The sequence below is a fragment of the Anabrus simplex genome, chromosome 1 (assembly GCF_040414725.1).
Source record: "Anabrus simplex isolate iqAnaSimp1 chromosome 1, ASM4041472v1, whole genome shotgun sequence".
Classification (NCBI taxonomy): Eukaryota; Metazoa; Arthropoda; class Insecta; order Orthoptera; family Tettigoniidae; genus Anabrus; species Anabrus simplex.
The window spans coordinates 822,112,549-822,356,341 of NC_090265.1; the positions used below are offsets into that span (position 1 = coordinate 822,112,549).

General features: G+C 40.8%; 2 protein-coding genes across 2 annotated transcripts; one reads left to right on the forward strand and one right to left on the reverse strand.

Moving 5' to 3' along the window:
* Positions 1 to 50,963: 50,963 nt before the first annotated feature.
* Positions 50,964 to 220,730, forward strand: LOC136873843 (beta,beta-carotene 15,15'-dioxygenase). Its single transcript, XM_067147122.2, has 10 exons — positions 50,964 to 51,247; positions 169,260 to 169,393; positions 169,485 to 169,625; positions 175,639 to 175,761; positions 182,481 to 182,637; positions 188,157 to 188,356; positions 197,137 to 197,250; positions 199,990 to 200,130; positions 206,103 to 206,306; positions 220,399 to 220,730. Exons 1-10 carry the CDS (start codon positions 51,175 to 51,177, stop codon positions 220,666 to 220,668), a joined length of 1,557 nt encoding a protein of 518 aa, XP_067003223.2. The 5' UTR covers positions 50,964 to 51,174; the 3' UTR covers positions 220,669 to 220,730.
* Positions 220,731 to 232,121: 11,391 nt separating this feature from the next.
* Positions 232,122 to 242,915, reverse strand: LOC136873849 (uncharacterized). Its single transcript, XM_067147135.2, has 3 exons — positions 242,725 to 242,915; positions 242,290 to 242,441; positions 232,122 to 232,629 (listed from the first exon to the last, which is right to left on the reverse strand). Exons 1-3 carry the CDS (start codon positions 242,908 to 242,910, stop codon positions 232,347 to 232,349), a joined length of 621 nt encoding a protein of 206 aa, XP_067003236.1. The 5' UTR covers positions 242,911 to 242,915; the 3' UTR covers positions 232,122 to 232,346.
* Positions 242,916 to 243,793: the final 878 nt, after the last annotated feature.

The following is a 243,793-nucleotide window of genomic DNA, read 5'->3' on the forward strand; positions in this document are numbered from 1 at the left end:
TCCTTCCCACTCCTAGGCCTTTTCTGTCCCATCGTCGCCATAGGACCTATCTGTGTCGGTACGACGTAAAGCAACTAGCAAAAAAGCAGATGTAAGATGTAGTTACTTAGGAATGAAAATATTACCACAGGATTGGGTGGCATGGAGAGCTGAATCAAATCATTCTATGGACTGATGACCCAAACAACAATTTTTTTTCTCTTTTATAGATTACCGAGCGAGTTGGCCGTGCGGTTAGGGGCGCGCAACTGTGAGCTTGCATCCAGGAGATAGTGGGTTTGAACCCCACTGTCGGCAGCCGTGAAGATGGTTTTGCGTGGTTTCCCATTTTCACACCAGGCAAATACTGGGGCTGTACCTTAATTAAGGCCACGGCTGCTTCCTTCCCACTCATAGCCCTTTCCTATCCCATCGTCGCCATAAGACCTTTCTGTGTCGGTGCGACGTAAAGCAAAAAAAACTTGTATAGATTGGTATTTTGTTAATTAAATAACCTTAGTTTGACTTGCGCGTTCACATTTCTTTTAAATTTAAGCAGGAACAATTACACACCAGCAATAAGTAATGCCGGTGTATATTCGTCGCCATAAGACCTATCTGTGTCGGTGCGACGTAAAGCAAATAGCAAAAAAAATGCCAGTATTGAAAGATGGGGAATGCCGGAGACGTCACAATTCAGAGCTCTGCTCGCAGGTAGAGTGGCTCTCTGACTGTGCCAGAAAATAAGGGGTAGCTTTCTATAGTCATGTGGCAAAATTGTCTCCCAGCACGCTTTTTATTTCAATTTGCTTTACGTCGCACCGCCACAGATAGAACTTACGGCGATAATGGAATAGGAAAGGGCTAGGAGTCAGAAGAAGGCGGGCTTGGCCTGAATTAAGGTACATCCCTAGCATTTTCCTGGTGTAAACATGGGAAACCACCAAAAACCATCTTCAGGGCTGCTGACAGCGGGGTTCGAGGGCACTATCTCCCGGATGCACGCTCTCTGCGCGCCCCTGACCGCACGGCCATCTCGCCAGGTGCTCAGCAGACTGACGAACCACCTGTTCATCCCCTGGTGAAATAAGTAATTTCGTACCACATGGGTAAATGAGACTAGTATCGAATACGCCTACTTAGGTAATTTATTCAACAGTTGGGCTTTGGTGTTTCCCCAACACTGTCGCATCTTCTCTAGGCGTAGCTCCTTTCCTTCATCCGACCAGATGGTACCTTTCTTCCGATGCTTCTGAAATTATAGAAGGTGTGGCAGAGCTCTCCTATCAGAATAAAAAATGCCAATCAAAATTATTTTTAATATCCTGTAAAACCAACGGGGTACACTCAAACTCGGAAGGTCATCTGATTAGAGGGGGGTTCTATTCCCACCTCAGCCATCCTTGAAGTGTTATTCCGTGGTTTCCTACTTCTTCTCAAGGCAAATTCCGGGATAGTACCAAACTTAAGGCCACGGGCGCTTCCTTCCCTCTTCATTGCCTATTCCTTCCAATCTTCCCATCCCCCACAAGGCTCCTGCTCAGCATAGCTGGTGAGGTCGCCTGGACATGATACTGGTCCTCTTCCGCAGTTGTATCCCACGACCAAATGTCTCACGCTCGAGGATACTGCCCTTGAGGCGGTAGAGGTGGGATCACTCGCTGAGTCCGAGGGAAAAACCAACCCTGGAAGGTAAACAAATTAAATAAATAGTAAACGACCTTAATACTAGTTTAAATAGAATTAAAACGCTGATTAAACTATAGTACACAGGACTTTAATTGATTAACCGGAACTTCGTCTCCAGGCTTAACAATACCCAATTACCAATTTATAGTAATAGTACATATGTCAGTTTGGTTCGGATTCTACGTAGAAGTATAAGTCCCATAGCTATGATCACGGTATTAAAAATAATAGCGGCGTGTGCTCTCCAAAGAGGCCTGATGCAGGTCTTTCGACTTGACTTCCATGGGTAACATGCGAGTCTGTGAGAATGGAGACCTCCCTAGAATGAAATCTAATGCAGAAAACAGCACAAATGCCCAGTCACCGCGAGAGATGAAAGGTGTTAATGGTCCTCATTGGGGTAATCATATTAACGAGGTTGTTAAGAAAGGTTTCAGATCTCTTCACATGGTTGTGAGAGTAATTATGGGTTATAGTAAAGATGTAAAGGAGAGGGCGTATAAGTCCCTAGCAAGACCGCAGTTAGAGTATGTTTCCAGTGTATGGGACTCTCACCAGGAATATATGATACGAGAACTGGAAAATGTTCAAAGGAAAGCAGCATGGTTTCTTCTGGATGATTTCCGACAACTGAGTAGTGTGAGAAGATGTGACAAACTTTGGGTTGAGAAGACTTGGGAATATGGAAACAAGATGCTCAACTACGTGGTTATGTTTCGAGTTGTCATTGGTGAGTGGGCGTGGAATGTTTTAAGTAGAGGGATAGGCTTTAATGGGTATTTTAAAAGCAGTAAAGATCATAATATGAATATAAAGTTGGAATTCAAGAGGAGAGATTGGGTCAAATATTCATTTATACAGTAGGATGAGGAGTAAAGAATAGAAATAATTTATTAAGGGAAATGTTCAATAAATTTACAAGTTCATTCAAAATATTTAAATAAATATTTAAGCTAGGTTAAAAACTAATAGGGATTCTGCCACCTGGGCAACAGCCTGAAGTGCATATCGAGAGTTAAAATCCCCGACCCAGCAGGCTGATCGAACCCAGGACCAGTCACCCACGGACTCGGATATCACAATACTAACAGACCCGTGTACAATACAAACATCCGTCTATGTAGAGGCTCATAATTTCGTAACCTCGGCACTTAGTGGGATGGGTTAACCCTACGCCCGATCATCTTTGCTCCCAGGAATTGACCTGGTCCTCTGTTTTTGTGCAGGTTGAGTGAACCAGCCACTCCAGAAGCGGAAATCTCGTTTCTAAAACTTTTAGACTTCCTGAAGGAGAATCGACCCCACGTCCTTCTGGGTGAACCGAACACGACTTTACCGCCTCGATTAGGCAGCCCGTCGTACAGTAATACGCTTGATTTTAAATGATACCGGTTTCTTTTCTTTCTCCGCAGTTTTTCTCACATCTGGTGGGATCGCACATGAGGTAATTGGCCCAGTTTTTCGCCCGAATGCCTTTCCTGATACCAATCCTATGTAGAGGGATGTATTCAACTGCTCAACCATTGTATTCCGTGTTTATGTGATAGCTGGCACCACAGCGTGTTTTGTATAAATAAACAGGCTTGTGTTAGCCAAACACAAACACTCAGTCTTCGACCCATAAGAATTAACTAGATGTGGCTAAAAAACAGCCCGGCTGGAAATCGAAGCTGGGACCTCCTGAACGCTGACAGTTCATCCAAGGAATAGGACTTGATTTTAAACGTTAATCGTCTTAGATAAACACTGAATATTAATAATTATTCAAACACCACGGAATGAAACATGCCTTGCAGGACGGAGAATTACTAATTGGTTAAATTAACACTTCAAAAATACACTAATAGGCAAATTGTTATTTGTATGGAAAATTTATACCGTTCATTGCCAGTTTTCTGTCAATAACTAACCAAATAATCCTACTAATAGTGGTGATATTTCGTTACCTCAGGGGTATTTATGAGCAGATTTCCAAAGATTTTGTTAAAAGGATGGATTGGTCGTCAAATGGAGTTTTTATTGACAACTGCAGACAATTTTCTATTGTTACTGTGAGCGTAAGTGTCTTGCAATTCCTCACTCATTTTCAGAAATCCTGGAAGGTTACGTTCGATTCCAGACCAAGATAGCGAGGGAATTTACCATAAATGCCGGTGCGACGTAAAGCAAACTGTACCGAAACTTTGGTGATGCAATCTGAGGATCCAATCAGCCTCCAGGCTGAAGACTTAACGGACGGAATGCCAAGGAAGTAAGAGTTTATGGTGAAGGACGTGTGACCTCTACCTAAGAGGAAAAGAGGCGGCTGACCTTGAAGCCGGATGCGTTTACCTAAATAACCTACTAAAAAATTGGCTGTGTATAGTGTATTATGCTCATTAGCACCTACATGTTATTCCACAATAATAGGGAAAAAAACGGCCAGTCATCGTTTGTTTAAGCACTACTGTTTGGCTGTGACAACATCTTCTATTTAATTCCCTTTGCTGAAATGTTACCTCACCTATGTAAATGCTGTAATTCACTCATGTGGACTTTACTTAGAAAAAAAGTTCCATGACTTCTTTCCTTATTTCCTGTAGTTCAGCTACAAGAGAACTGAACGTAACTCTCAAACTATTTCATTTATCGATAACAAAACTAAGGTACTATACGAGTACACAATTTCAAGTCATACGGCAAAATGACAGAACAAATGTTAGCAAAGTTTATTTTATTCAAGTTTAGAAACAGGGAAGCTCCTGTGAGTGAGGCCACAGAAGGTATCTCCTCTGTCTGCTAGAAGTGGTGACTAAAAGGGGAGACACTGTGCGGGCTCTCTTTGACTAATGACTACGCAGCTGGAGCTGAGTATGGCATTGCGTCCACTTACTCTCTCTTATTCGATCTCCCGTGATTAGAGCCCTACACGGATGCGGATATCCGCAGGTTTAATCGCGAATATACAAAAAGGTAGTATCTTGGCTTATCCAAACTGGACGGCAGTAAAGGTATTCCTGATAATTTCTAAATATTTATGATCATTGTTTTTCACTCAGGTATAATCTCGACCTTTCATACATTTCATGCAGTTATTCTTGCTTGTAGTGAGGCGACCCTTGACGATGGTATGAGATGAGAGAATGGTGATATATAAGGAGCCTGGTGTCCATAAAGCCGTAAATCTGGCGTAAGCCAAACTGGATTCTGTCCGCAATGAGTGGAAGGAAAGAAGAAATGTTCCGAAAGAGAACCGATCAAAATGTCGGTAGCTGTCGCAAGAGGAAATCCTTCATAAACCTGTCAGCGTAGGGGTGATGGTGACAGGTATCAGGCATATTGTATTATGTTAACAGATCTATTCATTTCAATATCTTAGGTGTAATATAGTTAAATAGTTGCATTATCCGCGGATAACCATTCACGGATGCTGGTGCGGATGAAGGAAGTGCGAATGTGGTTAATATTTTGTATATCCGCGCAGGGCTCTACCCACAGTTGACCTCTTCCGACCCCGACGGAAACCTAATAGCGTCGGGGTCGGCAAAGAACAAGAATTGACCAAGAGAGGTCGGATAGGATAACTGAAAGTGAGGAGCCTGGCACAAGTAAATGGAAGCAATGCCAGGACTCGCTGAAGGCCCCGTGGTCACCAACCCATGCTCCAAAGTTCAGAGCCCCTGGGGCCCCTTTTAGTTGCCTCTTACGACAGGCAGGGGATACCGTGGGTTTTATTCTACCACCCTCACCCACAAAGAGTGTGTAGGGGTAGCGTGTCTGCCACATACCCGATGGCACCGGGTTTAATTCCAGATCAGTCTAGTCATTTCAATTCTGAACTAAGGGCAGAGCAGGGAATATTCAGCCTCGTGAGGAAAACTGAGGAGCTGCGTAATACGAGATACAGCAGACCTTACCATGAAAGCCTAGGAAAAGGGCTCAGGATGTCGTGATGCTGATCACGTGCACTTAATATCTGCAGGTCAACTGGTTGGGCAGCTGTCGTCTTGGCAGGCTGAGGCCCATAGTAAAGTAGATGCACCATGAAATTGTTTGTTTGTTTGTTTGTTTGTTTGTTTGTTTGTTTGTGTTTGTTTGTTTGTTTGTTTGTTTGTTTGTTTGTTTGTTTGTTTGTTTGTTTGTTTGTTTGTTTGTTTGTTTGTTTGTTTGTTTGTTTGTTTGTTTGTTTGTTTGTTTGTTTGTTTGTTTGTTTGTTTGTTTGTTTGTTTGTTTGTTTGTTTGTTTGTTTGTTTGTTTGTTTGTTTGTTTGTTTGTTAGGGAGTCTTTTATTGTTACGCTTTTCATTACACTCCTCCTTCTTTGCCAAGGCACATCCTTTGAAAGGTGATGGCCATCGATTCCTACTTCCCTTTAAAACGATCACCACAACCACACAACATCCCCTGCCTGTCGTAAGGGTTAATCCAGAGGGGCTCTTAACTTCAGAGGTGAGTTGGCGACCACTATCCACTAGCTGAGTCTGACAAATCTTATACTCTCTTATACCAGTCTCCTCGGTTTGAACTTACATATACGGGCGAGTTGCCCGTGCGGCTAGGAGCGCGCGGCTGTGAGCTTGTCAACTGGTTGGGCGGGAGATAGTGGGTTCGAATCCCACTGTCGGCAGCCCTGAAGATGGTTGTTCGTGGTTTCCCATTTTCACACCAGGCAAATGCTGGGGCTGTACATTAATTAAGGCCATGGCCGCTTCCTTCCCCTTTCCTATCCCATCGTTGCCATAAGACCTATCTGTGTCTGTGCGACGTAAAGCCACTAGCAGAAAAAAAACTTACGAATCCGACCTCCCGTTGTAAACTCTCTTTCCCTTCATATCCCAGCGGCATTCATTTGCGAGGTTTACGGAGTCTTAGTTTTCTCGCCTTTTGTGACCTTTTCCTTTCCTAAGTCAGTGTCTTCATTCTGCGAGAGATTGTACTGATTCTTCTTTCTCCAAGATTTAGGGTTGAAAGGGCTGATAATCACATTGTTTTCCCCCTAAAATAGCATTACCGAGCAATTAATTGTGTGGTTTGGGTCACGTAGCTTGCATTCGGGAGATGGTGGATTTGAACCCCACTGTTGGCAGTCTTGAATATTGTTTTCCGTGGTCTTCCATTTTCACACCAGGCAAATGTTGGGCTGTACCTTAATTAAGGCCACGGTCGCTTCCCTCCAACTCCTAGGCTTTCCTATTCCATCGTCGCCATGAGACATTTCTGTGTCGGTGCAAAGTGAATCAGATTGTAAAATAAAAATAATAATAACATTAACAACAACATTCACCACCATGTCTATAACCATAGTTAAGAAGTAATCGGATTAATTGTTAAGAATGACGTTTTAATCATTTTTTTAATAAATTTACTTCTAATCGTACCTCTTTACAAAATGTAAATTTTACGGTCGGCCTGTGTGGTGGTTCGTGTGATTATGTGCCACTCACGGAGACCCGGGTTCGATTTCCGGCTCTGCCACGAAAGTTGAAAAGTGGTGCGAGTACTGGAACTGTGTCCACTCAGTCTCGGGGAGGTCAGCTGAGTAGAGAGGTGAAGATTCTCTACCCACCCATCCTCTAAGTGGTTTTCCGTGGTTTTCCACTTCTCCTCCAGGTAAATGCCAAGATGCTACCTAACTTAAGGCCACACCAGCTTCTTTCCCTCTTCCTTGCCTATCCATTCCAATCTTCCCATCCCCCAATAGACCCCTGGTCAGCATAGCAGGTGAGGCCCCCTGTGAGAGGTACTGGTCTTCCATTCCAGTTGTATACCCGACCAAATGTCTCACGCTCTAGGACACTGCACTTGAGGCGATAGAGGTAGGATCCCTCGCTGAGTCCGCGGGAGAAACCAAAGCTCGACGGTAAACTGATTTTTAAAATATATTATTTATTTATTTATTTATTTATTTATTTATTTATTTATTTATTTATTTATTTATTTATTTATTTATTTATTTATTTATTTATTTATTTATTTATTTATTTATTTATTTGTGACAATTTGTTTTACTTCGCACCGACACTGATAGATCTTATGGCGACGATGGGATAGGAAAGGCTTAAGAGTGGGAAGGAAGCGACCGTGGCCTTTATTACGGTACACCCCCAGCATTTCTTGGTGCTAAAACGGGAAACCACGGAAAACCATCTTCAGAGCTGCGGACAGTGGGGATCGAACTGACTACCTCCCGGATGCAAGCTCACAGCTGCGCACTCCTAACCGCACGGCCAACTCGCCCAGTAAATTATTATATTATTTTGAACATCTCGAATATTACATCTACTGTATATCATAATTATCAATCGGTTGAGACATGATGCGATCGCACGAAACACTCGATAACTACTGAACTTCAGCTCTGGACAAGTAGTCTGGTTAGTGAAAACGACAACAAAACTCATTACACGACCAGACCGGAAAATGGTGGTAGAGAGGTTGTACCGACGTCTCTTCAGACAAAATTGGTCTGGCGACATGCTCACACATTCTCAGACCATTACCCCGACCGCTGTACCTACAGACTGTCTGCTGGTCTGGTCTGCTTGTATTTACCGTTCTAAAGCCTTGCGACACCCATTATTGTCTCTACTTTCTCTCCCTAGGCAATACAGTATACCATGACGAGGGAATGAAGTCTGCCTGGTGCTGTATTTTGATGAATGCAGTATTTTTTCATCTGTATCTCGGCAAGAACTGATGTCTCAGTCTCATAAATGGCTGTGACTCCGCGGAAGCTGCGGAGATACGCGTGGTGCTGAGTAAAGGAATTCGGAGAACAGCTAGTGCGTCTGGATGTTATGAAAGGTGTTGCTCACAGGGCTGTTCGTGCGGCAATAGGAATTTCTATTTCAGTGAGGAAAGCAATGGAAAACTATCTCACTCTCCTTCATGCCTTGTACGCCTTACATTACAATCCCACCATCGGTCTTTACGATCTCCCTACCATCGCATAACCTTTGGTAGTGATTTATGAGGATCCAACCAGCCTTCGAACTTAAAGACAACCTTCAACCGCTCGCACTCTTTTAAATCGCACAGGCTTGTATTCGGGAGATAGCGTGTTCAAGCCCCACTGTCGGTAGACCTGAAGATGATTTTCCGTGTTTTCCAATTTTCACACCAGTCTGTACCTTAATTAAGGCCAAAGTCGCTTTCTTTCCACTCCTAGTCCTTTGTCATCGCATCGTTGCCATAAAACCTATGTGTGTCGATACGAAGTAAGGCAAGTTGTTAAATAAAATTGCAAAAGCGATACCAAGGAGACTGTCTGCCACCCGTCATTTCTTGTTTATTTTATGGGCTCCACTCTACTCTAGCCCCAAAATTATGTGTAGGTTTGGAGAGTTGGACTCTCAAGAAATTTCAACTGCATATTTTGGGAACAAAAATCTTCAATTCTTGTAATGCAGAACAGTGCCTAGAACTGAATAACTTTTAAAATCACAGTTAGTGTAGCGGTTAGTGTGATTAGCTGCCATCCCGGAGGTCCGGGTTCGATTCCGGCTCTGCCACGAAATTTGAAAAGTGGTACGAGTGCTGTAATAGGGTCCACTCAGCCTCGTCAGGTCAACTGAGTAGAGAGGGGTTTGATTTCCACCTCAGCCATCCTCGAAGTGATTTTCTGTGGTTTCCCACAGGATGGTACCTAACTTAAGGCCACGGCCGCTTCTCTCCCTCTTCCTTGTCTATTCCTTCCGATCTTCCCATCCCCCCCCCCAATTAGGCCCCTGTTCAGCATGCCAGGTGAGGCCACCTAATCGAAGTACTGGTCCTCCTTCCCAGTTTTATCCACCCCGACCCAAAGTCTCATGCTCCATGACACTGCCCTTGCGGCGGTAAAGGTAGGATCCCTCGCTGAGTCTGAGGGAGAAGCCAAACCTGGGGGCGGTAAACAGATTAGAAAGAAAGAAAGAAAATTTAAATCCCACATCAGTTTAAAAGTAATTCGTATACTCTTCTTCTGTTCGATTTTGGCTACTATCGACCACGGAGTAACAACTACGGTATCCTGGATCATATTTTCCCTCCCCTGGATTTGATCTTCTGCCTATAGCCTATAGCTTCATGCCTTGGCTTATCTGTTTCCTTCTGAAAAATTCACTTTTCAAGATTTATTTTCTCCTTGTTCTCGGAAGCCTCTGAAGTCTGAAACTAATTGTCGAAAGTGATTCCTGTTTTGGATGTCTTAATGACTAATTCCCATTATCTCCATATCAGCATGTATCTCCATAAAGCACCTGGGAACAATATTTTCTGTTCAAAATGTGTAACGAGTTTCCGAGTCAGTCTTTTTTGATTCCTACGTAGGAGATGTCCATAAAATTGCATTTGTCTTGTATAATTTCCTCAGCCTCTTTGATAACTCTCTGATAGGTCCTAATCTTGGTGGTCCACCAACATATATAGGTCCCAGAATCTTCCTTAGGATCTTCCTTTCTTTCTTCTCCAGTTGTTCCAGCAATCCTCTGCCTGTTAAATCAAAGGTCTCAGCAGCATATAGTCCTTCTGGTTCGATCACGGTGTTATAATGCCTTAGTTTTGTTCGGAGAGTTAATGATTTATTGTTGTATACATCTTTCGTCAACTGGTACGCTAATTCCATCTTTCTGATTCTTGCCTTGATTGCCTCCTGTTTTAAGCCATTAAACTGGATCATCTCACCAAGATATTTGAAGCTTTTGACATTTTCTACCCTCCCTCCTGTTGTGTTCATGATTTTTGTAGATGATTTGATGTTTGTCATAAATTTTGTTTTTCCAAAGAGATCTGCAAGCCCGTCTTCATAGCAGTTTCACAAAGAATACTGATTCTTCTACTTGCTGATTCGATACTAATCGCAAAGATAGCCAGATCATTTGCAAATGCAAGGCAATTGAAGTTCACCCATTTATTCCGTGCTCCCACCCTGAATTGTTCTTTCTTTCCTTCCGAGGCTCTTAGTTTTTCTTCCCATTCTCTAATGACCCTTTCCAACACACAGTTCAAAAGCATTGGGGATAACCCACCCCCTTGTCTAACTCCTTTCTTACTTTCGAAACAATCTGAAGTGCCCCCTCTGAACTTCACCTTCGACACAGTGTTGCTGATAGTTTGTTTAATCAGGTTCCGTGATTTGTCGTCCACACTATATTCTTCCAAGATCCTCATTAAGGTTTTTCTGTCAATAGAATCATGGGCCTTTCTAAAATCCACAAATACTACTACATAATTCTTGCTCTGGATCATTTTATTCCTGATTATATTTCTCAAGTTCAGGATCCGTTCAATACATGATATTATTTGATATTTCTTGGTCAATTCGTTGTTCAGTTCTATTCCTCAGCACTTTGAATAGGACCTTGTAGGCTACAGACAGCAGTGAAACTCCTCTGTAATTATTCACATCAGTATTGTCACCTTTCTTGTGTAATGGATGTCTCAAGGACATCTGCCATTCAGGAGGGATTCTCTCTTCAGACCATATTTTATTAAATAACCTCTCTAAGACTTCAAATAATTGTTCGTTCGCCATCTTCAACAATTCTTGCATGGTTGAATCTTCCCCGCTGCCTTGTGATTCTTCATGGACATTACAATATCTTTAATCTCATACTTATCTGGTGGTTTATAATCTGGGTACTTGAATTTGGGTTCTTCTGTCATTAATCTCTCTTTTGTTTCACTACTGTTTATAATCTTCCCGAAATAGCATGCCAAAATATTACAGTTGTCTTTATTGTTCAGTTTTATTTGTCCATTTTCATCTGCAAAGCACAAGCTTGGTGCGTGATATTCAGAACGTCTGGTTTTGAAGGTATGACAGAAACTTCTCGTGTTATTCTTCTTAAAATAATTTTCTATCTGTGATACCTGTTGGTTATTGTAAGTTCTCTTGGCATGTCTAAATGTCTTTCTTCCTTACACAATTAATTATTCGTAATTATTCAGAGTTTTTGAAGAATTTCATCTTTTCAATGCTTCCAATCGTTGGTTTAAAGCCTCTTCATACTCCTTATTCCACCAAATATTCTTCTTCTGTTTATCCAGTAAGATTGTCTCTTTAGCTTCTTCCTGAATATTCGTTGCTATGTCTGTCCAATTTTCTGTATCAACCTTTAGTGTTTGTTGATGCTTATCTTGGAATTATTTTTTTTGTTGATTTGTAGCTTCTGGACATAATAACTTGGAAATGTTTGATTGTTGTTCTGTATTTTGTTAAAGGAAATGAATCTTATCTTCATTCTAGTGAGGTAATGGTCATAATCAAATATTAGCACCCGTTTATACATTGATATTCACTATTTCCTTACACGATTTCCCTGAAATTGCAACGTGATCAATCTGCTTCTCTCCGACTATGTTACCAGGCGATCTCCATGTTTTCTGCTTTTATGGTAGGTGTTTAAAATGAGCTGACATTAATTTTAAGCTGTTCGTCTTACAAAGATCGACTATCCTCTCATCATTCATGTTAGTTCTATTATGGGTTGGATATTCTCCTACTACCTTATTGAATTTCCTCTCTTATCCAATTTACCGGGCGAGTTGGCCATGCGGTTAGGGGCGCGCGGCTGTGAGCTTGCATCCGGGAGATAGTGGGTTCGAATCCCACTGTCGGCAGCAATGAAGATGGTTTTCCGTGGTTTCCCATTTTCTCACCAGGCAAATGCTGGGGCTGTACCTTAATTAAGGCCATGGCCGCTTTCTTCCAACTCCTAGGCCTTTCCCATCCCATCGTGTCGGTGCGACGTAAAGACACTAGCTTATCCAATTTGTCCATTGAAATCTCCAAGTAATATCTTGATAGTTTTGTCAGGTGTCTTTGGCATTTCATCTTCCAACAGTTCCCAGAACTCCTCTACTTTCTAACATTTAGTTATGTTATCATCATTCTTGGAGCATGGGCATTGATGCGTGTATATCTCTTATTCCCACAATATATGGTAAGCAGGGATAGCCTCTCTGATGGATTTGTAAAATCAACCACAGAATCAAGGATCCGTTTACAGACAAAGAAGGCTGTGCCAAGTATCGGAGTTCCTTAGTCGATTCTTATTCTCGGTTTTCCTTTAAAAATCCTGTAGTTTTCAGTTTACGATACATCTTTATCCAGATATCTTGTTTCTTGCACTGCCAAAATTTTGATGTAATGTTCTTCCATGACTTTGATTAGTTCCACTTGTTTTCCGGTCTTGAGTAGCGAATTCACATATAATGTTTCAAAGTAGTATTTTTGTTTTGTCTTCCGTTTTTACTAGATGGTTCAAATTTACCTAAGCATTGTGGTGCAGGTTCCCCAGGCATGCGTTGCCTACTGCGACGGTGGATTTTTTGCAAGAGTTACCACCTGGGGTAGTTAACTTTCCGGAATGACATTCTATAATGCTGTAGTTGCTAAATGTTTATTTGGTTGAGCAGGCAAACCCACTCAAGAGAATAAAACTATGATTGTGAGCCATAGCTTTTCTTTAGGCCGTCCCTAACATGAAGACAGACGCTCTTTGCAGCCACCCCTAACCTGGAGAACAGACGTTGCATGATGGCTTCCAGTGGCATTTCGTACACTGAGGGGACGATCACTCCACCTCAAGGGGCTCATCCGCACGAAGCCGTTGGCCCCTTTAGGGAGTCGAGTTATTTCCCGCCGCCCATTTCCCGTCGCCCAACACTCGGCGTTGAGATGCAGGCTGTACGATCTACTCCATTACCGTATTAGGATACCCTGGCCAGACACTGAACTCGTATATTAGTATGCCTTAGCGTAAATTTGTAAGTTAAAAGAAAAAGTGAGAAACTAGATGCTGTAAAGATGAGCGTTCTTTTAATGCAAAAAGCGCGGTGATTAGCCATTCACGCTAGAGCCAGATACAGCTTCAACAAACGCTGAGTGCAGGATGACATCAGCTGTTTACTTCAATGTTTAATGTGCACGGTTAGGGTCGCAAGGCTGTGAGCTTGCAATCGGCAGATAGTGAGTTCGAACCACACTGTCGGCAGTGCTAAAGATGTTTTTTCGTGGTTTCCCACTCTCACATCAGGAAAATACCGGGGATGTTCCTTAGTAAGGCCACAGCCGCTTCTTTCCACTCCCAGTCCCTTCCTGTCCCATCGTCGCCATAAGACCTATCTGAGTCTCTAGAAAAGTATAAAAGTAAACAGTAAAGGAACTTCAGAAGAAAAATTCAAAACCAAAAAGTGAGAAACGGGATGCTTTAAAAATATGACAGATTTTTAATGCAACAAGCGCGGTGATTAGCCACTCACGCAAGAGCCGACTGCAGCTTTAACGAACGCTGTCTGTAGGATGACATCAGTTGTTTACTTTGATGTTTAATGTATACGGTTGCACACCGCAAAAATCTTATTGACAAAGTACTTAATTATCACCATTTGCACCCAAAAAAAACAGAATTAAAAGTATGCTTTCGTTACTGTGTGTTATACTCTATTTATTTTATTCGCCGCACTGTAACGAACAATTACAGAATTTCCCTCCAGTGTGTCAATGTGTGAAACGTTGCCAGTTTCACGATTGAGGAAGCGTAAAGGGGTTTTATTTAACAATATTTACAGTCGGTGAAATGAATGGGGATGCTAGAGTTGTTCGAAAAGATTTAAAGTAACGCATTACGAATTGCGCGAAGAAATTGTGCTCATGAATTGCGCGATGTTGTTAGGGAAGCTGAAAATAATGAATGAATCAATTTTTAATTCACATGTGTTCGAAGCAGTGATGTATGCTTAAAGGTGTATTTACTTAGCATAGCCTACTTAGAGCTTCTAGGTTTAGCAGTAGAGTTTCACCGAGAAAGTGGGCATGTGGTTATGGTTGCGCGGCTACGAGCTTGCAATCGGGAGATCATGGATTCGAACCCCACTGTCGTCAATGCTGAAGATGGTTTTCTTTGGTTTCCCATTTTCACACCAGGTAAATGCGGGGGATGTACCTAAATTAAGGCTACGACCGCTTCCTTCCCATTCCCAGCCCTTTCCTATCGCATCGTCCCCATAAGAGAGTAGGAGCGGCGTAAAGCCAATTGAAGAAATAGTACCGATAGCAGTTTCGTAAAAAATTAAAGTTACGACAGGCTGGGGATATCGTGGATGTATTCTTCTGCTATGGCTTGAAAATTTTCTATGTCACTGTGGTCGAATGGGTTGGCTGGACTCTGTTCAGAATGGATCTGCATTACCTACGAGTAGCACCACTATATGAGGAACACCATGGGTCTTCGTTGCCTGTGATTACCACTATGTGAGGAACACCATGGGTCTGTATAACCTGTGAGTGGTGCCATTATGTGTCACATACCATGGGTCTGCATTACCTATGATTAGTACCACCACCCAAGGAACACCACGACTCTGCGTTATCTGTGATTTGTACCATTATAGGAGGAAGACTATGGTTCTGCTTTACTAGTGATTAGTACCATTACGAGGGGCCAGTGACCTGGAATTTGGACCCCTTTAGATAATAAGCATCTTCCCAAATAAGTATTTCTTTTTGCTAGTTTTACGTCGCACCGACACAGATAGGTCTTACGGCGACGATGGGACAGGAAAGGGCTAGGAGTGGGAAGGAAGCGGCCGTGGCCTTAATTAAGGTACAGCCCCAGCATTTGCCTGGTGTGAAAATGGGAAACCACGGAAAACCATTTTCAGGGCTGCCGACAGTGGGGTTCGAACCTACTATCTCCCGAATACTGGATACTGGCCGCACTTAAGCGACTGCAGCTATCGAGCTCGGTCCAAATAAGTAAGGCATTGTGAACAGGACCCACTGATAGTTTTGGTTTCACGATAATTTTTCATCATCATTCGTTTTAGATTCTAGTCAGTGGATACATTTTGAAGTTTTAATTTTCATTTCGTTGCACCTTATACCATTAGGGGCCGATGACCTAGCTGTTAGGTTCCTTTAAACAACAAACATCATCATCATCATCGTAGGTAACGCATTTCCTGGGCTTGCAACTTACTCTGATGGTATGTTCGCAATAACAACGTGTAGTATCATTGTTTTCACGTCCCACTAATTACTTTTTTGATGGTTTTCGGAAACGCCGAGGTGGCGGAGTTTTGTCCCGCAGGAGTTCTTTTACGTGTCAGTAAATCTAGTGACACAAGGCTGACATATTTGAACACCTTCAAATAACAACGGACTGAGCGATGATCGAACCTGCCAAGTTGGGGTCAGAAGGCCAGCGCCTCAAACGTCTGTGCCACTCAGCCCGGCGTATATTAGCATAGGAGTGCAACGTATACTGTCTTACATACGATCATCTTATATTTCTTCGATATTTTTTCTTTGTGTAGAACTTTGAGTTACGAGCACGGTAGTTACTTCTCGTTGCAGATATCCATGCATTTATTATTTATTTCTTCACTGAATTAATTTCCTAAAATCTAAATTACGAACTGTCCCAAATATTATCATTCGTCGTATAAAAATAAATAAAAGACAACTTTTCAACAGAACTAATATTAACACAACTAATTCTCTCCGTGAATTAGTGGCAAAAATATCGGCCTCCGCGTCCCATCATTACGGGTTCATAATTGACAGAATACGTCTGGTCCGACTCGTTGGATGAATGGTCAGCGTACTGGGCTTCGGTTCAGAGGGTTACGGGTTATATTCCCGGCTGGGTCGGGGATTTTAATCGCTTCTGATTAATTCTGGCTCGGGGACTGGGTATTTGTGTCCGTCCCAACACTCTCCTCTTCATATTCAGGCAACATACCACACTACCAACCACCAAAGGAACACGCAATAGTGATTACATCCCTTCATATAGGGTTAATATCAGGAAGGGAATCCGGCTGTAAAACGGCCAGTTCCATATGTGCGACGCAATTCGCACCCGCGACGCCACATGTGCGGTAAAAGCGGTAGGAAAAGAAGAAGAAGAATCGAAAGAATCTTATTTTCGAAGGTCGAAGAGCAGTTCATTCGATACTCCATATGGGCATGTGAAAGTTCTTTGGCGTCACATTCAGTGTTTATCCGATAGCATTAATTAAACCTCAGCCGCAGAGTACCGGTTTGCTCTGTCATCTGGTGAAGTAAAATGGAACGTCGAAATTGACGTGGAAGCAGCCTACATGGCGTTGATTCAATTGCTTGCACATAGTAGCTGAAACCATACGATTACACTAGTCAACAAATACAAATAATCCAGAAATATAATACGTGGATTTGACTAAGCTTGGGCTGCTGGTTTCAAATCTGTTATTAGTCTGTTTGTTTTTATCTAGTACGTACAGTTTTGGAGATGCGTGACCTAATTTATTATATTAAATTGTTACGACGTATATTGTACGAGCAAAACTATTTACCCTGAAATTTGCCCCTGAAGTGAAGCTATTTGTCTTTAAAATTGTTAGTGAACTGCATATTTAATATCGTGCACCGGTGAAATAGTGAAATATTTTAGTTCGCATAGTTTTATGCCTTATTAAATTTTAATGAATTGCCTCGTAAGTGCAAGAATCATCCGAACAGTTTATGCTGTGTTTGTGGTTTATTCACACTAAAGACACAGTGGCATACAATCACACCAGCTGTAAAGCAGTTATACAGGTTGTTTTAAAACTGGAGAGCATAATTTCAGGTATATATTTCCCATATGTGGACACAAAAAAAAAGTTCATTACAACATGTGTCCGGAAATGCCTGTTATGTTCCGAGTTATGGGCTTTTAAACCGTGATATTCACCGGAACGTTTTTCTTCCCCCACGTAGTTGCCTTTACAGAAGATGTTCAAAATATCCGCCTCCTGTTTGAATATACAGTAGGCCTCGCATCGATGTTTCATTGCTCTGCAAACACGATTCCAAACTCCAGGAGTAGTGCGTACTTCCTCACATCCTACCACAATTCGATTCCGAAGGAATTCGATGTCAGGCACTGGGGACAAATACATCAATCAGGTGATCGTGTAGGGCAAGCAATTTGGTCACCTCTACCTATCCATCGATCAGGAAACGTTCAATCCAAGTGCCGGCGAGCCGCACGACTGAAGTGTACAAGAACGCCATCGTGCAAGAAGAGAGCTTGTTGACGAATGATCAGCTGAGTGTCTTCATAAAAATGAGGCAGGGTGTTTTCCAGGAAGTTTATGTACGCCTGTCCCTTAAGTCTGATTAAAAATACATAGGATCCTACTAACCTATCACCAATGATACCGGCCCACATGTTAAGGGAGAGCCGCACTAGGTGATGAGATGGAACAGTTGCATGTGGGTTTTCATATGCCCGTACTTGCTGATTGTGGAAGTTTGTAATGCCATCTCGTGTGAAAGCGCTTCATCTGTGAATAATACCAAGGCAGGAAAGTTCGAATTTGTAGCATATTGCTGCAAGAACCACTGGCAGAACATAATTTGTGCTGAGCAATTTGCTGGTGACAGAGCCGTACACGTTGCAAATGATAACGATATAACTGTTGCTGTCATCCCTACATCTGGAGTTGTAGATCTTGGTCATCCCCTATACAAACCAGGAGATGTAAACTTCCCATAGACCACAGACAGTGTTGCAGACGTTCAAATGTCTTCCGATCTGGACATCATCGCTGTGGATACCTCTCCTGGTGAAATGAAATGGCGTATGGCTTTTAGTGCCAGGAGTGTCCGAGGACAAGTTCGGCTCGCCAGGTGCAGGTTTTGTGATTTGACTCACGTAGGCGACCTGCGCGTCGTGATGAGAATTAAATTATGATGAAGACGACACATACACCCAGCTCCCGTGTCAGCGAAATTAACCAATTATCGTTAAAATTCCCGACCCTGCCGGGAATCGAACCCGGGACCCCTGTGGCCAAAGGCCAGCACGCTAACCATTTAGCCATGGAGCCGGACACCTCTCCTGGTGAGCCAGGTGGATTGAGCCAGCGCAAGAATGTCGTCCGCCGTACCTTACATTAAGTGCACTTCTGCTAACTCCTAATTTGAATACATTTCGCACAGTCGAGTGCCAACCACAACACTCAATGTACCCTTCGCCTCAGAATTAATTGTCAGAGTGTCCTATTAATATTTTCTGTCACGGCAACTACCTGCGGGAAGAAAAACGTTCCGGTGAATATCACTGTTTTGAAGGCCATAACTAGAAAACCAAACATTGTCAGACATATATTGTAATGAACCCCTCTATTTTCTACATATGTGAAATACAGACCTCGAATTATGCCCTCTATTTTTGAAACACTCAGTATTAATTATAGCTAATTTTCAAATACCCCTAGATACCAGGGGAAAGACTGGGCATATGTGCTTCATGTTCAAAGGGATTGCGTTACTAGACGAACAGGAGAAAAATACCTATGTCTTTTGTTATTCCCATGGTGCGGCGAGCGTCGAAGGATCACCTTGATTTATATATTAGCTGTGTCAATGTTACAAGCTTCTCAGCATTCTATATTTTTCAAGAAAACGAATGACAACATGAAACTGCTACAAGAGGCAACATTTTATGATCTTTACCGGTGGAATATTTGTGGAGATCTGAAGGTTATTGGCATGTTGATAGGCATGCAACCTGGCTTCACAAAGTTTTGTTGTTTCCTCTGACTTTTGGATAGCCGCAATACAAAACAGCATCACAACAAGAATGACTGGGAACTAAGGAAACTTTATGCACCAGGAGACCATTCTGTTAAATACCAACCCCTTGTAAATACCAAGAAAACATTTCTTCCATCTTCACGTGTAAAATGGGGATTTATGAAGTGCATAGTAAAGACAGTGGTGAGGGAAAGTCAGAAGGATTTCAATATCTGAGAGATAATTTTCCTTGACTTTGCGAAGCAAAATTAAATAAGGTTGGGCCTCAAGTCCGAGAAATCCTTAAAGATGAAGCTTTCTTTAGTATTCTGACAGACCAGACAGCTTCGAAACATTTCAATTGGATATGGAGTAATTTCTTGGGTATGAAGGAAGATTCTGATTTCAATAGTATCGCAATCTTCTATACTCATGCAAGAGCCCATGATGGGTGGATACTGCTGGATGTTGTACTGGGAGTTTTCAGAAACCAGGTACAATAGGTAGAGGAAGTCAACAACATTTTAACCACAGAAGGTATTTTATCATCATGTTTTATGTCCTACATTTACAGACATCAATAAAACCTACCGCAATAACGCATTATATACTGTATATACTGTGCTGTAAAAATTATACGTGCTAGAAAAGAATAATTGAAAAGTATCTTTACAATCAGCATTAAAAACTGATCTATAGATGTATATTTTTTATTTCTGATGATTAAAAAAGTTTCTTCTTGCTAACTAGTGTTATTATTATTATTATTATTATTATTATTATTATTATTATTATTATTATTATTATTATTATTATTATTATTATTAAACTTCGCTAATCGGCCAACTGGAGACCACGATAAGCCCCACTTTATATTATGTCATTTGTTCATTTTTCGCTTGATCCATATCGTCCTGATTAGCTCACAGCATTTAACACGACGTTCTTCTGTCAATTTCGCACCAATTGCCCGTTTTTCGTCCCGGAAAGTCCCAAAAGTCTTGATGGCTGCCCTGAAACGATTTCGGGCTTGTGCAACTTCTGGTTGTATGCCCAGTTCTTTAGGATCTTTCTTGGCATTAACGTACCATGGCATTGTCGTTTTTGGTTTTGAGTCAAATATACTGAAGATACGTTTCGTCCATCGAAAATCGATCATCCGTCGTATATGTCCGTAGAAGCGAACTCTGCCTTTACGTATTGTGTCCGTGATCTTCTCCATCTTAGAGTACCGTACACTTCTTGCCTGGATTTTCTAATGTAGATGCTATTTTTGTAGTTTGGGGCAAGTATGGTGTGTAGGAACTTTCTTCCTTTACTCTCTAAATCCGAACAAACATTTCTCGGACAGGATAAGGCATTCAGATGCATACAGCGATACTAGTTTGATGACAGTGTTGAAGTGACGAATTTTTGTTATTATTATTATTATTGTTATTATTATTATTATTATTATTATTATTATTCAAATACGTACAGATGCATGCTACTTGGTGGTACATTCATGTCGAAACAAGGGACGGAAATATTTTTTCTCTGCCTATAGCTCATTCCATGTTAAGAAAACAGTATTGCTCTTATAGACCTACTAAGAGTGAAAACACCCCATCTTAGATACGTATAATTCCTCGTGATTAAGGGATAATTTAATGTACTTTATGTTGCATTATGAGAGAAAGAAAATGGATGAGGCATTTTTTTGCCCGTGAGTTATTAAAATAATTACTTAATATTCTCACATTCGCAGGGAAGAAGCACAATGGTGGGAACAGCCATCGCTTTGTTGACGACCCCCCCCCCCCTTCATTATCCTTCTGAGTTGCTCTGGTACGGTACATGTAACACTCCGTTACGCTGTGAATGCCGGCAGCTTATCACTGTTGAAGAGAAGTCATATATTTATGGGTGTATACTAATATTCTTGTACTTTACAGCAGTTGTTACTGAAGATTCTGATGCTGTCGTGTGCTGCGATACGTCACGGCATGACAGGTACTGATACAGAAATTCGCTGTGATTTTCATCTGTGTTTGGTGTTGTTCTTTAGATTTTGTTCCTTAAGCACATTTTATTTTTGCCACATTCCTGCCACTTTTTCACAAGCCCATTTAATTTTTACCATTCTTTTCGTAGGGCGATATGACGGCACAGCAGTACCCGGCGTTGCCTGGGCAAATTTGTGAATTAGCTGCATCCTCCACCCCAAGCCTATAAAAGTTATCTGTTGCCTATTTTCTCCTAGTTGGCCTTGAACTTCAACACTGAAGTTCTGTATGTGCATGTTTATGCATAATGAAAATCCTCAGCCTGTTTCCAGTCATTCGACAGGGTCAGGAATGGAATGAATGAAGCCCCCATCGAGGGGCGAGGATAGGAATTGTGCCGGCTGCCGAAGCCTGTCGCACTCCTTTGGGGCAATGATTAATGAATGAGAGATAAAATGAAATGATATTGGAGAGTGTTGCTGGAATGAATTATGACAGGGAAAACCGGAGTACCCGGAGAAAAACCTGCCCCGCCTCCGCTTTCTCCAGCACAAATCTCACACGGAGTGACCGGCATTTGTCTGACTCGTTGGATGAATGGTCAGCGTACTGGCCTTCGGTTCAAAGGGTCCCGGGTTCGATTCCCAGCCGGGTAGGGGATTTTAACCTTCATTGATTAATTCCCATGGCCCGGGGGCTGGGTGTTTGTGCTGTCCCCAGCATCCCTGCAACTCACACACCACACACAACACTATCCTCCACCACAATACCACGCAGTTACCTACACATGGCAGATTCCCCCACCCTCATCGGAGGGTCTGCCTTACAAGGGCTGCATTCGGCTAGAAATAGCCACATGAAATTATTATTATACCGGCATTTGAACCGTGGAACCCAGCGGTGAGAGGCCGGCGCGCTGCCGCCTGAGCTACGGAGGCTCTATGTTTATCCATGTTGCTGTAAAAATCTAAATAAGCCCCCTGCCCTTCCCCCGCTCTTCAGCCACTGTTCCTTATGTTTCAAAATAAAATTTGCAGCTGACTTTCTCCCTTTTTTTTATTTTGAACTTAAATACTGAGCTTCACCAATTTACATGCCACTGTTTTCCCGTGATGCCGTTGAGGAGAGCCGTTTGATATTGCAACCTTGTTGTCATAAGAGCATGTTTTCTTAGCATGGAATGAGCTATAGGAGCCCAATTTTCGCCCCACTTACCTTATCTGATGAATCAAGTTGTATTATTACCCTTTCTCACGTGATACAACCACCACGGAAAGAAGTGTTAACTATTTTTTAAATGTTTTATTTTGCTTTTGTTTGTTGAATCCCAGAAAAGGACGAAGTAGCCGAGGGCTTTGTCCTGCGAGCCGCATAATGCTGTAATCTGAGGTCAGTGGGGCAACCAGCTCATATTCTCGTAGTGCTGACAGCGCAGCCCATCTGCTGACGATGCTGTGAGGATATCAACTACTGCGCACATTCTATAGACCTAGGACACGGAAGTTAAATAATGGTGCAAGCGTAACTTAACGACTAAAAGGTGACTTTCCAGGGGCTCTTAACTTGAGTGTGTAGGTTGAAAGAGGGATCAAAATAAGCGAACACATGGTTTGGATTATCCGTAGATACTCGACCGTTTCCGAGAAAATGACGGTCGAAGTTTCCGACGTGCTTTACATGTGCGTACCAAGTTCGACCGACGCGACTTCATATTTATGCTCCCCGTGTTCAAATCCCGATTCAATTTAAATATATAAACATTATTACTACAAAGCCTCCGTGGCGCAGGCGGCAGCGCGTCGGCCTCTCGCCGCTTGGTTCCGTGGTTTGTGCTGGACAAAGCGGAGGCGAGACAAGTTTTTCTCCGAGTACTCCCGTTTTCCCTGACATTTTTTTTTTCAGCAACATTCTCCACTATCACTTCATTTCATCTGCCAGTCACTAATCATTGCCCCTGAGGAGTGCGACAGGCTCCGGCAGCCGGCACAATTCCTATCCTCAATGTATTATAACTAGAGCTCGGATTTTTAGGTGGTAATAGGTTAGAATGCAAAATAATCTGGTTCGTAGGAAATGTCATGCAACCCTTTCTTCCACAATGTAGCAAAGGTAACATACATTACAGGAGTTCTATAGACTGTACGCCTAATGTCTATGCAAATCCCAAACCATAACCGTTGTACAGGGTAGACTATACTTTTTAATCGTTTCAGTAACTTTGCATTCTAACCTATGAGTACCTAAAATTCCGGACTCTAATTATAAAATATCGTTGTCCTTATTCGTCTATGTTCTGTCTGATAAATTTATTTTAAAACGTCAATAAATGACGAGTCTCTGGTGTAGTGGTTAGTGCGATTAGCTGCCGCGAAATTTAAAAAAGTGGTACGAGGCCTGCAGATTACGAGGTGTCGTGTGGTCGGCACGACGAATCCTCTCGGCCGATATTCTTGGCTTTCTAGACTGGGGCAGCCATCTCACCGTCAGATAGCTCCTCAACTGTAATCACGTAAGCTGAGTGGACCTCGAACCATCCCTCATCCAGGTAAAAAATCCCTGACCTGGCGGAGAATCAAGCATCCTCTGAAACAAGTTCTACAACATTTATCTGGGAGTGAACTGACTGCAGCAAGTCAATATATGTAGCTGTTCCACCGAGTGAAAAAATACTGTTTTAAAGATTACTGTAATCTAACACATAGGCCTCTTCTCTTAAAGCATGACACCAGACATTTCGCTGAATGAAGAACGGCTAGTGGCTTCAGCAACATTTTCATTTATAAAGGGTTCGTTCATAACATGTTTCACAACGTATTACTAATATGAAACATGCATGGAAGACGTTTATATATGTTCTGGATCTTACCAATATTGCTTTCTTGTTCGGTTACAAAAATGTAATTTTGCAACTTTAGCATGTTCATGAGAAACACCCAAACATTTCAAATGACCTTCCAACTCACTTCGAACGTTTACACCAGTTTTTGGGTAGTCAAGGAATGCGAAATACATCAATACATATTTATTCAAAGATCTGGACGTATACAGGATGAATCACCTAAAACTTGTCCCCCAAATATATCTGAACTTGAAGGTGCTATTAACGTGCTGTTTCCATAGAAATGAAGTGAAATCAAGGGCTCATAATTGTAGCCCATTCACAGATTGTAATAATTATTGGAATGTGTATTAGAGTATTTAAAAATGTTACGTTCTTCAAAGGCCCGCCTCTGTGGTGTAGTGGTTAGTGTGATTAGCTGCCACCCCCGGAGGCCCGAGTTCGAAATTTTACAAGTGGTATGAGGGCTAGAACGGGGTCCACTCAACCTCGGGTGGTCAACTGAGTAGAGGGGGTTCGATTCCCACCTCAGCCATCCTCGAAGTGGATTTCCGTGGTTTCTCACTTCTCCTCCAGGCAAATGTCGGAATGGTATCTAACTTAAGGCCACGGCCAGCTCCTTCCCTCTTCTTTGTCTGTCCCTTCCAATTTTCTCATCCCCTACCACAAGGCCCTTGTTCAGCATAGCAGGAGAGGTTACCTGGGCGAGGTACTGGTTCTCCTCCCCAGTTTGAACATTGATACTGATATGTTCTCCATAAACACACTCATATGGTACTACCAATTACAATCTGCTTTACGTCGCACCGACACAGATGGGTCTTGTGGCGTGGTTGGGATAGAAAAGAGCTAGGAATGTAAAAGGAAGGAAGAAGTGGTGGCCTCAATTAAGATAAAGCACCGGCATTTGCCTGATGTGAAAATGGGAAACCACGGAAAACCATATTCAGGCCTTCCGATAGAGGTGTTCAAACAAACTATCTCCCGAGTTTAAGCTCACAGCTGCGCGCAGCTAACCGCACGGCCAACTCGCTCAGTGCATACCACCGCAGAATCACGTAATGGAGAGTACATCGCTCTAAATAGGGTTGAAGGTAGGAAAGGCATCCGGCCGTAAAACTAAGCTAAACCCACACAAAGTGACAACCCAAGGTAATTGGGAAGAGGTCAGGAAGAAGAAGAAGATTGTGACACACATGTAATGCATTTCCTTGTAGTTATTCGCCCACAGACCAGCGGTACGTGCAACAGACGGTCTGCACTATGTCGGTAAGCATTTTACAGCGCAATTTGTCCACGAATGTTTGTACTTTTCTGGTTACTGTGAGTCAAGAGGTTACAGCATTCTTAATATCCACCGAGCCATTTTTGTTTCTCCATTTTAATACAGTTCTTCTCTAAAGTTAAAAACATTCGCCCTCAATAGTGGTAGATTGTCTCAAGTCCTAGGCGCACATTTCCGCCCAATTTTCAGCCACGAAGTCTTCGTCCTCTTTAAAAATATTTATAGACCGTGGCAAGTTTTGGTCAAAGACGAATCATGACGTGATATACAGTACTTGAGGTTCCTGAACGATTACTGAGTAGTTATTTTTAATTATAAAATTTCATTATAAGAAACCTATTATTGTAGTTTACCTGATACCTGTTCATAAACACATGAAAATGTTCCCCATGCTGGAATTTGGCCCTCCTCCATTACTAATGTAAAATCACCACTTCTTATTTTTCCGCGATTTCTTTACAATTGGTTTGTTATTTTCTTGCTGATTGCACCGTTAACAATAACTGAGCTGCACTGAACGAAATTCGTAGCTACACTAACGTATAGCGACATATTCACGTCTCGTCGACAGCGAACTTCACAGTAGACACTTTTTTCAAGTCCGGCAGGCCAAATAGATCCCGTGAAATTTAGTAGGCTTAATGGAACCCAGGTTTGGTCTGTATGCGCGTACTCGCTTTGCTGACACGCAAGGTAAGCTGTTTTGCTTGTTGCAGAATACCTTGCGGGAAGCAAGCTTGATATTTTAATAGAACTAGCTGTAGTACCCATCGTTGAGGGAACAATCATACAGCATGTGTAAAGTTGTCTAACTCCCCAACTACTTTCCGCCAATATTCAGCTATGCTGTTTTACTCGGGACGCAGTAGTAATCCCGTCTATCGGAGATGAGTGGCAGCAGAAGAGAAAATCACATCACAAAAATGGTCAATGGAATATTATTGTAGATCGGTTTTATGAGTTTTCGGTACTGTAGGCTTTCGCATTTAGTTTTCTTCTGACTCTGTGTTATTGTGGCACCTAACGTAAAGAGAGTACTCCCTTCTATCATGACTCCTTGTATTATTCTTCAAGCGATCGCCCCTTTTCAATTTTTCTCACTTTTTATAATCATCTTCACGATTTTTCATATCGATATGGACCGATGACCACGCGGTTTTACACCTTAAGAAATCATGACAAAGAACCAACGCCAGTTAACACCATTAAACAATATTTCTATGTTAGCAGTGCTCGGCGTTGATATGGACTAATCAGCAAATATCTAAATTCATGAATTTTGTTATCATAGTCGCCGGCCCCGTGGTGTAGGGGTAGCGTGCCTGCCTCTTACCCGGAGGCCCCGGATTCGATTCCCGGCCAGGTCAGGGATTTTTATCTGGACCTGAGGGCTGGTTCGAGGTCCACTCAGCTTACGTGATTATAACTGAGGAGCTATCTGACGGTCAGATAGCGTCCACGGTCTAGAAAGCCAAGAATAACGGCCGAGAGGATTCGTCGTGTTGACCACACGACACCTCGTAATCTGCAGGCCTTCGGGCTGAGCAGTGGTCGTTTGGTAGGCGAAGGCCCTTCAAGGGCAGTAGTGCCATGGGGTTTGTTTGGTTATCATAGTCGGTACGGTAAAACTGAATAAGACATAAATGATCGGAAATTGTATTCTCTATAACTTTTGTTATGTAACACCTTTCGATAGGGCCAATAACATAAATATTTAAAAATTAAATTTTAGGCACCTGCCCTTAAACTACCATTTCATCCAGCATGACTAAAATTATTTATAGCCTACACTGTAGTGCCTTACTCCCTACATTTACATACCGATTTTCATTAAATTTGGTTCTCCCATTTTCTCGTGGTTCGGCGTTAATATGGACTTAGCAACAAAAACCGAAATGCACGATTATCTCTGTTATCATAGCCGACATGTTATAAGACATACGTAAATGATCGTAAATTTAATTCTATGTAACTACCAATTCACTCAGCGTGAATAAAATTATTTAGCCTAGATTGTAGTGCCTCATAACCCGAATTTATACTGATTTTCATTAAATACTCTTCAGACATTTTCTCGTGATGCGCGTACAGACAGACAGAGATGACGACAATTAAAAAGAGCAATTCCTTGTTACTGTGGACATGACCGATCCAGACATGCCATTCTATTCAAATTCTGAGCAATGTACAGACAAAACTCTTATTTTATATATATATATATATATATATATAGAGAGAGAGAGAGAGAGAGAGAGAGAGAGAGAGAAAGAGAGAGAGAGAGAGATTTGTACAGATTTAGCTAACTGTAAGTCTGATATTGCTTTCACTTACATGTGCCAACCTCCACACATTCACCCTTCCTATCCGACTCTCGTTGATCGACTCTTGTTTTCTTCCAATCCCAATGGTATTAGCACCGTGAGACTAACAGAGGGAATCGTTAATTTTCACGTCATTTGAGACCCTTCCCTTAACTTTGCAGATAACTTAGTTCCTTAAAGTGTCGAACCGCTTTCTCTTCTGAAGAGAGTTAACACTTAAATGCGCAATTTATTATTTATTTTACCGAACGAGTTGGCCGTGCGGTTAGGTGTGTGGAGCTGTGAGCTTGCGTTCGGGACATAGTAGGTTCGAACCCCACTGTTGGCAGCCCTAAAGATGGCATTCCGTGGTTTCCCATTTTCCCACCAGGCAAATGCAGGGGTTGTACCTTACTTAAGGCCACGGCCGCTTCCTTCCCACTCCTAGCCCGTTCCTATTCCATCGTCGCCACAAGACCTATCTGTGTCGGTGTGATATTAAGCAAATTGTAAGTCCTAAAAAGGATTGAAAAAATGAAGTAAAAATGTCACTACTTGTTCTTTCTTTCAGGATTCTTATCGCCTCCTCGTCCTGTGTGCGTAGTTACCTAGAACGTTTTGATCATAAAACAATAGGGAACATGCATGATCCGGGGTTTTAATTAAAAATATGCTAATCTGATTCAAAATTTAATGCAGAATTCAAAAATGTGATCAGAATGTACAAATAACAACTCCAAACGTGATAAAAATCTACGAAAATGTCACGTCACGCAAGCACGCGATCTCATTGGTCTGACGTCATCGTACAGGTTGACTGAATTAGCAGACGAAGTAACACATAGTGTGCTGTGAGAAGCAGGATACACTTCGCGTATTTCTACTTTACGTTAGTGTCTAGTATGGTTAAATTCGAGGTCTATACATTGGATAATAATCTGAGTGGTATATTTTAGACTTAAAATGAATCCTGCGCAGACAGTGAGGCAGAAAACTTATAAATGGTGTAGAGTTCCGATGTGCAATAGCACATCGCATACCATACCAAACAAATTGTTTATAAATGTTCCAAAGACGCTAAAACTAGAGAGAAATGGATTTTGGCGAGCCGGAGAAATGCTGGTGATATATCGGAAAAGTCTACAGTTTATTTTTTTTTAAAGATTTTAACGTAAGATGAATTTGTTTGAATTTTCAAATCACTTTTCCATGTCAGCTGTTCTAGTGGTAAAACTTTAAATTTTAATGTATGATGCTTTATTTAAATGCTTCAATTACATCTTGGAATATGAAAGTAATAAACAGTGCATTAAATAATGCTGATTATTAAAGTATTCTCCAAACCTAACCTATGTTTTGGGTGATCCATGTCAAGATAATAAATCAAAGGGGTTATGAACCATTTTGACAGCTCTAATTCTACCAATATATCTTGGCATGGGACAGTTATATATGTCTTTATTGAAGAGCTTAATTGGTAAAGAAATTTAGGCTATATCTAAATACTCTATAATGTAACAAAGAATAGGCGTGTACATCATGAAAGGAAACAACGTGAATTTAACAAATGTATAACTCTACACAAAACCAATGCTTGTCTGTTGGGGTCTTATAAGTTAACAATGCTCAATTATAATAATTATCATAATATTAATGAAATAAATAACATAATTGCACACAGGTGAAAACAGTGATGTAGGTGTTTAAAATATTATCCAACTTAGCCTAAGTTTTAGGTTATACAAGCAAAGTCAATAAACCGAAGGGTAAAAATACCGCGCGAGTTGGCCGTGCGGTTAGGAGCGCGCAGCTGTGAGCTCGCATCCAGGAGATAGTGGGTTTTGAACCCCACTGCCGGCAGCCCTGAAGATAGTTTTCCGTGGTTTCCCAGTTTCACACCAGGCAAGTGCTGAGGCTGTACCTAAGGCCACGGCCGCTTTGTTCCCATTCCTAGGCCTTTCCTGTCCCATCGTCGCCATAAGACCTATATGTGACGGTGTGACGTAAAGCAAAAAAAAAGTCACAGCACCCAAAGACATTCCTGTATTGAGCGACTAAAATGTCACCGGGACACTTTTCTTTCCTGATATGCTCAGCTTGTTAAAAGCCAAATGTAATTAATGTTATTGGCTTCACGCCCCGCTAACTACTTCTACAATTTTCGGAGACGCCGATGTGCAGGAATTTAGTCCTGCAGGAGTTCTTTTACGTGCCAGTAAATCTACCGACACGAGGCTGACGTATTTGAGCACCTTCAACTACCACCGGACTGAACCAGGATCGAACCTGTCAAGTTGGGGTCAGAAGGCCAGCACCTCAACAGTCTGAACTACTCAGCCCGACTTGTGAAAACTAGATGAAGTCATATTTATCTTTATCATGTTTAACTTTTTCCCTCCACAAAGATATTTAATTCTCTTTCGTGGGCCCTGGAAGTGGGTAGGCCAGTTGTCCCAACCATAAATATATATTTTTTTGGGAATGATAGATTATAGCCCTATAGTACTATGATCTTTCTTTCCTTCTTTCTTTCTGTCTTTCTTTCTTTCTTTCTTTCTTTCTTTCTTAATCAGCGTATCCTTCAGGGTTGGTTTTCTCTCGGACTCAGCGAGGGATTTCACCTCTACCACTTCAAGGGCAGTGTCCTGGAACGTGAGACTTTGAGTATGGGATGAAACTGGTGAGGAGGGCCATTACCTCGCCCAGGCGGCCTCACCGGTTATGCTCAACAGCGGCCTTGTTGGAGGATGGGAGGATCGGAAGGGATAGACAAAGAAGAGGGAAGGAAACGGCCGTGGCCTTAGGTGCCTGGATGAGAAGTAGGAAAATACGAAAAACCACTTCGAGGATGGCTGAGGTGGGATTCGAAACCCTTCTACTCAGTTGACCTCCCGAGGCTGAGTAGACCCCGTTCCAGTCCTCGTACTATTTGTTTTCAACTTTCATGGCAGAGCCGGGAATCGAAACCGGGCCTCCGGGAGTGGCACACATTAACCACTACACCACAGAAGCGGACTAGTACTATAATGCTACCTATATGTTTATGTTAGTGCTGAAATCCGATTTCTTACTTTACTAATGCTGAAAGCCCGAAAATGTAATGTTGTTCTTTAATAGGGGAATCAGTCTAGAAGGAAATGTTGAAAGTGATGTGATATCTATCCACGTTCGTTGTTATCCTAATACTATGGGTTACAGTACATTGCACGTATATAAAAGACGCACTTACAAACTTGCTTGTTATCCGCGAATTTCTGCGGGCACAAAAGTCACATTTTTCAAGAATGATGACATCTACACATGGTAGATTGTCTGACTGTGCTGTTTCGAACCTTTCTTCTGTCATTTCGAAGTTATTCGCGATCGTGAATAATAAACAATCGGCTTTTAGCAACGGCTATGCACAACGGCTGATAAGAGCTCCATGCGGTACTGGATCGTGACGTCACAGCGCGCCGCTTACGTCAGAGGCCGTTTCACTCGCCTTGCGGAAAGGCACTATTAAATATTTTTTTAATGGTAGAAAACAAGGCAACATACCACAATGTAATACGTTTACGTACTATTTCATTGGTGTACTTTACAAAAAAAATATTTTTGAAAATGATGCATGTTCCCAATTGTGTGGTAAATTTCCTAAAATGAAAGACCCATCGGTATCTGATAAATCACTCCCGTATCAGAAAATTCGTTCTCGGTGTCCGTGTTATGATCACATTTTTGCAAAATATTTTATTGCTCCGACTCATATTCATTAATTTCGTCTTTATCAAGGATATCTAACTAAAATCGAAAAAGCCCGCCAACTATAAAGAAAATGTACAATGTATAACTAGGAACTGCAAAATGAAAACTCTCCATTGCTACAAAAATATCGCTTTCCTTACAAGGCGTGCCACGGTCTTTATCAACACTCCACTCAAGAACAAAGCAACAAATAGGCTATAAACCCTGTAATCTCGACTATATTTATAGTGCAACATAGGAACAGAAGCTACAGTGGGAAACAACACTGTAGGTGACTTTGACCAGTGTTATCACTAGAACCCGGATTTGTATGCAGTAATGGATTAGAATGTAAACTTACTGAAGCGGGTAACAAGTATAGTATAATCCGCACAACGGTTATGTAATGAGCATTGCATAAATAGTAGGAGTTCGGCTCATTAGAACCCCCCAGAATTTACGTTACTCTCACTTCATCACGGAAGAGCGTCCTAGACTATACATCCTAATAAACAAATTAGTTAGCATTCTAACCTATCACTGCATAAAAGTCCGACTCGTTGGCTGAACGATCAGCGTACTGGTCTTCTGTTCAGAGGGTACCGGGTTCGATTCCCGGCCGGATCGGGGATTTTAACCTTAATTGGTTAATTCCAATGGCACGGGGGCTGGGTGTATGTGTTGTCTTCATCATCATTTCATCCTCATCATGACGCGCAGGTCGCCCACGGGAGTCAAATAGAAAGACCTGTACCTGGCGAGCCGAACCCGTCCTGGGATATCCCGGCACTAAAAGCCATACGACATTTCATTTTTTACTACATAAAAAATCCGCGATCTGGTTATCACTGGGTGAAGGAAAATCGGCGGCGAAGGGACCCACATGCGACCAACTGAGGATTAATAAGGGATGGTTATCTAGTTGTTCCTTCCCTTAAAATACTAATTACCAGACGAGTTGGCCGTGCGGTTAGGGGCGCGTAGTTGTGACCTCGCATCCAGGAGATACTTGGTTCAAATCCCACTGTCGGCAGCCCTGAAGATGGTTTTCTGTGGTTTACCATTGTCACTCGAGACAAAATCTGGGCTGTACTTTAATTAAGGCCACGGCCGCTTCCTTCCCATTCCTAGGCCTTTCCTGTCCCATCGTCGCCATAAGAGCTATCTGTGTCGGTGCGACGTAAAGGAAATAGCAAAATAAACTAATCACCACAACCACCGCCACCACCCTCGATCCGCATCAACGGGTACATGTGACTGTAATTATGTCTCTCTCAACCATCAATACGTCAATCAATACACATAACGGATTTGTAATAATCGAGTCCTAATGATAGCCGAAGGAATTAACGACCTGATACACTAACGACAAAAACAGAATTCCAGAAAATGCCCTGCAGTCACTATGGGAACATTCATAAATTGATCACTAACTCGAGATCATATTACAAAGATAGCAGTGATGAATATGCGAGTAGTATCTATGTCAATAGGAATAAAATTACTTTTGGATTTGAAAACGGAATTTCCCGTTGCTAAATCACTACGCCCTAGGATACCATCACGCTGACCAGGTGCTCTCTAATATTTGCAGGTCAACTGACTGATCAACAGTTGTCTTGGCAGCTCAAGACCCTTAAAGCAATGTTTTACCATGGGTGTGTTTTTATTCTAAATAAAAGTTACTCATTTATCCATGAGTTCACCAAAGCCGCCCTGAAAATCTTAAGGATTTGATCAGGTTCCCTTTATGACTTCTTCTTTCCTGGCCGTATATATACCCATCAGAGTATGTCCGACGTTCTTGTACCAGATTTAATGGCACTGCACTTTTCCTTAAAGCAGCCTCAGCAGATCATTTCCATGTTGTCTTAGGACGCCCTCTGCCTATCTTCGCCTCTTCGATGGCAAGAACTTTCTGTATTAAACGGTGTTCATTCCTTCTTCTGACGTGACCATACCAGCAGAGCTGCTTTTCCCCCATCTTGTCGCTGATGGGCAGAACTTCAAAGGTCCTCGCACATGCTCATTGCGCACTTTGACATGCCGAGTGACTCCAGCAGATCATCACAACATCCGCATCTCTGCGACGTACATTCGCTGGTCGAGCTTTTTCTGCCTTGCCCCACATTTGGATCGGTTCATGAAGGCAGACCGCACAGTGGTTTGGGACACTTTGACCTTTAATTTGACTGGCATCCGCTTATCACACAGAGCACCAGTAACAGACCGCCATTTCATTCAAGCAACACTGATGCGGTGCTTGACATCTGCATCGATATTACCATCAGTTGTGATGACCCATCCAAGATATTTGAACTTATCGGTCATCATCAGTGGTTCTCCAGCAAGGAAGACAGTGTTGTGTGGGCCCGCTTGTACGGGCTGCGCAAAGTTGAAGAAAATTTGAAAATGTACCCCCACCTATCTTCGCCTCTTCGATGGCAAGAACTGTCTGTATTAAACGGTGTTCATTCCTTCTTCTGACGTGACCATACCAGCAGAGCTGCTTTTCCCCCATCTTGTCGCTGATGGGCAGAACTTCAAAGGTCCTCGCACATGCACATGTTGCCGACCAACATTCTAATCGTGAACATCATCCTCGACCAACGGTACTCAAACCGGCTAACCACTGTATAGGACCATATGGACTTGACGCCTTAACGATCATGACTACCAGGTGGGCACTCAAGCGATTTCTCCAGACCTACGAGTTCAGATAAATATTAAAAGAAAAATCAGTTTGAATTACTAGATCTACCAACACGAGAATGGAGTATTTCAACACCTGCAAGTACGACCAGACGGAGCCGGGATGGAAACCCTAATTTATTTGTCTCAATGTTGTGATTTTATGGTATTCATTCTTTCAGAGTCATATGTATTTATTAAATAACAATTTCCAATGTCTGCGGGGGAGGCGCATGAAGAATTTGGTAGATGAGGAGAGCTACGAGAGCAGAGTATGGAAAATTTCTGTCTAAAACCAATGTGTGATCAGTTCCACTGATGCGGGTTATCTTCTTGTGTAGACTATGTAATTGCTTTGGGCTAGAACAGAAGTAAGTGCGTTTTATTGGCTAATTGTTGAACTCACTATACGGAGAAATCATGTAGATATTTTAATACCTACATTTCTCATACACCGAAAGTCATTTTACTCAGATTGCCAACACTGAATCCCATGATTTCATTGCCTGTCAGCCTGTAAAGAGAATACCTCAGCACAAATGCTCAGTTTCCATGCAATAGTATTTCTCTCAAGGACGTGACATTGATGAGTGCTCTATGAATAACCTAATCTTAACCCTGAACCGAAATCGTCTTCGCTTCTAACGTAAGGACGAGTGTGGTACAGTTCGTCTAAAGTTAAATGGGGAGGAGATAGAGAGTTCGGAGAATTTCATCTTCTGATGGTGAAAAACTTTCGACCTACGGACTCAAACCGGCAAAAACCACGGTGTCAAACCATAACAGACTTCACGCCTTAACAATCATGGCCACCACGTGGACTAGCTCGTTGGATGATAGTGATACATTATTTTATTTCTCCTCGCGGCATCCTTGATTCATAAAAAAGGAAAAAAGCAATGAAAACTGCTATCGAGTGCCATCTAGGGAACAAACCTGTTACTATCGTGTACCACGCACATTATGACCGTAAAAATTATGGACAAGGATTTAAAACAATGGTATTCACGAACACCTAGAAATGATGGGCTTATTCAATTTCGAAAGAACGAAAGCTCTTATAATCTACGGGCACGTTCGCTGCAGTGTTAATACAGCATCTAGGGGGTAAAATTCTTATTTATAATTAATTTTGCCTCATGGCAGAGGCATCGCGACTCCCGTAAATCAGCCCTCCAGCTCCTGTCCATGGCGTCAGTTTTTTTTTTTTTTTTTTACTCTGAAAGAATTCTATAACGGACCATCATTCACTATGTCGATCTATCATTTTGGTACTCGTCCTCGTAGTCTGGTTCCTTGCACTTTGCCCTCAACAATCAACTTCTTAAGACCACCCTCTCGGCACAGTACATGTCCGAAGTAGCGTGTGATCCACTGAGAGACCTTGTATGACAGACGAACTTATATCTCAAGTTGGATCAGAATCGACATATTCGTGAGATGAGTTGCCCAAGGAGTCCCCAACATTTTCCTCCAACACCACATTTCGAAGCTGTCCATTCGTGTACGATCGCGTTGTAGTATGATCCACGTCTCTGCGCCATACAAGAAGGTTAGAGATACAACGAGCTTCGTGTTTATATTTGATGGTGATGTTATCATCCTTCCAGATATTTCGCAGACGGAAAATAACTATCCATAAACTTGGAAGATACACGGATTCACCGAGCGACTTAGCTGCGAGTTTCAAGTCACGTAGCTTTGAGCTTGCATTTGGCAGATCCCATAATCGGCAGCCCTGAAGACGGTTTTCCGTGGTTTCCTATTATCACACTCTGTCCTATCTCACCGCCACCATAATACCTGTCTGAGTCGGTGAGACGTAAAACCGATAACATACATACAAATTCGGATTTAAGTTCACATACTTACGTTTTACTGGTGTCAGCCTGTCCCGCGGTGTAGGAGTAGCATGCCTGCCTCTTACCCGGGGGCCCCGGGTTAGATTTCCGGCCACGTCAGGGATTTTTACCTGAATCTGAGGGCTGGTTCGAGGTCCACTCAGCTTGCATGATTTCAATTAAGGAGCCATCTGAGGGTGAGAAGGCGGCCCCAGTCTATAAAACCAAGAATAACGGCCGAGAGGATTCGTCGTGCCGACCACACGACACCTCGTAATCTTCAGGCCTTCGGGGTGAGCAGAGGTCGCTTCGGGGCTGCTGTGCCATGGGGTTTGGTTTGGTTTCCTGGTGTCATTATTTCGATTCTAAACACATGGTATTGTGTCTCCCTCAAGATACATACGTTCACCAACAAGGAGAATGCTGGCTTATAAGCGCAAGGAACTAATGATCACAAATTCTCATTATCACTGTCCCTCTATCTCTCTTTTTTCAGTTTATCTCAGTTATATCTGGTATTGCCGGGGCCACACAGTCTCAGTTTGATTTTGGCTGAAGGTTTAAGATGATGATGATGATGATGATGATGATGATAATAATAATAATAATTACACACGACCGGGCAACTTAGACGTACGGTTAGGGGCACGCGGCTGTGAGCTTGCATCTTGGAGATAATGGGTTCGAATCCCACTGTCGGCAGCCCCGAAGATGGTCTTCCGTGGTTTCCCATTTTCACACCAGGAAATTGCTGGGGCTGTACCTTAATTAAGGTCACGGCCGATTCCTTCCACCTCCTAGGGCCTTTCCTATCCCTTCGTCGCCATAAGACCCATCTGTGTCGGTGCAACGTAAAGCCAATTGCAAAAATACTAATAATAATAATAATAATAATGACCTAATAATGGTATTGGCTTTACGTCCCACTAACTACTTTGACGGTTTTCGGGGACGACGAGGTGCCGGAATTTATTCCCGCCAAAGTTATTTTACCTGTCAGTAAATCTACCCACACGAGGCTGACGTATTTGAGCACCTTCAAATACCACCGGACTGAGCCAGGATCGAACCTTACAAGTTGGGGTTAGAAAGTCAGAGCCTCAAACGTCTGAGTTGCTCAGCCCGACGAAGGTTTAAGACGCCACGTGACTCTTGACATGAAAATTTCAACTGAGGCTCTACCGGGATTCGATCTTCAGCCACCTGAGTGGGAAGCAAGCACGTAGACCACTGAGCTAATCCCCCCCCCCCCCATTTCTAATAATCACTCTTTTCAATAATACACTGTCCTTTCATATTTCTTCCTGAACTACCGCAACAGTGCTTGTGATGATGTAATGAGAGAAATCCACAATAAAGCAGGTCATCTGCTGTAGCTTACGGTCGGGTATGCAGCCTTGTACGTGAATACACTCTTTAATAACCCCACGTCGGAACAAAGCTAGTCTATCGCATCATGGCATTAGCAGCTCAAGATAAGCGCCAACCACCAAACGGGGTATTTTAACATTTTTTTTTTTTTGCTAGGGGCTTTACGTCGCACCGACACAGATAGGTCTTATGGCGACGATGGGATAGGAAAGGCCTAGGAGTTGGAAGGAAGCGGCCGTGGCCTTAATTAAGGTACAGCCCCAGCATTTGCCTGGTGTGAAAATGGGAAACCACGGAAAACCATCTTCAGGGCTGCCGATAGTGGGATTCGAACCTACTATCTCCCGGATGCAAGCTCACAGCCACGCGGCTCTACGCGCACGGCCAACTCGCCCGGTAGGTATTTTACTTACATCCTGATTTATTAGTATACAGAAGTCTTGTGAGACTTTCTTAAGACCTAGCTCGATAGCTGCAGTCGCTTAAGTGCGGCCAGTATCCAGTATTCGGGAGATTGTGGGTTCGAACCCCACTGTCGGCAGCCCTGAAGATTTTTTCCGTGGTTTCCCATTTTCACACCAGACAAATGCTGGGGCTGTACCTTAATTAAGGCCACGGCCGCTTCCTTCCCAGCTGTGAGCTTGCATCCGGGAGATAGTAGGTTCGAATCCCACTATCGGCAGCCCTGAAGATGGTTTTCCGTGGTTTCCCATTTTCACACCAGGCAAATGCTGGGGCTGTACCTTAATTAAGGCCACGGCCGCTTCCTTCCAACTCCTAGGCATTTCCTATCCCATCGTCGCCATAAGACCTATCTGGGTCGGTGCGACGTAAAGTCCCTAGCAAAAAAATAAAGCTTCCTTCCCAGTCCTAGCCCTTTCCTGTCCTATCGTCGGTGCGACGTAAAGCCAATAGCAGCCAGACTTTCTTAAGTGAACTGGGTGCATGGCTCAAGCCGCGTAGCTGTAAGCTTGTATTGGGGTTCGAATCACACATCGGTTGACATGAGGATGGTTTTCCGTGCTTTCTCCTTTCCACATCAGACATGCTGTGGCCGCATCTTAATTAAAGCCTAGTCCTAATCCTTCTTTAAACCAGTGTAGCTGAAAAACCTGAGTTAAATGTCATTAAACAGATGGCAATAATAATAATGATAATAATAATAATATATCATACAAGAGAACGGACTAGAGAAAGCTGCTGTAGACTGTATCTCAAAAATTGAGAGAGCTTATAGACTAACTAAAAACATCTACAACAAGAGAGGCATCTCATGGAATGCCAAAATAAGGCATTACAGCACTGTAGTAAAAACAGAATGTCTGTATGCCAGCGAATGCCTCTCGATGAATTACAAATTGGAGAAGCTGGAGATCCTAGAAAAAAGAATACTACGGAAAATCTTAGGCCCAATCCAGACTGAAACCGGCTGGAAACTTCGGAACAAGAATGAAGTCTACAAAAATGTGGAGAAAATTTCAGATACCATGAAAAAGAGTTGTCATTTTTCGGACATGTACACAATGGACAAAACAAGACTAACCGAAAAGTTATTCGACTACCCGTGGAACAAGAAGACAACAACGCCATGGATTAAGGAGTTCGTAAAGATCTAGAAAATTCCAACATCCAGGAAGTTCAGATGTTAGACATGAAAATAATTTGGACCATGGTTTAAAATTTGGAAGGGTTTCAAGTCAAATGAACTGCAAAGATGGAAAGAGCCTAGACGGATGAACAGAAGAAACAGCATAGCAACCATATGAAAGAGTACTGGAGGAAGAGGAAACTTCAGACAAAAATAAAATGAAATTGTAGCGTGCTCCTAAGTTGTCAGTTTGCAAATAATTATAATAATAACTATTATTATTATTATTATTATTATTATTATTATTATTATTATTATTATTATTATTATTATTATTATTATTATTATTTTCTAAAGCCCTGCTCACTAGACTTGAGAAACAAACAGACCATCTAATTGGTGAATACCAGGCAGGTTTCCGAAAAGGAAGATATTATACAGAACAAATCCTTAACCTCAAAACTATCCTCCAAATGCGCAAAACCAGACAAACAGTCATTACTTTTGTAGAATTCAGAAAAGCATAAGACTCTATAGACCATCAAAAACTTTACAGTACTCTAGAAGAATTTCAAGTGGATAAATAAAACAAGAGAATTAATCAAACAAACATTAACTGGCACTACTTCAAAAATTAAATTCCTAGGCGAAATATCAGCATTTTCCTGTTAACACCGGGGTCCGTCAAGGCGATGGTTTATCGCCGTTACTGTTCAACTTGGTACTTGAGAAAGTAATGATCAGGACCTGGGAAAATGAAACTAAAGGAATAACCCTTGGAAGACTACGTAAAGACAGCATTCACTTGCAATGTTTGGCCTTTGCTGATGACATAGCAGTCCTTTCCAATAATAGGCATGAAGCAATTCATTCCATTGAAAAATTACACGAAATTGCCATGAAACGGGACTTCAAATTTCGTATGAGAAAACTCAGTACATGGAAGGAGCCTCGCGATACTTAGATGGACAACCTATGATAACTAAATTCGGCAAAATTGTTCAAGTGAAGCAATTTAAATATTTGGGAGAAATTATTCAGCCCTCTGGTTTAAATCGCGAAGCAAATAAATAAAGAATTTCCAAATTACAGAAATCATATAGGATCACTTGGAACAGGTATGATAAAAAATCAATATCTCGGAATGCAAAACTTAGACACCATAATACAGGACTCAAACCTGAAGCGTTGTATGCCTCAGAAACCTTAATCATTGGTGGCGGACCTGTAACGAAAAACATTGAGAAACAAGAAAGGAAAATGTTGTATAGTTTGTATAGATAGAATATGGAGGAAAAAATCATCCCAGGAGATATATTGTCATTCTGAAAAAATTCTCACACTTTTCGGAAAAGACGATTGAAATTTTATGGACACATTATCAGAATGAGCACTAACAGGCTAACTAAAAGTATTCTCAACCTGGCCCTTACATTAAAACCCAAGAACAGCTGGCTTCGTGAAATTGAAACAGATCTGCAGGAAATCAACATCTCAGAAGGCATTGTACAGGACAGATGTAAATTCAGAACCAAAATCGACAATCACCACTTTGAAGACAAACCCAACACCAGAGCTACTATAACTTGGACAGAAGAACGAAGGAAGAAGCTCAGCGAGAGGATGAAGAGGTTTGGGGAGGAAAAGAAGGCCAACACATCAGCTAAGCAAGTTCAACCGTGCTCCTGAGTAGGGCATAACTATGTAAAAAAAAAACAATAAGCGTTCCAGTCCATAGAAAAACTTATGGAATAGCGGCAAGAACAGGTCTGCAAATTTCATATGCAAAGACAAAGTATATGGAAGGAACAAAATCAGGATTTAACAACCATCCTCTAATCACTAAATATGGTAAAATCTCCCAAGTAGATAAATTCAGATACTTAGGCTAAATTATACAAACAAACGGGATAAATCAGCAAGCAAACAAAGAATTACAAAATTACAAAAACCATACAAAATTGTCTGGAGCAGATAGAACAAGAAATCTATATCCCAAAACGCAAAATTACGACAGTACAACACAGTTGTCAAACCAGAAGCCTTTATGCCTCAGAAACTCTGAAAATTTGTGTCAGATCACAAATTAAAAGCATCGAAAAACAAGAGAGGAAAATTCTAGGACCTAAATGTGAAAACGGTATTTGGATAAAAAGGAAATCACAGGAAATCTATCAAGTAACAGGAAAAATCACAGACACTATTAGAAAAACAAGATTAAAATTCTATAGTCACCTGATCAGGATGAATAACAGTAGGCTAACAAAGAAAATACTAAATCTCGCAGTATCTCTAAAAATCACAACTGGCTTACAGAAATAAACAAAGATCTTCAGAAAATTGGTATAAATGAAGAAATCTTGCAAGAGAGAAAAAATCAGAAATCTCATAAACAAACATACATTTGCTGATCAACCTAAAAGACAAGCTACAGGATGGACGGAAGAACGCAAAAAGAAACACAGCGAAAGGATGAAGAGGTTTTGGAAAGACAAGAAGAAACGATGTGCTAAATATGTTCACATGCGCTCCTTAGTTGGGCATAACGAATCAAATAATAATAATAATAATAATAATAATGATGATGATGATGATGATAGTGAGAGGTGACGGATTCTCCGCTGGGTTTTCATGGCAATATCACGCCACGCAAATCTGTCTTCGGATGAAATGGAAAACACTCTCGACGGTCAATTGAATACTATCTTATTTACCAAGCGAGTTGGCTACGCAGTTTGGACCACGCAGCTGTTAGCCTGCATTTACCACTTCCTGCACTCCTAAAGAAGGGTTTATGCGATTTCTAATTTTCACATCAGTAAATGCTACGGTATACCTCACGATCCAAACATGAAGAAACTGTGGGTGATTCACTTACCGTCAAAACGCGTGTTGGAAATGACCTCTATCTTTCCGTAGACACAACTATACCCGTCGCTCCATGCTTCTGACAGTTCGCTGTGTCATCTCCTCGCCAATGTTAATGATTTCGGTCACACTGGATAGAACTCTGTCTCATAAATCACACCTCACAAAACTTGCCGCTAAACTTAGAACAAGAAATAATATTTATGTATTTAATTGTCGGTTTACAACAGGGTAGTAAACCCCAATTACAGTAAACCTAAAAAATCTTTAAAGTGCTTATTCAATTACATTGACACAAAGTCTTCGATCTTAATAACTAAAAATACAATTCTTAGTAACTAAATTATTCAGTCTTATATCTCAAAAACTAAATGACAATTCTTAATAACTATTCAATTATTTAATTATTCGGTACCTACAATAACTTTCTGACAGCTTTCAGTGGGATGTTAATTCTTAGTGTTGTGGCATTGTAGATGCAAAACGTTTTACGAATACATATATTTACATGTCGAAGTCCAAGTTATTGTCTTATGTTAACCGCTTCATTATAGTTGCTATATAACCTATAGAGTGGCGAATGGTTGTGGGCGGTCGTCAGAGCTCTTTCAGTCCTAAACGTGCTGCGTTCTCTTGAGTGCAAGCGAGGTACGCGAAAATTCAATAGGGACAGTAAATACATATTATATATTTTATTTTTTAATAATTTATGCAGGTACGTTTTTGCACTCTTTCGATTAACTTAATATATTTATCGAACATTGGATTCCATACAACGCTAGCGTATTCCAATTTAGTTCGTACAAAGGCATTATAGAGTGCTATGGTGGCTGGCAAGATGTAGTGTTTACAGTCCACTATGTCTTCTGGTATGGGCTAGACTAAATTTGTTAATTTCATTGACCTGTCTCAGTCTTATCCTTGGCTTTGGCAATATGAAAGTGGCTGAGGTATGAGTGATGCTAGTAATTCCATTCTTTATGCAGCCAGTCCCTGCTATGGATGGTGTGAAATTGTCGCTCATAGGGTCGGTTGGTGCACGTATTTCAGTGGGCTTGGCAGACTGATATGCAATAGCAACTTCTGGCTCAGTGAGGAAAGCAACGGGAAACTACCTCACTCCTCATTTCCCTAGTACGCCTCTTCAGTGACACCTAGGCCATCTATGACAGCTAATGGTGGATCTGTTGAGGATCCAACCAGCCTTCGGGCTGAATACCGAACATACACATGATGGAATTCTTCTTCCTGAACAGATTTGTGTTCCGTGTGACAAATCCCAATGCCTGGTAGGCCTCTCCTGTCACCTAGTTTACATGAGCTGTGCCAGTAAGACCCTTGTCAAGCCGGACGCCAAGGTCAATGACTTGATCAACTTCCTGCAGGGCGTCTGGACCCAGCTTATATGGAAATATAGTTTTATTATTTTTCCGGGTGAATTACATTGTTACGCATTTCGAAACGTTAAATTTTTGTTTTTTCATATGATTCCACATCAGAATACCATCAAGGTATTTTTGTAGTAAGAGGCAGGGTTGTGTTGAGCTAACTGGTCTGAATATTTTGAAGTCATCGGCATAAAGGAGACAATTGGAATTGTTTACATGTTTAGGCAAATCATTTATGAAAATCGCGAATATACTGTAATTGGGCCCAGGTTCGAACACGGAACGATTTCCGAATTTACATTGTATTCTATAGAGGAATTTTCAAGAGAATGAACATATTGCTTTCTATCGGATAGATAAGTACTAAAAAAATTGAGCATATACGGCGAGAAGCCAAATCTAATCGATTTATTTAACAATATATCATAATCCACGCTGTCAAATGCATTTTCAAAATCTGTGATAACAATGTCCATTTGCCCCCTATAATCTAATTGTTTCGATATATCCTGACACGGATTGAGCAGATATGTAACTGTAGATCTCCTGATACAAACCCATGTTGCTGGTCAGATATTAGTGATCCAATGTGTAAGATAATCTTATCATGAAGAATAAACTCAAAATTTTTTGCAAAAGCTGATAGGATACACACTGGTCGATAGTTTTTTATTAACAGCTGATCGCCTGATTTTAGTATGGGGCAAACCCGAGACTTTTTCCAAACTTCAGGAAATGTTTGTGTTTTAAGAGAAAGATTATAAAGAAAATGTAATAGCTTCGTAAAAATTTCCGCACAACCCTTTACGATATATGGAGGTATTTTATCCGGACCTGCAGATGACTTCGGCTTTAATTTTCTCAATGCTCTGTCAATGTCTTCCATCGTTATCTTATCGATGTGTAAAGTTTCTGAGTCACTAATATTATCTGCAGGAATATCGTACAGAGCAATGTGTTGAGAATAGACCGATATGAAATACCTATCAAACCCATCCACAACTGATTCACCACTCTTTAACTCCTCATTATTGTGCCACATATTATTACTAGTTCTTAAGTTACGTCTTCTACTTTTTACATAAGACCAATTATTTCTACAATCAATGGTGTCTTCGATAGTCATTATATATTTCCTATAAGCTACTTTAATATCTCCCTTAATTTTGCTTCTGAGTTGCTTAAATTTCATATCACTATATTGGGAGATGCCTTTACGCTTTCTATGGAAATCTTTCTGTTTTAGGTCTCTAATAATTTCTCTTGTGAACCAGGAAGGGTATTTATTAAGGCCCTGTGAATTAGACACTGGAACGTTTCTTCGCAATACCGTGTGCAGTTGACTGTAGAAAGTATCTACTGTCGAATTTATTTCCGTGCTATAGTATAGCTCATTCCAGTCAGCGTCCCTGAAATCCGTGTACAGCAGCTCACATTTAGCTTTCCTGAAATTAAATCTTGTTTCCATTTTTAGCCTGAAATTCTCTTGAACACTTTTTATCGGTAAATTTAATTTTAAAGAAGGGTGGTGGTTATCTTCCGGTACAAGAGGGAATGTGTCCCTGGAAACATTTTTTTTTTTTTTGCTATTGGCTTTACGTCGCACCGACACAGATATGTCCTATGGCGACGATGGGACAGAAAACGGCTAGGACTGAAAAGGAAGCGGCCGTGGCCTTAATTAAGGTACAGCCCCAGCATTTGCCTGGTGTGAAAATGGGAAACCACGGAAAACCATCTTTAGGGCTGCCGACAGTGGGGTTCGAACCTACTATCTCCCGAATACTGTATACTGGCCGCACTTAAGCGGCTGCAGCTATCGAACTCGGTCTGGAAACTTCTAATTGCGCATTGTTGGTAAGAATTAAGTCAACAGTTTTCCCATTGCAATTTTGCACACTATCTTGTGATGTTAGTTCGAAAAAGTTCATAACATTTTTTATCATCTGACATTGACTGTCACCATCATAGGGACTGAGGCCTGTACTTGTTATCATGGGAATGTTAAAGTCACCTGCTGTGATTATGTTATTATTGTAAATTTCGTAATGGGTTTCCAGCCACTCGAGCACTTCCTGGTATGACTCAAGATTAGAGGCAGGGGAGATGTAGACAGCAGTATCATTCAAAAACTTTGTGGAACCACGTGAGGATCATCTTGGACATCTCTGCGGACTTCTTCACTGAGCCTGGTATACTCTGCGGCGGAATATTGTGCACCAGTATGGTTGAACAGTGCCCGTGTAAACATAATTGCCGTCCACCTTAATAATAATATTTCAGGAACAATCAGTCTACACCCACCATCTGGCTGCCTGTCCTAAGTCGCATACCACTCCAAAATCTTCGAAGGAAAAAGCACTGATTAGGGAATACAATAAGATCTTCGCAAACCCTAGACTACAACTGCATTCTGATATTCCTGACCTCAGAATCAACAAACTTTCTTTCAAGACATCCTCCTCCCACTCTTGGAAATAATCCCATTAGATTTAACATCATTGATTCCTGGATAAAGGAATGGCTTCAGAACACTCAGAACACTCCAGAAACCTGACGATCCCTGAGTTTGATCTACCTCGCAAGGTATGGGCAACACTCAATCGGTTGAGAACAGAGCGTAGAAGATGTGGGGACACACTCTTCAAGCGAGGAGTGCAATCCTCACCCGCATGTGACTGCGGCGCACCACGGCAGACCATTCAACGCATTAGGGAAGACCGCAGAAATCGAGCTTACGGAGAATATGAGGAATGCCTAATGGCAATCCTGAATTCCATCAGATAAATCCAAGAACTAGATGTTCGTTTATAATATAGTGATGAATGTAATTATGTTTCTTAGAATGTATCCAAAAAAGCCATACCCTAAATAAATAATGTTGGTCTTCAAATGTTCAATTATTGATGGTCAATTTCGATTCACTTTATCCTTGAGAAAACCCCACAGGAAATAATCTGGTGTCGTTAAGTCCGGTGATCTTAGCGACCACAATTTTTTAGATATTATTACTCCATCCTCAAAAAAGCTGCTGATGAGAGTGAAAGACTCAGTTGACGTCTGGTGAGACATCAGTAAATATACCGGGCGAGTTGGCCGTGCGCGTAGAGGCGCGCGGCTGTGAGCTTGCATCCGGGAGATAGTAGGTTCGAATCCCACTATCGGCAGCCCTGAAGATGGTTTTTCGTGGTTTCCCATTTTCACACCAAGCAAATGCTGGGGCTGTACCTTAATTAAGGCCACGGCCGCTTCCTTCCAACTCCTAGGCCTTTCCTATCCCATCGTCGCCATAAGACCTATCTGTGTCGGTGCGACGTAAAGCCCCTAGCAAAAAAAAATCAGTAAATAACACTAAATTCGCTAACTGTCGTCTAGTCTCGACAAATTGCAAGAAAAAATTTCTGCAACGGTCTCTGATCATCGTATCCGAGAAGAATGGACCCACCACTCGTTTTGCCTAGACTGCACACCAAACTCCGACCTTCTATGAGTGCAGGGGTCTTTCATGAATGCCATGTGGGTTACGTGTGGCCCAAATAGGGGTATTTTCAGAATTCAGACAACCAGTCAGATGGAACCAGGCCTCATCTGTGAACCACATGATGTTCAGAATTCCCGGTAGCCGAACAATAAAATCCAAGAACCATGTGCAGTAACGGGCTCAGTTTTCCTTATTCAGCTCATGCAACTTGTGAATGGCAGTTATCTTGTATAACCGTTGTTTTTTTTTTTACCTTGGTCGCTTTTTGACAGTCGAACTCACGACCTTCCAAGTGAACTGTGTGTATGTTGGGCATTCATCACAAAGGCTGGTTTGATCCTCTACAGCTCTGCCATAAGCTGTCATAGATAGCCTAGAAATCACTGAAGAGGCGTACTAGGGAAATGAGGAGTGAGATAGTTTCCCGTTGCTTTCCTCACCGAGGCAGAAGCCAAACCCACTGAAAAACGTGCACCAACCGACCTTGTGAACGACATTTTCACTCCATTCATTATAGGAACTGGCTGCATAAGGAATGGTATTACTAGCATCGCTCATACTTCGGTCACTTTCATATTGTCAAAGCCAAGGATGAGACTGAGACAAATCAATGAAAGTAAAAACTGTATTCTAGCCCATACCAGCAGACATAATGCACTGTAAACACTACATTTTACCAGCAAATAAGGATGTATTTACCACCTCGACCTGGCACCCCCTACTGTACAGCACACATCTAATGATGTCTGCCAACCCTGACCTGGCAGGAAATCGAACCCTGGACGTCCACTAAGAGAGAGTCCGCCTCCGTAGCGTAACGGTTAACACTATTAGCGGCCATCCTCGAAGGCCAGGGTTCGATTCCCAGTACTGCTAGAAATTTTAGACCCGGAGGAGGGCTGGTATGTAGTTGAAATGGAACATGCAGCTCACCTCCATAGGGGGTATGCTTGAAAATAGCTGCACCACCTCGGGATGAGGACACGAGTAGGCCTATACTTTAGTAACAGGCAGGCTCGATATTCCTAAAATGCAGGACATACATAACTTATTTACCTACATCTGAATTAAAATTAGTCGCACCGAGCAAGTGGCCGTTGCGGTTAGTATCGCTCAGCTGTGAGCTTGCACTCAGGAAATAGTGGATTCAAACCGCACTGTCCGCGGCCGTGAAAATGGTGCTCCGTGGTTTCCCATTTTCACACCAGGCAAATGCTGGGGCTGTACCTTAATTAAGGTCACGGCCGCTTCCTTCCCATTCCTAGCCCTCCTATCCCATCGTCGCCATAAGACATATCTGTGTCGCTGCGACGTAAAGTAAATTGCAAAATAATAATAATAATAATAATAATAATAATAATAATAATAATAATAATAATAATAATAAGCCACCTTTGACCTACTGTTCCTCCATTTATGAAGTAGATTGAACTAATTATAGCGTTTATACCCTCGTTACTACAAATGCATGTATATTACTCTATATGATTTTTCACGAGAGTTTAATCCTGATGTAAACAAGGCATGTCCACGCCTCAGCCAAAGAAAGAGTTGTGATTCGCTGAGCGTGTTGTATCGACCTCCGCCCCGTCAACGTCTCGTGTTCGGACATACAGGGCTGCGCATATTACCTAAAATAGACGAGGAACAGTTTTTGAGCTGTGCGAAACTAAACAGAGGGGTCTAAAGGGAGATCTACTGCTGAAGATTAGGGCCTACGTTATTTATTTATTCATTTCTGAATATTAAAGAAAGCTATCGTAGGCTAGAGCACCTCTTGCTCCATTTCTCTCACTGTGAATACTGACACTGACAGCTGCTGCAAGATGCAACACCTTATCTCCACACTGTACAGCTTGGGACTTTCCCTCGCTATGAGAAGACTTCCTGCATTACACCACGCCTTCTGCCTTCATATCTCGTTATTTAATCACTATTTTATTTTTAAAAAATATAAATACACACCGGTATATATGACAACCATATTTTAATTTGATTACGTACTCTTTCAGACTATCTAAATGTAATAAACTAAGATAAAATTAAATTAATGCCACGTACTAATTTTCTTCGAGCTCGCATACAGTCCAGTGAGTGCGACGATTGCTTCTCCAATCAACTACGTCTGTGTCCACGTGCAAAGCCAAGGTACTCCGCCTATTTGTTTACATCAGGATTAAACTCTCGTGAAAAATCATATAGCTAACCCTACTGAGTCATCGGCTTTTTCCGTTCGGAGAAAAGGAACTGTCAGCTGTTGTTGCGTCATATCTTTGCCTAAGCCCACAAACAGTAACTTAGAGGAAGCTTGGAAGGTGTTGACTTTTCCCAAACCTTGCAACAAGGGTAACCACGTCGTAAATATTGCCGGTGGGTATTCACCCCTTTTCCTGCTTGTTTCTTTCACTCCGTGGTACGATATTTCTTCATAACATATCATTACCCATTTACCTCATGATGGTGTATTTATGAATTGTCCTTACTGTTTTGTCTACATCATCTCCAAGATGAACACGACAGAGGAAAATTTAATATTCATTACTTTCTGGTATTTGTTTCAATCTTCTTCACTTTTACTTTCAGTTTGCTTTACGTCGCACCGACACAGATAGTTCTCATGGCGACGATGGATAGGAAAGGCCCAGAAGTGAGAAAGAAGCGTTCGTGGCCTTAATTAAGGTACAGCGTCTTTTCCTGCTTGTTTCTTTCACTCCGTGGTACGACATTTCTTAATAAAATATCATGAACCATTTACCGCATTTTGGTGTCATTATGAATTGTCCTTACTGTTTTATCTACAGTACATCATTTTCAAGGTGAACATGACAGAGGAGAATTTAATATTCATTACTTTGACAGTGATGTGACCCATACCGTATAACTACTTGGTCGGTTTGGTCTCTTCACCTGGGAACTGATAATATTTTGGTTATGACCTTAAGTACGGTACCTGCATGCACAAATTCAGTCTGGGAAATGTCGGTTATTGTAGTCATTTCCCTTACTGTAACAATAATTAAGTACATTTAGGACAGGAGTAGATGTCCGACTCGTTGGCTGAATGGTCAGCGTACTGCCCTTCGGTGCAAAGGGTCAAGGGTTCGATTCCCGGCAGGGACGGGGATTTTAATCGCTTCTGATAAATTCTTCTGGATCGGGGGACTGCATGTTTGTGTCCATTCCAACACTCTCCTCTTCATATTCAGTCAACATACCACACTACCTACCACCAGAGAAACACGCAATAGCGATTATATCCCTCCACATAGGGTCGGCGTCAGGAAGGCCGTAAAACAAAGCCAGATCCACATGTGCTACGCAGTTCGCACCAGCGACCCCACGGGTGTGGGAAAAGTGGTAGTAAAAGAAGAAGAAGAAGACTGAAGTAGGTATCCGAGACTTGAGCAGAAGGAAATACATGTTCGGTATTAATGGTGTAATTAATTCCTCAAAATAAACACGCTGATTGTTTTGCTAACTTGTAAATAATAAGTGGAAAATCACCTGTTTATATTACAAGCGGTTTCTCTGGAAGCGTTGATGATGCACCTTACTCATTACACGAAGAATGTTTCCATCCGAACTTTATAAATAGGCAGCAAGCGGAAATATTTTCGTCTCCACATCTTAATGAGGTAAACAGCCACACAAACCCCATGGCGCTACAGCCCTTTAAGGGCCTTGGCCTACCAAGCGACCGCTGCTCAGCCCGAAGGCCTGCAGATTACGAGGTGTCGTGTGGTCAGCACGATGAATCCCCTCGGCCGTTATTCTCGGCTTTCTAGACCGGGGCCGCTTTCTCACCGTCAGATAGCTCCTCAATTCTAATCACGTAGGCTGAGTGGACCTCGAACCAGCCCTCAGGTCCAGGCAGAGATTCCTGACCTGGCCGGGAATCGAACCCAGGGCCTCCGGGTAAGATGCAGGCACGTTACCCCTACACTTAATGAGGTATCGGTATACAATTATCTGTCAGCATTCAAGAATATAGACTCCGTTATGGGCAGAAGCAAACTCCTGCACCCACCGGGCGAGTTGGCCGTGCGCGTAGAGGCACGCGGTTGTGAGCTTGCATCCGGGAGATAGTAGGTTCGAATCCCACTATCGGCAGCCCTGAAGATGGTTTTCCGTGGTTTCCCATTTTCACACCAGGCAAATGCTGAGGCTGTACCTTAATTAAGGCCACGGCCGCTTCCTTCCAACTCCTAGGCCTTCCATATCCCATCGTCGGTGCGACGTAAAGCCCATAGCAAAAAAAAAAAAAAAATCTCCTGCACCCAAGATGTCAATATGTCGCACTAGACGGACGTATTGCTGCATCTCAACAGGTTCGCGGACTGTTCCACTTTAATGGGACCTGTGATCGACCAGCACTGCGGCGAGTCTACAGTCATACTGCCAAGTAGGCGAACGAAAGCGATTGGCTGAGTCGACAAGAAACAACGCAACAAGCGCGGCACAGTGAAAGTACCGGTGGATCTAATGATTACGTCTGTTTTGTAAGACGTGAAGGCCACGACGGTGCCAGAATAAGAGCAGGCTGTTTAATTACACGCCGCAGAACTGGCATAGCCTTCTTCAGTCCGTCTTCTCGCGCTGTCACGTTCTACATTAACCAGCTGTCAACCGACAACAATGGCGGATTTTAGTGAACTATTTCGAACTACAGAAGAGCAAATTACTGCTATAGATGCTGTCGTTACAAACGGTGAGTAGTTGGCAAAAAATTGCATTATTCCACTAATTGAATCAACCATTAGGTTACTTATATTCTCATTCATATTTAGTCATCTTGTCAACGACGAACTGTGTCATGCCATTGTTTATTATTTTGTACCCTGGATTCCTCTGAAACAGCTTTGTTACTTGCTAGTTCTTCATTGCGACTTTTGTCACTGACATTAGGGGAGTATTTGCTTACTCCATTTACAGTGTTCTTCTAAATGGGGAGTAGATTAGTACAAAGAAGTTTAAAGATACGGGAGGTTGTGTTATTCAACATTCTGTACCGTTCTAATAAAAATTAATATACAAACAGGGAAATACGAATTTCTTGTCTCTTGTATGTTATCTAGAATTAATTTACTTTGGTTATTATTATTAAGTTCCATCAGTAAGCTTACATCAGTGAGATGACAGCTGAGTATTGTATCATATCGAGCAAACATGTCCATGCGCTACATTGATTCGCCTGCAAGTGCAAAGCAATGTTCGCTTACAGCCGTGCGTGAGGTTAACGAAATTCGGAATAAGGAGATTGCAAGTAAGTTAAATTTACGTAATTACTTAATAACTAGGAGAAATAAATTGAAATATATGTTGTCGGTGTTGATTCACATTAAAAAGCTTGAACTGATCGCTATAAACGAGTGGAGTTGTTCTAACAAGGTGATAACCTATTACATCGTAGGATTTATTACAGTATCTGCATGCCTAATAGAATGAAACTGAAATAATGTTGATCCAAATTAGCTTATTTATCCCAGTGCCATGAGAAACGTGAGTGAAGAAATTGAGGTGAAAGCACATTTGTGATAGCCACTCTGAGTATAGTATGCGAACCTTTTCTTGATCCCTGAGCTCCCTAGTGCCTAATGCTGAATCGGAACTTCGTATCAAGGAAAGGTTCGCATACTATACACATATTCAAACTACGGCAATCTACGGACAGTGGAGGAAGATCGTGTTATCTTGGCTGAGAAGGTGGGCAATATTAGACTATTAGCTCCCCAGCTGAGGTTGGCGTTAGAAAGGGCATCCGGCCGTAAAAAGTATATGTCATCAAATTTCATCTCACCTCATCCCAGACCCTGTATCAGGAAACGGAAGTTCAGAGACTCGAATATCTCTAACATATGAATTTAAAATTTAGTTTCTCTCAGTAGTAAGGCATGAACCATGTCACTGAGCTCGTATTTGTCTGCTAACTTCAATCCAACCTTGGACATGTGGGTGCGTTCTTTTCTAATGATACTTCTCGTACCTTATACCGTACTTAATCGTAAAGGATCCGCTGGCATTATTATGAAACTGCTCAGAAAGTAAAAATAAAGTCCTCTGGACATAAAGTAATTAACTGAGTGTAGTGAGGATTACCCCACATTCTTTAAATATTGATCATCATGAAAATTGTTTCATTGTTTTCCTCATGGTGCAACTAAACAAGTCAGCAGATTAAGAACTTCCGCAATCCGCTACATACACTTCCTGACATAAAAACGGGATCTGCTGAAAACTCTTCTGTCCCGCAGTGCAAGCACGACCAGAAGGAAGGACCACTCTATCACACATATTTCTTGGTTGGTTAATAAACTGATTTTTATCGTCACTTTGCCAATAAAAGGGTACACCTATGCCTTTTAGAACGACTTTAAATGGTAGTATGTGCTACAGATTGCCGTAATCGCTGTTTATCAATTTCTTAGCACATTATTTCGCGTGTTTATTGCCAAAATATCATAGCTCGGTATTAGGCTACGTGTTTGTACACTGGGCAACTTTCCATTCGTTCAGTAGAGCTCCGTCATACAAACAGTAGACCGACTGGTGGACATGATCGTTAAAGCGTCAAGTCTACATGGTCTGACACCGTGGCTAGTTGGTTCGACTCCCGTTTGTGAAAAATATGTTCACAATCAGAATGTTGGCTGACAGGGTAGGAGAGATGGTGGTATACCGTTTCTAATCACTTGATTGCGTGCCGAAAGCATGTATTTAATTCCAAACCTCTCCGCAGTGTGTGCATGGCGTGAGGACATATGATGCTCTTCATGGTGATACACCTGTCGGATCGGGTCGTAAAGCCTTGAGCAGACTCCTGAGTGTTATTCGACAGGACAGTATGCACCGATACCGAGTTTCATCCTCTCACTACCTCATTACCATCAATATCCTACATTAGCATCAATATCCACTAACAAAGAGCCGCAAAATAGATAATGCAAACATCAACCAAATAAGTAATTCAGATTATGGTCATATATCCCAACCAATTGCTACTAGTATATCCCTAAAAATCTTACCAATTCCAGCTGCCTTGTTATCAACTTTTGTATTTTTTCTAATAATATCTTCGTAGTCACAGGTAGCCCGCCTGGTGGCCATGATCGTTAAGGTGCGAGTTTTATAAATGGTCTGACACCCTGGTTAGCCGGTTCGAGTCCCGCTCGTCGAAAAAAAGTTTCGCCATCAGAATGTTGGCCCGTATGGTAGAGGAGGTGGTGGTATATAATTTCTAATCACTAGATTGCGTGTCAAAAGCCTGGATACAATTACAAACCTCTCCAAAGTGTTCTTATGGAGTGAGGGCATATGATGCTGTTGATGACGATTCGTCCGTCGGATGGAGAGGTGCAGCCTTGAACAGACCCCTTGGTGCTATTCGACAGGAGCAAACTATGTACCGGAACCTGGTAATTTACCCCTTTGCCTTCCTACTTTAAAATATCACGTCATTCATTTCATATGTGTGGTTTGGGATACGTAATCAGCTTGCATTCGGAAGATAGTGGGTTCGAACTCCAATGTCGACAGCTCTAAAGATGGTTTTCCGTGGTTTCCCATTTTCACACCAGGCAAATGATGGGGCTTTACCTTCATTAAGAACACGGTCGCTTCCTTCCCAATCCTAGCACTCCTTCTCATCGTCGCCATAAGTCCTATCTGTGTCGGTACGACCTAAAATAAATTGTAAAAAGAATATTCCCATTGCGGTCCAACTGTCAACATAAATACCTTTTAATTGCCAGTAATAACTTACAACTAATCCCATAATCTCTCAATGAGTGTGGCCACTTTTTGAGATTTAATTAATTTTGGAGTCCAAACGCCAAAATATGTGTCCCTAGAGATATTTTATATGCCGACGTCAATGATAATAATAATAATAATAATAATAATAATAATAATAATAATAATAATAATAATAACAGATCCAAAATCTCAAAACGATCATCAGATATTGTACACTAAGGTCCAAGAATTATGTGTCTGTCTTTGTGGACTTTAAGAAAGCGTACGACTCCATTGACCGGGAAGTCCTGCTAAACATCTTAAATGAATTTGGAGTTGATTTGAAACTGCTGGCATTAATTAGAGCCACCCTGACCGATACAAAATCCAAGGTGAAGTTCCACGGATGTCTCTCGCATTCCTTTGACATTAAAACAGGAGTCCGACAAGATGATGGGCTATCCCCGATACTCTTCAACTGTGTTCTTGAAAACATCAGAACCTGGCGGGTGAGATTACAGGAAACCAACTACAGTCCATTGAGAATAGGAACCAAATCCAAGGGGATCGCAACAGACTGCTTAGCATTTGCCGATGATATTGCTGTTCTCTCAAACGACATAGAAACTGCTAGAGCTCAAGTTGAAATTTTAAAGGAAATTGCCGAACAAACTGGTTTGCAGATATCGTTTGGGAAAACAGAAGTAATGACTAACATCAAAGAGGCTCCACCAAAACTCCATACTAAATACGGAGACATCACCCGAGTAGACAAATTCAAATACCTGGGTGAGATCATCATGAAAAATGGACTGGACAAAGAAGCACTTCAGGAGCGAGTATGCAAACTGGAAATAGCCTACCAAACATCCCGCACAATCTACAACAAAAAATGCCTTTCCCAAAACACCAAGATACGTCACTATGAAACAGTTATGAAGCCAGTAGTTCTATATGCAGCCGAAACCCTGTCTCTAAATACCAACAAAGGACTCCTTGAAGAACTGGAGAAAAGAGAACGCAAAATTGTGAGAGGAATCTTGGGATCAAAGTACAGAAATGGAATCCATCAAAAGAGATCCAACAAGGAAGTCTACAGCAAAATAGAGAAAAATTACCGACACAATCAGAAAAAGACGGGCACGATTTTACGGTCATCTGAAAAGAATGGACGGAAGAAAGTTAACTAAAGAAATCTTTCACTTTTTTATTCGAACCCCAAAACCACAATTCCCTGGTTTAGAAATACCAAAGAAGACCTGCAAATGCTACATATCTCAGCTGAAGACGCCCTTAACAGAGATCTCTTCCGCAAGAAAATATTGACAAACGGGCTAAACCGAAACGAGCAACCGAAGAGAAGACACGGTGCCCCTTGGACAGAGGAGCGTAAGCAGGCCCACTCACAAAGAATGAGGGAAATTTGGGCTCTAAAGAAGGCCAAGTTCAGTGTCAAACGCAACAAGACTTAACGTGGTCCTTGATGGCCCCAGCGAATTATATAATAATAATAATAATAATAATAATAATAATAATAATAATATTGGTTTTACGTCCCACCAGCTACTTTTATGGTTAACCCGCGGGAGTTCTTTTACGTGCCTGTAAATCTACCACAAATAAGATGACGTATTTTAGCACCTGCAAATAGGCTATACTGGAATGAGCAAGGTTAGAATCTGCCAACTTGAGCTTAGAAAGCCATTGTCTTACCAATGTGAGCCACTCAGGCCATGCCGTCATCATACGACGATTGTCAACTGGATTGTCCTGTCTTCAGGTTTGAACCTGCACAGAGGGAGTTGACGATATAGATGTGACATTATTATTATTAATATTATTATTGTCCGGCTCCATGGCTAAATTGTTAGCGTGCTGGCCTTTGGTCACAGGGGTTCCGGGTTCGATTAACCATCATTGGTTAATTTTGCTGGCACGGGGGCTGGGTGTATGTGTCGTCTTCATCATCATTTCATCCTCATCACGACGCGCAGGTGGCCTACGGTCGTCAAATCACAAGACCTGCACCTAGCGAACCGAACATGTCCTCGGACACTCCCGGCACTAAAAGCCATACGCCATTTCATTATTACTATTATTATTATTATTATTATTATTATTATTATTATTATTTAATTCGTTTACCGTCCAAGGATGATCTTTCCCTCGGACTCAGAGAGGGATCACCACTTCCGCCTCGCCCAGGCGCCCTCTCCAGCTATGCTGAACAGGAGCCTTCTGCTTCTGCACAGAGTGCTTCTCTATGGGAAGATTGGAAGGGATAGGCTAGAAAGAGGGAAGGAATCGGCCGTGGCCTTAGGTTGGCTACTATCCCGGAATTCGCCTGGAGAAGAAGTGGGAAACCACGGAAAACCACTTCGAGGATGGCTGAGGTGGGAATCGAAGCTCCCTGTACTCACTTGACCTCCCGAGGCTGAGAGCATTCCATTCCAGTCCTCGTACTACTTTTCAAATGTCGTGGCAGAGCCGAAAAACGAACCCGGCCCTCCGGGGGTGGCAGCTAATCACACTAACCTCTACACCACAGAGGCGAACTATGAGATTATTGACCAGCTATACTTACCGCGATCGCCTACCTCTTCTCTGAAGGTCCCGGATTCGATTCCCGGCCAGGTAACGGATTTTTACCTGGATCTGAGCTCTGGTTCGAGTCCTCTCAGCCTGCGTGATGACAATGACAGTTGAAGAGCTATCTGACGCGGTGAGATAGTGATCCCGGTCTAGAAAACCAAGAATAACGGCTGAAAGGATTCGTCGGGCTGACCACGCGGCACCTCATAATCTACAGGACTTCGGACTGAGCAGCGATCGCTTAGTAGGCCAACGCCCACCAGGGCTGTTGTGCCATTCTTTTTAATATGTCCTTAACTTAAATTTCGATTATTAGAAACTGTGCTTCTGTAATCGAATGTATCGTTGCTTATTTTGGACACTTTACACCTGGAAACATCCAAAACTTATATTCTGCAACCATGCCTGTAATTTAGAAATAATGACTGGTAATTAACGGTTCATTAATTGCTTTGCTAATGGTTTTCGGAGCCCGCGGAATGTCCCTAGTGAATTATCCGGTGCATGAGACTAGGGTCGTATGAAAGAACTCGTTTACACTTGGGTAAATATTCAGACACATCCTGTCATCGTTACCATTAAATAACTCTTGATCGAACAGGAATCGTTATCCGGTTTACAGATTTTGCTACGTAATTGTTGTATGGCTGTCCGAAACTCTGGCGAAGTGGTTAGTGTGATTAGCTGCCACCCGTAGAGGCCCGGGTTCGATTCCCGTCTCTTCCTTCTATCTTTGCTAGTGGCTTTACGTCGCACCGATACGGATAGGTCTTATGGTGACGATGGGATAGGAAAGGGCTAGGAGTTGGAAGGAAGCGGCCGTAGCCATAATTAAGGTACAGCCCTAGCATTTGCCTGGTGCGAACATGGAAAACCAAGGAAAACCACTTTTGGGGCTGCCAACAGTGGGATTTGAACCCACTATCCCCCGGATGCAAGCTCACAGTTGCGCACCTCTAACTGCACGTCCAAATCGCCCGGTCCCGTCTCTCTCCCTGAAATTTGAAACGTTGTACGAGAACTGGAACTGGGTCCACTCAGCCTCAGGAGGTCAACTGAGTAGAGTGGGTTCGATTCCCACCTCAGCCATCCTCGAAGTGGTTTTCCATGGTTTCCCACCTTTCTCCAGACAAATGCGGAAATGCACCTAACTTAAAGCCACGGCCGTTTCCTTCCCTCTTCCTTGTCTATCCCTTCCGATCTTCCCATCCCCAACTTAAGGCCCCTGTTCAGCATAGCAGATGAGGCTGCATTAGCGAGGTACTGGTCCTCCTGTCCAGTTGTATCCCAGAGACCCACAGTCTCTCTCCAGGACACTGCACTTGAGGTGGCAGAGGTGGGACCCGTCTCTAAGCTCGAGGGGAAAAACCAACCCTGGAGCGTAAACGGATTAAGAAAGAAAGAAAGAAATAAAGAAAGACGACTGAATATTGTAAATGAAAAGAGAGAAAATTAACATATTTTTTTAAAATTTGTTTCACGTCGCACCGACACAGATAAGTCTTATGGCGACGATGGGATAGGAAAGGCCTAAGAAGGGGAAGGAAGCGGTCGTGGCAATTAAGGAACAGCCCCAGCATTTGCCTAGAATGAAAATGGGAAACCACGAAAAACCATCTTCAGGTCTGCCGACAGTGGGGTTCGAACCCACTATCTCCCGGATGCAAGCTCACAGCTGCGCGCTCCTAACCGCACGGCCAACTCGCCCGGTTTGAACATATCATTAGACACTGGAAGCCCGCCTGGTGGAAAAAAAATTTCACCACCATGATGATTAACCAGTTCAAATGAGCTTTGCGAGCCGGTGTTGATAAATTTGTACTTGGCTTAAGACCAGCTTGGGAGCAGCAATGGAGTGAAAACCTTCGCCAGGGGAGGGATTTGAACACGGACATCCGATCTGTCAGGATCGTGCCGTAGGAAGTACGCTACGGTGACGAGCTGAAACCCGCGATGTGTTTGTGTTTGATGCTGATTTTTAGGCATGGCCTTCAAGCCGACATTAAGCTACATGCAAATATGTCAGCCCCGCCTCGCAAAGCCCATTTGAATTTGCCCACATAGGGCCGATTGCAGAAACGATGACTAGTTTTAAGCCTTAGGCATCGTCTACCTAAACAACGTCTAAATCATTCACGATCTTCCATTGCATAAACAATGTTCAGTCGATGTTTAATTAGACATCCCTTAAAGTTTCAATTTTGGTTTGAAAATGGAAACTGAAGTATCTTTCATGTAACTCTTTGCTTGTCGCAACCAATGAAATTCGTCGGTGCGTGCGCCGAACGCCAGTCAGCTGTTTGTCTTCCTACACATTACTCAAATATGGCTGAGCATGACTTGCCCACAGATAAGAGTATCGCTTTCGGTGCAAATTAAATCTCATAATATTATCGACACTAAAGCGACACGCCACCGTACGGGGAAGTGTAGCTTTCGTTATAGTGTTGTTACAGTGAGTGTAATCTACTCATAAATACGGTAGCTTCGACGAAGGGAAGATGAAGCAATAGTAATGTGTAACCGAGTGTGTTGTACGGGCCATATAGATGTAGCTTGCATTCTGGAGATCGTAGATTCGAAACGCATCATCGACAGCCGTGAAGATTGTTTTCCGTAGTTTCCCCATTTTTACACCAGGCAAATACTAGGGCTATTATGGCCACGGCTCTTCTTCCCCAGTCCTCTTTAAACGATAATCACCACCACTTTCCTTTTCCTATCTGATAGTTACCGAAAACCTATGCGATTATATATGTAAAAATCCCATACAACCTACTTTTTAGTTTTCACTATTATGTGTGTTTACTTGGCGGTAAATATAAGTGAATCTCTCCCGGTTGATGTATGTGACAGCCCTCAGACGATCGGGACACGTAATTGTGATATGTAGTCGAAGTGACCTATAATTCCATGGAAATTACCCCATGTATATAATAAAATATATCGATTGCCAAGAATTGTATTCAAGTTGACAGTTACCGGCCTGTCACTTTGTCAGTCTCAAGAAACAAGTCTCTCGTAAAGCGGAACCTTATTTTTTTATTATCTCCCCGTGCATGTCAAACGAATTGCTGCGATTTAGCAGCGGGCGACCCACAGAGAGGCCGTCGGACTAACCATTCTTCCCGGAATCGTCTCAACATGATAATACAAATTACATATTTCACGGTACATAACCTCTGATTGTGATTCACTCCTGTCATTTGAGGTTAAACAGTGCTCTCGGCAGTGTTTAAACATGACCGGTTGAACATCGGTTTTAGACAGTGTCTAAGTGATAAATAATGTCTCTGCAATGCGGCAGCCATACTTAGGCATTGTTTAACCGTAGACATCGTCTAAATGCCGCTTCTGCAATCGGCCCATAGTGATCAGATTGGCTAAATTCAGCAGCTGATAAAATGAGAACGGTGTGAGATATCGAATTAATTTTTTTTAATCAGTATGACCAATCCTCTAACGTTCATGTACCAGATTCACGTTCCTGCATATCTCCGCAAAAGTGGAAGTTTCGTTCCTCAGTATCTCAACTTCCTAACAGATAATAGAACATTCTTACGGATGAAGAGAACTCACTTTTACCGCCTCCACTAGGCAAATCCCGTAATTACTAGGCATCCTATATTTAGATGTGAATCAGACGCATTTGGAAGCCTTAGAATCGATCCCAGTTATAAGAAACAGACGTCACAACGGCACTTCGTGTTCAAGTCTCATGTTCGGTTGTGTGTTGATTGCGGACAGTGTCGATTGCGGACACAAAATATTTGGGAAGAGTGCCACCTCGTTCCAGGGTTTTTTCTTTCCATCCATCTTACCAAAGTTTTGCTCTAGTTGCCATAACAGAGCGAGTTGGCCGTGCGGTTAGGTTCGCGCAGCTAGCTTGCACTCGGGAGATGGTGGGTTGGAACCCCACTGTCAGTAGCCCTGAAGATAGTTTTCCGTGATTTCCCATTTTCACAGCAGGCAAATGCTGGTTCTGTACCTTAATGAAGGCTACGGCCGCTTCTATCACGCGTAGCCCTCTCCTGTCCCAATCCTAGCTGTGTCGTTGCGACATAAACCAACTTGTAAAATAAACAGGGATTCTGGACGTAATGCCATTTGTCCTCAGAATGGAGTAAGCGTAAGCATCATGCGTTCAAAAAACGTATATTCTCAATAAGAGTGTATTTTTAGCGGTACCGGTTCGTATTTAAAATTATAACGAATTTTATAGATGAGAAATAATTATAAGCCTAAATTTATACGTAAATAATTAGTAGTAAAAACGACAAACTTCTTAAAAGTGCAAACAGTTATTCTGACCAAACAAAAAAAGCTAATTATGGGACTAGGTCTCCATTATTTTAAAGGTTGAATACGGTTAACTATGAGGATTCATGGCGTCCGTGGGTCTTCCGACTTCCTGCCCTTAACTTCATGTGCTGAGCCACACAGCAGGCTTACCTCGAAAATAAGCGAGGTGCTCTAAAAACAAAACAAAAAGCCCATCCAGTCCCGGTTGTCGCTAACAATGAACCTTTTCGCACTTGCACTATTTATAAAAATACAATATAAATGCTTGATTTCACAAAGGCCTATTTGCAGGAAATAGTGTCTGCAATCGAGGTGCATCGAGGCTATTATTGGGGTGTCCGCAATCGAGATTGTTCGCAATAAATACGCAACTGAAAGGGGAAAATCCTGGAACGAGCTGGCACTCTTCCCAAATATTTTGTATCCGCAATCGGGACTATTCGCAATCGCGTCGACACCTCATGTTCATAAATTATTATACCCCGAGTCACTCTCCATGTGGTAAGAGTTGATTGTCTCGGTGGTGAGTTAACGCTCCTCCAGGATGTAAATGTAAACTGACGATGATTTTGTGTGTTTTTCGTAAACTAAGAAAATCTACCTGGGAACAGAGATCTGCGTAAAGTTGACAATACTCTGCCCTTGACAGTGAACTAACTGCAATGTTATGTAAGCTGAGGCTCAACGATCAATACACCTTTTGGCGTCATTCAATTAGCTCCGTGAACTTAAATCGCACTGCTGATGAAGTGATATCCTCAGCAGTCGACCATTTTCTCGAAGTTCTCTCTTAGTTGTATATTCTGCCTCCATACATTCGCAGTAGTGATGGATTGTTCTTTCCTTCTTTTATTGCTATTTATTTCACATCATACTGGCACGGAGGTCACATAATAACGATGGGAACAGGAAAGAGCTAGGACTAGGAAAGAAGCAACCACGGTCTTAATTGAGATACAGCCTCAATATATTCCTGGCGTGAAAATAGGAACCCTAGGAAATCCATTCGCAGAGCTGCCGACAGCGGAGTTCGAACCCAGTCTCTTCCAAATGCAAGCCTACAGTTACGAGACTCAAACTGCGTAGCCAACTCGCTCGGCCAATAGAAGTGTATCCATAAACAGTTAATGGGACTTTTATACGGTATAGAGTAATTCATTCTTGATGCTGACATTTTGATTAAGATGCTATTAGACCACTAGAACCTTGGCCTGCCAAGACGACTGCTGCCCAGCCAGATGGCCTGTAGATTTTAGAATATCACATTGTCAGCGATGATATCTTCAGCCATATTACTTGGCTTTCTTGACCAAATCCACTGCCTATCGTATCAACAGCTCCTTAGTTCGCCTCAATAGACCCCAGCCCTCAGTCCAGAATTAAAATCCCTGGAGTGTCTTGGAATAGAACCCGAGGCTTGTCAATCTGTTAATAATAATAATAATAATAATAATAATAATAATAATAATAATAATAATAATAATAATAATAATAATAATAATAATAGCAATCTATGGGCTACGAAAACAATACAGTCTTTCATTCCTTCTTCAAAGTGTTTTGCCTTATCCTTTTCTTTTCCTGCCAGAGATCTCTGAACCTCTGGCTTCTTAGCCGCTCTTCTGCAGAAATATTAGGTCTTTATTCCCACGTGACGTTCACCCTTTTCAAGTCCTGGTGCACTTATTGAAGCCACGGAGTTTGTGGTTTCCATTTCTCTTGAAGGATGAGAATCCTTTTCGGCAACCTGTTGGTCCCCATCCTTTTGATATTCCCATAAAACATCAGTCTTCTCTTTCTCATGTTGACTGATATCCCTATGAACTTTTCGTACGGCTCTTTATTTGACCTCAGTTCGAATGTGAAACCATCTACGGGAACTTTCTTTGGCCCTAGAATTTTCCATAAGAATTCCCTTCTTTTTTCCTGTCTCCGAAATTCTTATTCTGGTTATGGCTTTTGCTGCGTATAGGCGCTCCGGTTTGACTGCTGTGTCTGTATTTGACCTGATAGGAGAGGGATTTTGATTTGTATATCTTAAGGCAGAACCCGAAGGCCATCCCAATTGACTCCCTTGAGTCGGCGGACAATCTACCCAAGAATCCCGCGATCAAGGACCAGAACGCTGATCATTCACTCACGAAGTTAGAAATAATAATAATAATAATAATAATAATAATAATAATAATAATAATAATAATAATAATAATAATAATAATAATCTGTTTACCATCCAGGGTTGGTTATTCCCTCAGACTCAGCGAGGGATCCCACCTCTGCCGCCTTAAGTGCAGTGTCCTGGAGCGTGAGACTTTGGGTCGGGAAGGTACAACTTGGGAGGAGGGCCAGTACCACGCCCGGGCGGCCTCACCTGCTATGCTGAACAGTGGCCCTGTGGGGAGATGGGAAGACCGGAAGAGTTAGATAACGAAGAGGGAAGGAAGCGTCCGTGGCCTTAAGTTAGGTAGCATCCCAGCATTTGTTTGGAGAAGAAATGGGAAACCACGGAAAACCATCTCCAGGATGGCTGAAGTGGGAATCGAGCCTCCCCGCCTCCCTCTACTTAGTTGACCTCCCGAGGCTGAGTGAACTCCGTTCTAGTCTTCGTACCACTTTTCAAATTTCGTGGCAGAGCCGGGAATCGCACCCGGGCCTCCCGAGGTGGCAGCTAATCATACTAACCACTACACCACAGAGGCGGACAATAATAATAGATATAATAATAATAATAATAATAATAATAATAATAATAATAATAATAATAATAATAATTGTAATAGTCCGCCTCTGTGGTGTAGCGCTTAGCGTGATTAGCTGCCACCACCCCGGAGGCCCGGGTTCATTCCTATCATTTATCGATTTCTTCTTTCTTATTCCTAGGGTTTGTCCCTTTTCTTACATTTTAATCGCCACTTCTGCTGATCAGGTTGGCCTCGCGGTGGAGGCGTAATGTGCCTGCCTCTTACTTGGAGGCCCCGGATTCGACCAGGTCAGGGATTTTTACCTAAATCTGAGGGCTGATTCAAGGTCCACTCAGCCTGCGTGATTACAATTGAGGAGCTATCTGACGGAGAGATGGCGGTCCCGGTCTAGAAAGCCAAGAATAAAGGTCGAGATGATTCTTCGGGCTGACCGCACGACACCTTCGGGCTGCGCAGCGGTCGTTTGGTAGGCAATGCCCCTTCGGGGCTGTTGTGCCATGGGGTTTTTGCCTTCTGCTGATCAACGGCATCATTGGGGCGACGGTGAGGAGTTTCATGTCCTTCAGCCTATCATTTCTTCGGTCGGCCTCGGGATCGGCGTCCTTCTACACTGAGATAGGACGCCCTTCTGCCTATAAACTGTCCATGATTGCGTACAACATGGCAATACGAACTCATTCGGACCTCTTGCGTTTTCATATATGGGCGTCACTCTAAGAACAACTCAAACATGCTCATTCTTGATGTGGTCTAGTCTCGTGAGGCCCAGCATCCATCGTTGCATGCTCATTTCAATGACATGCAGAGCTTGCTCATGTATGAAGGTGGCCGGCCAGCATTCTGATCTATAAAGCACGGTGCAGACTATCAGACCAGACCAGCAGACAGTCTGTAGGTCTGGCGGTCGGGAAATGATCTGAGTGTTTAGGCATGTCGCCAGACCAATTTTGTCTGGACAGACAGCCCGGCGATCGATCCGTAGAACGTCCCTACCACCAGACTGCCAAACACTTTTACGGTCTGGTCGTGTAATGTGTAGATGTGTTGTGGTTGGAACGCTACCGAGAGTTTCGATGTTTGTGGGCTATCAAACGCGAGACCTACTCCAATAGAGAAATTCGAAATGAAGCCTACAGTTCTTTGTTCACATCAAGTATGATAACTGGAACACGCAGTGCCAACCCAAGTATTTGTTGTTTTGAAAGAGACAGAGGCATATCATAGCGCAAACGACTCTAGTCAGGATTTGAATAAACTTGCTGTAATGAATTCGGAGTGTTCACTATCCCCGTTAGGTCTGAAGCTGTGTAGTCTCTATCGAAACTCAGACGGTCAGTCGGTTTTGTCTGGTCTGGTGATCTGGTCTGATAGTGTGTATCATGCTTACAGGACGACTGGACACACGACGCTCTTGTAGACGTTGACCTTCATATGAGTACGTATTCTGTGGTCGCAGATGTCTCAATTGGCCTGCCTCCACTTTAGCCAGGTCGCATTGACTCAAGCATGGGCAACGGGAAGAGCATCATCATTCGCATATGAGAGGGAGTCGAGGTATTTGAATTGGTCAGCTTTGTTTAGATCCTGTCCGTCAATTTCGATGATTCCGTCTGTCTGCAGTCCGCACTCCATGTCTCTGCTTTCTTGATGTTTAACCGTAGTCCATGATTTACAAGACTGGCTTCCCACACTTTCGTTTGTTCCTGAAGGTCCCGACGTTCTTCGCGAGCTGAGAAAACGTCATCAGTATATAGGATTCTTCATAGGTGCGGTGTTCGCCATCACTAAATCCATGCAGAGGATAAATAACAGAAGTGACAGACCCAATCCCTGATGGGTGCCATCTCGTATGGGGAAAGACTGTGAAATTCCTGCAGGACAGCGCATGGTGCTGCTGATGGTACGGTACAAAAACTGAGTCCATGTGACTGCCAGAGCAGTTCATTAGCAATTCGGTCGAATAGCTCCCCTAGATCTAAAATGGCTGCATGGATTGGGTTGTTCTCCCTGGTCACTCCATGAGCAACCTGATGGCGGATTGAATAATTTATTGTTGATTCAATCCAAAGGCCTTAACATCGATGTCTTTATCTCCGTGGCAGAATAAGGAAGATGCAGAATTCAGTGAAGAATGAAAGTATCGTTTGTGAACCATGAAGGGAAGATAAATTATATTACTCTTTGGCTCGGTAATCCTAACAAGGTCAGGGTCATAAAAAATTATCAAGCACAATTAAGGAAGTAGCATAGTATAAACAATGACAGACTGAACCACAGCTTTGTAGTTACCATAGGAATCTCACAAGTTGTGTACGCTTGGAAAGTATAGACCTACACTGTTATTATGTTGCAGTTATTTCAAATTAACTTACGATAGAATAACGTTTTTACAATTGGCTTTTACGTCGCACCGACACAGATGGTATTATAACGACGATGTGATAGAAAAGGGCTAGGAATGGGAAGGAACAGCCATGGCCTTAATTAAGGTACAGCCTGAGAAATGGGAAACCTCGAAAAACCGTCTTCAGGGCTGTAAGCAATGAAGTTCGAACCTACTATCTCTTGGAATGCTACTATGAAGCCCGATTCAGAGGTCAATGTCATTTATTAAGGCCTAGAATTGCGGAAAAGAGCGGCTTTCAGAAAAATACCATCCAAATATTTCTTTTCTTATTTTTCTTATCCTCATCCTTCTTCTTCTTCTTCTTCTTCTTTGTTTGCCTCATGTGTTCCTGATACTGGGCGTCATCGTAGCTAACTTAAGTTTGCGGAGAGTTGAGCAGCGTTCAGATTATACAATTCTCACGAGTTCATCAATAGGAAATTCTTCTTCTATACGGTCTACGTCTACGATCTAGTCTTTGTATTACGACTGAAACTGATAGTGTTCTTCATTCCTTCTAATATGTCTAATATATTCAATCTTCATTTTTGCTAACAAGCGTTAAGTTGAAGTTGATAGTCCATTCTAAAAACTAAATTCCACACTTGAGAAGTGGTCAGTCCACGATATCCTCAAAAACTCGCCTGTACACCCACATTTCAAATGCTTCGATCTTCTTCTCTGTAGCTGTTAGGGACGACGTTTCAACGTCGTAAGGTGAGCAGAAATAGGACCTTCTTCAGATCGCGGCAGCATAGTAGGTGCTCCATCCTCGTGAAAGAAGTTCTTACTTCCTCAGTCCTACATCTGATTTCGAATACGTGATTCCAATATACAATTTGGACATGTATACATCACTGTTTCTTTGTGTATGCCTTTGCTAGCAGGACCTAGTGTTTACAGTGCACTATGTCTTCTGGTATGGGCTAGAGCAATTTTGTCTCTGTCTTATCCTTGGCTTTGACAATATGATGCTAGTAATACCATTCCTTATGCAGCCAGTCCCTGCTATGAATGGTGTGAAAATGTTGCTCATAGGGTCGGTTGGTGCATACATTTCAGTGGACTTGGGAGACTGATATGTAATAGCAACTTCTGTCTCGGTGAGGAAAGCAACGGGAAACTGCCTCACTCTTCATTTCCCTAGTACGCCTCTTCAGTGATGCCTAGGCCATATATGACAGCTGATGGCAGAGCTGTTGAGGATCCAACCAGCCTTAGGGCTGAAAACTAAACATACATGCGTTTCTTTGTGTGATATGATGACGGAGTCAATGTCGAGGCCGGGCGAGTTGGCCGGGCGAGTTGGCCGTGCGGTTAGGGGCGAGCAGCTGTGAGCTTGCATCCGGGAGATAATGGGTTCGAACCCCACTGTGGGCAGCTCTGAAGATGATTTTCCGTGGTTTCCCATTTTCACACCAGGCAAATGCTGAGGCTGTACCTTCATAAAGCCCACGGCCGCTTCCTTCCCATTCCTAGGCCCTTCCTATCCCATTGTCGCCATAAGACCTATCTGTGTCGGTGCGACGTAAAGCAAATAGGAAAAAGCGATGTCGAGAGAAAGAACCCACTAGATTTTGGCCATCTTTTAATCCATGACCTGAGTTCAACTACTTGCCCACTGCCACTGCCAAAATACAGTTAATAAAAGGAATTATTTTATTAGCTTCCTGAAAATGATTAAGGCTACCACAAGAACGAAACATAATAAAGACAAATAATATGGTTAGACAATTGCAGATAAAAGGCAGGAAAATAGTAGAAGAGATTAAAAAACAATAAGGTGCTGTTACATATGATGAAAGGCCAGAAAATCGTGTTTTTCATAGTGTCAAGGAAATCGAATGCATAAATAAAATGAGCCCTGTGGCGCATTCCGTGTTCTTATCTTGTAGAAAGAAGGAAAGAGGATACGGTAGTCTATGAAAACATGGTTCTGGTGAAATACAATAAAATACCGTTATAAATGTGTCAGGCGTTAAAGCGAGAAATAAAAGGTTTCTTTTATGTGGCTTTTCTCAAAATATACTGTACATCCAATGTTTAATGTGTAACTCACGTACCATTAGAATATAAATATCTCATGAGGGCTTTCCAGAGGAGTGGGAGATACAAACTGCCACAGATCGTAACTTTGGTACTTAGTGGGATAGAATGATTAACACTATGCCCAGTCGCCTTTGACTCTAGGAATTAGCTAGGTTCTCATTTGTATTGTCGTCTGAGTCAACCCAAGACCAAATGCTTCTCTAGAAGTGAACGTTTCACTTTTAAATTTCTCCACTTCTTCCTTGCCTTTTATCAATCTCTTGGAGCTGAACTTTCGTGTGTGTACAGTATATAGCCATGTTTTACAACCAACGCTATATGTAGGGAATTCACTCACTACAGCGTGTTTGTCTGGTGGTTGCTAGTGTGAGGTATTGTGTGTAGCGGTTAAACGCGATTAAAATCCCCTCTCCGGCCGGATATCGAAACCAGGGCCCTATGAAACGAAGGCCTCTACGCTCTCATTTAGTCAAAGAGCCGTACACTCTAAATTCGTCAACTTCCTGACAGAGAATCAAACACGAGAGCTTCAAGTTGAATCAAGCTTGTCTTTGCCGTCTTATCATTCGATGCTGTCATTAGTGACGACTTTCGTTACATTCTAAAAGACTACTACTCTGTTGACGAATAGATCAAATAATAATAATAATAATAATAATAATAATAATAATAATAATAATAATAATAATAATAATAATACCATGTGGAAGCATTTTAATTTGTCGCCATCTGACTGCTTGCTCGTCAGTTTCGACGTTCGTTTTACTCTAGGCCTACTAGACGGCAAAGCAAACCGAATCTCTCTTGGGCGTCTATAGCTGAGCTTTAATTAACTTTGTCGGGCGAACACCAAATGTGTCACCAGAGATCTTTTACATGCCGACATCGTACGACATGAAGTGTCGAATGGACTTTTTTCCGCCCTTCAAAAACCTGACTACCTCTGCCGAGTTTGAACCCGCTATCCTGGGATCCAGAGGCCGACACTCTACCACAGAGGGAGCTGCAGATCTTCCGAAGAGGTGCTATTTTAGGCGGCCTGCGAATGAATTTCGACATTCCGATCGTGCTGTGTAGTAAAGTGGACATCAATCAGAGAGAATTTACATGCCAACTAATTATTATGACAAGGGGCGCTAAGGTGATTGTCCACCCTTCCAAAAACCAAAAACTTGGAATAACGAATCAGATACTCAACAAGGTGTATCGTAACTATACATACAAAAAATTGGGGATGCTCTTCGTGTTATGTTAAGAACGATGTTGCAATCGGATTCGCGGAGAAAATGTTTCTTTTCGAGAAAATGAAGTTACTTTCTTACTTCCGGGCCCGCGAATCAAATTGACGAACTTGCCCTGTTTACTATGTCAAAGAGCCAGCCGCTGCCGTGCTTCAGGGAAGAGGAGGGAGGGGAAGTGTGATGTATGATGGAGACGGAGATAATGCTCCGCGCGTATTCACAAGTTACCTCGTTCGACTCACACAGTTCGTTTATTAAACAGCCGTAACTGCACACACACACACACACACATACACACACAGTAGAAGAACACACAGTAATTAAGATACACTTGTCAGTCAAGGAATGCACTAGATCGTTTCTCCTCTCGTCCGTTTCTTAATTAATGTTATTCGTTATTTATTATTTAACATGCTCGAAGATGCAACGCTGCCACCGCGTGATTGTGTATTCCTTCACTCACAACATTGTAAATGGAATGAAATACTGAACGAAGGAAACAATACACCCAATTGTTTGATTACAGTAGATGTTCAATGTGCCCCCTCCCATTTCGATTCACAGTTCACAACGGTGTAGTGGTGACCTTTGGGCTCTGTTCAGGATGTGTGATGTGTCGCGCATAATCTCTGTCTCCCACTCCCCCTGCCTTTCCTTCCTTCCTTCCTCTAACGCACAGCAACAGGCAGCGGCTGGCTTTCTGGCATAGCAAATGCGGCAAGTTCGTAAATTTGAATCACGCACTTACAAATTTTTCCTCCGCCAAACCGATTGCACCCCTGAATTTCTTTTGTCGGTGTAGTTATGATACACCTGTAACCTATATCTGATCAACAGGAGCAGCTATCTATCTACCTTTTACCCTTATTCTCCGGTTTCGATTCCGTGCTCGTTCCAAGATGTTATTCCTGATCTGTAGGGACTAAACTGAGAAGCTGCCCAACTTGAGGAACTGAAAGCAAAATTATATTGCTGATGTAGTTCGCACATGGGTACCAGACACCTCAATATCTATAGGTTATATGTCTGGGTGAGATTAATGTTTGTAAATCATGGCCTCCTTTCATTACTGACAAACATATACAGAGTGAAGCGTAATTCGAGCACTCGGACGTCGCAGCGCGACTCCTCACATGCCAGCAATAAAAAAATGTCTCTTACAAATTTTCGTCTTGCGAGTATATCCGGTAGAAAACGGACGTTTAAGAGTAGCAATCTGGCAACACTGTAACCATATGTAGGGTAACTACCGCTGTCAGCACGTTCTCGTTGTGCTGTACAGTTGGTGCAGTGGGGAGAGATTTTGGTCGGCATGCAGGAGGTCGATGGTTCGATCCTGGGTTGAGGCGCATTTTTTATTTGCTAATTTCCATCTGACATTACCTACTGTAATACAGTAAGACACCGTTTCTGAGGTCACATGTATCCTACATTTACAACATAATAATAATAATAATAATAATAATAATAATAATAATAATAATGCATTAGGATACGTACTAAACAGCATGCGGTTACCAGATGCAATGTTGAAAGGCAAAATTATTGGGACCATGGTGATAACACATACAAATTGTAACCGAGTTTGGACGTTGCTAGGCCTACTGGTAACGTAAGGCCCTAACGAAATGTAATGGACCTGAACGAGGCAAGAATAATAGTTGGTACTAATCTATGGGGTCCGCCTCTGTGGTGTAGTGGTTAGCGTGATTAGCTGCCACCCCGGAGGTCCGGGTTCGATTCCCGGCTCTGCCACGAAATTTGAAACGTGGTACGAGGGCTGGAACGGGGTCCACTCAGCCTCGGGAGGTCAACTGAGTAGAGGTGGGTTCGATTCCCACCTCAGCCATCCTGGAAGTGGTTTTCCGTGGTTTCCCACTTCTCCTCCAGGCAAATGCCGGGATGGTACCTAACTTAAGGCCACGGCCACTTCCTTCCCACTTCCTTGTCTATCCCTTCCAATCTTCCCCATCCCCCGCAAGGCCCCTGTTCAGCATAGCAGGTGAGGCCGCCTGGGCGAGGTACTGGTCATTCTCCCCAGTTTCATCCCCCGACCAAGAGTCTGAAGCTCCGGGACACTGCCCTTGAGGCGGTAGAGGTGGTATCCCTCGCTGAGTCCGAGGGAAAAACCGAGCCTGGAGGGTAAACAGATGATGATGATGATGACTAATCTATGGGATCAGGTTTCATATCTAGTGGATGAAGTGGTGCGAATAAATTCACGCCCACGACGTGGAAAGGGTGCCTTTCAAAGCTGACCAATGATTGTCGGTTTCTAGGATCGTAGTATGTAAGTGCAAATGGTTTCTAGAGGACCCGCTGCAATCGCTGTTGACGATTAAGATGCCAGATACCATACCACCTGGACTACATTTACGAAATAAAAAACATACGCCTCAACCCAGGATCGACCACTCGACCTCCTGCATGCTAACCCAAAACTCTATCCACTGCACCACCTCTACAGTACGACTAACTTATGCTGACAGAGGTAGTTACCCTACATGTGGTTACAGTGTTGCCAGACTGCTACTCTTCAACGTCGTTTTTCTGTCGGATATACTCGCAAGACGAAATTTTGTAAGAGACATTTCTTTTTTTTTTTTTTTTTTTTTTTGCTGGCATGTGAGGAGTCGCGCTGCGACGCCCGAGTGCGCGAATTACGCTTCACCCTGTATATTCATCCCTACTAAGAGAGTCAGTTACGTAATACAGGTCATGCAATTGTAAAAATTTGCATTCGGAAGATGGAGGTTACGGATCACTGTTGTTAGCCATGATTTTCACATCATGCAAATGTTGTAGCCGCTCTAACCCTGTTCCTTTCCCATTCCAGCACTGCCGAAAGTCTCTACGTGTTAGTATTTGCAGGTAGAAGTGTGTATTGATCCCTACCATGTTATAGAAAGTTGCGTGATTTTTGTTGCTATATAATTTTAAGTCGCACCGACACAGACAGGTCTTATGGCAACGATGGCATACTGTAGGATAGGGCTGAGATTAAGAAGGAAGCGACCGTGCCCTTAATTAAGATACATATTTGCGTGGTGTGAAAATAGGAAACCGTTGAAAACCATATTCAGAGCTGCCGAAAGTGGGGTTGAAACCTATTATCTGCCGAATGACAGTGAGCCAAGGCGCGTAGCTAACTTGCCTGGTATAAAAATCTCCAGTTCTAGGCCCTTCAGGCAAGCAACTCAATGTTGAAAACATCCTAGGCATATGAGCTACGAATTTTAGGTAAATGAAATGTAATAAAACATGAGAATGTATTCTTTATTTATTCCTAAAAATTACAATCCTTTTCTTAATCATCGTTATCCGGTCGATTAGATTAGCAGATTGCCTTCTTCTACCACTACGAGCGCTAATTTGAGTCATGCAGAGTTTTACTTAAACCCTTATAACTACATTCGGTGTGGAAACTTTTCAAAACTCAAAAAACGCCTGTGGGTGTTATCCAAGGAACACATTACAGAAATAATTACGTAAGTAAATTAATTTGGCTAGTATTTGAACAAAAGGGGCTGCCTGACCGAGGTGGTAAAGGCATGCTCGGTTCGCCCGGAAGGACGTGGGTTCGAATCCCCGTCAGGAAATCGTAAAATTTAAGAAATGAAATTTCCACTTCCGGAGGTGGATATGGCCCTAAGGTTCACTCAGCCTACACCAAAAATGAGTACCAGGTTAATTACTGGGGGCAAAGGAGGCCTTGCGTAGAGCTAACCACTCTACCCCATCAAGTGGCGAGGTTACGGATAGTGGAAGCCTTTACCTTCCACCCCTCCAAGGGCCTTCATGGCTTGTGCGGAGAAAACTTTGCTTTGCTTTTCTTTGCTTTGCTTCTTTTTTAGGATTTGAACAAAAAGAAAACGAGTAAAGAAACAGGAGATTTTAGGCTGTTTTTCCAGAACTGCATTTAGACCGGAAGTGAATTTCGATATTTGTATTTTAGTTTGATAGAGCTATTCAAGAGAGCCTCCATGGCTCAGGCGGCAGCGCGTCGGCCTCTCACCGCTGGATACCGTGGTTCAAATCCCGGTCATTCCATGTGAGATTTGTGCTGGACAAAGCGGAGGCGGGACAGGTTTTTCTCCGGGTACTCCGGTTTTCCCTATCATCTTTCATTCCAGCAACACACTCCATTCTCATTTCATAGCATCTATCAGTCATTAATATATCACTTTGGGAGTGGCGACCCCATCGTAATAACAGCCTATATATGATTCATTCATTACATCCCTGACCCGGTCAAAGACTGGAAAACAGGTTGTAGGTTTTCATTTTCAGAGCTATTCAAGACTCACAATTTGAAACCTTTCCGGGCCTTTAGCCCTTCGACATTTGGCACAGTTGAACACAATTGAGAAAACTGTTTTTTTACGTTTTTCATCGTTTGGGGACTCCTACTTTGAGAAATGTTTTCAAAATTAAAAGTTATAAAATACGTACATAGTTTAAAAACATTTACATACTTGAAATGGGAATAAAATACGTTTATAAAACGGAAACGAATTTAACTCACGCTGCAATAAATTGAAGCGTAAGTTGAGCTCAGAGTCTGCGGAAATCTCTGCTCTGTTCGTTCCTAGCCCTACTTCCATTCTTGTCTTTTTGGCGCAGAAGTGACGCGCCCCACTAGCAACTGATAAAGAGGACCATCCGAAATAAGGAATGAAGTTGCCGAATGAGACACCTCATATCTCATGGCTGCTGTAAAATTTTGGCTGTATATAAAAGGTAACAGGTTACAAAATGTAACAGTCTTCCACCTTCTTGGCTGAATGGTCAACGTTGATGCCTGGGTCCAGAGGATCACGGGTTCGATTCCCAGATGTGTCTGGGATGTTAATGGCGTCTAATTAATTCTTCTGGCTCGGAGACTGGGTGTTTGTGCCTGTCCCAACACTCTCGTCTTCATATTCGGAGACCACACTACAGTAACAATCACCACAGAAAACTTAATTGTGATTACATCCCTCCATATGGGTTGGCGACAGGAATTTTTATAAGAGCCATGGTGAATTGGACGTACGACAGAAAAAACCAGTTTGGTGCTCACACATAGCTTTTACAGCTTTCCAAATGATGAATACAACTCCCGGCGAATGATAATATTAATGGCGTATGGCCTCCGGAGAGGCCTCAGACAGGTCTTTCGATATGACGCTGTATAGGCGATCTGCGCTTCTGTGAGGATGGGGCCCTATAAAGATGAAATCTAATTATGAAAACGTCACAAATACCCAGCCTCTGAGCCATAGGAATTATCTAATGAAATTTAAAATCCCCGATCGGACCGCGAATCAAACCCCGGACCGCTTGAAACAAAGGCCAGCATGCTAACCATTTAGCCATGGAACCGGACATCGTAGTAGTAATAATAATAATAATAATAATAATAATAATAATAATAATAATAATAATAATAATGGTATTACCTCAGAGCCCCTATGTAGACATTTTGACTTGACGTATCAGTTTCGATACTCCGATATACTCTTATCAGATGACAGAGAAACGAATCTGTGTTGGATGACCAATGCGTGACTTTTAATTAATTTTGTCGTGTAAATACCAAATGGTCTGCTTCTGTAGTGTAGTGGTTAGTGTGATTAGCTGCCACCCCCGGAGGAACCGGTTCGATTCCCGGCTCCGCCACGATACTTGAAAAGTGGTACGAGGGCTGGAACGGGGTCAGCTTAGCCTCGGGAGGTCACCTGAGTAGAAGAGGAGTTTGATTCCCATCTGAGCCATCCTCGAAGTGGTTTTCCGTGGATTCCCACTTCGCCTCCAGGCAAATGCCGGGATGATACCTAACTTAATGCCACGGCCACTTCCTTCCCACTTCCTTGCCTATCTCTTCCAATCTTCCCATCCCCCCACAAGGCCCCTGTTCAGTATAGCAGGTGAGGTCACCTGGGCAAGGTACTAGTCCTGCCTCCTAGTTGTATCCGCCGACGCAAAGACACTGCCCTCGAGGCGGTAGAGGTGGGAACCCTCGCTGAGTCCGAGGGAAGAACAAACCCTGGAGGGTAAACGGATTAGGAAAGAAATACCAAGTGTGCCACCAGAGATCTTTAACACGCTGCTATCGTACAACATGTCCGACTCGTTGGCTGAATGGTCAGCGTACTGACCTTCGGTTCAGAGGGTCCTGGGTTCGATTCCCGGCCGGGTCGAGGATTTTAACCTTCATTGGTTAATTCCAATGGCTCGGGGGCTGGGTGTTTGTGCTGTCCCCAACACCCCTGCAACTCACACACCACACATAATACTAGCCTCCACCACAATAACACGCAGTTACCTACTCATGGCAGATGCCGCCCACCCTCATCGGAGGGTCTGCCTTACAAGGGCTGCACACGGCTAGAAATAGCCACACGAAATTATTATTATCGTACAACATGCAGTGTCAAATGTTTTTTTTCCTACCCTTCAAAAATCTAACTACTTTTACCGGGTTTGAAGCCGCGATTTTGTTATCCGGAGCCCGTCATTCGACCATTGATTTACAGAAATTGACCAGTATTAGCAAATTACTTTTCTGAGCCGTTGAACTGCAACTGGGAAAGCTGTTCTAGTAACCGACTTAGGTATTGGTGAAATGATAACTGCTGATGGCCTCTACGAAGTTCATACATCACATAATGTAAAGGAAACTCTTGGATGACATTCATTGCCTATGTTCTACTTTAAAACAGTGCATTGTTTGAGCTTCAATAAAACCCTGTCGCTCAGTAAAACGACATGGGGCGCAGCTTTCATTTGAATTGAGCTTCCTCAGTGACAGAATGCTGTAATGAGAGAAGATTAACACCAGAGTAAGCCTATTCTGTGACTGCAATAAAGGCCTGTCCGTTGATGAAACGACATGGACTGTGTGAGTGTGTGCGTGTATTCTTTCATTTAAATTCGCATGCGAAATGCCAGAACGTTTAAACCGAAAGAGCTAACAGATCGATGAAAAGCGATTGTTGACATCTCGCATGTTTCAGTAACTACTGTCACGGATAACTGGATCCAATAATTCGTTCAAGAAGTTATTTTTACTGCAAAATTTCTTGTGAAATCTTAAGAACATCTTGGATTTATTGTACGTTAAAATGCTGTCCGTGAAAGCTGATCTGAAAGTTCCAGGTGTTTGCAAATAAAATTACCGAGCAAGCGGCTGCATGGTTTGCGTTACTTAGCTGTCAGCTTGCATTCGGAAGATAGTGGGTTCCAATCCCAACTGTCGGCAGTCCTGAAGATGATGTTCAGTGGTTTCCGATTTTCACAACAGGAAAATTCTCGGGCATTACCTTAATTAAGGTCACTGTCGCTTCCTTCCCGATCCTATCCTTTTCCTATTCCATCGTCGCCATAATACTCGTCTGTGTGGGTGTGACGTAAGCAAACTGGAAAAGAAAGAAAATAAATTGTTCGAATTTCTACAATAATCAATAATTAACAAGGAATATTACAACTAACTGTCTTACAATTTAATTTTAATTTGGATTTCAAGCGGTCAGCTCCTTGTCGACGGTTTCATTTAATGCGGGAAATAATTAAATAAAAATATTAATTAAAAAAATTGCAGGAATAATTATAATTTCTAACAATTGATTAAAAGTATACATTTTAGTTTTAATTATATTATTATTATTATTATTATTATTATTATTTTTATTTTGATTCGTTGTGCCCAGCTGTGGAGCGCGTTTGAACTTATTTTGCACAATGTTTCTTCTTCTTTTCTTCCCAATATTTCTTCATTTTTTCACTGTGTTCCTTTCTGCGTGTTTCTGTCCAGCCTGTATTTTTTCTTGTTGGTTTCTCTGCAAATTTATGTTTGTTTACTAAGCTTCTAAATTTCATTCTATCTTGAATGGTTTCGTCCTCAATACCCATTTCTTGTAGATCTTCATGAATTTCTGCTAACCAATTGTTGCGGATTTTCAGGGTTAGAGCTAGATTTAGAATTTTCTTTGTCAGCCTGTTGTTATCCATTCTGTGTAGGTGTCCGTAGAATTTTAGTCGTCTCTTTCTTATGGTATCTGTGATTTTTTCTGTGAATTGAAAAATTTCGTGTGGTTTCTTTTTCATCCAAATTCCATTTTCGAACTTTGGTCCTAGGATTTTTCTGAGAATTTTCCTCTCTTGTTTCTCAATGCTTTTCATTTGTGACCTGCCGCCAATGATCAGTGTTTCAGATGCATAAAGTGCCTCTGGTTTGATGACTGTATTGTAGTGTCGTAATTTTGCATTTTTTGATATACATCTTTTGTTGTATCTGTTCCATGTGATTTTGTAAGCCCTTTGCAGTTTAGCAGTTCTTTCTTTGTTAGCTTCCTGATTTAACCCTGCTGGCTGAATAATTTCACCTAGATATTTGAATTTGTCTACTTGGGAAATTATTCCACAGTTGGTGATTAATGGTTGATTGTCGAATCTTGATTTAGTTCCTTCCATAAACTGCGTCTTTTCAAATGAAATTTGAAGTCCGGTTTTTGCGGCTATTTCATTCAACTTTTCTATGGATTGGATTGCTTCTTGCCTGTTGTTTGAAAGGATCGCAAGGTCATCTGCGAAAGCTAAGCAGTCAAGGTGAATTTTGTCTTTAAGAAGTCTGCCAATGTTTATACCTTTAGTTTCTTTTCTCCATTCACGAATCACTTTTTCCAAAACTAAATTGAATAGTAGTGGGGATAGTCCATCTCCCTGTCGGACGCCAGTTCTGATTTCGAACGGTTCAGAAATTTCTCCCAAGAACTTAACTTTTGATGTTGTGTTGGTCAGAGTTTGTTTAATCAATTCCCTCGTTTTCCTGTCGACTTGAAATTCCTCTAGTATGTTGAACAGGGTCTGCCGATCTATGGAATCATACGCTTTTTTGAAGTCAACAAAGGTGATTACTGTTTGTTTGGTTTTGCGAATCTGTAGTATGGTTTTTAGGTTTAGGATTTGTTCTGCGCAGGATCTCCCTTTTCGGAATCCAGCCTGATAATCTCCAATCAGGTGGTCTGTTTGTTTCTCTAATCTATTAAGTAGAGCTTTAGAGAAGATTTTATATACGAGTGAGAGGAGAGAAATTCCTCTGTAGTTGTTAATATCTGATTTGTCTCCTTTCTTGTGAAGTGGGTGAATCAATGCGCATTTCCAATCCTCCGGAATTTCTTCAGAAAACCAAATGTCCTGTAAGATTTTTTGAATACTCTGGGCCAGTTTGTCACCACCAATTTTCAACATTTCAGCGATTATTCCATCTTCTCCTGGTGCTTTGTTGTCTTTTAAATCTCTGATTATTTGTTTGACTTCTTGTAATGTGGGGGGTTCTGAATCTGGATTAGGTGTTGGTTTTTCATAGGTGAATTGTTCCTTTGGAGATTCACAGTTTAAAAGGTCCATGAAATGGTTTGCTAGGAGTTCACAATTTCCCTTATTACTTGTTTCCAAAGTCCCATCTGTACGTTTGAAACAGAGACTAGGTGCCTGGTAATTGGATAATTCTTCTCTGAATGTTCTGTAGAAGTTCCGTGTATTGTTTTTCTTGAAATCATCTTCTATTTCTACCAGTCTGTTTTGATCATATTTTCGTTTTTCAGATCTGATGATTTTTGAGGTTTGTTTCTGTGTTTTGAAGAATTCGTCACGATTTTGATCAGTTTTATGGGAACTCCAGTTTAGCCAGGACCTAATTCTGACTTCTATGGCCTTGTCACAGGTGTCATTCCACCACCTGTGTTTGCGTTTCCTTGGGGGATTGCTGATGTTTTGTGAAGCTTTCAAGAGTGTGTCCTTGAGTTCTAGCCAGTTTGAAGGAGCATCGTTGGAGATATTCGCAAGGAAATTGTCTGAGTTCTGTCTCAGAAATTCAGGGTCGATTCTTGGGTTCCTGATTGTTTTGGTTTTCTTCCTGTTGGGTTGAAACTTTACTTTAACAAGAGATAGGTGGTGGTCGGAGTCAATAATTCCCTTTTTGACTTTAACGTTCATAATTTCTTTTTGGTTTTTCTTGGAAATAGCCACATGGTCTAGTTGAAATTCTCCTAAATGCATGTTCGGGGATCTCCATGTCATTTTCTTTTGTGGAAGTGCCAGGAAATGGGTTGACATCAATTTTAGATCAAAATTCTCGCAGAAGCCAATTAAACGTTCTCCATTTTTATTGGTTCTTTTGTGAGCAGGGTAAAGTCCTACAGTGGTCCTAAATTTCTTCTCTTTGCCAATTTGTGCATTGAAGTCCCCCAGCAGAATTTTGACATGATGTTTTGGAACTTTGGCTGTAGTTTCTTCTAGTAATTCCCAGAAGTCATCTACCTTCTGTGGGTCTTTTTGATTGTAATTGTTTGTAGGTGCATGTGCATTGATTAGTGTATAAGCTTTGTTTCCTGATTTGATTGTCATTAGCGAAATTCTTTCAGAAGGAGATGTAAAGTATAATACCGAATTTGTGATATTTTTTCTCACTGCAAAACCAGTGCCAAATTGTAATATTTTGTTAGGGAGGAGGGTAGCTGGTTTACCTTTATAAATTCTATAGTTTCCTGATTCAAAATGATTTTCGTCACTGTACCTAGTTTCTTGGAGTGCCAGAATTTGGATGTTGAGTTGGTCTAATGTGTCTGTTAAGTGCTTCAACTTTCCAATTTTGCGAAGCGTGTTGATGTTTAAAGTGCCAATAAAATGTTTTTCCTTTGGGCGAAGAGATTTGGGAAGCTCCGATACATTCCCGCATGATGTTCTCGGTCCCCCAGAATCCGATGACCGAGAAAACCTAGTATGAATACTAGGGCCTGGGGTAGTAGTATCATTAACTGACGTTGCCATCATGCTAGTAAGTTGAAGATAATGGGGAGATTGATCGTTGTCAATCTCATAGTTACAACTAAGGTATTGAGCCTCAGAGGTTGCCTCAAGATGTTTTCTGACTGTGCCTGTTTTTGGTCCGCGAGAGGTATTTTATTTCCCTCAAGCCCTCCGGACAAGTCCGGCGAGCCCCCCGATCCGCCACCTGGGACGCGCCCGATAGGGCGACAGGCAAACCCCCCACGGGATTATTATTATTATTATTATTATTATATTCGTTTAGCCCCTTAAGGAGCATGTGGAACCATTAAATAGCACTGGTATTCTTCATCTTCTTGTTCTTCTTATCTTCCCAAACTTCCTCAATGCTTTCACTATGGGCCTGTCGTGTTTCTTGTGTCCATGAGTTTTTGAGTTTCAAGCTTTTCTCAGATGGATTCTTGGGTGCAAATTTATGGGTGTTGATCTTTTGTCTGTATGTATTTCTTGTGGTTGCCATTGGATCAACGTCGACTTCTGCAAGGTCCTTTTGTGCATCCACTAGCCAGCGAACTTTGGTTTGTCGGTTTCCATTGATAATAAGAAATATTTTCTTAGTAAGTCGTAAGTCATCCATTCGTGCTAAATGTCCATAAAATTTCATACTCCGTTTGCGTGCGACTGAAGTGAATCGCTCAGTTAATGCATAGAGTTCTTCCGAGCTTTTTCGCATCCATATACCCTCTTGAAACGTGGGCCCGAATATCTTCCTCAGTATCTGTCGTTCAATTTTCTCAATGTCCTTGATGTTAATGGTGAGTGATGATGTCTCAGTTGCGTAGAGTGCCTCAGGGAGGACAACAGTATAGTAGTGTCGGAGTTTGGCTTTTGTGGATATTGATTTCTTATTGTAGAAATTCCAGGTGATTAGGTATGCTTTACGTAGCTTTCCTGCGCGCATTTTGTTGGCTGCTTGTTCATTGCCTGAGTTACCAATAATTTCACCCAAGTACTGGAATTGTTTGACTTGTAAAATGTTGCCATATTTGATCGCTAGTGATGTTAGGTGTGTTCACTTCGAGTCCATGTATTGCGTTTATTCATAAGAGATGTGGAGACCATTTTTGATTGTAATCTCGTGAAGCTTCTCGATGGCGTGCCTGACTTCTTCGGGAGTTCGGGTAATTATTGCTAGATCGTCAGCAAAAGGCAAGGCATTTAATGTTAATCCGTTTACTTTTCGTTCCCATGTTTGTTCCGGGTACTTCTTTCTCCCATGTTTTAATGACCTTATCCAGTACTAGGTTGAACAGAAGTGGGGACAATCTATCACCTTGTCTAACGCCTGTTTTTATTTCAAAGGGTGCAGAGATTTCACCCATGGACTTCACCTTAGAGGTTGTATCTGTTAAGGTTTGTTGGATTAACGTAACTGTTTTGTTATCAACACCGTATTCTCGAAGGACATTGAACAGGGTACCACGGTCTATTGAGTCGTATGCTTTTTTTTAATCTACGAAAGTGATCACTGCACGGTTTGACTGGCGGTGTTGGAGTATAATCATCAGGTTCCAGATCTGTTCCACGCACGATCGATGTGGATGGAAGCCCGCCTGGTATTCACTGATCTTATCTTCTGTCTGTTGTTCCAATCTGGTAAGCAGAGCACGTGAAAGAATTTTTTATGCTATTGGCAGAAAAGAAATACCTCGTTAGTTGTTTGGATCCATCTTGTCACCTTTCTTATGCAGTGGATGGATCAGGGCAGTTTTCCAATCTACAGGTATGACCCCACTTTCCCATATGTTCGCAATGATGGCTTGTAATTGGTCGATCATTTGATCACCCCCAATCTTCAGCATCTCGGCGATTACACCATCTTCTCCTGGTGCTTTATTGTTTTTGAGATGTAATATGATGCTCCTTATCTCCTCATGAGTCGGTGGAAGTGAATCTGGGTTTGGAGTGGGAATGTGGAATTGGAGTTTCTCAGTTGGCGGTTCGCGGTTGTGCAACCTTTTGAAGTGTTGTTTCAGGATGTCACAGTTAGCCTTTGTGTTGGTCTCGAGAGTTCCGTCAGGGCGCCGAAAAACAAAGAGTGGATGGCTTGTAGCTGGTCAGCTCTTCGCGAAAGGTTTTGTAGAAATTTCTTGTGTTATTCCGTTTGAAGTTATTATCGATCTCCTCTAAGCTTTCGTTATGGTATGCACGTTTAATTCGTCTTAGACTTTTTGACGTTTGCTTCTGAGTTTCTGAAAAGATCTGCCAATTCATTGGTGTTTGATGACTGTGCCAATTCTTCCAGGCTCGTATACGTGTTTCCAGTGCTCTGTCACAGTCCGAAGTCCACCATCCATGTTTCCGTTTACGGGGTGGTTGGCCAAGTTTCCTAGATGATTCTTGGATAGTCTCAAGAAGTGCATCCCATGTTTTTGCATTTGCCCGCAATGACTGTGCAAACTCATGTGCATGTTCTTGCAGATAACCTGGGTCAATGCGTGGGGTTGTAGGTTTTTGGTATTTCCTTCAATTGGGTCTGAAACGGATTTTTATTTGTGAGAGGTGGTGGTCTGACTCTACATAACCTTTGCGTACCTTGACGTTCATAATTTCTGGTGAAAACTTTCTGGTAATTGCTACATGGTCGATCTGGTATTCGCCTAGGTGACTGATTGGCGATTTCCATGTGGTTATTTTTCGTTGAGGTTTCGTTGAGGACATCAGCTGGAGGTTTTCCATTCCACATACGTTGATTAAACGGTGTCCATTTGCGTTAGTCTTCTTGTGTGCTGAGAAACATCCAATGATATGCCTGTTCCCTTTCTCTACCGATTTGTGCATTAAAATCTCCAAGGAGGATTTTTGCATGATACTGAGGGATCCTGGTAACTGCCCGTTCGAGTTGTGACCAAAATTTTTCAACCTAGTTTTTGTCAGGTTCACTGTTGACTAGAGCGTGTGCATTAATTAGTGTATAAGCTTTATTGGCGCATTTAACTATGAGCAAGGAGAGGCGTTCTGAAGGTGACGTGAAGTCTATCATAGAGTTCTGGATACTGTTGTGTACTAGGAATCCAGTTCCCAACACGTATAGGTTGCTATTTGGCACTGTTGTTGCTGGCTTTCCCTTGTAGAAGCGGTAACTACCGGAGTAAAAATGATCGGAGTCGCGAAATCGTGTTTCTTGAATTCCAAGTATCAGGATCCTAAATCTGGTCACAAGTATCCGTGACTGTCTTGAGTTTCCTTATTTTGGTCAGCGTCTGTGTGTTAAGTGTACCACTGAATTTGGTTTCCTTAAGTTTGAGGAGTTTTGGGAAGCTCCGACTCTTCCCAGCATGATATCCTGGTCCCCAGAATCCGAATGACCAGGTTTACCTTTGCTGTTGTCAGCTCGGGAGTGAGGTAGTTGCTTTGTTGCTGTTGTTTCCATCATACTACATTCATGGTTGATTTTAGCTGGGGGGGCCTAAGCCTGGGGCGAGTGAATCACTGATGTCGGATTCACTCTCATCGTAAGGGTTGTTAATCCGTACTGGTAGCTGGTGTTCTGCTGTAGCCGCTGAGGTCTTCACTCTTACCCTGAGCTGGGCCCTCCATATTTATGACCCCCTGGAGAGAGGGTAATAGAACCGAGGTTGTAAGCCCCGGAGCTGAATAATACGCCGCTCCTCTGGAGTACAGACGCCTTTTGCAGCCGCTTCACTGAAGAACAGATGCTGCTCTCTGAAGATGGTTCCTCCGCTTAATCCACCGTTGGAACATTGATGCCGGACTGAGTGGCTCAGATGGTTGAGGCGCTGGCCTACTGACCCCAACTTGGCAGGTTCGATCCTGGCTCAGCCCGGAGGTATTTGAAGGTGCTCAAATACGTCAGCCTCGTGTCGGTATATTTACTGGCACGTAAAAGAACTCCTGCGGGACTAAATTCAGGCATCTCGGCGTCTCCCAAAACCGTACAAGTAGTTATTGGGACGTAAAACAAATAACATTATTAGGGACATTTATGTCCTCATCCGCTTTCATAACCGTTGACTATCTTCACCTCTCAACCATCGTGCCCTTTATTGCCTCAAGATGTTTTCTGGCTGTAATTTTACGGCTTTAAGCCAACCCTCCTCTTTTTTCCGGGCTTGGGACCGGCAACAGCAACTACTGAGCTACTCAATCCACCCAGTAGGTACAGCAGGCGAAATAATAATAATAATAATAATTATTATTATTATTATTATTATTATTATTATTATTAATTTGCAGAGGTTTAACGTCGCACTAACACATCGAAGGTTTTCGGCAACGGAAGGATGAGAAGGTAGCGGCCGTGTTCTTCTTCTTTTCTTCATGGGGCGTACGCACTAGGGTGACTAATGTGTTGTCCGATGAACTTATAACTACCCTGTTTTAATCAGCTAACTTTGACATCTGATATGATTATGGTCTGTGAAATTCTTCATTTCTTGCCTGTCACATTAATACCATGAGCACGTTATGGAAACGAGACACATTAAAATGATGCCGATAGCTGACATCTGCCGTTGGCGGTTGCAGAGTTGCTTTCGGCCCACAAGTGGCCGCGGCTGGTCCGTGGTCCGACAGCTCTGCACTCCGACTGGCCAGCCGAGCAGGGGACGGGTGGCCACGGATCTACCGTGACTCTATGCTCTCCCTTTATCTATTCCTTCCAATCTTCCTATCCCCCCCACAAGGCCCTTGTTCAGAATAGCAGGTGAAGCCGCCTGGGCGAGGTACTGGTCCTCCTTCCAAGTTGTATCCCCTTGACCCAAAGTCACACGCTCGAGGACTCTACCCTTGAGGCGGTAGAGGTGTGATACATCGCTGAGTCTGAGGAAAAAGCAACCCTTGAGGGTAAACGGATTAAGAAAGAATAGCTAAACCTACCTAAAATATGCTATTTACCTTAATGTAGGTATAACTCATTTTCAAATTTGGTTTGTTTTATATGTATACACTTGTATAGTATTCGTTTACAGCCATTTGAGACCACCTCAAGCAATAATCACAAATTACTGGAAGCCTTCTTTGCAGCCCAAACTCTTTACATTTTCTCTGGTAACACCCTGTGGGTGGGGACTTTAGAATAACACACACGGTAGCAGCTGCCTATCGTAAGAGGTGACTAAAAGGGTCCCCAGGGGCTCTTAACTTTGGAGCGTGGGTTGGCGTCCCACTTCTCCTCCAGGCAATAGCCGGGATGATACCTAACTTAAAGCCCCGAGGCCTAGGAACTGTTAAGATGGGAGAAAGCGAATATCTGGATGGAATGATGAAGAGAGGGTAGATTGTAAAAATATAAAGAAGGCTTATCATAAATGGCTCAAAACAAGTCATTTTCACGCCCTCCGTGGTCCTTATCTTCTTTTGGCTGATGCCGTCATTTTTCGAAGTGTCGGAATCCTTTCCATTTTTTTCCTCTGATTAATGTTAATAGAGGATGGTTGCCTAGTTGTACTTCCTCTTTAAACGATAATCACGACCACCACCACCACCACCACCACTACCACCACCGCCACCAGCACCACTTTACCTGGCAGCCTGTCTTCTTTCCTCTCTCCATCCCCTATTAAGTCTCTGTTCGTCATGGGAGCCTCTGAAGTTCCCGATCTCTAATTTATACTTTGTTCGGTTTAGGATGACTGCCCGATTCAGTCCAGACTACTGCAGATCCTCTCTTACCTCCCTGAACCACTTTTATTATTACAGTACTTAATTAATTTTGTAATTATTCGCAAAGTAGTCAACATAGATATAACTTCAGCTCCAGAGACTCTCTAGGTAAATTCTAGAGCTCCTGTTATATTATTAGAGAGCAATATTCCTCCCTTATTTAGTTTCCCTGTCTTAGACGGTAACGCCGTCTCTCAGGCCAGGAGATTTGTTATGGTGAAGGAGACGCACAGAAAGGTGAGGGGATTAGCGTCCGTGGCCTATACTAGGAACTGTCCCAGCATTCGCTTTAGTGCAGGAGAATGGAAAAAACACGGAAAACCATTCTCAGGACAGCCGACGGTTGGGGCCAGCCGTGAAGTCCAGCCCTGTCCCGTCTCACGAATGCAGAGGCGTAGGGCACGGTAGAGACGTAGCCACTTGTGGGCCGAGACCCACTCTGCATACACCGACCAAGTCCAGTTGTTATCAAGTTCTGCTTAGCAGTGCAGTGCATGTGTTGACTATTGCCAACGAGAGTAATAAATCTCAGCTGTTTTTTATAATCGTAATCGCAACATACCAACAAGGCTAGGTAATGAATATAACCGGATACTATCCTCTTTGGAGTAACATTGCCAGTAGTCCAAGTACCTGCCTTTTTCTTCTTAAAAACGACTGTGGAACGAACACGCTTCATTAGTGTTCTCGCCCCATGCTGCGTTCAAAAGAGGCCATCTGTCAATATTGCGCCTCTGCTAACTAATGGGCTAGTATACAAATAAGAAAGCGTCCTGCCCAATGCTAATGATTCTTTTGCCAACTGAAATTTCAGACGCTGGTTTTGAGCAACCGCAGACAGAGTGTATTTTAAATAAATTGGTCGCATTATTCTGAATTTGGAGTGTCAGGTTATGTCTAGCAGAACTATTTAAACCTTGATATCACAGACATTACTGGATATAATCCTACACTGAATAAATATCCTAACAGTTTAAAAATATATGAAATGTAGCCTATATATCATTTTACTCTCCTTTGCGATCTAAGAACTCAAACTTAACTTCAGAGAACAGTTTAAATTATTTGAACTAAGCTCTATGCCTGAGAGTAGTAATGCTTGGGATGGACAAAATATTTCTACCATCACCAACAATATATTAATTAATTTAATTAGTTAAATCTATAGCTACTGCAGAGCTTACACTCTAATTACAATAGCAATATATTAAAAACACAGATCAAAAGCAAGCATGTAGTTTTACATGACTGTTAATACCGTGGTCAAAGTCACGGTACCTCCAATTTTACACGGAATCCGAACCACAGAGACATTAATTATTTTCATTTCAAAAATCTCACGTGCGTTGGCGGGGATTCGAACTGCGGTCGCCTTGGTGAGAAGCCAGTGACGGTGTCACTTAACTATCACGTCCCCAAGTGTTATATTACATGACACTCTAACTAAAACCTTACACAAGGGCACGCCATACATATTTAATTGCTGGGCTAAGTAGCTTAGTCGGTAGAGCGCTGGCCTTCTGAACTCAAGATGGCAGCTTCGACCCTGGCTCAGTCCGACGATATTTGAAGGTGCTCAAATACGTCAGCCTCCTGTCGGTAGATTTACTAGCACCACCTCGTAGTCTCCGGAAACCGTGAAAGTACAGTCTGTCTCACAATTTATAAAAGTCGGGGTATGCAATCTGTGCGAGGTTTGGTTTTAGGAACGTACTCTACATGAACATCTGCACAAAAATTAACGTTGCTCAACTTACATGAAGAAGAAATGTAATAGGCCTAAGTCTAACATGTGATGCTTTTGCTCATTATTAGCAATACACAGTAGTTTGAGTATCCCTTATTCTTCCCACATGTATATACAAATACGTTACAACTCCCAGACATAGGGAGTGTATGGGAAACGACGATCCGTTTTGGAAACTTTGTTTCTTGAGCCCATTAGCACAGTCTTTGCTGATCCGAAGCACATGGGTCCAGTTTAATTGTTTGCTTGTTGAAGTTTATTGTGAATAAAAATAATACACAACGTTTATAATGTTTTAATTAGTTGGAAGTGCAAACGTCCGTGCAGTATACACACTGAGTGGGCAAAAGTCATGGGATGACACTGGATGTGATGTTATTAACGAGCTGCTCCCCCGCGAGCTCTCAAAACGGCAGCAGTACGGTAAGCCATCGTCTCTACAAGGTGTTGGAATCGTTCTGGAGGGATCTGGACCCACGCATCTTGCACTGCTACCCGCAATTGGTCTTATGTAGTTGAGGTGGGGTTCATGGAGCGTACACCAACATCGTCAGCATCCCATAAATGCTCGATTGGATTAAGATCGGGGGATCTGGAGGGCCAATCCATGGTCGTAACTTCACTGGAATGCTCCTCCAACCACCTGCTTGACATCACAGAGCGTTGACGTGGCGCATTGTCCTGTTGGAACATGGCATCTCCACCTGGGTACTCTAGAGCCAGAAAGGGATGCAGATGGTGTGAAAGAATGTCGACATAACGTGCACCTGTCAGCGCTCCCCGCAGCCGGACAATGGGGCCTAATTGCGACCGTGAGAACGCCGCCAAGACCAGAACTGAGCCACCTCCCGCCTGGACACAACCTTGTTGACACGCAGGATCCATAGCTTCATGACGCATACGCCACAGTCTCACGCGCCCATCAGCTCGATACAACTGGAACCGGAATTCATCGGACCATACCACATGCCGACACTGTTTCATGGTCCATTGCCGATGTTCGTGGGCCCATGCACGTCGTTGAGCTCTGTGTCGAGGTGTCAGCAAAGGGACACGAGTTGGTCGCCGGCTGGTGAAGCCTATGCGGTGCAGTTGCCTCCTTTCAATCCTGGTAGAAATGGGTTCCTGATACCCAACATTAAACTGGGCGGTGATCTGACTCACAGTAGCTCGTCGAGCGCCCAGTATGGTTCTGCGGAGGCGACGTGATGTTCGTTCGTGAAACACCTGTGGTCTTCCCGTGCGGCGTTTTCTTCCGGGTGGTAACATTCTCTCTGCGATACTGAAGATCCACCCTCGACCCTGTTGACCTCGAAAACCCAAATTCGCGTGTAATCTCCGCATTGCTATGACCCATGCGCTGTGCGCCGATTATCATCCCACGTTATAAGTAGGTTCATTCGTGACGTGTTGCCATCTTCACGACTCTGTTGTCTGTGATAGACTACTCAGCTACGCCGCAGCTAGCCGCAACACTCAGGTGTCAAACAGGGTACATTTTCTAATGGGACACCCCTTTCCATGATTTTTTTTTTTTTTTGCTAAGGGCTTTACGTCGCACCGACATACATAGGTCTTATGGCGACGATGGGATAGGAAAGGCCTAGGAGTTGGAAGGAAGCGGCCGTGGCCTTAATTAAGGTACAGCCCCAGCATTTGCCTGGTGTGAAAATGGGAAACCACGGAAAACCATTTTCAGGGCTGCCGATAGTGGGATTCGAACCTACTATCTCCCGGATGCAAGCTCACAGCCGCGCGCCTCTACGCGCACGGCCAACTCGCCCGGTCCATGACTTTTGGCCACTCAGTGTTGATATACAGTATATATGCATCTTTCCTTGCGTTTATCCCAATATGGGGTCCGCTGCTTTGCTACATCTCCATTTCGTCCTATTGCTGACATCTTCAGGTTTTAAACCAACAACGTGCATGTCGGTCTTGATATTGTCAGTCCATCGCTTTTGTGAGCTTGCATCCGGGAGATAGTAGGTTCGAATCCCACTATCGGCAGCCCTGAAGATGTTTTTCCGTGGTTTCCAATTTTCCACACCAGGCCTTTCCTATCCCATCGTCGCCATAAGACCTATCTGTGTCAGTGCGACGTAAAGTCCCTAGCAAAAAAAAAGTTCATCGCTTTAAAGGCCTTCCATATGGTCGTATTCCTCCCGGATCAACTTGGAGAGCTGTTTTAGCAACTGCGCCGTCCTGCCTTCTCATAACGTGACCGTTCCAGTGGAGACGCGCTTCCCTCACTTTCTCCACAATTAGAACGACGCCAAGCCTTTGTCGAACATCTTCATTTCCTATGTGGTCATATCGAGTCAGTCCAAGAGTCCGTCGAAGCATCTTCTTTCCATTGTATGATGAGTCTGTTCATGCTTTTTAGTCATTGGACGACATTCTGATCCGTAAATAGCTGCTGGGCGTACCACGGTCTTGTAAATTTTTGCCTTTAGATGGTGAGGCATCTTTTTATCTCAGAAGACTCCGGTGACTTGTCTCCACTTGAGCCAAGCTCGGGTATCAAAATTGGCATCACAGTTCGAAGTGACAAATGACCTTAGGTATTTAAAATGCATGGGTTTTCTGCAAGTCTTGATTATTGATCCTTATGGTCCCACTAGTTTGGGGGGCACATTCTAGGTATTCGGTTTTCTGAGTGTTGAGGCGCAGACCATTCTCAGCTAATTTGTCGATCCAAGTTTGTGTCTAGCGTTGGAGGCCAAGGCGCTAACACATGTTTAGGTAAATTCTGTCATTACCTTGTATCGCTGGAAGTTCTTCAAGCAGGCCTCTCCCCTGCCTCCTTGGCTTCCGTCAAGTCGCACTCCCGAGCACTCGAGCATTTCAGACAAGACGACCGTAAAGTGCCCTGCTTTTATAGTTCCGTAAAGGGAAGCTTCCATAACACTTTGCTGATAGGCTGGATTCATGTACACACCCCCAGTTTTAACTGACTAGGGAACATAATTAAAAGTCTCTGATAGATAGATTACAGTCGAGGGGGAACCAACTGAAGTGTTGATAATTTCGGTACATTAAAAAAATCTTCATAAACGGTTTACCAACTCCCGAAATAAACATTATTCTATCAAGTAGTTGGTTTTTAGTCCGGTAGAGGGAGCAAACAAATCGATGGTAGAACCATCTAACTGTAGAAGACGAAATTCCTTGGCAGTTTACAAGTTCAAGTCCGTTGGCATAGATGGCCGTAAAGAAGGCACGCAGTTCAAATAGCCGGAGAAGGTGTACCCCTGGTACAAAATTCATAAGTTGTAATGGAATAAGGTATTCACTATTGCACGTTTCTGTGATGGTTCGTAGTGTGATAGATGAATACATATAAATTGGGACAAGTACAAACACCCAGTCCTAGAAACAAAGGAGTTAACTATACACACTAAATACTGATGACTTTGAATAGAACCATTGACGACTATGGACAATGTCAGTTGATCTGAATAACATAACGGTTATAAGCTTGCATTCGGGAGATAGTGAATTCGTACCCCACTGTCGTTAGCCCTGAAGATCTTTTCCGTGGTTTCCCATTTTACACCAAGCAAATGCTAGGGCTGTAATTAAGGCCATTGCCGTTTCCTTCCCACTCCTAGCTCTTTCCTATCCCATCGTCGCCATAAGACCTATCTGTGTCGATGCGACGTAAAGCAAAAATGTAAAAAATAAGAAAATAACATAACAGACTGGACAATATGAAATAAGGTATATCTAAACATTCCAAATGTGTGCCCATGTCGTTCAACCGAAGTAAGGTACCGCCCTCTTCATTTACAAGTTTGTGTACGATGACCTGCAAGGCGTAACAGAATGGGAAGACATCGGACTAGTTTATTAGACCGGGAACTCAACATTCACTCTCTGAGGTACAGAAGGTAGTCGCTGAAGTATCTAGAACTTTCTACAACTTAAGGATTTGTGTTAAGAAATGCTAAGCCATTTAAACCAAGTATTAAGTTGTAGAACACCTTGATCGGGCCGAAACTGAAATACGCGTGTGTGGTGTGGACCTGTAGGTGCAAAATGCTTCTGTACCAGCTTGAAAGGGTGCAAAAGAAATACTGGTAGGCCCTACTTAAAATATTTACATTTAAAAAGAACATCTCAATATCCGTATTTGGTTTCGTACAACGATATTCTGCTAAATTTAGAAACGGAGAGTTTAGAAGATCGAAGGAAGAAAGATGCGGTGAAGTTAATTTTCAACATAATAAATTCGCAAATTCATAATCCTTTCCGTCCTGAATTTCCATGTGCCGCGCTCAAATTCAAAATTTAATGTAACATTTTAAATGAAAATGTTAGAACACCTGCCCATCAAAATTCACTACTTTACAGACTATGCAGTATCTATAACAATACATCTCGGGAAAATGATCCTCTTGATTTCTATACAATTATAACAATATTTTAAAAAGAATTCACGGCCGGCAATGACAGATAACAATTATAATAAATCACCGTATGTATAGTATATTAAACTCTACTGGTACAATAACTTGTAAGCGCAAGCTCATAATATCAGGGTAAATTAGATCAGACTAATTAGATTAGTTTTGATTAGATTTAATCACGTTAGGTTAGGTAATATTAAATAATAATAATTATCTGTAATGTTACTATGTATTACAAATACTGCTGCTTTAATCGGGATGAACATCCTGTAACAAGCAATAAATTAAATAAAAATTAAATATTGTGCATATAAAATCCTCGACTCGGCTTGGAATCGAGCCCGGGGTCTTTTAACCGAAGGCCAGTAAGCTTACCATTCCGCCAAGGAGCGGGACTTAAACGGCATACGATATGTTATATATAGTCTGGGTTTATTTACAGTACACTATCAGGAAACTACTGTTGAACATATTTAATAGCTGAGTATAACATGAATGAATTGCAGTGTTGCAGACTATAAGACACATACGACTGCTGAACCAGCTAGCTTTGCTCAATATTGCCTTGTGCTGTGTTGCTATTCCAACATATCTCGAAAGGAAACTATTTCATGGGCAGAAAGAAGTCTGTGCGCCCTTTACCAGCAACGATTTCAAATATTTGAAGTCGTTCCACAGAGAGAGGCGATGTTTGTCTGTATATTGCGTCGCTCCCGGCCGGTTCGAAATATGTAGTGCACTCCGAGATATTGAAGATGACGTGACAATGCGGTATGAACGCAACATGCGCGGAATATAACAGGAACGTTTCTTTAAAGGTCCATTCAGTCGAATCGGAAGGAGGAAATATGAAGTTGTGTGGCTTCAACATTGAGGTTAAGAAATCATTATACTGTACATCGCAGTGTGTTTTATGTTAGGAGAAGAGCAAGGAAATCAAATAACTAACAGTGCACTATGTCTTCTGGTATGGGCTAGAGTAATTTTGTTACTTTCATTGATCTGTCTCTGTCTTATACTTGGCTTTGACAATATGAAAATGACTGAGGTATGAGCGATGCTCGTAATGCCATTCCTTCTGCAGCCAGTCCCTGCTATGAATGGTGTGAAAATGTTGCTCATAGGGTCGGTTGGTGGATGCATTTCAGTGGGCTTGGCAGACTGATATGTAATAGCAACTTCTGGCTCGGTGAGGAAAGCAACGAGAAACTACCTCACTCCTCATTTCCCTAGTACACGCCATCTATGACAGCTGATGGCGGAGCTGTTGAGGATCCAACCAGCCTTACGGCTGAAGACTGAATATACACATACATACATCTCTACTAAACTAATCATGACGAGAAATGAATAGCGTGACTACTCCCTCTGAATCATACGTTAACAGACACGATGTACATGTTCTCCGCCGCCTGCAGCGCTGCTGACGATATAAAGTCCATCACGTAGGCGTGCTTTTGTTGGCTTAAAGTGGAAGTGTGTAAATAGTTTCTGGTGTCTTTCGGTAGTTTTATACGCCCAAAATATCTGGTGTTAACTTTTCGTCAACTAAAAGTGAAAAGTATTAAGTATTTGAGAAGTAGGACGTATACTTCGGCATATGCTTCAATTTACAACCGCATGAGAATATGCCAATAACTTGCTATGTCCCGGGTTACAAGTCGGATTGCGATAAACAGTCAAACGAAAAAAAAAAAGACTCAAAGTATCTCAATCTGTCCTCCAAGTGGTCGAAGGCTACTCCACGACAAGATCTACCTTTGGGTGATAAAAGTCGTATCTGTGATCTGCATTTTACCGCCGAACTTATCCAAAACTATGACAGTTTCATTATTAATGGTGAAAAAGTGGGACAGAGACACAAACTGGATCCCATAGCAGTCCCACACATTTTTCCAAATCTCCCATTATATTTGTCCTGAAACATTATAGTTAAAAAATGTCCATATCAACGCCAATCTACTAAATCAGGTGTTCCTACCACTCATGATTATTCCATACCGGACTCCTCTAGTATGAGCTCTGTATGATCTAGTGCTGGTGATAACACAAATTTAGTGCTGATAATCAGCAGGAATTCATCTTAAAAAGATAATTAAGCATCTCCAGGGGAAATTATTAATGAGACTTAAAATTAAGCTGAGCATGTTAACATATAAATTAAGTTGGTAGTTATGTAAGAATTACATGTGTACGACATGCGTTTTTATAAGAATAATGTGGCAAGCCTGCAGAGGTTTAATATATTTTCTGTGATATATTTCGCAGCATGTACACTAAACAGTTGACAACCTTTTTTTTAAGGTTGTAGCTGATAACTGCTAACAGAGTTTGATATGCAGTCTTTTTCGTGGCGAAATTACTGAAAGAACACTTAGCACAACTCTGTGGCTTAGTTCTAAAAGGGCCAATGCCATTTTTTTTTTTCGAAATTGAGATATTAACTGATACAAACACGTTTTATCCTGGTTTGCAACATGTTAAAAGGGCCAATGTCTCTGTTAAGTACTAAACGAACAGTTAACGTTTAATTAAATAAGCCCTCGCAAATAATGTTAGATTACCAATAAAGTTTAGAGACCTGGCAATTTTTAAAGAATATGATAGAAAAGATTAGCGTTTAATAAGGTGAATTCCACAAAGAAATGATAAAGTTATTTAAAATTAGTTGTTGAAAAGAATAATTGGAAAACTATAAGCAAAACTTCAAATGCTCATAGCTCAAAAGAGGTTTTTTGACATTGGCCCTTTTAGAACCAAGTCACAGAACTAAGCACAAACGTTTGAGATATTGATTACTTTACTGACGAACCAATTTCTGAAGTACCGAGCTCGATAGCTGCAGTCGCTTCAGTGCGGCCAGTATCCAGTATTCGGGAGATAGTAGGTTCGAATCCCACTGTCCGCAGCCCTGAAAATGGTTTTCCGTGGTTTCCCATTTTCACACCAGGCAAATGCCGGGGCTGTACCTTAATTAAGACCAAGGCCGCTTCCTTCCCACTCCTAGCCCTTTCCTGTCCCATCGTCGCCATAAGACCTATCTGTGTTGGTGCGACGTAATGCAACTAGCAAAAAAAAAAATTCTGAAGCAATGTCCTTATTCATTATTAACTGTAAAATACTTCCTATGTATTTTTCAGGGATTACTTTCAAAACATAAAACATCTTAATTTGCATCAAACATATACAGCACATAAACACAGTCATCAGTCAGTAAACACAATGCACAGTCCTGAAACACCGCAGTAAAGAATACACGGTTTCAAATCATTTATTTAAACTATAAATTCCGAATTAATTAACATCAATTCCAATTTAGAACCGCATCTTCATAGATAGCTGATCCCTATCTATTTACACCAGCGCCGCGTAGTGATGGGAGATATCAACCAGCACAAGTCGTCACACTATACATTTCTATTAGTCCTGGTAGTATGGTGACTATAGAGAGCCTCTATGGCTCAAGTGGCAGCGCGCCGGCTTCTCTTCGCTGGGTTCTGTAGTTCAAATCCCGGTCACTCCATGTGAGATTTGTGCTGAACAAAGCGGAGGCGGGACAGGTTTTCCTCCGGGTACTCCAGTTTTCCCTGTCATATTCCATTCCAGCAACACTCCCCAACATCATTTAATTTCATCTACCATTCATTAATATTGCCCCAGAGGAGTGCAACAGGCTTCGGCAGCCGGCACAATTCCTATCCTCGCCGCTAGATGGAGGCTTCGTTCATTCCATTCCTGACCTAGTCGAATGACTGGAAACAGGCTGTGCAAGAAAAAAAAAAAAAGTATTGTAATTATTGAACTTGAACTCGTCCTAGCAGTGGTCAGAGGACTGGCAACAATAGGCTGCATGTTGGCGGCGACCGCCAAAACCAGGGCTTCACAAGTTACGACGAGCTTGTAGATCATCATCATTATCATCATCATCTGTTTACCCTCCAGGGTCGGCTTTTCCGTCGGACTCAGCGAGGGATCCCACCTCTACCACCTCAAGGGCAGTGTCCTGGAGCTTCAGACTCATGGTCGGGGATACAACTGGGGAGAATGACCAGTACCTCGCTCAGGTGGCCTCACCTGCTATGCTGAACAGGCGCCTTGTGGAGGGATGGGAAAATTGGGAGGGATAGGCAAGGAAGAGGGAAGGAAGCGGCCGTGGCCTTAAGTTAGGTAACATCCCGGCATTCGCCTGGACGAGAAGTGGGAAACCATGGAAAACCACTTCGAGGATGGCTGAGGTAGGAATCGAACCTGCCTCTACTCAGTTGACCTCCCGAGGCTGAGTGGACCCCGTTCCAGCCCTCGTATCACTTTTCAAATTTCGTGGCAGAGCCGGGGATCGAACCCGGGCCTCCGGGGCTGGCAGCTAATCACACTAACCACTACACCACAGAGGCAGACGAGCTTGTAGATGCGCTGCATTAACATTCACGGCAAATATGCTTCTTACTTCACAAGTAATATTTGAAATATTAGTTGAAAGTAGGCTATGTTCTATGCAATGAATAGCAAACGTAAATTTTCTAATATTTCAATTGTATCGTTCTTTGAAAAGTCAAAAAAAAAAAAAAGCAGAAAATAAAACCTGTCAAAATGTTGTCGATAAAGGCTTCCCTTTATCAAAGCGATCCCTTTGGAAAGGCTTATTTCTAGTCATTTTTTTTTCTAAGTTTTCAGTAGACGAAATTATTAAAGCAGCAGAGAAGTATGATGCGGCTTGCACAGCAACAAGTGCTGAATTAAGAGCAGAAATATCACTATGGAGAGATAATTGGAGAACGTCTCATCCAGACGGAAATAGAAAGCCAAAAAGTTGCATATATTACCTCTACGTGAAGGAGATTTCTTTCCCAGTATTGCTACAAATGTTTGCCACCCTGCCAGTCACAACAACCTCTACAGAGGTAAGTTTCTCAGCCCTACGTAAGCGCTGAACATCTACAAATACAATTACAGAGAACCTGCTTAATGACCTTACGTATAACTAGTCAAATGTTGATTGATTTGAATTGCTAACACGTAACTGTATATAGTAAAGTTGATGTTCCGGTAATACTTTAAATATTATATACTGAAATTTTGTGGTGAAATAAATATCAAATTATCTTAACTAGCGTTCGACTCCATGGCTACATGGTTAGAGTGCTGACTTTCGATCACAGGAATCCCGGGTTCGATTCCCGGCCTCATCGGACATTTTAACCTTAAATGGTTAATTCCCTTCGCTCGAGGACTGGGTATTTTTGCAGTCCCCGACATCCCTGCAACTCACACACCAAACATAACACTATCCTCCACCACAATAGCATGCAGTTACCTAGACATGGCAGATGCGCCCACCCTCATTGGAAGGTCTGCCTTACAAGGGCTGCACCCGGCTAGAAATAGTCACACGAAATTATTATTATTATTATTATTATTATTATTATTATTATTATTATTATTATTATTATTCGTATCGTATCGTCATCTGTTTACCCTCCAGGGTCGGTTTTTCCCTCGGACTCGGCGAGTGATCCCACCTCTACCGCCTCAAGGGCAGTGTCCTGGAGCGTGGGACATTGGGTCGGGGATACAACTGGGGAGGATGAGCAGTGCCTCGCCCAGGCAGCCTCACCTGCTATGCTGAACAGGGGCCTTGGTGGGGGATGGGATATACAAGGAAGAGAGAAGAAAGCGCCCGTGGCCTTAGGTTGGGTACCATCCCGGCATTTGCCTGGATGAGAAGTGGGAAACCACGGAAAACCACTTCCAGGATGGCTGAGGTGGGAATCGAACCCACCTCTACTCATTTGACCTCCCGAGGCTGAATGGACCCCGTTCCAGCCTTCGTACCACTTTTCAAATTTCGTGGCAGAGCCGGGAATCGAACCCGGACCTCCGGCGGTGGCAGCTAATCACACTAACCACTACACCACAGAGGCGAACATTATTATTATTATTATTATTATTATTATTATTGTTATCTTAACTAGCGTTACGTTTGCTATTCATTACATAGGAAATAGTATATTTTCGACTAATATTTCAAATATTACTTGTGAAGTAAGAAGCATATTTTCTGTGAATGTCAATCCAACTTCTTCTTCTTCTACTACTACCTTTTTGCGCAGGTGCGAACGGTGTCGCACATGTGGATCTGGCCCTGTTTTACGGCCGGATGCCCTTCCTGACGCAACCCTATATGGATGGATGTAATCACTATTGCGTGCTTTCTGTGGTAGTTGGTAGTGTAGTATGTTGTATGAACATGAAGAGGAAAGTGTTGGGACAAACACAAATACCCAGTCCCCGAGCCAGAAGAATTAATCAGACGCGATTAAAATCCCCGACCCGGCCGGGACCCTCTGAACCGAAGGCCTCAACGCTGACCATTCAGTCAAGGGGTCGGACTTAATGCACCTTCACTATACTATAACAACTTAATTAAAATAAACTTCGAATATTTAATCACTATGTAAGTAAAATGTCCCAATTACTCTATGTTTTTTTTTTTTTGTGTGGTACTTCTTTATGGGTGGACACGAACTGCTTTGAAAAAGGATCAGCAATCCAGAAAGGAGTGAGGCAAGGCTGCAGTTTGTCCCCCCTCCTTTTCAATGTTTACATAGAACAGGCAGTAAAGGAAATCAAAGAGAAATTTGGAAAGGGAATCACAATCCAAGGAGAGGAAATCAAAACCTTGAGATTTGCCGATGATATTGTTATTTTATCTGAAACGGCAGAAGATCTGGAGAAATTGCTGAGTGGTATGGACAGAGTCTTGGAGAAGGAGTACAAGATGAAAATTTTAAAAATTCAAAAAACAAAAGTAATGGAGTGCAGTCGAACGAAGGCAGGTGATTCAGGAAATATTAAATTAGGAAATGAAGTCTTAAAGGAAGTAGATGAATATTGTTACTTGGGAAGTAAAATAACTAACGATGGCAGAAGTAAGGAGGACATAAAATGCAGATTAGCACAAGCAAGGAAGAGCTTTCTTAAGAAAAGAAATTTGCTCGCTTAAAACATTGATATAGGAATTAGAATGATGTTTTTGAAGACTTTCGTGTGGAGCGTGGCATTGTATGGAATTGAAACATGGACGATAACTAGCTCAGAAAGAAAGAGAATAGAAGCTTTTGAAATGTGGTGTTACAGAAGAATGCTGAAAGTGAGATGGATAGATCGAATCACAAATGAAGAGATACTGAATCGAATTGGCGAGAGGAGATCGATTTGGCTAAATTTGAAGAGAAGAAGAGATAGGATGATAGGACACATCTTAAGATACCCAGGACTTGTTCAGTTGGTTTTTGAAGGAAGTGTAGGTGGTAAGAACGGTAGGGATAGAGCAAGGTATGAATATGACAAGCAGATTAGAGCAGATGTAGGATGAAGTAGTTACGTAGAAATGAAAAGGTTAGCACAGGATAGGGTGGCATGGAGGGCTGCATCAAACCAGTCTATGGACTGATGACTCAAACAACAACAGATGTTCAATAAATTTCCAAATTCTTTGTAATCATTTATAAAGGGTGGGAAAACGAAGGATATCTGCCACCTGAGCGACTGCCCTAAATGCTGATCAATGTTGATTGATTGATTGATTGATTGATTGATTGATTGATTGATTGATTGATTGATTGATTGATTGATTGATTGATTGATTGATTGATTGATTGATTGATTGATTGATTGATTGATTGATTGATTGATTGATTGATTGATTGATTGATTGATTTAGCATAAGAGCATAGTAGTGTAACTGTTCCCTCTCATCAAAACACTTGAGGAGATGAAAGTTATTATCTTGGGACACATGAATATTAAATAAACTATTAGTGGCTTGCCCGCAAATTGCCACGCAAATAGAAACAATTAATATTCCATGGTTTCCCATTTCTCTATGTGATGTTTGGGCGCCATGGTTACAGTTTTAAATAAAACTGTAAACCAAAATTTATATTTACTAGCATAGATACTTATACTTAAATCACAGGGGTAGGATTTTAAATAATTAACCATTAAGTACCGCTTAAGAAAGAGAATTAACGCAATATAAAATACAAATGAATTTATTATTTTTAAAAAAATGAGATGAATCGGAAAAGTTTCCTTAAAGCGTGGAGGAATTTATAATTTACTGAATTTACTATTGCTTGCTTTATCTAATTGAAGCTCACCAATTGCAGCTTCCGTTGAAGTCATCTGGTTTCCGTGGTTGCTCGTTCTCTTCTTCTCGATGTAGACTTTGCTCCATGGACATCCTTCCTTCCTTCTCTGATGTGGTACGGGCTATCTGGACTAGCACTCCCTGCTTGCCTAGTCTTTAGATTAGACATTGGCCCTATACTTGTAAAAACTGATCAGCGTTGATCGTATGAGGAGAAAATTCAGAGATATTAATTTTTCCATATTAGTAGAAATCTCAAACCAACTGAGCTATACTATTTATACGGTACAGATTTGTACCAAAATTCCGTAGACTTGAACTAAACATAGTTCTTCGTCCACAATATTTACTGAATATAACACAAGCCGTAAGCTTGTTTCGTGTCACGCAGATCCGATAACATTACCGCAGCTGAGTACTGTATCGAAGCGATAACACATTGTACAAAAGTAACTATGTCGCGGAGCGACCACACACTGTTTCAAATATCAAATCACGTCGTTCAAAGTAGATGTTCACAGTATAAGTAGTAGTGATGGAGTAGCTCGTAGTTAGGTTGTAAGGTTGTAAGGTCGTAAGGTCCCGTTCTCGTGTTGAGAATCAGTATATATCCGGGCTCACCCCCACTCTTGGTAACAGTTCAATCTCAAAACTCATATACAACGAAGTATCTGATTCGATAGATCGAAGCATCAACTCCCCTTCCCTTCTTCCTCGACAAGTCCAGAAGGCGTGGCGATGATATAGCTGACCAGCTTGCAAGCCTCGCGCACGGGTTGCTGTTTACTAGCCTTGGTCATAAAATAAACCCATGACTCACGCAAAATCCCAAGCTTCAAGAATAACCCTCCGTACACACAAATATGAGATGAAATGAAAACAACTATGTCTCAACATATTGACCGTATTTACAACATAATGAATTCTTTTCCTACATAATATAATAATTTAAATAATAAAACGATGTTATTATATATACAATATGATTCCAAAATGCCTTGATTACAAATGAGTGACGTTGAATAAATATGTTATTACAAATAATTGCCGATGGCGGATAAACTTGATATCAAATGATATCGCGTAAAATGATATTATATTAAATTAGTAGGGCTGGAGAAGCCTGGACGGTTACAGTAGTGCCGAGAAAGTAAGTTACTGAAAAGTCCTGTTGGACGTGTAGGATAGTGATACTAAAGATAGAGAACACTATAAAAGTAATGTATAGTGAAAGGAATCAGGCACTCCTACTTTATCAAAACCTTACATTCAGACATTACAGGAATGTGACATCTACCGGTAAACAGGGTTGGAGATGCTCGAAGAAGAACTACAGTAAGTAATGCAATGAAAAGGAAAGCTGAAGATGATATCGATGAGCGCCCGACAAAACTGATTAGTAAGGAGCTGGATGGGCAGAATGGCATGGTCAGCCTATTGACTAATCGAGACATTACATACAAAAGGAACAACATTCACAGCACATGACTTAGGAGGTATCATCCAAAATTGCTCAAATTAGCACATGAGGTACACTTGGCCGTCAATGCTGTCAACACAAACACGATTAAACAAATGATGAATTTTTAATGAACAATTATCTCAACATGGGTTTGATCATTTTTTCAACTGAATCAAATCTTCGCTACTTGTGGGGAAAGAACATACAGTAGTGTTGATGAATGGCACTATTGAGTATGCTTCTAAGTTCTTCCTGCAGTTATTTACAATTCACGGATATAGCAATGGAATGTATAGGCCGATCCAACTGGTTTTCTGGCTGCTGAAAAATAAGAACATGGCAACTTACATTAGTGTTCTCGACTGTGTTAAAAGGGAATGTTCCAACAGAGAAATGTCTTTGGAACCGAAGACTTTAGTTGTTGACTTTGAGGTAGCAGTCAGCGGAGCTATTCATTCGTCTTTCCAGTTGGCTGCAGAGTTCATATAGCCAAAGGTTGTTAAGATTCTATTTCTTTTCTGTCTTAATAGATCATATCTGTGATACAAATTCATGCACTTTGTAGTCAGTGGTGGACATTAATCACTCCAGAATGAAATAATTTAAATATGCGCGAGCTAAAAACACTAGTTTAGGTCAAACACAAATAACAAAAAGAAAACGTGTAGGCCTATAAGATTCAAGTTGATTTTTAAAAGTTAGATTATATTATTAGATAGCTGAATTATATATTACATTCTTGACTGTCTTTCCCTTCTCATATTTCAGTCACATAACAGTAGATACAACCTTCGAATATCCTACTCCTTAACAAAACCTCATGTCCCGTTAATTAACTTTACAGTGTTTTGTGCTCCCTGAATTACAGGTGTGAGGACAACACAGCTTGCATACATGATCTCTGAGCACGCTTTGAAATCTATAATTTTTTTACTATGTGGCAGAAAATTCAGACGCTAGAACATGGATCAGTTTACAAGGAAACAGAGTGAAAAAGGGGAGTGGCTACATTACTGCCTCTCTGTAACTTACTTGAAACGTGAAAAAGTAGATATGTTTTGCGATCTAATGAGCGTCATGCTAGAAGATCCATTACTCGCACAGTTCGCTGATTACCTCATAGAAAATTATATTGATGAGGAAAATGCATCTTTCTCACCTTGTATTTGGTCAGATGAGTCCTCTTTGGATAACGACAAACGCGTCCGGGAGTTTTCATTCTCGGTTTTACTCTTTGTTCGAATCGGCTCACCCACATTTACATTATTGTGAGTTAACTTGAAAAGAGTACAAACAGACTTTTACATTCGTGTGAATAGTGTCAGCTCTGATTCCGTACCAAAAACTGACATAAACAAAACAAAACAAAAACAAAAAGAGATAAGTTTTCATCCAGAACAAAATTGTTCAAAGGCAAAATGGCGAAATGGAAAGATTGTACTTTTTGAAATGTGTTTCGTACAAAGTTTCGTACAAAGCTTCTATATTATCATTAACTTAAATATGTATTCTGAAGAAAATCACTTACAATTGAAGCTCATTATTATTAGTCTATATCCTATTTTCTTTAAATACTTTCTCGTCATCCTAACGTTATCCTTAGCTTAAAAGTATGTTCTAAATAAAAGTACCTACTTGCAGCTGAACGTCGTAATCATACGGTTTACTGATGTGTTTTCTGGCTCCATGGCTAAATGGTTAGCGTGCTGGCCTTCGGGTCAGGGGATCCCGGGTTCGATTTTAGAAATGCGTTTCGTACAAAGCTTAAATATTATCATTAACTTATATATATTCTGAATAAATACTTACAATTGAAGCTGATTATTACATCCTCCCTTTCCTTTAAATGCTTTCTAATCATCTAATGTTATCCTTAGCTTAAAAATATATCTATATATATATATAATATGAGTTTTGTCTGTACATTGCTCAGAATTTGAAAAAAAAATGTATTTCTGTATCGGTCATGTCCACAATAACAAGGAAATGCACTTTTTACTTCTCCGTAATGTCTGTCTGTCTGTCTGTCTGTCTGTCTGTCTGTCTGTCTGTCTGTCTGTCTGTCTGTCTGTCTGTCTGTCTGTCTGTCTGTCTGTCTGTCTGTCTCTACACGCATCACGAGAAAACGGCTGAAGAGAATTTCATGAAAATCGGTATGTAAAGTCGGGGGATGAGCCACTACGATCTAGGCTATAAATCATTTTATTCACGCTGAGTGAAATGGTAGTTTAGGGGAAGGCCTAAAATTTAATTCTCAAATATTCATATTATTAGTGGTCCTATCGATAAGTACTACATAACTAAAGTTACATAGAATTAAATTTCCGATCATTTATGTCTTATACATTTTACCGTACCGGCTATGATAACACAGATATTCATTAATTTCGGTTTTTGTTGCTAAGTTCACATCAACACCGAGCCACAAGAAAATGGGTGAACGGAATTTAATTAAAATCGGTATATAGAGTCGGGGTAGAAGAAACTATAGTCGAAGCTATAAACAATTTTACTGACCCTGGATGAAATGGTAGTTTAGGGGTAGGCGCCTAAAAGTTAATTTTAAATACCTGTGTTTTTGGTCCTATAGAAAAGTACTACATAACAAGAGTTTTAGAGAATACAATTTATGTTTTATTCAGTATTACCGTACCGTCTATGAGAATAGTAGTATTTCAGAGTCGGAAGAAAACTAAATGTGAAGGCCTACAATATCGAAACAGCATAACATTAATCAACAATAACATTACATTGACCATTGTTTGTTGTGATGTTTTTTTGCCTCTTATGGTGCCCTCAACTCCGATAGATCGGATTAGTGTTGCGCACCGAGTATAACAGCCTGACTGAATATTGGCGGGTAATAGCTGGGGAGTTGGAAAACGTGTTTCTTTAGCTGTTTAGTATGCCAGTTTCCTCTGGTTCATACATTGTCTAATACTGCTGGTACGTAACACACTGGTTCATCATCGTATTCCAGCTATTCGATCCCTACTCTGACGCGCTGTTTAGAATGAGCAGTGTGCACATTTGGCAGAGGCTCACTTAGTAGTAGTAGTAGTAGTAGTAGTAGTAGTAGTAGTAGTAGTAGTAGTAGTAGTAGTAGTAGTAGTAGTAGTACTTGGTCTAGCATTACAATTTAGGCCTATTCCAAATTATAGCACTACAATTCACTAAATAATTCAAAATTCAACCCTGAAAAGAGCCGTTTCTTAAGAAAAGCGTATTCTTCTTCACTTTTATCAAATTCTGCATTCATTTTATTCGAAATTAGCAGCGAAGAGGAGTTTTCTCCTCTGGCTTGGAGGAAAAATTAGCCTCCAAGTCAGATTTTTCCGCCGCCAGTGTAGTGAAATGCGATTTTCCGACTCAACGGTTACTCCTAGGAAACAGATTAGTAAAAAGGCCTAGTTTTTCCCTGGGACTCTCCACTATCACACCCCCCTCGCTGAAAAAAGACGAAGAGTGTTCACGGATCACGGCTGTCTGCGGCTTGGTCATTCTAGCTCTGGAACTTTGGACTGTTAGATCAGCAGCGTAGTCCTGTTCGTTATAAGTGAGAAAATGAGTGTTTTTCCATTTGATCGAGTGTTTCATATTGCTTTTAATCGCGCCATTCCTACTGACGTCATTGTAATGACCTATGTTCGTTTAACTTGGGAAAACTCTTTCTGAGGGTGTAAAAATGCAGATGGAGAGTGAGTGTCTGCCATTATAATGAAAATTCCCCAACCTGATTTCGACTGATGGTGGGCAAGTGGGCCTACCATTACAATGAAAATTCCCTAACCCAGTCTTCATATGAGAAACGACGTTTGGTGACTTCCCCGTCGCGTTTCTAGGGTAATGTGAAGAGCTATGCAACATAATACAATCTTGCTCACAACGTGTACACTACCTAACCTAGAATTCTGTATACAATGTAGAATTCCGTAGCAAAGCACGGGTACGTCAGCTAGTTCTGAATAAAAGTGCTTGCAACTGAAGCTCATTATTATACTGTTTACTGATCTGTTGTCCGGATCTATGACTAAATGATTAGCGTGCGGGCCTTTAGTCCAAGGGGTCCCGGTGTCGATTCCCGCGCATTCGATAGACGCGCAGACCGCCTATATGGCGTCAGTTCGAAAGACCTGTACCAGTCCTCTTCGGAGGCCACACGCCATTAATACTGGTATATTCGGAAAGTGGCCAAGTGAAAATCACAGGTCTGCTGCTAGTTGCGCAGTTCGTGTACTGGCAGTAAGGGAAGTTTTGGGCAAGTTGCGGAGTTCGTGTGAGCTGTTCTTGAAGTTACCCCTTCCTTTTAGGAAATCCTGGATCCGCATTTGCCCAGGGGCACCTTCTATCTCATACAAAAGATGGCTGGATTGAGTAATTTCCTTCCTTCCTTCCTTCCTTCCTTCCTTCCTTCCTTCCTTCCTTCCTTCCTTCCTTCCTTCCTTCCCTCCTTGAGCTCTTCTTGGCTTGAAGTAAATAGCATTGCGAATGGCAAGGTAATAAAAAGCACAAGAGGTTAATACACTCACGTTCATAAAGACCAGAACACCTTGAAAGAGTAGAGATAGGACGTTTGTATTCGCAGGACATGTGCATTAGGATGTTCTGAAGAAATGATTAGCATTTGAACCATGTCGGCACTCAGGTTCAAGGTCCACATCGATATCTCGGCGCACCACCACCGACTAGTAAAATGTGCCGGCAGCTCTCGTTGTCGCTATCAACCGAAGATAATGGATCAGTGTGACTTGAACAGACGTGAAGGATGCCTCCGCCTACAACCGTACCGTCAAATGAGTGAGTTTGAAAGAGGGCGCATTATTGGCATCAGAGAACGCGATGCATCCATGCGGGAAAATGCTGCTCGTGTGGGACGAAGTGTGTCGGCAGTGCAACGGGTGTGTACAGAATGGTTCACAGAAGACCGTAGGACACGATGAGATGGTTCTGGTCCCATCACCCAGACCCCCTTCCCCTCCCCCCCCTCCCCCCCCCCCAGAAGATCAACACCTCATCCGACTGGCATTGCAGGACAGATTTGCGTCCTCCTCGGCTCTGGCGCAACAGTGGAACAGTGTAAAACATCGTGCACTATCAGGAGTGAGAGTCCGTCGCCGTTATTACGGTTTAGGTTACCGGCGCGTCATCCACTTCTCCGCCTACCTTACACTAATGTGCATAAACATGCTAGACTGCAGTGGTGTATGGAACGACGTCACTGGGGACAGGAATGGCAGTAGATAGTGTTTACGGACGAATCCAGGTTCTGTTTGTTTTAAAATGATGGCCGCATTTTGGTTCGCCACAGACAGGGGGAGAGGCATCACATTGACTGCATTCGCACAAGACATACAGCGCCAACTCAAGGCCCTATGGTGTGGGGCTCTATTGGGTATAACCACAAATCACGGTTTGTGCGTGTCCAGGGCACTGTGACCAGTTTGACCTACGTGAATGACATCATGCGACCCGTAGCCATACCCTTTCTGCACGACACCTCATACGCCATATTTGAGCAGGACAATGTGCGACCACACGTTGCTGCACGAACACGTGCCTTCTTGTTATCACAGAATGTCAGACTGTTGCTCTGGCCCGCCCGATCGCCGGACTTGTCCCCAATCGAAAATGTGTTGGATATGTTGAAATGACGGGTGCGGCGCTGTGACCCAATGCCAGCCACCAAAGATGAACTATGGAGCTAGGTGAATGCAGCATGGGTGGCTGTACCACAGGACGCCATTCGCGTCTTATACGCGTCAATGCCATCACGCATGGAGGACGCAGTTCCTACTAGGCAACAGGACACATTCCGAACTTATGTAACTGAAATGCTAATCGTTTTTGCACAACATACTAACGAACATGTCCTGTGACTATGAACTTCCTACCTCTAGACGTTCAATGTATTCTGTTCTTCATGAACATGAGTGTATTTCAAGACAAGAATTTCAAAGGTGGCAGTTCTTTCCTTGAAGCCTCTCTGTGAACATCCGGTGCTTGATAACCCTCAGAAAAGAGGGCTCTAGAAACTTATTTGTGTCCACTACACACCTGTCATCCTGATTGATGTCTAGGTTCTCAGTTAAATCTCGTCTCGGTGCCTTCTCTTTTATTTTAGCTGCTCTCAGAAGTGTCAAAACGAAGCGAGACCTGCATTTTGTGACATGGAGTGGATCGTTATCTAGAAAGTGAGACGGTCTCATGGAGACGGAAGTGGACACTCAGCTGACAGCCGAAAATGGAGTTTGGCTCGTGAACAGCCTGACACCAAAGTAAACACATGATCAAGATAGGAATAAAACTGAAATCGTTTGGAATAAAATGAGACCCACTTATCTTAAGTTTCCTATTTCGTGCAATTACAATTTGTTGAATTCATCTCTTTAAAGAATGGTATAATTATCTGTGATATTTAGAATACTTCTTTCTCTTCCATGTTGTTGTTATTGTTGTTAAAAATGTTCCTAGCTCGAAAGGTCAGAATTACTTTAACTCCAGCTGTATCATTCAATCCGTAATCAAGGCAAGGGAAAAATTCTTCAGAAAACGTTTTTCATCGAATACAAACTGAAGCCGCCGGGAGCCGAGTTGTTAACGAGCAAACATTGTGTCTCTGTTTTGAAATCGAGAATTACATAACTCAAATGTATTTATTTATTTATTTATTTATTTAATTAATTAATTAATTAATTAATTAATTTATTTATTTATTTATTTATTTATTTATTTATTTATTTATTTATTTATTTATTTATTTATTTATTTATTTATTTATGCGTTTCGGCCGGCTGTGGACCACGTTATTTCAACCGTTTGCATACTTGAGCTTTAATTCCTTGCCAGTATTCCCGTATTCGCTTTCTGTGAGCCTCCTTTCTTTCATAAGTCCACTTCTTGCCTGTTTTCAACTTCAGCATTTCTTGGAATCGCTGGCGTGCTCGAACCATCTTCTGGAGAGGAACACATTCCTAGATGTCTTCATGTGCGATCCCTATTTCTTGAAGGTCTTTTTCAACTTCGGTGAACCAGGGTCCCTTGATTTTCTTGTTTACAAAGTAATATTTATTTATTTATTTATTTATTTATTTATTTATTTATTTATTTATTTATTTATTTATTTATTTATTTATTTATTTATTTATTTATTTATTTATTTATTTGATTCTTTCTTTCTTAATCTGCTTACCCTCCAGGGTCGGTTTTTCCCTCGGACTCAGCGAGGGATTCCACCTCTACCGCCTCAAGGGCAGTGTCCTGGCGCTTCAGACACTGGGTCGGTGGATACTACTGGGGAGGATGACCAGTACCTCGCGGACTTATCTGCTATGCTGAACAGGGGCCTTGCGGGGGGATGGGAAGATTGGAAGGGATAGACAAGGAAGAGGGAAGGAAGCGGCCGTGGCCTTAAGTTAGGTACCATCCCGGCATTTGCCTGGAGGAGAAGTAGGAAACCACGAAAACCACTTCAAGGATGGCTGAGGTGGGAATCGAACCCACCTCTACTCAGTTGACCTCCCGAGATTGAGTGGACCCCGTTCCAGCCCTCGTACCACATTTCAAATTTCGTGGCAGAGCCGGGAATTGAACCCGGGCCTCCGGGGGTGGTAGTTAATCACACTAACCACTACACCACAGAGGCGGACTATTTATTTATTTATTTATTTATTTATTTATTTATTTATTTATTTATTTATTTATTTATTTATTTATTTATTAACCACTTCTCTTCTTCCTCCCTCTGATGGATCGCGGGTGTGATGTGGATCATGCATATGAACTTGGTCCAGTTTTTCGGCCGGATGCCCTACCCGACACCCACTTTATCGGGAGGGATGTAATGGTTGGAAGTATGGTGTCTTGTGTGTGAATGAAGGGGTGTATACTTTCTCTGAATTTGCACTCAGTGTTCAGTGTTTTTCAACAGAAATAAGAGTGGCACAAGAGGTTCTTCGACTTTGTGTGGCAGTACGAACATGAAAAATATAAGTTGGGCGCCAGGAAGGCTAACTTCTAATGAATATAAATTTTAAAAATGAAATTACATGTCTCAGTCAAAACTATTATATCTCAGCTCGTGCCGAGGATTCGGGAACCCAGTTGCAAGGGAATGTCGTACCTCACTCACACGTATTAAGAGTGCATTTGAGGTGAGAAAAACTGGTAACTTATCAAATAAAGTAGTGGAAATGTTAAATAGGACACACACAGTTTACTGAACGAGATTCACGAATGTGACACTAGGATAATCGTAGCTTTATCATAGTGTTGATGAATGAATGAATGAATGAATGAAGTGTTAATAATAATGTTATTGGTTTTTACGTCCCACTAATTACTTTTACGGTTTATTGGAGACGCCGAGGTGTCGGAATTTTGTCCCGCAGGAGTTCTTTTACGTGCCAGTAAAATCTATCGACACGAGGCTGTTGTATTTGAGCATCTTCAAATACCACCGGATTGAGCCAGGATCGAACCTGCCACTTTGGGCTCAAAAAGGCAGCGCTCTACCGTCCGAGCTACTCCGCCCGGCAAGTCAGTATTAAACAGACTGGTATTCTTGCAGTGGCCCCCTTTTGAAAAGATACTATAGAAATCCAATAGATTAGTAGCCTGATATAACTTGTTTGATCTTTCATTTAACGAAATCTTTGCCCTGTTAATGATTAATGATACATAATAATAATAATAATAATAATAATAATAATAATAATAATAATAATAATAATAATAATAATAATTGTTACAGGAATTGGTGGATCAGCAGAGGTGAAAGAAGGTGCCGGGGTGAATGGGTCTAACTACCAAATCAAAGTTAATTTAAAACTGTAACAAGGTTATATTTTTTTCTGTCTTTAAAAAAAACAAGTAACAGGGTAACAGATACCAGTAGCAAGAATAAGTCTATCAACGACAAGATTGGTGGTATAAACAGAACTTGGGCTTCAAGCCCTCACTTTACACTTCCTGAGCTACACGCTCAACCTAATCACTTAAGGGCAGAAGTTCCCTAATGCCTGGAGCACATGCTACCAGAATGTCAATGTCAAGCCTCCTAGAGGCACTTTTACAGCACTTGAAAAGAGCTGACACGCTCTCAGTTTTCCAAGCCTCTTAAAGGCAATACCAGACTTTACAATTAATTGCTATCAAGGCTCAACTTACAAAAATGACACGGGGCTATCTTGTACCCAACCTATTGGGCCTTAGCGGAAAAAGAACAGGTTAAGTAAATGGCCCGAAAACCAAAATGAATGGAGGCGTGTACTTGCACTCCTAAATACTCATTCTAAAACCCAAAAGGCACTAGGCCGATGAAACAGGGGCTATTCCCAAACTATGGAGGTGACACGTAGAAGAAAAATTTAAGACATTACAGAAAGGAAGAAAACCAGTTACGAAACGTAGTCACCTCAAACCAGGGTACAGCACTCTCTATCCCGGATTTACAGTTAAAGATTTTATGAAGTTTCACATAAGCCGGCAAAAAATTACATATTTAGAAAAGCAGGTTACATGGAAAAGTTTCGGACCTATACCTCGGGTTAAACTGCGGAGCTAGCAAAAGGTGAAGATGTTAAGTGGCCATACCTTGTCGAAGTACTGCTGCCTGATGAATGAGGTACCTCCCGCCTCCTGCTTCACATACGCACACTTAGTTAGATGTTGATCAAGTGGCCAAGAGACGTGAAAATACGCCCTTTAAAAACCCTCGGGGAAGGTTCGAGACCTTTCCTGAATAATCAAGACACACCCACGGCGTTTTATTGGTTAACATCAAAAGTTACACTCAAAATCGAAGAAGAAATACGTGATAGGCTGAAAATTAATTACAGAAATTAGGGATTGGCTGAATTCAAAACTGGCGGAAAGAAAAGATAAATATTGCCAACCCAAAGATGAATGAACAAAATATAGTAAAGAAAAAACTTATGAATACACAATTTCTTCAAAAAAGGTTTTTTCCGCACCAGGGTGCGTGATCATAGTTTGGTAGTGACATCTATGAGAGAACGTCCACACTTCTTGATCAATGGAAAACAAAACAAGTTGAAATTCACACAGTACTGGCAACATCACAATCACAAAATTACGGTGTTGACATCTTCTGAGGAAAAGTTTAAGTAGGTCTAGTTCCAAGTTCAGTGTTTCTCCTGTAGAGGAGTTCTAATTGGCGCAAGATTTAACTGTGCGGCGTAGAGGTGTACCTCCCAGTACAATAATAATAATACCTTGTCCACCACTGTGGTGTAGTGGTTAGTGTGATTAGCTGCCACCCCCGGAGGCCCGGGTTCGATTCCCGGCTCTGCCACGAAATTTGGTACGAGGGCTGGAACGGGGTCCACTCAGCCTCGGGAGGTCAACTGAGTAGAGGTGCGTTCGATTCCCACCTCAGCCATCCTCGAAGTGGTTTTCCTTGGTTTCCCCACTTCTCCTCAAAGCAAATGCTGGGATGGTACCTAACTTAAGGCCACGGCAGCTTCCTTCCCTCTTCCTTGTCTGTCCCTTCCAATCTTCCCATCCCCCCGCAAGGCCCCTGTTCAGCATAGCCGGTGAGGCCGCCCTGCCCTTGAGGCGGTAGAGGTGGGACCCCTCGCTGATTCTGAGGGAAAAACCAACCCTGTAGAGTAAACATATTAAGAAGAAGAAGGAGAAATACCTTGCTGAAACTATACAGTCCTCGGGATTAAACCGGATCGCCAATGCACAAAGAATCACCAAGCTACAGAAGGCCTACACGCTAAGGTGGGCTCACTACAACAAGGAAAGCATTTCGATAGATGCAAAATATAGATGCTATAAAACAGTAATTCTTCCTGAAGCAACCTAATAACGTATACAGTCGAAACAAGGGAGATCAACGGTCATTCTAAAATTAAGGACATAAAAAAATAGGAACAAATTTCTTCGTAAGATTTATGGGGCTGTCAAGCAAGACATATGGCACCTGGATGAAGGGACCGCAGAACGATCTCTATGAAAAGATGAACACCATTACAGATGAAATCAGAAAAACGCCGAGCAAAGTTTTACACACACGTTTGCAGAATGGACAACTCCAGAACGGCAAAGAAACTACTCAACATCGTAACAAAGAGTAAATACGGTACGGAATAGCTAAAAGAGGTTCAGAGGGACCTACAACAGATCAACAAAGCGAATCTCGAGGACCGCACAGAGTGCCCAAGTGGAAAATTTGAGTCAAGAATATCACAACAACCTGGGAAAAAGTGGACAGAGGAGCGGAAGAGGATGGCGATATTTTGGGAAGAAAAGAGAAAAAAACTCTCGAAGATGACATTATGTATTAATGTTCAATCCCTCTCTTTAAGGGGAGCAATCGTGTAAATAAATAAATAAATAAATACATAAATAAATAAATAAATACATAAATAAATAAATAAATACATCTTTCTTAATCTGTTTACCCTGCAGGGTTGGTTTTCCCCTCGGGCTCAGCGAGAGATCCCACCTCTACCGCCTCAAGTGCAGTGGTGTCCTGGAGCATGAGACTTTGGTTCGGGGGATACAGCTGGGGAGGAGGACCAATACCTCGCCCAGGCTGTCTCGCCTGTTATGTTGTACAGGGACCTTGTGGGGGGATGGGAAGATTGGAAGGGATAGACAAGGAAGCAGGAATGAAACGGCCGTGGCCTTAAGTTAGGAACCATCCTGGCATTTGACTGGAGGAGAAGTGGAAAACCACTTCGAGGATGGCTGAGGAGGGAATCGAATCCCCTCTACTCAGTTGTCCTCCAAAAGCTGAGTGTACCCCGTTCCAGCTCTCGTATCACTTTTCAAATTTCGTGGCAGAGCCGAGAATCGAATCCGGGCCTCTAGGGGTGGCAAATAATACACCACAGGGGCGGACATAGTAATAATTACATGTATCATTTAGTTTACTCAGTAGGTGGGAGGCGTTAATTTTATGACCAAGCTCACTACACTGCTTTAGTGAGCTCCTCGATTCAGGGATGACTTTGAGGAACCGATTTAACAGTATTGCTTCATAAGCGTGGTGTTTGAAACTCCTTTCATTTACAATAGTATGCCGTTACAGAATGTAGCAATATTACCATCCAATATTCCCTCCTTCTTCCTATAGTCCCAAGTGCTGACTACAGCTTTCAGTTGTGGGTAACGAGAATGCTGACGCAGACACTCTCTTGCAAAATGTATCTTTAATAGTTTACAGCCAAACTCAGCAGAAGAGAACAGCTATAAACGAGGGGATATCTACCGACTGGTTTAAAAGTTATAACATAAATAGTGATGTAATCTGTTTGAGTTGATACTGAGCTAGTGAAGTCCATACTTACGTTACTTCGCATGTCTTTTAACACTCCCTAGGTTCTAGGTTTACAAGATATCCCGTATTATACGGGATGCATTTTCTTTTTCAATATTTAAACAACTCACTACTGCCATGTTAAAATTATATTATTTACAGTACAGTATCTTTTAATGAACCAGTACTTGAGTTTGAAAAAGTAATCTTACTTTTGTTGAAACTTATGATACAATGTCAAAATGGACGTCCAAGTTAATATGTAGGGAATATATTTTTGTCAGTGGGGAAGTTAAGTCATTAACAGATCATAAATAGAATAACTCCTTCCCAACTTTCGGAATAAACGAAGTAAAATCTAACCTAAAGAGCTTTTACAATGCTGCAATAAATTATCTGGATAAAGTTTTTGACTTCAGTGATGTCATAAGTTACTTTTAAGAAACTAGAAGCTTTAGATTTGAAAGATGTTACATTTTCTGGGTTTGAAGAAATGATTAATTCCTTGAAATTTATTGTAATTTGTCCAGCTTTAAATTTGGAAAGCTTTTACGAAGAACTATTACATAAGCTTGTTTTCGACAGTCGAAATTACTATTTATAAAGTAATTAGAGTCCGCCTCTGTGGTGTAGTGGTTAGTGTGATTAGCTGCCACCCTCGGAGGCCCGGGTTCGATTCCCGGCTCTGCCACGAAATTTGAAAAGTGGTACGAGGGCTGGAACGGGGTCCACTCAGCTTCGGGAGGTCAACTGAGTAGAGGTGGGTTCGATTCCCACCTCAGCTAGCCCCGAAGTCGTTTTCCGTGGTTTCCCACTTCTTCTCCAGGCAAATGCCGGGATGGTACCTAACTTAAGACCACGGCCGCTTTCTTCCCTCTTCCTTGTCTATCCCTTCCAATCTTCCCATCCCCCACCAAGGCCCCTGTTCAGCATAGCAGGTGAGGCCGCCTAGGCGAGGTACTGGTCATCCTCCCCAGTTTCATACCCGACCCAATGTCTCACGCTCCAGGACATTGCCCTTGAGGCGGTAGAGGTGGGATCCCTCGCTGAGTCCGAGGGAAAAATCGACCCTGGAGGGTAAACAGATTAAGAAGAAGAAGAAGAAGAAGAAGTAATTAGAAATTCTAAATGGACTATTAATATATCTTATGAATAAAAGTTACAATTTCAAGGTCTTATACAGCATTCGAATGAAATCAAAACAGGTATTGTAGTATTTCCTTACAAACCATAATAAGTGCAGTTGTAGGTCGGCGTTTTTCTTTGATGTCTATGGATCTACGTACTCTTGAGAAAGCTACATACAACTGTCCAAAACTAATCACCATCAACAGCGACATATGCCCTCACTCCACATGAGCACTGCGGAGAGGTTTGAAATTTAATCCAAGCTTTTGGCACGCATTCCATTGATTAGAAATTCTTTAATACCACCTCCCCTACCCTGCTGTCCAACATTCTGATGATAGAAGTATTTTCAACGAATGGGGCCCGAACCGGCTAACCATGATGTCAGAACATACAGACTTCACGCGTTTGCGACCGTGGCCACCAGTCGGGCTGCTCTATTTCATGTTTATCGACGGAAAAAGACGATGGGAAAAATGATTAATTCATTTCACTGAAATAAAGTATTTTTCACTGAACAGTTCGGATAGGATGGTCTTCACTGCATTGTTATTGTAACTAATAACTGGTACCAGCTTAAGTCTCTTAAATATATCTGTGGAAGGAAACAGAAGCAAGGATGTACGCAGTTCGATACCATGCTGATAGATATAGCTGTGTACCTACGTCATCATGGCGAATATGAGACCACGACTTCGCTGATAGAACTTTGTTTAAAGTACAAAAGTCATGGTCGTGAGAGGTTTATTGTATTTTTCTTCTAAAAAAGACATAACACAATTTATAAATGGTACCAGTTTCAGCTGTTGGAAACTTCTCGTTTTCTCAATATCGCTGTCAATGGCAGAATTAGGGATTTTATATATTTTCATTTGTCCGCCTCTGTGGTGTAGTGGTTAGCGTGATTAGCTGCCACCCCCGGAGGCCCGAGTTCTATTCCCGGTTCTGGTTGAAAAGTGATGCGAGGACTGGAACAGGCTCCACTCAGCCTCGGGAGCTCAACTGTGTAGACGAGGCTCGATTCCTACTTCAGTCACCCTCGAAGTGGTTTTCCATGTTTCCCACTTATTCTCCAGGCAAATGCCAGAATGGTACCCAACTTAAGGCCACGGCTGCTTCCTACCCTCTTCTTTGTCTATCCCTTCCGATCTTCACATCCCCCCACAAGGCCCTTGTTCAGTATACTGAAGCAGATGAGGCCACCTGGGCAAGGTACTGGTCCTCCTTCCCAGTTTTATTCCTCCGATCAAATGTCTCACGCTCTAGGACACAGCCCTTGAGGCGGTAAAAGTGGGATCCCTCGCTGAACTCCGGGGAGATAACCAACCCTGGAGGGTAAACGGATTAAATAAATAAATAAATAAATAAATAAATAAATAAATAAATAAATAAATAAATAAATAAATAAATAAATAAATAAATAAATAAATAAATAGTAATAATAATACATTGAATCATTAAATTCTGCATGTTTGTTTGTTTGTTTGTCCAATCCTAGTCCCGTTTTATTTAAGAAGTAGGGTATGAGGTGAGATGAATCTGTCATGGCGTTTTCTATGACCGGATGCCCTTCCTCACGTCAACCTCATCAGAGGAGTTAATGAGTTGAAATGAATGACGTGATATGTGACAGTAGGAAGGGATAAGGTGAAACCCGGTGCCGGCACATAGCCTACTACTATCGAATCAAGGGGTCTGCTCAGGGCTTAACGTCTCCATCCGGCGGACGAATCACCATCAACAGCTTCATATGCCCTCACTCCATATGAGCACTGCGAAGAGGTGATTTGTATACCGCCACCTTCCCTACCCTTCCGGCCAACATTCTGATGGTGAATTTTTTTCGACCAACGGGACTCGAACCGGCCAAACACGGTTTAGACGTCAACGCCTTAACGATCATGGCCACCAGGCGGACTGCATTAAATTCATTAACTTCTACATAGGGTACTAATAAAGTGTTCATAGTTTATTGGCACGTCCTATATTTTAAACATGTAAGCTATAGAACAAAAAATTACTCGGCTAAAAGAAAATTATACAACAGATAACAGAATGATAACTAATTGTGTAACTGTAGTTCAAAGAAAGAATACTTGTCATATTCCCCCGGTGTTCTTGTTTTGAAATACAGTATTGCAACTCTTAACACGTGTCTAGTAGACTTAACCTTCGACCTATACTTTCTCCAAACCAGTCAGCGTGAGTTAGATCAGGCGTTTCCAAATGATTTGTATACCACCACCGCATGTGGCCCACGAAGCTATATAATGCAGCCCGCGAAAGCATTTTAATAAATAATGTGAAGAATAGTTACAAAATAATGTTTTATAAGTCGTTCAAAAATGTATTAATTTTTAAATTCGCTATAAATCTAAGTCCGAACTAGTTCATTCTTTAATATTATTTCCTCTTTTTAAAAATTCACTTGATCTGAATGGATTATTTTTCATTTTTAAAAATTTAAAATCCAAATTTCAGATAATAGCCTAATGATTGGTTTTAATGTCCCACTAACTACTTTTGATGTTTTTCTGAGACGCCGAGGTGCCGGAATTTTTTCGCGAGGAGTTCTTTCACGTGCCAGTAAATCAATCGACACGAGGCTCACGTATTTGAGCACCTTCGGAATGATGTAACACCGAACCTACCAACTTCAGAAGGCCAGTGCCTCAACCATCTGAGCCACTCAGCCCGGCCCCAAATTTCACTCCTTTATGCAATTGTAAAATAATGTTTTACCTAAGAATTCAAATTATCAAACCTTTATTCCAATTGAATTATGCATTTTTTTGTCATATTGGTACTTCTGTAGGCCTACTATATGCATAATTTTACGAAAATTGACCTGTTATTCAACTGCGGCCCACGAACATGACTAAGGTTTCCAATATGGCCCTCGAGCCCTTACGAATTGGAAACCCCTGAGTTAGATAGTTAATTAACATTTATGGATGAAATGTTATCCGAAAATATAAGGAAATCTTCATGCACTTTGAAGTTATTAAATGTTGGATATCCAGCGCACTGTCCAGTTGGCTAACTGGTTGATAGTGAGGCCGGCACTGCTGCTGCTGACGTGAGTTATCGCTTGCAGGGGGCGCGCTGTACAAGGCCCTATTGGCAAAGCGTCAGCCGCAGAGAGCTGGTACGTGCAGCACCTTTCTTATACACAGCACACCACGAGTGAAACGGTGGGGCGTGAATACATTTCACATGCCGCAACATTACTCGCCAGTCACGTGTATAACGGGGCATTTGCAAGTTTCTTACACCCCAGTTACAAAAATATAACTTTTTCTTTTGACTCTCTTATTCCTTTAATACAGAAGCCTCCGTGGCTCATGCGGCAGCGCACCGGCCCCTCACCGCTGGATACCGTGTTTCAAATCCCGATCACTACATGTGAGATTTGTGCTGGACAAAGCGGAGGCGGGACAAGTTTTTCTCCGGGTACTCCGGTTTTCCCTGTCATCTTTCATTCCATCAACACTTTCCAGTATCATTTCATTTCATCTGTCAGTCATTTATCATTGCCCCCAGAGGAGTGCGACAGGCTTCGGCAGTCGGCACATTTCCTATCCTCGCTGCTAAATGGGGGCTTCATTCCATTCCTGACCTGGTTGAATGACTGGAAACAGGCTGTGGATTTTCATTTTCTAGCGGCGTGGATGGAAATTGTGCCGGCCGCCGAAGCCTGTCACACTCCTCTGGGGCAATGATTAATGAATGGCAGATTAAATAAAATTATATTGGAGAGTGTTGCTGGAATGAAATATGACAGGGATTACCCGGAGAAAAATCTGCCCCGGCTCCGCTTTGTCCAGCACATATCTCACATGGAATGACTGTGAATTGAACCACGGAACCCAACGGTAAGAGGCCGGCGCGTTGCCGTCAGAGCCACGGGGGCTATATTCCTTTAATACAATCTTCGGAAATTCAACTGAATTGTTTATAGGAACGTAGGTTAATAATAATTGTTGGGAGGCTGGGCTGAGTGGCTCAGATTGTTAGAGCACAGGCTTTCCGAACCTAAGTTCGCAGGTTCGATCCTACTTAAGTCCAACAAAGGTGCGCGCCACACTTGTATCAGATCAACGAATCTGTATCAAGAATGGATACGCTATAGTGATACAGCCCTCTTTTGACAAGGCTGTCCGATCTGTATCGCGTAGCTCTATCATCTATGTGTATCTGTCAGTTTACCACCCATCGGTCTTATATCACCAGTTGAGTGTCGGCTCCAATGTACTATCTGCGTCTGACGAGAAATCGCGGCAGCCATGTTCCTCCCCTCGCAACCCTTACCCCGCATCTACGAGACTTGTCGTCAGACGACCATAGGTAGTGACAATGTCCCTCTAGCTACATTACGCATTAAGAAGGAAGTCATGAAGATCACGAAGATGGCGGATTAAAAGCGTTTTTGTCAACAGAGGAAGTCATGATGATTCAAGTTTGTTACGCGACTTGAAGTTTCAGTCCGTAATTGGGCAATATACAAACTTCACCCATATGTCATCGACTGAATTCGAATACCTGTTAACCTTCATTGGAGGGCACATTAAGGAGAACGACACGGTGATTAGGGGGAGGGGTGAGAGGGGCAGTCACCCCCTACTTTGTGGAGGAAAAGTATTCCATTTTTTCCATCTTAATTTCTTTAAAGAACCTAACGGTTATTTAACAAATCGACTGAAACTACGAATTATTAACAAAACAATTTTTCACAGTAACTATTGCTCTTTCAGCGAATTCCTTCCTTTAATTTCTGTAATTGTTAAGAAAAATGCTTCGCGGAAAAACGCACAAAATGTCGTTCGTTGCGGCTAACCGATTTGTACAGGGTCACAGCAAGTAGTTTCAATTAAACACTCATCTGCATTTAGGGCAGTTGACCAGGTGGCAGATTCCCTATTTGTTGCTTTCCTAGCCTTTTCTTAAATGATTTCAAATAAATTGGGAATTTATTGAACATTTCAACTGGTAAGTTATTCCAATCCCTAACTCTCCTTCCTATAAACAAATATTTGCCCCAATTTGTCTTCTTGAATTCCAACTTTATCTTCATATTGTGATCTTTCCCACTTTAAAAGACACCATCAAACTTATTCGTCTACTGGTGTCATTCCATGCCATTTCTCCACTGACATTATTCATGTAAGGTTTGTCTTTGCGTTTTGCTTTGCCTTCCATTGTGCCTCGTCTTTGCCATCGGCAGGATAGGCGAGTAGTCGAGACTCGTACAGCAGTATGTAGCATGTGCTGTGAAGAAGGGTAGCAGGGGTATACAGTACTTTAGCTAAGGTCACGGACACTGGAGTATGATTCACCCGCTTACCGCACACATTCGTCAATCTGGAGTCTGACTCAGTAAATGTGTCTGCAGTTCTATCTAGTGTCTGTTTCTTTCTTAGTGTGTAGTCAAATACTAAATGACATTTTAATTGTGTAATCATTCCGGACTTATATTTAATTGTAATACATGTTTAATCATTGTCCCTTTGGTGAAAGTTTTATTGTATAGTACCATTGTTATCGCAGTAAAGCTGGTAGACTCAACCTTACGTCTCTATCGAAATTCACTCAGAGAGCTTCAAACAACTTACCATTTCGTAGATATTTTTCAATTCTGATACCCTCCCCCCATTATAGCTATAGACCTTGGTACTTTTTGTTGAATATATATTTATTGCCCCCCCCCCTCCCCCACTTCTGACTCCCAATCGCCGCTACTGATCTGCATCACGTATCTTTCCTTTGATGCGACGGCATAAGACCGACTCTCGATGGGAACATCCCCCGATCATGATACAGATGCGGTGATCTGATACAAGTGTGGACACACCTTAACATTTGAAGGCGCTCAAATACGTCAGCCTCTTGCCAGTAGAGTTACAAGTACTTAAAGAACTCTTTCAGGACTAAATTCCAGCACCTTGGAGACCCCGAAAATATTAAAAGTAGTTTGTGAGACGCAAGTCGAACATTATTACTTTTTGGGACGTGATAACCGAGTGGGAATGTCACTGGCTTCTCGTCAGGAGGTGGCTGCACGTAGGATAATTTTTTAATGAATAGTTACATCCTTGAGGTTCAGATGTCACGTCAAACTGGAGGTTCTGTGACTGTGATCATGACATCAACAGACATGGAGAAACTGAGAGCTTATTTTTTTTTAAATAAATGTGTAATGTCCATTCAATTGCTATAGATTGTTAACGAGTCCAGAGTGTCGGAATGTTGTCTTCCAGGAGTCATGGAACGGGTCGGAAATAAACTATTATGAAGTAGTCTCCTTCAGTTATGTTACTGGTTTTTACGTCCCACTAACTACTTTTACGACTTTGGAGACGCCAAGGTGCCGGAATTTAGTTCCGCGAGAGTTCTCTTACGTGCCAGAAAATCTACCGACACGAGGCTGACGCAATGAACACTTTCAAACATCACCGAACTGAGCTAGGATCGAACCTACCAAGTTGGGCTCAGAAGGCCAGTGCCGCAACTGTCTGAGCCACTCAGCCCGAACATCGCTTTCAAACATCATCACCGAGTGAGTTAGCTTTCCGCCCAGTGGTGTAGAGATAGCGTGCCTGTCTCTTACGCGGAAGCCCCGGCTTTGATTCCCAGCCAGGTCAGGGATCTTTACCTGAAACTGAGGGCTGGTTCGGAGTCCACCCAGCCTACGTGATTACAAATGAAGACCTATCTGACGGTGAGATAGCGGCCCCGGTCTAGAAAGCCAAGAATAACGTGCCGACCACACGACACCTCGTAATCTGCAGGACTTCGGGCTGAGCAGCGGTCGCTTGGTAGCCTAAGGCCCTTCGGGGCTGTTACGCCGTGGGGTTTGATTCTGAATGAGCTGGCTGCACGGTTTGCGTCACGTAGCTGTGAGCTTGCTTGCAGGAAATAGTGGGTTCGAACCCCACTGTCGACAGCCCTAAAGAAGGTTTTCCTTGGTTTCTCATTTGAACACCAGGAAACATGTACTGTAACCTATTGCAGTTCACTCTGGAATGTCTCTTCGCCCACTGTAAGCAGACGTGAGCAAATGCCGCATACGTGCCACTCGGCTCCTGATGTCTAGGACGTGCAGTTCACTACAAAGTGCTCCTTCAGAAATCAGAAATGATTGAGGAAGAAACAACAATGCCTGGCTCGAAGAGAAGCGATTTTTAATCACAAGTCGTTATATGAGCCGGTGGTCTCCGTCCATCAATACTGTCCTTCTGACAAGTATCTGAATACCGAGATTTCTGCCACTGTTGGAAGACCTGTACAACCTCATGCGTCGATAAACCTGAAAATTCCGCTACTATTTCATAGGATGGCCTTTGATAGCCGAAAGGCAAATACCTCCCTTTGCTACTCTGTGACATCCTCTTTGCTCATAGCGGATGAGACAGGCGCTTCACTGCTTCACATCTGCGCTATTCCATACCACACTCCCTAGGCACAGCCTCGTCCAGCGGACGACACGTCGAGGAGTACTTCCTTTTTGTCCGGGCTTTGAAAATAAAATTTCAATATATGGCCTTGCTGGCAAGATGTAGTATTTACAGTGCACTATGTCTTCTAGTATGGGCTAGAGCAATTTGTTACTTTCATTGACCTGTCTCAGTCTCATCCTTGGCTTTGACAATATGAAAGTGACCGAGGTATGAGCGATACTAGTAATGCCATTCCTTTGCAGCTAGTCCCTGTTATGAATGGTGTGAAAATATCGCTCATAGGGTCGGTTGGTGCATTCATTTCAGTGGGCTTGGCAGACTGATATGCAATAGCAACTTCTGGCTCGGTGAGGAAAGCAACGGGGAACTTCCTCGCTCCTCATTTCCCTAGTATGTCTCTTCAGTGACGCCTAGGCTATCAATGATATCTTTTGGTGGAATTCTGGAACCTTCGGGCTAAATACTTAACACACATACAATGAAATATATCACACTGAAAAACAACCAGACTTCATGGAAGTTACTGAGAAGTTACCCCTGTTACTAACTTTATACCGTTCTGAAAGGCATTTAGTCTTTCTACCAAAAGGTCGTCTTTTAGTTTGATAATTGGCAAACTCTATAAATCTATAATCCAGACATCGGTTAACATTCACACGTCACGAAACAATAAATATGAAATTAAAACAAATTAATTTCTTTTAATCGTGTCCTCGTCTCGGGTTTTTTAGGATCACCCCAAAAGAGGTGAGCTTCATGTACCTTTTTTAACCACAATCGAGCCCTCCTACCAATCTTAAATTTCTGGTAGTACCGGAAATCGAACCCGGTCCCTGAGAACGGCAGTTTTGTGGTATTATATTATGGAGGTGTACATTAAAACAAGACGAGCTGTGTAGTGAACCACATGGTGTTAGGGTAATTAGCTTGCCTCTTGCTTGAAGACCTTGGGTTCGATTCCTGGCCAGAAATTTTGATCCTGGACTGAGAGTTGAAACTTACTTGTGCCAGGCTCCTCACTTTCATTTATCCCATCCGACTTCCCTTGGTTAACTGTTGTTCTTTTCCGAGCCCGACGGTATTAGAGCATTCGAGGCCTAGGGAGTAATTCATTTTCACGCCCTTCGTGGCCCTTGTCTTTCTATGGCCAATACCTGCATTTTTCGAAGTATCGGATCCCTTGCATTTTTCTCTCTGGTTAGTGTTATATAGAGAATGGTTGCCTAGTTATACTTCCTCTTAAAATAATAATCACCGCCACCATCTGAGGGTTGAAACCTGATAGGAGGAATAGTGGACCCATGAAGCCCAGCAGTACGGCTTTAGGGCAATGGCTAGGCAGCAGTCGTCTTGGCAGGATTATTAGCATCATCATTATCATCTGTATCACAGGAAGTAGGTAGTAAACGTTTCATTCTGCTTATTTTCAAGTGTGTGTCCTTACTGACGTCAACCTCATTAGAGGAGTTGATGGGATGAAATAAATGACGTGATGATATGTAATAGTAGGATGGGAGAGGGTAAATTCCGGTAGCGGCACATAGCCTACTCCAGTCGAATAGCACCAAGGCTTAACGTCCCCATCCGAGAACGAATCACTCTTAACAGCGCCATATGCCCTCACTCCACACGTACACTGCGGAGAGGTTTGGAAATGAACCCAGGATTTTGGCACGCAATTTATTAGGAATAAGTGTATACCGACACCTCTCCTACCCTGATGGCTAGTGTTCTTGAAGCTGATTACGTTTTCGACCGACGGGACTCAAACCGCCTAACCATGATGTCAGACAATGCAACAAGGCCAGAATTCGCCGGCACAGCTATGACGACATACTTACGGGACCTCCAGGGTTGTAGGGGTTTCAGTTGGGGAGAAATTCAAAGGCACTGAAGAATTTTCCCCTTATACTTTCTATCTCTTCACTTTCTTTCACCTTCCGCGTGTACTTCACCGCTATCCACTTAACCCATTTTATACTTATTTAAGCCCTATACCACTTACATATTTGCGTATTATACTAATTGTACTCATGAGCTGCCTGACCGAGGCGGTAAAGGCGTGCTCGGTTCGCCCGGAAAGACGTGGGTTCGAATACCCGTCAGGAAGTCGTAAAATATAAGAAACGAGATTTCCACTTCCGGAGGTGCATATGGCCCTGAGGTTCACTCAGCCTACACCAAAAATTAGTACCAGGTTAATTCCTGGGAGCTAAGGCGGCCGGGCGTAGAGCTAACCACTCTACCCCATCACGTGCCGAGGTTAACAATGGTGGAAGCCTTTACCTTCCACTCCTCCAAGGGCCTTCATGGCCTGTATGGAAGTGACTTTGCTTTGCTTTACTAATTGTACTTACCTATTATAAATCCTGGCGACAGGCCGTCTTGAACTAGCGATCTCCGTAGTCCACTCAGCTAACAAAATAATTGGAGGTGTAAACGATGTGTGTACAGTATATATAAATACAAACAACCTGTGTCTGAAAAGTCCGGTGAATGGTCGCCTAGTTTGCACACCGTGCTAGTTCGGACGCATTGCGAGACAAGACACCAAGTGCCCCCTATCGGTCAACTCAACACAGTTAAACGGAGTTGAACGCTGAAACACATCGCACGGAGTCAGTGTGAGGACTCGTGTCATTGCACAATGGAGTGCAAAACGGAGCAACGCGTTAACATGAAGTTTTGCTTCCACCTAGGCAAAACGGCAACGGAAACACACCCAGTGTTAGTGCAAGTTTACCACGTTCAAGGAGTGAGTAAAAAGTGCGTTTTTGACTGGTTTAAACGCTTTCGAGATGGACAGGAAGGTGTTGAGGACGAGGCGGGTTCGGGTCGACCAACCACAAGCACAACTCCAGACAACATCAAACGAGTGCGACAGATGCTTGCGAATGATCGGGCGACTGTCCTTACGAATGATAGCAGATGAAAGGCCACCGGTTCGACAGTGCAGCAGGTATCCAACAACGCGTGACAAGGGTTCTCCGGGAGATTCCAAAAGAAGCGTTTTCTGCCAGCTTCCAGCAGCTTTACAGTCGATGTCAAAAGTGTGCTGTAGCTAACGGAGATTACTTTGAAGGCCAGTAAAGGAGTTTTGTGTGTGTGTGTGTGTGTGTGTGTGTGTGTGTGTGTGTGTGTGTGTGTGTGTGTGTAACTTACGTTGTCTTTATTTCATGAGACCATTCACCGAACTTTTCAGACACAGGTTGTGTATATATACATACAGATAGTACATTACCAGTAATACAGATGGCATCGCAAAGTAATTAATATTTACCCCAAAAGATGACTCTGTCGTCACTCTCTCAATTGTTGCCAACTTAGCTTCTAAGACGAACAAAAATACATCAAACTCAAATCAGAGTTTCATTACCAGTGGTGGTGGTGGTGATGGTGGTGATTATTGTTTTAAGAGGAAGTACAACTAGACGAAAACAATCCAGTCGTGTGTCCAGCTCTGTGATGGTTGTGATTATTGTTTTAAGAAGAAGTACAACTAGACAAAGACAATTCGATATTCTGCCTAGTCCTGACCCATCGTACCGATTATTGTTTTAAAAGGAAGTACAACTAGCCAAAATAATTGAAATTCCTGTTCAGTGCTGCATCCATACTGGTAATTATTATTTTAAGAGGGAGTACAACTAAGCAAACACAAGAAGTCCATCTTCTGTCCACTCCTGTTCCAACTTATGGTGAATACCCATGAATTTATATCCTGTCTCAGTGATTGCAATATACTCCGTATGTATAGTGTTGCTTTCCCATTCGTGAGGTGATCACCGAAGTGTACTTCCAACAACAGTCGCTCAGTTAGTAATGCTATCGCACCTAACCGAACCTAACCTAAACAAACGTGTCACTATCAATGGTTTTCGGTGAATCAGAACCTAACCTGTCACTATCAGTGGGTTTCGGTGGACCACAACGAAACTTTCATTATCAGTGGTTTTCGGTGGATCACAACCGAATCGGTCACTATCAGTGGTTTTCAGTGGATCACAACCTAACCTGCCAATTGAATTACAATTGTTTTCGTAAGGGATGCTAGAGGCCTGTTGGCTTCGCGGCCCTAACCTCGGGGCTTCCGCCCCCAGATCCCCTTTGCTTGTCCCCAGACCGATGGTTTTGCCACTAGCTGGACCAAACCAGACCAACGCTTTTGGTACTTGCCGGACGTACCTCATACTCGTCAAACTTTGGCAACGTCACGTCAGCCGCATCACATCGAATCGTTAATGTCTCCTTTACGAACCAGCTAGAGAAGTCTTAACCCAATTTAGTGCCTATAGATCGTGTTACGTCTACTCAAGCAACCAAATATACCAAACCATTAATTTATACATTTAGCTGCCGCTACACGTCCCTTCGAATTATCCGCCATGATTGCAAACCTTAACTTTTTAAACACGTCATACATGACGTCATATAGACGCACGAAAAACAACTGCGGAGCCCGTGCTCACCCATGCCGGCGGATCTTTGACTTTTAGTAGAAAAAAGAAAGTATCACTCATTGCCTGGGGCGAGTTGCTCAGATAATTCAACGCTGGCCTTCTGAGCCCAAGTTGGTGGGTTCGATCCCGGTTCAGTCCGGTGTTATTTTAAAATACTCAAATACGTCAGCTTCGTGACGATAGATTTACCGGCACATGAAAGGACTCACTTGGAACAAAACTCCGGGATTTCTGCTCCTCCAAAAACTGTTAAATAGTTAGTGGGACTGACACCAGTAGTATTTTAAACTTTAATTCGGTGTCACTTTTACATCTCCATTCACACCTGCAAACATATTCACCTTAACCAAAATGTTGCGATTTGTTACAAAAAAAATTGAATTTTCAATTTTAATCTTAAAAAGTCCCCAAAGAGTCCGCCTCTTTGGTGTAGTGGTTAATGTGATTAGCTGCCACCCCCAGAGGCCCGGGTTCGATTTCCGGCTCTGCCACGAAATGTGAAAAGTGGTACGAGGGCTGGAACGGGGTCCACTCAGCCTCAGGAGGTCAAATGAGTAGAGGTAGGTTCGATTCCCACCTCAGCCATCCTCGAAGTGGTTTTCCGTGGTTTTCCGTGGTTCCCACTTCTCCAGGCAATGCCAGGATGGTACCTAACTTAAGGCCACGGCCGCTTCCTTCCTGCTTCCTTGTCTATCCCTTCCAATTTTCCCATCCCCCACAAGGTCCCTGTTTAGCACAGCAGATGAGGCCGCTTGGGCGAGGTACTGGTCATTCTCCCCAGTTGTATCCCCGACCCAAAGTCTCATGCTCCAGGACACTGCCCTTGAGCCGGTAGAGGTGGGATCCCTCGCTGAGTCCGAGGGAAAAACCAACCCTGGAGGGTAAACAAATTAAGAAAGAAAGAAAGAAAGAAAAATCCCCAAATTATTCCTCTTTCTTTTCCCTAACGCCATATTTAAAGCTCTAAATGTCGGACCTAAAGAGTAGCGGTGCGGCGTATACAGAGCAAGCCCACGGCCCTTTCTCTCACGCTCTCAGACAACATTAGCTTCAAAGTTCTTTCGGACTACCATTCCAGGAAAGTTTTAAAGCCAGTATGCTTCTTACAATTTTCAATTGCTTTTATCTACCTTTAAACGTTTTCAGCTCTTTGCCATGCATAAAATTCTTCTTGTGACAGAGATCTTATCGCATTCACCTAAAATTTTCAGAGAATGTTTGAATATGTACAGGAATTAAAAGTAGTTCTTCACTTTATTGTCAGTTGAATATTACTCCTGAAATAGCACGAAACTAGATGTTTGCCTATTGAATGAATAACGAAAAATTGACAAGGATTTCCAATAGTTTTTTTTTTTTTTTTTTTTTTTTTTTGCTTTACATCGCACCGCCACAGATAGGTCTTATGGCGACGATGGGGCAGGAAAGGGCTAGGAGTTGGAAGTAAGCGACCGTGGCCTTAATTAAGGTACAGCCCCAGTTGTTATTAAATATGAGGTTTTTTTACAATTCTGTGAAATTATAGCCCAGAAAATGAAAACTGCGCCGCAAGGAGGATTTTCCATGCAACATATAAAAATATTTGTCAGTACTTTGCAACCAATAAACTAAGTTAATCAACTCCAAATTGTGTGTGGTGCTCTACCTTATTAATATATGCTTGTATCTGAAATTTGGATTTGATAAGTGGTAGATTGTAGACGTTCAAAATTTCAGTCATGATCCCCCTTAATGTAGAAGTCAATAATAATAGTATCATTCTTTAGCTTTTCGTCGTGCAACATCAGCTACAGTCAGTACAACATTTGAGAGCCAATGTCACTTTTTATTTTATTTTTTATTCCAGTTTCAGTGTAGTGTCAAGCACATTAACGCCGTGCTGGTATCTGTTGGGATAGCTCTTGCCATGCGTTGCCGCCATGTAAACAATGTGACAGTAGGTGTCACGCTATCATAAACCGTGGCATATTATCCATTAATAAGGGCAGCTTGATACTGACAAGTGTGATAGCGACAATGCGAGACAGTAACCCATAACTTGTGTCGTGTAGCAGAAGCTGTCACACTGTATCACGCTGGAAATTGAGCGCAGTGCTCTAGACAGATGATCTCAGGTGCGTAAGGAGTTTTCTTTTGACGTGATGCCTCACTCCACGACATGCAAGGAGAGTTGCTGTTATGAAAATTAGCCTGTATATCACCAACTGTTTATGGAAAGCTAGCTACTTCTGTGGAGCGGTGTAAGCAGAGGTTCTCAATCTATTATGAGATTGTACCCCTCATTCACAGCTAAAAGTTCAATGTACCCCGAAGAAAAATTCCCTAAATAATAGATTTAAAAATATGAATACCTAGCTAATTATCCAGGCATTTTTAATTTATTATAAACCATTATTTTAAATAAACATCGTAAATAAGACGAGATTGTGAAACTAATTACATTTTATAATAACAATAATATAACAAAAAATGCCATAGTTTGTGATGTGAAATGAAACGGCGTATGGCTTTTAGTGCCGGGAGTGTCCGAAAACAAGTTCGGCTCGTCAGGTGCAGGTCTTTTTGGTTTGACGCCGTAGGCGACCTGCGCCTCGTGATAAGGATGAAATTTTGATGAAGACACACACACCCAGCCCCCGTGCCAGCGGAATTAAACATCATGGTTAAATTTCCCGATCCTGCCGGGAATCGAACCCGGGACCCCTGTGACCAAAGGCCAGTTTATGAAGCATAATACAATGATAATAAAGTAACACAGAATACCCTGTTTGCATGAAAGTTTCATGAAACGTTAGATTTTAGCGTAAATATCAAATCGATAAATAATGAAACATTTTCGATCTTAAGGCGACACTCCGGAGATAAAAAGATATTTTACCTTGTAACTTTTTGATGATAATAATAAATATAATCAATAAAATATAATAAAATATCATAAAATATATCATAAATGAAAATATTCAAAAACTTCATAAAATACTTGAAATAAATTAATATTACTCAAAATAATGTATCGAAATGTCCGAAGTATGGGCGCCAGAGTTCACCAGAATGGATCCCTCGAATTTTGATAGAGCATGATAAACTTTATATCCCAGGGCGTGTACATAATGCTGCGTAATGGTACATCTGCTGCAGGCCTTACCTAACCTCCTGAAAACGACTATATAGGTAGGAACTGCGCCTAGGTTCATCAATAACTCCACTGATTCTAAAATAGCTAACTATATTCTTAACAAAATCCGTGCATGAGCACCTCATCAACATACAACATTATACATATAATACACACATAAAATATTGCTGGAAGACTCCATATTTACAACAACAACAATAATGAAAACCGTGTGAAAACGAAAGCGAGAACTAAGCTACCATTTGTAGATAGTCCGATGAACAATGTACATATATACCCTTCACTGTCTCTATATCAATTCGACTTACCGATTCTCATGATCGGCAGTTATCACATCACACAGATACTGTAGGCCTACCTTGTAATACTGTGTTCACATATTTTAACACTTGTTGTAAAGATATATACACACGTCTGTCGATCCTCAACATAAATTATGGAAAGTCTGAGATAGCTTTCACCTACATTTCCTTCATATACAATTAAGAAATCTTTAATTCCATTTCTTCATGAAATTTAATTAACATGTTAATGTAAATTCGTAATTAGGTAGATAATACTTCTTTAAAAAGCACTACGTATCGATTTTTCTGTACATAATTTTTATAAGGAAAATTATAACATTTTGGACTTAAAATCCCTACTACTTGAAAAGCTTCTGCAATCAAAAATTCCATACTCAGGTTTCTTAATATAGCTGCGATACATATACCACACACATTTTGTTACATTTGGCAGAATATTATGGGTGAAAAATGGGATTTACGTAAAATTATAATTGGTAAATGAAGCATTATTACAGTGATAAAATGTTTGAATTCAGCGGAATAACTTCGTGGCAAGAAAAAAGAAACTCAATCCTTCCAGTTTCAATCATTAAAATAATTCACCAAAATTACCAAAATATCGATTTTTATGTCCGGAGTGTCGTCTTAATTCTGGAATTCAGACAACGCGAACCAAAATTTCAATGGGATGTGTGTGCCTGGATGGCGTGACACAGTTTTCTAATGTGTCTTAGTCTAAGTGAAACTTTCAACGAAGTGTGGCTCCATATATGCATATTTAACTTTCTTCTGATTTATGTCTATATTTAAATTGTTCCTCATTTATCTCTCTGAAGGCTGCTCGCGTACCCCTAGGTGTACGCATACCACACCTTGACACTGATGTAGTGTGTTATCTTCTCGATCGCAAGACTTCGGGTTCAAACCCGGAAGAGGTAATCGGCTTTTTGAAGGGCGATAAATGTCAATCTGACACTCCATATCGTACGATGTTGGCATTTAAAAGATCTCTGGTGACACGGTTGATCTTTACCCGACAATATTGTTTAAAACTCAGTCATAGATTGCCCAAGAAAAATCCACTTTACACTGACATCTGATAGGGCAAAACGGAAGGTTGAAATTGACGTGCAGGCAGCCTAGATGACATCAAATCAGAATTTCTTCACACATTAACTGAAGCCATACGATTTTATTAATTTTTTAACTAGCAAATTGGCCACTTAGGATCACGCTACAATTTCATTTCTTTCTCTTTGTATGGGGTTTTCTCTGTTTCCATACTCGTTCATGCGTTCGCTGACCTGCTTCCGTTGGTTATTCTTCTGTCCACGCTCTTCCGGCCTTCTTAGTTTTTCCTTCGGCTTGAACAACTTCCAAATGTTTCACTGGTTTCCTAAATGTATTTCTGTCCAACATTTGGACCTCCGAGATGATTAACCTTTCTATATCTTACCGCGTTTCCTTAATCCATGCTGTAGTGGTCTTCTTTTTCCATTATTATTATTATTATTTGCTGTTATTTTACAAGTTGCTTTACGTCGCGTCGATACAGATAGGTCTTATGGCATTGTTATTATTATCATCATTACTATTACTGATTTCTCATGCTATTTCTAAGCATGCCTATTGCCCATAAACCACGCCAAGCGTGGCCACATCACACGCATTTTTCTGAGAATTAATTGTTTATAAGCTACACGAAGAGCGACTAAAACACCCCAATACAAATTACGTTCGAGCACCATCGCACGAACCTTAATCGTCATCATTTCTGCTATGGATGTAAACAACTTTCGCGGTTGCAGTTTTTATGTTACAGAATGCACAAATTTTTCTATTAGTCATTCAATTTTGTGTCAATTATATATTCCTTGCGTCTCTAGCTCGATAAATCACGGTAGGGCCTACAATTTAAGGATATAAATACATGGTCTTTATTTTATCATTTTGCGCCAACACCAGTAAAACCACGGTAAATTACCGCAGTGACACTTGACCGCTGACCGGTAAAAGGTACTCCGTATCTGCGCCCTACTCAGCGTCAAATAACAGTCATGTACTCATAGCTATGAGAACAAAAACTTACCTGCATTAAAGGCGATGCTCAAGTGACGTCCCTCAGCTCTAAAACACGTTTGCCACTGCATAAACAGGTTCGCAGACACTCAGCGAATCTGTGAAACTTGCCAAATATTCTTCTATTGTTTTCCTCTTATGTGAGAAATTGATGCCAGGAAACATGTGAATAAATTGAAACCGGCCCAGTGTCCTCCCCAGAAATTTTCGTCAGCCGGGTAGCAGGAATGAGTAGCCGGGCAGGGAATACTACGTAAAAAATGAATATAATAAAATTTCAGTATATTCCCCTCAGGGCATTAACATTAATATCAGACAGGTAAACATTAACTATTTTAGTTTTGTCACGAAAATGACATAACGGAATCTTTTGAACTTCCAGTGTTCTACTGCTCGTTCATAACCATGTATCACCGCGGCTTACCACTCGGTTGCTGTTGAGTGCCATACGGGTGTGTGACGTCATGCGAAATCGAGTCCTCGCATGCGATTCCGCGCTAATACAGACACCGCTCGCGCTCGACGCTACGTGATAGTCAAGCTGAACATTTAAACTCCAGTGTAATTGATGCAATTATGTTGACAATAATGAAGATTGATAATTTAAATAAACAGATTGAAAGTATTTACACCGAGCTCGATAGCTGCAGTTGCTTAAGTGCGGCCAGTATCCAGTATTCGGGAGATAGCAGGTTCGAACCCCACTGTCGGCAGCCCTGGAAATGGTTTTCCGTGATTTCCCATTTTCACACCAGGCAAATGCTGGGGCAGTACCTTAATTAAGGCCACGGCCGCTTCCTTCCCACTCTTAGCCCTTTCTTGTCCCATCGTCGCCGTAAGACCTATCTGTGACGATGCGACGTAAAACAACTAGCAAAAAAAAAAAGTATTTACATTTTAATCTGGGGCACCCAATGACTTAAATATGTATTTATATTATGTAACTAGCATATATCTAGGTTATGGTAGCCGGGCGGTCTGTAAAATCGGCAGGATGGTGCGCCCATTAAAATATCCTAGGGGATTTTACTGATAGGTCATTTGGAAAGTTGGCAGTTATGGCTTGCATTCGGGAGACAGTGGTTTCGAACCCCACTGTCGGCAGCCCTGAAGATAGTTTCTTTTACCGAGCTCGATAGCTGCAGTCGCTTAAGTGCGGCCAGTATCCAGTATTCGGGGGATAGTGGGATCGAACCCCACTGTTGGCAGCCCTGAAGATGGTTTTCCGTGGTTTTCCATTTTCACACCAGGCAAATGCTGCGGCTGTACCTTAATTAAGGCCACGGCCACTTCCTTCCCACTCCTAGCCCTTTCCTGTCCCATCGTCGCCATAAGACATATCTGTGTCGGTGCGACGTAAAGCCAATTGTAAAAAACAAAAATATAGTTTTCCATGCTTCACCATTTTTTCACCAGACAAATGTTGGGATTGTACCTTAATTAAGGTAAAAGTCTCTTCCTTCCCATTCCTATCCCTTTCCTGTTCATCGTCACCATGAGACCTATCCGTGTCGGTGCGATGTAAATCAGAGTGTAAAAAAAAAACAGTAGAAAAGAATGCAGCTTGTCGAATTCCTTTCTCAATCGGGACTCTTTCTGAAAACTGACCATCTAATTTTATCTCGGCATTCTGATTCCTGGTTTCCAATAATTTGTATGTCATGTCCATCGAGCTACCGGTACGAAAACGATTTACTACGTAATGTATGATATAATTTTAATTAGCATTATTAATGACCAATTAGGTAAAGCGCATAGTCTCATGTTTCCTAGTGCTTCCAGTCTCGCTGTCCGAGTTTGTTTCAATCCCATCTGCTGTGAAATTGAAGCTAATGTGTGTTCCGGAAAATACATATCACTTGCAGCAGTAACAGTGCTATATTAACTACCAGGCAATCGACTTTATTACCTCGAAGCAGATGGTAACATGATAGCCGACATTATTACTGTACAAACCTCTAAGGCATTCTACGCGCTATCTCTCGCTCCATTTGTTATCGGTGTATGGGCAGCGGAATGACGTGTGCTTCGGAATAATTTTACGGGCACACATACAATCAATGATTTGCATTTAGGGCTGTCGTCCAGGTTGGTAGGTTCCCTATCAATTGTTTACCTGGTCTTTTCTTAAATGATATCAGGTAAGGTAAGGGTTATTCTGCCCGAAGGCAGGTCCGAACCTCCGCAAAGGTGTTCCTGAGTCGGAGTTTACGTGCGGTAGGGTGGCCAGTTCCTTTCCGCTCCTCCATTCCCTTACCCCCCACCAACAGTGCGTGGCAACCCATCCAAATCCTGACCGCGCCCAATGTTGCTTAACTTCGGAGATCTCACGGGATCCGGTGTTTCAACACGGCTACGGCCGTTGGCAAATGATTTCAAAGGACTTGGAAATTTCACTGTATTCGCGGTTGTCTGATACGACGTTTTTGAGTCAGTCGGCTCATTTATTCACTGTCCACATATACCGGCGATCTTGTGATTTAATGATTGAAGTCTTGAGGAATAATGTGTCACATGAACTGAGAGTATACGGAGCGTTTCTTCCCAATATGAAACAGATAATTTTGAGTGGTCATGAGCAAGACTTGTAGGGTAGGCTGGAGAGCTGAGTTGAATTAATTGTCGAATGTCAACTACGTTATAGTACTAAGAGCCTACGTACTTACTACCTACCTCGGAATTATGTTTTGACTACCTTTTTAACACTATTATTTTAAACCTCCCTGCACGAAGAGGACAGTGAATGCGAATGGGTATTATTTTGAAATGAGCTGAGAACGAAGTCCGTTATAACAGACGATTCTTTCAGTGAGCCAAAGTTCTGTATGTCTCGCCCGCAGCGCAAGTTCGGCTCCCTGCGAATGTCTACTGTTCCGATAATGAACCGTGTGTAAGTGTGTGTCTCACTGATCCACAAGTGTGCCAATCAGCTCTGTCTGCTGCGTGTCAGCTGAATCGTCTGCCATGATCTCGCCATTGCTGCGATTCGATTCACTCGGACAGTTGAATGAATCGACACACTGTTTCGAATCGTACACTCGGTAGCCAACACCACCAGACAGTTTCATTTACTTCTTCTCTCTGGTCTTTCAGTTATTTGGGATTTGTTTTAGATGTGAATTAAGCTCAGATTTTAAGGTCAGATATCCTTCCTGACTCGCCAACCCAATGAGGAAGGATTATTCACTATTACATATTTTTGTAGTTGTTGGTAGTGTGATATGTTGTACGCACAGTCAATGAAGATATATATTAAGATAAATACCAACACCCAGCCCTCGAATTAGAGGAAATAAAATCCCAGGCCCAGCTAGGAATCAAACGAGGCGCTATGAACTGAAGGCCAGTATGCTAACCATTCAGCCAATGGGCAGGTCAGACAGTTTCATCATCATCATCATCATCATCATCATCATCATCTCCAGTTTCCCGGCTGCCAAACTCCCAAAAGCGTAAAAGTATTTAGTGGTACGTGAAGACAATTTAGCATTATTAGTATCGGGGATTTATATTACACAGACAGTAGGTTTTAGTCGTTTGTCCGGCTCCTTGGCTGAATGATCAGTGTACAGGTCTTCGATTCATAGCAATCGGGTTCTATTCCTGACCAGGTTGGTGAGTTTAACTGCGTATGGTTTATTGGTCTTAATACACATATATTAATTGACACAAACACCACATTACGAACCACCACAGAAACACACATTGGTGAATTAATCCGCTTCACGTAGGGTTCCCAACGGGTGGAGGCAGAAGAATAACACCTGCGGTATCTCCTGCTTGTGTAAGAAGCGACTAGAAGGGTACCCAGGGACTCTGAACTTGGGAGCGTGGGTTGGCGTCCACGGCGCCCTTAGCTGAGTCCTGGCATTTCTTCCACTTACTTGTGCCAGGCTCCTCACTTTCATCTATCCTATACGATCTCCTTTGGTCAACTCTTGTTCTTTTCCGACCCCGACGGCATTAGAGCATTCGTGGCCTAGGGAGTTTTTTTCATTGTCATGCCCTTCGTGGCCCTCGTCTTTCTTTGGCCGATATCCTCATTTTTGGAAGTATCGGATCCATACCATTTTTCCTCTCGGATTATTTAGATAATCACCACAGCCACCACCACCACCTCTCCCTTGGTCAACTCGTGTATTTTTCCAACCCCGGCGCTATTAGATTCGGAGGGCTAGGAAGTCTTTCACTTTCTCGTCCTTCGTGACCCTTGACTCCCTTTGTCCGATACCTTCATTTATCGAAGTGCTAGATCCCTTCCATTTTTACTCTCTGATTTAATGTTAATAGAGGATGGTTGGCAGCCTCCGTGGCTCAGACGGCAGCGCGTCGGCCTCTCACCGCTGGATACCGTGGTTCAAATCCCGGTCACTCCATGTGAGATTTGTGCTGGACAAAGCGGAGGCGGGACAGGTTTTTCTCCGGGTACTCCGATTTTCCCTGTCATCTTTCATTCCAGCAACACTCTCCATTCTCATTTCATAGCATCTATCAGTCATTAATAAATCACTTTGGGAGTGGCGACCCCATCGTACCAATAGCCTGTATCTGCTTCATTCATTACATCCCTGACCCAGTCATTGACTGGAAAACAGGTTGTAGGTTTTCATTTTCAGAGGATGGTTGACTAGTTGTACTTCCTCTTAAAACAGTAATCAACTCCACTTTACGTAGGGTTGGCATCAAGAAGGGACACCGCACCGTAAAACAGGGCAAAATAAAATAAAATAAAAAATGCGCACGCACATACAGTTCCGACACAAATAAATTAGGAAAAAGGACTGGAAAAATAGGCGCTGGCCTCCTGACCCTAACTTGGCTGGTTCGATCTTGCCTTAGTCCGGTGGTATTTGAAGGTGCTCAAATACGTCAGCATCGTGTCGGTAGATTTACTGGCATGTAAAAGAACTCCTGCGGGACAAAATTCTGGCAACTCGGCGTCTTCGAAAATCGTCAAAAGAAGTATATTTTATATGTTTCTGTGGCCGAGTGGTCAGCGTCAGATTTTAATCGCATCTGTTTCCTCTAGCTCGGCGCTGAGTAGTTGTATTCGCCTTCATTATCTTACGTATAACATATGACAGTACCAACCTCCACAGAAATACCCAATAGAATAGTGAATAAATCCCTTCATATTTGAGACAATGCAAAGGTACTGAATGTACTGTACAGTCGCTCAAAAAAGAAATAGTGCATGGTAAGTTCCCGTAGGTATGCTTTTCTCAGAAACAATATTGCCATAGACATACAGGGTGACCCACAAGTCCGTTAACATTTGACGAGGCAATACTTCACGGATATTGGAGAGAGTGAGGTAATAACTGGCACACATGATTGGCATGACTTGGGGTTTTATCAACACCAAAATAAAGTATACAGAATGGTCAACAGATGGTGCTGGACAGCAACACGTCAGGTACAAATGGCCACATATGCTTGACATGACACTGTGTTTTTTTATTTACACCAACAACGAGTGCACAAACAGGCCAACAGATGGCGCTGGACAGCAACACGTCAGTGATGCCGCATGAAAACCGTGTACAGTAGAAAAGGAGCTTTCGTGAGAGAGGGCGCCAGATGTGCCTGCAATCGCAGTATGTTGACGTTACCAGAAGAGGCACTGTTAGTGAAGCTTTACTGTACTTTATTTTGATGTCAATAAAACCCCATGTCACGCTAACCATGTGTGTCAGTTATTACCTCTCTACCTCCGATATTCCGTGAAGTATTGCCTCGTCAATTGTTAACGGACTTTTGGACCACTATGTAGTGTTTGATGTGGGTAACAACACGGTTTGTATATGAGATGTGAATTATATTTTGATTATACAGTAATTAAAATTAGGTGTGATAAAATATGAAATGCGAGGAATATACAATATCATGCACTCATTACTTTCTTTTCTTTTTTTTTCTTGAGTGACTGTACATATTTTGTGATATTAGCTTAGTTTGTGCAGCAATACGAAACTATTCCAAACTATCAGGCGCATGTGCACAAGCACTTCACTGGATCTGAAGCGTTCGTGCAGCGAGAATTTGGTATTCTGACTGCTAGTCTGCTGTTCTTGCAGGCGTGGATTCCAGTTTCGTACAGTTTGAGAACAGTAAACAGAATTTGGGGATTGTTTTCGGATTTCTAAATGAGACATGCGCATCAGATCCTGCCACACCTGGTTCACAAAGCACAGATCCTTATAAATGTATTTGTTCCGTGTTTTCTTGACAATAACATTCCTTGACGGCGGTATTCTTAAACAAATTCTTAACTAAATGTAGTAATCGCATACTCTTGAACATACATGAACGGTTAATTTGAATCTAGTACATATCCTTAATTAAAAACGAAATATCATGATAAAACACGTGTGTACTGTCAATGAAAGCAAGTCTTTTGCTATTTGCCTTACGTCGCACCGACACAGATAGGTCTTATGGCGACGATGGGATAGGAAAGGCCTCCGAACGGAAAGGAAGCGGCCATGGCCTTAATTAAGGTACAACCCCAGCATTTGCCTGATGTGAAAATGGGAAACCATGGAAAACCATATTCAGGGCTGCCGACTGTGGGGTTAGAACCCACTATCTCCCAGATGCAAGCTCACAGCCGCGTGCCCCTAACCGCACGGCCAACTCGCCCAATTGCAAGTAAGTCCAAGTACTGTAGATAAACTTGATACCTTTTAATATTTCGTTCAGTTGAACACAACCTCAATTAATCTAATTCAATATAAATTAATTACCGGGCGAGTTGGCCGTGCGGTTAGGGGCGCGCGGCTGTGAGCTCGCATCCGGGAGATAGTGGGTTCGAATCCTACTGTCGGCAGCCCTGAAGATGGTTTTCCGTGGTTTCCCATTTTCACACCAGGCAAATGCAGGGGTTGTACCTTAATGAAGGCCACGGCCGCTTCCTTCCAACTCGTAGGCCTTTCCTATCCCATCGTCGCCATGAGACCTATCTGTGTCGGTGCGACGTAAAGCCACTAGCAAGAAAAGAAAAATAAATTAATTGGGAGAGGTGTTGATATCTAACGGTAATATTTAACACTACGTGATCGTTCGCGCAGGAAGGAATCTGAAATCGTTTCCAACTGTTCCTAATTCCCGCATGTGTTTGTAAAAATCACAAACCATCACAGATTTGCTGCATGAAGAAAGCTAATATTGTGCTTGTTACATATGCAGATGGCAACTTCTCAGGCATCTTTTCTACTACTGCTGGAGAACGACAAGGTTGTATTATCTTCCCCCTCCTATTTAATGTATATAGTGAGTAAATTATGAGGGAGATTCTCGAGGATTGGAGTGAGGCCATCACAGTTGATGGCAGGGAAATTAACAATCTCAGATATGCAGATGACACTGTGATAATTGCAACAGATGATCATGAACTAGAAGCCACCATGCGGAGGTTAGACGAGCGATGCAGAGAATATGGTCTTGAAATCAACAATAAAAAGACCAAAGTGATGATTGTAGACCGATTTAATAACAACAGATCTGCCATAACAAGAATTACTGAGTATGAGGTTGTCCGTCACTTCGAGTATCTGGGATCTATTGTTACAAATACCGGAGACTGTGAACCTAAGATCCGTAAGCGCATTTCAATTGTGAGAAATTCAAACAGCAAAACTTACTCGCATCTGGAAGGACACCTCCATCACTTCCAAGACAAAACTTACCCTCATTCGAACTCTGATCTTCCCTGTCGCGACCTATGCAACAGAAACTTGGACGATGAAGATGGCGGATCCCCACAGGATTGATGCTCTAAAATGTGGTGCTATAGGAGATCACTGCGAATACCATGGACAGCACACCGTACTAACGAATCGATCCTGCAACAGCTCGGCATCAGAACAAGACCATCGACCCTTATCAACCAAAAACAACTCAGATATTTTGCCCATATCGTCAGAAGACAGGAGGCAATGGAAATACTTATCATAGAGGGAAAAGTCGACGACCGAATACCTAGAGGACGTGCACCGTTACGGTGAATGGACCAGATCAAGAGCTTGACCAGGATGAGCTTACAGCAAGCAAGCCACCATGCCCAAAGCAGAGACTCCTGGAGGAAGATCACCCAAAAGCAGTGACGTACGGTGAAGATATTCCTTACCCCAGCTGCAAAAATCTTTTTAAATATAAACAACTGTAGCCCACTACACTCTCTAAAGTCAACATTACCATTTTATGAACTCGCTTGATAACTAAGTGGAAATATAACAAGCAAACAGACCAAGCAATAAATAAATAAATAAATAAATAAATAAATAAATAAATAAATAAATAAATAAATAAATAAATAAATAAATAAATAAATACATTTTAGGTATTAAAGAACTTTTGCAATTATAACTCACATGAATGATTTTTGGAGATGAACTCTACAGTCGGGAAGGGGGATTCAAATCCAGTCGAGTTTTGTAATGTGAAAGAGAGTTTGATGCACCTTGAAGAATTCTTCCGAGATGATATTTTGCTTGTTTTTACTTGTTTTGTTAAGCCTGGTAAATCTGGAGTTGGCCTACCTTCCTTTATAAGGCTGCATTTTTCGTGGACAGGTCTACCTGAGAAAGGCCTTTCAAGAATATTTTCCACTACACACTCGCACATATTTCTAAATTGATATTCACGGTAGTGACATCATCATATCTTAACCTACAGCGTCACGACGTCTAACACGCGTTATTTTCATGAATAATGGCACAGAACTCACGAAAACTTCACCTGTAATCCAAGAAGAGCACTACAAAAATTCACTATATACCACCATTACAGACAACCAAATACAACATTCGCTTAGCTCTGTGTTCATGCTGGGCAACCTAAATATTTTTCTGCGACTATCAAAAAACATACTGTACACGCGCCATCAATGAATTGCTCGAAAAATCTTAATACATGCCGAAATCCAAAAATAAAATATATTCTTTTATATTACAATTGATTTCATAAACAGGCTCTATTTATTAGCAAAACGATCTGTAAGTGGTTATAGTGTTAACTTGTTGATATTTTAATTGTAGCCTCTAGTGTGTGGCGCTGAACACTTCGAGTGTCAAGTATTAAAACTAACAGGCCCTACCTAAGCTAGCTGGCCTGTCACCGTAAATTGCTGTCGGGGGAGGGGCGACAGCGACGCCCCCCACCCAGGACAAGGAAGCTTCAAGTGCATGTATCATCCAAGCGACTTAAATTTTGCTTGGGTAGCTCTCTTTCGCGCCGGCAAGGAAACCCAGCTCGTTGGAGAAGCTGAACTGCGAGGTGCGAGCAGATCGTCGAGACAGTTGTACTTGATTTAGATATTAGCAATTTTTTTTAACTTTATAATAATAATAAGGAATAATAAGAAAATATAAATACAAAGTTATTTACCCAAGCAACGCTGGGGTAGATGGGGTTCAGTGCACGCCACTGCCGAAAGGGTTGTCGCGTGATTCCACTACACCCTTACGAAGGGTTGGACTGAAAGAGACATATGCAGACAGTCTATCGCAATTCGAGGTAGAGAGCAACACTCCAGGTTGTTACAGCTACTCTTTATCCAACACGGCTGCCAATCCGTATTCTAGGGTCGTATTCAAGAACAAGTTACTGACAATCAATCAATCAATCAATCAATACTGATCTGCATTTAGGGCAGTCGCCCAGGTGGCAGATTCCCTATTTGTTGTTTTCCTAGCCTTTTCCTAAATGATTTCAAAGAAATTGGAAATTTATTGAACATCTCTCTTGGTAAGTTATTCCAATCCCTAACTCCCCTTCCTATAAATGAATATTTGCCCCAGTTTGTCCTCTTGAATTCCAACTTTATCTTCATATTGTGATCTTTCCTACTTTTATAAACGCCATTCAAACTTATTCGTCTACTAATGTCATTCCACGCCATCTCTCCGCTGACAGCCCGGAACATACCACTTAGTCGAGCAGCTCTTCTTCTTTCTCTCAATTCTTCCCAACCCAAACATTGCAACATTTTTGTAACGCTACTCTTTTGTCGGAAATCGCCCAGAACAAATCGAGCTGCTTTTCTTTGGATTTTTTCCAGTTCTTGAATCAGGTAATCCTGGTGAGGGTCCCATACACTGGAACCATACTCTAGTTGGGGTCTTACCAGAGACTTATATGCACTCTCCTTTACATCCTTACTACAACCCCTAAACACCCTCATAACCATGTGCAGAGATCTGTACCCTTTATTTACAATCCCATTTATGTGATTACCCCAATGAAGATCTTTCCTTATATTAACACCTAGATACTTACAATGATCCCCAAAAGGAACTTTCACCCCATCAACGCAGTAATTAAAACTGAGAGGACTTTTCCTACTTGTAAAACTCACAACCTGACTTTTAACCCCGTTTATCAACATACCATTGCCTGCTGTCCATCTCACAACATTTTCGAGGTCACGTTGCAGTTGCTCACAATCTTGTAACTTATTTATCACTCTATAGAGAATAACATCATCCGCAAAAAGCCTTACCTCCGATTCCACTCCTTTACTCATATCATTTATATATATAAGAAAACATAAAGGTCCGATAATACTGCCTTGAGGAATTCCCCTCTTAATTATTACAGGGTCAGATAAAGCTTCACCTACTCTAATTCTCTGAGATCTATTTTCTAGAAATATAGCAACCCATTCAGTCACTCTTTTGTCTAGTCCAATTGCACTCATTTTTGCCAGTAGTCTCCCATGATCCACCCTATCAAATGCTTTAGACAGGTCAATCGCGATACAGTCCATTTGACCTCCTGAATCCAAGATATCTGCTATATCTTGCTGGAATCCTACAAGTTGAGCTTCAGTGGAATAACCTTTCCTAAAACCGAATTGCCTTCTATCGAACCAGTTATTAATTTCACAAACATGTCTAATATAATCAGAAAGAATGCCTTCCCAAAGCTTACATACAATGCATGTCAAACTTACTGGCCTGTAATTTTCAGCTTTATGTCTATCACCCTTTCCTTTATACACAGGGGCAACTATAGCAACTCTCCATTCATCTGGTATAGCTCCTCTGACCAAACAATAATCAAATAAGTACTTCAGATATGGTACTATATCCCAACCCATTGTCTTTAGTATATCCCCAGAAATCTGATCAATTCCAGTCGCTTTTCTAGTTTTTAACTTTTGTATCTTATTGTAAATGTCATTGTTATCATATGTAAATTTTATTACTTCTTTGGCCTTAGTCTCCTCCTCTATCTCGACATTATCCTTGTAACCAACAATCTTTACATACTGCTGACTGAATACTTCTGCCTTTTGAAGATCCTCACATACACACTCCCCTTGTTCATTAATTATTCCTGGAATGTCCTTCTTGGAACCTGTTTCTGCCTTAAAATACCTATACATACCCTTCCATTTTTCACTAAAATTTGTATGACTGCCAATTATGCTTGCCATCATATTATCCTTAGCTGCCTTCTTTGCTAGATTCAATTTTCTAGTAAGTTCCTTCAATTTCTCCTTACTTCCACAGCCATTTCTAACTCTATTTCTTTCCAGTCTGCACCTCCTTCTTAGTCTCTTTATTTCTCTATTATAATAAGGTGGGTCTTTACGATTCCTTACCACCCTTAATGGTACAAACCTGTTTTCGCATTCCTCAACAATTTCTTTAAACCCATCCCAGAGTCTGTTTACATTTATATTTACCGTTTTCCACCGATCATAGCTACTTTTTAGAAACTGCCTCATGCCTGCTTTATCAGCCATGTGGTACAGCCTAACAGTCCTACTTTTAAGACCTTCCTTTCTATCACATTTATTTTTAACTACCACAAAAACAGCTTCATGATCACTAATACCATCTATTACTTCAGTTTCCCTATAGAGCTCATCTGGTTTTATCAGCACGACATCCAGGATATTTTTCCCTCTGGTTGGTTCCATCACTTTCTGAATCAGCTGTCCTTCCCATATTAACTTATTTGCCATTTGTTGGTCATGCTTTCTGTCGTTCGCATTTCCTTCCCAATTGACATCTGGCAAATTTAGATCTCCCGCTACAATCACATTTCTTTCCATGTCGTTTCCCACATAGCTGACTATCCTATCAAATAATTCTGAATCCGCGTCAGTGCTACCCTTTCCCGATCTGTACACTCCAAATATATCAAGTTGCCTATTATCTTTAGAAATGAGCCTTACACCTAGAATTTCATGTGTCTCATCTTTAACTTTTTCGTAGCTTACAAATTCTTCTTTCACCAGAATGAACACTCCGCCTCCCACCCTTCCTATCCTATCTCTACGATACACACTCCAGTGCCGTGAGAAAATTTCTGCATCCATTATATCATTTCTCAGCCATGATTCAACTCCTATTACAATATCTGGTGAATATATATCTATTAAATTACTTAATTCTATTCCTTTCCTTACAATACTTCTACAGTTCAACACTAACAATTTTATGTCATCCCTACTTGATTTCCAGTTCCCTGTTCCCTTATCACCGCTCCCTAGGCCATCCCGTTTCCCTGAATGTACCTCCCTATTACCCTTCCAAACAAATTTCCTAACTTATACGTACCACTGCGGTTTAAATGAAGGCCATCTGAGCGCAGATCCCTATCTCCTACCCACCCATTTGGATCTAGAAATTTCACTCCCAGTTTCCCACATACCCACTCCATAGTCTCATTTAAATCCCCAATCACCCTCCAGTCAGTATCCCTTCTACACAGTATTCCACTAATAACAATCTCCGCTTTCTTAAACTTCACCCGTGCTGCATTTACCAGATCCCACACATCTCCAACTATGTTGGTACTTATATCAGCTTGCCTTACGTTGTTGGTACCAACGTGAAACACTACCACCTTCTCCTTCCCCTCCTCTCTCTCTTCTACTTTCCTCAACATCTGCCTCAACCTAATTCCTGGATAACACTCTACCCTGGTACCCTTTCCTCCACACACTTTCCCCACGTGTCTAACGATGGAATCTCCCATGACCAGAGCCTCAACCCTACCCACCTCGTTTGATCCCCTCCCCTCCTGGTCAGCCCTATCTTTCCTGATAACTGCAGAAGCTACTTCCTCCTCCCTTTTCTCCTTCCCATGACTCTGTTCCACCTGTCTTTTCCTATCACTTACTCTACATTTTCCTTTCCTACCTTTTCCCTTCCTCCTACTCCCACACATCTCAGCAACAGTTCCCTGTCCCTCATCTTCCCTCTGTTGTTCTACCTGGAGTGACTCGTACCGATTTTGCACAGACACCTGTCCTGAATTCTGATCCTGAATAGAGCTCTTAGCCTGCAATCTCCTTCCCCTTAGAACATTAGACCACCTGTCTTCTACAACTCCTCCCTTTCCTTCCCCTCCCTCTTGTACACCTACTGTAACTGACTGGATACTTTACAAACTCTACTTTTATAGGAAAGTCTAACTTTGTCCCACGTCTGTTTCCAAGACGCTACTTTCTCCAAAATCAACTTTGGATGAAGTAAACTTTGTAAATTCGAGACGTTATGAACTCTATTTTGAGGTTGGCAATGATAATGCCTGTAATAATAATAATAATAATAATAATAATAATAATAATAATAATAATAATAATAATAATAATAATATTGTAGTTTAAATATCCCAATACAATTTAACACGCAAACGATCTCAGTAGCTTGAGGAGTCTCCTGTCCAGCCAAAGTCAAGGAATGCTTATGACCTTTTTCTGTGGTTCTGTTGCGAGTTATAAAGAAAAGGATACAGGTATCTTTGTTTCTTCTTAATGAAAATTCTCTTACAATTATTATTCTACAGGTATCTTTGTTTCTTCTTAATGAAAATGATTAATGTAATCTCCATATTGTACTGTCCAGATCTTCTCAAGTATTAAAAAATAGCTACTTTCTTTCCAATTATAATAAACAAAAAATGTAATAACTTCAAACCATAGAGTGATATTTTAATGCAAATTTCAGCAAACGTTTCTCTAAATATGTACTATTTCCCTGTGAAAAATTTATCTGAGACCACAAGTTTAAGAACAGGAATCATGTTCAAGAAATATGCAGGTTTCCTTAAACTTTTGGTAGGACCTGTAATTCTACATCGGACCTTCCACTTAACCCGGTCGATGGTATCAGCAAGTCGTACGCCCATGTGCCACATATCCTCATGTATACAGTCCATCCAACGTTTCTTGGTCTTCCTCCTGGTCTCCGTCCATCAGATTTACGTGCAAGAGCTTGCTGCGCACTGGATGTTGTATCAGTTCTGGCCACGTGCCTATACCAACGAAGCCCTATTTCTTGCATCCTGTTCTGTATCGCGGCGACTTTGCAGGAGGCCCGAATGGGGTCATTCATGATGTGATCAAGCCGCATGACTCCCTGTGATCATCTTAGCATCTTCAGTTCCTTGCTATGAAGCATCTGCTCGTGTCTTGTAGTCGAGGGTCAACACACCTCCCCATAGAAAGCTACTGTGCGGACAATCGTGCGGTGTATCTTTTGACTTCAGATGCAAATATATCTTTCTGTCACATAGGACGCCTGAAACCTGTCACCATTTAAACCAGACAGCGTTTACTCGGGCTCGAACATCTTGGACCGTGCCACCATCTGCTAGCAGGTGAGAACCAAGATATCTAAACTCGCAGGACTTCGTAAGAGAAATTTGTCAGAATGGCCATCTGTATTTTGGTATTAGACTAGAACTGACCAATCCAACGTTTAGTACTAAAATTATTGGCGATTACAACTCAGAGCTAAGTGCAGTGTAACGGTTCAAATCCCGTTACAAGATGATATCTGTATTTTTATTATTGTATGATTTTATCTGTATTTTATTATTATTATTATTATTATGTCAGTATTATTATTATGTTATCTGTGATGTTGTACTATTATTGTAATTATCCGTTTTATTCAATTTTGCAATTGCCTGTTGCTTGCAAGATTGCACTTAGATGTATACATATATACGTATGTGTAGTATAACACTCAATACCTGTACAGTGAGAATTGTTGTATATATCAGAGATTGGAAGTGACGTTGTTATATTGCGACACCACTGGCGATTCTGCCAAGTCATCGCCACTCCATGGCTATGTCATTGTATTTATTTAGATATGCGCGCATCGACTCGTCGCCGCGGGGCTATTTCACCACTGTGTGTAATATCTGTCGCGTAGGTGGGAGTATGTCATTGTTATTTCTGGAGATTACGTAATTGTGTCAACCAACGTCTATAAAAGGTGGCTCCATATTGTAGCGTCAGTCATTACTTATACGGATGCAGTACAGTGAAGTAGTCTACTAGATCAAGAGTCCTTTGTTGGCCAGTCAACCAGTGTGAACGAGAGATGGAGAAGACTCAGTGAGCCAATATTGGTCATTGAGAGAGTGAGACCAAATGGTTGGTCCGTCACTTAGTGGAAGACGCGGACGCAAGGCTTACCAAGGAGTCAGAGAGGGCAACCCTGGACCTGCCAAGAGGTCATACCATATTGACTTACAAAGAAGTCAGATGATATGGAGAAGAAGCAGTCGCAAGGATGTATCACCACGTTAGGCGTGACACATCTACAGTAAACACCAGAGCAATGGATTACGTCGTAATTCCACTCAAAGTGTTAAAGGTACAGTCAAGTGAATCAGTGAGGGAAATATTTCGTATAAATTGTTAAATGTGCGGTCAAGAAGAATTCAAATTCATGCCTAGTTTCTTTCTGTTGCAATGTCATAATTTCATATTCTCATCTGTTTTATCGCAACAAGACTCACTATTTTTTGATATATTATTTAAAGAATATATATTGTTCTATCAAACGAATTCATAGTTTCATTTCATTGACAGTAAAATATCTTAACCTCAAAATTAATGGGGAAACCGAACGCCAATCTCCTTTTCCCAGAACTTATATGGTATGTTGTCAAAAGTAAGCTTATTACCCCACACCCTAGAGATGGTCAAGAGTCTCATTCTATTATTGCTGTACTGAGTAACAGCTGGCGCCCTTCAAATAACGTATGTGTAAGTAAGCAGGTAACAAGTAAGTGTGAGTACAAGGTCCAACAAGTGTGTATTTTATTTAATGAATGTTAATTTTCAGATTTTCCATTTTTAATGCAGATTGATATGTTTGTAAAATTCAGTCAGACAGTTAGGATGTTCTCATTTTGGCCCCGCAACGTGGTGCACGAAGAAATTCAGAATTTGGTCTGAATGACAGCATATCATAGGTTCATTTGAGAGGAGTATGCACAATTTAAGCCAACAGAAATTATTACCGGTAAATTTCAGGACTATAATTTTGTGATATATATTTGTATTTTGGGGATATGTCAAGGGATTTGAAGAGGGAAATTAATTTGAGATCGCGTACTATCACTAGTGAACCAAAGATGGACAAGGAAGACAATAACAAGTCATGTGACGACGAGGTCATTGCTTCTGCGGACATCCAAGGTGAAATTCAGAGTAGGGAGCAGGTGAATACGATGGAAGGTTCTGGGATAATTCAGGAAAGTGCAGAAATTGAGAAGCACACTGAAACCCAAAAGGAAATCGTGGGGGGAATGAACCGAGATTTTTTAAATTTTCTTAAGGCCGAAATGACCGAGCTCAATAATGAAAACTGTAAGAATCTGATTGAAAAGAATAACGAAAAGTATATGAAAGAGATGGAAAAAGTGATTGGTTTCTGTAGTAAGTTGGAGAAAAAGATTGATACTATTAACGAAAATTGTAATAAACAGATTAACTCCCTAAGTAGTAAAATGGTAGAAATGATTGATATGTGTAACAAAAATTTTAATGTGATCAATGTTAAAATAGATAGGTTAAGTGAATCACTAAATTCTAAAATAGATACTAAGATAGTAGAGGTAACTAATCAAATATCTAAGTTAGAAAATAAGTTAAACAAAGAGTGTGTTGACCTTAGAGGAGAAATGGAGTTGAATCGGAGCGATCTTCATACTCAAACTGAGCATGTCAAAGGAACATATACAGAGAATATCGTAGAGTTAAGTAATAAGATTTCTAATATCCGGGAAGAAATTCACGAGATCATAGATAAAAGACTAGACAAGATCTATAATGCAGTGGGGCAAGATATGAGGGAATATGTCAGTAAGGTAGAAACGTTTGAAAAAGAGCTTGGGAAGGTCAGAGAACTAAAGAACGAACAAGAAACTTGGTCGCAGAAGGTTACAGAGAAAGAGGAAAAATTACAGGAAGAATTGAGAATAATGAAAGAGAATGCGGAGAAAGTGGCGGAAGAAAAAGTTTTGAATTGCCAGAGGGTACTACGGCAAGAAATGAGAGAAGGTCAGATTACAAGAGAAATAGTAGTAACGAGTGGTTTATACAATAGGGACCAAGATTTGCCTAAGTTTACTGGAAAACAGTTTAATCCTATGGAATTTGTCACATTAGTTGAGAAAAGATTTGCAAATAAGTTGAGGGATAATATTATCGAATGGGAATACGTGTTAGAGATCTTGTCTAATTCCTTCATCGGTGAAAGTAAAACCTGGTTTCAAGTGTACCGTAATGATATGTCTAATTTAGGAGAATTTAAAGAGAAGTTCGTTGACAAGTTTTGGGATGAGAATATACAAGATCGTGAGAGAGAACGGATTATGCTTGGTAAATATAGACAACAGGAGGGAGTGTCTATGACAGAGTACTTTCTGACACACGTGCTTATATGGAAAAATCTTAATAGTATTGATTCAGAAGTTGATGTCGTAAGGATTATGTTAAAACATTATTCTGATAAGATTAGGGAAGCTGCGTGTATGCAGAAAGTCAGTACTATCAAAGAAATGGAGGTATTGTTAGATAGTTTCGAGGCTCTGAATGGTAGAGTAGGTGATAATCGACCGCAAAGTAGAACTGTAGAAGGAGCGGGAAACAGGTCAGATAATTATCAGAGGAGAGGGAATAATAATGATCAGCCGAGGAATAACAGAAATTTCAATAGTGATAGAGGTCAGCAGAATTACCAGAGAGAATCGGAAGATGGGAGGCGTGCAGATGTGAATTTTGTGAGGAATTATAGACAGAATAGCTGGAGAGGGAATAATTATGATCAGCCGAGGAATGATAGAAATTTCAATAGTGGTAGAAGTCGGCAGAATTACCAGAGAGAATCGGAAGATGGGAGGCGTGCAGATGTGAATTATGTGAGGAATTATAGACAAAATAGCTGGAGAGGGAATAATTATGATCAGCCGAGGAATAATAGAAATGTCAATAGTGACAGAGGTCAGCAGAGTTACCAGAGAGAATCGGAAGATGGGAGGCGTGTAGATGTGAATTATGTGAATTATAGACAGAATAGCTGGAGAGGGAATAATTATGATCAGCCGAGGAATGATAGAAATTTCAATAGTGGTAGAAGTCGGCAGAATTACCAGAGAGAATCGGAAGATGGGAGGCGTGCAGATGTGAATTATGTGAGGAATTATAGACAAAATAGCTGGAGAGGGAATAATTATGATCAGCCGAGGAATAATAGAAATGTCAATAGTGACAGAGGTCAGCAGAGTTACCAGAGAGAATCGGAAGATGGGAGGCGTGTAGATGTGAATTATGTGAATTATAGACAGAATAGCTGGAGAGGGAATAATTATGATCAGCAGACGAATAATAGACATTTCAATAGTGATAGGGTTCAGCAGAGTTATCAGGGGCAATCCGGAGAAGGAAGGCGTGGAAACTTTATAGGCCAAAGTGACGGAAGGCGTGAGGATTTAAGTCATCAGAGAGAGAGTAATAGGCCAAATGCGAATGGTATTCAGGAATAGTCATCGAGCCAGAGTATTTCAGATTCACAGGGAATCGGATAAATTAAGTGAACAGTCTGAAGGTAGTAGATGAACAGGTATGTAGTATAAGTAGTTATGTAGTGAAAGTAGATTTAAGAGTACAGTGTGATTTTGACCTAAGTAATGTTAAGTGAGGTATTTAAGTAACGACGTAGTCGTAGATAATGATGTAATTAATGGTAGCAGTAAGTCAGACGTAAGAAGTGTTCTGGTAAGTGATGTAAGTACTTGTAATGCCGAGAATATGACGTAAGTAGTGAGATAGTAACTCCTATGATGGAAATTGTGAAGGTAAGCAAAGGTACTATTAGATATTATAAAAGCTGTTGGGTACGTCAAAGTGAGTAAATAAAATGATAGCGGTACCAATCATAATTGAAGATGATTGTAAGTTTCAGCTATGCCTTGTACCAAACTTGTGTATTCAGTTATTTTAGGGGCTGCTTGGTTGCAAATCATGGAAGTAGAGTAGACTTTGATTTAGGTAGTGTGTGTTTGTTCTGGGAGGAAACTAGCAAAGAAGTGCATATTAATTATGATGGTCTGAGGTAAGTGTGTTGGTGACGTGTGTTCTTTGAAATATATGAGAGGTAAGTGAAGTTGTTCCTAGTAAGAGGAAATGTGTTGAAGTGTGTCAGGTGTCTATAACGACCAGGATCTGAGGGATCGTCGGTATGAGGCAGTGACGTGAGGTAATTTGAGTGAATTACGGGAGGAGTAATTGTGTTCGATGTTAGGTAAGCATCGAGATGTATTTAGTGGTAAGTGAGGAAGAACACGTATATGAACATAAATTTGTAGTACATGATCATTCATCGTTTGTGGGAGGTAAGTACCCCATTTAACTTAAAAATGCTAGTGACGTTTAAGAACAAATAAACATTATGCTGGATTACGGAATAATTGAACCATCTTGTAGCTATGGTATTGAACCTTTAATTATTGTTGCCAAGAAGGATGTGATTTATTGATATATGTAAGTCAATGAGGGCAAAATTGTTTCAGTTTGCGTGACAGAGTGCTACTCAGAGTTCCATTTCATCATCTGCAGGGGCGGGAAATATGTTGAAGTTATTATTTTGTATCAGGGGTATTTCACTATTGTGAACCGTATCGGGAAGTGTGCATATTCCTTAAAAGATCAGGAAGGGGATATTGTCGGTATTTGTAGTATTATATATGTAAAGGAGTATTTCACGTGAGATTTGTTGAAATAAGAGTAAGATGATTAAATTTTTGTAAGAAACTGGCAAAATAAAATTAACATACATGAATTAGCGTGTGAACCAAGTGTCGTATTGGTGCATTGGAAGAATAAGTGCTACATTGTCATGTTCTGTGTGACAAAACTGAGAACAGGACATTGGACAGTTATCTGCGATAACCATATGCGAGAAAAGTTCTCATATAAGTGATATTTCACAAAATATTTTGATATGTAAAAAAAAAAGGAGAAGAATGTTGTATATTGATTGAAAATTATTTGTGTGTGTTAAATTAAGGGCTATGCTCTTGTGAATTGTATGAGAATGGGACACTGGACAGTTATCTGCGATGACAATGTGCGAGAAGAATTCTCATATATGTGATGTATTATAAAATGTATGGATGCTGAAAAAGAAAATTATTGTTGTATACTCATTTAAAGTGTTTATCTGTGTCAGTGTTATATATATAATTTTGTTCATAAATCAATCGATTCTTTGTTCTTCGATTTATTTATGAGGGAGGCGAATTGTAACGGTTCAAATCCCGTTACAAGATGATATCTGTATTTTTATTATTGTATGATTTTATCTGTATTTTATTATTATTATTATTATTATTATTATGTCAGTATTATTATTATGTTATCTGTGATGTTGTACTATTATTGTAATTATCCGTTTTATTCAATTTTGCAATTGCCTGTTGCTTGCAAGATTGCACTTAGATGTATACATATATACGTATGTGTAGTATAACACTCAATACCTGTACAGTGAGAATTGTTGTATATATCAGAGATTGGAAGTGACGTTGTTATATTGCGACACCACTGGCGATTCTGCCAAGTCATCGCCACTCCATGGCTATGTCATTGTATTTATTTAGATATGCGCGCATCGACTCGTCGCCGCAGGGCTATTTCACCACTGTGTGTAATATCTGTCGCGTAGGTGGGAGTATGTCATTGTTATTTCTGGAGATTACGTAGTTGTGTCAACCAACGTCTATAAAAGGTGGCTCCATATTGTAGCGTCAGTCATTACTTATACGGATGCAGTACAGTGAAGTAGTCTACTAGATCAAGAGTCCTTTGTTGGCCAGTCAACCAGTGTGAACGAGAGATGGAGAAGACTCAGTGAGCCAATATTGGTCATTGAGAGAGTGAGACCAAATGGTTGGTCCGTCACTTAGTGGAAGACGCGGACGCAAGGCTTACCAAGGAGTCAGAGAGGGCAACCCTGGACCTGCCAAGAGGTCATACCATATTGACTTACAAAGAAGTCAGATGATATGGAGAAGAAGCAGTCGCAAGGATGTATCACCACGTTAGGCGTGACACATCTACAGTAAACACCAGAGCAATGGATTACGTCGTAATTCCACTCAAAGTGTTAAAGGTACAGTCAAGTGAATCAGTGAGGGAAATATTTCGTATAAATTGTTAAATGTCCGGTCAAGAAGAATTCAAATTCATGCCTAGTTTCTTTCTGTTGCAATGTCATAATTTCATATTCTCATCTGTTTTATCGCAACAAGACTCACTATTTTTTGATATATTATTTAAAGAATATATATTGTTCTATCAAACGAATTCATAGTTTCATTTCATTGACAGTAAAATATCTTAACCTCAAAATTAATGGGGAAACCGAACGCCAATCTCCTTTTCCCAGAACTTATATGGTATGTTGTCAAAAGTAAGCTTATTACCCCACACCCTAGAGATGGTCAAGAGTCTCATTCTATTATTGCTGTACTGAGTAACAGCTGGCGCCCTTCAAATAACGTATTTGTAAGTAAGCAGGTAACAAGTAAGTGTGAGTACAAGGTCCAACAAGTGTGTATTTTATTTAATGAATGTTAATTTTCAGATTTTCCATTTTTAATGCAGATTGATATGTTTGTAAAATTCAGTCAGACAGTTAGGATGTTCTCAGCAGAGCTATCAGAGCTATATCTTCTCAGAGATTCCTAGAAGGCTGTTAACGATATAATAATGGCGTGTGGCCGGTGGACTCTCAGGTAGGGAGGGGGGGGGGCGCCTCAGTACTTTTTCCAAGAAATCTTTCTATTCTATTGACCAGTATCACTGCACTTATTCAAGTCTTCCGCGCGAAAACAAACTAATTCACTGCTACCAACCCTTACAAAATGCAAGCCAGAGGTCCAATTTGAATCAACATTCCTGGTCTCAAGATGTTACATTTCGGTATAATTATGTATTATTTTTCTTAAAATATATATAATAGGGCAAACAAGGTCATAAATTATGATTTAATTTTATTGTGTGCAACCATGGAGATTTGGCTGGCGCATGCTCATATAGAGGTTTGTGAGGACATCTTAACTGCTACACTGCTACGGACTCTGCCCACTTGAAAGCCTCTTCCCGCACCCTTTCTCCTCCCCCCGAAACAGTCCCTCAGTGTGCTTCCCTCTTACATCTCACCCCCGTCACCCACACTATATCCTCAGACGGAAGCTCGAGAGTCCGGGTCTTATCTTCAACCTGAAAACATTTACTAGTGAGCTGTGCGCTTTGATGACTTACTGCCGAACAGTCTTCCTTATTGATGAGAATTTACAGTTTTATAATAAAATGCAATTTTATTAGCATTATTCGAGTCCAATATTTGACTTCAAATGTTGAGAGAAAATAAGATTAACTTTTCGTTCTCTAGGGAGGACACCGTCCGGGAGTCCTTAAGGGCCGGCCGCCACTGGTATGGCTTCCATAGAGGTCTGGTGCAGGTCTCTCAATTTGACGCCATAAAGGCAACTTGTGTGTCTGAGAGGATGGGGATGAATTATAACGCTGGAGACGGCATGAACACCCAGTCACCGAGCCATAGGAATTCATTAATGAATTGGGAATCGAACCCGGGACCCTTGAACCTAAGGCCATTAACCATTTAGCCGTGGAGCCAGACACTGTTAACGGTTAACGATGTTCCTAATAGTGAGTGTCACTCCTTACGGCTGTTCTGGTGACAGACATCCTCCTCGGGCTATGAGTCGGTCTGCGAATGAGAAACTTCTTGGCACGCTGTCGCGACATCCTTCATCTAGGTATCTGTCACGTACACTCGTCTGACTACGTCAAGGTCATGGTTAAGCCCATTCACGGATCTACCGAATGACCGAGTGATGGAGAAAGTGAACAACAGTCGATCATTATCGGCAAACATCTATCTGCTTCTAGCGAAATATTCAAGATTATTCATGCCTATTCTGAATAAATTCTGAATACTTTTCTGAAATAAAAGCGAACGGCAGGCTTTTATACAAGTGGAGGTACATACTGTACAGTACTTCCCGCAGTGCACTGGCTCTGCATTAACGTACATAGGGGGCTTGCTGTGGTGTCTCAAGATCGTCGGTTGTAGAATGGGTCTCAGCCCACAAGTGGCCGCGGCTCTACCGTGGCTCTACGCCTCTCTATTCGGGAGACGTTGTGCGTTAGGATACCACCGGTGTCCGGTTGGCCCTATTTGTACTGCACTTAACATCTCTTCAACACGTACGTACAATGTACGCAATGTACACAATGTACGTACACGACTTAATAGATTGAAAGTCGATTACGATTACAATGCGGTCGTGAAAATTCAATTTTCATCAAGGGTCGCTCAAGGCTGAACTTCTCCATCCGAAGGACGAATCACCATGAACAGCTTCATATACCCTCACCCCATATGAACATTGAAGAGAGGTTTGGAATTGAGCCCAGGGTTTTGGCATGCAATCTAGCAGTGGCGGCTGGTGCAGAAAATTAGTTGTGTGCTGTAACCCATCCCCCCTCCAAAATGTAAAAAATATTGAGAAACATACTGGTATGCCTTTTTCAAGTGGCTCTCCACTGAGTTTTCCACACGGAACAAACACGCAAACAACCCCAACACATACACACATTCCTCATAAAAGCTATAAAACTATATAATTAAACACAAATTAACACCTGCAATGGCAAAATATTCACGAACTCAAACACTTGGTGAGAGCGCGCAGAAACAGAACTTCCCAATGTTACCAAAATCATTGAAATAAAACCAGCAACGTCGTAATGCAAAATTACATGTTATGTTTTTATAGTGACATTTATAAACTAGACATTTTTATTAAAGAAGATCACAATATCGTGTCCTTATTTTGACAATATAAAAAGTACATTTCCTTATAGTTCATCGATTTACAAAGGTGGCTATGGAATAAGCAAGTTGGGAGTATTTTATCCTCTTTGGTATCAAAAGACCTGGAGGGAACAGCTCTACAGTATTTTGTTTTCCCGTTTGCTTTGAGCGATCTTCTCTTAAATACTACCGCTGAGTCAAGAGGGCGTCAGCTGTCCTGAGAATGGTTTTCCGTGGTATTCCATTCTCCTGCAGTAAGACGAATGCCAGGACAGTTCTTAGTATTCTTAGTATAGGCCATGGTCACCAACCCTCTCACCTCCGCACATCAGAAGTCAGTTACCTATAGCACGAAGGGGAGTTGAATAATTTCCTATTCTTTGGCTGACGTCTTTTTCAATGCACTGTCTTTGATTGCAGATAATATTTTTTAAATTATTTATTTTTCAAATAGGCAATGTGTTGCAGCACTTCAGCACATAAGGTAGGGTCGCCCCTGCAATCTAGTGATTAGAAATTGTATACCACCACCTGCCGGGCTGAGTGGCTCAGACGGTTAAGGCGCTGGCCTTCTGGCCCCAACTTGGCAGGTTCGATCCTGGCTCAGTCCGGTGGTATTTGAAGGTGCTCAAATACGTCAGCCTCGTGTCGGTAGATTTACTGGCACGTGAAAGAACTCCTGCGGGACTAAATTCCGGCACCTCGGCGTCTCCGAAAACCGTAAAAGAGTAGTTAGTGGGACGTAAAACAAATAACATTATTATTATTATTATTATTATTATTATTATTATTATTATTATTATTATTATACCACCACCTCTCCTATCCTGCAGGCCAACATTAGGATAGTGGGTTTTCCACCAAGAGGACTTAAATCAGCTAATCATGGTGCAAGACCATAAAGATCTGACGCCTTTACGATCATGACCACCAGGCCAGGGTGTGGTAGGGAAGGGAATAAAACAAAGCATTCCTGGTAATTTGCATGACGGCGTTTTCGCTTCAAAAATGAAAAGGTTAGCATAGGATAGGGTGGCTTGGAGAGCTACATCAAACCAGTCTATGGACTGATGACTCAAACAACAACAGCTTTTATGAGGAATGTGTGTATGTGTTGGGGTTGTTTGCGTGTTTGTTCCGTGTGGAAAACTCAGTGGAGAGCCACTTGAAAACCGCATACCGGTATGTTTCTCAATATTTTTTTTTTTTTGCTAGGGGCTTTACGTCGCACCGACACAGATAGGTCTTATGGCGACGATAGGATAGGAAAGGCCTAGGAGTTGGAAGGAAGCGGTCGTGGCCTTAATTAAGGTACAGCCCCAGCATTTGCCTGGTGTGAAAATGGGAAACCACGGAAAACCATATTCAGGGCTGCCGATAGTGGGATTCGAACCTACTATCCCCACCCCCCTATTTTGTTTTCAACAAAACAAATATGTCCTAGGCCACCATAGCTCAATGGTAGACGACGCGAAATCAGGACGTTGTGCGTTCGGATCCCACTGGTGTCCAGTTGGCCATTTCTGTTCTGTACTTAACATCTCTTCAACACGTACTATAATGTACGTAACACGACCTAATAGGTTAAAAGTCAATTTCGATTACAATGCGGTCGTGAAAATTCAATTTTCATCAACTACTTGGACCCTTGTCTATACAGAAGCACTGAAAGCGCTTAAGCCGGAAGTTGCTCTTTTGAAGCTTCTATCAACTATCCAAGTTCTTCCGAAGACCATGTGTGTGTCTGTGTTAGGGCATCAGCCCAGAGGCTGGTTGAATCCTCAAATGATACCACCAAAGGCTATGCAGTTATAGGAAAACCACAAAAACCAATAGTAGCACCAAAATGAGGCAAGATGAGGAGTGAGGTAGTTTGCCATTGCTTTCCTCATCGGGGCAGCATGGTTAACCCTACGAGCAACACCTTTCATAATAATCAGATGCACGGGTTGTGCTCCGAATGTCTTGACTCAGCACCATCCATACCCCAGCAGCTTCCATACTGTCACAGCCGTGGATTTATTTATATCGTGTCAGAAGCATACATAAGTTTAAAATTAAATATAAGGAAAAAACATAAAACATAATATAAATACTTCAATGACGAAGAGCCACATTAAACTATGTGAGCCCAAAATCTTGCGACATCAAGTGCATTTGGCTTCGCTTTAACCAGGTCTTCTGTTGTCTAGCTGAATGGGCATTAACTACATTGCAGCAAATGGGCTGTGGTCTGCTCTTCTCCACATACACACAAGGTACTGATACTCGTACGTTGACTCCTGACGCGCCATACTTGAATTCTTGCTTGCTGCGCTGTTCCTGCAAGTGTTTCGGTTACTCTCAAGAAGCTTTTCCGATGTCAACACCTTTCTCATTTCTTTCTTACAGCCATGGATGAGACTGGGTCTTCGGTGGAAGCTACATTTTACTCTAGCTTGTGCCAAGAGATGGATAAAAAAGTACTATATATCCATCAAGATATGACAGCAGGTTCCATGCAGGTGTGAAAATGAAAACTTACAACCTGCTTTCCAGTCATTGACCGGGTCAGGGATATAATGAATTAAACATATATAGCCTGTTATTACAATCGGGTCGCCACTCCCAAGGTGATTTATTAATGAGTGATAAATGCTATGAAATGATAATGGAGAGTGTTGCTGGAATGAAAGATGACAAGGAAAACAGGAGTACCCGGAGAAAAACCTGTCCCGCCTCCGCTTTATCCAGCACAAATCTCACATGGAGTGACCGGGATTTGAACCACGGTATCCAGCGGTGAGAGGCCGACGCACTGCCGTCTGAGCCACGGAGGCTCCCATGTAGGTGTATCCAGTAAAAATGATTAGGGAAATTTTCTTCGATGTCAGATTAATAAGTTATTTGTAACATGTCCTGTAGGCCTATAGATTAGATTAAATGTAAGAATGCATAAAGACATGCCTAAATCAGATAGGCCTATTCAGTGATAACAATGCAGTAAGCAAGTGATCAGTCCAAAATCACCAGTCATTAAGTTGAAACATAACCAGCTACAGAGAATTCAGCAATCTATCTCCGTGTTGGGTGTTGAACGGGCGTGTTCCAAAGTGACCTGTCATAAGATTTCATTTGTTAACTCAATCCTATGCAAAATATCAGTGCTATACCAGAAGTAAAATAAATGAACAGTTAAGGAAATAAATTACCTGCGTCGGAGTTTGAAACACTATCCCGTGACAGTCTAAAATTTCTTCCACTAAATTGAGTTGCCGTACACCGAGAAAAATGTCTGTTCATTTTCAGGCAACAGTTGAATACATCTGAAATAAGATACAGCATTTTCTCCAGATCACCTGTGATCTGTTATACAATGATATGATGTGTGATCATAACAATATCTCATTTTTATATTCTAAAATGCCTTTGTACTTTGGGGAAGGACCATAAAACCGTCAGCCAGTCTCATCAGATTAATTGTTTACTCTTATTACTATCACAGAATCTGTTGGAGTTTCTACAACACACTGGACACGAAGAGGAAGACACTCTTGGAATGGTGAAGCTTGAGTTTTCATAGTTTTCCACATCTCTATTTTACAGTGTAATACTGTATTGATTTACTGTACTTCTGTTACTCAGTGTCATACAGGGTCACCGAAAAAGTACACCCGGTTTTTTTTAATGCAGCTTCAAGTGGAATAAACATATTGGAACGATTATGGTCTTAAAATGTAGGAAAGAAGGGAGTTGTTTAAGCCCCTGCTGATAGTCGTTGGACTAGTTTCCTGACCTTGACCGGGTGATACAACCCTTGCTATCTAAACTTATTCTAGTATTATATGTAAAATAACTCATTAAAATTTTGTTCACAATTATTTACACTATGTTGAGAAATGACGGTTTCAGCACTCTAATTGTCGAAGTGCTTCAAACAAGTGATCGTAAAATAATGAATGTGTATTGTTATTATATACCTTCTTTCGGTGTTCAGTCTTCAGACCTTTGTGAACGAACTAAGTCCTTCTATTCCTCTATTTGTAATTATCTCTGTGGCTTAGGTTTATTGCACACCCCTCCTTTAAATAATTAAAAAATGGGTCTAAACATCGTAGCATTGTGCTTCCCTTATTGACCACTATTCTCTTAGGTAACCTATCCTCCTCGATTCGTCTTACATGGTCACACCCCAAAGCTGGTTCGCACGTACAACTTCATCTATCGAATTCACGAGTAGCAAAGGCAAATATTGCAAAATATACACGCCCCACGAGGATCGGAGAAGTTCAACTGATCAAGATATTTCGGACAAGAATTTATGGCGGAGACTGGCACTCAAATACTTGAAACAATACCAGACATTGAATCAAATTAATGTCCCGAAATTCAGTGAGAGCATCCCTCCCTTCTCTGTTCACTTCTTTCTTCTCGTCTTTTACCGAGCTAGTTGGCTGTGCGGTTAGGGGCGCGCAGGTGCGAACCTGCATTCGGGAGATAGTGGGTTTGAAGACCACTGTCGACAACCCTGAATATGTTTTCTCGTGGTTTCCCATTTTCACACCAGGCAAATGCTGGGACTGTACCTTAATTAAGGCCACGTCCGCTTCCATCTCACTCCGAGCCTTTTCCTATCCCAACGTCGCCATAAGACGTATCTGTGTCGGTGCGACGTAAAGCCAATTGTAAAATAATATCTTCTCATCTCCTTCTTGTATTCTCCTTGTTGCTATTTGAAGTCTATGTGAACGTGTCAGAATAAATTTCTCGTTAAATGTTATCTGAGTCTTACGATTGGTTTTCGTAAATCCCTCTTCTATGTTCTCTCTATAAGAGCTCTTTTTATAGTTCTAATACACAATATTTTGTTGCAGTATATAGTTAACCAGGATGCGAAGAAATATAGCGATTTTCCCCATGTTGATTTACGTAAGGTATCGACACACGAATTCGTCATGTCCAGCTGACACTGACGCCCCAGTGTGTGCATAATTTTTTCGTGGTCTTTGTTCCGCAGAATGACGTGCGTTGAATTTCTATGCAGCCTTTGCACATCATTGCATGTATGTATGCATATGTGTAGCTTATTAGCGAGAAATGCTGGACTAACACGCGCTATAATGCATTATCATCTGATGACATACACTACGCTGTGAAGTCAAGGGTGCTTGCATGGGATAGCTACAAACATTGCTGTGATTTTATCTTTATTTCTAGTTTGATTTGTTTATCAGTCAGAGTTGATTACCAGACATCGAATATCGAATTCCTTTATATCCGAAGACGCTAATTAAGGCTCCCAAGAGAATACGCCGTTACGAGAGAGACCACACAGACTTGTCGTTGCCTAAGGGTACGAACATGCCGAGTGGATTACTCCTCGTTCAGCGCTCATCACTCCTGTGTCTTCACACAGGAAGCTGAGAGATGCAAAACAAACCCATGCATTTCAATAGTAGCGTTCATGCCGGCACTTCACTCATTCCTCTTCTCTCCGCTCCTCCCTCAAGAATCAAATCGGTTTGATTTTGGAGCGATGTGCTTCTTGAGCGCTGTTCTGTGATTGGTTGGCTCAAGGCCACGGCCGCCTACTCATAATATTATCGGCCTGCGTTCACTGAAGGTAAAATATCCATGTTGAATATTATCTTTATTTCTTTAGTGAAGTGGAGAATAATATTATATTACTACTGCTTACGTTATTGTAATGACAAGTTCTTCAATGCAAATATGACTGACATGATAGTTGCTGTACTTCCGTGATTTCATATTGCCTTCAGTTCCTTTCAGCAAATATTGAAATGTCTGCATTATTCTTCTTCTTTTTCTACCGCCTTTTGCCACACCTTGTGGGGCCGCGGATGCGAACCGTATCACACATCTTGACTGACCCTGTTTTACGGATGGATGCCTTTCCTGACGTCAACCCTATGTGGAGGGATGTAATTACTATTGCGTGTTTCGGTGGTAGTTTGTAGTATGGTGTGTTGTCTGAGTATGAAGAGGAGAGTGATGGAACAAACGCAAATAACCAGTCCCCGAGCCAGAAGAATTTATGTCGCCATTAAAATCTCCGACCCGGCCGGGAATCGAACCTGGGATTCACTGAACCGAAGGGATCAACGTTGGCCATTCAGCCAAGGAGTCGTATACTGAAATGACATTCTTCAGTAATCGTGACATTTCTGTGGGTCTTTCTTCACTTCTTGGTATAAATGATGGAATTCACCCACTCTTATTAATTGGATGTGCGCTGTATCTTCTGTCAGAGCTTGAAATCAAGTACAGTTTGCTTGCTATCATAAGTTCATCATCACTTCTGCTACTATACTGAACTATTATGTATGCTATTTTGCTTTACGTCGCACCGACATGGATAGGTCTTATGGCGACGATGGGATAGGAGAGGCCTAGGAAAGGGAAGGAAGCGACCGTGGCCTTAATTAAGGTACAGCCCCAGCATTTGCCTGATGTGAAAAAGGGAAACCACCGAAAACCATCTTTAGGGCTGCCGACAGTGGGATTCGAACCCACTATCTCCCGGATGCAAACTCACAGCTGCACGCTCCTAACCGCACGGTCAACTCGCCCAGTACTATTATGTATACAAAGGAATATGAACATTTTCACGAAACAAAATTACATTTAAAGAACACAACGCTATCTTCTCGTGAATGCTGCACAATCATAACTGGATGGAAAACGTTTCCTCATTAATGAAGAAAGAACGAGGGTCTCCTACCCGGTATGTGCGCCTTTGAATGATGAGTGATGAGTGAAGAGCACTGCTATGAGCACTGAGTAAAGAGTAATCCACTCGGCATGTTCGTACCCTAAGTTTCCCATTATAACCAGATGGGAAACGTTGATTTCGTGCGCTGTTTTTCCGAGTGACATTTTAAACAAGAGTTATTGTTGTGCTTAGACGAGGAAGAATCAATCAGCAGTGTAACACAGGCAAAGGCGTTATTGATAAATCGAAATGTGGAAGCTGAACTGTATGCAGTGCACTCCTTCAAATTCCGGCCGAGTACCATCGTGATGCTTGAAAAGGAGACATTGTCCAAGGAGACCCAGTGGAGTATGGTAGGAGAAGAGCACAACGTGTGGGATAGATCTGCTACAGACAAACTGAAGCACAGTTTATCAAAGAATCCAGAATTTTTTTTTTTTTTTTTGCTAGGGGCTTTACGTCGCTCCGACACAGATAGGTCTTATGGCGACGATGGGATAGGAAAGGTCTAGGAGTTGGAAGGAAGCGGCCGTGGCCTTAATTAAGGTACAGCCCCAGCATTTGCCTGGTGTGAAAATGGGAAACCACGGAAAACCATCTTCAGGGCTGTCGATAGTGGGATTCGAACCTACTATCTCCCGGATGCAAGCTCACAGCCGCGCGCCTCAACGCGCACGGCCAACTCGCCCGGTAATCCAGAAATTAAAAAAACTAATAAAGTGCGCTGATATAGAGTTCAGGATGAACCTTCGAGCAAACAAATAGAGCGCGCGCTGCCAGCCGAACACGGCGCCAAGATACAAATCAGGTGATGGGCAGCGTACCATCAGCGAAAGGGGGACATTTCAAGGATTCATTGTCGACAAACCAGGCTTGTTCTACGAAATTTTAATGTGTTAAAAACATAAAAAATACGTATTTTCGTTGATGTGATAAGTGAAGTACACTAGTCTAAAAGAATATAGCAAAAATGGTCATATCTTGCTCTGCTTTGTACTCTTCTCCCATAGATAGATATTAACATGTTTACTTGTACCGTTAGGACCAAATGAAATATTAGGCCTAGGTACATATAGTTTAGTTCTGACTTATAACTACATCGTGGACTTATATTACTTCGAACTTTTTTGACATACTCGTTTTTCCTGGTAGCCTACATTTATTTCTGGACCTCACAGCACAGCCGTAAGTCGTGCACCATGACTACACAGCTGAGCCGGATGCCCAGAGATAGAAAGTTCGAATCCCGGTGCTGACTGGCCATCCTTAGAGTAGTGATTTTCCCCGGGTTTTCCAATACTCCTTTCAGGAAAATGCCGGGATGGTACGTTGTTTAAACCCCTCCCCCCACCTACCTGAATCCTAGACCTTAAAAACTAGTTACGCACACCAGGTTATCAGACAAATCCAACAAACACCTAAGTATAAGGGGATGATGGCCAATATTTCCCAAACCACTCAAATGAAGTAACAACAACATAATTTATTTAATGAAAGATATAAATGCTTGGGGAGGGGGAATAACAATGGGTGTGCGTGTGCGCTTATTCATATGTGATAGTGACTGATAACCTAGATGTTAGGTTGTTCTATGTGCGTTCATGCATGATAGTGGCTGATAACCTAGATGTTAGGCCCTGTAAAACAATAGTTATCATCATGCCTAAATGTACATCTGTAAACTAAGTGTGAAGGTCTGTGAATAAGTGTGATGATGGTGATAGCTGATATTTTTAACGACAGAACCTTGAGGTTATCACCTGCATTAAGTATTGGTAATTTCAAAAAAAACATTGACGATAATTATTATAGGTGCAGAGGGGACGATGGCGTTATTATCGGTCACATTTCTTGATTTATAAGGCGTAACCAGCATAATATCGCCATTATTAGAAATTCAGGTTAATTGTATGTTTTGTTGAGTTTATTGTTTGCAGCACTGTGAAAATATTTTTAAAATAACCATAACTATTACGGGGAAAGCTTAAACTTGTGTAATTTTTAGCTAGTTGCTTTACGTCGCACCGACACAGATAGGTCTTATGGCGACGATGGGACAGGAAAGGGCTAGGAGTGGGAAGGAAGCGGCCGTGGCCTTAATTAAGGTACAGCCCCAGCATTTGCCTGGTGTGAAAATGGGAAACCACGGAAAACCATTTTCAGGGCTGCCAACAGTGGGGTTCGAACCTACTATCTCCCGAATACTGGATACAGGCCGCACTTAAGCGACTGCAGCTATCGAGCTCGGTAAACTTGTGTAATTAGGAGACAAGTAACTAAAATAGGTTAACAACGTGAGACCTATTCACGTCACCGTATCGCTTAACTGACACATAAACACATCAGAATATCACACATATAAAATGATAGTTAACACTTTTCATACAAAAAGGAACGGAAATATTCCTAAGGAATTGCATTTATCACCATCGTCAATAGTTTAAATCAATTAATCATAAGCAGCACGCTTAAATCCTGATTTAAAAATACTCCCCAATGCTCCTCTTATGGAAGACCGCCTTGTTTTGCCCTACATCAGCTGATCGCTCAGAGCTTTGGCCGGTAGAAACATACGGAGCGCCCTCTCTATCTACTTCTATGCTCGAAGGGATAAATACTTCATTTTCACCGATGGTTTTACTTGGTGTTAAGCGATCATTTTCTGTTTATAAAGAGTATATACATTCAAAGAAGCAATATCTGACATTTGTTATTGAAATGTTGAATGTAATCAGATACAATACTTTCTGTATGTTACGATGGTAATTTTTATGTTGACAGGAACTACAACTAGGTGAATGTAGGATTGTGTGTGCCATGTGAATTCATGAATGAGCTGAAGTTTGTTTTCAATTAAAATAGCGCTCTTTTGAGGGAGTAAGATGGCCCTTCTTCAACTCCTCCTCCTCCTCCTATTATTATTATTATTATTATTATTATTACTTTTTTGCCTAAGACTCCCTTTTTGCCCTATTTTGATGAAAAAGTTTCCCAGTAAAATCCGATTTCAACTAATTACTAAAGTAGTATACAACATGCTTTTGAGATGTCAAATTTCTTGATTGTTTTCCTTATTGTAGGTAAATGTGTAACATGCATCTTGTTATGTCAACACGTCGTTCTTAGAGGCCATCTTGTGTACACACTTTCATACTGGCTCGTATCTCTCCGGATTCTCGGCAGTTAACGGGCAATTATATGAAATTCTTGTCATACGCCGCCATTAGTCATAGCGTGTGTCGTAACTATCGGTCGCGCCTGGCGGCAGTTACACCTGAAACTATTAACAGATAATAATAGCAGAAACACTTGACGAGTGAACAAACTGTGTTAATGTCCTCCTCCGAAGCGTAACGGTTAGCGCTATTAGTTGTCGTTCTCGCAGACCCAGGTTCGATTCCCAGTGCTGACAGAGATGTAAGAATGGCAGGTTATATAGTGTATGCAGCTCTCCTCTACTGATGATGTGCCTGAAAAGAACTGCACCACCTCGGGACATTAATTCACATTCACATTTCACCAACTGTGTTAATGATTAGGCCAGCCCCGCGGTGTTAACAGCCGAGAGGATTCGTCGTGCTGACTACACGACACCTCATAATCTGCTGGCCTTCGGGCTGAGCAGCGGTCGCTTGGTAGGCCATGGACCTTCGGGGCTGTTACACCATGAGGTTTGGTTTTGGTGTTACTGATTAGACTACCATATAAATGAATGAGTGAGTTAGCCGTGCGGTTAGGGTCGCGCAGCTGTGAGCCTGCATTCAAGAGTTGGTGGGTTCGAATCCTGCCGTCGGTAGCCCTGAAATAGTTTTCCGAGGTTTCCCATTATCACACCAGACAAATGCTGGGGCTGTACCTTTACTGAGACCACGGACGCAACCTTTCGAACCCTAGCCATTTCGTCGTTGAAAACCTTCGATGGGTTAGTGCGACGTTAAACCGCATGAATTAATGCTCCTGAAGGGACCAGAATATCATTTCAGGTAGCCTTTACAAGAAAAAGACATGTGAATCACCGGTAGTACATATCTGGCTTTCATCTTAGCTGTCATGTTCCACCACTGGTGCACAAAAAAAATTAATTAATAATAATAAAAATAGACGGAGAAGCTCCGGAAATATACTGTCAGCGCTGTCAAAAGGACGTATCTCTCTTAGATCTACTGTAACAGTACGTAAAACGGAACAGTTTGCTTACAGCGGAGAGAGAAAAACTAACATTGAACTTCGCTGCGAACGTGTTAAGGCCTGCACGCAAGACTGCAAGTTGTGTAAACGCAGTGTCCAAAAAAGGAGATTCTTCTTCTTCTTCTTCTTCCTTCCTTCTTCTTTCGTTTCACTCACCTTTGGGGTACGTTGTATCAATCACTTCTTTGCGGGTTGTTCTTAGTATCCAGTATTTTCTTCATTCTTTCTGATCTTCGTTTCCTCTCGTCTTCCGAGAGGTTTGGCTTTTAATCTATATTTGTCTGGGAACCTTATATTTTCGTCTCCAGTTATTACTTTATCTGTGCGATCGAACAGTGAATTTTCTTTAATTGTTAGTTCTTCTAGGTCTTTTTTAGTTTCTTTAAACAAGTTGGGTTTTGTTTCGCTCTTACGGAAGCAGTCAAAGATTTGTATGGTTAATCTATTAGAGTGCATTCTGATAAGATGACCGTAAAAATGTATCCTTTTTCGCATAGTATCTGAGAGTTTTTCAATTTTTTAGTAGAGCGTTTCATTTTTTATGTATGTTATCTTATTGTCCTGAAATGTTGGTCCTATGATCTTTCTTAAAATATTTTCCTTTCTTTTAGTTCGAGTTTATCTATCTGGTCTTTAGTGTTTTTGCTGCGTATAGTGCTTCTGGTTTAATCACTGTTTTATTATATTTAATTTTGGACCCCCATGAAAGAGATTTCTTGTTGTATATTTTATTATTATTATTATTATTATTATTATTATTATTATTATTATTATTTCTTTCTCCGTTAGGTCTTCCAGGGACCACGTGACAATTTCAATACATCATCGTTTGTTGCTCCTTCTTCTTCCTTCAATACCCCTTCATCTGCTCACTATGTTTCCTTTTCCTCTCCTCGTACCATTTTGAGCCTGTTTTCTTTTCCTTCCGACTTTGGAATCTTTCCATTTTTAACACTTCTTTTTCTAAAAATCTCTCTCTCTCTCTCTCTTGCTGCTTCTTCTCTTATATTGTTTCTTTCCAAATCTTTCTTGACGTCATGAATCCAGGTTGTTGTTCACTTCTTGTTCCAAAGATATTTGAAAATCGGTTTGGTTGACCTGTTGTCATCCATTCTGTATAATAGTCCAAAAAATATCAATCGCCTCTTCCGCATTGTTTCTGTTATGTTTTCTACGTTTCCGTATAATTCATAATTACTTCTTGATTTCCAGAGTTCTGTAATTCTTAGCGGACTGAGTATTTTCCGTATAATTTTTCTTCTCAGTTGGCTACTTCTAATTTATTCATCTTGTAATCCAGTAGGCTACTAGACATTCACTTGCGTATACGCCTAGGCATTCCGGTTTGACTACTGTGTTGTAGCGTTGCATTTTGAGGTTTTTAGATAAACACTTTTTGTTGTAGATATTCCTAGTTATACCGTATGCTCTTTCCATCTTGTGTGTACTTTTTTCTACAGAGGACTTTCCCAAACAATTTCCTTGAATTGTTTCTCCTAAATATCTCAATTTCTTTACCTTCCTTCTTCGACCAATTTCTGTTATTAGAAATTCTGGAGCATTTTTTATATCTATTATTATTTCAGGCCAGATACCAGCATGGCTCCAAGGAAGCTTCATTCGCCTTGGACCTGGAATATTCGATTTCGATGATTTCGTGATGAACCACTGGTTTGATGGATATGCAGTCGTCTATAAATTCGATATTTCTAATGGAAAGGTAAGCATAATGTTTCTAAAAATAGATTTCCCTGAAAAGCTTTTACAATAAGGCTATAATTTATTTATCAAAAAATGATTGTGATTTCCAGGTGAAATTCTGTAAAAGATTCCTGCAGTCAGATGCATACAAGAAAGCAATGGCAACTGGACGACCAGTCTTCACAGAATACGGCACTAAGGCGTACAACGATCCTGAGAAGAACTTATTCTCTCGTATAGTTTCCACATTGGTAAGTTCATAGTCAGAATAGTGCTAAATGAAGCTTTTATACTTTGACACATGTAAGACACTACCGTCACAATAATCTTGAACAGTGTGCACTAATTTCTTCTTATTTTTCCTAGGATCACTCATTAAATTATTCCGACACTGCAGGGGACACAAGAATGAAGGCAGCCACATAATAGGTTACGGATACTCTTTACAGCGATGTTTATACAGAGTATATATTATCAGCAAAATAATTCATTATCACGATTGATCACCGAGCGAGTTAATAACGCAGTACGAGTTGCAAATCGGGAAGCAAGCATTCGAGAACGTCAGCCCCATGTCAGTAAATTAACCGGTACGTAAAGGAACTCCTTAGAGACAAAATTCCAGCACCTCGGCGTCCCCAAAAACCTTAAAAGTAGTTAGTGTGACGTAAAACCAATAAAATTATTATTGTATGATTAAATTTAGCTGGCCCCATGGTCTAGGGTAGCGTGCCAGTCTCTCACCCAGAGGCCCCCGGTTCGATTCTCGCCCAGGCCAGGGAATTTTACCTAGACCTGAGGGTTGGTTCGAGGTTCATTCTGCCTACGTTATTACAATAGTTGATATCTAGAAAATCAAGAAAGACGGCTGGGTGAGGACTACACGAGAGGGCACATGGATACTGACATTCTGCGAGTCGGAGCGTGGAATGTTAGAAGTTTGAATCGTTGTGATAGGGTAGGGAATCTGAAAAGGGAGATGGATAGACTAAAGTTAGACGTCGTCGGTAGAGGCGGAAAACTATCGATAGTGCTATCGATAGCGACCACTATCGTCTGACATCGATAGTCAGTTGCCTACTATCGATAGTCAACGATAGGTTTTTTCGTTATTGGCTTATTTTTCGCACTAACAGAAATTGTACAGATGTTTCACTGTTTGGTAGTAACTTTAATATACCGGTTTAAAATTGTGAACTTCATATATAGATGCCCAAAAGGAAGATACCTGACGTTTGGAAATGATTTAGGCGTAGTGAGGATGACAAGTTAGCTAAGTGCAATGTGTGTAGAATACTGTAATAGAACCCCTACAACAGAATATCCGTAAATGGAATGATATTAGATCGTTCAGTATTTACACTATTACATTTTTTCCACACGAATGTATGTGCTACTTCACCATTGTTTCCGACAAAATATCTTCCTCACATTCATTAGAAATACCAGGTCATCATGCGAAAAAACATTATTACTACTATCAGAATTACCAATATCATTTAGAGATTCATCTTTGATGTAGGCGAGTCACTTATTTTGTCGTCAGACAAACATTTCTTCCTTTTCGCGCTCGCCATTTCTGTTTACCTTGTCAGCTGGTGAGTCAAGAGATTGTATAACTTATAGGCGAGAGAAGATAAGATAAATTTTAGGCCAAAGGCTTCACGAAAGCAACTGAAAACTCTCCTGCCATCCGTTCAGAATGCTGTAAAACATTTTTCCAAAGATATTACTATACCCGAGAAAATGTCGGGCGATCGCAAATGAATACTGCAGCTGAACGAGAATTTCGCGGGCGGTCAAGTTATGGGCAAGCGCGTGCAGCTCGAGAATGTCTCGGACGTGCCACTAAATAGATTTATGAGTGATTCCGATTTGAATTTCTGAAATTACATAGCATGAAATTGTTGTAATTTCTATGATTTTTTTTTTTTTGGTGTGGATTGTGTTCAGTGAATGCCCTATTTTCATGCATAATGATATGATTCGTTCCACTTTTTGAAAACTATCGATTACTATCGGAAAATATCGATGGCGATTACTATCGATAGTTTGCCACCTCTAGTTGTCGGTGTAAGTGAAGTGCGTTGGCAGGAAGAGCAGGATTTTTGGACAGACGACTACAGAATTATCAACACAAAATCAAACAGAGGAAATGCAGGAGTAGGTTTAATAATAAAAAAATAGGGCAGCAGGTAAGTTACTACGACCAGCATAGTGAAAGGGTTATTGTTGTCAAGATAGGCACCAAACCAATGCCCGCCACAATACTGCAGGTCTATATGCCTCCTAGTTCAGTGGATGATAAAGAAATCGAAAGAATATATGAAGAGATAGAAGATTTAATACAATATGTAAAAGAAGACAAGAATCTAATTGTGATGGGAGACTGGAATGCAGTGGTAGGCCAAGGAAGAGAAGGTAAAACATTTGTAGAATTCGGGTTGGGATAAAGGAATGGTAGAGGAAGTCTGCTAGTTGAATTCTGCACCGATCATAATTTAGTCCTTGCTAATGTATGGTTCTAACACATAAACGACGGCTGTGCACGTGGACGAGACCTGGAGACACTAGAAGGTATCAAATAGACTTCATTATGATTAGGCAAAGATTAAGAAACTTTCCCAGGAGCAAATGTGGACCTTGACCGCAAGTTGTTGGTCATGAAATGCCATTTGAAGTTGAAGAAATTGAAGAAAGAAAGGAATGGATCTAGACAGGTTGAAAGAAAAAGAGAGTGAGGGATTGTTTCAAGGAACATGTTGCACAAGAACCGAATGAAAAGACTAAAGGAAACGCGATAAAGGAAGAATGGACAGTCGTGAAGAATGAGATCAGTAGGGCCGCTGAAGAAATGTTAGAAAGAAAGAAAATAACACTTAAGAATCAATGGATAACTCAGGAAATACTAGATCTGATTGATGAACGACAATAATAAAATAATGCAAAAAATGAAGAGGGCAATAAAGAATACAGGCGATTAAATAATTAAGTGGATAAAGAATGTGTAGGACAGCAAAGGAAGAATGGCTGAAGGAGAAATGCAAGGATGTTGAAGGTTGCATGCTCCTAGGAAAGGTAGATGCTGCATACAGGAAAATCAAGGAAACCTTTGGAGGAAGGAAAATTAGGTATATGAATATTAAGGGCTTAGATGGAAAACCACTTCAAGGGAAAGAGGGCAAGGCAGAACGATGGCAGAAACATATCCAACAGTTGTATCAAAGTAAAGGCGTAGATGATATTGTTCTGGAACAAGAAGAGGCTGTTGATGCTGATGAAATGGAAGACCCAATTTTGAGGTCAGAATTTGACAGAGCTTTGAGAGACCTAAATAGGAACAAGGCACCTGGAATTGATGACATTCCCTCTGAATTACTGACTCCTTTAGGAGAAACCAGCATGGCGAGGTTATTCCATTTAGTACGCAAGATGTACGAGACAGAAGTGCCATCCGATTTTCGGCAGAATGTTATACCTATTGCCAAGAAAGCCGGTGCTGACAAGTGCGAAAACTACCGCACCGTTAGTTTAGTATCGTACGCCTGCAAAATTTTAACACGTGTTATTTACAGAAGAATCGAAAGAAAAGTTGAATCTGAGTTGGGAAAAGATCAATTTGGCTTCAGAAGAAATGTAGGAACACGTGAAGCAATCCTGACCTTACGTCTGATCTTAGAGGATCGAATTAAGAAGGAGAAGCCCACATACATGCCGTTCGTAGATCTAGGAAAAGCATTCGATAATGTTGATGGGCCAAGCTACTTGAGATAATGAAGATGATCGGGATCAGATACCAAGGACGAAGAATTATCTACGTGCAATCTGTATAAAAATCGGTCCGTAATGATAAGAATCGAGGTTTCGAAAAAGAAGCAGCAATCCAGAAAGGAGTGAGGCAAGGCTGCAGTTTGTCCCCCCAATCAAAGTGGAATTTAGAAAGGGAATCACAATCCAGGGAGAGGAAATCTAAACACTGAGATTTGCCCACGATATTGTTATTTTATCTGAGACGGCAGAAGATCTAGAGAAATTGCTGGAAGGTATGGACACAGTCTTGGATAAGAAGTACAAGATGAAAATAAACAAGTCCAAAACAAAAGTAATGGAGTGCAGTCGAACGAAGTTAGGTGACGCAGATAATATTAGATTAGGAAATGAAGCCTTAAAGGAAGTAGATGGATATTGTTACTTGGGTGGTAAAATAACTAACGATGGCAGAAGAAAGGAGGGCATAAAATGCAGATTAGCACAAGCAAGGAAGAGCTTTCTTAAGACAAGAAATTTGTTCACTTCGAACATTGATGTAGGAATTAGGAAGAAGTTTTTGAAGTCTTTTGTCTGGAGCATGGCATTGTATGGAAGTGAAACTTGACGATAACTAACTCAAAAAGAAAGAGAATAGAAGCTTTTGAAGTGTGGTTTTACAGAAGAATGCTAAAGGCAAGATGGATAAATCAAATCACGAATGAAGAGATACTGAATCGAACTGATGAGAGGAGATCAATTTGACTAAATTTGACAAGAAGAAGAGATAGAATGATAGGATACATCTTAAGACACCCAGGGCTTGTTCAGTTGGTTTTTGGAGAGAAGTGTAAGCGGTAAGAATGGTAGGGGTAGACCAAGGTATGAATATTACAAGCAGATTAGAGCAGATGTAAGATGCAGCAGTTATGCAGAAATATAAAGGTTAGCACAGACAGGGTGGCATGGAGAGCTGCATCAAACCAGTCTATAGACTGATGAATCAAACAACAGCAGCCACTCTTTCCATTGTCGCCTTAGTTAATATAATCATTAGATTTTTTCAGTCTATCAAACACAAAATATAAAATTTCAGAAAACACTATAACATACATTTTATCAATAAGAGAATAACACTTGTCTCAGAGCAGAGCGACAAACTTCAGCAGCCGGCACAATTCCAATCCTCACTGCTAGATGGGGGATTCATTCCATTCCTGACCCAGTCGAATGATTGGAAACAGGCTGTGGATTTTTATTTTCAAGAGAATGACAAGTTTATGCAACGTAAATAATTTTGTATGTATATGCACGTTATAAAAGTACCAAGCAGAGTGGCTGTGTGTGTTAACACGATACGGCTATGGAGCCAAGTTCTGCATTTGGGAGATGCGTGGGTTCGAGCCCCACCGTCGGCTGACCTGAGAATGGTTTTCCATACTTTCCTACTTTCACTTCCAGGCAAATGCCAGGACAGCTCCTATTTATAGGCCACAGCCGATTCATTCCATGTCCTTACTCAGTTTCATTCACCATCATTCATTTCATCTTCATTAGCTCCTCAACTGAGGCTGGCATCAGGAAGAGCATCCAGCAATAAAAACATGCCACATATTATAAGAAATAAATTGACAAGAGGGTCCACCTTTTCAATACAATATATCAAGTAAATAATATTATATAAGTCTTGGAACTAGTTTCAGCCAATTAGTGGCCATCTTCAGCCAAATAAAAATTAAACAGATTATGTGATAACTAAAATATATGTATACCAGACAAAGACAATGTTGCAGGAATAATTATAACATTAAAATATGTATATTAACAAAAATTATGGTTATAATGTCTTTAAGTTGACTTAGGATCTCAGGCAAAGAAGTAAATCTGGAAATGACAGCCAGAATTAGGATTGAATAAACATAGAGGAAAGAAAATATAAATGAGAAAAATTATTTATGAGACTCACCTCTATAGTGAAATGTAATGTCTTGATGTAGAACAAGCACTGACTTGCTCGAGGAAGCAGGCAGGCCATGTAAACAAAGGAGTGGATAGGCAACAAGCACCGACTTCTTGTAGGAAACAGGCAATTTACATTGCCTACATTGTCTGGTATACATACGTCTTAGTTATCACATAATCTGTTTAATTGTCCTTGGACACTCCTGGCACTAAAAGCCATATGCCTTTTAATTTCATCTGTTTAATTTCTGTTTGGCTGATAATGGCCACTAAGTGGCTGAAACTAGTCCCAAGACTGATGTAATGTTATTTACTTGATATATTGTATCAAAAAGGTGGATCCTCTTGTCAATTAATTTCTTATAATTGCACTTCAATATGGAAAAAAAATGAAATTTATAGCTTATAAAGACTGTAGATCAGAGCATGGAATATTGTTATTAACGATTTTTTTTTTTCAGGTATATTGTAGTATTTTTAGAAATCTGGATTTTGTGTTCAACAGACTTCTATTTGCTCTATGTAACATCAAATCAATGTAATTATATTTTTCAGATACCCGATCTCACAGATAATGATGCAATCAACCTGTTTACCTATGAAGATGCTCTGTATGCTGCAACAGAAACGTATAATATTCGAAGGATAGATATTAATAATTTAGAAACATGTGAGAAAGTAAGTAATTTTCCTTAATTTTTGGTAGGTGAATGGGTAAAGATAAGGAACACAACTATATTCTGGTGTCACTTCTGTATTTTTAAACCAAATCACTAAAGTTATCTTTTGCTATTTATGCCATAGCATGAAATTTGTTTTTCCATTCCCTGACAGTAGAAAGGTATGTCAAGCTATTTTGTCTTTCACTTCATCGTTATGAGAAAACTGTTTGCCTTGTAGATGTTCATTTATTCTCTCAAAATGGTTGAAGTCCAAAAATGCCTAGTCCATGCTATATGGTGGGTGGTTGTTTGAGTCTCTAAATTAATGACACCATTTCTGAGCTTGTTGCATAGACATAACTAACTTTCCTTAGACAGGCATAATCTTCCACTGAGGAGTGCTAATTTCCATACTCTCCTCCCTCAGAGTATGAACCACAAGAACATACCTCCTTCCGTAATCACTTGTTCAGAACCTTCGTCATTTTATGATTATCACTGTGCGAAGGCCCTGTTTCAATGACTTGTGCATTTATGTGCTTTTTATTGGTGGAACTACAAACTAGCAAATACATAAGTTACAATGAGTTCTATTCCTTTCTTTCTGAGCAATAAAATAGGGAATACTTTTTAACTTACTTTCATGTAAAACATTCTGAAAAAATTATATGTTTAGGAAACACTTTTATTTCCTTTTCTATCCTTTGCATACACTCTTTCTCTTCCACAGCTTATCCCATCTTCATCTATTTCAACATATTTCTGCTCCTCATTTCCAATTGTCTTACGCTCAAAATTTTCCAGTCCCACTTCCGGTTTTTGCTGTTCTTCCTATACACTCTGCTCTTTGTACATTAACTTCCTGGACCTTATTCCAGCATGACTTTCAAATTCTACCTACAACAGATTTCTTATCAAGCTTTCAAGTTCTCCAAATTATGATCTCCTCCTCTCTTTCTGAATTCATGTCTACTCTCTACTCTCAAGGACTAAATCTTAAATTTCCTCTTTTTGTTTTCCCACCTGCATACGACAACCTATTCCCGTTTTCTGCTACCAGACTTCCATAAACCTACCAAACTCATCCTCTCACAAGAGACTGCCCTAATACAACACCACCTCACTCTTCTCTCATTCATCAGAATTTCACTCCTTATCTCAGATGAAAATGTGGCACCCATTTCCACCAAAATTCACAAGGCCAACACCAAACGTTTCCAGCATGCTACATGATATTTCCATAAGATGAACACAGCTTGCATGGATTCTGTTAAAGCAGGTATCCCTCTCTCTCACACCCAGTATATCCAACTAACACCCATCTGTTAAGCTCCTCTCCATCTCTGGAAGATCTCTTCATCCTACCTAAGCCAGCTGCACTAATTTCCAGTCTTCCAAGCTTGGTATCTGCAGTCGCTTAAGTGTGGCCAGTATACAGTATTCAGGAGATAGCGGGTTCGAACCCCACTATCGGCAGCCATGAAGATAGTTTTCCGTGGTTTCCCATTTCCACACCAAGTAAATGCTGGAGCTGTACCTTAATTAAGGCCACAGCTGCTTCTTCCCACTTCTAACCCTTTCCTAGCCCTTCGTCACCATAAGACCCGTAACCCATAATGTTCTGAACCTCTCATCTTACACCCTCACTGATCATGAAACATCTGTCTGCTCCAGAGGTGTCAATTGCTGCCCCTCTAAAAATCTGCTCCATTTCAAAATTTTGCTGATGCCCACTCTTTTGTAAGGGAACTCCACCATTGCTTCTGGTACAAAAACAGTTATTCATCACCAACTGATATTGAGCCATCCTAACTCGCTTCAAGAGTCCATCTAGTAATGAACCTCAAACCCTACCACTTGAACATCCCCTTCAGTCTAATTTCCTCATAACCAGTCTATCTGACCCCAAATTCCTAGCCTCTCTTCTTGGCCAACACAACCTGATAAAGGACAAATTCTGTGCTCTGTGGAGACTACCAGACAATCAGGACATCATTGTTCGCCCCGCCGGAAAAGAATCGACTATAGTTGTCATGAACAGCCAAGATTATAACCGTGAGGCCCTATACCAACTTTCTAACTCAACCTCATAATTGTGTGCCCCTCAAAACACACAATCAGAACCTTAAATTAACTGCTTACATCAAATTGCGTGGACCGCACGAGGGTCTATGTGAATCCTCTAATCAGTCTCCTCTTTCCAGACCAGTCCCATATTCCCAAGTTCCACATTCTTTCCATGATGCATAATGCCAATAATCCAGGACGCCCCATCAGTTTCACCCACAGTTGTTTCACAGAACCCATCTCGGCATTAGCTGATCAACATCTTCAACTTTTCATATGTTTGTTGACTCGTACATTCATAACACTGGTCACTTTCTAGAACACCTTATCGCTCTTCCCAAACCCCTTCCCCTCAGACTGCCATCCAATTTCTATTGATGTCACTTCGCTTTACACGAACACCCCTCATGTGAACAGACTTAGGCCCAACATATGACAACTCATTGCCTTAATCCGTACTTCCTTCCTCATCTACCTCGCACAGTACATCCTAACCCACAAATTTTTAACTTCAAGGGGCAATTATTCTACCAGATTTGTGGCACTGCTATGGGCATCAGGATGGTCCCATCTTGTGACAACCTATTCAAGGGAAAATTCAAAGGATTTCCTCGCTACTGAACTTCTCCAGTCCCTAGTCTGGTGGAGGTTCGTTGATGATATCTTTCTCCTGTGGCACCATGAAGCAAGCCTACTTGACTCACATCTGCACTGCCTCAACTCTAATTACAGTGTCCACTTCACATGGCAGATCTCCCCCCACATCTCTCACTTTCCTTGACACTGACCTCTACCTTCAGGATGGCAGAATCAACACCTCTGTACACAATCAACCTCATTGTCCATATCGATGTATAACATAAATGGATAAATAAACAACAATTGCACCACCTAATTGATACAATATATCTTGCCTTAAGCAAATTTGTAAATTAGTAGTACATGTTTCATTTAATCTTTAAACATCATCGGCTACAAATATGTTTAGGTGAAAAATCTTAACAAAGGTATAAAGACATAGTCTTCATATATGGTCTTAAAACATTCTCTAGTACTTAAAACATTGAATATATGATGAACAGATGAGAGGGAGGGGTGGGGAGTGTAAGGAGGGGTGACTATATCTATCCACTGATTGAAAAGGTTTCGTTCCTTAAAAACTAAACATAACAATATGTCTGAATGTTCATTTGAAGGGTCTTAGACTGATCTTGTAACCTCAGATTGTTAAAAACGAAGACATATAAAGCGTCCTCTTGGGTCACAATATCCTTTCTCAAGTTGCTGACCATCTCAAATGTGATGAGACTTGTCGTATATTATGTGGATTTAAAACTTCATGAGAAATTACTTTTGCAGTAGCTGGTCAAACACTCACATTCCTATTTTCATTCCTTGGTTGCAGGTCAAGTTACAAACCAACAACCACACCAGTACAATCAATTACATAACATCTCACTACAACTGTTTGAAGCTGGGTATAATGCAGCGTTGCCAGGTACCCAGAATCAAAATATGGTACAGATGTGTGATCAAGGAAATTAACAGGCTTATATTTTTTTTTGCTAGTGGCTTTATGTCGCACCGACACAGACAGGTCTTATAGCAACAGTGAATAGGAAAGGCCTAGGAGTTTGAAGGAAGCGGTCGTGGCCTTAATTAAGGTACAACCCCAGCATTTGCCTGGTGTGAAGATGGGAAACCACGGAAAACCATCTTCAGGGCTGCCGACAGTGGGATTCGAACCCACTCTCTCCCAGATGCAAGCTCACAGCCGTACGCCCCTAACCGCACAGCCAACTCACCCGGTGGCTTATATTCTACATGTTACAAATTTCATTTTAAAATGATACGCTTATTATTATGTTGACACCATAGTGCAGTTTATTAATGCATACCTTAACATTTATATATGCAGACTGAGACTTACAGTACTGAGCAAGATGGCCACACGGTTTGGGTCATGTAGCTGTGAGCTTGTATTCGGGAGAAGATGGGTTTGAACCCCACTGTCGGCAGCACTAAACATAGTTTTTCGTGATTTCCCGTTTTACACCAGGATAATGCTGGGGCTGTAGCCTGTCTTAAAGTCATGGTCAATTCCAGTCCTAGCCCTTTTCTATCCCATCGTCACCGTAAGACCTGCCTCTATTGGTGCAACGTAAAACAAATAGGAAAAAGAACTTAGTTTAATTAATTAGTCACACCAGTTCTTTCAATTTCAATATATTTTCATTTGTCTGAAGTGCTGTTAACAGCTTTTTGTCCTTCTTAGCAAATTCCTATAACTCTCTGCATGACATTGAAGAAAAATTTACAGAAATGAACGGCTCAGACCTAATCAAGTCAACAGAACATAATATTTCTCACAGTTGACATTTTCACACGAACATGCGGTGAACTAGGACTACCTCAGGTAGCTGTCTGTTATTATGTGTCTTATTCGCCAGGATAGACAAGCCAAGAATTGCAACAAAAGAAACAGAAAATAAGAAACAATTTTAAAAATCTACAAAATCACACCAGATAAAGAAACCAAGGGGTGAAGAAATCTATCCTCTTTGAAGGGGAAAAAAGGCTGTTGGTACTTATCAGAGGTGGAAACACTGGCGTCTTTCTCTTGAGGTTCAAAGTACGGGACAATTGCCATCCCAGATAGAAACTGCCCAAGACGTGGGACGTTTAACATGAATACGGCACTGTCCCGTAAAATACGGGACATCTGTCAACTCTGGTCTAATGTCTTGTTGGTATATTCATTCTTGCAGGTTAATACTGTAGGTAGTATAATTGTGAACTGTTTGTGGCAGACCACATAACAGATTGGGATGTTCTCTCATTGTCAGGCTGGCTGTTTGTGTTCTAGCAAGAACAAGTTTTAAGAATAAGTAATGTATTAAACTGATGTATTTCTTGTTTTATCTTTTTAATGTTTTCAGCAGCTGAAGATGATCTCTATGAGATTGAAACCAGTACTGTATTAATGTATTTTTAATGCAAATATATACATTTAAACAAATAAAGTATTGATTAGGCGGGAAATCTCAATTTATAACTGTGAATGGTACTTTTTGGTAAAATGTCTCCCTTTACAATGCAATTATTTTTATTCTTTTCAAAATAACAGTATCTTAATAAAATGGGAGATATTTTGTCCCCATGGGGACATCTTCAGCCAGAGTTAAAAGACAAAAACAGAATAAGGATATATTAGAAAACACATTACAAGACACTAGATGTTTCTAATGAGTGTTCTGCCCAATACTGATTAAAAGAAATGCTACAACCTAACAGTGAAAAAATCTTGAAGTATAGGTCTTGATGAAAGTTCACATTCCATTTTTTCTGAAAGAAGGCTGATTCTATACAAAAATTATGAAACAATAGGAGGAATGTTCCATTAAAAAGTATACAGACTGGCTGCTGGGCTTCTTTTCACAAGATGTAAGAAGGAAGGAGTCTGAAAGGAAGAAACAAATAGTTGAGAAATGAGCTTGAATAATCTTACCATGGTGAACACTGTTAAGGTGACAATACGGGCTTAACTAGGAAATTTATTTCTTGTAATTTACATATACGAAGCACCACTTCCACCAGTAGCACCAGCAAATCTTATCACACACAAGCTTCACTTCATCCAACAACATCTACCAGCTTCAATGCAGACTCTACCCAGCTTTCTACTTTGGCTTAACTACCAACACATTAGCCAAACGAACATGCGGCCACTGCAGTACCTGCAAAACCTTTAACATGGACCTTCCTGTCCCCATTTACACCTGGACCATCGATTTGCGGTCTACCCTGGGTTGAGATTTTCTTCTCAAAAATCATGTGATGTCAGGAAGGACAGCCTTAAACCCCAACCCAAACCCAAAATGAGCCTGGGTCACTGGAAGCTGCGATACGCTGAAGATAGTTTTCATTGAAGGAAGACACATTACATCCCTTCTCACACTTGGTTACTTCTGACGGCATTTCTAGCAATTAAGTTTAATGATGGTGAATAATGTTGATACAGAGGAAAAATAGCAGAATTATCAGCCATGGAAACAAAGTTTCTAAAATTACCTGTAGGCTATACAGCAGACAATGAGTTAGCAAAAGTCATCTTTGTACAGGTCATGATTGCACCCTGGGAGGGGTGGAAGGTAAAGGCTTCTTCTATAAGTAACCTCGGCAGTTGATGGGGTAGAGTGGTTAGCTCAACATCCAGCCGCCTTTGCCCCCAGGAATTAACCTGGTACTCATTTTTGGTGTAGGCTGAGTGAACCTCAGGGCAATGTGCACCTCTGAAAGCGGAAATCTTATTTCTTCATTTTTTGACTTCCTGATGGGGAAACGAACCCATGTCTTTCCGGGTGGACCGAGCACACCTTTACTGCCTTGGCCAGGTAGACCCTAAACAATGACTTCAGGATACATTTATTTTTTTGTCTTTTAATTTCCCTTCTGAATAGGAAGCCACTGACCTAATCATGTACCTCAATGTGTCTTATATTCAATATCTGCAAAAAATACATAAGTAAGCTACATGGAAAGTTGTTATCTTTCATGTGTTAAGTGAAATTATTTCCACAGAACATGCAGGAATTCTTGTTAACTTTGGTGATTTTTACCAGATTCATTATAGTGAAGCATGGGGTATGATGAACTATTATGTTCCAGGTAGACCTAAACAAACTTGTAGGAATCCATCTAAGCAGCCCACACTCATACCAAGATAAAGACGGTAACTGCTATACTATTGGCACTTCCTTCACTACTGGAGGGAAGTATCATGTTGTCAAATTACCTCCAGCAGGGTCAGGAAAAGCAGAAGATGGTGAGTACTTTTGCATAATATACCTGTGAAATTGCAATGAATATATCCTAATTAGAAGAACTTTTTTCCTTGATAAGAGGCATAATATTTTTGCATTAATGATAAACGTGATAAAAATATATTTTGAAGCTATTTTAAAATATCTTAATGGATAATATGATTCTGGTTAAGAAAACAGTGATTTTGTTTTGGCAAATTATAGCAAATTAAAGTGATAAAGACAGTTTAAAGTGAAATGTACATATTTTGCAACAAGTGCAAAAACAGCAGCAAAATTAATGGAAAATAATGAGCTTGAAATTGTATTCCAATATCACATGTGTGAAGGGAAATGGAATACATAATAAAAATTTCTCAATTCAACAGAAGTACCTCTTCATTTTAATATTTCAGGAAATTCCTTAATGGTATTATGATAAAGGGTTTTCCTGTGACTTTCTCAACATTTTCTTTCACTGCAAGCCCAATTAAAAGATAGCGTGCTAACAAGTTATCCAAAGTTATCAGTTATAGTCGGGTAGAGTGAAAGGGCAATGTTCCCTTATAAAGTCCTAATCAAGATTTTGTAAGTAATAATGAATGATTATTTATATTTTTCTCTTTATATATTCTATCTTTCAGATAAATAAATCACAAGTTATACAAATGAGACCTTTTTATGACTAATTTCTGAAAATTATTACAGCAAAATTCAAGCGAAGGGGCATTGCCTATTTCATGAAATAGCACAGAAAATGATTTCCTTTTCTCAAAATCGTACATAAATTAATGCAAAAAATCATGCCTCTATCTATGCTCCATTAAGTCTGCCCTTATTTCCACTTACTTTTGCTTGGCTCCTTTTTCCATTTTCCTAATACCATATACCTCCTTTGGTCAACACCCTTGATGGTGTAATACAAGCCCTTAAAAGTCTTTAATTTTCCTATTCATAACCCTTCTCTTTCTTTATCCCAAATACTGAGTACCCCTTTTAAGACCAGGCATGTTTAAGAAGACTGTGCCTAAAAAGACCACTTGTTTACCTGCAGTTTTCCTTTCATAAATCAATACTGTAATTAAGATTTCTAAATCATTTTTCAAAATGTTTTGGGTACTACCATTTTTCATAGCAATTACAAGGAAAACAGAAATTAATAAAATAAATATTTTAAGAACATTTAGATTTATTTCTTTATTATTATGATTATTAACAACAACAACAACAAATACATCACAATTGGGAAATATTCCGGTGGCAATGATCACTTACAGTAGTGTGATAATAAAGTTAAAACATAATTACACAACAACAACTACAACAAGAGTAGAACAAGCAATTCCACAGAAAGAAAATACAGTATTACAAGAAATACTACCAGTTTAACATTCTAAATCAAGTATTATCATATATATATATATATATATATATATCACACACAACTTAAATATTTCCAGTGCTTAACACTACGGCTTCCAATACTGTAGGTTGAACTTACTACTAGCTTTACATTACAACACCATCATATACAAATTTCATTTCCGAAATATCGCCAGAGGGTATTTTTAGCAAGTGCAGCCATTGGCGATATAATGTCGATTGGTCTCTTTGGTAAGCAATGGCAGTATATAGCCAGTTGGTCTTGTAAGGATTAAGGAGACAGAACTGTTCTTCCTCCTTCTTCAGTCCTGTGGCTGATGATCTTAATGTAAATACCAAGAGAACCTAGAGAACTCAAACTAGCAAACATGAGATATAGTACTGGATGGGACTGGGAAGGAAGTGGCTGGGGTTTTAATTAAAGTACAGCCCCAGTATTTACGTGGTATGAAAATGGCAAACCATGATCAAAGAAATCACAATAAATGCCTCATCCATGTGATTTACAGGCTTCAAATTACTGTATTTAGACCTACCACTACAGCCATCACCCTCAACAGCTATTATTCGTCTCCAAATACACAATTTTCCATCTTAACATACCATTTCTGGTGACTAAACAAACCAATTCTTCTGTAGAACATATGTCCACACAAACTGCAGTTTATATAATATGGTGGAAGGCATGGTTGAGCTTGATGAAGCTTGCATACATGCTGTTTGTGCTGATGGAGATGGCTCCGAGATCACAGTGTGTGGATCACTTCTGTCAAGTTGTGATCCTTCTTAAACAAATTCACACTCCAATGGCATTTTTCCTGCTGTTTCATCCTCTTCACGTCCAACGATGATGGAATAAGATGGTGGGAGCAGGTTTTGTGCAAAACTGGAAGCTCCTAGTCTGGATCTGCATTTTGGTGGCAGATGTGAAATGGTCATCTCTCCGACATCCTGTGACTAGATTCACAATTAAGTAATTTATTTTCCACCTAGTTGATACAATGATTGCTTAAGGCAATTTAATGCTTAAAAGTGGTACATGTTTCGTATATTATCAACATCTTCAACCACATAACACTGTTTAGATGAAAAATATATAAATTGACAAAGTAATGCTTTAGAGGAAGTGTCCTTAAAATTAACATAAGATTGACAACATTAAAGCAAACAAATAACAAGAGAAAATATATAATTTATAAATATATAAATGAAATGTCGTATGGCTTTTAGTGCTGGGATATCCCTGGACGGGTTCGGCTCGCCAGGTGCAGGTCTTTCTATTTGACTCCCGTAGGCGACCTGCGTGTCGTGACGAGAATGAAATGATGATGAAGACAACACATACACCCAGTCCCCGTGCCACTGGAATTAACCAATTAAGGTTAAAATCCCCGACCCGACCGGGAATCGAACCCGGGACCCTCTGAACCGAAGGCCAGGATGCTGACCGTTCAGCCAACGAGTCGGACAATATATAAATATATAATTTATATATTTTCTCTTGAGTTATTTGTTTGCTTTAATGTTGTCAATCTTATGTTAATTTTAAGGACACTTCCTCTAAAGCATTACTTTGTCAATTTAGATATTTTTTATCTAAACAGTGTTATGTGGCTGAAGATGTTGATAATATACGAAACATGTACCACTTTTAAGCATTAAATTGCCTTAAGCAATCATTGTATCAACTAGGTGGAAAATAAATTACTTAATTGTGAATCTATTGAAGTGCGATACGGACCATGAAGCTAATTTTATGTAATCCTGTGACTATTCAGGAATCTGGTCCTGTACCTGTGATTAGGCAGGCCTATTTAGGATCACTGCTGCCCAAGGCACTAGAAAATGTTACTGTTTGAACAAGAAAGTCTTAGACACAAGGTGGCCTACCATTATGTGTAACAATCAAATATTTCAGCCATTGTATGTACTGTTCCAAATTCATACTGTCAAATTCTTACATTTTTGCACTACCGATATGTAAGTATCTATCAGATAACATAACTTACCAACTTGTGCACAGTTCTATTCTCTTATCAATTTATCTTTTAGGAATTATATTGCTAGTGACTGGAACTGAACTTAGACCCTGAAAGGAACACAGTGAAGAAATTGGATGCCTTCGAATTTTTGACACAAGAGGATTCTGCATTTGAGATGGGTGGTCTGAGTCACAAATGCAGAGATTATCAGAAGAGTGAAAAAGGAAAGAAAGTTCTGAATGCAGTGGAGATCAAGAAACTGCAATGTTTGGGTCACTTGATGCAAGTGATGCTACAGTGTTGATCTGTGAAGGGAAAATATAAGGCAGGTTAGATGATGTATGTTCTGGCTGGACAAGTTTGTGATATAACTGTACTGAGGGCTTGCAACATCTAAGGTCTTTGATGATTGCCAACCTTATAAGAGGAAATGGCACAAGAAGAAAAAGTAAACATTAAGCTGACCAGATTACTTTTTTGTCCAAAGGAGGACATATACAGTTACCTGAAGTATGGTTTGGAGTACAGAACAATTATGAAATTAAAATACAATTCTTGATATAGTATATTATTATATAATTTGCTGGGCTGAGTAGCTCAGGCAGTAGAGCACTGGCCTTCTGAGCTCAAATTAACAAATTTTGATCTTAGCCTAGTCCTGTGATATTTGAAGGTGCTCAAATACATCAGCCTCATGTCAGTAAATTTACAAGTAAGCTAAAGAATTGCCATGGGACAAACTTCTGGCACCTTGGCATCTCTGAAAACCATAAGTGTAATTAGTGGGGTGTAAAACCAATATTATTATTATTATTATTATTATTATTATTATTATTATTATTATTACATAATTTATTCAGACTCTTAACGGAGGATAAAATTATGTTACTTTTTATTATATTTTTCAGATGATGTTAATAATAAATGGGGGAAACACTTCAAAATATTCACGAACTCATTACAAGTTTGTTGGATTCCTCATTGTTCATGGCTGGGGTGCAGAAAAACTCTGGATCTATTTCTGCTGTTTTCTGTCATTGGTCTTCTAGGAACTCTTTACTGGCTGGGGTAGGCAACAGGTTGTGAGTGCTCATCAGGTCCTCTATGAAACATACAGTTTCTGCCATCTGGTATACAAGTTGGGTTGGGACAAACTTTGAGATACAGAGTGTTCTTTTAATATATCTAGCCTTGACTCAGTCTAGGATTTTTGTATTTCAGATATTGTCATGTTATTTCTATAGCATATGATGCCACAGGGGTGGCTTTGAGTCTGAACAGTGACAGTGTGGTCCTGACTGAGACAGATTTAAGACGAGTATGCAATAAATTTCATTGTTAAGCCCTATTGATGGATATGACTTACCATTTTACAAATTACCTTCTTCCATACTCAAAAGAGGATGGAAAATGACACTTTACCCTCCTGTATGTTATTTCCACAATCCTTTATTACAAATTGTCTCTGAATAGTTGGTTAGTTGCGATTAGCTGCAACCCGCGGAGGCCCTGGTTCGATTCCCAACTCTACTACGAAATTTGAAAAGTGGTATGAGTGCTGGAACGCGGTCCACTCTGCCTTGGGAGGTCAAGTGAGTAGAGGCGGGGTCGATTCCTTCCTCAGCCATCCTTGCAGGCAAAGGCCGGGATGGTACCTAAACTTAAGGCCAAGGCTACTTCCTTCCCTCCTCCTTGTCTATCCCTCCCAATCTTCCCATCCCATTACAAGGCCCCTGTTCAGCATAAAGGTGAGGCCGCCTGGGCAAGGTACTGGTCCTCCTTCCCGTTTGTATCCCCCCTCGACTCAAAGTCTCACACTCCAGGACACTGACCTTGAGGCGGTAGAGGTGAGATCCCTCGCCGAGTCTGAGGGAAAACCAACCCTGGAGGGTGAAAGGATTAAGAACAAAATAACATGAAGAGTGGGATGTTTGAAGTTTACAATTTGAAAAGGCATCCTACCATACTCACAAATTTCAGGTCAGATCGACATTTACATTGCAAATTAATTACATTTTCCAGACACATTTGATGTTTTTGTTTTCATGTAATTTATCTCACAATCATGTTGTTTTGCCTATTAAAACCATAATCTTTGCCAAAGATTCTTTTCACTGTTTAGTTTTGTTGATCTTAGAATCTGGATCAGTAATGAAGCATCGTATTTTATTTTTCAGGTATACGTAAAGCATCCATCTTAACAGACATACCTTCAAGCTGGTCAAGTGGTGTAAGCTATTATCATAGCTTTGGTATGTCAGAAAAATACATTGTCTTCATCGAACAACCTTTAATTCTCAACCTTGTAAAGTTATTATCCATTCAAGTGAAGGGCAGGTCTCTGAGGGAGTGCATGGACTGGCATCCAGAAGAATGTGTAAGATAATTTACTATTCCCTTTTGATATAATTTTTGGCCAGATAATTAAAGGCAGTAATCAATGTGTGTGCGTGTGTCTCCAACACTTGTCCCGTTTCTCTACAGAGTCGGATATGAAGTGAGATGAATCTTCTTAGTGAGTTTTTATAATGGTTAGGCCTGGTTTATTCAACCTCAGTTATCATTTAACATTTAACTGCATGTTAAAATAATTAATTTTTTTTTTTTTTTTGCTATTTTGCTCTACGTCGCACCGACACAGATAGGTCTTTGGCGACGATGGAACGGGAAAGGCCTAGGAATGGGAAGGAAGCGGCCGTGGCCTTAATTAAGGTACAGCCCCAGCATGTGCCTGGTGTGAAAATGGGAAACCACAGAAAACCATCTTCAGGGATGCCGGCAGTAGGATTTCAACCCACTATCTCCAGGATGCGAGCTCACGGCTGCGCGCTCCTAACCTCATGACCAACTCGCCCGGTTTAAAATAATTTAACAGTGAACTTGGCTAAATTAGCATTTAATCAACACTGGTTAAGACTAACAATCTGTTAAACTCTCAGTTAACTTAACTGCCCAAGTTCAAGCAGTTAAATTCTCTATTAGCTCAAAATATAGCAGGTGCATGTTGATGATGATGCTTGTTGTTTAAAGGGGCCTAACATCTAGGGCATCGTCCCCTAATGGTATGAAATGAAATGTCATGACAATTTAAAAGTCCAAAATTAATCCAGTGACCAGAATTCAAAACATGATAATGAAGAATGAATGGATGAAAATGAATTTCAAATAATCAGCAGATCCAACTCACAATACTGAAAGTTAAAAATAATTCCAAAATCGATCCACTGACTAGAATTCAAAAAGACGGCGATGAACAATGATTATGAACTTAAAACAATAAGTGGATCTGACCCGCAATGTCCCACCTTCCCATATAATATCTTAAAACAATATTATCACTGACCGAAACTTACAAGTCGAAAATAAAGAACACAAATTTCCAAGAAAAAGTTAGTTTGCGGACCCAAACACCATGGACGGAAGAGAGAAGAAGGTTACAGAGTGAAAGAATGAAGGATTACTGGGTGCAGATCAAAGCCCAGAAGCAGCTGAAATCGAATTAACATGGTCCACAGGTAGCCAAAATGAAAGAAAGAAGAAAGAAAGTATTACTGACCAAGGGACTGCTTCCAAAGCACAATGCTGAATCAATGATGCTTGTTGTCTAAAGGGGTCCAAAATCCAGGTCAACGGCCCCTCATAATGGTACTTATCACTAGTAAAGTAGAATCATGGTATTTCTCATGTTGCAGTATTAATCAATAGTAGCGTAGACTCACGCATTACATTATGATATTACTCACAAGTAATGCACATTGCACAGGTAATGTAGACCTATGGTGTTTCTCACATAATGGCACCACTCATAGGCAACGCAAACCCATGGTGTTCACCACACAGGTGTACTAATCACGGGCGCTGGTATTTTCGTGGTGTTCCTCACATAGTGGATACTAATCACAGGCAACACAGACCCATGGTGTCACTCATATAGCGGTGCTAACCACAGGCAATGCTCAGACCCATGATGTTTCTCATATACAGGTACTAATTACAGGTAACGTAAGCCCATGGTATTCTGCATATAGTGGTACTAATCATAGGTACTGTAAACCCACAGTGAACCACTCTCTGCTGTTACTGATCAGAAACCTATTGTATACCTAACATAATGGTACTACTCGCAAGTAAAGACAACCCATGGTATTCCCCCGCATGATAGTAGTAATCACAAGTAGTTTCATGGTTCTAATTCATTCCTTGGTTGCCCCTTTTAATCACCTCTTGCAACAGGCAGGGGATACTATGGGTGTATTCTTCGTCTGCGTCCCCCACCCACAGGGTGTGGCAGGTAAATTAAATTCAGAACTTCTGTATCTTGAATATTTGGAATATGATAGGCCTTTTCCAGAAAGTGTTAGAAACAGAAGAGGTGATTTTCATACAGTTGTTTCAGTTGCTTGATCATACATTGGCTAACATCGTTATGAACATTGAATTCACTACAAATTTTCTGTCAAGCATCACTTCTAGCTTTGAGCACGAATCCATTAGTTTGCTTACTTTCTATTATAGGTGTATACTTGGATATAATTTCCAAAAGAAGAGAAATTTGAACCACGCATTTTCTTCTCAGCTTTTTTCATATTGGTCTATGGAGCAACAGAAAATTCACCATCAAAACAAAAAATTCTAGCAAATGTTGATTTCATGCACCTTGGTTTACAGCTCTATTCAAACAAAAGTGCACTGAATTATGCTAAAAAATTACATGGTTCTGTCACTGCCTTCTAGATTCTCACTGATCTTGACTCTTGTGAGAGTAAACACCCCACCGTCTTAGCTAACAGTTCCCAGGAAATGGTTGGATAAACTCAAGAATCTTAACATGCTGCTAATTTTTTAACACTATGTTAACAAAGTGTGTTAGTGTTCTTTTAACTGAGACTGAATAAAGTGGGCATAACCCGTCCTGACATCATCATCAGAGGAGGTAATGAGCACTATCATATGCCCTCACTCCATTTGAACACTGAGGATAGGTTTGGAATTGAATCCAGACTTTTGGTATGCAATCTAGTGATTAGAAATTGAATACCACCACCTCTCCTATTCTGCCAGCCAACATTCTGATGGTGAAAATATTTCCCACCAATGGGACTCGAACAGGCTTACCACAGTGTCAGACCTATAGACTTGATGCCTTAAGGATCATGGCCATAAGGTAAGCTAAAGGCAAAGGCAATAATAAGTAAGGGAGAAACATTTTAAGCACTCGTAGATACTTTTAAGTTCTATTTATTTCCCATAGAATCCTATTATGGTTCAATTTTAGGATTTATTGTTTTCTAATTTGCATCATAATGGATTTTACTAGTTTTATATTTAGAACCTGATCTGCTTAGTTTTTGGTTAATGCAATCAGCTCCTCACAGTTACTTTCAACATTACTTTAATTTTTGCTGTCCTCAGGCACGCTCCAATTGAGGAAGTCAAAGTAAATAAATAAAAATTCTACAATCTGTTTAATTATACCAACACAAAATTACAATCTTTATTTTTAAGATCATCCACACCCTCTTATTTCTAATTGTATAATCAAATTGTTTGATAGACATTATCTTACATCAATCCTCAAATTGGGAAAGCATATTATTTGTTATCACACAATAATAATTTACACAAAAATAATATTTATTCATGCAAGAAACACTGGACTCTCAAATAATCAACATGAAATTATTTCACTTTCATTTGTCCACACCGTTGGCACTTGTTAGTCTAGAATATGAAAAGACATTATTTGAAATGAAAATTTCAAGCCTCATGATTAATATTTCTTTATTTCTGAGATCATACCAAATGTTTATAAACTTTCTTTAATAAATGAATGAATGATTATACAGGATGTCCGAGAAGTCCCCGTACCCCTAGTTTCATATTATTATTTTGTTATATTATGGTATGGACAGTTGAATTTGTATAATTGGGGAATTCAATAGTTGTTTTATTGGTATTGGTATCCCTGCTGCTAGCATTGTTGTCCGTCTCATTTCAGTTGTTAAGTCATGGCGGACGTGAGTGGACACAGCTACACTGTTGAGGAGCGATTAGTGGCATGTGTGTGGGTGCACGAACAAGCACATACGGGGCAAACAATGACAGTGATAATGAGTGCATTCAGAAATTGCTTTGGCAAACCCCCACCTCGTAAAGCTACTCTGCTTGATTGGCAGAAACGCGCGTTTGCTTCAGGCAGTATCAAAGACAGGCCGCGTAGTGGACGTAAGAAGACATGGGAGGAAACGTGTGCCGCCATCGCTCAATCAATTGAGCAGTCCGCAAAAGAGCAGCTGAAGTTCAAGTACTGCAGTCAACAATGCATGACCACATTAAAAGAGATCTGAAAATGAAAGGATTTATGCCGATGCATGTGAATGAATTATCTGACAATGACACGGAGCAACGAGTTGCAGCCTGCCGTGCTTTGTTGGCACAATTCCCAACTGCCGTGTCTCGCTCAAGAGTGTTATTTTCTGATGAATGTGCGATATATTGCAGTTCACATAGGAGGAATGTGGTTTTCTGGTCTAAGGAAAATCCTCATTATGTGCAAGAGTTGGAAAGGAACCCCCCTCATGTTATGGTATGGGCCGGGATATCATCACGTCACTTGTGCGGACCGTATTTTTTTTTGATGGGTATGTGAATGGAAGATCTTATTTGCATATGTTACAATCTTGGTTAATACTTCAGCTTCAAGACAAGGGAATCATGGGTCATGTATGGTTACAGCAGGATGGGGCTCCAGCACATTTTGCTATTCAGGTGCGCGAGTTCCTTGATGAACAATTTCAAGGCCGCTGGATTGGCCGTGGCTCACCAACATCTCCAGCCCCGTTGAAATGGCCACCATGAAGCCCGGACCTTACCATGCCAGACAACTCATTATGGGAAATAATCAAGTCCCATGTGGCTCAACGTCGGTACACAACTAATGACGAATTGCGTCAAAGTGTGGAGGAAGCCTTTCATTCCATAACTCCTGAGATGCTCCGCAAGATGTCAATGAGGACTTGGAGACGGATAGAACTCTGTGCAAGGCATGATGGTGCACATACAGATTCCCTGGATTCATAGTTTTTATAAGTAAGCAAAGCAAAGCAAAGCAAAGCAAAGCAAAGCTAAGTCACCTCCGTACAGGCCATGAAGGCCCTTGGAGGAGTGGAAGGTAAAGGCTTCCACCATTGTTAACCTCGGCATGTGATGGGGTAGAGTGGTTAGTTTTACGCCCGGCAGCCTTTGCCCCCAGGAATTAACCTGGTACTCATTTTTGGTGTAGGCTGAGTGAACCTCAGGGCCATATGAACTTCCAGAAGTGGAAATCTTGTTTCTTAAATTTTACGACTTCCTGACGGGGATTTGAACCCACGTCCTTCCGGGCGAACCGAGCACGCCTTTTACCGCCTCGGCCAGGCAGCCCCTTTTTATATGTAAGTACTCCACTATAATATGAAACGTATGTAACTAGGGGTACAGGGACTTCTCGGACACCCTGTATATGTCTATCCCTTAGTCCTGTTTCCTGATATGTGGTGGGGGTTGAAGTGAGATGAAATTTTCCTGGCACCAACCTCGGTTGAAGAGCTAATGAAGAAGAAATGAACGATGGATGGTGAATGAAATTGGGTAAGGAGGCAACCTGTGAAGGAATTGTCCCAGCTCTGGAAGTGAAGTGGGAAACCTCAGAAAACAATTCTTAGGACATTCAGAGTTATGGCACTATGACACAAGCAGCCACTCTGCTTTGTAAATGACTGAGTGAGTGAATTAACTTATTTACACAATTTTTAAAGAAGATGGAAAGCAGCAGCTTACCAGCTAAATTAGTAGATAAGCCACACATGGCAGTGTTGCCTGTTAGTCAACAGAACATCTCTACTAACATCATTCTAGATGGTTCAAAGTTGGAACAAGTACATCAGTTCTGTTTTCTTGGCAGTGTAGTAACAACAGAAAAATCTATTACAGAAAATGATTTATTATTTATTTATCAAATCATGCCTTGATTTGACTTCACTGATGAAGGGAATGCTTATTCCTGAAACATGTATGATAGAATACATTTTCAATCATTAAAAGCGTACTGACAAGGTGGACCTAACATAAACTATTTTAAATAGTTTCTATAATAGATTTAGACAAGTCAAACCAGGATCAAATAAAATACCTATTATGGTTAAGTTTATCAACCGTAACAACAGATAGCCAACCATCTGCAGAAATCACTAGTACAGTACAGAATGGAGCACAGTTTTATCACCTTGTGAGAAAATTTATTTGGGATAAGCAAGTTCCATTATGATCAAAATTAATGCTCTACAGGAGCTTCTTTGTACCAGTTGCCACATACAGTCTAGAAACCTGCATCAAACCAATAGAAATATCAGCAAACTACAAGCAGTGAAAATGAAGTTCTTAAGAACTATGATTCAGAAAACAAAGAGGCACAAAATAAGAAATGATGAGATATGCCATCTTGTCCAAGTGAAAAAAATCCCTTAGTGAGATTTGTGTCGAAGCCACGCTGAAATGGTTTGGTCATCTCAAAAGAATGGACTCACAAAGAACAGACAGAGTGTGGTCTGAGAAAGAACTCCAAGGCAAAAGATCAAGAGGTCGGCTAAGGAAGAGATGGATCGATCAGATTAGAAGTGATCTAGCTGGACAAGGTCTGGATTTCCAGCAAGTCATAGAAGAAGACATCTACATGGACAAATGTAAATGGAGAACGCTCATTCACCGCACCTGGGAAACTGGAGCTGGTTCAAAATGATGATGATGATGATGATGATGATGATGATGATGATGATGATGATGCCACACGCAAAAGGAAACAATCCAGAATTTTGGACTGTAGCCATCATTGATGGAGGATTGAGATTATTGTCAACTGTTGAAATCTAGATGATGCTGGGAGTTAATGGGGTGGAGTAAAAGAGAGAAGAGAATTGAAAAAAAGGAGTATTTATGCGATGTTAAGACAAGGACGTGAGCACCCAAGAAACCAAAGCTATGTCTCTTTGTACTTCCTCCACTTTTTCTATACCATGTGGAGTCATGGGTGCAATTTATGGACTTGGCACCATTTTACAGCTGGATCCCTTCCTGATGTTAACACTCTATTACGCGTTTCTGTAGTGGTTGGTAGAGTTGTGTGTAAATCCCAAGCCAGGGAAATTAAAAAAGGGTTAAATCCCCAGCCATGCTGAGAATAGAATCCGAGACCTTCTGAATCAAAGGCCACTACACAGATCATTCAGCCAAGGAGTGGCAAGCTGAAGCTATTTGAATGATGGATTTCATTTCTTTCCTCTAGAAAAGCACCAAGCCTGAACATTAGATAAATACTATTGTTTTTTCATTCTATTCTCTCTTTTACACATCTTTATTGCAGCATCTAGGTTTCAGCTATGGTCTTTATCATTTTATATCTTCTACCAATGAAGGCTGCAGTCATAAAATTGAATTTCTGAGTTATTTCCTTTTGTGTGTATTCTCTTAAAATGTGCTTACCTACAATAAGTTGCTATTCTCCATATTTTTTCTTTGGTAAGTATATTTTGCTCCTATTAACTTCCTAACCTGAAAATTTCCCATTCATATATGATACGGCCCATGAAGACAAAAATGTTATTTTCTACTGGCAGATTTTGAATTTATAAACATTACAGCTTCAGTAGGCTGTTATGCTATTGACCAAATTATATACAGTAAACAATACTGTGAATTTTAAATAGGTACTAAGGAAATGTATTGCATGAGAAATGGTTAATATTTTCATAGACTACTTGATCGCTTCGAATTAACAATGAACCCTATTTTTGTCCTCAAAAGCTGCACCATCAGCTTAGATGTCAAAATGATCTACCAACTGAAATAATCTTAATTTTTTTCATAGCAGTTGGTGAGACTTTTATGTTGTAGATAATAACCCTGCTTAGGATGCATTTATAAACTCTTTTGTTTTTAAGTTTCATAGAGTGAAAACCTATAATGTACTACTTAGACTGAAATCATATTACACCCTAAGACCCTATGTAGCTTGTGTTGCAATTAATTAATCTACTGATTGGTAGAATACAGTATTTATTTGTAGTCTATAAGCAACTATAGTATTCACCATTTCGGAAGGCCCTTGGGCTGGTGTGCACCTCGGTAAATCACGTGACCTTCATCCAATAGCGTGCAAATAGAAACGCATCTCCGGTTGGCTGTGGTGAGGGATGGAGGGCTGAGAACATTGAAATCAGGAAATGAGTATGACAAACACTGTCATTGCTCCTCTCTTGTTAACAGCATTAAAAACTGAATTCTTTTTACATAAAGAAACACCACAAGTCATTCATTTTAGGGATTTTTCAAGAGATTCTCAACACAGTGCAGCAAGAAAATATATATGATACTTTGATCTGTAGTAATTACAGAACATAAGTTTTTACAAAGAACTTTTTGATGAACATTATGACAAACTGTCAATGTTTTTATAAAAAAAGCATTCAAAGTTGGTAGATACTAACACAATTAATTCTCCCACAACCAATTCTCTTACCCCTCCCTCCCCCACCCCCAGCTCATTACATCATTACCTTAATAACCAATAGTTTTTATGTTTTTATGCATGATTTTAGAAAATTTTAGAAAAGCTATATCTTAGTACATTTTTATTGTTTTCACCTAAGTAAGGACACTTGTAGCTAATGATGATTGTATAAAAATGGAACATGTACTACTAACTGAAGAAATTGCTTAAGGCAATAAATATATAGCATTGATAAGGTGGAATAAAAGTTTAATTTTGATTTATCAAATCTTCTTTCTCTGCATGGCCAAGGGCCCTCCCAAGTGGTGACTGGTATAGAAAGGTAGGGGATCTGTAATGCCACTGAAACCAGTAATAGTATATAATGTTTTTATATCTCATATAGGAATTGAGATCAGAAATAACTTAGCCAAAATCCTAGGAAACAGGAAAGAATGTAAAAAAAAAATTTAAAGAAAATAAAGATCGCTGATCAGTCTTTGGTTTTTCCCCTTTTGTGGGCTCACTACTTAGATATAGCCTATACCTAAGTAAGAGATTGTAGTTATGATAAATAGCAGGTTCTGTTCTCACAGTTGTTCACTCTGAATATAAAATGTATTTTTATGTTACAGAATAGGTTCATTGTTGTTGACAAGAAAACAGGGAAAATTGTTCCACTGAAATACAGGTCAAAGAAACCATTCTTTGTCTTCCATCATATCAATACATATGAGGAGGATGATCAGGTAAGAAAACTATCATAAATTTATTATTTGTATTAAACAAATATCATTGCAGCAATTATGGACCTGTGTGCAATAGTGGTCTAACTAACACTATTACTGAAATGAGAAGCACAGGCTTAAAGTGTTTTACTTACTATAATTCTAATAATTACTTTACCAAGCTCACAGCTTTTTCCCAACTGATCAATTATTGATTTTATTTGATGCCTCATCACTGAAGTCATCCATAGGATCAAATTCACTTCCAGTAATATCAAAACTGCTACCACTCTCAGTTAATGACATTGTATAGTGCAAGATCAGTGCTAATATTGCTAAATAATTTTACAAATGCTCCAAACAGCATGCAAATGCATTTACAATATCAGCCAGTACACAATATGCCATTTGTTGTTGGGTGATTAGTTTCTGCTTTTTTTTTTTTTTTTTTTTTTTTTTTTTTTTTTTTTTTTTTTGCTATTGGCTTTACGTCACACCGACACAGATGTGTCTTATGGCGACAATGGGACAGGAAAGGGCTAGGAGTGGGAAGGAAGCGGCCGTGGCCTTAATTAAGGTACAGCCCCAGCATTTGCCTGGTGTGAAAATGGGATAGTTTCTGCTAATTCCCTAGTAGACCATTACTGCAAAAGAGATTTCAATTTTCAACAGATAAGCCCTTGTAATATCCTCAATTTAAAAAAAAAATTAAAACCACCAGTAAGACATAAAATAGAAGACCCTTATCCATATAAAATCCAGGGGCGGTGCTTGGTATTGCCACAGTATTGCACAACTCCCAATAATTTTACACTTCATTTGTCGTCTTTTCTTCTAATATCAACTGGCAAGAAATCTACAAGACGACATAGTCGTCTCACTAATCAAATACTCTGTCTCAATTCTTCAAGACCATTTATATGGAGTTCATGTCATTTAAAATGGTTAATTGTAATACATATATATTATTTTTAAATTAATCTGTTTCATTACTTTTCATCAAAATTTTTACTGTGTATTATTCTGTGTCTTATGGCAAACCTAGAATGACCTTTGTCAGACTAAATTAAAAACCTAGCATATATTCTAAAATGTGTTAAAATCAACCATCTTTGGTCATTCAATGTACTAATGCTTCGTAATAGAACAATAAAGGCTGCTGGCTTCGAATCAAACTCAGGGGGTTTGCTTTCTTACGGCAATTCCCAAGCAGTAAGCCAAGGCCTATACTTAGCACCAGGTAGCACATTTGCCAGTATCGGTCCTTGGGTGTTGCACAAGACCAGTAACTTCAAATGTCCCCATTAGATTGTACCACTCTGCGGAGGTGACTTCACACCTGCTTTCTCTCTCCTCTCACCATGGTAATTTCTTTTCCACACTACCAGGGTACATCATACCAGACCTTCCACAACATTACCAACATTTTGCTTCAATGAAAAAGGGAGGGCAAATTTTCGAATCAAGTGGGGTAAGAATAACTGTAGTTATACTGTATAATTAACCTCTTATTTCCTGTGTTTTAATTGCCAGATACCATTTCATTTTTAAAAGGAAAGTTAATTTCTTAACCATAAGAGTTTCTAGTTATTTCTGTAATCTTCTCATATAAAAATGTGACCTTAAAAATCTTGGTGCAACACCCAGCTTCAGATACCACAAACCACCAGATAAAATCTACAAAAATGTCAAAAATTGTGGTGAGGTTGGTTAGACTACTATTGCAAATAGGTCTATAATTGTTTTAGCTGTGTCAGGAAATGTTAACGCTCAAAATGAGTGGTATAAGCTGAGTTTAAGAACTAACGATCTCACTCTAGTAGGTACCTAGCTAAAGCTGTGTTTTAAAAATTAAACTCAGTGTTTATCTTTCAATACCACATACTAAAGATAATGTAGCAAAGGTTATACAGTAGTTAATGGGTGACTTTCAAATGTGCTACATTCATAATGTCTTCATGTCTAGTTCTAATTTAAATGCAGCATCGTTCTCTGTGTTAAAAGATTGACTCATTGCATGACTGATGTATTTTAGTTCCTCAAGCTGCATTTACAACTGCAACACTGAAGATGATTTTTCACTGTTTCCTGTTTTCACATCAGTAAATGCTGAGGTGTACCTTTAAGCCCATGGCAACTACCTTTTCTATCCCATCATCACTAAAAATGTACATGAGTTAGTGCAACGTTAAACTCACAGAAAAATAAGATGTTCGACAAAACATGTTAACCCTTAACAGTTTCATATGTTCAGCCGATTGCACTGTTAAAGGCTTTTCTAAATCAATAAAGGTCACCCCCATATCTTTCTTATGTGTCTAAGTGCCAATAGGAAGCTGTTAGTTACTATGGTCGTCTGACAAGAAGTAGCATGGATGCGGGATAAGGGTTGCGAGGGGAAAGTATAGCTGCTGCACATGTGCCTGTCTCAAATGTGAAGGCCTGAAAATAAACATTTCTTCCATCCATGGTGATCCTTGTGAACTGAACTGTACTGTGAAGTTTAAAAATGGTAGTGCAGTTGTGCTTTAGTTAAACATTTACTGTAAGTACTGTATAATGAACAGTTTAATAATGAACATGCATCTGTTTCAGAGAGCTTGCACAGTCTTCATGACTAATGTTTGTAGCTTAGAGTGTAGTATTTGTTACTCGTGCTGTACCTACAAGCAGCCATGACTTCGCATCAGGCACAGATAGTATTGACAGTACCTGTTTCAAGGTATATATTTTACTTAAGTTACCTATTTTATTTTTCAGCTGGTTGTTGACGTTATTGCAATGGACAGCCCAGACATTGTTGACCAACTCTTTCTTGAAAAGTTACGGAATTCAGATTACCATCCTAAGGATATGGCAATCGGGAGAAGATTCATCCTGCCTCTTCCTTCGCAAAATGGGGTATGTATATGGTGTACACATACCTTTATTATATTTCCCCAGAATTGCCACATTATTTTATTCATACTCTGCCCCATCTATTATGAGAAATACTCAGAAAATTATTACAATTATCCCCATGCCACTCTGAATTATTTTGGGACCTATTTAAAGTGAAGAGTTGGTACAATCAAAATTGTAAACATTTACTCAACATTTCACAAGCTATATTTTTTTTTCAAATTGGTCTTACATATGTACAAAAAGTAATTGCTTAAAATTTTAAAAATATTTAGATCTTGCATAATAAAAAGTTCACCAACTCTAAATTTCTAAAGTCACTATAATCCATTTATATAAGACAAGGCAAAATAATAAATTACACGTTATTCAAAATTATACAACAAAGTTTGGCACTAAGGGAGTGCAACACTTACTAACATCTGAATATAACAGTGTTCCTGACAATATAGCAATCATCTCTAAAACTGTGCCATTTCATAATAAGCTTAAGTAGTACCTCTTAGGCACTCTGAATGTGTAATAGTCATTCCTCTTATATTTTTCATTTCCAAAGTCACCTTAAAAGTTGAAACAGTTGTTGCTCCTGTATTGTTATTTTGATAATAATCCACCTACTTAATGCAACCCTCTCTTTAGGAAAATAGTGATTGTCAAAGTAAATGTAAAACTACTATAATTACTCTTTCGCCCTTAGACCTTAATCTGCCGTTGTTTTAATTATCTAATGTATTAAGCATATGACCATGTATCACGCAGGCACATATGGGAATGTTCGAGACATAAGAAAGTGCCCGATGACATCATAACATGAGTACGATGACTATATGATGAGACCAAGTCTTGTGTCCATGTCTAGAAAGGAAGGTCAGGTTGGTTCAAAACGAACAGTGGAGTCCAGCAGGGAAGTTGTCTTTCACCACTTCTCTTCATAATCATAATGGATGAAGTTTTAAAAGCAGTTAAAAGAAAGGATCGTAACAACTAATGTCCCGGTTTTTGCTGATGATGTAATGGCATGGGGTGAGACAGAAGCAGAAGTACAAACTAGACTAGATCTCTGGCATGAAGCTTTTACAACCTTAGGTCTCAAAATCATCAAAACGAAGACAGTTGGCTTGGTGATGAGTAGAAACTCTCCAACTGTTCATCTAAGAATTGGAGATGAGGAGATGGATATTGTACACAACTTTCAGTATTTAGGTAGTGTTCTGTCATCAGACAATACCATACATCAAGAGATTAGCAACAGAATACAGAAAGCTTCCAAATTCCATCACGCTGTACGTCAAATACTTTGGGATGAAACATTTATGTTAGTTTCCAAGATTACCTTGTACAAAATATATCTAGTACCTATACTGACGTATGGCCTGGAAGCAGCAACACTTACTGGACCAACAAAGAGTTGTCTTAAGGCAACATAAATGAAGTTCCTCTGTCCTTGTCTACAAAAATCAAAAATGGATAAAATAAGGAATGTGGATATCCAGCAACAGCTTGGATTGGAAAGAAGCTTGCTGGAGACTCTAGAAATGAAGAGATTGCAATGGTATGGCCACATGTAAAGAATGGACCCTCACAGGACTCCTCGAACATACTTTGACCACAATGTTCCTGGGAAGAGACCAAGAGGAAAACCTCATGATGTTTGGAAAAAACAGATACTGAAGGACCATGAAATTAGAGATGTGAACTGGCGTCTCATGTACGAGCAGCATCTGTGGATGGACAGGACAAACTGGAGGAGGCTCGTACACAACTGCACCCGGCTTGCTGGAGCGAAGAAATTATGACGATGATGATGTATTATGCTGAAATTAGTAAGAGGATTCAAGCTGGAAGTTGTTTCTATCATAGTGTAAGAAACATGTTATGGGACAAAAATGTGCCAATGGAAGCAAAGAAAACTATGTACAAGATGTATTACATACCCATAACAACTTACGGGGCAGAAACTTGGACAGTGACAAAGAAGGATGAGAGTCGAATACAGGCAGCCAAAATGAAGTTCTTGAGGAGTATGATACAGAAGAGTAGAAGAGATAAAATAAGAAAATCTGGGAATAAATTGGAGTGGAAGGAATGAATGACAGAATAGACAACAGCCGATTAAGATGGTTTGGGCACATAAAGTGAATGAGTGATGAAAGAATGCCAAAAAAGTTATGGAAATGCAAATGCAAGATGGAAGGACACAATCCAATGCAGTATTAGAGAAAGAAACCTGGACTGGGACACAGTGTTGGAGGACGAGTGGTGGAAAGACCGAAGAAAGTAGAGAGGAACCATTTTGGCCCTACCCGGCTCCACCTGGATAATGGGAAATGATGATGATGATATTCCTCTCGACAGAGCATTTTAAGAAGTTACATTCTTTCAAATGCTATGCTGTATTAAAAAATTACCTTGTCATGGTTTCTCTGGATGAAGTAGCACACGTGCAAACATTTTGACAGCCTACATATCAATTTCTACACTTTGCTTTACTCTCCAGAAGGCAGAGAACACCACTGGGAAATCTATTACTCTGTTTTTTATTGTTCATACACTTAATGTGTCGCTAGACTAGATCTTTTACATGCTGACTCTGTACAACATGGAGAGCCAATGATTCTCTACACTGCTCTTAAAAATTCTGACTGTCTCTTCTGGGTTTGACCTGTAGTCTTAGGATACAGAGGTTGATACTCTAGCAGTGATCCACTGAGGGAGTTTTATCTATGTTCAGTTAGCATTACATATCTTGTTTATCCATCTGTGCACTGGTCATCCTGGAAGCATACCATACTTGTCCAGATTGTACAAGTATCTTGGTGCTCATCATCATCATCATTATCATTTCCTAACTCCAGTTTCCCGGGTGTGGTGTACAAGCACTCACAATCTCCTTCTGTCTTCATACATCTTCTGTTCCAGTACATCCTCCTGTTTGTATCCTCTCTCCTCCACATCTGATCTTACAGTCTCTATCCAATGTTTTCTTGAGTCTTTCCTGTGGTCTTCTTCCTACGAGATTAAGGTCAAAATATTTTCTGGCAGGTCTTTCATTCTCATTATGTGCCCATACCACTGAAGTCTGCGTTTCATTATGACGCTGGTAATAGGAACCTCAATACCACCTACTTTCCTATTCACTTCATTTCTGATGTTGTCCTTTCTGGTAGTTTGGTTCATGGTTCTAATGAATCTCATTTCAGTTGCTTGGATTCTACTGAAGTCTTTGTTTAATAGGGTACATGTCTCTAAACCGTACGTGAGGACTGGTATGAAGTAAGTGTGGTACATGATTGTTTTCACTTTTTGTGGTATTTTGCAGTCCCAGAGAAGATTTCTGACTTGACTGTAGAAGTTCGATGCTTTCTGTGTCCTGCTGAGTATTTCCAGCCTAACAGTGTTGTCTTTCGAGATTGTGCTTCCGAGGTACTTGAAGTGGGAAGCTGATTCGATTTTTGCTCCTTCCAGAAATATATTTGAGCTTGTTCCTTCCCTGTTGATGGTCATTTCCACTGTGTTTTGCTCATCTTCAGTCCAAAATTTTTGAATGTGTTGTTCCATTCATTAAGTTTCTTCTAAACTTCAGCTTCTGTCTCTCCCCATAAAAGCACATCATCAGCAAATACCAGGGCGTTTGGTTCACTGTCCATTTTCTTGATAGATTTGATGACCTTGTCCATTACTATTACGAACAGGAGTGGTGACAGAGCATTTTCTTGTTGGACACCTCTCCTTGTTTCAAACCGTTTTGATCGTCCGTTGCCTATCTGGACACAGCTGTAGCACTTCTGGTATAGCATCTTGACTTTGTCAATTAAGTACTTTGGCACCTTTAGGTCTTCCAGACATTCCCATATCTTGTTTCAAGGAACACTATCATATGCTTTTTCAATGTCCACAAATGCAATCACAAGATTTCTTCCCTCTGATCAGTGTTAATAGAGGATGGTTGCCCAGTTGTACTTCCTCTTCTTAAAACAATAATCACTACCATCACCACTATCTGCCTGAACATCAGGAAGATGGAACGCCTGGAAATTAATCCAAGTGATGGTGCCACCCAAGACAGTGAGAGATCTTAGCAAAGACAGATAGCTTCAGGTACCTTGGATCTCACCTGCAGTGTGACTGTAGCATTAGCAATGAAGTGCGAGTTAGGATAAATGTCACTTGGATGCAGTGGAGAGAAGTCACTGGTATACTTTGTGATAAAAGAATGCCTCCTCACCTGAAGTCAAAGACACGTCAGTAATGATGCAATTTGGCAACAAATGAGCATCACACCAATTATGGAGAAAATTCGGGAAAGATATTTCCAATGGCATGGCTGTGTTCTATGTGCAGCACCTGACACAGTCACCAACCTTGCCTCCCACGGTTGACCACCTATCAGGACGACCAAAAGAGTACTGGCGACATGCGGTAAAAGCAGATGTGAACGACATGCCTTCAATCAGACTGAGAAGTGTTTGCTCACTTCTTCATAAATAAATTAAATCTTCTTCCTAGTGTTGTCTTCAAGGTCTTTAAGGCCTTTAATGCCATTTTCGACATCTGTTGCCATTGTTTGATCTCAAGCCAATGTCGTTCATATCTGCTTTTACCACATCTCGCCAGTGCTCTTTTGGTCGTCCAGATAGGTGGTCAACCATGGGAGGCAAGGTTGGTGACTGTGTCAGATGCTGCACATAGAACACAGCCATGCCATTGGAAATATCTTTCCTGAATTTTCTCCATAATTGATGTGATGCCCATTTGTTGCCAAATTGCGTCATTACTGACGTGTCTTTGACTTCAGGTGAGGAGGCATTCTTTTATCACAAAGTATACCAGTGACTTCCCTCCACTGCATCCAAGCGACATTTATCCTAACTCACACTTCATTGCTAATGCTACAGTCACTCTGCAGGTGAGATCCAAGATACCTGAAGCTATCTGTCTTTGCTAAGATCTCTCCATCTTGGATGGCGCCATCACTTGGATTAATTTCCAGGCATTCCATCTTCCTGATTTTCAGGCAGATAGTGGTGATGGTAGTGATTATTGTTTTAAGAAGAGGAAGTACAACTGGGCAACCATCCTCTATTAACACTGATCAGAGGGAAAAATGGAAAGGGTGTGACACTTTCAAAAATGAAGGTAACAACCTAAGAAAAACAAGGGCCAAAAAGGGTGTGAAAATGTAAGACTTCCCTGACCGTATAGGATAAGGCTGTTGTTCCATTCTTCAAGTTGGGATTACAATATTGTGCTTGTGTCGTATCTGTGAGCGCAACATTGTCAGGATATAGGAGGGTCCAAATAACACTCCATTGCAAGTAGCAAGAGATGGCATCCATGACGATGAAGAAGAGGTGCAGTGACAGTTTGAGCACTAGTGAACACTGATTTTCATCGGGAAACTGTCTGAGGTACCGATGGTGCAGTGTACCCAACTGCTGGTGTTCTTATACAACATTCCGACTCAGCTGATAAGCTGCTGTGGCGTACCATGGTCGCAATGTTCAACTTGATCAACTGATGTGGAACACGGTCAAAATTAAATATATGTATAAAAGCTCAGAATAATTTATTTCAATTTATCTAGCATTCTGTTATGATCAAGACCATAGAATCTTATCCATTCTTTGAAACTATCCAGAAATTCTTACCTTTGCATTTTAATGACTTAACTGTTCAACCAGCATGGTCAAGCTTATAACTAACTATACAGATGTAGAGATTTCTGAGAAACATACTGAATGAATACTGTAATGAATAAGTTCACAAATACTGCAGTTAGGAGTTTCTTCAGAAGCTCACTACATATCACAAAATTATGCAACTAAACAGCAAATGCTTTTTATTGCCAAAATATGCAATCATCTTTCTTTTTCAAGAACAAGCCTAAATCAATTGCTATTTTATCAAACTCAGAGTCTGTCACATTCAAATAATGAAGTTGATTTATTTCTAATATTAAGCTTTCTTTTCAGAATATGGTTAATAATCACAATCTTGTAACTCTGGACAGTGAAGTGACAGCAGAGAAGACTGGAAAAATAATTCACCTAACACCTCGAGACTTGTCGTCCCAACCTGGCTACGAGCTTCCAGTCATTAACAAGCAATACTTTGGCAAGAAGTACCGTTACTACTATAGTGTAGGAATGTATGACCCTGGAGAATTCAGAAATTCGGTTAGTACTGCAGTAATATTTTAAAAGCTTTTTCATAATGAACTGGAATTATTGATGCAGAAATATAACTTACCTATGTATTATGTAATGTCACATTAACTAATCTTCCAAAACTTTGTGTGGTATACTCCAAACCTTTTCCAATATTATAGGCCTAGAGGACTTGGTTTACCTGCAAATGTCAGATAACCATACTTTATGCAAATAGAGTAGAACCAAAAAAATGCAATAAAATAAACTTCTGCACCTTTTGGCCTGCATTTTGTTTTGTAACAAAAATGATATTGACCGGGCGAGTTGGCCGTGCGCGTAGAGGCGCGCGGCTGTGAGGCTTGCATCCGGGAGATAGTAGGTTCGAATCCCACTATCGGCAGCCCTGAAGATGGTTTTCCGTGGTTTCCCATTTTCACACCAGGCAAATGCTGGGGCTGTACCTTAATTAAGGCCACGGCCGCTTCCTTCCAACTCCTAGGCCTTTCCTATCCCATCGTCGCCATAAGACCTATCTGTGTCGGTGCGACGTAAAGCCCCTAGCAAAAAAAAAATGATATTGGAAAAAGTACAATTGAAAAATGTTCAATGTTTAATGCCAAGAAAAACAGTTTGATATTTAGAAATGAGTAGTTGTACTTGTTAAAATCGGAATCTGAAGCAGTTTATTCTAAGGCTATAATTCTACTATAAAAGTTAACAAAGCCTTTATCTATATATATAAAATAAGAGTTTTGTCTGTACATTGCTCAGAATTTGAAAATTATGGTATTTCTGTATCGGTCATGTCCACGGTAACAAGGAAATGCATTTTTTACTTTTCCGTAATTTCTATCTGTCTGTCTATATGTATGTACACGCATCCGAGAAACCGGCTGAAGATAATTTAATGAAAATCATATGCAAAGTCGGGGGATGAGCCACTACAATCTAGGCTATAAATCATTTTATTCACGCTGAGTGAAATGGTAGGGGCTGCCTGGCTGAGGCGGTAAAGGCGTGCTCAGTTAGCCCGGAAGGACGTGGGTTCGAATCCCCGTCAGGAAGTCGTAAAATTTAAGAAACGAGATTCCCACTTCTGGAGGTGCACATGGCCCTGGGGTTCACTCAGCCTACACCAAAAATGAGTACCAGGTTAATTCCTGGGGGCAAAGGTGGCCGGGCGTAGAGCTAACCACTCCACCCCATCACGTGCCAAGGTTAACAATGGTGGAAGCCTTTACCTTCCACTCCTCCAAGGGCCTTCATGGCCTGTACGAAGGTGACTTTGCTTTTTGAGTGAAATGGTAGTTTAGGGGAAGGCCCAAACTGTAACTCTCAAATATTTACATTCTTAATGGTTCTATCGATAAATACAACATAAGTTATATAGAATTAAATTTCCGATCATTTATGTCTTATACGCTTTTTCCGTACCGCCTGTGATAACAGAGATATTCATGAATTTGTATTTTTGTTGCTAAGTCCACATCAATGCTGAGCCACGAGAAAATGGGTTATCAGAATTTAATGAAAATCGGTATATAGAGTTGGAGAATAAGATACTACAGTCTAAGCTATAAACAATTTTATTCACCTTGGACTGAATTGTAGTTTAGAGGAAGGCGCCTAAAATTATATTTTTATATAAAAATATATATCGAAAAGTACTACATAACAAAAGTAATAGAGAATACACTTTCCGATCATTTATGTTTTATTCAGTTTTACCGTACCGACTATGATAAGAGTGGTATTTTAGAGTCGAAAGAAAACTAAATGTGAAGGCCTACAATATCGAAAACGCATAACATTGATCAACAATAACATTACATTGACCATTGCTTGTCTCTTATGGTGCCACTCGCCTCCGATTGGTGGTGGTGGTGGTGGCGGTGGCGGTGGTGGTTGGTGTTGCGCATTTTAATGTGTTATTTTACGTCTAACGTAAATTATGTGTTAATATCTGTACTACTAGGCAATGCCTTATTCCTTCGTTTTCCTGTATTTTCTCTTGTTTTATTAGACAATAAGGCATTCCGTATTAGATCCACTGGATGTTTTAATCTCAACCTGATTTTTCTTTATCACCATTTTTTTAAACTCCAGTCAGTGGATACTTTTTAAAATTTCAACTTCATATCTCATGTCGTTCATTTTGTTCCATTAGGGGCTGATGACCTTCGATGTTAGGCCCCTTAAAACAACAAGCATCATCATCATCAGTAGTAGTATGATCTGGTCTAGAATTGCAGTTTAGGCCTATTCCAAACTATAGCACCACAATTCACTAAGTAACTCAAAATTCAACCCTGGAAAGAGCCGTTTCTTAATAGAAGCTTCTTCCTCTTCACTTTTATTAAATTCTACATTCATTTTATTCCAAATTAGCAGTGAAGAGGGGATTTCTCCCCTGGCTTGGGGGAGGAATTTGCCTCCAAATCAGATAGTTTTTTCCGCCGCCAGTGTAGTGAGCTGATATTTTCCGAATCATCAGGTATTCCTAGGAAACCGATTAGTAAAAGGGCATAGTTTTTGCCCTGGGACTCTCAACTATTTGACCCTCCACCTCCCCGCTGATAAAGGACGAAGATTGTTCACGAGTCACGGCTGCCTGCGGCTTGGTCATTCCAGCTCTGGAACTTTGGATTGTTAGATCGGAAGCGTAGTACTGTTCGTTAAAAGTGAGAAAATGTGTTGTTTTTCATTTGGTCAAGTATTTCATGTGAAAGCAGTGCCTTCAATCGTACCATTCCTACTGACGTCATCATAATGACCTAGGTACAGTTCAGTTGGGGAAACTACTAAGACAGTCTTTCTGAGGATGTAAAAAGGCAGGTGGAGATTGAGTGTCTGCCATTATAATGAAAACTTCCCAACTTGATTGTGACTGATGGTAGGCAAGCAGGCCTACCTTTACAATGAAAATTCTGAAAGCCAGTCTTCATATCAGACAGACATTTGGTGACTTCACCATTGCATTTCTAGGGTAACTTTAAGGGCTATGCAATTTAATACAATCTTGCTCACAACATGAACACTAGCTAACCTAGAATTCTGTATACAATGTATAATTCCATAGCGAAGCATGGGTACATCAGCTAGTATTGTAATAAAAATGATGATCAGTTATATGTGGTAGCGCAGAATAGTGTATAGTAATTAACTGGAATAATATATTGGAATATTTTTGCAAAACTTTAATGAAGATATTTTAGAACAGTAACTTCAAAACATATTTCCCTATCTTTATATTTGAAAAAGAATTAACAAAACATTAAGGTGTAAAATAGTATTCGGGAGATAGTGGGTTCGAGCCCCACTGTTGGCAGCCCTGAAGATGGTTTTCCATGGTTTCCCATTTTCACAGCAGGCAAATGTTGGGGCTGTACCTTAATTAAGGCCACAGACACTTCCTTCTCATTCCGAGCCCTTTTCTATCCCATCGTCGCCATAAGACCTATCTGTGTCGGTGCAACGTAAAGCAGCTTGTAAAAAAAAAAAAAAAACCCAGTAATAGTTTTGTCTGTACTGTAGTAAAATGTTTAAAAATTGGTATGTGTGTGCTGGTCATGTACAGAATATGATGAAAATGAAATTTTTAAATTTCTGTGATGTATGTATTCATGTGCATCATGAAAAAGCAACTACCAAGCAAGTTTACTGTGCGCCTAGGGTCACGCAGCTGTGAGTTAGCATTCAGGAGACAGTGAGTTGGAACCCCACTGTCGACAGCCCTGAAGATGGCTTTCCATGGTTTCCCATTTTCACACCAGACAAATTCTGGGGTTTTGTCTTAATAAATGCCATGGCTACTTCCTACCCACTCCTAGCCTTTCCCTCTCCGTTTACCACCACAAAACCTATCTGTGTCAGTAAAACATAAAGCAAATTGTAAAAATATAGAAAGAAAGAAAACAGCTAAACAAAATTGAATGAATACTGGTATTAACATCAAGTGGAGAAAGCAGCACAATTTAGGCTCTAAATAATTTTAGGTGGGTGAAGTAGAAGTTTAGCTGAAGGTTTAAAAATTAATTCTCAAATACCTCTGTGACTACTACTCCAACCGATAAAAGCTACATTATGAAAATTGTAGAAAATAAATTTCTGATCTTATATGCAGCACAAGTTGATCCTACAATGTATTATAACAAAATTATGTAGACTTTTTATTTATTTCATACATTTTACCATTGTTAGTGTTAATCTTACCAAAGAATCCTTTGAAGCAAAGAGAGGAGGAATAGTAAATTCTGATCTTCCATGCTTTATATATATTTATTGTAGTAAAAAGGTTACCAGTCCCAATAGATCAATGCATTTCCTGTTCCAAAATGGGCTGTGACTTGCAATCTAGGAAGTTACCTCGCCAAGTGGAATAACCTCTGAATATTGGCGGGGAAGAGCTGGAGAGTTAGATTACTTTATTTCTTTATCTTAGCATTCCTCTGATTCATTATTCTGATAACTACTGATACTTGACACACTGGTCCATTATAATATTGGAGCTGTTTGATCCACATGCCATGGAGATACTGATAGGAACGGGGAGTTTACACACCAAACAGAACACAGCAGAGCAGTCTTCTCTGCTATCTGTGCTAGGTCATTCTAGCACTGGAGCTTGGCACTGATAGATCACAAGTGTAATACTGTTAGAGAAAAGTGAGAATCTGTGCCACTTTATAATTGACTTCTCCATTTACCTGAACCACCTACCTGGAGATCTGTCAAAGATAAGTATGATAGCTGCTTCTTCTTAAAACGCCATCTGCCTATAAAGGTTGGCGATCCAATTGATTATGATTACTCACGAAACAGTGGCTCACAAGATTTCATTTGAATTTCATCCGTATCAGTGGTGCAAACCTTTAAGCCAGGAATTACTCTGTCTCCCCAGTCTTTTCCCTTTGATGATGAGTTAGAGAAGTTCATATCATTCACCTCTCATGATGTGCCTGATGTGACTGAGCTTTTGCTACTTGATGGTTGTTAGCTCTTTTTTCTAATTAAGCAAGGTGAGGACTTCCTCGTTGGTCTTTTTTTCTACTCTGGATATTCACAGCTTCTTCTTCTTCCTTAGCATTAGTCCCACATACTAGCGAGATCAGCTTTTTATGGCTCTATGTTGCCACTTTACAAAATTGTGTGCCATTTCAGGATGAAGGCAAGCAATTATTAGATCTCCATATATGGTGTCAAGCCAACACTGTCTCGATTGTCCTACAGGCCTTTTCCCATGTCAATCCATTATTTTCAACAGTTGTTTCAGAGGCTCAAAGAACATGCCCATACCAGTGGAGACTGCTTCCCTTTATCTTTTTAGTGATTGATGACACTCCCATATAACCTCCTAACCTCACTGTTGCTGACATGATCATGAAGTGTCATGCCAGATGTCCATTGGAGCATCTTTGTTTCCATCATGCCAAGTTGCTGTTCCATCTCCTTAGTGGAAGACCAGCATTCTGCACCATACAGAGCAAATGGACACACCATAGATCGATAAACTTTAGATTTTAGCTGGTCTGGAATCATTCTATAACATAGGGCACCAGCCATTGTGTGCCACTTCAGCCATGCGCTGTTCCTGTGATTTGATATTTCAGGATTGAAGGTTCCACCTGCGGTAATTTTCGAGCTAAGATATTTAAATGGCATTATCTTTGGAACGTAATTGCCATTAATTTGAATCATATTCTGATCATTGAGAACTGTTGTTAAATATTCAGATTTCTTAACATTGAGCTGTAGTCCAAATACTGTGAGGCAGTTGGTCCAGGCTTGGATTTGTAGTTGTAGGTTAATCTTATCCTCAGTGGCCAATGAAGCCAAAATCACATCATCAGCATACAGCAGGTCCAAGGTACAGATTTCTGTAGATCTCTTGTAACAGTATCCATGACTATAATGAAGTGGAGAGGTGAGAGTACAGATCCTTAATGGATACCAACAGAAACAGGAAAATCACCAGATTATCCAGCCACTGATTGTACTTGCCTCTTTGGGTTGTAGTAAAGCGGTTTAACCCAATCTATCAGCTCTTCAGCGACACCAAGACCATGGAGGGCATACCAGATCAAGTCATGTGTCACATGATCAAACGCCTTTTTGAGGTCGAGGAAAGCAAGGTATAGGTGGTTCGATTTCTCATGGTGCTTCTCGAAGAGCAAACGATCCAATTGATTATGATTACTGCGCCCCCTCTGCTATTTAGATAGTTATGGTATGTCCTTGTGCTAGACCAGCCTATGTTATTCTTCTCGTATGCCCACGGCAGGGTTGGGCACAAAGAGCACTGAGGAATAAATAAGCAGAAAACACATCACATACACAGGCAGAAAGAAATCGAAAAATAAAAAAATAAAAAGATCAAAGGAAGCTCCAATCAACCAGAGGTAACGGGGCGATAAATAAATACTTACCTATAATATTTTGCGCAGACAGGCTCGAAAATTACCAGAAACAAAAGTCATGAACTGAACTCAAGCCTATTAAATCAAAAGGATAAGATTTAAAAGAGTGCCCTGCTTACTCCTTCATAATAATGCCGAGTAGGAAACGTAGAGTTTATTAAATAAACTTAAGAAAACCAAAATAATACCAATGGCCATACGAAAATCAGAAACAAATAATGAATAAAAACAGGCCTTGTGGGATCAATACATAGGCCTATAAACATTTTCACTATCATCATAGCATTGTGTCTACCCATAATAGGATCCAGTCAACAGGTTCAACCCTCCTAAATATACAGAATACAAAGGCTATGCTGAAAGTTTTTAACAGCGCGTAAACCGTAACTCTGAGGACAATGGGATTATTTTCATTTGAAAGAGCGATGTTTTTCGACCTTGGAACATGCGCGCGCAACCCCTCCTAGCGGTAGTTCCTCCACAGCAAGGGAAAAAAGAACAAACAGTGCTGAGTCAGACATGGTGGAAGATGGATCTGTCACGCCACGATTTTCGAGCAATGATTTTTTATGATTATAAAAAGAAATTAAGTGCCGAAGAATGCCATTCTTCTTTGCTATGCGTTTTTGGTGAGGCTGCCCCTTTTAGAGCCACAGTTGGAAATTGGTTTTGCGAGTATTCAAGGGGTCGGCAGTCAATCGAAGATGAACCTCGTCCCGGTCACCCAGCAACAGCTGTGACTCAAGAAAACATTGATACTGTGAGGGAAATGATCAAAGCAGATCCACATCTTACATTTTGTGACATTGAAGGGACCTTAAATATTGGGTCAAGAGCAGCGCAGACCATCGTTCACGATTATTTAGGCCTTACCAAGAGATGTGCCCGTTGGGTGCCACATTCCTTTACAGAAAGCCAAAAGGAGGAGAGAGTGGACTGGTGTCATTTCATACTAGAAAAATTCAATGGAGGGCAGTCCGAAGACACCTACAATAACGTCACAGGTGATGAAACATGGGTCTACCATTATGACCCTGAAACAAAGAGACAGTCTTCTGTGTGGTGCTTTCCAGGGGAGGAATCACCCACAAAAGTTCGACGAAGTCGGAGCTCTGGAAAGAAGATGGTGGCAACTTCTTTTACGAAAATGGGGCATCTCACCTCTGTGACCTTGGACACACGTTGTACAGTCAATGCTGAATGGTATGTGAATGACTGTCTTCCCAAAGTCCTCGCCACATTGAGGTCACAGCACCCAAAGTCCAAGAGTGGGCATCATCTGCTGCATCATGACAATGCATCTGCACACAGGGCTGCCAAAACAATGGACTTTTTGGAAACGGAAAAAGTGCGAGTGTTAGCTCATCCCCCACTATTCACCTGACCTGGCTCTATGTAACTGCTTTCTGTTCCCTAAGACCAAGGAAAAAAATACGTGGGCAGAGGTTTTCGTCAGATGAAGAGGCCATTGCAGCGCATGAGAGTGCACTAAGTGACATCCCGAAAGAAGCTTGGACTGAAACGTTTTCTAAATGGTTTCAGAGAATGGAAAAATGTATACGTGCTAATGGAGAGTATTTTGAAAAGTTGTAGTTGTTGTTTCGCATATAAAATTTTTTTCTCACACTCTGCTAAAAACTTTCGGCATAGCCCTTGTATAGGGAAAGAAACTGTTACCTTAAGAATAAAATATCCTTGTTGCATTATGCAGCCCTTGGCCAAAGCAATATATCATTTTGATATTTATTTTAACAGGGCGACTATTTACCAAACATAACACACGGTCATAAAATAAAATTCAACTCGCAACAAAGGTTTCCAACGAACTTCAAAAAAAAAAGGTAGATGATGATGATGATGCCTGTTGTCTAAAGGGGCCTAACATCTAGGTCATCGGCCCCTGATGGTATGAAATGAGAAGAAATGTAATGAGAAATTAAAAGTCCAAAATCCTCCACTGACCAGAATTCAAAGTATGAGGATGAAGAATGAATGGATGGATACGAATTTAAAACAATCAGTGGATCCAACCCGCAATGCCTCACCTTCACAGAAACTGACGTAAAACAATCATATTACTAACCAAGGGACTGCTTCTATAGCACAATAATGAATCAATGATACTTGTAGTCTAAAGGGGGTCCAAAATCCAAGTCATCAGCCCCTCATAATGGTACTTATTGCTAAGAAAGTGGAACCACGGTATTTGTTATGTTGCGGTACTAATCAAAAGTAGCGTGGACTCGCAGTATTCTATATATTATGGTACTACTTACAGGTAATGAAATTCACACATGTAACACAGACCTATGGTGTTTAGCACATTGCAGAGCCATTTACAGGCAAGGCCCCACACCGCTGGCTGCGCAGAAGCGAGTGACTGGGGAGGATATGTCCATGCGCGTACCGCCATGTTGCGGGTGCTCCTCAGCTTGACGCGGAGATCGTATGGAATTCATGCTTTAACATACATTTTGCACACAAAAAAACATTCGCCTTATAAAATTAATGACACCCTACGCCGACTACCGTGTACACACACAATAAATATACATAATATCAAGATTGAGGTAATATTAAAATATACTTCAGTATAAAAACTGAACAATCTACACAAATCCTTTAGATAGCCTATAACCTTAAAAAAAAAAAAAAATCTTTAGCAGACTGAATAAGAAGACTGAAAAATACACTACTAAAAGAATACACTAGCGGTACCTCGAAAATGATCATGTCACTCACTTTAATATAAGGGTCATGTTTGTAACTGATGCGTTTGATCATTGTATGTATGGCAAGAAGCCCAGACTCAAAGGACGAGAATCACGTGGCAATCTGTCTCTTGAGAAACCTAGGATCAACAATTATTTAGCTTTATTGAAAATATGAAGACATGTTCAAAAAGCGGTCTTCAACTTAAGTATGATTACATATCGTGAGATAAAAATTACCTGTCTCTCAGCAGACTGGAGAACACACAAATTAAATATTTACAAACTCTTGTACCGATAACAATAATCTTCAATATCAACAGAAAAAGGAAACATGTGAAATAAAATCTTTCTATGAAAGGTACATAGCTTATGATTCCTCTCAGATAAGTAATTACAGCAAATTTTACTCAATTATCTCGACAGATTGTTTAAAAAGTACAAAACTGCAGAAATCTTTCTAAAACAATCAGATACATGTTTTATCATTTTCTGAATATGAAATGCCGGTTCTGTGGTGTAGGGGTAGCGTGTCTACTTCTTACCCGGAGGCTCCGGGTTCAATCCCCGGCCAGGCGAAAGATTTGTACCTGGATCTGAGTGCTGGTTTGAGGTCAACTCAGCATACATGATCACGATTGCGGAGCTATCTGAACGTGACATAACGGCCGAGAGGATTCGCCGTGCTGACCACATGACACCTCGTAATCTGCAGCCCTTCAAGCTGAGCAGCGGTCGCTTGGTAGACCATGGCCTTTCGGGCCTGTTGTGATATGGGGTTTGGTTTGGTTTGGATATGAAATAACGTAATTGGCTGAGTAGAAGTTAAATTATAATGTTTGTGTGATTTGGATTTAGGTAAATGCTGCCTGACATTCGTTACACTGGTGCTAGTCTTCTATTGTGTATTTCTTAAAATGAAATTAATGTCTAGGTTTAGTTTGAGTTTCTCCGCGTGGTTTAGGCTTAAGTTTTATTTTTTACAATTTGCTTTACGTCGCACCGGCACAGATAGCTCTTATGGCGATGATGGGATAGGAAAGGCCTAGGAATGGGAAGGAAGAGCCCGTGGTCTTAATTAAAAGTACAGCCCTAGCATTTGCCTGGAGTGAAAATGGGAAACCACAGAAAACCATCTTCAGGGCTGCCAACAGTAGGGTCCGAACCCACTATATCCCGGATGCGAGCTCCAAGCTGCGGGTCCTACCCGCACTCCCAACTCGCCCGGTTAGGCTTAAGTAAGAATATTATCATTTAAGATGTAAAACCCTCCTCATAATATTATCTTCTTAAATATTACTACTTTTACAAACTCATTCTGAATTAACATTATCTGAGCACATAAAAATTGAAAGTGAGTTCGAATTTTTCTCTAATATGAGCACCATGATTTACACTAGAAAGAAAATAAAATGAAAATGGAAGTAAAGCTCTTGCAAACAAACAAGATTAATATCATAGTGAAAAGTTAATTTGATTAGTGTTTTCTAATGCAGAGTGGCAACGGCCGTAGCCATGTTAAAACACCGGATCCCGTGAGATCTCCGAAGTTAAGCAACATTGGGCGTGGTCAGGAGTTGGATGGCTTGCCACGCGCTGTTGGTCGGGGGGGTAAGGGAATGGAGGAGCGGAAAGGAACTGGCCACCCTACCGCACGTAAACTCCGGCTCAGGAACACCTCTGCAGAGGTTCGGACCTGCCTTCAGGCAGAATAACCCTTACCTTACCTAATGCAGAGTAGGATTGACAAGATTGTAATGAGCTTTGTTTAGACTTTATATTGTAAGATTTTGCTGGAATAGCATATTAACAATATTGTATTCTTGTATTATAAAGCAAGTGGGAATAATTGGATAATTTAAGACATACGATACTAATAAATCATTTTTCAGATAATTGATAATTTGAAGCAATACCGTACCCTATTATTAGAAGGTTTTATCAAGTTGTATCAATCATATCTTACGGATTCTAGGCCCAGGTTTATCAAATTTGCAATACCGCTACACAGTTTGTATGAAAAATGTGTGTTTTTTCAGAATAGCTTTTCAGTTCTAAACAATTATCCCCGATGAATTGGAAGAAGGCAAACAAGAAAAAGAAGCCTAAATATTCTAAATTTCATCTCCATGCGTTCTGTGAATCAACCACCCTATAACCTGTTTAGTTCTTGATTATGGCAAATGAAAGTTATTTTTTAACAGTTCAATTTCTACTCACATGTGAAAAGAAATACCAGATCCCTTCTGATAGTCTGTACAAATGAAGGCTGCACACGAATTCACCCTCGTGAATATCTTTCCATTCCACAGGTAATGCCTAACTTTAGGCCTAATATTGCTGATCAAGTTAACTAACATAATGTATCAGTTCCCACATTCCTTGAAAATATTTGACAATATATTATCACTCCATCACATATAATACCAAACCAGATCCACTAACAGGCATGATTCAAATCGAAAACATTCAAGGGTCTGTAAACATTACCACGTGCTAGCCATGCATTCGAAGCTGAAGCACCCGCAGCATGGCGATGCGCGAAAGTGTTCAATATTCCGCTTAGCATCAGCGCGCTCTGTGAGTCTAGGTAAGTAATATTAAAGTCTTTGTTTACAGGCAACGCAAACCTATGGTGTTCTTCACATAAGTGTACTAACCACAGGGACTCGTACCATCCCATGGTGTTCCTCATATAGTGGGTATTAATCATAGGCAAGCCAGAACCATGGTGTCGCTCATACAGTGGTACTAATCACAGGTACCGTAAAAGCTGACAGCACACTCTGTTGCTACTAATTGCAAACCTATTTTGTACCTAACATAGTGGTACTACGTGCAAGTAAAAGTGACCCATGGTGTTTCGTGCATGGTGGTACTAATTACAAGTAGTCTCATGGTTCTAATTCGGTCATCCCTTGGTTGCCCCTTTTAGTCACCTCTTACGACAGGCAGGGGATACCGTGGGCGTATTCTTTGTCTGTATCCCCCACCCACAGGGGGTTAAAAAAAAGGCAGAAAGATAAAATATGGCCAGAACAAAGATCAAAAGAAAGAGAGGGTCACACGCGTGCATGGCATCTGGGATCTGGGATAAACAAGAACTTGCTAAGGGAATAGAAACTCGAACACACACCAAAAAAAATGCAAGTGGCCAAGAAAATGCAAAGATAAGAACAAACAAATAACACAACTAGGCAATATGATTTGCATCCTACATATCTCACATTCGAACACTCAAGCAATAGGTTAAAAGGGTCCAAGGAACAGGGAACGTATAACAGAGAACAACGGTCGAAAAAAACGCAAAAATGTACAAGTACGGTTCGTATATAATGTCTCACGCGGATATGCGAAACAAAACCCACACAAGATCGGAGGCCCAATTCACGTCATCAATACGTCTCTCATATACAACTCAAATGTTTATGCAGCACCAGCCTCCCATGTACTTGCTTTTTGTGGTTCTTTCACCATTCTTTATCCCTTTTTTTCTGGGAGGAGGGGGGGGGGTTGTCCTCGTGGATCATGTTTGTTTTATATCACCATGTGACATTATGCTTGGCTACTGTTTCTGTATTCTCCGTAGCTATTTATTTATTTTGTGGCCCATCTTGGTTCATACTGTTGTTGTCCATGTGACATTATTTATATTAGCTATGTCTTTTTCTTGGTGTCACAACTCGGTACACTTATCTGCGTCTTACTATCATTGAGTGTCTGTATTGAGTGAATGAGCTCTATTGCACCTCGGAAGTGTGTTACGTCGACCTTATTCTACTGTTGATGTTGTGGAGGTCTCTAGCTTATTATTCATGTACATTTGCTATCCAATGTCCCCGCTATGTGGTTGTGTATCAGAAAATAATGTATTAACATTGTTGATTGATGGGAAAAGGCCTGTAGGACAAATGAGACAGTAATAACAAGCCTTGAGAAACATTGTGTTGCTCTCCATTACCCTTCACCAAGATAAAATCTTAGAAGAAGAGCAATGGAAAAGCAAGACAGACAAGATCGGGAACATAATGCCGTAAAATCACAGGACGACACAGGCAACATCTGTGATCTCCTTGGACTTTGCATATACAATTAGAAGTCAAAGTCAGGTATGGCACATTACTCACAAAACAGCAGCTCAAAAGATTTCAATACAGGTTCCTCCATATCAGTGGCACAAGCCTTTAATGATATAGATGTTGATTGTGCCTGATGTAACTGAGCTTTCACTCATTGATGGTAGTTAATAGCTCCTTTTTCTTCTGTACAAGAACATTTCAAAAGCTTCAGAACCGAGCAAGTGCCCATGAGTAGAGCCCTGCGCGGATATACAAAATAACATCCGCTCCGCACTTCCTTCATTCGCACCTGCATCCGCGAATGGTTATCCGCATCCGCAAAATGGTTATCTGTGGATAATTTAAATATTTAACTACAGTATATTACACCCAATGTACTGAAACACATAGATCTGGTAACATAATACAATAGACCTAACACCTGGCACCAGAACCCTTATATTTGCAGGTTTATGAGGGATTTTCTCTTACGACAACTACTGACGTATTGACCTTTGTTCCTTCCTTCCATTAAATGTGGTCAGGAGCCAGTTAGGCTTGGGTCAGATTTATAGCTTTATGGTTTTGAGGCTCTTTATATATCACTATTCTCCCATACCAATGTTGAGGGTCACCTAACCACAAGCAAAAACAAGAGTACACCTGAGTGAAAATCAATAAACGTCATTATTTAGAAATTATCACCAAAATTATCTGCACTGCCATACAGTTTGTATCTTCCAAGACACTAACTTCGCAGATATCCGCGGATAAATCAGCAGATATCCGCATCCGTGTAGGGCTCTATCCATAAGGACTGTAATGCCATGACTTTTTAAAAATAAATAACTTAAATAAAACCAAAGTTAATTTTGTATCCTGAAAATTATATATTAAGGAAATCTAATAGAGCAACCCAAATATTTCATTCCAGGTTCTTAAAGTTGATGCTGAAACTGGAGAAACAAAGACATGGAAAGAAAATGAGTATACATATCCAGGTGAACCACAGTTTGTGAGTCGGCCTGGAGCCGTCGATGAAGATGATGGTGTTCTTTTGACTGCTGTGACAGATGTGAGGAAAGAACACCCGGACTTCCTTTTGGTGCTGAACGCTGAAGACTTGACTGAAATTGCCAGGGCAGAAGTTAATGTACATATTCCAAATGTTCTGCATGGCATATTTGTTTCACAGCACCAGTAAATGTAAAAATGTACATATATTTCTTTCTATTAAATTAAATAAAACTGTAAATGAACTTACAATGTTTGTCTTATTTTGAAACTCCTTTCTCAAGTACCGTGCCCATCATTTAAAATATTTCATGTACATATGTCATCTTCACTTTAGAGTGCTTATGCCTTTCAGCATTCAGTCTACAAACCTCTGTGAATTTACTAAGCAACTCCACATTCCTCTATTTGCTGGTTCTGTGGTCATTTAGTTTTGCAGTTCTTACCTTCATATTGGAAGAAGACAAACGTCAGAGATGTAAACGACGCCTTATCCAGCTACGCCCTCCATCTTCCATTAGAAGCAATCAATGTGGCAGGATTGGTCTGCTAAGCCATCAAAAAAATCTGCAAAGAGCATGTAGAAAATGAAAAAACTTTAAAAGAGAAATGAACACTGGAATACAAGTCTCAGCTGACGACCTTCAAATAAAAAACCAAGTCTAACCATCTATGCCTTGGTCTCCCAGTGCTTCTCTTAGCCTTCATGACTGAATCCATTATTCTCCTCCATTCACACAGCTTCATCCATTGAGTTAATTTCTAATTTCATAGCTAAATAGCTTCCAATGGCTCAGATATACCAGCAATCGTTCTTGCTTCTTTCAGGTCTATTTCTTCCAACTCAGAAGTAAGAATCCTAGAGTCCACCCAGCTTTCAATCCTATATAGTAGAGTTGGTCTGAAAACAGACAAATGTAAAAATAGTTTTGTCCGAGAGTTCACTGCATCAACTTTGCTACATCTTATTTCAGAATTACACTAGTGTCCAAAAGTTAAGCATAAGTTACGAGTAAGCAGAGCAACAGGAAATAGACCGCAAATCACACGACATATGCACCTACCAACCTTACGTGTTCGCTGTAGAGGAAAGGAGTGTTCCCTGCTTTGACTAGCAGTGTAACAGCAAGGTAAACACAGTCAGTGTCTGCGTCCCATATTCCCTCAGTCGTGTTTGCCCTATTATAGTGTGCAGAGTGTAGCCTCGTGGTGAACGTGACAACATAATGGCACAACGATGCCATTTGGACCCCGTTTTGCAGGGTAGAATATTTGGCCACCTGGAAGCAGACCAGACACAGACCAAAGTCACCGTATCCTTGAATGTGCCACAAAGTGTCATTTCCAGGCTTTGGAGACGATTTTGAGACACAGGAGATGTTAGTCGTAGACCAGTACCAGGTCAATCAAGGGTAACCACCCCACAGCAGGACCGATATCTGGCCTTAACCGCCCAACGAAATTGGAGTGCACCTGTAAGACAATTGTCGGCGAAGTTTGCAGCCGTCTCAGGGGTTGCCGTTTCCTGGCAAATTGTGTAGGCCTACCGGAGGCTCAGAACAGCAAGGCTGTTTGCCTGACGTCCAGCAGTGTGCATCCCGCTCACTACAGCACAGAAACAGGCCCATTTACTGTGGAGCCGTCAACATCGAAACTGAACCATGAATGAATGGAGGCATGTGCTCTTCACAGATGAATCCCGCTTCAGTTTGCAGAACGATTCCCATCGCACATTAATCTGGAGAGAACCGGGTAGCCGATACAACCACAGGAACATCATGGAACGGGACCACTATGGTGGTGGCGGCGTCATGGTGTGGGGCGGCATCATGTTGAATGGCCGTACGGACCTGCACATCTTCATGGGTGGTCTGAGGAACGCTGTTAACACTTGGAGATATAAGGGTGAGGTACTGAGACCACATGTTTGACTCTTCAATGGTGTGAATGGTCCAGACTTTCTCTTAATGGACGATAGTGCCCGACCACACCGCGCTACTCTGGTGGATGAATTTCTGGCTGGGGAAGACATTCATCACATGGACTGGCCAGCAAAGTCTGTGGATCTGAATCCTATAGAACATGCCTGAGATGCATTGGGGAGGCGAATTGCATCCCGTCAGCCTCCAAGACCTTCACATTGCCCTTTTGGAGGAATGGGTTCGACTGCCACAAGAGCTCTTGGACCATGTGATAGAGAGCATGCCACGTTGCTGCGAAGCACGTGTGCCCATTAGAAGTAACCGTACACCCTATTAACAGCATATTTTGTTGTGGAAGACATTGCCAAGCTTTGTTAGTTGTTGTCAAAGGTGTACCTCAGATATCAGAACCTTTCAGACACTGTTTTTTTGGACATGTTGTGTGATATATGACGTGTGAGTCAGCTTCCCTTTGTTCAGCAATCCGTCTGACATTCCTATCAGGCAGTATGGCCTCATTTAGTGATTATGCTTATCTTTTGGACACTAATGTATATGCAATAATAAAAATAAAAATGGCATGTGGCCTCCAAGGAGGCCTGGTGCAGGTCTTTAGAATTGACGTCTGTAGGCAACCTGCACATCTGTGAGGATGGGACCTTAGCTGTGATGAATTCTAATGCTGAAAACTGTACACATACCCAACCCCCGAGACACTGGAACTAAGGTTAAAATCCCCGACTCAGCTGGGAATCAAATCCAGGACTGCTTGGACCAAAGACCAGCATGCTAAACATTCAGCGATGAGCCAGACAAAAGTAAACTTGTGTCCTTGTCCTGAGATGGTACAGCTCTTTTGAGGCTGCATGCACAATTTTAACCACATTCTTAAATTTCTGGTAGTACCGGTAATACCGAGAAACAAACACAGGTCCCAGAGAATGGCAGCTAATAGTGCTAACCATTATGCTTTGGAGGCGGACATTATATGTAATTATAATGAGATAAAAAAGTGTAAGAATATACATCTAATGATAGAAAGATACAAAGGAGGATAAGGCATCCACATACACAAAGGTAGGTTGGTGTGGGTGGAAGTAAAAGAAAGATAAGGGAAAATATTAGCATATATTATGATTACAATAACAATAATTCATCAAAACAGGACTCTTTTATTTGTGGTCAGTAGTATTGATACAAAGCTGCCAACAACAGGACTGGAACATCAACTATGTTGCAACAAAACTCAAAAGGTATTTAGCATTCTGTAATCACTTGTACAATAATAACCACAACTTCATGGACATGAAAATGGACCCAAAATTCTACGTTAAAACAAGAAAAACTTTGAATGTTAAGGAAGCCACAGAAATACAGATTGCCCAAAAAGACAACCTAGTGGACTATCTCAGATATAATGGGGAAAAAAAAGTGGGGTCCACCCATTCAATACAATACAATGTTATAAGATGAACTATAATATTTTATTATTAATGGGACCAGTTTTGATGCTGGTGTGCATCATCTTCAGCCACAAAATTAGAAAAAAATACAATGACAACTTAACGTTGCAAAAACAATGCATAAAAGTGTACACTCATCTTATAAATGATAGGAGGAATGACTTGATAAAAAAAACGTGAGCCGTGAACATTAACTTGTAACATTAACCTAAAAATCCTCTTTTCTAAAAATATAGCACCAATAATCTTAAAAGTTTTGTATAAACGTCCTCTTAGCAAGAGTTCACTGAATCTTAAAAACTTTGAATGATATGTGACTAGATTAACAATGAGCCGAGGACAATAACTTATATATCACTATCTTAAAAGTCTAACACCATATTTCTTTTTTCATGAGAGTATTTGTATGAAAGTCTTCTTGATGAACATTCACCAAGTCTTGAAGTAAATGGTGCAAATGTTAAGAACTTCAATTGAAAAAGATCGGTCGTTAATACAGCTTAACCAGTCTTAAGATGTAACAAATTATAAATCTAAAGAGAACATGAAGGGAATTCAAACCCCGTTTTTACGTAGTAAAATGCATGTCTTCTCTAACTTAAGAAATTGTGGCTGGAGTCGGTCTACTAAGTATTCTATAGCAAGTTTTTACATGAAAATGAGCAGACGCCATGTTTTCCCCAGGGTGCTAAACGATGTTCTCGGTTCAATATAGGACCTGAAGCAGATAAAGAAAAAAGAGGGGGATATTTAGAAAAACTCTCGAGAAAAGATAAGGTCCTGCCCTAAAAATTAACGTGAATAAGAGGCTCACCTCTGGCAGCATGTATGACATGTGTAATGAGAGGAGGTTAGAGAAGTTTTTTTTTGCTAGTTTCTTTATGTCGCACCAACACAGGTAGGTCTTATGGCGACGATCAGATAGGGAAGGCCTAGGAGTTGAAAGGAAGCGGCCGTGGCCTTAAGGTACAGATCCAGCATTTGCCTGGTGTGAAAATGGGAAACCACGGAAAACCATCATCAGGGCTGCCGACAGTGGGATTCGAACCCACTATCTCCCGGATGCAAGCTTACAGCCGCATGCCTCTGACCGCACGGCCAACTTGCTCGGTATGTTAGAGAAGACAATGAGAGTCGTAAGACACTGTGACCATTGTATTTGTGTTGGAGGGGAAGTGGGAGAAGTTGATCAGGGGAAGTAGCAGAATAGGTAGGGACAGGAGAAAGGAGAAGAAGGGGCTTAGAGTAAAGGCAAGGAAGGAGGGAATGGAGAGGGGAATTATGTAGGGCAATGCAGTGAGAGGGCGTGGCGTGAGAACGTTTTCTGGATGCTTTGCAAAACTGATTTGCTATTGGAAACTTTTTGAGTCTGAACCTTAGTTGTCATTGTATGTTTTTCTAATTTTGAGGCTGAAGATGATGCACACCAGCATCGAAACTGGTCCCATTAATAATAAAATATCATAGTTCATCTTATAACATTGTATTGTATTGAATAGTTGGACCCCACTTTTTTGTTCCCATTACATTCTCAGTTCAATACGGATTTAATATGTTTTTAAACTTGAACTATCTCAGATAAGTAACTCCCCATTTTCTCACTTTTCTTCAGCTTATCCCAGGTGTCTCTGGGGTCAATGGAGGCAGCCAAGCTGATTTTGGTTTTGGCTTGGGATTTAAGGCTGGATGCCCTTCCTGATGCCAAGTTCTCAACCTACGATCGACCACAATTCGACTCTCAGCCTTCCGGGTGGGAAGCTAACACCTAAGCCACTGAGCTAATCATGCCCTGTTCACTTTTATCACTATCTTCCAAGATGATGTCTACCTAAATTTGACAATCATATACAGAGAGAGTGGTTGGAAACAATGATCATGATGATGATTCTTTTTTTTTTTTTTTTTTTGCACTTGACTTAACGTCGCACCGACACAGATAGGTCTTATGGTGACGGAGGGATAGGAAAGTCCTAGGATTGGGAAGGAAGTGGCTGCAGCCTTACAGCCCCAGCGTTTACCTGGTGTGAAAATAGGAAACCACTGAAAACCATCTTCACGGCTGCCGACAGTGGGGTTCAAACCCACTATTTCCCGCATGCAAGCTCACAGCAACTTGCCGCTAACCGCATGGCCAACTCGCCTGGTGCTCGTTGTTTAAAGGGGCCTAACATCTAGGTCATCGGCCCCTAGTGGTACGAAATGAGACAAAATGCAATGACAATTTAAAAGCACAAAATTCATCCACTGACCAGAATTCAAAACGTGATGATGAAGAATGAATGGATGAATATGATTTTAAAACAATCAGTGGATCTGACTCACAATGCCTCGCCTTCCCAGAAACTATATGACTGACCAAGGGACTGCTTCCATAGCATAATCCTGAATTGATGATGCTTGTTTTCTAAAGGGGTTCAATATCCACGCCAATGGTCCCTCATAATGGCACTTATCACTAGTAAAGTTGAACCATAGTATTTCTCAAGTTGTGGTGCTAATCAAAGGTAGTGTAAACTCACGGTGTTCCAAACATTATGATACTACTCACAAGTATTGTACATCATACAGGTAACACAGACCTATGGTGTTTCTCACATAATGGCGCCACTCGTAGACAACGCAAATCCATGGTGCACCTCACATAGGTGTACTTTTTTTTTTTTGCTAGTTGCTTTACGTTGCACCAACACAGATATGTCTTATGGCGACGATGGGACAGGAAAGGGCTAGAAGTGGGAAGGAAGCGGCCGTGGCCTTAATTAAGGTACAGCCCCGGCATTTGCCTGGTGTGAAAATGGGAAACCACGGAAAACCATTTTCAGGGCTGCCGACAGTGGGGTTCGAACCTACTATCTCCCGAATACTGGATACTGGCCGCACTTAAGCGACTACAGCTATCGAGCTCGGTAATAGGTGTACTAATCACAGGGACTTGTACTATCTCATGGTATTCCTCACATAGTGGGTACAAATCACAGGCAACGCAGACCAACAGTGTTGCTCATATAGCGGTGCTAACCACAGGCAACGCCCAGACCCGTGGTGTTTCTCACATAATGGTACAAATCACAGGCAACGTAAGCTCATGATGTTCCGCATATAGTGGTACTAATCACAGGTACTGGAAACCCACAGTGAACCACTCTCTGCTGCTACTAATCATAAACCTATTGTGTACCTAACATAGTGGTACTACTCACAAGTAAAGGCGACCCATGGCTTTCCCTGCATGATGGTACTAATCACAAGTAGTTTCATGGTTCTAATTCAATCATACCTTGGTCGCCTCTTTTAGTCGAGTCTTACGACAGGCAGAGGATACTGTGGGTGTATTCTTCATCTGCGTCCCCCACCCACAGGGGGTTGGAAACAATGTAAACCAGATATATCAGTGTTTGGACCTTGTGAGGTGGTGTTGCTAAATCTGCACATGGCTTAAGACGTGCATTGCAATGTGAGTTCAGGTCCACTGTACCCATGTCACAACGCTGCTTAACGAACATTTCTGTGATTGACCGATCGCCTAGCTGCTAACGATGCCAAGAAATCAGCTTCAAACACAAACCCACCATGAGTTCCAGCCGGTGCCAGTATAGCATACTTGCCATGGCACAATCCTGTCAGTTTGGTGTTCCGTGTTTAAATCTCTTCCCTGGCAAAGTTTTTTCTTCGATTGGTGCTCTCACGCCAATCATTCTACCATGTCCTTTACGTCTCCACATCCTTTGTCATTGTGTATCTGGATGAAGTGATATCTGAGTTTCATCTGCAAACCTGACATTATGCCATTCATCCAACCCCCCGCCAATTAAGACGATGGATGGTCCATATTCTCCTCCCAGCATGATGATTCTCCAGTGGAACATGGTGAATCGGTTGAAATGACATTAACTAGATACTATACAGCAGATTGCAAACATTTTGTCCACATACATGGATCTCGGTTGCCCTCAAGATGTCATCTTCTAATTGTTGAGCAGTCGAAGGTGGTCTCCTCTGCACTCTTATGCAAATATACCGATCTTGATGTGAGGTTGTCATCCTCAGTCTGTCAGTCACATCTTTGGTCTCAAGGTACCTTTTCCAAATTTTTGACACTGCTCTTTGGATATGTTTATGTCCACCCTGAATCAATATCACAATTCTGGTTTGGTCAAACTAGGAAATACACACTGCACATGCAAACCTTAGCTGAAGCTTATATTGTACTGTATACACCATTACCAGTCTTCATGTGAAATGGCATAGTTCACTCCAGACTCAACACAGACTGTAGAGAGTGATATCTGCTGTATTGTAAACAAGTAATTGAATTACTGTGTGGATATGCTCTCTGCCACTTACAACAGGACTACACACACTCTACCTCATAATGTGCCTAATCCCACAATATACCAAACTTTTTGAGGTGTATGTCATTGTTGCACCTGCAAAAAATGCTATGTGATAACATTTTCGTAGAAATAACCTACAGCATGTCATCAAGAGAAAAAATTCCTTGAAATTACTCACACAACATTGACAGAACCTTACTGGCCAAAGTTTAATGTTATTGGCTTCACATCCCACGAAGTACTCTTTCAGATTTTTGACGAGGAGGTCCCAGAATTTTGTTCTGCAGGAGTTCTATTACGTGCCAGTAAATCTACCGAATTGAAGGTGACGTATTTGAGCACCGGACTGAGCCAGAATTGAACATGCCAAGTTGCGGTCGGAAGGAGCCAAAGTTTTAAGCTGAAATATTTCACATAGTGGTTTTCACAGGCGCAACAATGATATATTGCCAGTAGATATAAATAATAGCATATTTTTTTCCTTCCAATGAATTCTGTTCTTTGTTATCTCTTGAAACTCTAAACATAAACCGAAGAGTTTTTATGAGATTTATAGTGTATGGTGAAGTATATTACATGAGGAAAATTCCAGTCTATCTCTTAACTTGGGTCGATGTTAGGCCCCTTTAAATAACAAGCAAGCATCTCTTAACTTCCTCCTTGTATATATTGTGGAAACTGGAGATCACAGCCGAGTTGTTAATAATAATAATAATAATAATAATAATAATAATAATAATAATAATAATAATAATAATGTAGGAAATTATATATATATATATATGGATAGAAGAATAATTCAAAAATACAAATTAACATTGACAAAATAATAATAATATTATTTTCTTTTCTTTTTTTTCAGTGTTTGACCCACCTGGTGGCAGTGGAGGCCTACACTACATGGATTCACTGTCTCTATTTACTTCTGTCCTGGGCTATGTTTGGGTGGAGACTGCCAATCTTCAGATCTTTGTGAATAATGGTGAATCACTGTTTGTTATCTCTTTGCTATCCTGCAAGCAACTATTAAACGTAACCCATCTCCAAGATACTATCAGCTCCTACCTTCAGTATATATCCAAACCATCAGAGACAACTCACATACAATGTATCTTGGGTCAGTAAAACATCAAATTCTTCCCTGATTGTACAATAGGTTGGATGACCGAGCATGTGGTTATGCAGTTAGGGTCACGTAGCTGTCAGCTTGCATTCAGAGATAGTGGGATTCGAACCCAGTACACAGCTCCTACCCTCATCCCCCACGGGCCAGATGGAAAACTTCAACTTAACAATAAAGACTGCACCAAAACTCTTGCAGATTATTTCCAGAAGCTACTAAACGCAGAGGAACCTATAGAAAAGCTTATTTTCCATGAGCCTTCACACAGGAACCCTGATTCTCAACCACCTATGAGAGAAGAAATAATGGACATCATCGGTGGTCTCAAGAACAACAAGGCTTCAGGTGAAGATGGCATAGTTGCCGAGATGTGGAAACATGTAGATGATCAGTCTTTGCAGATCATCCATCAAATCATAAAGGACATGTGAACAACAGAGTCCCTACCCGAAGGATGGACGTTTGCCATGATTCATCCCCTCCTCAAGAAGGGAAGTAAGACAGACCTCAACAAATAAAGAGGTATTTCCTTGTTACAAATTACCTACAAGATCCTCTCTGTAGCCTTACTCAATAGAGTCACCACACAGCTAGACTCACAATTAGGTGAATACCAAGCTGGTTTCCATAAGACTAGACCTTGTCTGGAACAGATACACAATCTAAAGACAGTTCTCAATTACAAAAGCCGAGGTGGACATCCCTGGGTGGTAGTCCTAGTAGATTTTCAGAAAGCTTATGAGTCTGTGGACAGAGACACCCTTTTCTCCATACTATGGGAACTTGGTCTGGATGGGAAGACCCTACGATTAGTTCAAGCCACTCTGAGGAACACGACGTCCAAGGTCAGGTTCAGAGGTGAACTATCCGAAAGCTTTCCAATCAGAACAGGAGTTAGACAGGGTGATGCTCTTTTCTGCATTCTCTTCAACTGTGTCCTGGAAAAGATCATTAGGGAATGGAGAATGATGCTACCACCGGGAGATGGACTGAAGCTTGGGTACAAGAGAGACAACCTCATTGTCCCATGCCTAGCCTTAGCCGATGACCTCATTCTACTGGCAAACAGTATAGAGGAGGCTACCTACAACTTACAGAGTCTTTATAGTGTAGCGGTTAAGACTGGTCTGAAGATCAGCATCCAGAAGACTGAATTTATGATCAATATCAAGGAGGTCCCTTCTACAATTCCTCTCACAGACACTACCATACAAAAAGTATCTGCAGTTAAGTACTTGGGAGAATGGATCCCTGCGAATCAGAGCGAGAACCTAGCCAGATGCCAGATGTACCAGATTTGAAAAGGCTTATCACTTGTATCGTAGTATCAATTCATCTAAGTGCCTCTCCAAGAACCTCAAACTCAGACACTACAACTCAGCCGTCAAACCATCTGTTCTGTTTGCTTCTGAGTGCCTTGTAATGGCCAGGAAGGGCCCACTCAGAAAGCTGGATTTAAAAGAGAGGAAGATCCTGAGGAGGATAAATGAACCAATCAGAGGAGGCATTTACAGAATCCGTCATAATGATGAACTGTATGAACACCAGGAGGACATCGTCACGTCTATAAGGAAAAGGCGCCTGACCTTTTATGGACACTTGGCCCGTCTGGATTCCGAAAGACTCACCAACAGGATATTCACTGTAACAGGAAGAGGCAAGGCTTCTAAGAACAAATGGATCACATCAGTTAAATCGGATATGGAACCACTAGATATCCCACTGGGACAAACTCATGACTGACTACTGTTCAGTCAAGCCATCCGACAGGGAGTTTTCCCAACGTTCCTTACAAGTAAGAAGACTTACAGGAACTAAGTGGACAGAGGAAAGAAAGCTGACTCATAGTCAGCAAATGAAGGAGTGTGGGAAGAAAGCAAAAACTTTACCAAAGAGTAGATATGAGCCCCATGGTCCTCAGTAGGTCTGAAAGACAAAGAAGAAAAAGAAGAATGGTCTAGGGGTAGGGGGTGTTGAAGTTCATAGTGTAGAGATGCAGGCAGCAGCTGAGAGATTTGCTAAGCAAATGAACACTGAATTTTAAACAAGCAAAATGGCTGGCTTTGATGTTTATATTACATACTACTATACACAAAGCACAGTGTGTTTTTATTCTTGAGGCACAACTTTATTTCCCTTCGATAAGACAAACTTTTCATGACTCGGATGTATTTCCACCCTCTTCAGCACGAGTTATTGAGCAATGACTTTAATTCTCAGACATGAAACAGAAGTTTTTATCATTCTATACTTTCTTCATGTGTGCATATGGGTATAGTTTAACTCCCAAAACTCTTCTTTCTCCTCTTCCTTTTCATTTTTTTTTTTTTTTTTTTGCTAGTGGTTTAATGTCTCACTAACACATTAAAGGTTTTCAGCGATGTAAGGACGGGAAAGGGCTGGGATTCGGAAGGAAGCAGCTGTGGCCTTAATTAAGGTACAGCCCCAGCATTTGCCTGGTGTGGATGGTGTAGAAATAGGAAACCAAGGAAAACCATCTTCAGGGCTGCTGACGGTGGGATTTGAACCCACCATCTCCTGAACGCAAACTCACAGCTATGCAACCCTAACGCCACAGCCAACTCGTTCAGTATTCTTCTTTCTGTCATTGCTTTGTGTGACTTGACATTTTGTGCATTTCTATCTACCGGTATCACATTTCATACAGTCAAATTGTATGTCAGAAGTCTTCTCTTATAGAATATAACCTCTACCTTCAATGATAGTAAGACACAGCATTCAAATCAAGTCTAAACACATCACTGTATAAATTCATCTCTTAAAAGCTCTCAAAACATTAATAACATAACATAAATAAATATTTATTATATAATTGTTTTATAATGCATTGATATGATATGGCTAGTTCAAATAAAGACATATACAAGTAATATCATAATCTTATGTTTCAGTGATAAAATATACTACAAAAGCAGCCAACAAATAACGCTGAGCAAACTTCACCACTTAGGATCACAATTCCTCTTTTGATGTATATTAATAGATAGTTTTTCTTGTCTGAGGTATCAAACAGGTAATGTCTTCGATACTGTACTAGTCACTGCCGATGAACAAAGTCTCGTAAAAAACATTAGTCCTGTTTGTCCACCAGGAATATAACTCATTAAAAACCACAGAAGGGCAACAATTTGTCCAACAGCACATAAAACTGTGAATGGAGTACTTTGAACACTGAGAGCAAAATATAATGTTGCAAGTAATGTTCCAATATATACAGATGTAAATGGAAGCCTATCACGGGAGAAGAGATGGCGCAGATGATTCATTGGACCCCAAAGGAAGGAAAAACTGAAAGAAACAAATTTATACATTAATGAAGGCTTTGAAGATTACCTTCTTACAAAGCATAATATTAAAACTTGAACAGTGATTACATTTTTAACAATACAATCAAACAACCATGTACCATATCAATTTCCATGTATCATTTAGAGGCACATACTCTACTAAACAATGACTATAGCAGAATTCAGGTAACAGCAATGAGATTGATTAGAAACGGGGTGGACTAGGGAGCGAAGATGACAGTATAGGATGCATGAAGTCCAGTAAGGATGACATAAAATTGTTAGTGTTAAACTGTAGACGTACTGCAAAGAAAGAAATAGAATTAAGTAATTTGATAGATATACACAGTACTGCCATAAGTTCTGTCAGTACTTTCAATGCATATAACTACTCAAACCCATTAATACACATTCTGAAAAGAAAAAAAAAACCACAAAAAATACTACAGAATGAACATATTCTTATTCGAAATGATCACCATGTGCGACAACACAGATGCAAAGACGCTGAGGCTGCTCATCAATAGCTGCACGAATCATGTCCAGTAGAAGTTTTTTGACAGCTGATGTGATTGATTTTTTTTAACATCTCAATATTGCGGTGCCATTTTTGACATGCTATCGCTTCGAGCTTCTGCCACAGAGAATAATCCAATGGATTGAGGTCCGGACTTGCACTAGCCCAATCAGCAGCAGCGAAAAACTGTGGGACATTGGTTGACAACCACTACTGCGTCGTTTTTGCTCTGTGTACAGGAGCGCTATCCTGCTGAAAAATCCAAGATCTCCCTTCAAACAACTTCGAAATGATATGTGGTATCACCTTTTCCAACACTGGTAGACGAGCTGCAGAAGTCTTTACTCCACCTTCGCAATAATGCACCTCCGATGCTCCCCGCCAGAAAACCGCCCACCATACCATGAGAAAAACAGGGAGATGTCCGCACTGCACACAAGGGTTTTTCTCTCTTGCTTCCTTGGAGGACTGTGCATACACATGATCGCTTTGCTTGTTAAACGACTCTCCTCAGTGAATATTTTTACACATGTGAATAGGATGTCACGACACTGGCTCTCCCCATACGTCGTTAACAAAGCCCGGGATCGAACCTGGTACATCTCCTTTAATTTTTTAGTAAATGCCGTGTGTATCTTTCATATGCACCAATAAGTAAATCATCCTTCAAAATACATGATATAGTTCGTGGAGATACATTCATCTCACGAGACAAAATTGTTTGTTTACACAAAGGATTGCGTTGAATCCTTGCATGAACAGCTTTCACAACTTCTTTTCTGCATACACACCTAGGACGGCCCGATCTGATGCAATCAAGCATCCATTTGTTTAAACCATGTTATTTTCCGAAATACAGATCGTTCATTGATACCAAGAGGTTTCAGTGTAAAAAAATGTTCCTTAGCTCGCTTTCCACAACAAAATAATGCCAATACAGTTATACAATTCTCATACACTTACCACTCCATCTTTCACTGCTGCTTGCTGTTGGCACACTGCAAGCCAGTTACTGGCGGAGTCGTGAAGGTGACCTTGTGGATGACATACAGCGTTGCCACACTTCTTCATTTGCAAATTATCATACTACAGTGCGTTTAGATTTTACTGACAGAACTTATGGCAGCTCTGTGTATATTTATCAGATATTGTAATACGAATTGAATCATAGCCGAGAAGTGATATTTTGGATGTGGGAAATTTTCTCGCGGAAGTGGACTGTTTATCATAGAGACAGGTTAGGAATGATAGAAAGGGGATTATTCATTCTGGTGAAAGAAGAATTTGTAAGCAATGAAAACGATCAGGATGAAAAACATGAAATTCTGGGTGTAAAACTTACCTGTAAAGATAATAGGCAACTTGAACTAGGAATCAAACCCCTCAAAAGGACAAAATCAAGAATGAAGTAAATAGGAAGGTAGATGGAACTAAGGTCCCTATTACTAGTGTAATAAAGAAGCACAGACTTCAGTGTTATGGGCACATTATCAGAATGATCAGCAAAAGACCATGGAGGGGGGGTAAAAGTGACTGAAAATGGTGTTGAATTCTCCAAGGATGTTGCTTAATATGAGCATCAGAACATGGTGGTGTATTCAGCTGTGCAGAGACTATGGAGGGACACATATGGATGTTTTAGATTCCTAAGATGTAGGATGTAAGTAGAAATAAATAATGAGTATATGTGCTTTTATATCAGGTCAGATTGAATTTAATTTAATATAGGGGATATGGACTTTGTGTGCACCCTGTATAAACTGGCTTCAGTGATGGTTTCATGTGAGGCAAATGGAAGAAGATAGGTTACCTAAGAGATTAATGGACTGAGCTATGGAGGGTAAGAGAATTAAAGGGAGACCAAGGCGATGATGGCTGGACCCGATTTTTAGTGATCTAATGATAAGAAGACAGGAACTAAATGAGGCCCCAGAGATAACTGGAAACAGGAGATTGTGAGGCATTTGGTTAATTCACAGGGGCTTCCAGAGTGAACATCTACAAATGAGACTAGATAATAAGACCCTGAATTTTGTAAAGGCTACTTTGACAAACACCAACTCAAAGGTAAAATTCAAAGGGGAACTATAAAAAAGCTTTGATATCAGAACAGTTGTTAGGCAAGGGAATTGTTTATCCCTTATTCTCTTCAATTACATGCTAGAGAAAGTCGTTTGTGAATGGACGAAAACTATACCAGATAACTCGGGGTCAAGAATTGGTTTCAAGAAGGCCAAGTTAAACATCAATTGCCTGGCCTTCGCAGATGACCTCGCACTCCAAGTATCAAGTATGGATGAAGCTACACACCAACTCTCCCTCTCGTCAAATAGCAGCTAAAGTAGGGTTGAGGACTGCCATTAACAAAAGGGAGTTCATCACCAACATCAGAGATGCACCCAACTCAATTTCACATGGGGATACAGTAATAAAGAAGACTAATTCCTACAAATATCTCGGAAAATGGATAACCTCGAACGTCAGTGAAGATCAAGCCAGGTGAAATAAACAAGAGAGAGCTCTCCATCTCTGTAAGAAAGTTTACAAGTCCAAATCCCTTTCCCTTCGCCTTAAACTCCGATACTATGAAATAGTAGTAAGACTTTCGGTACTGTATGCCTCAGAATGCTTGAATATGGTCAAAAAGGGACAACTCAGGAATTTGGAACTGAAAGAATGAAAGATCCTGAGAAAAATCATGGGCCTCATTAAGGAGGGAGGTGAATACAGAATCAGGCATAATAACGAGCTTTACGAACATAGAGAGCATAACTGATGACAAAGAGGAGACCTTCTAGGGTCACATAGAATGGACAACAAGAGATTGACCTCAAGAATCTTCAACACCCTTTCTAGAGGGAAGGAGGCAGATGTTAAATGAATGAAACTGGTTTGAAAGGAGCTAGAATTTTTAAAAATTGATCCCAAAGATATATTCAATAGGGATAAATTTAGAATGCTGATCAGAACATCCAGCACTCTCCAGTCACAGACAGCTAAAACACTGCGTCCTGGAGTGGGAGTGAAGTGGACACAGAAAAGGAAAGCAACCCACAGCGTAAAGAGGAAGGAACACTGGGCTAAGAAGAAAGCCCACCAGAGTTAGGAACCACGTGGTCCAAGGAGCCTCAACAAAACAAGAAGAGAATATCTAAATGTGCAAATACAAGAAATATTTTCGATATGAATATTATTTTAAATATACTACTTGCTTCAGATTCTCTGTGTTACATTTTGAATGTTTACATTTTAATTGACAATGATTTATAAATATAATCAAAGTTTTGACAGTCCATTTGCTCATTTTTAGAACCTACTTTGCACTGAAACAGAGGCTATTTTAGTAACTTAATACTTTTAGAATCTAAAAACTTGAGGTCGACTTATACCAGAAAAACTATCAAGAACGTACAGCTATTTAAGCGATTTTTTGAAATTACAGACCACTATCGTAAAGGCAGCACGGAAAGATTATAACCCATTTTAGGCCAATGGGTCATATACGACACATAGTTCTTGGATTTTATTTCTCACGTACGTTACCATTCTTCCATATTAATGATCACTCAGTAATACAAAAGGGAGATTCCAGAATGGATATAACTGTTTTCAAGGAATCATCTCAAGCATGTAGGCTTAGGGAAGTGCTGCATAAAACCCATTTTGAGGTTACTGAAGGATAGAGTTTTGAAATTAATTCCAGTTAAGATAAAATGCTAATATATCACTTTCATTATTCTTTTTTGAATAGAGAAGGTTTATCAAAAAATAAACTTAAAGAGGACTGAAGTCAAGATAGGGAATATGGAACTGGAACAGGTGGCTTGTTTCAACTAGGGCCTATATAGGGTATGTATTCTCCCAGGATAGCGGAGGAACCTTTATGAACTGGAAAAATGTTGATGAAAATTTTCCCAGTCCCGTGAATTATGGTTTAAGATTTATATAAGTTTATGTGTATTTAGCGGAACCTGTCTGATGTCGAAATGGGAGGAAATTTTGCTGCTATAAAGGAAAAATTGATGTAAACTTCCTTCCTTAACCCTTTTCAGTACATGTGTATTCTGAATGGATCGAAGATGGCCGAGATGGATCGAAGATGGCCGAGATAGTATTCAGCCAGTAAATCCCTCTCTGTACTTGATGCTGTAATTTGGATCGCACAAACAGCGAAAGGAGTGTTGTTAAATACGGTACACGATTGCATTCACAAAGCCAAGTTTGTCTGACACCTTGACGAAGGAACTATAATAAACTAAAATACAGATGTGCTACAAACAAACTCTCGAACAGCGTAATTATGGTAATGTCAATGCAGAAGATTACGTGACCACTGAGCTGGAAGTTGAGACAAAGGCGGTGTTAGAAAACATTGAAGAGTTCATCACCCATGCCGAATGTTGTCAAATTCTCTATCGTTCTCCATCATGTAGATTTGTGGACGATACATTAGTAATTTTAGACGAACGTGTTAGGGACGCAACGGCTACTCTAGATGTACTTAACAACATTGACCCACAGATTAATTTACTTTGGAGTCAGAAAGTAATGAATCAATTAATTTTCTTGACTTAAAAAATCAACAGATCGGATTCATCTTTTGCTTATAGCATTTTTAGAAAGCCTACACAAACGGCAGTCACTATTAGACAAGACTCAGAACACCCACAGAGTCAAAAAAAACTCTACATACAATAGTTTAGTAGAACGGGCCTTTAGGATCCTCATGACAAAAGCTAATTTGAATAAAGAACTCAATATAATATGTTCAATGGCTAAGGTTAATGGTTTTAGTGAATGCTTTATTGAACGTATCATCAACAAGTTCAGGTACCGTTTACAAACTACTTTGCCCAAAGACTAACCTAATCAAAAGGCGTTCGCAATATTTACTTATAATAAGGATATATATAAGTTTACTAATATTTTCAAGAAACATAATGTCAAGGTTTCGTTTTGTATTGATAATAATAATACAGTTGTATTGCACAATTCAACCTCAGTTAATAGATCGAACCCATATTCTAAATCGGGTGTGTATAGATTTAAATGTAACGACTGTGGGTGCACATATCTAGGTCAAACAGGACGAAGTTTTAAAATTAGATACACGGAACATACTAATGCTATAAAATATAACAGATATTCTATTTGATTTCCTTATTGAGTTTTTTAAAAATGTACATATTCCGGTCAATAGGACGGTGTTTCATATTATGCGTAATAGCTTTACTAGTTGCTTTTTACGACCACACCCTCCGAAGCTTCAACAGGTTGCCGTTCCTCAGTTGCTCCTCCCACTTTCCCCTATTTCCCCCCTTTGGTCCCGACCAACCTTGGACACTTGATTACTATCACAACACGGCTTGCTAGGCTTCATTGTGCTTCGCATGGACAGCGATCTTTTGAGGTGAGTCACGTAAAAACGTTTACGTTATAAGACGTAATTTTATATATTGCCTCTTCAGTTAAGTGATAGTTTATTACATTCCTATTATTACAGGTCCACATTGAACTGGGAACGTTGTACTTGTTAACATCTTAAAGGACCGATTGCTCATTTCCACCTCACTAGGATAGCTCCATTAAAGCGACTCTGAAGATTTTATGGAATTATTTTAATACGATTCTACATCACGTTTTAAGAAGTGTGATAAATTAAGCTAATGTTTCTTCAAGATTATTTTATTTTTAAGTTGTTGTTCTTTTAAATCCACGTTATTTTATAAGTGAGCAAACCAGTTTGCATATGTTTTCATCAATTTATGGTTTAAGACTCACAAGTCTCGGACTTGTAGAAAATATGGACTTTGAGACAGTATAATCGTAACACAGTTTTAAGTTGTTAATATATTTTTTTTTTTAAATTTTGTTCAATTTGACGTAGATAAACTTATGTAATTGCCAATTTTTCCAAAAACCTATATCAGCTGATGACAACGCAGACGGCCGTCGAAACTAGTTCTGATTGAAATATATGTTGTAATTTCATCTAAACAACAGTTTTTATGTATTGAATAAGGTGGATCCAAATTATAATAAAAGTTGCAAAGAATGACACGAAATTGTTCGACATTACTTGCCATTGCCATTTGATTGAGAACCGTGCTACCAGGGATATCCAGTGTACAATTTTGGATTACTGGAAGAAGTAAATGACAGTTCTGTACAGTATTACTATTGGTGTTATTTCTATAAAACATAACGTGTGTATTAAGTAAGTTTATGTATTGTACGCGCACTTTTTAGTGATAGATTTTTGTACTCGGTTGAGGAGTAAGAAGGGAGCACTGGCAGTTCCGGTAATACCAACTGAATGGAAATGAAATCTGAATTGAATCGATAATATGATCGATCGATATGAATTTTCTAAACCTTTATTATCTTATGCCAACAACTGTATCACACACACATTATAATACTATATAACGTTTCCTGATGCGAAACGTGTTCGTAGCATGAATTTTATAGTTTGGCTTTGCTGTGTAAACAACGAAGGTACTAGTAAGTAAAGTGTATGCCAGATGTCGCTACAGTGGTGATAAGCGATTCTTAGTTTGTGTTTCAAAGGTTGCCAATACACAAGGGTGTAAATCTATTGCTAAAAAGTGCGCAGATAATACTGTACTACTGAGCACTGTGAGGAAATTCTAAGCAAGAAAAGACTGTGTTAGTGCTGATGAACCAACGTATATAAGTGCGTGATAAGTGTCATTATAGTGTCTACTACTGCCCAAAATCATATAAATCTACTGCTGGATTATCTAATGGAGGTGTGTACTTATGATTAATATTTTTATTTTTATTTTATTTTTTATTTTTAATCACCTTTATGAAACAGAATCCTGCATACAACAGGAAAAATATCTGCTCCATAGGGTTTCCGCTGAGGAGAGGTTTTACTGTAGTAGCCTAAACTGACAAAGTGAACCCACAGTCATAATAAATGGTATTTTATAAGGAAGATCATCTCCCAGATAAAACTATTTTAATGTTGAAAACATTTCTCAGCAGACGAAGAAAAATGTAAAATTAAGCAGTTTCCTCAATTGTGCTGAAAATTGAAGGGCTAAAGGGCCCAGATAGGTTTCAAATTGTGAGTCTTGGATAGCTCTATCAAACTAAAAAAAAAATTTCGAAAATCACTTCTGTCTTAAGTACAGTTCCGGAGAAACAGCCTAAAATCGCTTGTTTCTTTACTTGTTTTCTTTTTGATTTAAATCCTAGCCAAATTAACTTATTTACATAATTCTTTCTGTAATGTGTTTTTTGGTTCAATACCCTCAGGTGTTTTTGATTTTTTGAAAAATGTCAACACCGAATGTAGTTATAAGGGCTTAAGTGAAACTCTGCATTGACTCACGCTCATAGTGGTGCTTAAGTGAAACAATGCAATGACTCACACTAGCGCTCGCAGTGATAGAAAAAGTAAACTGTTAATCTACTTGATCGGTTAATGAGATTAAGGAAAAGATTGTAATTTTTAGGAATACCTATAGAATATATTCTCACACTTTATTATATTTACCTAAAATTTGTAGCTCATATCCCTAGGATGTTTTCAACACTGTGTTACTTGCCTGAAGAGCTTCGGTTTTAAGGAGTAAAAGCTGGGTAGACTCGGGATACTTTATTCATAAGTTGGAAGTAACAGACGTGAAATGAGAATGATTACAGCTACAAATGGGTGGGAATAATGGCAGGAAGGCACTCTGAATTCTGCTGTCTTCGGTGATGTACCACTTGTAAGGGCTTTGCTGTGACCTAGAGGATAGCCCTTCAAAGATGGTGGAAACTCATTTAAGACACAGTGCTAATTAGCTTTTGTAAAGCTTCTCTACCTGGGATGCAAAAGATAGGTTACTACAACGCTTGCCAATGTCAGTGCCATAGAAAACAGCCTCCTTAAAGGGAGTAGGCCCTGCTATTTTTGTGACAGAGTTTGGCCTGGACCCTCCTACATAAGTGATTCTTGTGTAGAACGATGACTTCACACTCCTACTGGATGACTTTTTTTCTCGCTGTGCCAATAGTAAACCTATGCACTACAGCCATAGAAAAGAGCCTGTCTTGAAGGGAGTCTGGCCAGGCCACTATTTCCACAACAAAGATTGGCTAGGACCCTCCTACAAGGAGACAAAAAGTGACTACTGTGACATGTCATGACAATTTCTAACTGTGATATTTTTTTATTTTCACTGAATATGGCAGCCTTGTAACCAGACATGATACAAGCTCAATCAAAGACAATAGGAAACTTGTCTTCGTTTCAGCCAGCCAATAGCAACACAAAAAAAATGGTTGCATTTCACAGATTTACACAACTTGGTTTGAATGCTATATGCTATAAGAAAGAATACTTCCAGGGACAGGTTGGTGGATTCTGGCAAACACAGAGGAAAGATCTCTCTCTCTCTCTCTGCTACTTCAGGTATCACCTCACATCATTTTTCTATAATTTTTCCTCTTTCCTAAACATGTGTCCTAGATGCAGAAATACCACCACAGCTTTAAGGTCAAGCTTAAATGTAAGTCGTAGTTAGTTGCTTAAAATAAGCTAACAAATGTGAGTCATTTCCTTGATTATGAAATGTTATAACGGTGTGGTTCCAGTGTGGTGCCAAAGTTATTTTCTATAATTTTGCCTATATACATTACTGCAGGGAAAAGAAATCAGAGACAGACCCATAAACTAATTTTGGATAAAGTATGTGGCTGGGCTGAGTAGTTCAGGCCATATGTCCATGGGCTGCAAAGACATACTGGTCAAAACATTAAGAAATATTGTGGTTTTTCATCAAATCCAGCCAATAGGAAGCAAAACTATGAAGTCTCATTATTAAAAGTTATGAAATAGCCTAATTTAAAAAAAAAAATGAGTGCATACACTATTCGTCAGTATCCAAGCGAGACACACCTCTTTGAATATCCTAAAACTCTATTCAAGTTAGATTATTCCCAAATACTTATTCATCAGTAGCACTAAGGAAGTTCAACCTAATATTTATTTATGTTTGAAAGAAAGGAAATAGGTGTGTGTTGATAAAAATAGTCATTTTGTAACAGTCCATAAATATGCCACTGTAAGTCTCCTCTATAATTAATTCTCCCACTGTCTAATCCAAACAATGAGATCACACTTACCTACAAATAAGGAACAAACTTCCCATAGTATACATGAGCGCGAACTTTCTTGCTTTCAATATGAGGACAGGTGTGTACATAGCAGCTACAATGAAGCAGAATATCCCCATTCCAATACAGAAACAAAAGCCAAATATTCGCTGCATCCGTGTCTGGAATAAAGATACTATAGAAATAACAATATATATGCCCATCAAGAGTTGAGGGTAAATATTCTGTTGTGCGTTATCGGACCAAATAAATAGAATATGAACGAACATACAGGTTATGTTTCTGTTGTTACCATCAAGTTGCCATTAGCAGTTCAAGAGGAAAAATATGTGTAACATTTAAATTTTAACAGTGTCTATTATATACTTCAATAATAAGCATAATTCATGTTCTTATCACTTTGAAAGAAGGAAAAAGTTAATGACGATAACTTTGTAAACAAACCATGCTAGGACAGCAGTCCATCTGTGTGTCTGAAAACCATCCATTGGAAGTTTCTTCATTACTAGGCGATTTTGTAAACCATTTTCCAACAGTTGGAGCAGTAAATAAGGTTGGAATGTTGATCTTAGCCTGTGGTTTGTCATTTCTTGATAAATATTCGTCCAAATCTTTCTTTAAATCCGCCATCTTGTATTTTGTTTACGTTTATTTGACAATCCACTACCAATGTAGGAGACACACCGAAATGAAATTACGATCTGTAAATCTGTAAGTATATCAAACACATAAATGAAGTACGTGTACTATTAATTCTATTATTTATTTACATCATATAAGGAATTCTATGGAGCAAACATTGTTGTTAATCGTTTAGTACACTTGTAAGTAATACACGTAACAGTTGGCCATCCTTCACGTGCCAACATCACGTACACATCATCTGCCGCAATATTCGAAAATCGAATTTGACAGTTCTCAACTAGGTAGCCACGTGCGGCCACGTGTACCAGACGTGTGCGAAGCTGGAAGTGATGACAGTTGGTGATGACGACTTGTTCGTCTTTGGTGATGACTTTGGTAGAGAACGCCGTTGTGATTATTTCTGCCTCTTTCGGATAACCGCTTGATGATGATTTTTTTTTTTTTAATATCCTTTTCGAAATCCCCGAACATGACGTTTTACAGGTCAATCGAGTATTTCCCTTCTCCAGCATTAGGCCTATTCCCGATGACTTGTGGGGTCGCTGATGCGGATCCGTCTCCTCCATTTTTTCCGACTGAAATCGTTAGGACGTTAAGTCCCTATGGGCTGACACCGTGGTCAGCCGGTTCGAGACGTGTTGGTGGATGGATAGATAGATAGATAAGAAATGGGTGAGCCCTGTTTTCGCAGAGCTCCACACGTAGGTCTATGAAGACCCTTTGTGCCCCTTGAACGGGTTTGCCTAGTCCAGCCCTAGTGCTCCTATAAAGGATACCAGTGTCCGGATTTTGGCATTCCTGATGTCCTCCAGGCTCACAAAATGTGAGCCCAGGTATCGATGTCTAGTGCTTGCAAAAGCCTCGCACT

What these genes read in the sequence shown, in the direction of transcription:
- LOC136873849 (XM_067147135.2), bottom strand. Translation starts at nt 242,910, where the DNA reads ATGGCGGATTTAAAGAAAGATTTGGACGAATATTTATCAAGAAATGAC. An exon ending in TGGACTGCTGTCCTAGCATG is followed by an intron (nt 242,442 to 242,724) that starts GTTTGTTTACAA and finishes TCTTTATTCCAG; the next exon opens with ACACGGATGCAGCGAATATT. An exon ending in AGTTTGTTCCTTATTTGTAG is followed by an intron (nt 232,630 to 242,289) that starts GTAAGTGTGATC and finishes TGTTTCTTTCAG; the next exon opens with TTTTTCCTTCCTTTGGGGTC.
- LOC136873843 (XM_067147122.2), top strand. Translation starts at nt 51,175, where the DNA reads ATGGCGGATTTTAGTGAACTATTTCGAACTACAGAAGAGCAAATTACT. An exon ending in TCGATATTTCTAATGGAAAG is followed by an intron (nt 169,394 to 169,484) that starts GTAAGCATAATG and finishes TGTGATTTCCAG; the next exon opens with GTGAAATTCTGTAAAAGATT. An exon ending in CTGGAGAATTCAGAAATTCG is followed by an intron (nt 206,307 to 220,398) that starts GTTAGTACTGCA and finishes ATTTCATTCCAG; the next exon opens with GTTCTTAAAGTTGATGCTGA.